The 288,358-nt window shown below is 40.9% G+C and overlaps 2 protein-coding genes and 1 long non-coding RNA gene across 4 annotated transcripts; 1 reads left to right on the top strand and 2 right to left on the bottom strand.

Moving 5' to 3' along the window:
• The first annotated feature begins 64,192 nt into the window (after window positions 1-64,192).
• Window positions 64,193-190,911, top strand: TAFA4 (TAFA chemokine like family member 4). The gene is made up of 4 exons (XM_067755146.1): window positions 64,193-64,206; window positions 69,627-69,742; window positions 174,353-174,508; window positions 190,690-190,911. Exons 1-4 carry the CDS (start codon window positions 64,193-64,195, stop codon window positions 190,839-190,841), a joined length of 438 nt encoding a protein of 145 aa, XP_067611247.1. The 3' UTR covers window positions 190,842-190,911.
• Window positions 112,095-112,901, bottom strand: LOC137233132 (small VCP/p97-interacting protein). Its single transcript, XM_067755876.1, has one exon. The coding sequence runs from the start codon at window positions 112,825-112,827 to the stop codon at window positions 112,594-112,596; it is 234 nt and encodes a 77-aa protein (XP_067611977.1). The 5' UTR covers window positions 112,828-112,901; the 3' UTR covers window positions 112,095-112,593.
• LOC137232636 (uncharacterized) lies at window positions 142,523-256,643 on the bottom strand. Of its 2 annotated transcripts, none has more exons than XR_010947119.1 (7): window positions 256,153-256,643; window positions 194,299-194,379; window positions 190,636-190,806; window positions 190,106-190,230; window positions 189,347-189,483; window positions 188,165-188,322; window positions 142,523-144,137 (listed from the first exon to the last, which is right to left on the bottom strand). It is a non-coding gene; the product is annotated as an uncharacterized lncRNA (long non-coding RNA). The 2 variants fall into 2 exon arrangements; XR_010947118.1 differs by lacking the exon at window positions 142,523-144,137 and adding an exon at window positions 164,446-165,103.
• Between the last annotated feature and the right edge of the window lie 31,715 nt (window positions 256,644-288,358).

Genomic DNA, 288,358 nt, shown 5'->3' with positions numbered 1-288,358 from the left:
ATCAGAATTACTTTGACTTTTCCATAAATTGACCTGGAAGCTTTGTAACAGTTCTCCTTGTCTATTTAGTATTTTGGTTCTTTGTAAAAGGATTGGAGTTGATTTTCAGCTCTCCTTTCATCTTGTGTTGGTCTAAAAGGGCTTTATTTACTTAAGGAAATTGAGCAGATTCATTTTGGTGTAGAACAAGGAGTAAGACTGGATCCAAATTGATACCCAGAAGGAAGAGGCTTCCTTGGATGGCTTGATACTAGGTACAGCTGACTAGCTTTTAAACATATGTCAATTACCTCTTTAGTAAATTGAATTACCAAATTAGCATCAGTTGCTCAGCAATCTGGTGATCTGGTACCAGTTTTCTTCAGGGTAATTGAATTAATTTGTATAATTTAAATGAACACCAATCTTGCAATTTTTCCATCATGATGCCTTTGAGAAAGTGGGTGGATGGAGAGTTCACATTGAATTGTGGTCCTTAATAGAAACACACGGAGGGATGCTTTCCTGGGTTTATGTTTAGTTATTTGACATATGCCTGTAATAGCCAATTCAAAGTAAAAGCAAAATAAAATGGGATGTGAGGTGGGGGTCAGCTGGGGTGATTCCTGTAGACCAGAGTTTCTTAACATTGGCACTACTGACCATCTGGGGGTCAGATAATTCTTGGTGTGTGTGTGGTGGGGGGCAGGGTGGGCTATGCTGTGCCTTGCAGGATGTTTAACAGCATCCCTGGCTGCTACCCATTAGATGCTGTAGCCATTCCCTCCCCTCATCGCAGTCACGGCAACCAAAAGAGTCTACAGATATTGCCAAAGGTCTCCTAGGGACCCAGTTGCCCCCTTTGAGAACCAGTGCCGTAGACGATAGAGTGTGTTTCTCATAGTAGGAATCAAAAATATTTTGCCCCGTACTCCTCCCTGCCTCTCATCCCCAGCTCCCCAGCCCCAACTGACAGCTTTGTGCATCACACACATTTCTGTTTAATCGGCCCATCTCCGGGGGTGCTTTTCAGGGTAGCAATCTCATGTTTATCTCCTTGATGTTTGACAATGGACTGCTCTTCGTCAGACCTGCCTGTAAACTGACATCCACGCCTGAAGGTGATTTTTTAAAGAAGCCATCCTTTAAAAGGTCATAAAACACTTGGCATTAGGTTCTTAGAATGTGTGATGAATATTTTAATAGTTAAAACGTAGGCAGGCAGCAAGGAAATGATTTAATGTTGTAAATAAATCTCTTTGTGGGATTTAATGTGCAAAAATGGACAGCAATGGCTTTAAAAAATCACTCCCCAAATGATGGGATCTATACAATGGCGCACTCTGTATACTGGATCCATATCTGGAGACAGTGTTCACTACATCTTTCTTAGATATGGGAGGAAGACACTAAGATCATTTTCTCTCTTAGGACCTCTATTTCTTTTTCTCAAAAGGAGAAGCGCATAAGGTCAACTTTCTGGGAAATAGTGCTGATATCAGACCCCTGGAGAATGTACTCTCCATTGCACTAATCACATTCTAATAGATAATAATCACACATCGTAACATGGAAGTAGTGATAATGATGTGCTAGGAACTGACGTAAGAGCTGTATATGTGTTAATAGTCTAACAGCCCTGTGAGCTAATTCAAGAGTTGGTCAACTATGGCCGCTTTGGCCACATTTGCCTGCTGCCTATTTTTGTACAGCCTGTGAACTAAGAATATCATTTACATTTTTAAGTGGTTGAAACAAGAAAATCAAAGGAAGAAGAATATTTCTTCACCCCTTAAAATGATATGAGATTCAAATTTCAGTGTCCATAAATAAAGTTTTATTGGGACAACCACATCCATTCATTTGCATATGGTCTGGAGCTGCTTTGACAGAGCGGAGCAATTGTGACAGAGACCATGGTACCCACAAAGCCTAAAGGACTTAGTATCTAGCCTTGGATGGAAAAAGTTCGCTGACCCCTGAGGTGGGTGCCATTACTGCCCTCATTTTACAGAGGTGGAGACGGAAGTACAGAGAAGTAAGTCATTTGTTCAAAGTTACATATCATATATGTGAGAGTCAGAACTTGAACTTGGATACTCTGGTACCGCAGTGCAGTGACAGTAAAACTTGCCAGGACAGAACTCCTCTCTTTTTTTTTTTTTTTAATTTTTATTTCATATTGGACTATAGTTGACTTACAATGTTTTGTTAGTTTCATATGTACAGCAAAGTGATTGTTATACATATACATGTATCTATTCTTTTTCAAATTCTTTTCCCATTTAGGTTATTACAGAATATTAAGCAGAGTTCCCTGTGCTATACAATAGGTCCTTGTTGGTTACCTATTTTAAATTTTTTAAAAATATTTATTTATTTATTTTTGGCTGTGTCAGGTCTTCGTTGCTGCATGCGGGCTTTCTCTAGTTGCGGCGAGTGGGCGCTACTCTTTGTCGTGGTATGTGGGCTTCTCATTGCGGTGGCTTCTCTTGTTGTGGAGCACAGGCTTTAGGCACGCGGGCTCAGTAGTTGTGGCTCATGGGCTCTGGAGCACAGGCTCAGTAGTTGTGGCACCCGGGCTTTGTTGCTCTGCGGCATGTGGGATCTTCCTGGACTGGGCCTCGAACCCGTGTCCTCTGCACTGGCAGGCAGATTCTCAACCACTGTACCACCAGGGAAGTCCCTCTATTTTAAATATAGTAGTGTGTATATGTCAATCCCAAACTCCCAATTTATCCTTCCCCCCAACCTTTCCCCTTTGGTAACCCAGAACTCCTCGTTTTAAACAAACTAGCAGAAACAACTTCCCAGAATTCAGCTCTTTTTTTGTTATACTTTACAGTCTGTTCATACTTTATTTTTGTATGTAAGTCCCCAAGCAGCAATTCCTGAATGAACTGAAGAGCATTTTGCGCTCCTTAGGCTGTACCTATACAATATTCCCTTCAAACTTTCTAAGGATAGCTGTTTATACTTTTATGCAACAGGATTCCTGTCATACAAGGAAGCGCCCCTGAGGGCAGGGTGCTGAGGTCTGGGGATCTAGGTGGGCAACTGATTTCCTGCTACACAGGAACTGGTGTGGAAGGAGGAAATGTCAAGGTCAGGAGGACAGTTTCTAGGTCTGCAGTAATTGAAGTTTTAATGTCTATGTAGAACAGTTAGGAACTTAAAAAAAAAAAGAAGCTCATCCAACAGTCTGGCCCGGAATTGGCCTTGCTTCATTCGATTTCTGCATTTCAGAATGTGAAAGGCTGCATCGTCTGCCAGGATTTAGCGTCCAGTCCCAGGGAATCATTGTGTTTCTAATCTGATGTTTGGGCCATGATGCCATCCCCTCTGCCTGCTAGTCAAGATCAGTTCCCGTTTTTTTTTGTTATATTGTTAAAAGGCCCTGGACATGGACCCGTTTCAAACAGCTTTTGGCTCCATAGGGAACCAGCTCACAGGTCTTTGGTTTTATTTTATCCCTTTTGGATTTCAGAGTGGAGTTCATTCCTAGTAGCAGAGGGCTGTAATCATCCTCATTTTAAAAACACAGCCCCACACACAAAAATTAAGAGTGGGGCATGTTCTAGATCTTGATTGGAGTGATGGTTCTATGAGTGTATACCTTTATCAAAGCGATCCAACTGTATACTGAAGATCTGAGCATTTTAACCTCAACCAAAAGGGCATTAGAGGGAAAAAAAAAAGTGTGGAAACCAGATTTTTTAAAAAGGGAGAATAGTTAATTATAGCACCTGTGCAAGGCTGGGTAAACCCGGAATTACTCTCTAGTAATCACTTCTAATTCTTCAGATTTCTTGAATCCCAGGTCAAGGTATGTCCTTGTGGGAGGCTTAAATTCATTCCCTCTAATTTGTGTTCTGCATTCCTTTGAAGGCAGTCCTTCTAAGGCCACATAAGGATAACTGACATTTATCCCTATAAACAGTCAGTGTCAGAAAGGGAATCTTTATCTTAGAATTTCTTTATTATGCCACATTGGATTTACAATTAAATAAAGATAGGAAATCTACCTGGGATGGGGGGCAGTGAGTGTATTTAGTGCTTATTTCCTCCAGCTTGTGAGGAAAGTGAAGTGTAAAGATAAATACGGCTTTAAAATAAAAAAATCTTGGGGTGGAATCATTCATCATGCCTCCGATAACAGATTTCCAGCCTTAGATATCAATATTTCAGGATCAAGATGCTTTCATCTTTCTCTGCCTTGCAAGAAGGGAAGATTGGAAACAATCTTCCTTAAAGTAAGCAGCTTTAATCATTGTTTCTAAATCAACTGAACTGTGTTGGAAAAAAAGAAGCTGTAAGAATCCTTTAATCCCTGGTTTAGTTGTAATGAAATTGTCCAGGCTGAGAAGGGAACAGATGGATTTTGATTAATTTCTACTAAGAACCAGCAAGTATCAACCTCAATATTCTTTATAAACTTGTCAGGGTAAATGTTATATAGGCCTAAGAGGATGAAGGGAAAGAAGATATAAAATATACATGAACTTATAACTGGGTTATGAATAGTTAAGGGGCATATGCTTAAAAACACCGTCTTCAGCAACACATCAAAATTGAGATTCATTGAATCAGGGCAGTTTTTTCAGAGACCTTTTCATATTTAATTCCTTAAAAATAAAAGAGTTTGGTTTTTTTGTTTGTCTTTTTAATGTTTTCCAAGAGAGGATTCATGGCCCTAAGTATTCAGCAAAGTGAGCAATTGCAGATCATGGGCGTAAGAGTAAGAAGAATGCAAACAAGATTCAGAGAGCTGAGAAGCTGTACCTCAGATTCGACATTTATGATTCCAGGATGATAAGTGAAAACAACAATGAACTTTACCAAGACACAATTTGGAATGAACTTGGACAATTCAGTTGCCACAGTTCATTAGTTTTATGGTTGATATTTAGGGTGCTGAGGGGCAAATTTTCAGCTTCCCCTGTCCTCTTCGGGACCTTCTCACGCCTCCAATCTGTCAAAGAACTGACTGGCAAAGGGATGCAGAGAGATCCAGAGGCTTAGAGGCTTAAGTTTGGCATTCCCTTGAAATTAGAAATGAAGGTTAAAAAGAGGTGAAGTGAATCTGAGGTGGCATTCATCCCACATTCGAGTAGGGTATGAAGAGTTTACCTCCAACAGAAAATCAATAACTTGGTCTTAGATTTAAAAATCCTTCTGCTGGGACTTCCCTAGTGGCACAGTGGTTGAGAGTCTGCCTGCAAATGCAGGAGACACGGGTTCGAGCCCTGGTCCGGAAAGATCCCACATGCTATGGAGCAACTAAGCCCCTGCACCACAACCACTGAGCCCGTGTGCCTAGAACCCGTGCTCCGCAACAAAAGAAGCCACCGTGATGAGAAGCCCGCACACCGCAATGAAGAGTAGCCCCTGCTCACCACAACTAGAGAAAAGCCTGCCCGCAGCAACAAAGACCCAATGTAGCCAAAAATAAATAAATTAATTAATTAAAAAAAAATCCTTCTGCTGTCTAGCTTTGTCTTCCCAGCATCATTTTACATGGTCCATTTCTCCCCCACTGGGCTGGCCACAGACTGAGAGCCGGCTAAGCAAATAGAATCGTAACTATAACCTTCAGTATCTTCAATACTTAACCAATGACCAATGAAAGGCGATTTGCACCATCCAGAAACTCTCAGTTCTCAATTAAAGAGAAAACAAGCTCTAACCTTGCTCTTCAGTACTGGGAGCAAAACAATGGGATCTTTCTGAGAACATATAGAAAAAGTTCTCTCCTTTACAACTATCAAGTGATAGATTTACATATGGGAATGTGAGGTTTATTGATAAAGTCTCTGATTGTTGTGTCATCAGGCACTGGAATGTGGTGAGTAATAAATGAATTAGGAATTAATTCAACACTAGATATTCCATTTCTTTCTGTTATTATCATGTCATCATAGCTGTGACTTGGAAATAGGATCTGCTTAGGGACGAGGGTGCTGGGTTTACTGTAACAGAAGCAGGCTGTTTGGGAAACTTGACCCAAGGATCATTATTTTAACTTGATAGATAGTAGCCTATCTACTTGGGAGCTTCTGTCCATTTTCTGCCTGTTAGGTCTGTAGGTAGAAGAGACTGCAGAAAACAACAAGGGCCAACTTCGCCATTCAACACAGCAAGCTCAGTGTCTGGGGCCCATGATACTTTTAGAAGCCCATGAAAATGTTTTAATTTCTTTTACAACCAGAAGAAAAAGAGTGGCTATAATCCAGCCTGGATTATATTCATCTTTATATCAATGCAGTCATAAAATAAAAAATTTTAATAGTTTTTTATGGAGGAAGGAATTCACAAAGGTGGAAATGCCAAGGTCCATAAAAGTCATTGTATGGACCTGGAAACTGATGGCAGACTCAAAGATTTTTCACTGAAGAGAATGAGGTGAAGGGGCTCTTTGCAAAGGTGTGGTTTGGGTTAAGAAAACCAACAAGGGGGAGCAAAGCACACAAGGACTAGTTACCATGGTAACCATCACCACCTGTGGGCCTGAACTGACACGGGCAGGTGACCACTGGCCAAACCCAACGGGAAGCCAGAAGAAAAAGTAACCCAGAGGTCAGTCCACATAGGTCAGCCTTGTAGGGCACAGAGTAGGACAGGCGAGAGCAGAAAATAGATTGGGGATGGGAGATGGGCTTGTCAACAAAGAATAACCAATATTAGGGCTCATATTCCAACCACTTTCTGTCTCGAGAATTTTTAAGCGGGTGTAACTCCTGCTTTTGTGTAGCAGTGACAGGATCCACAGATGAATTATAGAAAAAGGGACTTATTTTGTGCTTCAAAAATAAACAGATTTGAAAGGTATCCCGTCAAGTGGCAAGTGACCCAAACTTTCTTGCGCATTTGCTTTAACTAGAAGCACCTGTCTTTAGGGTTCCCATCCCTTTGCAATCAGGGCTCAACCTCCTTTTCCAGCCCAATGAGGGGGCAGTTTGGAGAAGTGGTCAAGAAAAGACTTTTGAATCAGACTGCCTGGCCCAGTTTAGTGATTGAGTAGCTATCTGACCTCCCTGTGCCTCAGTTTTTTATATACAAAAGTAGGATACTAGTGGTACATGTTTCAGAGGGTGGTAGGAAAATTAAATGAAATGATAGTAACAAATATTTATATTATGAGCCAAACAGTATTCTAAGTGCTTTATGTATGTTAATTCACTCAACCACACAGAGAAATGCAGAGATTAAAACATAAAGAGAGACACATTTGTGAGGGTATTATTTGGGTCTCAGAATACAGCGGTGCTTGAAATTCAGCCGTCACTGGACTTTTCATATATGTGAATCAGCAAACAGTCTCTAAATGTTTGGAAGCGTTCTAAGCCGGTGAAATTGAATTTATGTCACTTGCAACAAAGACTGTTCCAACAAAGTAGGTGCTGTATAGATATGTTCGTGTATATATATCTATGTATAGTCTATGTGTTTATGTATGCATAAATATATATTGGCTAAATAAATCAATGAAGAAAAATGGTAGAATTCATAGTCATTGTCTTTAAACTTTGGGAGCTGTTGCTATAGAGAAACTTCCATTAGGAGAACTGATGAAAATGACCTCAGATTTATTCACTACCTATGGTGCCAGGTGATTTTGTGTATCTTATTTGAAATAGTTTTCACAACCACCCTACAAGGGCATTATTAAAACTATGCCCATTTTATAGAGGAAAATACAAAGCACCAGAGAGCTGGAGTAGCTTTCTCAAAGTCAATTAGCTGATGGGTTGATCTAGCTAGAATTCAGACCCAAAGCCATGCTCTTTTCTCATCATAGCCTGCCTCCCTGCTTTGCATTCAGAATGCAGGGAGGGATGGACCATGGGTTTGAGCCAGTGTGGTTTCTGCCATCTTCTTTTGTTCCAGCAGAGAAGGCTGGGATACCGCAAGCGCAAGGCAAAGGGTGATGGGGTGAGAACTGTGGTGATGAACACAGTTCGTAATGATAAATAAACACCATGCGTCAGCTTTGAAAAGGCAGCTATCTCTCCTACAGAATAACTGAACCGATGGAGGTTTTCCTCTACCTGTTGCCCACGCTGTGTGTGCACTACTAGCAAAGCTCTCTTTACTGTTTTTTTTACTGTTTACTCTCTTTACTGTAAAGTGTTTACTTCTGCGGCAAACCATCTTACTGTGTTACGTGCTTTGGCAACAGTAGAAGAGTCTGAAGTGGTACCCACTGGCCCAAATCCAGAAGCTAATTCCTTCCTAATGATTTCTATTTGTTAACAATCTTCCTGCCCTTATTGAAACAAAAAGCCGGTCCTAACGGTGGGTGGAGCTGAGTGGGTATCTGGGGATAGCGAATGGTATTTCCCCAGGCCTGGAGCCTATAGCCCCTTGGTTCCCCCAGAGTGGGCCTGGGGTAGGGGTCAGGGGGCTGTTGAGTCTTGTGGCCCACTCTAGCAGGCTCCAGACTCTGAAGGAGTCAGTCTTTCTCATGTCCTGCAAATCAGGAATGAAAAATGGAGAAACATGCTCAGACTTCTGCAAGCCCAAGATTCCCATCTCTTGGGATTAACACCAAGGACTGCCCGTCAAACTTTCTCTGATTTTCCTTAGCCCCAACTCTTTTCTCCTTCCTCTGTACTTCCATAGCTTTAAGAGAGCACTTATATTATTCTCTATTATTTTTTCATTAAAAATTCTTTCCCTCTCTATATAATATAAAGTCATTATATGCTAGACCCCTAAAAAAAGAAAATACTCATAATTCCATCATCTGAAAAGAACCATTTTTAACATTTGTACTCTCTTCCTTTATTTAAAAAAAAATATGTTATTTTCTAGTCAAAAACTTGTGACTCCACGAGGGCAGAGCTCTCTTTATTTTTTAGGTGGCTAGCACATAGTAGGGGCTAGGCAGTGTTTGCTGAATCTAGCTGGTTGAGATGAACACAGATCCAGTATTGATTTTATCTTGTTTTTTAAAAAAATGTCCAATTAGTTATGTCAAAGTTGCCTGGAAACCTCATCAGTCAACTTACACCAATGAGGAAAGAAGCTTCTCTTAGTGACCGAGGTTCCTGCACCTCTCAGCCCTCTAGGTCTTTTCTTCTGACTCCTTTCTGTCTGCCTGTTTTTTGTTTTGTTTTGTTTTGTTTGGGTTTTTGTTGTTTTTTTAAAAAGCTTTATTGAGATAGAATTCGTATACCATAAAATTCACCTGTTTAAACTATACAGTTCAGTGGCTTTACTATATTGACAGAGTTATGCAACCATCACCACCACTTACTTGTAGAATATTTTCATCACCTAAAAGGAAACCCTCTATCCATTTAGCAGTCACTTCCTCTTTCCCCTTCCCTCAGCCCCTGGGTACTCATCTACTTTCTCTTTTTATGGATTTGTCTATTCTGAACACTTCAGATAAATAGAATCATACAGTATGTAGACTTCTGTAACTGGCTGGTTTCATTTAATAATAGAATCAAACAATGTTCTCAATGTTCATCTGTGTTGTAGCATGTATCAGGACTTCATTCCTTTTTATTTTTGCTCTCCCTGCATTTTCCTGTCTGTTGATTCTTCACTTGTTTTGACAGCTCCCTCCCTAACGGTATATGCTATTTGATATTTGCCTTTTTCACCCAGGCAGTGTCACATCTAATGTATCGCTTTGTTCCAGACTCCAAGGATCAAGTAAAAACCATCTTAGAGTTTTCCAGACTGTAAGAAACTCTGTTTATTTCAGGTTTGTGTAATGTAAATACATTACATTACGTTAGACACAATTAGATATCTAACTATTAGAAATCAAGTATGTTTGAAGGTAACAATCTTACACACACACACACACACACACACACAGAGACAGGCACATACAGAACAGTCCCTAGGACTAGATACGTGACCAGGAAAAGTAAAATAAAATTTATAGATGAATCTGTTGAATACTTTGTTAAAAAAGAAATAAAAGTACAAAGTTGCAAAAGAGTTTTAATTAGCTGGAGGGAGGATTGGCGTCAACCAGGTTTTAGAAAATAGAAAAGTTATATGACGTTCCAAATTGTGCCCATTTTCTAGGTATTATTAGAACCGAGGGAAATTGGTTCAAGGTTTATCTGGAGCTTTAAAGTCGAGCTCTCAAATCAGTGAGTGTCAATTACCTCCCCATATGCTGCCCAAATCACTTCTTATTAATGGTAGTGAAATGGATCACTGGGATGGTAGGATAATTCTTTCTTAGGAGTTCTGTCTCTGAGTACAGTTGAGTTGTTATCATATTTCAGAGGTCTCAGATATTTCTGTATCTAGAATCATCGGTTTTTTTCCTCTGCATATTATTAAGGCATTCATTAGCCTTCAGTGGCACTGTAGAAGTTGGCTTTGGTTTAAAATTGTGCCCATGGTAGAAGGAGTGTTTCTACAAACCACTTAAAACATTATTAAGCTGTAATCTTTACCCCTCAGAATCTCATTAAACCTAAAAAATGGTTAGCGGGTAGCACTTTCTTTTTTCTTTTTTGTGAATCAAAACATGGAAAAGAATGCAAGCATTAAGAGGTAATGAACACTGGATGCACTCTGTATTCTAACTGTTCATAGTAAAAGCAATATAAAATACTTAAATATCATTACCTCAAATACTTATAATGGGGTTGTTTCTCCTCTATAAGAAATTAATTGGTAATAAATCTGTGTTAGAGTATAACTGGAAGGAAAAACAGACTGTACCAACATAATTTGGCTTCAGGGATAAAAAGGAAGCAGATGTTGGAATTAGCATCTTTAAATATTATCCCTCTAAGTCAGCACTGGGAGATGAGATGGGTTGTGGAATTTTGCATGGGAAGTGGTAGATTCACTCATGCAAGATTTCATAGCCTTGACTATGTTTTGGGACCTCTGGAATCTACACAAAATTGTACTTAGAGACAGAACTCATAAACAAGAATTATTCTAACATCCTAGTGTTCACAAAATTGCACATCATCTGTGAACGGGGGACATTCTGATCTCCTCTGGATTATTTCAATTTTGGTGGTATATGTTTTACCAATGTGAGCAGTAACGAAAACCCGGGGCTCAGGTGAGATGGTGTTGCTAAATAATGGTGTTGCTGTGGGCAATTCATTTAACTTCCATGAACACCAGTTTTCATATCAGTAAAAAGGGGCAGTTGGTAGCTGCCTTGCATACTTGGTAAAGTGGAAAGCACTGTGGAAAGGTAAAAGCCCTAGAAGAATAAAAGGTATATTTTAAATCAGTCAATTATAACTTAAACCAGCAAAATAGTAAATATTATAGATACAACCCCCAAATATCAGTTTTCTCTGTTAAGAACATTCCTTAAGAATTTACCTTAAGAAAACAAAGGAAGATATGAAGATGTTCATCGAAGAATTACCAAAGATGGTGAAATACTAGGAGTAACCTGAATGTCTGGAAATAGGGGATTGGCTAATTAAATTATGTTATGAGTATGTTAAGGAATGCTATACCTCTAAGAAAGTTCATGATATCTTGTTAAGTAAAAAAAGTGCCGATTATAAGACATATGTTTATATGGACCCACTTTGGGTTATGTGGAAATACATATATATATGAAAAATTGTGTGTAGGCAAAACATGAACAATAATGGTTTCTCAGTGGGTAGAGTACAGATAATTTTGGGGGGGGTGATTTTTTTGTGTGTTCTTACAGTTTTCCGTATAAAGAATATACAACTTTTCTTTTTTTTTTTATTAGGAAGACACATGTGTGTATGTATGTCGAACCTCTCTCTCTTTCTCTATCTCATTGGTTTTCACCCAGGAGCAATTTTTCTCCACTCCCCCAGGAGAGTTTTGGCAATGTCTGGAGTTATTTTTGGCAGTCAAAACTTGGAGGTAATACCAGCATCTAGCAGGTAGAGGCCAAGGATCCTGCTAAACATCCTACAGTGCCCAGGGCAGCCCCCCCAGCAAAGAATCTTCCAGCCAAAATGCCAATAGCAACATGGTTGAGGAGTCCTGTGCGTTTCCATTCTAGGTCAGACTTCTGGTTGACCTCACACAACTCAGGGGCAGCTGTCCACAGCGGTCTCTCTCGGTAACGCTCACCCTCAACTGACTTTCTTCTTTGCGAACTATCTTCTGTTCTATCCAGAAGCTAGAGGGGAGGCTATTTTTTCTCCAGTCTATTGTTCACAGTATGTTGTGGCTTTCTGATATTCAGAAACCTGGCTTCTGAGGCTCAGAAACCCTTTCACAACTATTATCTCTGGCATGGGTTTCAGCGACCTGTTTTGAAACTCACAAGCCATGGCTTTGTCTCTTTGTTCTCCGAGTTTGGCTTTGGCGTATTTTCCCCTAGGGTGGGAAGCATATTGTCTAGCTGCTCAAATTTGTTCTGGGCGAGGATGGAGGTTCATAGAGTAAAAGGAAGCAAAGGGAATATTTTAAAAATCATCTCAGAACATTTATTTATTCCTTAAAATGTACGTCACTGTGTGCTAATAACCTTACAAAATAAAGTTCTGACATGATGAATCATACTTTATTTTGTGTTGCTTTAAAAAAATCTTATTAAAATGCTAGAATATCCTCAATTCACCAGGGGCAAAATCGACTCAATGTGGAACCTTGTTTGTTAAGATTGCGTGGAAGTGTTGCCTTGGGGGTGTCTCCATATTCAACCTGACACCCACTTCTTGAAGTTCTACCTCCTTCTCTGCCTTCCGGCCCTTTAGGCCTGTGCTCATTTGCAAGGCTTGCTTAGAAATTCATGTGTAAAAGGGAGATTCTCTTGAATTTTTCAGACCTGGCACATTGTGAGGATGAAACCACATAAGCATGGCAGAAAAATGACCAAGCCCTCAAAAACCAACTATTAGGAGTCCCTTTCATCTTATGGCACCTAGAAGCACAGTCACTGTTACCTCCCCCAATTCTGCCCCAAGCTCTCTTCTTCTGGTAGAGTGCACAACATGCGGAACCTCCAACAGTAAGCTGAGTCAGCAGCTCCCTGAGCCTGTCATTCAGAAGTGATGTGGTCTCACAGTCAATGTTTCTCTCTGCTCTGATCTCCAGTTTCTGTAGGCTGGCTTCTTCATAGCTTTAGCTGCACATTGCCTATAATTGTCTGTCATGTCATTTAGTTCAACTGCCCCATCTAAACGTTCAGTCTCTCGGGCTCCCATTTTCAGATTCCAGAGGAAAAGCCTGATTAGCCCATGCCGCTTTTCTAGCCGGGCCACACAAGTCGGAAGTATTGGATGGATGGACAGTTCTTGGTTAAGGAGCCCAAACTAATCTAATCAGCTGTTGTTGTGTGGGTTGGTCCATCAGGGCAGCAGGTAGGGCAGATTCCTGCCTGGACATGAGTTTTTATTGTCCAGCCCTCTCTCTTTTGGAGGAATTTATAATATGATTAGGGTGGGACTGCCATCTCCTCTGCCCGAACTGGGCATGTAGATGGGCTTATGAAACAAGCTGGGCCAGATTTCTTTAACCTGAAGCTAAAGAAGAATTCTTGTTGCATTTAGGGTCATTTGGATGGAAAAATATGGCACAGAGCTGTTGAAGGACTTCTTCCCTGCCTTTGGGAAGAAGCCTCCTCTTGGTTGGGAAGGATGAGGCCCATCCCTGCAAAAACAAAACCAAAAAACAGAAAAACAAAGCCAAGAGATGGAGAAGATGTGCCCTCCCTTGAGTACCAGTATCCAATAACACTTCTGGAGCGTCTCAGTTACGTAAACAGACAGTTACCCCTTTCAGCCTATGTCAGTTTGTGTTGAGTTTCTGTCACTTGCAGTCAAAGAGTTCTGGTTAGTATGCTTTCTCATAAGGGGATGTTTGGCAGGCAGGCAAACGTCTAGTCCTTCACTGTCTTTAAATCCATGGGATTTGAGGTCTGTTGATAGATTTGGCTTCCATGGTGGGTAAGTCCCTGATCAAGGGTGTTCCAAATGTCAGAAGTCCAAGTGAAGCCTTTTAAATCCTACTTTAACATTCATGACCTTTTACTAAATAGGTAGAGGCAAAAAAATTCAGGTCCAAAAATAAAAGTCAACTGGTGTGTGGGTTTTTTTTTTTTTTTTTGCATGTATTAAAGTAGGGCAGGTGAAAAGAAAGTTGGAATAAAACCCAATACTTATTTTTCTGCTTTGCCCAAAACTTTGCACTAGACGTCTAGGAGAGTAAATAAGACAGGTAAGGATGGAAATGGGATTATTGTTTCTACTGTTAGTTTGCTACAGTATCAATTTGCATGATACAAACTCAGCATGCTGAGAACCCAAGCACCAAAGATATTTGACCATCTTCCATTCTTCACCACCATCCTCCTCTGGATTGTGTCTTTTCAGAAGAAGCTGAGCTGGTAAATGGGGAAGGAAGAGAGTCATAGTACATGTCATCACTCAGTGTGATGTGGGGTGGCTGCCTCTAAGAGCTGCAGAGTTAGAAAGGGAGGAGAACGTGAACATTGGAGCCAGGCTAGGCCTGTGGTGAGGTATAAAGGTGACTATAAAACCTGTATTTACCCAGAATATCATTCTCATCAGCCTATCATTGGTCAAGCATTTCTGCTAATAGAGTCGCTCCTAATTTTACAAATGTCAGCTCTCTTCCTGATTTTGTTGGGTCTCACCTTCCTGATTTTGCCATATGCCTAAATTATTATTGTTATCATAACACTTGTCTTCAATTGGAATCACCTTTTAATTTAGCCTCATTCTAAATAACAGTTTTCAGAAAATCACAGGTTTGATATTATCATTTAACTTTTTTTCCTAATATACATTAAAATAAGTTACAACTGTTAAAATAATTCTTCTGTGTTTTAGCTAAAATCATTTTGCAAACCATCTTTGGGATGCAAGCCACATTTGGAAAAAACTGCATTAATATATTGTTTCTAATGTTACCGCAGGTATATGTTACAAATATTGAAGGGATGACAGTTAGAAGCTTTATACTTGGGTATCACTAGTAGACTTCATAAGGTCGTTCGTGAAAGAGTCTAAGTGAGAATCAGTAAATTTAGATGGAGAAGAGGAGTTAGAGAAACATTAATTTCTTGTTTATTATTTTTCTCTTCTGCTAGATTGGCAGCCCTGTAAGGACTGGGTCTCTGTCTATCTTGTTCACCAATGTATCTGAGCAGATAACAGAGAGCCTATCACATAGTAGAAACTCAATAAGTATTCATTGGCGGGAGAAAGTATGAACTGAGTAAGGGATTCCATCAGGTCATCATGGTATCCTTTTGTTAAGTTTTTTGAGGTCAGGGGTTATGAATGTCTTTTACAGCTGCATCTAGATGGCCTGGTACAATGCCTAGCACACACACACAAAGATTAAAAAAATTTTTTTTTGTTTACATGAAAGTGTTTAGTCTAAGTCTGGTAAGTTGTGATACAAATTGAATCACATCTCACATTTTAAGCTTGAAAAATTTTCCATTTTAGGTTGATTTAGAAGAATTTTCACTAGGTTTGAAAAAATTTTTTAAATTGTGATAAAATACACATAAAATAAAATTTACTCACAACCATTTTTTTTTTTTTTTTTTTTTTTGCGGTACGTGGGCCTCTCACGGTTGTTGCCTCTCCCACCGTGGAGCACAGGCTCTGGATGCGCAGGCCCAGCAGCCATGGCTCGTGGGCCGCTCCGCGGCTCGTGGGATCCCCCCGGACCGGGACACAAACCCACGTCCCCTGCACGGCAGGCGGAACCCCAACCGCTGTGCCACCAGGGAAGCCCACTCACAACCATTTTTTAAGGGTATAGTTCAGTGACAAAGTACATTCACATTGGTTGCCACCATCATCACCATCCATCTCCTGAACACTTTTCATCTTGCAAAACTGAAACTCTGTACCCATTAAACAGTAACTCTCCATTATCCCCACCACCTCTCCACTCCATTCCACTTTATGTTTCTATAAACTTGGCTGCTCTGGGTCCTCATACAAAAGGAATTATACAGTATTTGTGTTTTTGTGACTGGTTTATTTCACTTAGCATAATGCCCTCAAGGTTCGTCCTTGTAGCATGTGTAAGAATTTCCTTCATTTAAAGGTTGGATGATATTACATTTTATGTCTATATCGCATTTTGTTTATGCATTTATGGACACTTGGATTGCTTCTACCTTTTGGCTATTGTGAGTAAGGCTACTATGAGCATGGATGTACACATATGTCTTTGACAAAAATTTTATATGAATTAATAAAAGAATCAATGAAAGAATGAATTAATGAATGACAGCAACAGTCTTATGCATAGCTTGGGGGAGTATGACCACATTGGGAGATGCTGGGTCGAAGGGCTGGGAAGAAGAAAGGGTACCAAAAGGAGCATTATTTCTTTGACGATTCTACCTGAGGCTGGTCCTGCCTGGAACTAGCTCAGAATGCTCCATGCACCAGCTCTTGTTCGATGTCTAAAAAATGCCTTCCCACTGTGGTTTCGTAAATCCTTCTTATCCTAATTTACCCTGAAGTGCTGTGCTTTTCCAAGGCATAAATTATTGAAGGAGTTGTGGCCAGCAAAGGGGAGGATACTGAAACCCACCCGAGCTTTCCAAAGTGAACAGCCAGATACCTTGTCCGAGTTCCGGAAGTTTAGAGCAAGCCTGACCAAGGCATCCCAGGCAGGAAGTCATTGAACTGAGAAAATGGCTGCCTACTCTCTGAGCGAGACAGGGGAATCCGGGATCCAGCAAGAGATACCTCACATCTTTTCACCACTGCAAGTTCCCCAGGCGTTCTCACTGAGCAGGACTGTGGCGAAGCCACGAGAACAGAAAACGATTCGCAAAGGCCAGTTGAAGCCATTTTTAGATGTTCACTCTCATCCAGGAGGATCTATTAGTATCTGTGTAAAGAGGGCGAGAGCTGGCATCATGCCCTGTGCACAGCATTTGGTCTGGCAGGGGGCACGATTTTCTCTAGGAGTTGAGCGAGAGGAGGGAACCTCTTGGTGACGGGGAGCTGTCAGTGTATGAGATACGGATGTCTGTCAAAGTAGGCTGACCTCCAAGAAGCTTGACTCACGTTTCCTCAGAGGATGCTGAAAAACAGGCTGAAAACAAAAAGTGTATCTGTCGTTTCATTTATCAAAGTGCTTGCAGTTCCCGGTTTGAAGCAAGAGAAAGCAAAGCAAATATCTGGCTAGAAAAGTGAACTTGAAAGCTAGAGGGCTGGCATGTAAAAAAAAAAAAAAGAAGTTAGAAAACAGTGCTTTGAACATTCCAAAGACAAATGCAAAAGAATAGACAAATGCTTTTTGCTTTCAGCTCATCCACCCTAGCGCAAGCCTCACAATGAAAGAGACCAGCTCGAAGCCTAAGTCTGCAATTCCATAGTGGTTTTAACCCTGGGCCTATTACTTTACCTTTTTTGATCCCCAGTTTTCCCATCTGTGAAACGGATGTTATAAAAAGAATTTCCCTTGTAGGGTGATGGAGATAACAGTCCATGGGAGCACTTAGCAGAGTGAGCCACATTCAAGCCCCCGATTAATGTTATTTTTATTAGTCTCTTAAGTAAAAATTACCTTCAGAGTACATGAGCATCGCAAAAATTTAGAACTGAAGCTTCACTTGATAATAAGAGCATTTTAAAAATAGGCCTGGGAGATTCAGAATGTTCTTTCGGAGGCACGGTCACTCATCAGCATATTGATTAATCATGCCTGGTCGTAGGCTAGATGTTATACAAATGAGGAAAATAAACACAATGTTCAACTCACGTGATGTCACTACCTGTAAGCACAGAGGCACATCACGGGATGTTTTGTGAGAGTGTGTGTGCAAAACCCTGTTGGTACGACCTTCACGGGTTCTTACATAAGAAGATAAGTACTTTGACCCCATTTTTATCAAAAAGACGTTGACTGATTTTGTACCATCTCAAAGGATGCAAATTGGGTAGCAAAGAGAGAAAGGAAGAGTGGTACAGAATAAATGGCATGGACGTTTTCTTAGAAGAGGAATTGTTATTTCTGCCTGGAACAATTTTTGTCAGATCTTTGCTTGGATGGCCTTTGTCACGGAGGTCTTTGCTCAAAACTCATTCCCTTCATAGGAACCTTCCCTGGGCAGCCAATCAAAATTAAACCCATCCCCTTGTTCTTTTAATTCTCTAGCCTTATTTTCTTTTCTTTTAAGCACTTATTCTGCTCTGGAATTAGCGTGTTTATGTTTGTTGATTTGTTTACGGTCCAACTCTCACCATAATGAAATACACAACTCATGAGAGCAGGGACCACGTCCACCTTGTTTGTCACCATATCTCAGAGCCTGGCAGATAGCAGGCATTGGATAGTCGATGAAGAAATAATTGAATAATTGGGGCTCCTTTGGCTTTTAAAATAATAATAATTGCCTTTTCTTGTGGTGGTTTGGTTGGTAAATCCCAACTCAGATCATTTTGGCTTCTTGTTAATACACAAAAGCCATAAAGGTCATTGGAAATTTGAAGCTGAGTCACAAGAGTATCATCTTACCTTAGAAACATACTTGTATTAATTTGTTAGGTTGCTGTAACAAAGTGCCACAAAGTGGGTGGTCTAAGCAACAGAATTTGATTACCTCACAGTTCTGGAAGTAGTCATTTTAGATCAAGAAGCTGGTAAGCTTGGTTCCCTCCGAGGGCTGAATTTGTCTGTCTCCAAATCTCCCCTTTTGATAAGGACACTAGTCACATTGGATTAGGGCCCACCCATATCACCTCATTTTAACTTGATTACCTCTGTAAAGACCCTGTCTCCAAGTAAGGTCACATTGCAAGGTACTGGGGGTTAGTATGTTAACGTATGAATTTTGGGGACACAAACCCCTAACAATCCTAAGCGTCCAGGATGGGAAAACATGATAGTAGTTTGAGCCACACAAAATCGCTTGCATATTTTTCCCCACCAGGACAAGAAAACTTCAGTCCAGGGAAACTTAGACCTATGAAATACAGCAGGACTTAAGTAAACACAGACCCATGCTTGACACACAGTCCTCAATCAATCAATATTTGGTGACTGAATGGCTGTTCTTCCAAATGAGCTGTGCTCTCAGCTCTTCCAAGTCTTTGTTCCCATGTTATCTTCTCACTGAGAACTAGCCTGACCTCTGTATTTAAAATCACGACCTCCTTGAGCTCATTTCCCTTTCTGCACTTTATTTCTCTCTGTGACACACCTTCTACCATACTGTGTACTTCACTTATGTATGGTTTTTATTGTCTATCTTCCCTCACTAGAAGGTAAGCTCCATGGGAGGAGGAATTTTTACTGTTTCATTTACTTCTGTTACTTCCGTATATACCAGCACCTGTTACAGTGCCTGACACAGAGTATGCCTTCAGTTTCATTAGGTGAATGAATGAATGCTGTCAAAAGAGACCTCTGGCATCTCCTGGCATGTAATTTCAGGCTTTCCTTGGATCTGCCCTGTCCTTCGAAGAAACTCAGTGTTGAGGGACTCCTCAAAGATCAAGCCCTGCCTCTGATGCTTGAATTCCCTCTTAGACTGTTGACGTCTTGGTAATATGACGCTTTTTGGCTGCAGAGCCCCAACTCTGAGACTAAAAGAGCAAACGACTGAAAAAAGGTGAAACGATACATAAGATCATATGGCATGACGTGTGTGTTGTAGAACAAAGGCATGGGGAACAGAGGCAGGAAGCCTGCAGTAGTTCAAGCAGTACGCTCAGAGAAGGGCAAATATATTTTGGAGTACAACTGGGGCAAGATGATGCATAATGGTATGTCAATGCAGAGTAAGAGGACCAGAAGGTAAGGCAAACCAATGACAGTGAACCCCACAGTGACAGAGAGCAATGCTTCTCAAACTTTATGCAGATAATCACCTAGGGATCTTGTTAAAATGAAGATTCTGATTCTGGATGGGGTCTGAAAGTCTTCATTCTTAACAAGTTCTCAGGGGATGCCTCTTCTGGATTACACTTTGAATATCAAAGAACATGGATTCTGCAACCAGAGTTCCAGAGTTCAAATTACAGTTACCACTGATTAACTGTGTGATCTTCAGTAAGTAATTGAATGTGTCTGTGCCTCAGTTTTCTTGTCTATAAAATGGAGATCAGATGAGGTGTTCTCTGTAAAGTGAATACTATTTAAGTGTCGCGGATTATTGCTGGTACTTGGGGAAGGGAGAGGGAAGAGGATTTGGTATGGCGTGTGAGGCAAAGAAGTCTTAGCTGTACTTTCCTTTTTTCTTTAAATTTTATTTATTTATTTTATTTTTGGCTGCGATGGGTCTTCGTTGCTGCACGCAGGCTTTCTCTAGTTGCCGGGAGGGGGGCTACTCTTTGTTGCGGTGCGCGGGCTTCTCATTGCGGTGGCTTCTCTTGTTGTGGAGCACGGGCTCTAGGCGCGCGGGCTTCAGTAGTTGTGGCGCACAGGCTTAGTTGCTCCACGGCATGTGGGATCTTCCCGGACCAGGGCTCGAACCCGTGTCCCCTGCATTGGCAGGCGGATTCTTAACCACTGCGCCACCAAGGAAGCCCTTAGCTGTACTTTCATAATTTTTAAAGTAAGAAAGTATTTAGGTAATAACTGTGCAGGTTTCCCTCCTTTTCCTTGCAAGTAAGTTACATAAGAAGCTGGATTAGTTATGCATGTGCTACGCACAAGGCTGCTAAGGAAGCCTGTTTGCAAACTGCTTTGGGTCCTCCGGTGGGGGCACCGTGTGTGGGGATTGTTTTCGATTGGGAGCCGAACGCTAAATTCCTCTTGCTGAAGCAGGGCTCAGCGAGGCTCTCAGTTACTCAGAAAGAAGAGCTTTCCCCAGCACGCAGTGAGTGGTGGCCACAGCGAGGCGCTCGGGAGAGGCACCGGGAGTCCAGCACCCTGACAGATCAGGGGTACGGGGCGGGGAGAGGGCCAGCCCACGTGGACCACCAGGCAGGGCGGGGGGCGTGGGTAGCCAACCAGTCTGGCCAATCAGCGCAGCCCGCGGCGGCCCGGCCCCTCCCCGCGGGTGCGCTCGCCGGGCTCTGCTCGGCACTGCTGGCTGCTCGCCATCCTGGACGGGGCGCACGGGTTGGTGCGGTGCTGTCGCCAGACCGGACGAGTGGAGTCGAAGCCGCTGCTTCAGCAGACGTTGGTTTTCCAGATGCAGTTTCGGACTTGTCTTCAGAGAGACTTGGGAGCTTCCTTTCACAGCGAGCCAGCGGAGATGATGGGCCACTCCCGGGACATCTGCTAGGAGGCGGCATGGTGAGCGTCCTGCGGATCCGGTGCGGAGATTGGTGCCTCGCCCTGGGCGCGCAGTTCCGACTTGGCTGCCGGCTTTAGTCGAATAAGGAAGGTTGAAAGGGAAAGGAGGGGGTGGGAAGATGGAGTTGGGGTGGCTTTGGACCCCATGCTCAGGGTACGTCTCCTGGGCAGCAACTGCCTCTCGGGCTGATACCTGCTTGACTCTGCTCGCCCGCTCATCCTGGCGCTCTGGAGTGCGGGAGTGACCTCCTGTGCGGTAGTTGCCGTGCACTCCGAAGTTGGAAGCAGCGCTGCGAAGTGGGGATTTGCGGCACGCTTCCAACTTCGGGGTTTGTGTCTGCTCTTCAGAGATCCTGGGGGTGCTCCATGGATGCGGGGAGAGATCACCTGATGGATAGATATGAGGAGGGGGAGGGCAAGCTCTTGTTTTGGAGAAGCCAGCCTTGGGGTTTCATCCCTTAGGTCTGAGCCGGCGTCCGTATAAGGGCCTGCAGGAGGGAGCAGGTTAGCCTATACCTGAACCCCTGGTTGCTGGGCTGTTGCTGGAAGGACGCTCCGTGAGCCCGGGGCACGTCTTCCAGCTGCGAGCGCAAAGCTTCCGCGCAAGTGGTGAACTGGAGCGGGTCTGGAAGTTCCGTCTCTTCCCACCTTAGGTACCTCGGATTTGTCCACCAAGCCGGCGTGTTTAAATTTCTTTCCCTCTTTTTCAATTTTGTCCGCTGTTGTTTTATTTGCCCTGTCAGTCCGTTCCTGGAAGGGAGGGCGTCTTTAACCCTAAGCTATGAGCTCATCCTCGGGGAGGATGGAGTGGAAAGTCTGATATACCGCACCTACGGAGGCAGCCCCAGCCAGACACGGTGCCCCTGGTGCGTTTTTCTCCTGAATCAGTATCACGTAACGCTTGGGGGCTCCACGGACCCCTGTGAGAGCCTTACCCAAGCTATGAATCAACTTCTCAGCAAGATGTATATGCATACGTTCGTGGTTACTCGCTGAAACCTACCCATGTGCCCATCCCCCCCACAGGATTTAAGGACCCCCTTGGCGAAGCGTCTGTACCCCTGTACTCGGTTCCCCTTTAACTTTTCAACGGCTGTCCCTCCGAGACAGGCAAGGTTGATATGATGTGACAGGCGATCCCGGTGTGTGGGAATGACATGTTCGGAGCCTCGATCTGATTCTTTCTGTAATATCCGTGGTCTGGGGATTGTCCACAACAACCCGAAGCCCCTACCTGTAGACCCAGATGCCCAAACTTGTGCGCGTTGATGGCTTAGTTTTCTGATCATAGTGGCCCCCTCCAGGCCACTTGCTGAGGGGCAGTGAGGCGAGGGCAATTTGTCTGTGTGTCTGAGCCCAGTTCAGGCAGGGCCTGGATTTAAAAACAAACAAAAGTCTAAAATAACTGAAGAATGTCCATTTCCCAGTATAACCTGCATTTTCCCCTCAGTCATTTGAGGACAGATGTGTGACTTGAAGAATTCTTCAACAGTTCGTTGTGGGTTTTACACTGAGGAGCATTTCTGCTAAGTTTGCAGTCGTAAATCAGTGTGGAAGCCCAGCACTTCCTTTTGACTGGAAATACAGATCTTAATAAGGCGGTGTGAGAGCAGTTTTCGGAATCATTATGGCTAATGATGACTTATGTCCTCCCAAACTGACCGTGTGAGTTGGCATTGCTCATTTGTGCAAAAAGCTTTCTTTATCTGTGTAGACATTTCTTGATCAATATTCTCATCACCAAAAGCTGGATTTCAAGGTTTTCTTCCTCAGTTCTTCTAATTTTTCAGCTTTGGATGACTTTGCTCTCTTTCCTCTATACCGTCTTAACCTTTGAAATTTATTGTAAGGTTTTAAGTCATGATTTGATGTGGCCAGTTTTCCCTGTTAAAATATAAGAAAATTGCTCTTCCCAGAAAAGCAGTGGCTGCCAATTCATTTATTTTTGAATGACTAATTCTTTTACTTCTCCCCCAAACACACACACAAAAACCCTACAAATCATCTTGATTATTGAATATTTCTCATTGGTGGCAACATTTCCATATTTCTAGTACTAGAATGTTCTAGGTCACTTGAATTTCACTATTCTTTTTTGGCTCTTTTTAGAGAGGTGTTTTGTTTGATGACCTAGTTCCATGTAGTCACACACACACACACGCACACACAAAGATTCTTTGCTTTGTCTCCCTACCTACTTTTCAGTGGCACGTAGCCTTTCTCTAATAGCTGCTTTTATCTGAACAGCTCATTTGTTGGTACACTTAATAAAATACTTTGTTATGTAAATGATGTGTTGGTGCATATGATATTAAAACTGCATTCACTGGCGATTAACCCATGGGTATGACATCATCACCAGCCAATCCTCTATCTGATTTGAACATGCATTGACAAAATCACATTATCATATTCAGCAAGGGTTTCTATATTGCCTGTGATGAATCAGAAACAGAGGGAAGTCCTTGGGCTCTTCCTAACTCTCAATTAATTGCCCAGTTGGAGAGTTTTGGGGATTTCTATACTAAGAAGCTTAACTTAATAATAAAATTCTCGGATTCCAGTCTTATAGATCTCTGCAGTATTGGCATAAGTACATTTCCCCTTATGCTTTCTTCCTCTCTGGGAGTTTTTCATCCTGCATTTTGGCTCTGTTTCTTTATAGATGTGGAGAGACGTCATAATAAATGGACTAACCCTTTGTTTTGTTTTTTTTTGTCCTCGAGATAGATGGAACATCGAGGTGATGGACTTATTTGTTTGTGTACATGTGTGCATTTCATCAGGCGCTGGATATAAATCTGCTAAGGATTAACAACATAACTACAAGGCCTGAAGCCAATCATGAATGACTGGGAGATCGTAGTGTACTTTATCCTAATTTGTTGAGAAGATACAGGATTGAGGGCAGGGGGACAGGCAATAGGAAAAAGGTATCCACAAATGGGTTGGTGCAGTGATCTTGGCTGCTGTAATGACTTCATAATTATTTGTTTTGAAAACATTATTAGAGAAAGCTCATGTCCTCCCTAGGCAGCCCTTACTTACAGACGTAGGCTTGAATGGGTGTGTGGAGTTGGGCTTTGTAATAACAGCTCACTCACTTTGTGAACTCCAGCAACCCACCTCTCACAAGGTAAAATTAATTTTGGCTTTCCGTGTATTTAATATCTATTGGAAAAATAAAAACCACTCTTCTTGTTTTGCAGTGGCCATTCAAGTTAAACCCATTTTCCTCCATAAAGTCAGTTAAGAGGGCGTGTGTGTGTGTGTGTGTGTGTGTGTGTGTGTGTGTGTGTGTGTTTAACATTAAATTTAACTGTGCAATGTGGTTTAAGGAAAGATTCAAAGGCTCATAGAATTTTAAATCTGGAAAGCACCTCAGAGTTCAACTTTCCAGAAGACCAAGGGTAGGAGGTGTTGTGACTTGCATCCACTGTGGGCTTAGAATCCCAGGGTCCTTACTCCTAGCCCACTGCTCTTTCCAACGAAGACCTACAGGGAATGGCTATTGTGATGTGCTAGGACCCCGCATTTCAGCTGTTTCCATGGAGGAGGACCACACCACTTCTTACATTATCAAGGCTCAGTTAGTTAGAACATTATGCTAGTTGAACCCAGCTCAGGATTTGGTAACTGTATGCACAGGTTAGTTTCGGTCACTCCCTGGTAGCTGTCATAGTATCTGCAGTTATAGTATCTGCAGTTATAAAAGAGACATTTATCTGGGAGGTGATGGTGGATGAGGATTGGGTAGAGTGAGTAAATTTGGACCTATTTGAGCACAGGAAAAGACACAGATGATAAAATGAGACATCATTTAAGGTCTGAGAACTCAAAACATTCATTTATTGTGTGATAGATTCTTCTTTCATACTTTGTACTTTCTAGTTGTTGTAAAACCGAACCAGTGATTTGGAATAAAACTCTTTTCTAGCATGGTTGTGAATATTGATAATGGTATCTTACCTCTGCTGAACACTTAGTGTGTGCCAGGTATAGGATTAATAACCGGCTTATATAGATAAACTACTGAATTTGAAAGATTCATGCATTTAAAACCAGGTTGCATCTTTTTTTGGCATTCTTTTTAATCCAAAAGATGTCAGGATCTTACAGTAGCAAGTCATTAGCATGAGCATAAATAATTTTCATCCAGAGATATGGTAGTGTCAGGTATAGGAAGCTCTTGTTAATAAAATGTCAAATAAAAGGAAGATGCCGTATTTAGAAAGATGGTAAAGATGTGGATAATTTGTCTCCTTTTATAGGATTGTTTTTAGTATTGTTAGTGCAGAAGAGTAAAATATCCCTTTCAGAAAGATAGGAAGATGTCTTTGTATTTTTATAAAGTAAAGAGAGAACAGCAGGATTTTTAAAAAAATAAAAATACAGCATTGCAGGAAAAATAACCTGTGTTGGCTTTGTTCGTGCTGTAAGTTCATTCCAAACTAGAACACAGGTGAATGTTTCTGCAGCATTTCACTTGTCTTAACTCTAAAGGTGGAACTGTCAAAAGCTAGAGTTACTATTATTATTAGTTTTGTAACAAGCACTGTGTCAGCTTGAATTCTCTTAGTTTTACATCTGTGCCATGTGTCGTAAAGTTTTCTCTGAAAATTCATGTTTTTTATTTCTTTATTCATTTTCATATCATCCTGTGCTTAATGAATCATTAAAATATTGATGTGCCCTTGTTATAACAAAGGTACTTCCTTGTACCTCACTGAGCCTAAAACTTCAGACTTTAGACACAGCTCCTAAAATAATCAAGGAAGGTTTCCAGCAAGGAAGACACCTAAAGATCATCTAGGGCAGTGGTTCTCAACTGGGGGCCGTTTTGCTCCTCCGGGGACGTTTGTCCGTGTCTGGAGTCATTTTTGGTGTTACAAGTTGGGGTGGAGTTAGGTGGGTCTCTAGTAAGTAGAGGCCAGGGATGCTGCTGAACATCCTATAATGCACAGGACGGCCCCTGCAGCAAAGAATACTCTAGCCCAAAATGTCAATAGTGTTGAGATTGAGAAATGCCGCTGAAGTGCAACTTTTTGGGCCCAGAGTCATGAAATGGCTTATCCAGTGTCCCCAGCACCTTATGTCTGGCAGGGAACCCAGGTCTCTAAATATATAAGCCAGGATTCTTTTAATCACTCTAGGTTTCTGTTTTGTAGAGTTCTCTGTTTCTCTCTCTCTTTCTAATAAATTTATAAAGGTAATACATGTTTGGGGTAGCAAATGTAAACGCTATGGAAGGGTATAAAATGGAAAGAAAAATGAACCCAACCCTGACATTGAGACAATTCCTTTTTATATTTCAGTAAATTTATTTCCAATTCCCTCCTTCTGCTTTTATCCACATACAGACATTTAGACCAAATCATTTAGATAAATGGGGTCATACATCATATAATCTGTGTCCTGTTTTGTTTCCTTGGCAAAGGGCTACTGGAGGGCCCTTAGTGAACCCGCAGCTGGGAAAGGAGGCTGACGTCCACGTGGTCAGGTGACATCCACACTGTCAGGCAAAATCCCCTTGACTGTGGAGACCTCCTGTGCAGTGGTGACCATTTTACATGCATTCGTATGAGACTCAGATATGCTCTGGGGCCGTTCTAGGAAGGATGGTGAATCAGTGAAAAGAGCTATATGCCATTCTTTTTCTTTTTGAAAAATATTTATTTGTTTGGTTGTGCAGGGTCTTAGTTGTGGCACGTGGGCTCCTTAGTTGCAGCATGCACGTGGGATCTAGTTCCTTGGCCAGGGATCGAACCCGGGTCCCCTGCATTGGGAGCCCGGAGTCTTCATGACTGTATGTTATGCTATTTAAAAATTCATCTTAATGCATTCCCCTTTGCCAAAGACAGCAAGTTTCATGATGTTAGTGTTGGAACGAGTCCTTGAGTTCTCCCTTTTTTTTTTTTTTTTTGGTGTCCAGTTTAAGATTTAAAGTACCTTGAAGGACAAAATAATTTATACAAAGAGGTGTTTAATTGAGACCATCCAAAGAAAATATTATTGGGGTGAATTCTCTGCACGTATCAGTGGGGCAACAAATCACAGGGGCCCCTCGATCTTGCCATCTTCCTTATTATTTAAATCATTTGGCAGCTCTACCAGAAGCAGCCAGATGATAATGTAAACATCTGTTACCTTTTCTCTGCTTTCAGAACTGATTATGCAAGCGCGCGTCACATCGGAGACACACAGCTTTCTTCATCTGTATTTTTGGATTAATTCCTTCTCTCTCTCTCACACACACATCCACACACACACACACATCACAGGCACAAATCAAAAGAGCCATAAAATTGGTGACCATGAGCCCAGTGCTCCCAGGATAAAACTCCCATCTTTCTTGCGCTCCGTCCTGCTCTTTGCAGACCGTCGGGTCAGCTCAGGAGCACGGAGCTCCATTAAGCAAGCTGGGGGATGGCTGTGAGTCTGTCCCTTGGTACCGGTCTCATTCTCTACGTGTGCTGCATTTCCACCACCTCAAAGCCTAGGTAGGGCCTTGATGATCAGCTGAGGAGATTTGGGAAACTGGTTAACATTTAAACATCCCCAAGAAGGGCATGTAGGGGTAAGGGTGAGTGGGGTGGGCAAGGAGACATTTAAATGGAGTTGGACACTGATAGCCAATGTCTCTTTCACTAGAGTTTTCTGCTGGTATTTGCCATCTTTACATTAGGGAATGTTTGTTAAATATTTGCTTTGTTGACCTTTCAAAAAAGTATGGTAGTAACAATGGCTATCATTTGTTGAGTAAGGATGTTGCTGGCTACTGCACTAAACATTTACAAAAATTGTGGTAAAATACAAATAACATAAAATTTACCTACTTAAACATTTTAAAGTATACAGTTCAGTGGTATTAAGTCCATTCACATTGTTGGGCAACCATCACCACCATCTATCCACCGAAACCTTTTCATCTTGGAAAACTGAAGCTCTGTACCCATTAAAGGACAACTCCCCATGTCCCCGCCCATTTCCCCACCCTGCAGCCCCTGGCAGTTACGGTTCTGTTTCGTATGTCCATGAATTGAGCTGCTCTGGCATCATGCATTAGTTATCCTTTTGTGACTGGCTCATTTCACTTAGCATGAGGTCTTCAAGGTTCATCCATGTTGTAGTGTGTGTCAGAATGTCTTTCCTTTTTAAGATTGGATCTATTCCACTGTGCGTATACACCACATTTTGTTTACCCATTTATCCATCCATGGACACTTAGGTTAACTTCCACCTTGTGGCTATTGCAAATAATGGCGCTATGCACCTGGGTGAACAAATATCTGTTGGAGTCTCTGCTTTCATTTCTTTTGGGTAAATACTCAGAAGTGGAATGGCTAGGTTGTGCGGTAATTCTATTTTGAATTTTTTGAAACCATCCTGTTTTCCATAGAGGCTGTATTTTAGTGCACTGTCTGATTTAATCCTCCTTCAAGCCCTACAAGGTAGCTACGGTCATCATCTCTATCCTGTGCACGAGACAAGTGAGGCACGTTGGCATGTAGGCACACAGGTAGCTTGTGAAAGAGCCATGGGTTAAACCCAGGCAGTGCGGTAGAGCCAAAGCTCTCAGTAGAGTATCCATTCTTCCATTTCAGGAAAGATTGACTGGACTCCTCCTGTGTATGGCCCAGGAAGGATGGGGAATAAGAGCTAAGTAACAAACATGTTGATTCCAGAGAGAAGCTCTAAAAGTCCTCATCCTGCCACACTGAAGAGTTTGAGTGAGACATGGGTCAAATACTCGTTGAGAAATTGATCTTTGATCAAAATAATAAGCCAGTAAATAACACAGTGTGGTTCTTTTGGCTGTTAATATTAGTGAGTGCTGTCTCAAGCCCTCTGGCAACTACTAACCACGCAGCCTATGTTTTTATAAAACGCCATGCCGATTTTGTTACTCGTTGGAGGTGGTGGGTAGTGGTGGGTTGAGACAGTACAAGGAAATAATCGAGATCAGGATAAGCCTTAGGTCAGATCTGAGTGATGCTTGAGTTTTTACTTTACAGAGACAGCGAGCAGAGGACATGGGCATTTTTTTCCCCACCAAAAACACAGCTTAATGGAGTTACTGCCAAAGAAGGCACATATAGTCACTTTAGAGAATTAACAATTGATCAGTTTTGTGGTGCCCGGGTCCTTTATAAGCACTCCATGTTTATTCATTATTGTGATTACATAGCGGAAGCAGCTCGATGTGAAGACATTTAAGTGTACTTGAAATTAACGTCTGCACCAATCGGTATCTGACGGGATGTTCTAATTTGATTCTAAAAGCCTAGAAATAAGGCTCTGTTTAGGTGCGGGGGTGGCCCTCCTGGAATCCTCAGTCAGATGTGTGTAGTTCATCTGCAGGGTTTCTGTGTTGTTTGAAAGGAAACTGGTAATGTTGGAACACATCAGCTCCACGTTTTTCATGGGGGAGTCAGGGGAGCAGAGAGTAGAGTAAGCTTTGCCATTGAAACTGGTCTACCATACTGGGTTACCCTTTTATGATTTGGGCAGCAGGCTCTAGTGTTCTTGATAGCAGAGGGGGGGCAGCTAGTCCTGACACATACATGACCAAAGTTCACTAATCCTCCTACAGAAGTATTAATCAGGAAAGGAAAATACTCTTCCAGTTTGAAAGTTAAGGTCACCCTGAGCAAAAGGACTGGCAAGATTCCTGGAAGACTCATTTCTTCAAGACATTTTGATTCCGAATTGACTCTCTTCACATTTACAAAAGACTTGGGATCCCAGGTGTAAACTCAGCTTCTGGTTTGATGTGCAAATATTTCTGAACCATAACATAAATAGACATGAACTTAAAAGCAGTTGACTACGTCTGTATATGAGTTTCAGTGCCTTCATTTACTTAGAGGTAAATGATGAGGGGAGATGGATATCAGGTTCGTGTTGATTGCAGGTTTGTTTTTGTCCTCTGCAAATTTTGGGTTCTTAAGTCTATTTCATATTATCGATCTTGCTTGGTATGCTTGTCCCCCAGTTCCGGTATTATTGCAATTCTTAATATTATCACTTAGAACGGTGCCTAAGAATGACGTGGAGGGCTTTATTAAAATACAGATTCCCAGGCTTACCCCCAGAGCTGCTGGTTCAGCAAGTTTGGGATGGAGCCTGAGAATCTGCATTCTGACACGTTCCCACAGAGCTCTGATGCTACCAAGCCTCAGACCACACTTGACTTAACACCTCTTTTTTTTTTTGCGGTACGCGGGCCTCTCACTGCTGTGGCCTCTCCCGTTGCGGAGCACAGGCTCCGGACGCGCAGGCTCAGCGGCCATGGCCCACGGGCCCAGCCACTCCGCGGCACGTGGGATCCTCCCGGACCGGGGCACGAACCCGCGTCCCCTGCATCAGCAGGCGGACTCTCAACCACTGCGCCACCAGGGAATCCCCTTAACACCTCTTTTTACAGTTCATTTTCCAGAGTTAGCACTTTTAATACAAAGATTTTCAGAAAACAATATGGGGATATGGGGATATGTGTATATGTATAGCTGATTCGGTGGTGGGTTTCACGTTTTGTAATACATCGATAAGCTTGTCTAAATAGAATAATTCTGAAGATTGACTTGAGTTCCTGAGCCCAATATACACACTGGATGTTGGTTGGATCGGTGTTATGGATGAGAAACTGAGGTTGATTATGTCACTAAACGTCTTTTAGAGCATAAGATGCATTTTCTGTAATTGAGGACTTTTAAACTAAGAATTGGGTAGTTCTTTAAGTGGATGTTGAGGAAGGTTTGCTGAACGGAGCACGTAACTAGGATATTGCCTTCTTCTGTCATCTGGCTGATGTCTATATTGACTAGGGAAAAAATCTGGCTTCTAATTCCATATACTTTTCAGTCTGACTTAAACTGTAATCCTGTCGGTAGGTGACATACAGGAATTTCGTTTTTGTTCCCACATAGTTAAGATTCAGCAGATGTTTAAAGCTGATGTGGATTTAAGGTTTCATCCATTCTGGGAATAATTGAAGATTTAGTCAGGACCAGAAGTTGGAGTTGTAGATAGAGTTATAGGACTTCAGGGGGTATGGAAAGTTGTTGCACAGATGCCTTGCTTCTTGTGTTCTCCTGCCACTTGGAGGAAGAAATTGTCTTCTGTGTTTGCTTAAATGAAAAGCTTTTGGTGGATTTGACTTTGTCTTGCACTAGTTAAAAACATGTGAAGTTTGCAAACTGAAGTCTCTTCTGAATAAAAGACAAATGAAAGGGGCTTGATTAAAAAAAAACCTTTAGTCATTTTTAAAAAGGGGTTTTGTGAGACTTTTTTAGAGGTAGCCTGGCTTACAGAAATGTGTGGGTGTTGGTAGGAAGGGAACTGGCAACCACCAAGAAGAGTGGATGGGCTGGGTCAAAGGCATTTAACCTCCTCTGTCTCCAGAGCTGTGTTCTGATTACATAGCTGGTTTGTGGAGGTGTGGTGGTTTCTCTAAGGCTGTGGCATGTTGCATATGACTAGATTTGTACTAACATTTTCTTGGGACCCATCAGTCAGTGTTGTCCCTTGGACAGGTGTTTACTTTGGTCATCTCTGCCCAACTGTCAAGACGCTACGGCTCTCCTCCTCGGCTGCCTGCCACTTTGCCCTTTGTCCGCCTCAGCCCTCAACTGCAGACAGTTAGAAGATGAGGCTTCCAAGCTGAGTGGCAGATGAGGGCACAGTGGAACATAGCTTACGTGGAAGACTAAACAGCAGAAGCTTCCAAACTACAAAATTGCCCAATTTTTTTTTTTTTAAGAACAAATATCCACTTAGGAAAAACACATGGCATTTGATTTACCGTAGAGCCTGATGCGTGTAGACTGTGTCCTCTGCTGGCTGGGAATGGCTGGTCAGTGTTATTACAGCTGCTAGCATTGAATCACACGGACAAGGATGCCACCAGTCGTCATACAGAATCGTAGTGACTTTGTGGAAGCCCCGCTGGTAACACACGAGTTCTAAAACAGTAAAAGTAAACTTAGAGTAAGATGAGAGGTACAGATCACCTTTAAGAATCTCTCTAACACCTTTCTATTCTTCACCCCCCTAATTCTATTAAGAGTTTGGCTTATATTTTTCTGCACATATTTAAAATAGTTAATATGTATTATCCAAATGTGAAGAGAAAATGTACTGAGGATGTCCTAGTAGACTCTCTCTAACCATTTGAAGTGGATTTGTCAATGCTCACTGATCAACAGAAGTAGGAAGCATATCTGGCATTTAACTTTATTTAAAATTTATAATGTGGAAACATCAAAATATATTAACTTGCTCTACTTATGTTATTTAAATTACACATGTTTATGAAAGATATAATGCTGTGTGTGAAATTTTTTGCTTAAATAGTAACATACAGTTCATCTGGTTCAGTAATTTGCAATGTTCACTTGTCATTGTCTTTGAGGTCTATCCATGTTGATACATACATAGCGCTTGTCCATTTCTCTAACTGCCATTAATGTTCCATTTTGAACGTACTACATTTTAATTAGCTCTTCTCCTGCAGATGGGCATTCATATTTTTTTCCCATTTTTTCTATTACAGAGAGTATCATGAGAACATTCTTGAACAAATTCGTACTTGACATTAACTGAGACCCAGTGTTTACTGTTTAAAGCCCTCTCATAGTTACACATCTCTTTGTATTCATGTGCACGTGTTTTTCTGGAGTAGAAGTGGAACTGCCAGGTCAGGGGGTATGTTTCAGAGCATCACGTTGCTTAAGGATGAATCTGGAAAATGTGAGGATGCAGAAAGCCTGTTTCATCATTATGTTCTCTTGGAATTAAGATGTACAAACTCCTATTTGTAGTGAGGTGGATGGACCTAGAGTCTGTCATACAGAATGAAGTTAAGTCAGAAAGAGGAAAACAAATACCGTATGCTAATACATATATATGGAATCTGAAAAAAAAAAAAGGTTCTGAAGAACCTAGGGGAAGGACAGGAATAAAGACGCAGACATAGAGAATGGAGTTGAGGACACGGGCAGGGGGGAGGTAAGCTGGGATGAAGTGAGCGAGTGGCATGGATATATATACACTACCAAGTGTAAAATAGATAGCTAGTGGGAAACAACTGCATAGCACAGGGAGATCAGCTCGGTGCTTTGTGACCACCTAGAGGGGTGGGATAGGGAGGGTGGGAGTGAGACACAAGAGGGAGGGGATATGGGGATATGTGTATATGTATAGCTGATTCACTTTGTTTTACAGCAGAAACTAACACACCATTGTAAAGCAATTATACTCCAATAAAGATGTTAAAAAATAATAAAAGAGAAAGAAAAAGATGTACAAACTCCAGAACAGGTCAGGTCCTGGACTTTATAGATGAACAATTTTATAATTTCCAGTAGAACTTTCTGTGATGAGGGAAGTGTTCTAAAATCCATGCTGTCAGCTATCATAGCCACTGAGTGACTGCTGAGCACGTGAAATGTGGCTATTGTGAGCAAGAATCTGACTTTTAAATTTTATTTAATTTTAAGTAATTTAACTTTAAATTGAAATGGCCGCGTGTGTTTAGTGGCTCTCATTTTGGACAGTACAAGCGGGAGGGAGTCACCATCCTAGAAGTACAGCTACTGTTTTATTTCTGTCCCAAAATGTTTCAGAAGGTGACTCATGCAGAGATGGACGTGGAGTCTGCTTTGTTCAATAAGAGGCTTAAGACCTTTTAACTGAAAATAAAGAGATGAATAATCTAATGAAAACAAGGTGCTGCCATTAAGATTTATCAGGCATTTTCTTCCCTCGTTTAGAGACTGTTGTCTGCTCTGCCTGGTTAGGCGGCCTGGTGGGAGCTGCACAGCTCTACTGGGGCAGTTCGTAAAGTGAATTGATGGCTATGTAAATACAGCCATTAACCTTAAGCACCTCGGACAGCTCCTTGGGTGCTGCAGTTCTCTTGCCCTTGAAAATGTCAGTTGATGGATGCCAAGATATTTAAAACAATGCTTTTTCTTTTCCTCTAAACTGGTTGAAGCAGTGGGCCTTGCAAGTCACAGCCGAAGGAACCAGTGAAATTGAGGGCCTACTAGGTGTAAATACTATGGCAGGGGTTGGGAATTCTGTTCTTGCAGAAGGATATTTTGAAGGTTTACTATTGATATATAAGAAGTAGGACTGTGTATTTGTATGTACATCTTAATTTTAAAAATACACAAATTGAGGTTAAAGGAAGTTTATGGAAAACCTGCTATTAAGCAAATGGTGTCGTCTACTTCTGGAATTTTCTATGGATTTTAACAGTCTGATGTCATCTGAGACCTCCCCCCCTTGTTTACTTTCCTGTAATGACACTGGCCATCCATCTTTTCAGAATGCACTAAACTTATTCCTTCTTCAGTGGCTCTGTACTTACGTTGGCATGTGCATCTCCTATTTTTTTTTCCTTTTCTTTTCTGGTCAGCTCCTTCTCATCTTTTAAGTCTCAAATGTTACTTCGAGTACTTAGGTCTTTTACCTACTTGGAGCCACAGCAGTCTGCCCTCTATAAAGCATTGGTGGGCGTTTCCAGTTGCTATTATGTGGAAATCCTTGGAAAACTGCAGCTCAGTGTTTCAGGAGGCATTGCCAATATTCCTGAAGTTCTGCCAGAAGCCATGTTCCTTCTGCCAAGTTGTAGTGATCTGCCATAAGGCTGGGCATTGGAGTGAAAACTCAGAGGTGTTGAATTCAGAGTCTGGGTTTCTGCCTTCTCATCCCATCTTACGTAAATGCCATTGTTTCTCTGAACTCTTAGTCTTTTCCACATTGACACACAGGGGTGTGTCAGGGGCAGAAGTCTTTAATTCTGTTCTTGGGTTCAGTGAGATAGAAACATCTATGGTTTTATCAATAAATATCACCGAAGACAAAACCTAAAAATTTAAACCACAGAACACCTTAGTCTCATGGTAAGTGCAGTCGTGGTACTATTTACATCTGGAATCTTTTATTATGTTAACATGATAAGGAAATACGCAATACTGAGCAACCTGAGAAGAAATGTCCAAACTGAGAAGAAATACATGTAGCGGTGAATGCTGCCTTTCAGGGTGCTGGAATGCAGTCTTCCGGGAGGTTTCCCGAGGTGATGAAAGGCACCATGTTGGAGAATCTACATGTCTTTCATTTATTTAATGGTTGATGTTCATACGTACACAATGGACGTATACAATACAGGCTTGTGGAAGAGATGCTACTTGCCTATATCTTTCCCCCTTCCTTCATCACGGAACCCTGATTTCTAGCCAGGCACATGCTTCATGGAGTCAGGACTGTGTTTTATAGCCTCGTTCACCATGTGAGATAAACGTAGAAGTATTGGGTGCTATTTCTGGGGCGTCTTCATAAAATTGTGAGGGGAGCCCTTCCTGGATCTCTTAAATCCTGGAATGTGATGTAGTAGTTGGTATTGCAGCAGCCTTCTTGGACTATGAGGTGACCTCGAGAATGAAAGGCACATGGCTGAAGAGGAAAATGGAAGTAGCCTGAGGCCCTGATGTGTGGAGCTGAGGTACATGCCTTGGCCTGCTTACCATTTGACTTAATTTTTGTAAAAGAGCAAGCCTTTATTTTTTATGTCATTGTTACATGCAGTGAGACGAACTGATACAGGTGCAATGCAGTGACACGTAAGGTTAGAGCTACCCTTAATGAGTTCATAATGCAGTAGAGGGATTTATAGTCCGTCAATCCAGAACACCCTTTCAAGTTACGTATAGACATAGCTTTGGTTCTGGAAAATCTGATTGATGGGAAGGCTACCCTATACAACAGATTTGGAAAAGGAGGAATGAATACTACACAGATAGATCGTGAGAGCCATTTCTGGGGAGAGTCACTCAGAGACACTCTGTGGTTTAAGGGCAAGAAGTGAAGAAAACAGCCAAGGCTATTAAAAGCCATCAGAGACTTCTCCAAATTGCCAACATTGAAGTTAGTTACAACTCACTCTCAAATAAACTGAAGCCTTGTCCTTTTGATGCGTTTTGGCAGGAAATATATATTTACTGCCTCGAATGTTTCCAATTGCTGAGTTCCGCACCACGGTGTTTCATAAATGCTTAACATTAGACAGAGCCGGTAGGAACCTCACACATTTTCTTAAACAGCATTCCACAAGAAAGAATTTCTCAAGAAATTCACAATCACAAGGTATTTCCCCTGTTTCCAAAAGTACACATTCACGCTGGTAGATTTTGAACCTGTCTGTCAAAAATAGCTCTTGCTTTTGCAAATGGAGAAGTAGTCACTTAAAATCTAAGGAGATGAGCAGATACATTCAGCATGTCTTGATCAATTCAGTATTTATTGAATGAGGATCGGACTTTGTCTTATAAGTTTCTTCTTTTCTCCATGTATTTCTCAAATGCTTATTTTGCATAAGGTGGTGGGCTGGGTATGATTTTGGATTCTAATACGGATTTCATACTCAGCGAGCTTTCAGGTTAGTAGGGGAGATTTAGCTATAGTGGAGCTAGAAAGAAGGATAGTCCATGTGGAGGAAATAAACCCATTGAAGTTTCAGAGATGGGAAAATTCACCTTCCCTCACCCTTAGACAGTTAAACTTTCTTATCAACCAATTAGCACCTCAATTATTTTCTATTGGTACCTTTCCAACAACAGCCTTAAATGTTTACACTGTGAAGATACACTGATGACTTGAAAACAAAAAAAGGACTCTATAGTTGGTTGGGTTTTAAGCAAGAGCTAAACTGAGGGCAGAGTAAACATTCCAGGAAAAAAAAATGGACAGTTTTACAATGAAACTAAAGAAACGAACTCTTAATATTTGCCCATGATAGTTTGAGACTGTGTTGTCTTTTGTGGCTAAGATCTTCTCATAATGCTGTAGTTGTCATTGGGTCAGAAATCAGAGTTTAGACACATGCTGTGGCTTTATAAAGTCAGAATTTAGAGCCAAGGGCTCATTATGGTGGGTATTTGAGGACAGCGTCTAAGTGAGGAAAGCTTAGGAGAGTAGGTAACTTTATGGGCAGCATCAGTGGCGAAGATGGAAATTAGCTACTAGAGCCAGGATCAGCAAACTTTTTCTGTACATGGCCATGTAGTAAATATTTTAGCCTTTGTGGGCCACATGGTCTCTGTTACAACTATTCAGCTCTGCCGTTGTAGCAGGAACAGAGCCAGAGACGATATGTAAATGAGTAAGCAAGGCTATGTTCCAATAACATTCTATTTATGGACACTGAAATTTGAATTTCATTTAATTTTCATGTGTCAAGAAATATTATCCTTTTGATTTCCCTCAACCATTTAAAGATGTAAGAACCATTCTTAGTTTCCGTGTTTTAAAAAACAGGCAGTGGCTGACCTTGGTCCTTGGGCGTAGTTTTTTTCAGTCTGGGATAGAATAAAGGCCCCTTTGACTTCCCTCCATAGCCAAGGTGTGTGCTGTTCACAGTCTAGTGATTTCCAAATTTCAGTCTTTGCACACTGCCTTTGAGAGATTTTGGGTTTTTTTTACCATATTTTTCCATATTTTTATTGAAATGGCCTTATATTCAGTCTCATCTTGAACAATTATATATTAATGAAATAAGGCTAAAGGAACCACTGCTTAAATATTAATTACTAAAATGGAACATAAAATCACGTCACATACCATACTGACTCAGTACCTTTTGTTAATTTTTAAGAATTGAGGTGTAACTTCTAACAAAGTACCCAAATCTTAACCATTAGAGCTTATTTTAGTGAATTTGCACATAGGTACTGTTGGGTGGCACCCCGCAGGCCTGCAAGACTTGTAGTTGCCCAGCCTTGAGACTGAAGAAAGAGCCCCGAGACAGTGACAGAGACATCAACGGACATCCCATTATTGGACAAGTGTTCTTAAGCAAAATGTTCAGGAGCAATACGCCACCACTGATAGCAGACAGTAGGCAGGACACGGCAGTAATCTTCTCTACTCAAGAGAGAAAGAGGCTACCATTTATAGAGGGAATTGATGTCAGATTGGCTCATCAGTTACCAGGGAAACCAGCATCTGGGGCAGGGGGCCCACATGTAGGCGGTTACAGATTAAGCTGTATAATTCAGAGGACTGGATAGTCGTGTGAATGAAGCAGGGCCTGGTTGAGCAGCGGGGGTACAGAGAGCAGCCAACCTGAATGGCATGACCGTACACATACACCCTCATGAAACCACTACCCTGACAGACTGCAAAATTCCAGTTCCCAGATGGGTCCCTTGTACCTCCTCCTAGCCATACCCACGCCCCCTTAGGTGACCTCTAGTTCACCTCTGCCAGCAGAGCTTACGTTTCCCTCTTCTATAGCTTCATATAAATGGAAACATACAGTATGTATTCCTTCCTGTCTGAGTTTTTTGGTCTGCCTTATGTCTGCTGTTGCATGTAGTGGTAGTTCTTCTTCACTGTGTAGTAGTCATTGTATTAACAAGCCACTCCGAGGGACTTCCCTGGTGGCGCAGTGGTTAAGAATCCGCCTGCAGGGGATTCAGTGCAGGGGACACGGGTTCAAACCCTGGTCTGGGAAGCTCCCACATGACGCGGACCAACTAAACCCGTGCGCCACAACTACTGAGCCTGCGCTCTAGAGCCCGTGAGCCACACCTACTGAGCCCATGTGCCACAACTACTGAAGCGCGCATGGCCTAGAGCCCGTGCTCCGCAACAAGAGAAGCCACCTCAATGAGAAGCCTGTGCACCACAACGAAGAGTAGCCCCCGCTCACCACAACTAGAGAAAGCCCGCGTGCAGCAACAAACACCCAAAGCAGCCAAAAAAAAAAAAAAAAAAAAAAAAAACCATTCTACTCATCCATTCTAGTGTTGAACATTTGGGTTTTTTCTAGCCTATGCATTAGACTGCTGTGAACATTTGCATCATGTTTTTGTTGACATACACCTTTGTTTCTGTAGCGTATCCTCATGCTTTTCAGACTGGGTGTTTGAGCCAGAGCTATTTTTTTGCCAGAATTCTTACAAAAATAAAACACAGTTAACACTTAAGTAGCGCTTATCCTGTGCAAAACACTGTTTTGAATCCTTTGAATCTATCAGCCTTTCTTAATGGGGTGAGTAGGATTATTGTCTACATTTTACAGATGAGGAAACTGAGTGATGGAGCATTTGGCCAGGGTCACCGGCTAGTAACTTAAAGAGCTTGAATTTCTTTCCATCTCTCTCTGTCTTTCCATCTCTCTCTGTCTCTCACTGAGAATGACTTTCAAGCATTGATCAGATTAATTGCGTTGATTTCTCCAAATGATTATCATTGTGTAGGACCCCGTGCCAGAGAGAGGGTGAGTAAGGAACATCACTGTAGGTTGATCTCCAGCAGCTCCTGATTTGAGCTGGAATAGGAACCCAGGAGGTATGGCTCCAAAGGCTCTACTCTTAATTATTCTGCATAAATAGAAAAAGCTTCATCTTGGTCAGCTTTTCCTTGTCCCTTCCAGCAAATCTTTCCCCCTCTTCCTGGGCTCTTTGTCACCCTAGGTGGCAGCGCTGCCCCTCCCCCCGACGATGCCCTCTGTTGTCTTCCTGGTTGGCAAGCTTTGTTTGGCGATGCCACCCAGCCACCACGTGTAAAGAGGCAGAACTCGGTGGCCTTTAGAAAACTGGCCTCTGGCATCACTTGCCTGGACCTTGCCTGAACCTTGGCTTCAGTCCTAACTATCTGTGCAACCCTTTCAGGTGTCCTCATCCATAAAACGGAGAAAACAGCAGGTGAGCATTAGATGGGAAATGTGTATACAGCGCACAGCATGGTTTGACACACAGGAAGTGTTCGTTAGGTAGAATCAGCCGCTGTGTTTATTATTGGTTGGCCAAAAAGTTTGTTCCGGTTTCTTCCAGAAGCTGTTGCGAAAAACCCAAAGGAAATTTTTGGCCAACCCAATATTTATTTTAATTGTTATTCAAAATGAGTGTCATCAGGGCCGTTTCAATGAATGACTGGACAGCTGAAAGTCTTCCCATATGAATTCCTCCAGGACAGACAGTTCCTTAATAACCCCAAGAGCTGATCTTTAATAGTCTAACCTGCCTGGGGAAATATCGGGGGGCTGGGTTCCCTCCCCTACTGCCTTCAGTCACGCCTTTCCCAGCAGCTAGCCTGCATTAAGAACTTGGGTAAATACCTTGAACCCACAAAGTGAGATCCACACGTGGTTTAACATCCACCCGGAGGAAGATATCTGAGAACCCAGAGTCTTTTTCCTTCGACTTTGTTAGTCTCCAGTGGTTTCCTGAAGCCGAGAGAGGGTATTCGTAGGGCTTTCCAATTTTCAGGCTCTAACAGGAGAACAAGTGGGTTTGAACTCTTGGGGCTTAAAAGAACAGCCGTGAATCCGAGAGCACTTGAATGGGAGCCAGCAGCACCTTGGTCCCCTGGTTTTTAGCTCAACCCATTATTGATTCTCTCAGAATGCAGTGGCACACACAGATGAGTAAGGGTTGATTAACGGCGTCCTGCTTGCTCGCTCACCTGGTCCCAAACACTTTGAAAATACAGCGGGATGGGGGTGGGGGAAACCAGGGCTGTTCGTTGCGCAGGAAAAAGGAAAACCGAATAAATACAGTGTTGCTTGTCCCATTTCGCATTGTCGCTACTGCTTTGCATTGGATTAGCGGTCAGTAGTTAAGTCAGGCATGTTACGTTTTGGTTGTGTCCTTGAGCTGCTGCAGCCTTTTAATCATCCCCCCACCCCTTTTCTTTTGATCTACTACTCTGCAGGCAAATAAAAAGACCCAGATTTGATTCGATGGGACTGGCAAAAGTGGAAGGGGGATTTGAGTTTGCAGGTCTTTTCTGATGTTTCATGATTAAAGGGGCCTTGTCAGGTGAAGGAAAGCAAATTGGCTTGTATACCCTTCAGGAGAGGGCTTCTCTTCAATGTCTTGGGAAGTGGGAAACAGACGGTGGGGAAAATAATAGAATGGCAATAATGGAATAAAGGTGCAGGCAATATTCTGCGAGCCTGGACCAGAAGAATGAAGGAGAAGGATCAGTGATTCGCTCAAATGTAGCGGATGAAACATTGATCCAAGGGCGCTTACGGGAGAAGAGTGATGCCTTGGAGGTGAGGTGCGGAGAATTGAAATGATTTCACAGCTCTTGGGCTGATGAGCTGGGTGCTAGAGCCCTCGGCGTGGGTAACAAACATATCACTATTAATAAGGGTTTTGAGCCAAGGCAGCCGCGTCTGCTGACACATACATCCCGACATACAGACACCCTCCCCAAGAAGGTCTGTGGCATTCTATTTTTCTGTTTAACCTTGTCTGACATAGTGGTATAAATTAAGCCATCTTCCTTCCCTATCCCCCATCTGCTACCCCAAGATTACAGGTGAACTTGTGTTTCTGGGTCTCCCCTGTTGATTGGTTCTCTGGTATATTTACAAGCCGTGCAGCAGGTGGGGTTGTCCAGCGCATAGAAGACTTTCAAATATTTGTTGAACAGATGATTTGTTTTGCGGATTCTCCTGTGCTGGAGACATGCTCTATATTAGGGGATCCTCTTCTGAGGGTCTAGCTTCCAGCTGCAGTTTCGTGTGTGTGTGTGTGTGGCTTTGGACAAACCATGGGACCTCTCTCACAGCTTCTGTTTCTTCAGCTGTGAAACACAGTTGCTCATACCCTTCACCTAGGGTGGATGTGAGGTACAAATGACCTAGCACGGGGCCCTCGTCCAGCACAGTGTCTGACACATAATGCCTCTGTTATTGTCCCCTTTCTTTTTACTCTCTCAGTCCAAAATCCACAGGGAATGTTAATCTTAAAAAAAAAAAAAGCATTTGGTTCTAATTGGACAGCACCTCTTAATTGTTGATGTTTTGTCTTTGTCTTATGAGAAGATGATGGAGGCGTGGGCGAAAGCAGCAAGAAATCTCCTAGCCAACGCTTTAAGCCAGAGAAATACTTAAGAATTCTCAACCCATCACCCATCTATAGAACTTTGATAGTTACAAGCAGAATTCATTCAACATTCATTTATTCAATAAATTTGAATGCCCAGACTTCCCCATGGAGATGTTCGTTTTATTCCTTCCTATGGACTAGCTCAGTGATTCTCAAACTTTAGGGCTAAGGACTCTTCTACAGGGTTGTACACAAAAATATTTTATGGGATTTTTCAGAGAGTAAATCTGACTATATGTGAGTTTTCTTTTACACACTTAAACACCAAATCCCACGTACAATCAGATTCCATTGTCCCAACCTCATAGGTTTGTCCTAATAAAACATCATTAAAAGGGTAACTTAATGCTTGGTACCTAATCGTTTGGTGAACATCAACTCTTACCTCCCCTTAAATTACTAAGCATGTAAAAAAGATCTGATGACAGTTTTTGCCTGAAATATTTGCTCAGTTTAATTTCACATTCCCCAAGAGAGGGTTTCCTTCTGGTCTAACTAACTCAGTATAAGTGAACTGTATCCCTTCTCTGGTTGTAAGTCATATACATTTGTTAGTGAAACACAAGATCAAAGTAACAATTTTAGCAGCCATGTTGTATTCCTCATTTTAAATTGAAAGTCCATAAGACATTTATGAGCAATCTTTACCCGGGTGATACAAGAGAACAGTGTTTCTTATTTCCTGTAGTTGTCTACTTCTAGTTTTAGACCCAAGCTTCATATTAATAGTTTGCATTTACCTCTAGAGAATTTAATTTTGTTAGCATTTAACGGAGTAGGTACTGTATTGGAATTTTTTCAACTTTGCTTCCAACATTTCAGAATCATTGTTATCCTTCCAAGCTTCAGTTCATCCTCAGATTTGAGTGGAATGCTGGCAAACCTGGCATCCAAGTTATTGATAAGATGAACAGGACAGTGCTCTGGATGGAGCCCAGTGGCATACCGTTAGAGACTGCATTCTAAATCGACACAGATACAATTAAGCAGAAGCAAACTTCTAGTGAGTTATTCAGCCTACTTATTTTCATTATGTCTAGCCTATATTTCTTTATATGTTTGCACTGGAATTTTATGAAAAACCTAGTCAGAGTATCTTGCTGCATTCTCGATTTTATGACCATAACAGGCTCTTCTTCTTGTTATAAATTTTTTAAAAAATGGAAGTATAGTTGATTTACGATGCCGTGTTAGTTTCAGGAATACAGCAAAGTGATTCAGTTATACATATATGTATATATTGTTTATCAGATTCTTTTCCATTGTAGGTTATTACAAGATAAGGAATATAGTTCCCCATGCTGCATAGTAGGTCCTTGTTATCTTCATTTTTTGGCCACACGGCATGCAGGATCTTAGTTCCCCGACCAGGAATCAAACCGGTGCCCCTGCAGTGGAAGCGCGGAGCCCTAACCTCTGGACTGCCAGGAAATTCCAATGTTTGTCTGTTTTATGTGTAGTAGTGTTAGTCCCAAACTCCTGATTTATCCCTCCCTTCCCTACGTTCCCCTTCAGTCACCATAAGTTTCGTAACAGTCTTGATTGTCGATGTCAGTGAGTATGGAGAAAGGGAATGAGCATTGCCTGGTATGAATTATTCTTAGTGAATCCATGCGTATTGCGTGTAATCATTGCTGCTGTCTGTCCCCACCCCCCATGTTAATAATGGCATTTGAAGAATTTTTGGGGTGAGGTTAGCAATTGCTTACTGATTTATAATTGGCAGAACCTCTATTTTCCTTCCTTTTCATTTGTTGGTGTGTCTCCTGTTCTCCAATATGCTTCGGAGTTTGCCAGCGATGTTTTTGCTACCTCCCACCTCATGCCAGCAGTAGCATGGAGTTTAATTCAGCAGGGCCAGAGCCTCAGACACGTTCAGAGAGAGCAGGCACTCTGACAATCGCAGCACCTAGTTTGGACCTCAGTTCCCTCTCATCAGTGCCCCCTGTTCTCTTTATGGGAAGCATCTCACCCCTCCTGACAGAACACGCATGCAGACCAGAGGCTGGGTAATTCTGTCTGCTGTCACCTATGAGCGTCACACCACCCTCTCCAAGCAGGAGACCAATGTCTTGTTGTTGTTCTCCTTGCCCTGAGAGTCACAAAAATAGCCCTTTTGTAGTCCTGCGTGTTTTCTGCTGGGCTCAGCTCATTCCAGCCTTTTGCCTTCCCGACAGTCATATCAGAAGCTGGAAGATTTTTCATTTAAGGATCAAGATATTCTCCAAAGCAGATGACTTTAAAGGAGCCAGCAAGATAGAAAGCTATTATACTGAGAATGACAGCTGGTGCATATCTATGCCTCCACCTTCGGTTCAGACAATGAGCATTAATTTCGTGGACTACTTTGGGTATTAGCGGAGGATCAGTTTCTCTAAACCTTCTCTCCCTTGCCTTTTTGTTAAAAAAAAAAATCTCTCTCTTAGTTAAAATCACTTTACTGAGACCCTTTCATGATGGGTGCAATATACTGTGGGAAGTGGTTTTCAGATGAGATACAGGGTTTTCTCTATAGGCAGGCTTCCAGCCCCTTCAAAACGCCATCACCAAAAAAAAAAAAAAAAAAAAAAAAAAGCCATCACCACGGAAGGTCAGCTGTGCTGTTCCCACGGACTTAACAAAGCCCTAGAGCTTGTGGTTGGGAGAGGGACTCTGGAGTCATACCCTGGCTGGCTCAAATCCCAGCTTCCCTGCTTATCAACTTTATGACCTTGGCCCAGTGATTAACTTTGCTGGTTTGAATTTCTTCTGAGGAGGTCCCAACCTCAGAAAGCTGTTGTGGAGACTCACATGAGTTAATGTATGGAACACGTTTTCAGCATCGTATCTGGCACATAGTTAATGCTAAATAAAAGCTCTCTAATGGCAGCAGTTAGGATTTGCCTACCGAGTTTCTCAAGGCTAAAAGGCCCCGAATAATGGAAATTAAAGGGCAGTGCTGTGGCAAGATCTTCAATTCTAATGCCCAGAGAGGGACACGGGAAATCAATACCTGATTTTCTGTTAATGCCAGTCAATGTATCATCACTCAGGATGTGAGAAAGGAATGGAGATGCAGAGTTGGCTTGGCCACTTTGAGGAAGGACACTCGATCCTTTGAGATGCCTCAAGCCCACATCCTGCTTCCTTATCTGGCCAGCTGTGTACACGGAACGTTATTTTGGTCCACGGGTCCCGATCCCCATTTGCTCCTTCTCGTCTCTTCCTCAGATGTGAAAGTACTTTATGATTTCCTTTTGTTCTCTTCTTTCCCAAATGCCCTGGGACTACAGGCAGTTGGGGATTTTCCCTTTGCTTCAAGCATGGTTAACACTGTGAAACTCCAAGTTCAGTGATCCGTGGGTGAAAATGTGGTGAGAAAAAAAATAAAAAGGAAAAAAGAAAAGAAACACTTCAGTTTGGTTGGAGGTCTGCCTAAAGAGAGGACCCTGTGTATTGTCTAGAGCTCGTTACCATCTGAAAACAGGTTTCCACAGTGCTTGCTCTCTGACAGAGGAGAACTCATGATGAAATGCTCCCCTCACCCACCCTGTGGGAAATTGCACTGACTGGTGCTCTAACTGGCTTCTTTGCACCTCAGGGTCTTTGCTTGTGCTGTGTTCTTCCTTTGCATGTCCCAGGGCTGATTCCTTATCTTTCAGGCTCCAAATCAAAATGGCATTTCCTTGCTAAGTTATCCTCTCTGCCCTGTCTCCTTTCCTCATCCTTCTTTCCCTTATCATCTCTTTCTGTCAGTATCTGGAATACTCATTTTTCAGATAGCTGCTCTCGGAATACAAGGTGTATGAGGACACAGACCTCATCTGTCCCGTCCCTGCCATGTCCTAGCACTTAGAGGCAGTGCCTAGCGCATAGCTGGGGCTCACAGATATTTGGCGAGTGAATGAATTTTAAAATTCCATGCGGACATTGGTGAGGGAGATTAAGAGGTACAAACTTTCAGTTACAAAGTAAATGTAGGAAATGGTAGGAAATGTACAGCATGGGGAGTACAGTCAGTAACTGTGTCGTATCTTTGGGGACATATTGTAACTAGACTTACTGCGGTGATCATTTTGAAATGTATAGAAGTATTGCATTACTATGTGGTATACCAGGAACTAACATAGTGTTATAGGACAATTATAGGTCAGAAATAAACAAAGTCATAGAAAAAGAGGTCAGATTTGTAGCTACCAGAGGCAGGTATTAGGGAGGAGGGGGAATTGGAGGAAGGCGGTCAAAAGGTACAAACTTCCAGTTAAAAGATAAATGAGTACTAGGGATGTAATGTACATATATGTACATATATACGATAAATATAATTAACACTGCTGTACATTTTATATGAAAGTTAAGAGAGTAAGTTTTAACAGTTTCCATCGCAAGAAAATGTATCCATTTTTTCTTTCTTTAATGTTGTGTCTCTATGAGATGATACATGTTCACTAAATTTATTGTGGGCATCATTTCATGATGCATGTAAGTCACATCATTACGCTGTAAACTCTAAACGTATATGGTGTTGTCTGTCAATTATATCTCAAGAAAACGCAAAGGAAAAAAAGTTAACACAGGGGAGGCTACTCTAGGGAAAAAAAGCTTACATTCCACCTTTGCTGTGGGTAGCACGTAGCTCTGGTACCTCGTGTCCAAGCCCTCAGCTCCCCACAACTTCAAAGGACCGTCCTGAACAGGTTCAGAGGTGGCTCTGTGGGGAGCTGAGGACACGAGGTACCAGATAGGATGAGCAGCTCATGTTCTGTCCCTAGTATTCGCCAGTCGTCTTTCCACCTTTGTCACGGGGCCTTCTCTGTTGCAATGGCATATAAGCAGAGGCAGTGCAGAAGAATCGGGGAGTTAATGCCTCTGATGGAAACCTGATGTGTCAATGCCTCCACCTCGTGTCTTCAGGCGGATGATTCTCTACGCGTCTTGGGAGGGCCTAGGGGAATCCAGCTGCCATTACTCACATCAGCAACCTCATTCACATGCTCTTATCTCACATCCTTGTCTCAGGCTCTGCTTTGGGGAGAACCCACCCTAAGACCCCATTCACACGGATAATTTCACTTTGTCGTTGCCTGTCCTTGGTCACAGCCTGCATAGACATTTACAGTATAAATTGGGAAACCTTTTATGAATGTCTTTATGAGCATTTGCCTGCTTATGTGTTTTACGTCTTTCAGGGTGACAAGGGTCTCTTGGACTTCTGAGACCTGTTATTCTGAAGATCTAAAAACCTCGTCGTCTTTTTCTTATAGCTGTTCACTGAGCAATCCACCGGCCCCCAGCTCTCCTAGTTTCTTTCTTTCTTTCTTTTTTTTGCGGTACGCGGGCCTCTCACTGTTGTGGCCTCTTCCGTTGCGGAGCACAGGCTCCGGACGCACAGGCTCAGCGGCCATGGCTCACGGGCCCAGCCGCTCCGCGGCATGTGGGATCTTCCTGGACCGGGGCACGAACCCGTGTCCCCTGCATCGGCAGGGAGACTCTCAACCACTGCGCCACCAGGGAAGCCCTCTCCTAGTTTCTTGAAGACACAGTCATGGGATCCAGCTTGCTGTTGCTTTCCCATGCCTATTTATAGCACTGGCTTTGAGATGGTGGGCCAACTTTCAGAGGTGCTTGCTTTGAAATAGACTTGCTGAAGGACCTCTGTGGAGATAATGAGGCCACTTCTACACTTGCAAGTTGGAATACATTACAGATAGTGGTTGCAAGAAGTACTTGAAATGATGGTGCTTGCTATACAGGGCAAATTGGTTTTTTAAAAAACCTTCTCCAAGTCATTCTGCAACTGTTATCTGGTACTTTTTTTTTTTTTTTTTTTTTTTTAGCGGTACGCGGGCCTCTCACTGCTGTGGCCTCTCCCGTTGCGGAGCACAGGCTCCGGACGCGCAGGCTCAGCGGCCATGGCTCACGGGCCCAGCCGCTCCGCGGCATGTGGGATCTTCCCGGACCGGGGCACGAACCTGTGTCGCCTGCATCGGCAGGCGGACTCTCAAGCACTGCGCCACCAGGGAAGCCCTATCTGGTACTTTTGTGACTGATTTATGCCCTGCACAGAAGTCATTACATCATCCGTCAGTTTTCTTTCAAACTTCCGTGTCAGTACCAGCAGAATTGATGGGTGAAAGTTTCAGCTTATGTAGGGTGGGTGTTGGGGGAGAAGGGAGAAGGCAGCTGTGGTATTGCACATCGAAGATAGGGTTTTGCCATCTCCTAGGATGTAGATCCTTTAACCTCTTCTTTGCCATGGGTTCCCTGGGAGGCTCGGTGAAGCCAGTGGATCCTGTCTCAAAATAATGTTGTAAAACACATAAAACAAAGTTTGTAGGATTACAAAAGAAGCCAAGTCTACAGAAGTGTGGTCATCAAAACGTTAACATTGTTCGTGATACCGGACACACATGCTTCTGCATGGTTGCATTAAACAACACGACCTATAGGCAGATCCATTAACTCTCTAATTATGAGGTTGTGATGGGCACATGTTTTGAGGTATCTGCAACAGACTGTCACGTGACTTGAAAATACCTGTGGTTTCTGTTTGTGGTCAAGTCCTAGGAACTGCTAACTGCCCCTCTGGTTTGTTGTTGACATTTATAGTTGAAGGGAATGATGTTTCAAATAGGAGTTAGTGAAAATGAAGATGTCATTTTTTCCCCCTCCTCCCAGTTCATGAACCCCCTGAATTCTATCCAAGGACTCCAAATTCAGAAGCCCTCTTCTCAGGATTGGCAGATGCTTTCAGGCTTGTGCCGAAGCTCTTGTTTGCTAGGTGGGTGGTGGCCTTTTGCTGCAGCATCTGCCTCACGAGAGATACTTGGCAAATGTTGGTTGAAGGAAAGCATCGCTGAGCACTGCATGCTGTTGTTACAGGTCAGGTGAACATTAATAGTGAGAGTGATGATGCTGGCTTGTTATCTATCAGGATTCCTGTCTCTGCTTTTTTTTTTTTTTTTTTTTTTTGGTTCCTTTCATCTATAATGGAAATGGCCATTGATTGGGAGAACCAATGGTGTCTGAAATTACTTAGTAGATTGAAAATACTTTGGAGAGTGATTTTACTAACTTGGTTTGTCAGGTTTTCTCAGGCAGGGTCTGTTTGCTGATTACTACTCTGCAGAATGTCGTAGAGTGAACAAGCCTGCTTTTGGTTTTGACATCAAGTGTTTTTATGTCCTTAGTAAGCTTCTCATACCCATATACAAAATCTATATCTATGCATGAGGGAAAAATATTAGAAGAGACAAGATTATAACTGGAGTGCACATACACAAAGTGAACTATATAGGTATCACCTGGAAAAAATGGTGGTGGGGTAAAAGGGAGGGAGGGGTGAATGCCCATTTTTAGATATTGGAAAGGCAGTGTACCCAGTAGTTGAGAAGGCAGCCTCTGGAACCTGGGCTCAGATCCCAGCTCTGCCACTTGGTACTCGGTAGCTGACCCTGGGTAAATCCCATCACTTCCCTGCCTCCAAATTTCCTCCTCTGTGAATGGGGATAATGATAGCAAATACCTCCAAGCACGTAGAGAAGGTGAAGAGAGTTAATGCCTAGAAAACTCTTAGAGCAGAGCCAGGCATTAATACGGGCTCTGGAAGTGGTCGGAAGCTGCTGCTTTATTCATTAGAACAACTCGTATTAGTACAGGTGCAGTCCACGGAGCCCTTCCCTGTACACACCTCATTTGAATCCCACGGTAACCCTAGTAGCTATTTTAATATCCATATTCGAGATGAAGAACTTGAGGTACAGAGAGGTTCAGTGATTTGTCCACTGAAAGGCTATGAAGCAGTGCAGACAAGAGCCCACGCTTTGGGGTGAGACATATATCCAGGTTCCAGTGGATCCCACTGCATTTGGCAGAGTGGCTGAAGTGAGCCTTTGCAGTTCGTTTCAGACTTGACAAATGAAGAGGTTTGTTCCTTCAGGGATCCAGCGCCACCTCATCAAATTTTCTGCAGTGGTGGTGATGTTCTGTAGCTGTGCTGTTCACGACAGCAGTAGTGACCGCATGGAGACGCTGAGCACTTGAACTGGGACTAGGACCACCGATGAACTCAATTGTAAATTTGACTTTATTTAAGTTCATTTAAATTTCAGTGACCACGTGTAACTAGTAGCTACCAGTTGGACAGTGCAGACAAGAGTGGTTCTTGTGTTAGAAAGCTTGGGTGGAAAGCCCAGCTCTACAACTGATTAGCTTTGCCACCTGGGGAAGATAATTCCTGAGGGCTCAGTTTCCCTATCTAGGAAATGGGACAATTAAAAGTTCACTCTAGCGAGACCAAACAAAAATGACAATTAAAAATTCACTCTAGCGAGGCCAAACAAAAATGTTATTATTTTTGGAAAAGTTATAGCCATTCTGTGGAATCCAAGGGAAGGAATAAAAGCGGGCCAAGAAAAGGCTAAAAATAGAACGATCTTCAGGGTCACTATCACGCTCTTCTGGGTCATTTCTGCTCTTGGCACATCTGTGCTGATCTTGTCTCTGTGAAGACAGGCTTTCTTTGTTCCCCCCGCATGTGATGAGAGAAGGATGGCCACCCCACAACCCCCAAATGTGTATCTCCCTCCTTCAGCAGCTTATTCCAGAATGATTTGCTGTCTCTCAGGCTCCATTCTAAATTCTAGAAGAGGAAACTTCACTTGGTTCATGTGAGAATTTTATTGTTTCTGCTCCCCTGGCCCCAGTTACCAAAAATACTTTGGCATTGACTATAATTGATGGGTTTTCAGGGGACTCTGTCATTTTAATTAAAAGGTGAAGGTCCTATAGGTCACAAAGATAAATCTGCATTTTGTACATTTTTATGTTACACAGCAGATTATGATAATCTTTGTTTTCACATGCATTTCTCCCTTCTGGGGATGAAGAGTGCATTTGTTACCTGGAAGGTATAAACTGGTCCCTGGAAAGAGAGGTCATTCTTGCTGGCCTCCTGTGTTTTTCTGCTTTAAAACTCTCCTAGGGGGCTTCCCTGATGGCGCAGTGGTTGAGAGTCCACCTGCCGATGCAGGGGACACGGGTTTGTGCCCCGGTCCGGGAAGATCCCACATGCCGCGGAGCGGCTGGGCCCGTGAGCCATGGCCGCTGAGCCTGCGCGTCCGGAGCCTGTGCTCCACAACGGGAGAGGCCACAACAGTGAGAGGCCCGCGTACCGCAAAAAAAAAAAAAAAAAAAAAAAGTCTCCTAGGGCTTCCCTGGTGGAGCAGTGGTTAAGAATCCGCCTACCAACGCAGGGGACACGGGTTCGAGCCCTGGTCCGGGAAGATCCCACATGCCACGGAGCAGCTAAGCCTGTGTGCCACAACTACTGAGCCCACATGCCACAACTACTGAAGCCCGCACACCTAGAGCCGGTGCTCTGCCACAAGAGAAGCCACTGCAATGAGAAGCCCGTGCACCACAACGAAGAGTAGACCCCGCTCGCTGCAACTAGGGAAAGCCTGCGCGCAGCAGCGAAGACCCAATGCAGGCAAAAATAAAATAAATAAATAAATAAAAATTTAAAAAAAAACTTAAAAAAAAGAAATGAAAGCCTAAAGTGTGGTGCATCTCTTGTGTACTGGAATTATAGGGTCATGACCTAATATTTCATTATATGGGCGTACTTGCTGCCAGAATGTTTCCCTGATGCCTGAATGAAGTGTGATTAGCGAACTCTTGTGTGGAACTGTGAACGAGACGTAGAAATTTCCTAGAACTCAGGTTCTGACTGTATTGCATTATAAATGTGAGCTGTGTCTTCTTTAGAGCCTGAATAAGAGGAGTGGCCTCATAGGCCTTTATATGAGTCAGTGATGTCAAACCATGGGAGGAATTGAAGACAACTGCGGTGAAAGCCAAGAGATTTTCCCAAATGAAGAAACAAATAATCCAGAGTGTACTGTTGTCTATAGATAACAACTTGTGGTGATACCCGTAAGCCTGAGTTTTGTTTTAACTTTCATAATGTATTTTTTAATCCGCTATATCTATAATACTGTCATTTCAACAAGTAATGACAGTATTAATTTTAAAACTTTAAATTATTGAAACTTTATAAAAACAATATTAAAACTATAAAAACAATATTAAAACTTTAATGAGGGAGTTCTCTTTTGGTTCTAAGTCTTTATGATCCTATGTGTTTTTTTAATACTTAGGGCGCATCTTAACTCAGATGGTAAATTTTCATTGGAAATGTTTGATAGGCATTTCATTTATTTTGTAATGTTTACATCAGAAAAAGTGGATATGTGACTGAAATTATGTGACGTATTCCTTCCTCTAATATGGCCAGTTGTTTGGGGGACTCCATCTTTTTCAACAACTCCATTTTTGAACTGGGAGACGTTCTGAGTTGGATTTTCTCTACTGTGCACATTCCAGTCTTGAAACAGCCTCGGCTGACTACTTTACACCTCCAGCCCGCTCTCTGGTTCTCCCAGACTTTTTCCTTTTTTACCCTCCCTTTTCCTCCCAGCGTGGGGAATATCCCAGCCTAGTTTGCAATCCTGGGTCCACTAACTACTTACTTGTTTTGTGCTCCTGGGTACGTGGAATTACTTATATTCTCCCATGTTAGAGATTGAAAACAAAATAAAGTAAAACTGTCCTGTGGGTTGTTCTGAGGGTTCCATGAGATGAGAAGTGATGGTGTCTGATCTCATGCTTGGCTCAGAGTATCCAGCTGCTAGATTATTATCAAGATGCCTTGATTCTCTTCTCTACACTAAGGTACAGAACAGTCAGATATGGCTTTCTAGTGTTTTCTGTGTCCCGTGAACACTTTTCTGGATTCTTAGATTATATATAATGTGATCTTAATATCAGAGGGAGTGATTGGTTATGAATCGCCGCTGGCCGGGACTGAGCTTTTTAAAATGTGTGTCCTCGGGTCCTTTTCCATCCCATCCTGTTTTCCCCTTGTCTTCCTCTGCGTCCCCTGACTGTGCTCACTTCCCTGTACTGCAGGCATTAGAGCTTGTTCCTCACATTCTTACTCACCTTAAACCAAACATTACCGAGTCCTTTGTGCCATTCATTCACATCCCGCAGTCTACCGAGAAATCCATCGATGAATCCCAAAGTGATTCATCGCTCGTTAGTTTCTGGGCTGTGTAGTCTAGATAATGTTTTTCATTTTATAATTTGGAAGTAATGCTTTTCCCTGAGGTAACCATGTCAAGGTGGGAGTTTCGAGTTTTGGTCTGGCAAGTAGAATGGGTAGAAAAAAGGGAAGAGGATGAAGAGACAGGACAAGTTGGGCCTTTTAAGGTATACGGTGTCTTGTTTACATATTCATGTATGTGTACATGTTCCCATCAAAGCAGACTTGAGAAAACTTTTAAAAATATTTTATGAAATTGGAGATAAAGAGAAAATAAGGACAACTAAGCAAAAGGTTATTATATGATATCCTTGGCAAAAGGTCCCCTTCACTTATTGAAGGTGGACTCTAAGTTTGGCTCTGAGCTTCCTAGCTGCCAAAGTGAAGAGTAAAAAACAATTGAGTATAAGATTTACAGTTCCATAAGATAGAAACTAGTATTCTTGGTACCAGTACCTGACACTTGAACCTTGCAAGTTAGTTCAGTAATTTGACTCCAGGTGGAGGGTCTAGGATACCCAGTGGCGTACGTTAAAAGATCTCTTGCTAAAGAGGCCTGACTTCCTTAGTGCTGTGCTCTCCAGACATCTGGCCAGATTCATTCTCTCGTACTTCTGGGCTGAGACCTTAGTCTGACCCAAGCAAGCAGACGATAAAATGTTTTGCAGGTTTTTCTTTTCTTGAGGGCCTAGATAAGGCAGTAATTTTGTTGAACTTACATGTCAGACAGACTCCAGCCCTAGAGAGAATTAATGAGGGACAAATTGGAGATTGCAAAATGGGAGTTTGTTCCCTTGCTCATTTAAGCACTCACTCATTCATTCACAAATATTTATTAAAACCTGTTGTATGCTAGGCTCTGTTTCAGGCATAGGAACATCGATTTTTTTTTTTCGCTGCCCCACGCAGTTGCGGGATCTTAATTCCCCAACCAGGGATCAAACACAGGCCCTGGCAGTGAAAACGCTGAGTCCTAACCACTGGACAGCCAGGGAACTCCCCACATCAATTTTTCTTGGTTTCTTTTGTCGCCATCCTGCTTCAAGCCATCGCCATCCGTTGCTTGGACGACTGCAGTAGTCTCTCATTTTCTACTCTTTCTCCCCAGAGGGCCGTCTCCACCCAGCAGCTGGAGGGCTCTTGTGCAAACCTAAACCATCTCCTATTTCTCTCCTGCTTACAACTCTCACATCACATTTGGAACCAAATCCCAACACTGTGGTCTGCAAACTCCTGCGTGATCTGCTCTCAGAACCCCCCCGACATCACCCCCCTGCCTCTCTTTGCATAACTCACTTTCCTCGAGCCCCTCTGACTGCCTCTCTGCACCTGACCACATCCAGCTTGTTTTGGCATTAGGCTCCTACAGGGCCACGCTGTTTCTCTACCTGGGACCCTATTCCCCCGGAAGTCACATCGTATTATCCGTCATTATGTCAAGAGTCACCTTCTCAGAGAGGTTCCTTCCCAGAACACCCCATCCGTGCAGCCTCTCTTCCTCCAAACCCAGACCGTTTCTGTCACACTGTTTTATTTTTATTTTTTTTTATTGCGCACGGGCTTAGTTGCTCCGCAGAATGTGGGATCTTCCTGGACCAGGGATCAAACCCGTGTCCCCTGCGTTGGCAGGAAGGTTCTTTTTTTTAAAGCATCTTTATTAGAGTATAGTTGCTTTACAATGGTGTGTCAGTTTCTGCTTTATAACAAAGTGAATCAGTTATACCTATGTTCCCATATCTCTTCCCTCTTGCGTCTCCCTCCCTCCCACCTTCCCTATCCCACCCCTCTAGGTGGTCACAAAGCACCGAGCTGATCTCTCTGTCTGTCACACTATTCACTTTTTCTTCTCTGTCACACTTATCTCAACCCACAGTTATCTTATTCACACCCATTTATTTGTTTGTCTGTCTTCCCATGGTGCAATGCAAGCTCCAGGGTACCCAGGACCTTACCACCACCTTCTGTGCCCAGCACCCACACAGGGCTTGGTGCAAAAGAGCTGATCAAAAAATACGTGTTGAAGGAATCATGCAGAGGTGACCCGTTGAGCGTGGGGTAGAATATGGAAGACTGCTCACCTGTTCTGTATGACTTCCACATATGGTCAGCGTGCCTTACCAACCTCCCCTCCCTTCCCCCTTTCTCTGTGCGGTTTCCTTTAGTGGCCCTTTCACCTTATCCACCAGGTCAAATCAGAACAAAACAAAACAAACTCACACACATAGGCAGATCTTTTCCCCTCAACAAGAACCAACCAACCAACAAAACAAACAAAAATTTAAAAATTCCTGAACACCTCTTTACTCTTTCCCCCGCTCCTCTGTGTTGTTGCCTCCTCCAGGAAGTTTTCCTGGATTGCTGCAGTCCTCACCAATCTTACTCTTCTCAACATTGTTGAAGTCTTTATTTTTATTATTCCAAAAGACAATGGCAAATATTAATGACCTACTCTCTTCGCTGCCCCATGTATGTCTTTTCCAATTAGTTTGTCATTTTTAGATAGACAGGAATTAGTCTTATTCTTGATTTCTCTCAGCATGTCTTGGTATAAAGCCAGAACTCAGTATGCTTTTGTATGTATAGGCTGTGTTTAGAGCATCTTTAAGTACCTTGGGGAGCTTTCACAGATTGTATCATGGATTTGTGTTGTAGAAGTAACTGGGAGAACCAATAAATACTGAATCCCGTTATGCTTGTGCTTATTTTGTGTAGTTTTCCATATAAATAATTACCATTTCATTTAGAAGCTTTTTACTATATTTTGACTTAACTTTTTTTGTGATGCCATTTAGTGTGAAATTGTTATTTAAACTATAAGTATCTTATGCTTATTTAAGTATAGTTTTCATTCTGTTTATAAATGTGACTTTACTAACAAAATTAAAATATACTTATAATAAAAACATGTAAATCAGATTATGTTAGCACCGGCAGAAGACTTCCTTTTTTGGCCACAGGAGGGCACTGTTGTCAAACAAAAGATGACTACATTTGGAAATTTAATAATGGTTTAGGTTAAGCTTTTAAGAAGCATTTATCCCACTAATGGATTAAAATGGCCAGTATTCCCTGCGATGGGCATTGTCTTGCTGTGTAATCCTGTTGCAGTTGAATTTACTGTGTATATATGTCCACGAGCTGTAAATTATCAATAGCTGCATCTTACTGTATTTTTCCTAAAATGTTCTGTGAGGCTTGTTACAGCTGGAAGGCACTTTGGTGATCATGTAGTTGAACTATATTAGTTTACAGGTGAGGAATTAGGGAAGCATAGAAGTGAAATGACCATTCATTTGGGAGTAAAACTAGAGACTTACATTTATTCATTTATTCAACAAAATGTATTTAACACCCATGATGGGCAGGGCATCATGTTAGGGATAGGGTAGAAGAGAAATAAGACGTAAACCCTCCCCTCCAGAGCTTTACATTCTGTTTGTAAATGAACATACAACCTCCACCACAGCAAGGTAACTATTCATGTCATAGGAATTCTGTTACTGATACTTACGTACAACTTACTGTATTTTTATAAGACTATGTAGAAGCTAGTGAGATCCTATCACATAAAATTTTTTTAAATAAAAGTTCGAGTGCTTGGCTACTTGCGGGTAGCCTTCGAAATATGATGTTGGTTATTGGTTATGCTAAATAAAATCCTTGGACACTGTTTTGATTCTTTGAAAGTTGAGAAAGGAGAGGAAATTTTCCAATTAAAAGCTGGTCTAATTAAAAGAAAGAAACCCTTAGCCATAAGGATAATTGGGCCTTGAGAGATTTATGGCTAAATTGCCATTACCACTCACATTTGTTCAGCCCCAAACCTGGGCAGTTTCACTTGGACAACGAGCTATGGAATCATGCTGAGTGTCCCTGAATTTGTTGAGTGCATTTTATTTTATGTCACTCTCAGGTCTGTTTTCTCTGTTTTGTGACTGATAATGGCTGTCGCTGAACCATCATCACTTAGCGATGATTGCTTTCGTACATTTCATGGTCACTTGTAGGCTAGAATTTTTATTCATTAACAAAATGCATTTTTTGCCCACACTTCCATTGGAAAGGAACATGTCACTGCATGGAAATAAAGATACTGCGGGTTTGTAAGGAATTTTTCAGTTCTTAAAGTGACAGAATGTGAACCTTAGGAGATCACAGCATGTCTATTTAATGTATTTGAATCATCTCTGACCAGAAGGGCCCTTTTGAAGACCTCTACCACCTAATTTAAATGCGATGGTATTGGCAACACTTGAAATTAAAGCGCCATTTATAAAATTTTGTAAAATTCTTTAACGTTTAACAGACACAGTTATTGTCTTTAATGGCTCACTTAGAACATGCTTTGGCATATTGTAAAGTGAAAGAGTAAATTCTTCATTGATGTTTTTTAAGTTAGCATTAAAAAAGCAACTTATGACATGTATATACCACATTTTGGCAGCAAAACATGTCCACTTGAACGTAAGACACTGCACATGCTCTAAATTACAAAGTAATCCCACGCATCATGTGACAGTTATAAGTGATAGCTCAGCTGAGGCATCAGCCATGTATCAGTGCTTGAAATACATTCACAAAAGCATTGATAACCTAGCAAGTACATTTGCTTTTCATCAGCACCCTCTTAAATATCAGCCGCTCATTAATACTTGTCTGGTTCCAGCATAAATTTGTCAAGAGAGAGGTTACACTTGCTTTGCATACTTTTGTGGAAAAGCTGTTTGAAAATTTCCAGAAGACAATGCAATGTGGTTGTGTTATTTAAGCAACTAGAAATGGAAGCATCTTTCCTCCTCTCTGTCTGAAGAAATGATGAATTATTTCAAGGAGGCAACTTCTGTTTCAAAATTTCCATTGGTTATCAGACAAGACCTCAGTTGGGGGACCATCCTTTTAACCCTTTTCCACTCATAAAACCCTGCTTTTACTCCCCAAGCCCAGGTTGCTAATTTATGAAACACTCCTCGCTTCTATCATCTTCCGTCTTGACCGATTTGAAATTAGTGTGGAAAAATGATTTACAGCGATGTCTAAACTCTTAAGGGTATCACCTCTTACATCATTAGCTGGAAGAATTATTCCTTACTTGAGCCCTGATACCTGAGGGGCTGAGAACCACAGTTACCAGATCATCCCAGTAGATCCAACTTCGGGAGGTCAGCTGAACTGATGGTGAGTCTGGAAATAGTTATTCAAACATTCCCCACTCCGCAGGTGACGCAAGACAGTGCTTGGAAACCTCCTAGGTGAGTGGGCAGGCAGGAAAGGGCAGTGCTGATTGGTAGCTGGAGGACTGTCTGTTTTGTTATTAAGCCAGAATCTGCCTTGCTATATTGTTGCAAAAATGCTTCTGAATTGGAGTTTATCAGGAAATGAGTCTGAGTGGATGGGCTGAGAAAAATCCATTTTGTTTTGTTTCGATGCTGAATTCCTATAGAAATCGACAGAAGTCATTTAGCCGTATGTTGTGGCTCTGCTATATTTTTGCTGAAGCGTCTTCGAGGAGTTCTGATCTGAGGTGCGGTTGTTTTCCATCTGTTTGAAAAATGGCAGCTTAAGTGCTCAAGGTCTTTAGGATTCTTGTATGTTTGGTCTTAATTTGGAAAATGACATAAGCCTTTAATAAATCTGCAGCAAATCAGAATCACTGTTGTTCACCAGCCTCTCAGAGATGAGGCCGAAATTATTTAGCGGTTAATATAAAATAGCTTATGCTCCAAGCCAGGGTCTGGTAGCTAATTCAGCCCACTTGTCTACACATGTGGGTCCACAGACAGAATTTTTATTTTTAGGTTGATGATCAATGTCTTGAATTCCTGAAGAAAGATAGATTTATTTTCATTCTGTTTACTAAAGCATGAAAAAGGACAGATGCTTTTTGAAAATGTGAAACAGTAGGTACCTTGGTGCCAGATGGCTTGAATTTGCATCCTTGCTTAGACACTTGCTAGCTGAGTGACCTCGGGCAAGTCCCTTGTCGTCTCTGTGCCTCACTCCCCTCATCTGCATAGCAGGGTAGAAACAAATCCTACTTTTAAGTGAGTTATTATGTTAAGTGCCTGGCCCATAGTAGGCACTATGTAAGTGCTTTCTATTTATTTTTATTTATTTATTTATATATTTATTTTGGGTGAAGTAGAAAGGAATAACTTTATTGCTTTGCCAGGCAAAGGGGGCCACAGTGGGCTAATGCCCTCAAAACTGTGTGTCCCGACCTGGAGCGGGCAGCGAGGACTTTTATAGTAATGGTTCAAAGAGGGCGTGATCAGCTTGTGGACATTGTTCTGATTGGCTGGTGGGGAGGTGAGTGGGCGTTAGCCTCATCAACCTTCTGGTTCCAGCCGGTCTGGGGTCTCCGTGCTCCTGGGCAGCACGCAGTTAACTTCTCCCACCTGGTGGGGTTTCGGTGTTGTCATCCTAAAGCTGGTGGGGAGGTCAAGTCTAGTAGCTCGGACGTTGAAAGCAGTCCATTGCTGTGTGCTGTTTATCACTGCAAGTGTTGGAGGGTCTCCTGTAGAGGCGGGGGGCGGCAGTGTCTCGCCTTGAGAACAAGGACACTGGCAGCAGAAGTTCTGGGAAGTACTCCTTGGCGTGGGCCCTCCCAGAGTCTGCCATTAGCCCCACCCCAGAAGTGCTTTATTTATTTGTTTTTTTTTTTTGCGGTACGCGGGCCTCTTACTGTTGCGGCCTCTCCCGCTGCGGAGCACGGGCTCCGGACGCGCAGGCTCAGCGGCCATGGCTCACGGGCGCAGCCGCTCCGCGGCACGTGGGATCCTCCCGGACCGGGGCACGAACCCGTGTCCCCTGCATCGGCAGGCGGACTCTCAACTACTGCGCCACCAGAGAAGCCCCAGAAGTGCTTTTTTTGTTTTTTGTTTTTTTTTTTTGTGGTACGCGGGCCTCTCACTGCTGTGGCCTCTCCCGCTGCGGAGCACGGGCTCCGGACGCGCAGGCTCAGCGGCCATGGCTCACGGGCGCAGCCGCTCCGCGGCACGTGGGATCCTCCCGGACCAGGGCACAAACCCGTGTCCTCCGCATCGGCAGGCGGACTCTCAACCACTGCGCCACCAGGGAAGCCCCAGAAGTGCTTTTTAAAAAAAAACAAACTTCCGCCGGGGCCTTGGGTGAGTATTCAGAGAACTGAATTAGCCAGAAGATTTCAACTGTCAACTCTCCTTATTGTTTAAGATTGGTAATAAGTTCTAAATCATTTTAGTATATGTGATAAACTGAAGTCTTTTAGTGAATATTTATTGTCTTATTCTGATATAATTTCTGACTTAATGAAAAGTCAAAAGAAGAGTACAAAGAACTCCCATATAACCCTTTACCCTGAGTCACCAATTGCTTGCATTTTGTTTTGTGTTCATTCACTCTTCCCTTCCTTCCTTCCTTTCCTCTTCCCTTTTTCATGTCTATTTTTTTTCCTTCAGAATCATTTGAAAATAAGTTGGAGACATTTGCCCCATTATTCTTAAATATTTCAGGGTGTATTTTTAATAATAAGGACATTCCCTCTCCTTTTTTTCTTTGTCTTTATTTTATTATTTTATTGAAATATAGTTGATTTACAATGTTAATTTCTGTACAGCTAAATGGTTCAGTTATACATATATACACATTCTTTTTTTAATATTCTTTTCCATTACGGTTTATCATAGGATATTGAATATAGTTCTCTGTGTTATACAGTAGGACCTTGTTGTTTATCCATTCTGTGTATAATAGTTTGCATCTGCTGATCCCAACCTCCCAATCCATCCTTTCCCTAACTTCCTCCTCCGTAGCAATCATAAGTCTGTTCTCTAAAGGACATTCTCTCTCTTAACTGTAATACAATGATCAAAATCAAGAAATTTAATGTTGATACAACACTGGAATTTAATCTATAGGCTATATTTAGAAATTTTTAATTGTCCCAGTAATGTCCTTTATAGCTATATGTGTTTAAACATATGTGTGTATGTGTGTGTGTATGTGTGTGTATATGTGTGTGTACACGCAGTTCATTCTGAGAATGACTATGTGTATATATTTTTCCTGATCTAAGATCCAACATAGGGTCACAATTTCATTTAGTTGCCCTGTATCATGTCTTTAATTTTAACCATTCCTCAAAGTTTTTTTGTCTTTCGTATCCTGGAAACTTTTTAAGAATAGAGAGCAATTACATTCCAGAATGTCCCTCAAATCTGAGTTAGTCTCACGATTAGGTCCAGGTTTAAGGTCGTTGTGTCTTATGGTTTTAAAAGGAACGGTGATATTTCACCAGTGCAGATTTTTGGAATGAAAAGATGAGGAGAACGTCGTGCTGCATAGATTGACATGCGTGGAGGGAGGTGGGTGTAGTGAAACTCGCATAAGAGGTATTCTGAGGATGCTTATTTGCAACAAGTAAATAACTATATTTTCGCAAAATAATCCTTTTAGGGAATTCACTCTACTAATAGTGAAGGCAGGTAGATCAAGAGTTAGAGCCTTGCTATTTCCTTGAAAAGAAATCAAGCGCAGGCAGAATTCTTTCTTGTGTACAACAGAAATAAACATCTGAAGAATGGTCTCCTCTGTCTGGGGAACTCAAAATTTCTTGGTACCAGGAAACATAAACAGGCATCCTGCTCTTTTGCTGTAAAAGAGTGACTGTCTCCACATAAGACCAACATGTAAGGTGAAAGATGAAAAATGTAACCTAGCATCTAAATGCTGAGTTCTTTTCATTCTGACAATGACCAGACACATTAAAATTTATTTGTAGTCTAGATATAGGCAATGCCTTTCGTCGTTATAAACACCTAGTCTCTTTAAAAATGAATTACTTTATTTTTTAGTTTGAATATTTTATTTTTTATCGAAGTATAGTTGATTTACAATGTTGTATTAATTTCTGCTGTACAGCAAAGGGATTCAGTTATACATATATATATGTTTATGTATATATACATTCTTTTTTATATTCTTTTCCATTATGGCTTATCACAGGATATTGAATGTACTTCTCTATGCTATACAGTAGGACCTTGTTAGTTATCCATTCAATATATAATAGATAAATGAATGACTTTTAAAGCAAATGATAGAAAGGACTGTGCTATTGATGTGAAACAATGGAGAGGGAAGTAGAGTGACCGGAAGTAAATGCTTTTGGCGTAATGCACAAAATAACTGATGGTCTTGAACGTACTAAAGTTTGGAGGTGACAAGAAAGCATTCATCCTTTTAAGCAAGTGCCTAGGGTACACTCTGGGAAAATCTGACTGAATGAGTTACTGCTCAGCCTAAAATTAAACTCGGCTTTTTGTCTGGCATACGAACTATTGGATCACATTTCTTTTCACAGATGGATACATTTTTTTTTTAATGAATTGAAAAAAGAATCCCCAGTGGTTCCCTTTGTGTGAAGAAAAAAAGATAAATATTAGCTAGGAAAGGTCATTTTGGTTTCCAGTATGTGGGGAGTTCATTAGGATGGGTTCTGATAAATTATGCTGTGCACTTCTTTCCGATAACAGAAGGTCACATTGTGCCCTTGGGTGGACATCAGGACAAACATACTTAATAAAGTTGGAGGATCTGGGAGATGACTGTTTTCCAGTGGTTTTTTTTTTTTTCCCGAATACCTTATATTTATACAGTTATTCAAAGCCACTTCCCTCTCGTAGCGCTGATGACTCAAGGCCTCCCCTGTCTCTCCTGTAGCCCCGAATGGGTGGATCTCAAGTCTATCACCTGAAGTGGTCTCTAGACAAACATCTGTAAAGGGGCATCCAAAGAAGAGAAGAATCTCAGTTGTGCTTGGTGGTGGATTTGTAATGGGTTCCACACGATTCAATAGTAATTAGACTGTGTTGCAAAGATAATTTTTATGTCATATTTGCAACTTAAATATTTATTGTTGCCCATCATTATTTCTCTCTGATCTCCACCCCTGGGGGAGACGTATTTAATTTAGCAACATTAAAAATGGGTAGTTTCTTGGGGTTTTTTTGTTTGTTTTTTTTTTCCTTTTTCTTGTGATGTCTTTTGGTTTGGAGTCATCTGAGTCTTTCCTGAAAAATGTTTTCACTGAGTAGAAAAGTCCTTTTAGGTCTGTGCATTAAAGGACGGTGTTGAGTGTCAATTATGGTATTAACAAGTTTTTCTGTATTTTGGTATGGTGTTTTATGTTGGAAAGATTTTTGCCTTCTGCCTCCCATCAACATTTTTCAAAAAGCATCCTTGCAAATTGTTTTTTTTAATTGAAGTATAGTTGATTTACAATATCATGTGAGTTTCAGGTATATAGCAAAGCGATTCAGTTATTTGTCTATATATATATATTTGTATATATATATTCTTTTTTAGATTCTTTTCCCTTACAGGTTATTACAGAATATTGAGTATAGTTCTCTGTGCTATACAGTAGGTCCTTGTTGGTTATTTTATGCATGGTAGTGTGTCTTGCAAATTGTTTAGCATCATCAGGTTTATATCACACAAACATAGGAACTCAGATCTTCATGCGGGCTTTTCCACTGCTCTATGAACTTGGGCAGTTGTAGAACTCTTGGGATTGGATTACCTCCAATTTGATTTTCATCCCATGGTTAATGAAATGAGAGTGAAATTTTGCATGGTTTAGACTGTCTGTCAACTTGGGGATGCCTTTGCTCTGGAGGGAACTTCTACTTTAAAACTATATTATGTTAACTAATAGGTGGCTAGTTAGTAAGTGTAGAATTCTGTATTTTCCTCCCCTCCGCTCCGTTTGTTAGGACACTTTACAAATGTGGATGTGTTTGGCTGTCTACCGCTTGCCTGAAAATGCAGGCGGCATTGTAAAAAAGCCACAATTTTGCTACTGGACATCTGCATCATTTCAGCATTAAAATGCTAATGGATTCCTGTCTTTTTTGTTTTTTAAAATAGGTCTTCCAAGCTAAGATAATTTTTTGGAACTGCAGAAGTGGTCCTAGCTACCAATGGGAATTTGGAGTCACTCTGAAATACATCCTGGAATAATTGTGTTTGACTGGAACCTAATCTTATGAAGTCTCCAAGGTAAAATGGTTTTAACACATACCTAGAGATGGTATCTTTACGAAGCATAAAGAATTTAGCCACACTGAGTATCTTAGCGTTGATGATCCTTTATAAAAGCCTTCTTTTTATGTTGAAGTTTTGGGAATTTGGGGAGGTTAAAAAATTTTAGCTCTCATCTTTGAAATTATTTCAGTTTGTAAAGCAGTGTTTCAGCCCTTCAGCAGGGTAAATGGTGAGATTTTTAAGGTAGACCAATTTTGTTTTACATTTGGGCAAAATTGTTCAATGTAGAAGAAATTGAGGTATCACGGTAGATGTAGTAGGTGAGAAATCCTTTTACTGGCGGAGGGGGTCCTAGATTATTGAGTGAAATAAAGAATCATTGCTCAACGGCTGCCCACTTATCTGTAGGCACTTCTCTGGGGAATCATAGCTACTGTTAAGTAAATACTTAACTTATAAATACTTTAGGCACTGGGAACTTGTAACTATTCACCCCGCACCGGTACGTAGAATTGTCCATGAAGAAGAAGTTAGATCAGGAATTATCACCCGCGATTTGGAACAGTGGCCCCTGAGACTTTTGATTTGGGGTTTGCTGTTGGGATCCAACCAGGACAACAGAAACCATCCTGATAATGTGGAACAGAGGGAAGTGAATTCAGGGAACTGGTTACACATGTGATGGGAGAGTCGTTAAGACGTTAAGCAGAAGATACAGAGGCGGCCCAGAGATCAGCAAGAGCAGGAAGCTTCTGCCATCCTGAGGCTGGTGGGACATAGGAGGGCGTACTGCCGAGCAGTGCTTAGGGGAAGGGACCTTCAGCGGGAGCTGGATCCATGGTGGGCCCTTCTCTTGGAAATGGACACTGTGGAGGAGAAATGGCCACTCCATAGCACCTACCAAGACAGAGAAGGTGGGGAGAAATACCCTGCCCTTTCCCTTCCACCCTCCACGCTCCAGCCAGGGTCTCCTATTGGTTAAGCCCAGCCAGGAGCCAGGTGATTCAGGAGGCTGGGAAATGCAGTGTCTGGGTGTTACCCAGGGGAAGGGGAAAGAATGGTTCTGAGGGCAAAACAGGCCCAGGCTGGCATAGAGTTTGTATTTGAAACCTCTTCCCATGACATTTTAGTGAGCGTGGCACAGGCTTTTCTACCTCAGAGGATGAGTCTTCTCTTGAGGCTGATTCTCACAGCCCCACCAAGTAAATTATGCATATGCCCTGGAATCTTCTGTCTGAAGATGGACAGTAGTGGTCTGTGATGCACTGCCAGAACCCCCTTCAGGAATGAAGGATTTATTCCCTCAACTGTTGGAAGTATTACAGAAGATGGCCTACAGCTCCTTTGAATTGTCCTTAATTCAAAGAGCCTCCTTCTTGCTGGGGGACTCGCCCAGTGATCCAGTGGTTAAGACTCCACACTTCCAATGCAGGGGGCGCAGGTTCGATCCCTGGTCAGGGAACTAAGATCCCACATGCCATGTGGTGTGGCCAAAAACAAACAAACAAACAAACAAAACAAAGAGCCTCCTTGCTGAAGATTTAAGATTTTCCCTTATGTCCAAGCATAAAGGCCTGGCCCCTCACTCCAACTTGGTACCGCGGAGAAGGGGCGTCTCAGCTTTGGAACTCTCCATAGGGTTATCTGAGGCTGTTTCCTCCTTCTGTCCTGCCTTCTTCTCGCCCCTTCCCTTCCACAGGTGATTCTCCCTAGAGCATCCTTTAAATAACCCCCTGCTCATCACTTTCCATCTCACAGTTGGCCTCCCAGGGTAACCAACCTTTGAGACTCAGATCATCTCAGACGTACTCTCCAGATCTGGTAAACTCCGTTCAGACAGGTTTAGGTGATGCAGTGACTGATAAACACATGGAAACTGAATTTCTCTTATACTTTAGGTGGGAGGGATTATAGCTCACCTGAAAGACCTAGTCTGAATTTAGAGACTAAATTGGGTGGGGCACTGTGGTTAGAGGGAGGGCAGCCAACCCACCAAGCAGGAAAAAGTAGAGGATAGAAAAGTTAAGAAGCCAGTAGGAGACCCGTTGTTTTAAAGTGTTAAACTTGGCAGATTTGTTATACAGCAATAGAAAACTAGTACTCCATTCATCTGACTCTTTGAAAGTTTGCCTTTTGGGCCACTAATTGCTACAAACTAGAAACCGGGGTACCTGATCCAGCTTGCAAATGTGTTTTGTTCAGTCTGCACTGTGTTTTTTTTTTTTTTAATCTATTTATTTAGTTATTTTTATTTTTGGCTGTGTTGGGTCTTCATTGCTGCGTGTGGGCTTTCTCTAGTTGCGACGAGCGGGGGCTACTCTTCGTTGCGGTGTGCGGGCTTCTCATTGTGGTGGCTTCTCTCGTGGAGGAGCGCGGGCTCTAGGCGCACGGGCTTCAGTAGTTGTGGCTCGTGGGCTGTAGAGCACAGGCTCAGTAGTTGTGGCGCACGCACTTAGTTGCTCCACGGCATGTGGGATCTTCCTGGACCAGGGCTTGAACCCATGTCCCCTGCATTGGCAGGCAGATTCTTAACCACTGCTCCACCAGGGAAGCTCTGCACTGTGTTTTTAAAACAAAGAAAATGGGGCTTACCTGGTGGCGCAGTGGTTGAGAGTCCGCCTGCCGATGCAGGGGACACGGGTTCGTGCCCCGGTCCGGGAAGATCCCACATGCCGCGGAGCAGCTGGGCCCGTGAGCCATGGCCGCTGAGCCTGTGCGTCCGGAGCCTGTGCTCCGCAACGGGAGAGGCCACAACAGTGAGAGGCCCACGTACCCGCCCCCCCAAAAAACAAAAAACAAAGAAAATGGAATAACTTGCCGACATATGAAGTGTGTAGACTGCGTATCAGAAAACGGCTTTTCTTTAAAAGTCGTTCCTGGCATCACTTGGAGCAGCTGCTCCTAGACAGGTCTCTGCACTACCTACTGTTCACCAGTGCTCTTGACCCAGGCAGCCTACACATTTATTTGGAGGTATTTGAATTTTTGATCCTTGAGTAAGAGGGCTAAGCCTTTGTAACAATTAGATCAGTAACTGATATTGGGGTTAACAGATGAAATTTTAAAACATTATCGGTGAGATAGAGCACCTCATTCAAAAATTCAGCAACTATGGAATTCTGAACCTACATGCTTTCCCTGTTAGTAATAAATTAATAATCAATTTCCTGAAGTGAAAATATAATTAAACAATAGCACCTCAAGCTCAGGTAGGCTTACGTGTATATTCTTTGCCACCTTTCAAACTGATCATAGGGTTTCTACTTACCATATGTGTGTGCTGAGGTGGGGGAGACAGAAGACATGCTTTGTAAAATTAAGGCATGTGCAGGCCCTTCAAAGCAAAGAGACCCTATGTTTCCATGTCGGTTTAAAATTTTCAGGGTTTCCAAGGCAAGGGGCAAAAAGATGTCAAGCTTTGAGTCCCTTCTAACACGGTGCTCTTCAAAGATAATCTTAGAATCTTGTCTTACTGTGGTTGCTTCAAAGGCAGGTTGAGTCTCAAATCAGGGAGCGATACGAGATCTTTCAACAAGATCTATTTGACTAACTTGTGAGAGGCCACAGCCTACTTCCCAGAGTGTGATGTGGGCACCAGGTCCCCAAGGCTGTGCCTTCCCTTGAGCATGGAATCATGGTTCTGGTTGAGGCACTGTGCGGCTGACTGCCATGGGGTGGCTGGACCCTTCCTTCCGGGATTTCCTCAGAAGCTTTGCCTCTAGTGTTACCCAAACAGGGATCCATCCCCATGGGCCATGTCTTTATTGTCTGCCCATGAGTGTTTATACCTCTTGTGTCTATGAAAAGGGGGTTCCTTTGATCCTCTGTGGTGGATCTTTTATCCTAAATACCATGAGACATGTGCCAGGCAGAACCTAGTATCACTGGAGTTTCAAACGCCAAGAACTACGACTCTTGCTTGAAAAAGTTAATTAAAAAAAAATAGCAAACATAAAAGTTAATCAAGTGCTATCTAATTTCTCTATAATATCAAAAAGGGCAGAAAGTTAGGGAGAGGGTTGGAATGCATACTGGCTATTTTCTTTTTACTTACTCTTTTTTGGGGGGAGGAGTTGTTTTAGAATAGACCACACAACCATATCTGTGACCTGAATTGTCTTTGAGCAACTGTCTGGGTATTGTCCATTCATATAAGGTGAAGTTTATTTTCCCAGGTTTATTGAGATGTAATTGACACATAACACTGTGTATGTTTAAGGTATACACTGTGTTGATTTAATGTTTGTCAATTGCAAAATGATTCTCAGCATAGTATCAGCTACCACCTTCCTACTATCACATAGTTACCTTTTTTTCAAAATTATTTTTTGGTGATGAGAACATTTTTCTTAGCAACATTCAAGTATATGATACAGTATTATTAACTATCATCACCATGCTATACATTAGATCCCCAAACTTGTTAATTATGTAACTGAAATATTTGACCTTTGGCTAATATCTACCCATTTTCCTCACTCTCAACCCTTCGTAACCACCATGCTACTTAACCTGTTTCTCTGAGTCTGTCTTTTTTAGATTCCATATGTAAGTGAGATCATACAGTATCTATCTTTATCTGACTTATTTCACTTGGCAATAATGCCCTTAAGGTCCATCTAAAATTTTGTATATGGCAAGATTTCCTTTTTTCTCATTGCTGAATAATATTTCATCATATCTATCTCACATCTTCTTTATCCATTTATCTGTTGACATCTATATGAAGTTGTTTCTCTATTCACCTGTACTTGCTCATATTCCCATCAAACTTTGAGATTGGATTAATAAACTATTCAGCCAGTCTTCTAGGCGTTGGGCGTTAATAGACAGAGGAACCAGGGGAAATCTCTCGAGCCTGGTGTGAAAGTTTCTGTGGTTTCTTTCAAATGAGAAAACCACATATCTTCTATTTGAATCCAGCTTTAAGTATGTCGCTTTTTAAATTTCATGCTATAAAATAGTATATAACCCCCATGTTCTATCAGGGCCCCTCAGGCTACACTCTAGGGATTCATAAATAGACTTTTCACCGAGGCATGTAGCTAACTTCGAAAACTTTTACACAGGGAGATCAGCTCAGTGCTTTGTGACCACCTAGAGGGGTGGGATAGGGAGGGTGGGAGGGAGACGCAAGAGGGAGGAGATATGGGGATATATGTATTCATACAGCTGATTCACTTTGTTATACAGCAGAAACTAACACAACACTGTAAAGCAATTATACTCCAATAAAGATGTTAAAAAAAGGTATTTATTGAAAATTGAGTGAATGCACAGTGCAGATAAGGTTGGATTGGCCTTCAGTTTCCTTGTGGGGGAAGAAGTCCATAGTTGAGCATCTTCCACTGCTTTCCCCACCTTCTCAGGATGGTGTTTGCTGAAAAGCCTTGTGTCGCTCAGCCCTCACTAACTGCGTCCTGCTTTCTTTCCAGGATGAGAGTCTGTGCTAGGTCAGTCTTGCTGTCTCACTGGCTCTTTCTGGCCTATGTGCTAATGGTGTGCTGTAAGCTGATGTCTGCCTCCAGCCAGCATCTCCGGGGACACGCAGGTAAGCCCTTTAAGCTCGTCGCGCGCCACTGAGATCAAGTAATAAAACCCTTTCAAACACCAAAGCCCACATTTCATTTTATTATTTAAAAAAATTTTTAATTTAATTTAATTTATTTATTCTTGGCTGTGTTGGGTCTTCGTTGCTGTGCGGGGGCTTTCTCTAGTTGCAGTGAGCAGGGAGCTACCCTTCATTGCGGTGCATGGGCTTCTCATTGTGGTGGCTTCTCTTGTTGTGCAGCACGGGCTCTAGGCGCGTGGGCCTCAGTAGTTGTGGCACGTGGGCTCAGTAGTTGTGGCTCGCAGGCTCTAGAGCACAGGCTCATTAGTTGTGGCACACGGGCTTAGTTGCTCCGCGGCATGTGGGATCTTCCCCGACCAGGATTCGAACCCATGTCCCTTGCGGGTTCGAATCCCACAGGGATTCTTAACTACTGTGCCACCAGGGAAGCCCCCCTAAGCCCACATTTTAGACACAGGTAATTGACAAAAGCTTTTGATGGTGTGTAACTAACCAGAGGAAGCATGAAATACAACAGGGTAAAGCAGTTTAAGGGTTTGATGCTTAAATCGTGTTGTTCTGGACATCTATCTAAAATGTCCTCCAGGTTTTTCCTTTTTTACCTTCCTGAGTACACTTTCATTTTTTCAGTGATTTTTCTCAAAGAATCCTGGAAAACCAGCAGCACTTTGTGATTATATACTCCAGGTTCCTTTGAAGGCAGAACATCTTCATTAATAAACTTAAATGAACACTTCCAGGGCTACAGTGAAGGGAGCTTTCAGATAATTTTCAGACCCCTTTAAGAAAAGATGGTGAAAGATTGAAAAAGAAAGGAACAAAAGAAAAAAAAAGCGGTGGTAACTTTTACACAGGGCCTAAAATAGAATGTCTGAAGTTTTAGAGAATCATTCTGTTAATTTCTAGTGAGACCCATGGCTGTAGTTGCTTATTTCTAAAGAAAGATGAAAATAATCAGTAGAGTATCTGTGTGTGTATGTTCGTGTGTGTTTCTTGTCCCCTTTCCTTGTTACATCTACATTTAAAGTGACACAGACTTGGAAACTCCCCGGAGAATTGTGTTTTCCTAAATAATTCACATTTGTCATGGACTTGTTGTCAAGCAATTAATTTGCTGTCTCTGCTTCAGTAATTAGAGGTGTGGCAGTGCCAGGCATGCTTTGACTTTTTAGTGAAAGAGTGAAGCTTGAGTCCTAAACCATGTATGCATCAGGATTGTAAAGTCTCTCTCCAGAAAAGTATGCAGAGAAGTTTGTTAGTTATCCTTACCCTCAGATATACAGCAGGTGAAGCTCTCTACTTACTTATTCTGATAAGTTAAGGTTAAGATTTAATTTTAGGCTTAAATTTTTTGTTTTTAATAAAGTTATTTGTTTATTTTTGGCTGCTTTGGTTGTTCGTTGCTGACGCAGGCTTTCTTTAGTTGCAGCAAGCGGGGGCTACTCTTCATTGCGGTGTGCGGGCTTCTCATTGCGGTGGCTTCTCTTGTGGCAGAGCACGGCCTCTAGGCGCACGGGCTTCAGTAGTTGTGGCCCGTGGGCTCAGTAGTTGTGGCTCGCGGGCTCTAGAGCGCAGGCTCAGTAGTTGTGGCGCACGGGCTCAGTTGCTCCATGGCATGTGGGATCTTCCTGGACCAGGGCTGGAACCTGTGTCCTCTGCATTGGCAGGCGGATTCTTAACCACTGCGCCACCAGCGAAGTCCTAGGCTTAAGTTTTTAAACTCTCTCATGACTCAATTGTCCTTAAGCAATAGTTTCAAGAAGACAAGAAAATTAATGATTGAAATTTTAATGAATCAGCATAAAATCAATACCATTTGGCTGCTGTGAAAGTGCCCAGGGCTGGTTGGTTATTGTGCTGTGTATATTTTGGTGAGCTTGCTCTCAAGAATAGAGAATTTGAAGTCATCAGTCTTACCTGTTTGATACACATCTCGTTTCTTGGGTGCAGGTAGAGAGTCAGGATAGTAAAGAAGCAAAGCATTTCGGGGTGGGGAGTTATCACCAGCACATTTCCAGATGTCAGAGAGGTTATGATGAAAAATGATTAAACTTGGAGGAAACAGGGGACATGACTGAACCTTCAATATTTCTTTATTTCAATATTCATTTATTAAAAGGCATTATACTTAGGTTTTTTTTTCTTCCAGGTTAGATTACTTATTTTATCACCCCTCCACACCCAACATATACACACTGGTAGTCTTTTTTTTTCTTCTTTTTAAAAAATTTTTATTGGAATATAGTTTATTTACAATGTTGTGTTAGTTTCAGGTGTACAGCAAAGTGAATCTGTTATACATATACATATATCCATTCTTTTTAAAGATTCTTTTCCCATACATTACATTACAGAGTATTGGGTAGAGTTCCCTGTGCTATACAGCAGGTTATTGTTAGTTACCTATTTTTTTAATTAGTTATCTGTTTTATACATATTAGTGTATATATGTCAATCCCAATCTCCCAATTTATCCCACCAGCCCTCGACATTGGTAGTCTTTATGCGAACCTTCACTTTTAAATCTTTGTGGCAATCCTCATTTCATACCATAACCCTTTAAATTTGGAAAACGTGGAAAACGTGGAACTGTAGTGATAAATCTAAATTAAGATTAGAATTGTGTACACAAGAAAGGGAGGTGTTGGGAGGTGTTGCTGAACGGGGTTAGACGCTGACTGCACTCCTTGAATTGTCCTGCCATTGGCTGCAGCTGAGGCCCATGGCCACACCTTACTGCCTGGGCTGCTGGGAAACATACCCTAGCTGTGGGCCCAGTTCAAAGAGGAGACAATGATTTTTGGTGAGTATCCTGCAGTCTTTGACACAACGCATTAAGGTTTTAATAGTGCAAAGTGCCCTCCAAAACTTCTGGACTTAGTTATACTTACACCAGCAGTAATAGTACGATAACTCCCGTTTCCCCAGACCCTCATCAACTCTGGGTGCTATCAGGTCTTACTGTTTTGCAAATAAGGTAATGAAAACTGCTGTTAGATTGTCTTGCAACTCTTTTTTTTTTGGGGAACGCGGGCCTCTCACTGTTGTGGCCTCTCCCGTTGCGGAGCACAGGCTCCGGACGCGCAGGCTCAGCGGCCACAGCTCACGGGCCCAACCGCTCTGCGGCATGTGGGATCTTCCCGGACCGGGGCACGAACCCGCGTCCCCTGCATCGGCAGGCGGACTCTCAACCACTGCGCCACCAGGGAAGCCCTTGCAACTCTTTTTGACTGAGTACTCAGTGTGCTGGGCGACTATTTGTATTTGTTCTTCTTTGCACTATCTTATCCTTTATCCGTTTTTGTCTTGGCTCTATTGATTGTTTACTTGTCGATTTGTGAAAGCTCTTTGAAAATTGAGGACACCCGAGTACTTTGACCATCATTTCCTTGTTTCTTCCTGCTTTTCCTTTGCCCACTACTCCCGTTCTAGCAAGGCTGTGTATTCCAGCAGGCTGTGTGAGTGAGTGAGTGAGTGAGTGAGTGAGTGAGTGAGTGAGTGTGTGTGTGTGTGTGTGTGTGTGTGTGTGTGTGAGAGAGAGAGAGAGAGAGAGAGAGAGAGAGAGAGAGAGATGGACAAAGAGGGAACTGGCGGTGGCAGGGAGGTGTTGTACATTTCTCTGATGACCTTGCAGTGGCCACGTGGAGTTTCTTCCCAGAATTGCGCTCAGCTGGTGACAAGGTCAAGGGTCAGACCTGAGAAACTCTGCTCAGATTTTTGGGTGTATCTGAAACAGCCTGAGAGCGGGAGCAAGTTGCAGAGAGTTAACTGAAGAAGCCTCTGTGCGGTGTCCAGAAGCACCCCTGACACTGCCCCAAGAGTTTGTGGTTCATGCTGGCCGATTAAGGAACTGTGTCCCTAGGAAGCCCTAGTTGGAAGTTTTTTGGATGCTTCTAATGGCTCAGATTAGGAGAGTGGCTTGTTGATGGCTGTGTATGAACAAGGAGATACTTTACAATCCCATTTCCACCCATACCTCTAAGGCAGAGAGGGAGGGAAAGAATGTGGGACACCGCCCCTAATTTGGGCAGATCGGATGGGGTATTGTTAGGTGTGGACCGAAGTTTCATTTTAGTTCAAGTGTAAGAAACAAAAACACACCTAATTTTCACAGGATTGGTGGTAGGAATCTTTCTTTAAGGCACATGGCATTGATAATCTTTCACAAGAGTCCAGAGGTAGTATCTTTAAGGAATTAGAAAACACAAAAGGCCACTTTGTTGCTTTTAAAATTCTACCTGACATAATAATTGAGTAGGAGACATGGGCTTCTGTAGCCCCGATCTGTAGGAAAGGTGTGAGAGCCATTTGGTAGGTTAGTTTCTTTTAAAAGGAAGCAGAGTTAACTCTGTTATTTCTTCAACTAGCACTTTGTCCTTTAGTTCCCTGTCTCACCCCTCCCCAGCCCCATATGTAACATCATTTCCCCACGAGAAGGCAGCACATGTAATGCAGTGGAAAGATGCTGATAGGTTCAGAAACTTGAGAGTCATTTGAAATTAATTGGCTGGTTACATGATGAGTTTGGGACACAAAACACCCTACATCCTGGAGATTTATCCCTGGGAATATTTGGACACTTCAAAAATTTAAATTTTCCCCTTTGAAAACAGAAGCATAGCTACTTTTCCGTTATAGCTGAGAGAGTTGGGAACTGGGGTGCTGCTGGTTTACAAGTTCATTTTAATAGTTCCATTTCTCCAGAGAGCTTTAAGTATGACTGGTTTGGGGTGTTTTCATTCCAGCAGATGCCATGGTGCCTAGCTGCTATTTAATATACTCTGTTTTGGTATAAAATCTCTTATTTAATATATTCTGTCCAAAGTATTAAGGGCCCAAGAAACTGGAGCACAACTGAGAATGAGGCAGCAAAGCATAGGGGGCCTGGAGTCAAGCATAACCCTGGTTATGCCACATCCCAGCTGTGTGACCTTATCCAGGTCACTTAACCTCTCTGAATTTGCTTCATTATCTGTAAAAATAAAATTTACATGCCTACCTTATGGGGTTATTGGAATGATTAGCTAAGAAAGTAGGTGAAGGGATTAGTACATAGTAAACACTCAATAAATGGTAGCTGTTTTCACATTCAGAGGCATCCAAAATGAAAAGGAGTCTGGAAATTTTCAAGGAGTGATTGACGGCTTTGTATGTGTAGGGAGATGTGATCAGTGGCTTAAGGTTTGAAGCTTTATCGTGTACAAGAGAAAAAGGCTTGTTTTTCATTGTCCTAGAAGCTGACTGTAATGAAGAGAATTTCTTTATGGAGACTGGGGTTTCAGCCCAACCTTAAGAAAAAAGAAATTTCTAACAAACAAGGCTTCAGAAGCTGAAAACAGAGTGACCCAAGGATGCTGAGAGCCCTTTTACCTGCTGGCCTTCAGCCAGATCTTCTGTAGAAGGGGCACCTCACTACTGGGGGCTGGTGTCAAAAATTGTGACAGGTCTGAGATTTCTTGTAGGCTAACAGGATAGCATGTCAGTTTCCTGGATGCTTGCAGAAGACATGAGATCCCTGGGTCAGAGAAGAAGGGTTTATTCTCACTGCACACTGAGCAGCAGGCATCCAGGTTAGCTCACATTCTCCTTTCACACTTGGGCTGGTGACAAAACCTCTTTGGGGCTCAGCCCCTTCTTCTGTAAAGTGGGGATAATAAACAATAAAAGTCATCCTTAAAGAGTTGTAATGAGGAGTCACTTAATACCGGGAAAGTGCTCAGAATTGTGTTTGCGCAGTAAGTGTTTAATAAATGTTAGTCATCTTTATTGAGAACTGCCTTCTCCTTTTGAGTGAATCCCATTTTATAGAGATTCTGTAATGTTTAAATTTATGGAAATTTAGGTTTTCTCTGTGATAAATGATACGTGCAGAACATGAATGTTGTTGGGCTTGTGTGCTTTGGTGCCTTGTGTTGTTTTTAACTTTGGTTAAATTGTATGAAGAGTGCACCTAAGTTTGGGCTCATATTTCTGTCCCCTATAAAGGCTGAATTTTTATAGGAACCTGCTGATGATTTTGATTGGAATGACTATTTTAGCCCTAATCTTCCTAATAGAAGAAACTTCTATTTCTTTCCAAACAATACAGATGGTTTTGAAAAATATTTTGTCTGCATTGCCAGAGTTCTGACACTAGGGGGCAGGCAAGGCTTAGAAGAGCTAAATAGCGAGAGGCAGGACTCTAGCCTGATGCAGCCATTGTCTGACAGAAATGGGGGAGCCACATATGTAATTTTAAATGTTTTATACCCACATTTAAAAAGTAAAAAGAAACACGTAGGTTAATTTTAATAATATATTTTATTTAATCTAATACACCCAAATATGATCATTTCAACCTGTGGCCCAAGCCACATTCTAAGCACTCAATAGCTACATGCAGCCAGAGGCCAGTGTAATCTGTTTAGTACAGGGTAATGAATTGGGTCTTAGCATTACTTTCTGAAAGATTAGAATTATGACTTATTTGTATTTTCATGGGTCAATCCTAGGGCACAATGTATTATCTCCCTTTATTTCACTTAATTTCTTTTCATGTTTTTGGTTTTAGTTCTTTTTATTTTTTTCCTAAATGATTGCATGTACATTCGGGAAAAGCGCCAGGTAAGTGGGGTTTGTAGCCCTCATAAAGGGTGGGGAAAATGGTTCCATTTCCTAATGAACTGCCCATATGATCATTCTTTGCAAGAGCATATTTTTTAGGGAGAGAGAAGTAGCAGGATAATTTGAAAGTGTATGTGTGTGCGTTGGTGTGAGTGATGGCTTCAGCCATGAAGACATTTTAAAATAAATTTATTTATTTTTGGCTGCATTGGGTCTTTGCTGTGTGTGGGCTTTCTCTAGTTGCAGTGCGCGGGCTTCTCATTGCAGTGGCTTCTCTTGTTGAGCAGCACGGGCTATAGTCCTGTGCGCTTCAGTAGTTGTGGCATGCAGGCTCAGTAGTTGTGGCTCGCGGGCTCTAGAGTGCAGGCTCAGTACTTGTGGTGCACGGGCTTAGTTGCTCCGTGGCATATGGGATCTTCCCGGACCAGGGCTTGAACCTGTGTCCCTTGCATTGGCAGGTAGATTCTTAACCACTGCGCCACCAGGGAAGCCCAGCCATTAAGTCATAAAGTTATTCCCTGGAAGCTTACTTTGACCCATAATCAGTGTTTATCCACTGGAGTGAAATCCAGTGATACAGTTTTTTTTTTTTCCTTTTGCGGTACGCGGGACTCTCACTGTTGTGGCCTCTCCCATTGCGGAGCACAGGCTCCAGACGCGCAGGCTCAGTGGCCATGGCTCACGGGCCCAGCCGCTCCGCGGCATGTGGGATCTTCCCAGACTGGGGCACAAACCCGTGTCCCCTGCATCGGCAGGCGGACTCTCAACCAGTGTGCCACCAGGGAAGCCCAGATACAGTTTTAATATGGTTTCTTCCATAACTGTTTCCATCTTCCTGCCCTGCCCCCAATGAAAGGTTACTTCTTTAACTGTATGGGTATATTTTTATGTAGGTAATTCTACAGGAATAACCTTTATTTTATAAACAAGAAAAAGATTTTGGAACGGGAGAAAAGCCTGTGTTTTGGTAATGAAGAGGGCATCTATGTGATGATGCTTACTTGATTCTCTATCTGGGGAGTTTTCCACTAAACAACATGGAGGCCCCACCATATGTACGTTATATTTGAATCTTGCAAGGTAGAGCCCAGTCAACTATATTTTTTAATAGTTGCCTGGTGAGTATCAGAACCACTGATTCAGAACAAAAAGTCAGGTTTGACTCAAGCTCTTGTTAAGCTACAGTTTGATTCCAGTGGTGATGAGTCTCCATTTCATTCTCACTACACGTTGCCAGGCTGAGCAGAGGTGTGTTTTCTCCCTCTGACGGTGACCTCCGTATCCACCTCTTTGGAAGGACTGTGAAGATGCTTGGTCATTTTGCCCTGGCAGGGCTGTTCCTGGATGCTAAAAGCTTGTAGTGTGAGAGATTCCATTGACCTCCCTTGGACCCTACATTATTTTTCTCTAGTTCCATCTTGATAGGCTCGTCTTATTCTTGATGTTTCATAAGAATGGAAAGGAACAGATTATGTGGGGTGTTAATATTTGACTTCTCATCTCCTTGCCGGCAAGTTCAAGTCCCAGTGCCACCGTCAAGGTCAGCTTTGCAAAATATCTGACAAATGAGTGTGCTTCACATTCTTTTTCGTGGGGAGGAAGGGTTGTTTCACTGACAGGAGAGTAAAGAATTTCAGTTCCTTAAATGAGCTTGTGAGCCACCCTATTTGGCAGAGCAGGCTTTTTCTCCTGCCCCTTTTTGTGTCTTTGAGGCAGAAGAGGCACCCCACGGCCTTGGAAGAGTTCTCTGGGTAGTTAGGGAAAAGATTCTCCTTACCCTTGAGAAGAAAGTTCCTCTTTCTTCTTTCAAGCCATGCACTTGAACTTATCTAAACAAAGCCTACAATTTGGGGCTTAAAAAGCCAGGGGTCAGTATATCATCTGTCAGCATTATCTGAGGAAATAAGAATCTTTTGTCCCATATAAGGAAAATAAAATCATTTGGTAAGAAGAATCAGCAGGGGTAAAGATGGTACGGGAAGGAAAAAGAGGTTTTGTGTCTTTCTAGGTGTAGCTTGGATGCTTGAAATATTTTGGCCCATATGGTGGTCTCAGAATAGCACAAGTAATATTATTAATATTAATAATATTAGTATTAATTAATATTATTGAATGGATATTCAAAAATCCATTAAAACAGATTAATTCACTCTGAGAAGACTGTGTGTTCAACAGTTAAAAACTTTTCCACTCCTTATGCCATGTGCCATCGATGCTTATATTTTAGGGAATGTCTGAAATCAGATAAGAACTATAACCAATTTGAACAGGCTAGGAGGGCCTGAAGGTGGGAGCAGCTCAGACTGTGCTCTCTTTTCCTGTTTCTTATCTGTTGTGGAGAGTCAGAAAGGGAAACAGGAGAGAACTTTGTTTCAGGAAAAAAATAATACGGGCACAAAATGAAATCAATGAGTAAACCCACCAGCAGGTCATCTTTCTGTAGTTTGTCACTGACTTTGCACAGCTACCTGCTAAAGGGCTGGAAATTAATACCAGCAGTCCAGGGAGGGGGTGGGGGACTTGAACACCCTGAACTTGGCACAGAGTTAAGGTGTGTGTCTTCTTCCCCCAAACCAAACACAGTTGTATGCTTTGCTCTTGGGGAAGCGTTTGCAAGGCGTTGTGGAAGCCATGTTTTGTAAGAGGAGCTTTGAGAGTCTGATTGGATTTGAGCCATAGAAGTGAACTTGTTGCAGTTTTCTCTGCCTGTCCCCCTCCACAGCTGTCCTGCGGTCATTAGGAGACTTCCAAACTGTCGACCAGTGGAGGCCAGCGACTTTTAATGGGGGCTATTCTATGTATTTGAGCTTTTGCTGGTCAGTCTTATTTGATAGGAAATAATGACTGTATGTAAAGCGAGAAAGCAACAATCAACAATGTTTTTCTAGTTAGTGGACATCTAGAAACTTGAAACATTCACACTCAGCATTTTGGTTGCCAGGTGTGTGTGTGCGTGTGTGTGTGTGTGCTCCAGAAGAAAAATTACGGAGTTCGATCTCTCCAGGTGGGACCAAAAAGGTTATTAGCCTGTCTCTTCTGCTGTATGTTGTGCTGATCTTGAGTTTGTTTTCCAATGTGCTGACTTGGGGACTCTTGGGTGTGTGACACGTCGGAACCTGGATTGTTTCTCTAAGTCACTGAAACCTTAAGTTGAACCCTATTAATTTTAGAATTTGTGATGATCCTGAAATGATAGGGTTGACATTTACCCATGTGCCGTCTACGAAAGGAGATTTGCTAAGCAAATAAATAGTGTAAATATGTTTGCCTGGGAGCTGTTGAAGTTATCTTAAAAGATTGTCAAGTGCTTTGGAAGCATTTATTTAACATGACATAGAAATGCTTGTGCCTTGGCTCTGTGAGGTCCTAGCTATGTGAGTTACTGAATAACAGTTATTCAATCTCTCTGAGACTTTTGCTCAGTTTGCTTTTCCTGGAAATGGGTATAACAGCACCTTCTATCTCAAAGTGTTTTCGTGAGGTTTAAATAAAATAGTTCAGAGGAAAAGTTGGGGATTCCATTGGGAATTTAATGCATTATTTTGATTTTGTTTTTTTTAAACAGCTTTATTGAGGTGTAATTGACATACAGTAAACTTTTCATATTTATAAGAGTACAATTTGGTAAGTTTTAACATATATATGTGTGTGTGTATATTATATATATATATATATATATATATATACACACACACACACCCATGAAAACCATCTCCATGATCAAAATAATGAATATACCCATCACCCCTGAAAGTTCTCTTGTGCCCCTTTGTAATCAGTCCCTCTTGCCCCTACCTCCACCGTTGCCAGGCAACTACTGATCTTTTTGCCATTATAGATGAGTTTGCATTTCCTGGAATTGTGTTTAAGTAAAATCATACAGGATGTATTCTTTTTTTGTTTGATTTCTTTCTGCATAGTTGCTTTATGGTTTATCCGTGGTGTCCTGTGCATCAGTAGCTCATTTCTTTTAACCGCTGAATAGTAGCCCATCCTGTGTCACACACTGTGTATCCATTCACCTGTTGATGGACGTTTGGGGGTGTTCCCAGTTTTGACTATTACAAGTAGAGGTGTTATGAACATTTCTTACAAGTGCTTATATGAACATATGCTTTCATTTCTCTTAAGGAAGTACCTAGGGAACAGAATGCCTGGTTCATATGGTAGATGTATGATTGACTTTTCAAGAAACTGTCAAACGGCTTTCCAATGTGGTTGTACCAGCTCACACTCCCCCCAGCAGTGTAGGAGAGTCTTAGTTCCTTCACATTCTTGTCAGCACTTGGTATGATCTGTATTTTTAATTTTAGCCCTTTCACTAGGTGAGTAGTGATATCAGTGGTGGTTTTAATTTGCATTTCCCTACTGACTAATGATGTTGTACATCTTACCATTTGCTTATCTGTATATCTGTGAAGTGTCTATTCACATCATTTGCCCATTTTTTAAAAAGTTGGATTGTTTTCTTAATATTGAATTTTGAGAGTTCTTTATATATTCTCAGTATAATTTCTTCATCAGAGAAAGGAATTGCAAATATTTTCTCCCAGTCTTTTCATTCTCATAACAGTGTCTTTTGAAAAGCAGATTTTTTTTTGATGAAGTCCCACTTGCCAGTTTGTTCTTTTATGTACCATACTTTTGGTGTCTTTTTGCCTCTAATCTAAGATCACAAAGCTTGTTCTCTGTGAAATGTTTTAATTTTAGTCTTTACATTTAGGTCTGTGATTCATTTTGAGTTAATTTGTGTATATGTTGTACTTTATTTATTTATATATATTTATTTTTAAAATTTATTTATTTTTTATATTGTACAGCTGCATCTGGCGGCAGGCTTTTTTTTTTTTTTTAAAGAAACCAAAAGGCAAGTAGTTAATATAATAAACATATATGTCATTATGTATAAGCTTGGGTATAGTGGTAGCATAGCCAGATTACAAATAGAATCACTGTGAACTCATTAGTTATAAATAGAGAACAATAAAAATATGTTGGTTTAGGACTTAAAATGCCACTGTGATGCAACTTTCCAAAACATTTAACTCTCTATTTACATGGTGGCTGTATTCCTGGAAAATTCAATGTATATTAAAAACATGACAAAGGAAAAAAAACCCACAAAAAACTGTGGATGAATTTTTTTTTTTTTTGCGGTACGCGGGCCTCTCACTGTTGTGGCCTCTCCCGTTGTGGAGCACAGGCTTGGGATGCGCAGGCTCAGCGGCCATGGCTCACAGGCCCAGCCGCTCCATGGCATGTGGGATCTTCCCAAACCGGGGCACGAACCTGTGTCCCCTGCATCGGCAGGCGGACTCTCAACCACTGTGCCACCAGGGAAGCCCTGTGGATGAATTTATATGTAAAATGTAGCCAAGCTCTGGACCCATGATAATAAAGATTCTTCACCAACATGAATGCCCACCAAAACATTTGTAGATTGTATGGGACACAGGACAGTTGTTCATTCGGTGAGACTGCCCTATGCACTGTAACATGTCTAATGTCCAGGCCCCTTATTCCACCCTCCCAATCATTGTGGCAGCAGAATACCCTTTCTCCTACAAATTTCCAAAGCACCTGTGGGGCAGTGCTGGTCTACCATCTTTGAGCTGGCCCAGCGCTGTTGGAGAGATGGGGCCAGACTGAGTTCTCACTTCACTCTAGCTCTGCATTTATATGGATTGATCATGTCCATTTAAAAGGCTTAGTATACGGTTGGCATTTTCCTTCAACGTTTGAAATACACAAAACTTTCACTCCAAAATTCCATTCCTAGGACTTTGTCTTTTCATTCACTCAAGCACTTCTGTATACAAACAATGGATAGAAGGATATATATCACCCTTAACAGCAAATGCCTTTGAGTGTAGAGTTGGGAGATTGGGGTATGAAGTGGGGACTTTGATTTTGTACTTTCTTTTTTTTTTAATTTTTATTTATATTTTTATACAGCAGGTTCTTATTAGTCATCCATTTTATACACATCAGTGTATACATGTCAACCCCAGTCTCCCAATTCATCACCCCCCCACCCCACCCGCCGCCGTTTTCCCCCCTTGGTGTCCATACATTTGTTCTTTATATCTGGGTCTCAACTTCTGCCCTATAAACCAGCTCATCTGCACCATATTTCTAGGTTCCACATATATGCGTTAATATACGATATTTGTTTTTCTCTTTCTGACTTACTTCACTCTGTAGGACAGTCTCTAGATCTATCCACGTCTCAACAAATGACCCAATTTCGTTCCTTTTTATGGCTGAGTAATATTCCATTGTATATATGTACCACATCTTCTTTATCCATTCATCTGTCGATGGGCATTTAGGTTGCTTCCATGATCTGGCTATTGTAAATAGTGCTGCAATGAACATTGGGTGCATGTGTCTTTTTGAATTATGGTTTCCTCTGAGTATATGCCCAGTAGTGGGATTGCTGGATCATATGGTAATTCTATTTTTAGTTTTTAAGGAACCTCCATAGTGTTTTCCATAGTGGCTGTACCAATTTACATTCCCACCAACAGTGCAAGACAGTTCCCTCTTCTCCACACCCTGTCCAGCATTTGTTGTTTGTAGATTTTCTGATGATGCCCATTCTAACTGGTGTGAGGCGATACCTAATTGTAGTTTTGATTTGCATTTCTCTAATAATTAGTGATGTTGAGCAGCTTTTCATGTGCTTCTTGGCCATCTGTATGTCTTCTTTGGAGAGATGTCTATTTAGGTCTTCTGCCCATTTTTGGATTGGGTTGTTTTTTTATAATACTGAGCTGCATGAGCTGTTTATATATTTTGGAGATTTGTCCATTGAGTCGTTTGCAAATATTTTCTCCCATTCTGAGGGTTGTCTTTTCGTCTTGTTTATGGTGTCCTTTGCTGTGCAAAAGCTTTGAAGTTTTATTAGGTCCCATTTGTTTATTTTTGTTTTCATTTCCATTATTCTAGAAGGTGGATCAAAAAAGATCTTGCTGTGATTTATGTCAAAGAGTGTTCTTCCTATGTTTTCCTCTAAGAGTTTTATAGTGTCTGGTCTTACATTTAGGTCTCTATTCCATTTTGAGTTTATTTTTGTGTATGGTGTTGGGGAGCGTTCTAATTTCATTCTTTTACATGTAGCTGTCCAGTTTTCCCAGCACCACTTATTGAAGAGATTGTCTTTTCTCCATTGTATATCCTTGCCTACTTTGTCATAGATTAGTTGACCATAGGTGCGTGGGTTTATCTCTGGGCTTTCTATCTTGTTCCATTGATCTATGTTTCTGTTTTTGTGCCAGTACCATACTGTCTTGATTACTGTAGCTTTGTAGTATAGTCTGATGTCAGGGAGTCTGATTCCTCCAGCTCCGTTTTTTCCCTCAAGACTGCTTTGGCTATTCGGAGTCTTTTGTGTCTCCATACAAATTTTAAGGTTTTTTGTTCCAGTTCTGTAAAAACTGCCATTGGTAATTTGAGAGAGATTGCATTGAATCTGTAGATTGCTTTGGGTAGTATAGTCCTTTTCAAAATATTGATTCTTCCAATCCAAGAACATGGTATATCTCTCCATCTGTTTGTATCATCTTTAATTTCTTTCATCAGTGTCTTATAGTTTTCTGCATACAGTTCTTTTGTCTCCCTAAGTAGGTTTATTCCTAGGTATTTTATTCTTTTGTTGCAGTGGTAAGTAGGAGTATTTCCTTAATTCCTCTTTCACAGTTTTCATCATTAGTGTATAGGAATGCAAGAGATTTCTGTGCATTAATTTTGTATCTTGCAATTTTACGAAATTCATTGATTAGCTCTAGTAGTTTTCTAGTGACATCTTTAGGATTCTCTATGTGTAGTATCATGTTATCTGCAAACAATGACAGTTTTACTTCTTCATTTCCAATTTGTATTCCTTTTATTTCTTTTTCTTCTCTGATTGCTGTGGTTAGGACTTCCAAAACTGAGTTGAATAATAGTGGTGAGAGTGGACATCCTTGTCTTGTTCCTGATCTTAGAGGAGATGCTTTCAGTTTTTCACCATTGAGAATGATGTTTGCTGTGGATTTGTCATATATGGCCTTTATTATGTTGAGGTAGGTTCCCTCTATGCCCACTTTCTGGAGAGTTTGTTTTATCATAAATGGGTGTTGGATTTTGTCAAAAGCTTTTTCTGCATCTGTTGAGATGATTTTATGGTTTTTCTTCTTCAATTTGTTAATATGATGGATCACATTGATTGATTTGCATATATTGAAGGATCCTTGCATCCCTGGGATAAATCCCACTTGATCATGGTGTATGATCCTTTTAATGTGTTGTTGGATTCTGTTTGCCAGTATTTTTTTGAGGATTTTTACCTCTATATTCATCAGTGATATTGGTCTGTAATTTTGTTTTTTGGTAGTATCTTTGTCTCGTTTTTGTATCAGGGTGATGGTGACCTCTTAGAATGAGTTTGGGAGTGTTCCTTCCTGTGCTATTTTTTGGAAGAGTTTGAGAAGGATGGGTGTTAGCTCTTCTCTAAATGTTTGATAGAATTCACCCGTGAAGCATCTGGTCCTGGACTTTTGTTTGTTGGAAGATTTTTAACCACAGTTTCAGTTTCATTACTTGTGATTGGTCTGTTCATATTTTCTGTTTCTTCCTGGTTCAGTCTTGGAAGGTTATACCTTTCTAAGAATTTGTCCATTTCTTCTGGGTTGTGCATTTTATTGGCATAGAGTTGTTTGTTGTAGTCTCTTAGGATGCTTTGTATTTCTGTGGTGTCTGTTGTAACTTCTTCTTTTTCACTTCTAATTTTATTGATTTGAGTCCTCTCCCTCTTTTTCTTGATGAGACTGGCTAATGGTTTATCAATTTTGTTTATCTTCTCAAAGAACCAGCTTTTAGTTTTATTAATCTGTGCTATTGTTTTCTTTGTTTCTATTTCATTTATTCTGCTCTGATCGTTATGATTTCTTTCCTTCTGCTAACTTTGGGTTTTGTTTGTTCTACTTTCTCTAGTTCCTTTAGGTGTAAGGTTAGATTGTTTATTTGAGATTTGTCTTGTTTCTTGAGGTAGGCTTGTGTAGCTATAAACTTCCCTCTTAGAACTGCTTTTGCTGCATCCCATAGGTTTTGGATCATCGTGTTTTCATCGTCATTTGTCTCTAGGTATTTTTTAATTTCCTCTTTGATTTCTTCATTGATCTCTTGGTTATTTAGTAACTTATTGTTTAGCCTCCACGTGTTTGTGTTTTTTACGTTTTCTTTTTTCCCTGTAATTCATTTCTAATCTCATAGCATTGTGGTCAGAAAAGATGCTTGATATGATTTCAATTTTCTTAAATTTACTGAGGCTTGATTTGTGACCCAAGATGTGATCTATCCTGGAGAATATTCCATGTGCACTTGAGAAGAAAGTGTAATCTGCTGTTTTTGGATGGAATGTCCTATAAATATCAATTAAATCTATCTGGTCTCTTGTGTCATTTAAAGCTTCTGTTTCCTTATTTATTTTCATTTTGGATGATCTGTCCATTGGTGTAAGTGAGGTGTTAAAGTCCCCCACTATTATTGTGTTACTGTCGATTTCCTCTTTTATAGCTGCTAGCAGTTGCCTTATATATTGAGGTGCTCCTATGTCGGGTGCAAATATATTTATAATTGTTATATCTTCTTCTTGGATTGATCCCTTGATCATTATGTAGTGTCCTTCCTTGTGTCTTGTAGCATTCTTTATTTTAACGTCTATTTTATCTGATATGAGTATTGCTACTCCAGCTTTCTTTTGATTTCTTTTGCATGGAGTATCTTTTTCCATCCCCTCACTTTCAGTCTGTATGTGTCCTTAGGTCTGAAGTGGGTCTCTTGTAGACAGCATATAGATGGGTCTTCTTTTTGTATCCATTCATCAATCCTGTGTCTTTTGGTTGGAGCATGTAATCCATTCATGTTTAAGGTAATTATCGATATGTTTGTTCCTATGACCATTTTCTTAATTGTTTTGGGTTTGTTTTTGTAGGTCCTTTTCTTCTCTTGTGTTTCCCACTTAGAGAGGTTCCTTTAGCATTTGTTGTAGAGCTGGTTTGGTGGTGCTGAATTCTCTTAGCTTTTGCTTGTCTGTAAAGCTTTTGATTTTTCCATCGAATCTGAATGAGATCCTTGCCGGGTAGAGTAATCTTGCTTGTAGGTTCTTCCCTTTCATGACCTTAAGTATATCATGCCACTCCCTTCTGGCTTGTAGAGTTTCTGCTGAGAAATCAGTTGTTAACCTTATGGGAGTTCCCTTGTATGTTATTGTCGCTTTTCCCTTGCTGCTTTCAATAATTTTTCTTTGTCTTTAATTTTTGCCAATTTGATTACTGTGTTTCTCAGTGTGTTTCTCCTTGGGTTTATCCTGTATGGGACTCTTTGCGCTTCCTGGACTTGGGTGGCTATTTCCTTTCCCATGTTAGAGAAATTTTCGACTATAATCTCTGCAAATATTTTCTCAGGTCCTTTCTTTCTCTCTTCTCCTTCTGGGACCCCTATACTGCAAATGTTGTTGTGTTTAATATTGTCCCAGAGGTCTCTTAGGCTGTCTTCATTTCTTTTCATTCTTTTTTCTTTATTCTGTTCTGCGGCAGTGAATTCCACCATTCTGTATTCCAGGTCACTTATCTGTTCTTCTGCCTCAGTTATTCTGCTATTGATTCCTTCTAGTGTAGTTTTCATTGTATTGTTCGTCTCTGTTTGTTTGTTCTTTAATTCTTCTAGGTCTTTGTTAAACATTTCTTGCATCTTCTCAATCTTTGCCTCCATTCTTTTTCCGAGGTCCTGGATCATCTTCACTATCATTATTCTGAATTCTTTTTTCTGGAAGGTTGCCTATCTCCACTTCATTTAGTTGTTTTTCTGGGGTTTTATCTTGTTCCTTCATCTGGTACATAGCCTTCTGCCTTTTCATCTTGTCTATCTTTCTGTGAATGTCGTTTTTTTTCCACAGGCTGCAGGATTGTAGTTCTTCTTGCTTCTGCTGTCTGCCCTCTCTATATGATGTACTTTAATGCAGTTTGTGTAGGTAAGAAAATACTGCTCATTATAAATTCTCCCCATTACCTAGGTGAAGTTGCTGAGAGTACTCAAAAATAATAAAATCATAGATTTATTTTTCAATAACTTAGGTATTTTAATGAGCCAGACTCTTAGTCCCACACTAACTAGTGTGAATTGGTGAGTTAAAATAAAGGTGTGCAATAATTTAAGCAATACAGCACTTCAGATAAGAATATTTGAAACAGCGCGTTTCTGAAACTCTGAACAGTGAGAGGACCATCAACGTGGAAGCCAGGAGACCAGCTCTTCCTTCAGACTTGGGCAATAACCAGTTGTATAGACCATGACAAGTTGTTTAATCTCTTGGCGTCAGTTTCTACAGCTGTCATACATAGAAGTTAGATGAGTTTTTACGTTCACAGTGTGCAGCTCTGCCCACTAGGGGTGGGCAGATTCTTACCAGTCTTTATATTCGTCTTGGCACCAATAATTGACTAGGTTGGTTAGATGTCCCTCAGCTGTGGGTAGTTCATTTTTCAAGCATGTGTTGATGGAATTTGATGAAGAAAATAGAAATTGACTTAAAATTGACTTAAAAGGGCTTTGACTTCCTATTAATGCTGTGTCAGGTCTACATTTTCGTAATCAAGGAGTACAGCAGTGCAACCACTGTCTGATTGGAAACACAAACTTTATTCTTACTAGTAAAATGTAGTCTTACTCATTTTAGATGGGAAAACACGTATCTCAGTGATCTTCCACTAAGAGTCTTTCGTGCTTCGAGATGTAATGAGGCTGTGAGGTCCTAGTTGATCAGCATTTGCGGCTGGTGGGTATTAGCATCGCTGAGATGCCAGTTTGTTCTGATGGTTCCAGTCCCAGGTTAGTAAATGTCTCGACTCTCCTCACTGGCCCCTGACAGTGTTCCTAGCTCTGCTCCATTCACACTGCTGATGGCTCAGAAGGTGGCATGGGTGGTAAGTACGGTGATGTATATCACTATTAGAGTATATTCATAGCTCGGGCTGAAGGGTAGAGTTAGAACCTCTCTCTGTGAATATCCTATAACATGTGCTAGCTTGGAAACCCTCAGGAACAGGTTTAAAAAACAGGTTAATTAGGGTGAAATGACACATCCTTGTGGGGACTGTCATGTGATCTATATGTTGCTCTCTGCTTATTTTTACTAACAGTTACATGTCTTTACACACACACAGACACATCATACGTGGTATTTACAAATTGCTTATAATATTTTAACTGATTTCCTTTGCCATCCTATGAGTTTTATTTTATGCATTTACAATATTTGTTCTGAGAGGAAGTTTGTAGACTCACCGTGGCACAAAAACGATGAGGAATTGCTGTGAGCGTTTCCAGCTGCATCTTAGCCTACCTGCCCTTCCCAAGTCCCCTAAGTTGGTAAGTGTTGCTGGTAGCAGAGGCATCTCACGGCTTCATCAGAGAACTCTTTCCCTACAGGAAAGTGATTTGGTGGTCACGTGGGAAGCTGCTCTATCATGATGTCAGGTATCCACAAAGATGAGTTTCCCCTTAGGCCAGTGGGGAAAGGGAATAGGAGGCAGAAGTGGAATAAATTGCATCATATTGTGATGTTGGGACGTGGAGCTTATATGTGACTGATTCGGGGGCCATCAGTAAAGTTGTCATTGTAGGACTTCTACACCGTCAGGTGTCCAGTATTGAATCTCCATTCCCGACACTTGTTGTCTCAATCTGCATTTCCAGCAGGTGGGAATCAGATGACAGGTCACAGATGGCTTGGTTTTCTGGTGAGTCCTTGTGCCCTTTTCTCTTCGTGGAGAGAGGAGTAAGTAAGTGCTTGAACATCTCCAGGGCTGTGGGATTTTCTCAGAGGTTGTGGAGCTGGGCTCCAGGGAGGTGGGCGCGCTCTCCTCCATGGCAAGTCCCAGCAGCGTGTCCTACTCTCTGCAGGCAACCTGCCGGACAGCCAGCACCTTCAGCGCTTTCCCTGCATAGGTATACACATCTTTTGTGGCCTTTATCATTGGGTGTGAACATGATTTGTGTCAGTCTCCCTTTCGAGGCAAGAGTTCCTACAGGGTAGGCAGAGGTATCTTACTTTTGTTTCTGAAGGTACCTGGCACAATATAATTAAAAAAAATTAACAGAGTGAGTGAATATTGAATATCATAGGATATTTTCTCTCCTAAGGTAAAATTTCCCAGGGCCTATCATCTCAGCTTTTCAGGATACAAGTGGGAGAGATTTTTGCGAGTTAGTTCCTGAGAGTGAATGAAGAACAAACCAAGATTCCAGTTGCTGTGGAATATTCCATCGTGAATGTCCATCACAGATGAATTTCTTCATTCTCTTTGTAACGGACGGTTAGATTGCTCCCGCTCTCCACTATCCCCAAAAACAAAACAAACAACAAGAAAAGTGCACTCGTGATAACCCATGTAAATGGACCTGTTCAGGAATTTTGGGGATATACGGATAGGTGGGAGGGATTATTGGGTTACCAGGGAAGGGAGTGCATACCTAACATTACAAAATAGTAACAGATGGCCGGCCACAGTGGCCACTCTCCTTCACAGTCCTAGAAGATGTGTATGAGATGTCCTCTTTGAAAGGAAAGAATTTGAAGGCAAAGATTTTAGAAAATAATATCCATGCTTCGCTTGATCAGTTTCATAGGGGTCATAGCCCACTGATTAGCATTCTGGGTTAGGGACTTAAGTGCTACATAAGTGCTTGTGGACTTAAACTATTCTTTACAACCATACGATTCAAGCATTCTGCATACATAATAGACATTCATTTTTAAGTTCATAGTATTGTAAGAAAATTTGGTGCTAGGAATACTTACAAAGTGGGTATTGGCCCCTTGAGAATGAAATATTAGATTCTCCTTTTGTCAGAGTTACAAGTGTTCACGCTGGTTGGTGAGCTCTTGGAGAAGCTGTGTGATGGGCCATCTTGGTGCAGCTGTCTCTGCTCGGATGCAATGCAGTTCGAGGTTGATGCATGGTTTGGAAGTTCTCTGCCTAAATTATTTCCATGATTTCCCAAGTCTCAGTCCATTAACCAGCTTGGTCAAAAGGCCAAGAAGAGAAATGGCATTCTCGAAATATTATTGGCATTTTGCGGTGAATGCTAACTACTGTACATTTATAGCCGATTAAGTTTTGCTCTATTTTATTGTGGATGATGACAGGGATTTTGAGACTGAGTTCTGTGAAGTAATAAATAGAACCAGCAAGGTCATTTTCTACCTGACCAAAGGTAAACTTGGCAGCAGGAAGACGTGAATGAAGAAACAGGTTGAGTTAAACATCTCGGGGGGGAGGGAGGGATTCAAGATATTCAGAAATAAAGAGAATCAAACAGATACCAGTTATTTATTGCCAGTGATTTGGTATATTTTTTCCCACCAAAAATTTGATTAAGTTATGGTCTGAAGCAGAGGTCTCAACATGGCGGCCCACAGGTAAATTAGGCCCACAGATGTGTTTTATTTGGCTCAGATTATGTCTAAAAAGTGTTTTAAAAATTGGTTGCATTGTTTGAAAATCATAGGATTTCACATATAAATCCAGATTTGGGACAACGCTGGGTTTTTCTTTCTGCTTTGTAACAGTTTGCTGTAGGTGACTGCTGGCCGCTCCCAGCAGATGGGGCATTTTTCATCTTTGTCACCTGTTTCCCTCATTTATGTTGACCCCCTTGAGCCTGAAATATAAGCAGTTGAGTTTGAGAGCCTTGACTCACATGTTTCAAGATGAAGATAAAAATAACCAGAAGATTTTATTTCAGGTTTCATGCATCTTTGCACAGTGGTTAAGAGTTTGGGCTCTGGAATCAAAATTGCATGGAAACAAGTGCTGGTTTCTTCCAGTTTAGCTGTGTGACCTTAAAAAGTCTACTTAACCTCTCTGAACACTAGTTTTCTCATTTAGTTTTCTCATTTATATTGGACAGAAGTCGTATCTGCCTCCTAAGGTTGCTGTGAGGATTCCATCGGCATCTGTGTGGGCGCGTATCCATTAAATACTAACACACACATATACACACAAATACCACTTAGAATAGTGCCTTGTTCATGCTAACTCATCACATATTTAGAATCAATATTTAAAAAGACAGTTTGGCTGAAAAAGAAAATTTAATTGGTAAATAAAAGAATAATTCCTCTTCATTTCTCATCAGCTGAAAAAGGCAAAAAGTAATATTTTTTGGCTTCATGTGATGTTTCTTAAAATTTGCAGGTATGCTAGGTTGATACTGTTTTTAACTCCATTCTAACTTAACTACAAAAAGAAATCGTCACAGCTGATGGACATTATTCCTGCTCTTGATGTCCTCCCAAGCAGTGAGACTTCAGGGGCTGGTACGTGTGGCAAGGATGCGAAAGCTTTTTCACAAAGCATTTTGCTCGTAAGCGCGAGCCTTGTTCCTTACACGTGAGTCAGATGGCTTTAAGTGACGGCTTCCACGCTCCACCTGAGGAGGTGGAACTAATGCCAGGCTGATGGGTAAAGTAGCAAGATCTGACAGTCCACAGGGGAAGGAAAGCAGGATCACTCTCAGAGATAGCATCTCATGGTGGTGTTTGGTGTTTGATAAGCAATGGAGAATCAGAAATCAGATTTAAATTACTGAATGATGGAATGAGATGGAGATCAGTTAGCCTGCTTTAATCATTATGTCCTCTCTTGACTAGAATCAGAGCTTAATACATTTGTATTTCTTCAGCTAATATGGCTTTTCCCCACCCCCTCCTTATTTTAAAAGATGATGCTGGCTTCCAGAGCTATTTAGCGCTAAAACTAAGTGCATTTCTGAGTGGTTTTTTCCCTCTGGAGCTCTAAAACTCAAGGAAAATTCATAACATTTAACTATAGTATGTGTATATGTGTGTATATATATACACTACATATATGTATATGAATTTACATTTCTACATAATGTATTTTTTAGGTAATGATAAATTGGTAAAGCAATCATAGTCTGTAAAAGCCATTTTTAATTTCAATGATTTGAAATTGTTTTAATGGCAGTTAAGAGCATTATATAATGATGAATGGTATCGTGATGAAAGGTTTACATCCATGGGTTCTAATTAGCTAACATCTACCATTATTTCCTGTTTATCCTCTTTTCAAATAAGTTCCATACCTTAGGGTACAGGCATTGTGTTTCCGTCCTTCCAACACTCTGTGTATGCATAAGGTGCTTAGCGAATCAACAGGCCATGATGTTCCTTTATTAAGAGGGACTTTGTCCTTTGGCTGTGCTGTGGTAATTACCAGTCGTGCCACCAATATATCTTTGAGTTTTCAGAAATGGCTATGTGGCTACATTTTGACAGTTTGCACCAAGTGGGAGCATCATCGAACGCCATGGGGAAAGGGAATCTGATTGCCACACTTTGAGCATATAACAGGTGCATGGAAGCTGAAAATAAGGATACTCAGCAATTTAAGTTTAATTCAGGAAGAATGTTATTTACATGCTGATGAGTTTAATTAATGCTAATACCTATTATGATATTATTAACAGCCGCTGGGCCAAATCCTCTACCCTATATGCATCCCATTTGACTTACTCGAGGTCCTGGAGGTCTGCGTTGTTATCCTCTCATATTTGCACTGAGGCTCAGACTCGTTCAGTGACTGGCCCAACATCACACAGCCAGCAGTGGTGGGGCTGCGGCTGGAATGGCACCATTTCCCCTCCAGAGCCCATATCCTTCCCCTCCGCACCCCAGTGCTTCACCAGCGACACATTCTTATTTCTCTGTTGTGTTCTCATCTGCACCTCCCTGAGGATGGGTGAGTGGAGTTCTCGTTTATTCCATCCATAGGAATGCTGACAGCTCCACTTGGGTTGAGTGACTTTACCAGTACCGATGCGTGCTACAGGTAAGAGTGGAACTGGGTCTGTTTTCTAGCGTAAGCTTCCTGCCTGAGTATCACTCCTAGGAGTTAGTTTGAAAATCACGTGAAGTTTACTGCTCCATAGCTTGTGAAGTTTCTTACCCCAAAAGGCTGCCTAATGGGTTGAAAGCACAGGTCAAGAGAAGTTTCCATAAGACTCTGGAAGAATGTTCTAAGGGGGATTAGTCAGACAAGTTAGGTGTGTTTGAGACCATTTCAGTCTTTGGAGAGCGATGCTGTGTAGGGCAACCGTAGTGGCTGTCTTACTCATTTGTGCCATATTATTCATGGACTCTCAGAATGATCTTCTAGTCTATTATTATTTTTATTGAAGTATAATAGACTTTATAGTATTATATTAGTTTCAGGTGTACAACACAGTGCTTCGATATTTTTATACATTGTGAAATGATCACCATGATAAGTATAGTCACCATCAGTCATCTATTTTTTTTTTTTTTTTTGCGGTACGCGGGCCTCTCACTGCTGTGGCCTCTCCCGTTGCGGAGCACAGGCTCCGGATGCGCAGGCTCAGCGGCCATGGCTCACGGGTCCAGCCGCTCCGCGGCATGTGGGATCTTCCCGGACCGGGGCTCGAACACGTGTCCCCTGCATCGGCAGGCGGACTCTCAACCACTGCGCCATCAGGGAAGCCCAGTCATCTATTTTTAAATTAAATATGATATAAATAATACAGTATTGTTATTTTAAAACATTTAAACAAGTAAAGCGGTCTTAGAGCTTCCAATCCTCTTCTCCCACTGTGCCCCTAACCCAGTTTTCTTCATTAGTTTGGTGTATGTATCAGTTAGGATTGTTTTCCTCTCCATGTAATCAACTAAACTTAACAAATCAGTTTATTTTTGCCACCTAACAAGGGATCTAAGGGCGTGTACTCCAGGGTGGTATAACTGTTCAGACATCGACGACTCCTCTCTTTCTGCCTCACCATCCTTAGTTGTGACTTTTGTCCTCCTGGTGGCAAGGTGGCTGCTCTGGTTCTGGATAGCCTTTGTGCATTTTGAGCAGGAAAAACTGGAAAGGGCAAACAGAAATAGGTGCATGGCAACTGCTTCTGGTCCTTTTTGTTAGGAAAACAGTAGCTTTTCTGGAGACCATGCCCAGTGAAATCTGTTTACATTCATTGGGCAGAATGTTGTCACATGACCACTTGGGGAAAAAATCATGTTTCTCATAGTAAGGAATATGGGACAAAGGGATGTTGGGTTGGTTTTACCAGTGTCTCTTATCCATTCATTCTTTTTCAATGAATTTATGTACCTGTATAAGTATGCATAAACTCTCTCTCTCTCACACACACACATAAACGATGTATATTCTAGATATTGTTCTGCAACTTATTTTCCCTACTTGTCAGTTTGTTATGTGAGTAATTTATTGGGCTTCATTATAGCAATCAAATTTTCTTCCCATTACATCTAGAGTACAAGAGTAAGTCAAGCCGTTCCTGTCACATACCAAAACTTTGCTGATTTTAACCATTTTGCGTAGAAATCCATCTAGGAGATATTTTACTGTTTCCTTTTTTTTTTTCTTTTTCTTCTGTAAATGAAAAGATACAGAACATAATTGAATGCTTTGGTGTCAGCAACTTTAGAAACAGCTAGTTTTGAGTTTTTTGGGAGCACCCAGCATAGTTCTGTTATAATTTAGATTTTCTTTCTTACTTAGCTTTCGTAGAGTTATCTTTTACTTATCATTGTCAGTTTTCTGGCGCCTAAGAACTCCACTATCCCCTGTTAAGATTTTTATTCTGTTGGGGGTTTGGGACCAGAGGTGTTAGAATTGTATGTTAACTAAGAGTGAATGGGAGTGTATCCAGATGACTACAGGTGAAATACAGCGATTGTGTGTTAGGAAGTTATGACTGATTCTTGGAGAGCTTAGTGGAATGTTTCTTGTTTTGTTTTTCAAGACTGTTCTAGAAGATTGAGGTTGTTGGAAAATGGACTTCTGTGAAGGCAAAATTGTTGTTCACCTTTTTTTGAAAGTTGGTTAGGAACAGAGGCAAACATAGCAAACCATACAAAGAAACAGAACAGAGAGACAAACATATTAGAAAATACTTGATTTTTTTTTAAAAAACTGCGTCAGACGAGAGGCGAAGATTATTTTTCCAGTCAGTAAGGTTTTTATCATGTGTCTGTTCCTCGCTCCATGTGAACTGTATGAGAGTCCCAGAATCTTAAGACTTGATACCTGCCTGTAAGTAGCTCAGAGAGCTCACAAGAGCAACTAGTGAACATACAGCATTTTGACAGTTAGTGAAAATGTACGTATGTGGTTCTAGTATATTCTCCATATGGCAGATGATGTCACTCCCCTGCATGTAACCGTCTAGCAGCTTCCTATGATCCTTAGGATAAAGCTGTAGTCCTTCCTGTGACCTCCAAGGCCCTGTTTGGTCTGGGCCCTGGCTACATCCCTGGCATCATCTCCTGCCTTTCTCTTTCTTACTCACTTTTTCCGGCCACACTGGCCTCGTAGCCCTTCCTCACATAACATTCTCATCTTGGGCTTGTGTTCCCTCTGCCCTGAAACCCTTCTTGTATGTTCACTGTCCCATTTCATTGAGGACTTCGCTTAAATGTCATCTCTTCTGGTATCCCCTTTCCTGCTACATCTCTCTCTCCCCTTACTCTGCTTTATAATTCTTTATGGAACTCATCATTATCTGACATCCTATTGTATCTTCAATTATTTTTCTACCAGTTATTGTTTTTCTCTCTCACTGAGACAGAGAATTTTCACAGTCACATCCCCTGAATAGTATCTGGCACATAGTAGGTGCTCAGTAAATCTTTGCTAAATTAGTGAATGAGCTCTAAAATATGAAAAGGCACCATGCCCTGTTTATTTCTGTACTCCCTGAGTCCAGGAATATGATTAGCAGTAGTGATAACAGTAACAGCTAATGTTTACCGAAGCTTGCTACACTCCAAGCCCTGTTCCAAGTGCTTTGCAAGTATTAATTTGTTTAAAGAACCTTTGAGGTAGGTCAGACTCTTAGCTCTCTTTGTACAAAGAAGGAAGCTGAGGCACAGAGGTTGACCAGCTAGCCCAAAGTCAAGCAGGTAGTAAGTGGAGGATCCTTGTACTTGGGCATTCTGTGATCCCTTAACCACTTCACTGCAATGTCTTTGCCTACAGTAGGCATTCAGTAAATATTTATTGCATTGGAATGAATAATAAAGGGCCATATTATGGAAAATGGATGGTAAGAGACTAAAGCATGCAGAGGGGTGATAATTGTGCTGTATAAGTTAGAAGTAGGGTAGGAATTAGCCAAGGTATGATCTGGGGAAAGGAAGGGTCATGACTCAACACCTCCCTCACCGCAACCCCACCTCAAAGGGGGGGAGAACGGGCTTACCTGGATTTTAAGAGAGGGGGAAATGTGGGCCTTCCAGAGGAAATTAATAAAAACGATAAATCATGCAGTTAAAACATTACTTAAAATAGACGTAAAGGTAATAGAAGGAAGGTGGGTGTTACGGAGTCACACTCTCCTGTCTTAAAAACACAACGAGGTCATATCTATTAACACCTGAAGATTTATTTTTAGAACACTGGCAAGGGAGAAAATTTTTTTTCCCCTTAACTCTGTAGTAGATAATGATAATAATTAAGGCTAATAGATATAGAAACATTGTGACACTCCAACTTTATATCTATTTGACATTTTAAATTAAAGTATAATTTACTTATGCAGAAATCACATTGCTTCGTACGTTCTTACAATGTACTTGCAAAAGGCTCAGGGGAATCACACCTGAACCTTTGCATTTCTGTGGAATCTAAAAAGTACAAGAAACTAGTGAATATAACAAAGAAGAAGCAGACTCACAGATACAGAGCATGAACTAGTGGTTACCAGCTGGGGGGGGGGCAATATAGGGGTGGGAGAGTGAGAGGTAGAAACCGCTGGGTGTCAGGTAGGCTCAAGGATGTATTGTACAACACCGGGAAGAAAGCCAATATTTTCTAATAACTGTAAATGGATTGTAAACTTTAAAACTGTATATAAAGTTAAAAATTAGATAAAAAGAAGCAAACAAATAAACTCATAGAAAAAGGGGGAAAAAAGAATCGTCAGTTTTCCTTTGAAGGGAGAAGAGTTCATTAAGGAGGAATTATTTCAGAACACTGTTGGGAAACATGTAGAGTTTTTAGATTCAAAGGGATTATCTAGTCCGATCTTGAATATGAGCTGAGGGAGTTGTTCTTTTGTTTTTTGTTTTGTTTTCTCCACCTCCCCAACCCCGCACCCCCGGCTCTATATGTGTTAGCATACGGTATTTGTTTTTCTCTTTCCGAGTTACTTCACTCTGTATGACAGACTCTAGGTCCATCCACAGACCTACTAGAAAATGGACTTGAGCATATGGGGAGGGGAAAGGGTAAACTGGGACGAAGTGAGAGAGTGGCATGGACATATATACACTACCAAACGTAAAATAGATAGCTAGTGGGAAGCAGCTGCATAGCACAGGGAGATCAGCTCGGTGCTTTGTGACCACCTAGAGGGGTGGGATAGGGAGGGTGGGAGGGAGACGCAAGAGGGAGGAGAAATGGGTATATATGTATATATATAGATGATTCACCTTGTTATAAAGCAGAAACTACCACACCATTGTAAAGCAATTATACTCCAAAAAACAAAAAATAAAAATAAAAGAACCAAGGAGCTCAGTCTTGCTAGTTTGCTTTCGTTTTAGTCGATGACAAGGCTAAGTTGAAGGTGGACTAATAGTGTTTGGGGACTTGGTTAATGAATTTCAATAACTAAGGATACAGGCTTAGTAAATCTGAAAGGAAATTGATGACCAGTGTATATTGACTTATACGCAGAAGCTGAAGCTTGGTCAGTTCAGCTCAAAACTTTTAAAGTTTTAGGAGGCCTGGGAACTTGCACCCCCTGGGTGGTTACTGGTTGAACTGGTTGAGAGAGAGCTATGGAGTCAGGCAAGTGGAGATGAGTGCGTCGCCTTGGGCAGTGTTCAAGCTGGCTGGAGAATGTTCCTTCACGTCTGTAGCCAGAGGAGCTTGCTAATGCTTCTGCCTGGAATTAGGACTTCTCTACCCTGTTGCTGGCAGCATTGGACAGCCATAAGGCCATGGCACAGTGAGTGAGCTGTTCAGTAACGGATCCCTTTGGAGAAGGAGGCGAGTTAGGCAACATGAATGAAAGTTGGGGTTTTGTGGAAGGACTGGTGTTCCAGTTATTTAATGCAATATGAGATACGACTCCAAAACTTGTGACTTAAAGCAATGTTTTGTCATATGTCATGATGGCAGATCAGGAATTCTGGACACTTGGTTAGGGGTGGTCTCCACATGGACTGGGTTGCTTGGTGATATTCAGATGACATCTGGCTAGTTTGAAGGATTCACGTGCCTTCACTCATATTAATGCCACATTGGTGGACAGCTGGGAGGCGGCGGTCAGCTGGGTCCCTTTGCATGAGTCTCAGGGTCTCTCCACGTGGTCTTCCCGGTGCGGGGGGTGGGGAGGTTATAGTACTTCTCAATAGTGGCTCAGAGCTCAAGAACAAACTTTCCAAAAGCCAAGGAGTGGGAGCTGCCAGTCTTTTAAGGCCTGGGCCCAGAAACCGGCACAGTGTCATTTCTGCCATATTCTGTTATTCATAGTGGTCACAGAGCACATCATCTTCAAAGGAGGGGACATAGATCCCTACTTCTCCCTCAGAGGGGCGTCAAAGCATTGGCGGCATGCTTTCATCTGCCACAATGACTTACTTCCACTTTTTTTTTTTTTTTTTTGTGGTACGCGGGCCTCTCACTGCTGTGGCCTCTCCCGTTGTGGAGCACAGGCTCAGCGGCCATGGCTCACGGGCCCAGCCGCTCCGCGGCATGTGGGACCGGGGCACAAACCCGTGTTCCCTGCATCGGCAGGCAGACTCTCAACCACTGCGCCACCAGGGAAGCCCTACCTCCACTTTTTGATGCATCTGTTGGCCAAAAGGAATTTAAGAGATTTGAGAAGAAGGAAATAGGGGTTTGAAAGCAAAAATCATGCAAGAATAGCCAGGGAAAGATACTTAATAGAAAAATGATACATGCGTTATATTCATCAGCTGTAGTTTTCATTGCTCCATTTCTCTGGAAAGATAACTTGTGCTAAAGGTGGGAAATCTATTGTAGAGAGAACTTTTAGAGGAGTGTTTTTATTTTCCTTTCTACGTATTTTTCTTTGTAAGTTGGCATTCTCCCTGGAAAACCATTCCAGTGAATCAACTTGATTTTTATATGGTGAACTAATGAGGTGGAAAGGAGACAGTCTGCCATATTCCATGTACTATGAACTATGTTCCCATCCTGAAACAGTCATGCCTGAGAAAGTGGCAGAGGAGCTAGGGACCTTGGTGTTGGCGAAGAGAGTGGTGTAGTGCAGGTTTCGTTTCCTCTGGAGGTGCCAATAGAAATGATTGTCTGAGCCACGGGCACTGGGTGTGGGAGATGTTCGAAGGGCATGGGGGAAGTGATGTAATTAAATATGCATGTCCATTTTTACCTTTCATCTAAGTTCATGGTACCATTGCCAGCAAGTCACTGACCACCCGTGGTCCGTGGAAAGGCTGAACAGTAGGATGAAAAGGCTGTTAAAAGTCTCTACCTTATTGATTTAGGCTACCTGCTTTGTAGGGGAAAGGCATATAGGTGATAGGAAACGCCAGTTAGATCATGTGCTTAAAAAACCCAAAAATATGAGTGGAGACCATTATTTTTATTTGCTGATACATGGCTGGGCGTAGAGAGAGGATACTGTCCTATTCCTTGCCTCTTGTCCCATGTCTAGAAATGGAGTCATGTAGAGGGTAGAGCCTCAGAAAATGCTGGACAGTTTAATTTTGTGTGAATTCCACTTAAATGCGGAGAAGACACATTTCCACAGATGCCACAAGGTGGTGTAGTGGAGCAGTTAATGGCACACATCCTGAAGCCAGACTTCTTGTGTTCAGGTGTTGGTTCTACCATTTAATAGCTGTACACACTAAGATTAATTACTTAATCTTTCTTTGCCTTAGTTTCCTCACCTATAAAATGAGGCTAACAATAGCATTTACCTCTTGGTAGAGGTGTGAAGATTAAGTACATGGTTGCATGTAAAGTGGACAGAATGCTATAAAAGCGGTAGCTGTTAGCAGTAGTGGTGTTTATCTTTTCCAGAGTAATTCCTAGCATTAATTCTTGGCACAAAGTAGGGACTTCAGAATGTTAGATGAGTGAATTCTGCATGTGTTTCGCTTACACTTTGGAGGACAAGGCAAAGCAGGAAGTACAGGCAAAGGTAGTAAATGTTTCCAAAAGATGCTGTACACCTGGGAAATTAATGTGAATTTTATGACCAAGTGATTTTATACCTTACTGTGCTCTAATCTACTAAGTTGGAACTTGTGACCTTTGAGAAGCTCAGTTCCTCTCAAAGCCCTCTAGTCAATCAGTTGAAGGTGACATTGCGTGAATTGTGTAGGGTGATAGTCACGCCTTGTGATTTAGCTCAGGGGCTGGTGACCTTGTGCTGTCAGGGAAGAAAGGCGAGAACAGTGCCAGACAGTTGTGGAACCACAGAGACTCAATGAAAATTAAAAGGTTTCTTTTTCGTTTTGTTTTGTTTTTTGGCGCACGCACGCACCTGTGCGTGTGTGTGCGTGTGTGTGTGTTTTTAAGATCACCTTCAATTTATTTTATTTTTTTACACACCTTTATTAGAGTATAATTGCTTTACGATGGTGTGTTAGTTTCTGCTTTATAACAAAGTGAATCAGCTGTACATATATCCCCATATCCCCTCCCTCTTTTTTTTCTTGAATTTTATTTTATTTTATTTTTATACAGCAGGTTCTTATTAGTTATCTATTTTATACATATTAGTGTATACATGTCAATCCCCATCTCCCAGTTCATCCCACCACCAGCATCCCCACCACCACTTTCCCCCCTTGGAAGGTCACCTTCTATTTAGGCTTGTCAAGAAAGGATGAAAGCCTTTGAGTGTTGATAGGTTTTTGCACTGATTACAGTGTTATTATCTTGACAGCTGAGGTAGGGAATGTGAGACAGGGCAAGTCCAGCGTTAGAAAGAAACTACTTAGTTCAGTATTTCAGGAAGTAACAGTGACTGAAGCAAGAGTCATTCTAGCTATAGTAGGGGCAACGCGCCCAGCGTGGTATTTGGCAGGCGTGGTGGCACCTACGGACGAACTATGAAAGGCTCGTCACCCAGGCAGAGTGGCTGTTGCTAAAACAACTGTGGAACTATAATTTTTCCCCATGGGGAAGGGCTAGGCCTCTATTTTCCCTTCTCCATCACCATATTGGATACACATAAATGTCACCTGCCAGCTTCTCAGCTTTTGTCTTCGGGTATTTAAGGAAACAGAACTTTAGACTTTGAATTTAATTTTTAAAAGTCATGTGTGTTGTATCTCTCCAGCGTTTCTTGGGGAGACGGCTGACCTAGAGGTACAAATAGTATTTCTTTTTTTTTGGCAGTTTATTTATTTATTTTTATTTTATATTGGAGTTGATGTGTTAGTCAGTTATACCCATACAAGTATCCATTCTTTTTCAAATTCTTTTCCCATTTAGGTTATTACAGAATATTGAGCCTAGTTCCCTGTGCCGTACAGTAGATCCTTGCTGGTTATCTATTTTAAATATAGTAGTGTGTACGTGTCAATTCCGAACTCCCAATCTATCTCCCCCCTACTCTTTCCCCCTGGTAACCATAAGTTCGTTCTCTAAGTCTGTGAGTGTTTCTGTTTTTTAAATAAGTTCATTTGTACCAACAGATGGTACTTCTAAAACCACGCAGTGGCAAGACCGTGATTTCTAGCCAGGGAAGGTTTACTGATGCAGCCCACATTTTCCATGCGGTCCTCTGTCTCACAATCTCCATCTTTTCTTGAGACTTTAGCCTAAGGGAACAAAAGCTTCTTTGAGGAGGAAAGACAGTGTCATATCAGAGCTTCTACCTGGAAGCCAAGGAAGGTGAAGAGAGTCTAAGAAAGCTTTCTAACTGTGTTTTAAATCTGTGGCCAGTGCTACATTTTCATGGTGGACCCATCAAAAGTCTCTTCCATTTTCCTCCCATCCCAGCCCAGCACCTCTGTGACTAGAGCTGATGGTTTATCTGACCTATGAAACTTCCAGCTAGCTTAAGGAGTTGCTGTCTTTAGATTTTTCCCCTTAACTGTAACTTCCAAGACTCAGCAGCTCCTTTGCAACAAAATTCTGTGGTGAGGATCCACTGATCTCAGAGTTAACACTTCTCATGGATTAACAAGAGGTTGGAAAGCAGAGGAACAGGCCATTTGTCAGGGAAAGGAGGGATTAGAATGGTTTTTTTTTTTTTTTTTTTTTACATCTTTATTGGAGTATAATTGCTTCACAATGGTGTGTCAGTTTCTGCCCTACAACAAAGTGAATCAGTTATACATATACATATGTTCCCGTATCTCTTCCCTCTTGCGTCTCCCTCCCTCCCACCCTCCCTATCCCACCCCTCCAGGCGGTCACAAAGCACCGAGCCGATATCCCTGTGCCATGCGGCTGCTTCCCACTAGCTATATCTACCTTACGTTTGGTAGTGTATATATGTCCATGCCTCTCTCTCGCCCTGTCACAGCTTACCCTTCCCCCTCCCCATATCCTCAAGTCCATTCTCTAGTAGGTCTGTGTCTTTATTCCTGTCTTACCCCTAGGTTCTTCATGACATTTTTTTCCCTTAGATTCCATATATATGTGTCAGCATACGGTATTTGTCTTTCTCTTTCTGACTTACTTCACTCTGTATGACAGACTCTGGGTCCATCCACCTCATTACAAATAGCTCAATTTCGTTTCTTTTTATGGCTGAGTAATATTCCATTGTATCTATGTGCCACATCTTCTTTATCCATTCATCCGATGATGGACACTTAGGTTGCTTCCATCTCCGGGCTATTGTAAACAGAGCTGCAATGAACATTTTGGTACATGACTAGAATGTTTTTTTAAGAGGCAGGGGAACATTTCTCACATGAAAAGGTTGTGAATTGCATCTGGCTGTTAATGAATCTTGGTTGGTGCCGACTTTTCCAGACCCTGTTTGAAGTATTTCACTTCCACCTTGACTGTTCATGTTTGTGGCCTGAAGCCCATTTCATGATGAATGACTTCTGTTTGTTTTGGACATTGTTTCCACTGCTCCCAAGTGGTGTTAACATTATTCCCCATGATGCTAATTTAACGTGAGCAGGTCTTGCCATATCTGGAAGAGGAGTACACATTTCCCCGCTTCATTCAGATCTCTGCTTAAATGTCACCTTCCTTGCCTACCCTCTTCTGCTGTCACTCTTTAATTCCTTTAACATTTTTCTTCATAGAACTTAATTGCTACCGTCATTTTACTGTATTTGTTGGTTTATTATATATGTCCTTACGCTAGATTGTAATCTCCACGACGGCAGGCACTTTTATTCACTCCTGTATTCCTATCACCTGGACTAGGGATCGATAAACGACAACCCACAGACCACATCTGGCCCTTTGTCTTTGTGTACTGCCTAAGAACCAAGAATGATTTTTGCTTTTTTATAGGGTTATAAAAGGGGTAAAAAAAAAACAAACAAAAAAACAACCAGGAGGAATAGTATGCAACAGAGACTCTGTGGCTCACAAAGCCTAAAATATTGACCATCTACCCTTTAGAGAAAACATGTGCTGACCCCTGACCTAGAACAGAGCCTGGCTGTTGAGCCAACCCTCAACAAATATTTGTGCAATGAAGGAGTGTCACTTGGGTCCCTCAATTTTGGACTCTCCATCTACCTAGAATGTCACCTCACAAACATCTGGTGTTGAGTAAAGTGTCTTGAACAAGGCTGTGAAGACATAAAACTGGATTCCTGTCACTGAAAACAGTAGCTGTGTTAAAATATTTGTTGTGGCTCAGAGTACGGCACTTGACCCCTGGGTAGGCACGGAGACCCCATGAGTCATTACTTTACAATAAACTGTAGCTGACAGATCTCCTGGTGGTATTTTAAGTATCCAAAAGAAAAACATTAATAGTGGTGGACACAAATGATGCTTCTTGATTTTGGCCCCAACTCTACAGGCTATAAAAGTCTACTCTTTTCAAGCAGTGTTTCCAGAGTGATGTCCCAGGGTCACTTGTGTCTGAATCTCCTCAGGGGGTACTTGTTTAAAAATATTTTGAGTCTTTGACTCCACCTCAGACACACTGAATCAGAATCACTGGAGGGATGTCCCAGGACTTTATATTTCTAACAAGGTCCATATGTGATTCTGATATTTACTAAGGTGGAAAATCATTGTTCCGAATTCAAATATTGGGAGGAAGGGGAAGGGTGAAATTCACCGTATCATTGTAGGGCAAGGATGCTGTCATCATGGCAGACTTCATGTCAGTGTTTCCCAGGCTTCCATGTCATACAAATCACAGGTGGGGATCTTGTTATAATGTAATAGATTCTGATGCAGGTCTGGAGTGGGGCTTCAGATTCTGCATTTCAAATAAGCTGCCAGATGACGGTACCTGCATCTGTTTTTGAACCTCATTTAGCATAATAGGGGATTCGAGCAGGAGCTGTCAAATTTTTTCCCTAAAGGGTGAGAAAGTAAAAGTATTAGGCTTTGCAGGTCATAAAGCTTCTGTCTCAACTACTCAACTCTGCCATTGTAGCGCCAAGGCAGCCATAGATTATACATAAATTATAAATGGGCTATGTCCCAATAAAACTTTATTTACAAAAACAGGTGGCCAGTCAGATTTGGCCCTGAGGGCCATGATTTGCCAAATCATACCAATTATTATTACTGTTGCTCAGAATTACTGAGCACCTTTCATGTGACAGGTCATTTGGAAGGTGGTTTCATTCATTTGTATCCTGGTAGTATATGCGAAACTACTGTTTCTTTTTAATTTTTAAAATTTTATTTATGTGGGCCCACTTTTGGGTCCTCTATTTTGTTTCATTGATCTATGTTTTTATTACTAGTCTATTTTTGTGATATAATTTAGGGATGAGTGCATGCACTTTAAATGAATTCACAATGCCTTATTATTATTATTTTTGTGGTACACGGGCCTCTCCCTGTTGTGGCCTCTCCCGTTGCGGAGCACAGGCTCCGGACGCGCAGGCCCAGCGGCCATGGCTCACGGGCCCAGCCGCGCCGCGGCATGTGGGATCTTCCCGGACCGGGGCACGAACCCGTGTCCCCTGCATCGGCAGGCGGACTCTCAACCACTGCGCCACCAGGGAAGCCCCCACAATGCCTTATTTTTAAGATCAATAGTTTATGGTCATTCCAGATTTTTCATGTTTTTAAAAACTAAACTGATGAATCCAAAAGCTGAGAAAATGAAAATAGCTAAAATTCACTGGGAGTGTATTAATTGCCTGGAACTGCTCTAAGTAATTTTTTTCCCCTCAAAACGACTTCTGAAACGTTAATTAAGGAACATTCTCAAGGATGCACAGCTACCAGGTGGCAGAGCTGAGATTTGAGCCCTGACCTCTGGACTACAATCTGAATGTTTTTTCTGTTATACACTGTGGGTTCCACATTAGCAATAAATCTTGCTTTGGAAATAACTTTTCTTTTGAAGGACTGGAGGAATGTACACTTGATGAGGGCAAGAATTTATATCTTTGGTTCTCTCAGTATCCTCACTGCCTAGAAGAGGGCTTGGAACACAGTAGGTGCTCAATAAACAGTTATTGAATGAACGGCTATTTCATGATTTCCCACTTCTAATAATAGTGTTTTATGGGAAGGGATTTTTGAGGTAAAGCAATGCAACCCATAATACAGTTAGTGAACCTCATTGCAAGTCCTAGGAAGCAGATTTTTCTACGCTCAGTCTCCTTCATGCTCGGCGGTGCACTTAAGTTTGATAAATGTAATTTGCAAGGACCTAAGTCATTGCCGTGTAGCTTCAAGCAGATACTACCCCCTCTTAATTTTAAGCCTTCACTCCCTTCTCAGCATTGGGGATAAAATTGTTTTCTGGCAAACCTCCTGGTGAATGGAGGAATGAATCAAGGACTATTCCTGGGGCAAGAGATCCCAGACAAAACTCCTATCATCTTCTCATGGGGAGTTCCTCCAAAACAAAATCAATAGTCAATTGTTACGTCACCAATCAGAAGAAATAAGGGGCCAGACAAGGGTAATACACCCTTTTCTTCTTTGTTCTCTGGAGTTTCTCATTTTAGGACACTTAATAAGATTTTAAAAATGAAATCCACAGACCTTGCTGGAATGGGTTTCTTGGTAACCGTATTGTGTATTGCTAGAAAACACACTATAATTTGTACAAGGTTCTTCTGACACAAAGGGAAGGGCAGTTTGGCAGGTGTGTTTAAAGCATCACATATAATTTTTGAAGAAGGGTATGTGAAGAAGACAGAATGGCTGCTTAAAGTGGAATTTACTGAAGTAGAGATGCTGCTGGAAGGCTGGGAGTTGGGCTTTCGATCCTGAGGAGGCAAGAGGGAAGGCGCAGCTGCTAAAGCTACAAGGACACTAACTTGTATCAATTTCTTTAGCATTTCTAAGCCTTCTTGCCTCAGGTGACCTAGTGATCTCACCTGCAAGCCAACTTTGTGCCAACTTGTGCAAGACTGCCACGGACGTCTGGGCTTTGTAGTGAAATTTCTTACGAGAGTGTTCTCTCTCTGTCTCTCTCTTTTTTTTTTTGGCTGTGTTGGGTCTTTGTTGCTGCACGCGGGCTTTCTCTAGTTGCAGCGAGCAGGGGCTACTCTTTGTTGCGGTGCGTGGGCTTCTCATTGGGTGGCTTCTCTTGTTGCGGAGCACAGGTCTTAGAGCGCGTGGGCTTCCGTAGTTGTGGCTCGCGGTCTTTAGAGCACAGGCTTCAGTAGTTGTGGCACGCAGGCTCAGTAGTTGTGGCACATGGGCTCGGTAGTTGTGGCTCGCGGTCTCTAGAGCACAGGCTTCAGTAGTTGTGGCACGCAGGCTCAGTAGTTGTGGCACATGGGCTCAGTAGTTGTGGCTCACGGGCTCTAGAGCACAGGCTTCAGTAGTTGTGGCACGCAGGCTCAGTAGTTGTGGCACATGGGCTCAGTAGTTGTGGCTCACGGGCTCTAGAGCGCAGGCTTCAGTAGTTGTGGCGTGCATGGGCTTAGTTGGTCCATGGCATGTGGGATCTTCCTGGACCAGGGCTCGAACCCGTATCCCCTGCAGTGGCAGGCGGATTTTTTTTTTTTTTTTTTTTTTTTTTGCGGTACGCAGGCCTCTCACTGCTGTGGCCTCTCCCGTTGCGGAGCACAGGCTCCGGACGCGCAGGCTCAGCGGCCATGGCTCACGGGCCCAGCCGCTCCACTTCACGTGGGATCTTCCGGGACCGGGGCACGAACCCACGTCCCCTGCGTCGGCAGGCGGACTCTCAACCACTGCGCCACCAGGGAAGTCCAAGAGTGTTTTCTTTGTACTGTACTTGAGCAGCTAACTTGACTAGACTACCTTCGATAGAAAAATTGAGACATTACAATCTGGGGGTTTATTTATTCATGATATTTATTATTATCAGACCTTGCAGAAGCCAGCTAGCAAGGAAGAAATATTAACGTTTGTTTCTATCATGTACGTTGATCTCATTCATTCATTCTTTGATTCATTCGTTCCACAAATATTTGCATGCTGACTGTGTATCAGGTAGTGTTCTCATTCCGGGGAAACAGAGTCTTTGCCTTCAAGGAGTTTTTGATGCTAGTGAGTGGAGATAGGTAATCAACAAACAGAAAAAAGTGAACATCAGATGGTTACGAGTTCTAAGGAGAAAAATTACACAGGTTCAAGGGATTGGGGGGAGCAGGTTGGATGTGGGAGGTGGTAGCCATTTCACATAGGGCCATCAGGGAAGGTTTTGCTGGGGTACCATTTAGATGAAGTCCTGAGGATGAGTGGGAGTGAGTGTTCCAGGTGGGGTGCATGACATATTGAAGGCTGTGAGGGAGGAGGGAAAGGAACAAGAGAGTTCCATGGAGTGAATACTGCCCTTCCTGCCCCTGCATGGGAACATAGATAGTATTGGCCCTCACAGGCCATTGTGCAGATGTTGGCTTCTACCCTGAATGAGATGTAAGACTTTGGAGGGTTTTGAGCAGGGGGGACCGTATCTGACTTACACTTTAAAAGCATCACTCTGGTGGTGTGTTGAGAAGTATAAGGGTGGGAGCTGGAGCAGGGAGACCAGTTAGGAGGCTGTTGAAATAATTCCTAGCAAGAAACATGGGTGGCTTGGATGAGGGTAGTACCACTAGAGATGGCAAGGAGTGAGTAGACTCTGAAAATGTTGTGAAATGGAGCCAACACGATTGCTGACAGATGGAATATAGATGGTGAGAGAAAGAGAGGGATCAAGGATGAGGCAAATACTTTGGGCTTGAGCAACCAGAAGGGAGGTGGTGCTATTTCTGAGATGAGGGAGTGTACGGGAGGAACAGGGGTGGGGGGTGGCCATGGACATCAGGAGTCTGATCTGGGGCATGTTGAGCTGAAATGCTGATGAGCTACTCAAATGAAGAGGTCAGGAAGGCACGTGGTTGTGTGGTGGTGGAGGTCATAAGGAGGATTCGGAAGATGATGGTAGTGAGAGCTGTTAAGATTGAGTGCCTGTTACTTGAGTGTATGAACACAATAAAGAACATTCTGTTTCATGTGTCTGCATTCAGAACCAAGTGATACGTTGAAACAAAAGCTGTACAGTTAGAGAATTGAAATGTCAACTTTATTGCTGATAACCACAGGATTAGAGAACGTGTCTATGGCAAAGTGGACTTGCCCATACTTGACTCTTGAGTCAGGTAGGCTTTTCTACCAGGCATGGTCGAGGTGGACAGTTTCAGGGGTGGGTCTCTTAACTGCATGGAGGTACCGAGCAGATCAGAATGTTAGTGTCTGCTCAGGTAAGCAGATCTTGAATGAACTCTTATCACACACAGACCTTGAAAATCGCTTCCTTCTCCTTAAACTTGCCAAGCAGTCAATGCATAACTCATAACCCTCTAGAGAGAGGCTCCTGAGGTTTGGGGAGAGAAGCCAGGGTGAGCACTAACTCTAGCTAATGGAGCCTCAGGCATTTGGAATACTTATCTCCCTGGTACCCATCTGATTGAATGTTAGATTCTTTACACTAATTGTTTCAAGTAATCTCCACATTTTTATCACCATTTTACACATGAGGCAACTCACACTTAAAGATGCTACTTTACCTAAGATCGTATAGTTTGCAATGGGAAGATCTCTGTGTGATTTGACACTTGTCTTTAGTTCCTCTGCCATTTTTTTTTGATTTCTACTAGAAATTAAATGTCTCAGCATTAATTATATTAAAACATCTGCTGTTCTTAGACCTAGAAACACATATGAGATATTAAAACTATCAAGTGTATTCCTGAATAAGTTGAAACACTTCAAAACTAGTAGGCGAAAATATGAAAGACCGAATTTTTATGTTTGGTTCAAACTGAAATGGCTTTTCTCCCCCCACTGATTAACTTTTTTTTTTTTTTTAACATCTTTATTGGGGTATAATTGCTTTACAGTGGTGTGTTACTTTCTGCTTTATAACAAAGTGAATCAGTTATACATATACATATGTTCTCATATCTCTTCCCTCTTGCGTCTCCCTCCCTCCCACCCTCCCTATCCCACCCCTCCAGGCGGTCACAGAGCACCGAGCTGATCTCCCTGTGCTATTTGGCTGCTTCCCACTAGCTATCTACCTTACATTTGGTAGTGTATATATGTCCATGCCTAGCGAAGGGGTGATCATTTTATTATTATTATTTTTTCTTATATAGGAAAATGTATATTTGTACCCTGTAAGGCAGTACAGCATTTATAACAAAACTATTAATTATATTCCAAATACAATCAGTGGAACAAAAGTATCACATACAGATGTTTTAAAAAACATGCAGCACGTTAGCAGAGGGGCTGTGTGGTAATATACAACTTTTTGTTACCACAGTAATAGTTTAATGATTAGAATGAAGAAGTAGTGATTTAAGAATTTTATATCTCAATATGATAGTTACTTACATATAAGCATTTTACTGTTTGGTTTTATTTTAGTAATTTGGTTGAGGACTTTGGGTGACATATCAATCATTATAATGCTTTCCTATTTAAATTATGAATTATGGGAAACTGGCTCTAGGCTAAGGTTTCATCAGGAACTGATTCATAACTTTGAGGAAGATTCCTGGAATATGTTTATGTGTGTATACATTCTTTTTTAAGTAGTCACTTATTGGTTTCCTATCATGCATCCAGTCTCCCCTTTCCCTTCCCCTTCCTAATACTATTCCTAACATTGAGTATCACCCCTTAGCCCATGCAACCCATGTGGTTTTGAGGAAACATGATCGCACCCACGGAGGCAGGCCATGGTTGGCGGGAATGGCATATCCCACTGTTCCTAGAAAGCAGTTCATCAGCACAGCATTCTTGGTTCAACAGTAAATGAGCATGGTATTTGGATATAAACTACTATTAGAAATAGAGCATTATCCCCTAGATGTAAACCTTTTGTTTACACCAACCCAAGCTGTAATTCTCTAAGCTGTAATACAGATAAAATTGTTCTTTCCGTACTAAAACAGAAGCAAGAATGTGCACAGTTCTAGGATAGTATGCTCTGGTTCTATATCCATTCATCTATTAATGTTCCTTTTTTATTTCTGCCTTGGAAAAATTAATCATGTTCAAAAAGTCAAAAATTATATTTCTAAAATATAATTCAATGACTTCACTATCCTTTATGAGCAAACATACCACTAATTCTCTAAAACTTAAAATTGAACCTGTCTATAACTACATATCTTGCCTGGATAGTCACAGATATTTCATTCTGTAATAGAAGGAAGTGATTTTTCCAATGAGGAGTCAAGAGATCTATATTCTAGTTCAAACTCTTTAAAATTAACATATATAACATACTGCAACATAACACAAGATTTGTGGGAAGGATGAGCGAGATAGTGGTTCAGTTTCCTTTTTGTAAATCAAATGAGCTGGTCTATTTAATTGACAGTCCCTATTGTACTTGATATTTGGAAATTCTAATTTAGGGCTCAGACTGTGGCCTTGTCATCCAAAAGAGCAACCAAATTAAAAGACACAACAATTCTTCTATTTTAGCTCATTATATATTAAAAAACTCAAAAAAACAAATATGCTATAATACATGTTACAAATGAACAAAAATCTACAAAGTTTATGGCAATGTATCATATAGAATTACTTCGCAATATTTTTATGTTTAAAGTGGACCTTTTTAAATACAGTACTTATATATTTCTCTTTCATATATTCATACTTGCCTTGGCAGTTTGACATCTATATAAATCTTATGATCATTCTTTAATAAATACAAAAGAATAAAAACACCTATGAAATTTGGACAAACACATTACCACTATACTTGGTTATATTTAACCCATCCAGATTCTTAGTTTAACTCATTCAATTACTGCAAAGATCTTTATAGAGCTGAATCTGTTACTGTATAATAGTACATCACTGCCCTCTGATGGTACCACTAATATATAATTTTAAACTCAGCAAGCAAAAAAAAACCCAAAAAGTATTATAATGTAAAACACAGTATGTTAATTTTATAAGCGACAGAAGTAGAAAATAAGTTAGGGGAAATTCAATGTTTTTTACAAATATTAATTTCTTAGTAAGTTATAAAAATTTACAGTGTTCCTTCATGTAAGCCCTTCAACTGATATTTCAAGATTTTCCCTGATGATCAGTTTAAAGGCACTAAGTCCATAAGTTTAAGCAAAAGTCTTCACATATAATGAAATAAAGAGATATAAGGTTAATCGGCAAACTATAAATAGCTAGGTCATTTTGTAAAGGAGGGAAAATACAAGTGCAAACTTTAATATCTGAGATGTATGCAGAATTTTTCCATGCAATATATAAATATATATTCACTATTTAGGCCCATGTTTTAACTACTAAAGAATGGCAAATCACCCACTGTCCGCAGAAGAGCAAATGTAGGGAAAATAAGTATTTAATGAAAGGTCTGGCCATTTTCTAAGTCTAACAATCAAAAGCATTTTCAATATTCAATTTTGAAAAAGCACTGTATTTAAGAGCACTAAAATGACGAAGTCTGAATCTTCATTTATTCAAAGAGAAGAAATTAAATTGAGGATGTCCGATTGCTTGCAGATACTAGTTATTGGCAGTAGACTCTTCCACTCGTGTTATGCTTTATGAAACTGTCCACCTAAGGCCACCTTCTGGTGGGGGTCCAGATGCAGCCATTTCTTTTTCTATTTTTTCCTTTTTCTTTCTCTTTTCTTCCACAGACTGAACATTCAGAATGCCCCGAGATGCAGCCTCCTTCTGTCTTCTTTCTGCAGCCTCTGCAAGCTTTGCTCTTTTTTCTTCCAGGTCCGGCGAAGGAGGCGCGGCCTCCGCGGGACAGGGAAAACACAGCCCCATGGGGATCGTGGCTGGGGGGGTTCCCCTCCTGGGTCCACCCCAGACCAGGCCGTGCAGACTGCGCGATCAGACCCGAGTCCCAGTTCTATTGTTATTTTTCAAACTATAGACATGAAAGCGTTGGTTTTTGTTATTGCTGATGGAGTGTTTAGGGTAGACATCAGTTAAGGGAAACTTTTATTCAAAGTCACAAAAGAATTTAGAAAAGTTGTTTCTCCAACCACATTAAATATTTAGATGCAATTTAAATAAAAAGGACTGTGGACTATTCATTCTTATTGGACTTATTTTTAGCAAAACTTTTTACTCTCACTTTTTTTCTTATTATTCATTTTATACATATTAGTGTATATGTGTCAGTCCCAATCTCCCAGTTCATCTGACCACCACCACCACCGCCCCTGCCACGTTCCCGCCGTGGTGTCCAACGTTTGTTCTCTACATCTGTGTCTCTCTTTCTGCCCTGCAAACTGGTTCATCTGTACCATTTTTCTAGATTGCACATATATGCATTAATATACGATATTTCTTTTGCTCTTTCTGATTTACTTCACTCTGTAGGACAATCTCCAGGCCCATCCACGTCTCTATAAATGATCCAATTTCATTCCTTTTTATGGCTGAGTAATATTCCATTGTATATATATGTACCACATCTTCTTTATCCATTCGTCTGTCAGTGGGCATTTAGGTTGCTTCCATGACCCGGCTATTGTGAATAGTGCTGCAGTGAACATTGGGGGTGCATGTGTCTTTTTGCATTATGGTTTTCTCTGGGTATATGCCCAGTAGTGGGATTGCTGGGTCATATGATAATTCTATTTTTAGCTTTTTAAGGAACCTCCACAGTGTTTTCCATAGTGGCTGTATCAATTTACATCCCCACCAACAGTGCAAGAGGGTTCCCTTTTCTCCACACCCTGTCCAGCATTTGTTGTTTGTAGATTTTCTGATGATGCCCATTCTAACTGGTGTGAGGTGATACCTCATTGTAGTTTTGATTTGCATTTCCCTAATGATTAGTGATGTTGAGCATCCTTTCATGTGTTTGTTGGCCATCTGTATATCTTCTTTGCAGAAATGTCTATTTAGGTCTTCTGCCCATTTTTGGATTGGGTTGTTTGTTTTCTTGATATTGAGCTGCATAAGCTGCTTGTATATTTTAGAGATTAATCCTTTGTCAGTTGCTTCATTTGCAAATATTTTCTCCCATTCCGAGGGTTGTATTTTCGTCTTGTTTATGGTTTCCTTTGCTGTGCAAAAGCTTTTAAGTTTCATTAAGTTTCATTCCCATTTGTTTATTTCTGTTTTTATTTCCATTTCTGTAGGAGGTGGGTCAAAAAGGATCTTGCTGTGATTTATGTCATAGAGTGTTCTATGTTTTCCTCTAAGAGTTTTATAGCGTCTGGCCTTACATTTAGGTCTTTAATGCATTTTGAGTTAATTTTTTTGTGTGGCATTAGGGAGTGTTCTAATTTCATTCTTTTATATGTAGCTGTCCAGTTTTCCCAGCACCACTTATTGAAGAGACTGTCTTTTCTCCATTGTGTATCCTTGCCTCCTTTGTCATAGATTAGTTGACCATAGGTGCGTGGGTTTATCTCTGGGCTTTCTATCCTGTTCCTTTGATCCATATTTCTGTTTTTGCACCAGTACCATATTGTCTTGATTACTGTAGCTTTGTAGTATAGTCTGAAGTCAGGGGGTCTGATTCCTCCAGCTCTGTTTTTTTTCCCTCAAGACTGCTTTGGATATTAGGGGTCTTTGTGTCTCCATACAAATTTTAAGATTTTTGTTCTAGTTCTGTAAAAAAATGCCATTGGTAATTTGATAGGTGTTGCATTGAATCTGTAGATTGCTTTGGGTAGTATAGTCATTTTCACAATATTGATTCTTCCAATCCAAGAACATAGTATATCTCTCCATCTGTTTGTGTCATCTTTGATTTCTTTCATCAGTGTCTAATAGTTTTCTGAGTACAGGTCTTTGACCTTCTTAGGTAGGTTTATTCCTAGGTATTTTATTATTTTTGTTGCAGTGGTGAAGGGATTGTTTCCTTAATTTCTCTTTCTGATCTTTTGTTGTTAGTGTATAGGAATGCAGGAGATTTCTGTGCATTAATTTTGTATCCTGCAACTTTACCAAATTCATTGATTAGCTCTAGTAATTTTCTGGTGGCATTTTTAGGATTCTCTCTGTATAGTATGTCATCTGCAAGCAGAGACAGTTTTACATCTTGGTTTCCCATTTGTATTCCTTTTATTTCTTTTTCTTCTCTGATTGCTGTGGTTAGGACTTCCAAAACTGTGTTGAATAATAGTGGTGAGAGTGGACATCCTTGTCTTGTTCCTGATCTTAGAGGAAATGCTTTCAGTTTTTCACCATTGAGAATGTTTGCTGTGGGTTTGTCGTATATGGCCTTTATTATGTTGAGGTAAGTTCCCTCTATGCCCACTTTCTGGAGAGTTTTTATCATAAATGGGTGTTGAATTTTGTCAAAAGCTTTTTCTGCATCTATTGTGATGATCATATGGTTTTTCTTCTTTAATTTGTTAATATGGTGGATCACATTGATTCATTTGTGTTTATTGAAGAATCCTTGCATCCCTGGGATAAATCCCACTTGATCATGGTGTATGATCCTTTTAATGTGTTGTTGGATTCTGTTTGCTAGTATTTTTTTTGAGGATTTTTGCATCTATATTCATCAGTGATATTGGTCTGTAATTTTCTTTTTTTGTAGTATCTTTGTCTGGTTTTGGTATCAGGGTGATGATGGCCTCTTAGAATGATTTTGGGAGTGTTTCTTCCTCTGAAGTTTTTTGTAAGAGTTTGGGAAGGATGGGTGTTAGCTCTTCTCTAAATGTTTGATAGAATTCACCTGTGAAGCCATCTGTCCTAGACTTTGGTTTGTTGGAAGATGTTTAATCACAGTTTCAATTTCAATGCTTGTGATTGGTCTGTTCATATTTTCTGTTTCTTCCTGGTTCAGTCTTGGAAGGTTATACCTTTCCAAGAATTTGTCCATTTCTTTCAGGTTGTCTATTTTATTGGCATAGAGTTGTTTGTTGTAGTCTCTTAGGATGCTTTGTATTTCTGTGGTGTCCATTGTAACTTCTCCTTTTTCATTTCTAATTGTATTGATTTGAGTCCTCTCCCTCTTTTTCTTGACGTATCTAACTAAAGGTTTATCAATTTTGTTTATCTTCTCAAAGAACCAACTTTTAGTTTTATTGATCTTTGTTATTGTTTTGTTTGTTTCTGTTTCTTTATTATGCTCCTTTATGGTGTCTTTCCTTTAGCTAACTTTGGGTTTTGTTTGTTCTTCTTTCTCTGGTTCCTTTAGGTGTAAGGTTAGATTGTTTATTTGAGACGTTTCTTGAGGTAGGATTGTATTGCTATAAACTTCCCTCTTAGAACTGCTTTTGCTGCATTCCATAGGTTTTGGATCGTCGTTCTCATTTTCATTTGTCTGTAGGTAGTTTTTGATTTTCTCTTTGATTTCTTCAGTGATCTCGGTTATTTAGTAACATATTGTTTAGCCTCCATGTGTTTGTGTTTTTTACGTTTTTTTCCTTTTAATTGAATTCTAATCTCATAGTGTTGTGGTCAGAAAAGATGCTTGATATGATTTCAGTTTTCTTAAATTTACTGATGCTTGATTTGTGACCCAAGATGTGATCTATCCTGGAGAATGACCATGTGCACTTGAGAAGAAAGTGTAATCTGCTGTTTTTGGATGCAATGTCCTATAAGTATCAATTAAATCTACCTGGTCTGTTGTGTCATTTAAAGCTTGTGTTTACTTATTAATTTTCTGTCTGGATGATCTGTCCATTGGTGTAAGTGTGGTGTTAAAATCCCCCACTATTTTTGTGTTACTCTCGATTTCCTCTTTTATAGCTGTTAGCAGTTGTTTTGTGTATTGTGGTGCTCCTATGTTGGGTGCATATATATTTATAATTGTTATATCTTCTTCTTGGGTTGATCCCTTGATCATTATGTAGTGTCCTTCCTTGTGTCTTGTAACATTCTTTATTTTAAAGTCTATTTTAACTGATGTGAGTATTGCTACTCCAGCTTTCTTTTGATTTCCAGTTTTCATGGAATATCTTTTTCTATTCCCTCACTTTCAGTCTGTATGTGTCTGAAGTGGGTCTCTTGTAGACAGCATGTAGATGAGTCTTCTTTTTGTATCCATTCAGCAATCCTGTGTCTTTTGGTTGGAGCATGTAATCCAGTCACGTTTAAGGTAATTATCGATATGTACCTATTACCATTTTTTTAATTGTTATGGGTTTGTTTTTGTAGGTCCTTTTCTTCTCTTGTGTTTCCCACTTAGAGAAGTTCCTTTAGCATTTGTTGTAGAGCTGGTTTGGTGGTGCTGAATTCTCTTAGCTTTTGCTTGTCTGTAAAGGTTTTGATTTCTCCGTTGAATCTGAATGAGATCCTTACTGGGTAGAGTAATCTTGATTGTAGCTTCTACCGTTTCATTACTTTAAATATGTCCTGCCACACCCTTCTGGCTTGCAGAGTTTCTGCTGAGAAATCAGCTGTTAACCTTGTGAGAATTCCCTAGTATGTTATTTGTCGTTTTTCCCTTGCGGTTTTCAATAATTTTTCTTTGTCTTTAATTTTTGTCAGTTTGATTACTATGTGTTTCAGTGTGTTTCTCCTTGGGTTTATCCTGTATGGGACTCTCTGCATTTCCTGGACTTGGGTGGCTATTTCCTTTCCCATGTTAGGGAAGTTTTCAACTATAATCTCTTCAAATATTTTCTTGGGTCCATTCCTCTCTCTCTTCTCCTTCTGGGACTTCTATAATGCAAATGTTGTTGTGTTTAATGTTATCCCAGAGGTCTCTTAGGCTGTCTTCATTTGTTTTCATTCTTTTTCCTTTATTCTATTCCACAATGGTGAATTCCACCATTCTGTCTTCCAGGTCACTTATCCTTTCTTCTGCCTCAGTTATTATGCTATTGATTCCTTGTAGTGTAGTTTTCATTTCAGTTATTGTATTGTTCATCTCTGTTTGTTTGTTCTTTACTTCTGCTAGGTGTTTGTTCTTTAATTCTTCTAGGTCTTTGTTAAACATTTCTTGCATCTTCTCGATCTTTGCCAACTTTTCTTTTTCCAAGGTCCTGGATCATCTTCACTATCATTATTCTGAGTTCTTTTTCTGGAAGGTTGCCCACCTCCACTTCATTTAGTTGTTTTTCTGGGGTTTTATCTTGTTCCTTCATCTGGTACATAGTCCTCTTCCTTTTCATTTTGTCTGTCTTTCTGTGAATGTGCTTTTTGTTCTACAGGCTGCAGGGTTGTAGTTCTTCTGGCTTCTGCTGTCTGCCTTGTTGTGGATGAGGCTATCTAAGAGGCTTGTGCAAGCTTCCGGATGGGAGGGACTGGTGGTGGGTAGAGCTGACTGTTGCTCTGGTGGGCAGAGCTCAGTAAAACTTTAATCTGCTTGTCTGCTGATGGGTGGGGCTGGGTTCCCTCCCTGTTGGTTGTTTGGCCTGAGGCAACCCAGAACTGGAGCCTACCCGGCTCTTTGGTGGGGCTAATGGCAGACTGTAGGAGGGCTCACGCCAAGTAGTACTTCCCAGAAATTCTGCTGCCTGTGTCCTTGTCCCTGCGGTGAGCCACAACCACCCCCTGCGTCTGCAGGAGACCTTTGAACACTATCAGGTAGGTCTGGTTCAGTGTCCTTTGAGGTCACTGCTCCTTCCCCTGGGTCCCGATGCACACACTACTTTGTGTGTGCCCTCCAAGAGTGGAGTCTCTGTTTCCCCCAGTCCTAAGTTCTGCAATCCAATCCCGCTAGCCTTCAAAGTCTGATTTTCTAAGAATTCCTCCTCCCATTGCCAGACCCCCAGGTTGGGAAGCCAGATGTGGGGCTCAGAACCTTCACTCCAGTGGATGCACTTCTGTGGTATAAGTGTTCTCCAGTCTGTGAGTCACCCACGTAGCATTTATGGGATTTGACTTTATTGTGATTACACCCCTCCGACCATCTCATTGTGGCTTCTCCTTTGTCTTTGGATGTGGGGTATCTTTTTTGGTCAGTTCTAGTGTCTTCCTGTCGATGACTGTTCAGCTGTTAATTTTGATTCCAGTGCTCTTGCAAGAGGGAGTGAGCGCATGTCCTTCTAGTCCACCATGTTGAACCAATCTTTACTCTCATTTTTATTCCCAAGTACCTGAATGCTTCAGATATTCAAAATAATCATTACATTGGCACTGTTATTGGGGCTTCTTAGACAAGACATGGTACTATAAATCTGGGTGCCACATTTCATACGAAGTTGGATTTCAGTCGTGGAAAATTCTAGACTCCGTCTCTGCGTACATCTGCTGAATCTGTGATTATTCTGTGGTCTTTTGAGAAGAGCTGACTTCCTGTAAAATAGAAATCTTCTGAAATAATACAAGACCTGTTATTTATTCTCACACCTGTTTGCTCTAATATTACTGAGTAAGAAAGAGGTTGGAGTAGAAAAGTATTGAGTCTTCAGAAGGAAGGTGGGTTTTCCTTATTCTTGAGTCTCTGCAGACTATACTGTATCTCCTCTTCTCCTTCGTTTCCAGGTGATGCTCTTCTATAGGGATTCTACCCTCAAATTCAGCTGAACATTTACACAAGGCTCACTTATTTTACTTTACTTTACTTTACATTTTATTTATTTTATTTTATTTCATTTCAGTTTAATCATACCACCCTCTGAATTAGCCTTCTTATCCCTTTTTATGGGTGAGAAAACTTGAGATTGTGGTTATACAGGTAGTGGCAGAGCTGATCCCCAAACCTCGGCCTTCTTCTTCCAGGTCCAGTGGTCTGTTCCTGTCTCACCTCCTCTCTTCAGCCCAAATAAAACTCTTCCCTGAGCTATGCCATGATTTCAAGCCAACAGCCATGGCTCACCTGCAAAACCCTCTTTGTTCTGCCGAGCTCCCTGCCTGTTCCAAAGGAAGGTCCTGCTGGTTTGATTTATTCTCTTATTGAAAGCCCCTTCGTGATGCTGACCTGTAGCCTGGGACACTGACTGCGTCCCTCCCTGTCAAATAGTCACGTTTGCACGAGTTGATTTCTGCTTATCCCTCTCCCATCCCTTATGTTATAAACAATTTATGAGCGGGGATGAACACCTTTCTGTGTCCCCAGTAGAATCCAATATAAAGTCTTGCACCAGAGAGTGGAGACGGTCATTGAATTGACCTGAGACTCCCTGCAGAAGGCCTTACAGATACTGAAAGTCATTCCCTTCAACGGTTGCATTTTATGAGTTAGGAGGACCAAGTTCATCAAAGGATAAAGACGTTGCTAAGTGAACCTCTCCTTTTTGCTTCCCCCCTATGCTGAAGTATGTGCAGTAAGATAATGGATGAGTAAAAGTAAAATTCAGGGACAGATGGGGGGACATGTCAGTGAAAGTACCAGCCCCCCGAGAGCCATGAAAGAAAGCATTAAACTTCGCATCCAAGTGTAAACGAGAGTTGGTCTAGAGAGTATGGGACAGCAAGCCTGGAGGGTAAAGGATAAGGGAACCTGGATATAAACATCTGATACACAGAAGGCACCCCAAAATGTCTGGTGTCTAAGAGGACTGGTTCTTGTTTCTGCCCCTTGCTGGCCATATGAGTTTGAACTCTGAACTTAAAATCTCAGACTTCTCATCTGTTACACTGAAGATGATACTTTCAAACTCATTGGATTGTTATGCCACGTAAAGCATGGCTAGAAGGAAATAGGGCCAGGTTGGTAGGTAGAATAATAGTTCCCCAAAGAGCTCCACTTCCTGATCCCTGGAACCGGTGTGAATGTTCTTTTACATGGGAAAAGGGACTTTGCAGATGAGATTAGATTAAGGATTTGGGGGTGGGGAGATTGTCTTGGGTGATTTGGCTGGCCCAGTGTAGTCACGAGAGTCCTTGTGAGTGAAAGAGGGAAGTGGGAGAGTCAGAGTCAGGAGCTGGGAGGACAGAAGCAGAGGCTGGAGTGAAGTGACTGCTGGCTGTGAAGGTGGAGCGGGCAGTGAGCCAAGCAACGTGGGCCGCTCACAGAGTTTCTAAGCTTTAGGTTCTCATTGGTACTCACGTACTGTCACTGTACTGCACCTATTTTGGTTCTTCTTCTGAGCCATGGACCCCTTTGGCAGTGCGTTATGTAGTCTATGGACTGTTCCCATAACTCTCTTTTTAGTTCATAAACTCAGTACTATGACCCAGAAATTCCATTATATTGAATTACACTTAGCAAATACTAAAAACCTCCCAAATGTTGCGTTAAAGTAATGTTTGAACCTTAGTAACACATTAAAAAAGATCTTGTGGCAGGCCTTAAATCTGCTGTACTTTAGAAGTAATGAGCATAAATGATATTTCAACGCATCTCCAAAAACTGAAATGTGAGATGAAAATATTCCTGATATCTTTTGGTGATAAAACCGCAGGTACTGCTGATACTATTGCATTTCATTGCCTCATCATTGGAGGAACTGGTAGATTTCAATTTGAGCTTATGGAATGAAAATGTAATTTTTCCCCATCCTGGTTCAGTTGCCGTGTCTTCCAACTCCATTTCTGACTGTGGACCCCCTTGGGGCATGAATCCCTGGGCAGGGCATTTTGGAAAGACCACAAGGCAGTATAATGAAACTTCGAGATCTTAATACTTATATCAAGAGACAGTGTGTGTATTCTGTAAATCCTTGAGGATCGAAGGGACTGTAGGTCTATTAGGACAAGGATATGACTGCTCTGTTTCATTTGGAAAAGGGCAAGGGCTTTCTTGTACCAATTGAATTTTATTTGGGTGTCATGGTTTGAAACGTTATTTATAAAGCTAACTTACCAGGAGAGAAGACCTATCCAATAAACAGTAAGATAGGGTAGTGAGAGTGAAATTAATTCCATGTTAGCAAAGCATTAAACACAATGAAAGGAATGAATAGTGTTATAAGAATTTCAGTGCAGTTGCCTCTTAGAGGCAATTTTGGTTAAATAACAGTGGCCAGGAAAATTTTCTTGACCAACGATGAGTAAGAAGGTCCATTAAATTGTGCTGACCATTGTCACTGCGCAGTATCCACAGGTGAGCTTCAACCAGAGTTCCTAAGAGGAACTCATTAGCTAGCATATCAGATGGCTTATTTGGTGAGAGTTTTAGGCTTAGATAGGGCACATGGCTTTGCACATGGTAGGCATGCTCGTGGTTGTCAAATTCGTTTGGCTCAAGAACATTTTACACCATATTCACTACCTGGATGACATTTTGGAAAAGTCAATATTTGTTTTCACTGCATAATTTAGAAAGCTGTGGTAGCCCCAAGTAAACACGTAGCTTTTCAAAGCTGTCCACACCTGCCATGTAGCAGGAGCGAGCATGATACATTTTTATTTTGTTAACATGAGGCTCAATAGGTTTGCAGAATTAATACCAGTAGAGCTTTTCTGCAGGCGGTTTCCATTGCAGATTTACTGGAGGAAGGACTCGCAAATGTCTTTGTAAGTGATGGATTTGACAGCCGTGTCTCGAAATAGAAGACAGAGCTCTTAGTTACTTACCATGGTTTAAATAGTCAATATTTTCTCATTCGTCTTTCGGATAAAAAGTTACATAGGGACAAAACACCCCAATGAAGCATAGCTACTGGGAATGTGCCCTCGTGGATTCACTGTTTGTGGCAAGGTTTAAAACCGAGTGGCAGTGGGGTTTATTGTGAGGAGTGTTGCCTGAAGAGCTCACATAATTCACAATGCACAATGCATCTGAGACTGATTTTCTTCTGGGGGGAAAAAAAAAATCAAATGGCGTTGTCTTCATGGTCCGTAAATCTACAGCCATCATATCTTATTGTTGCTTTGATACTGTGTTTATTTCCTCAGTATTATCTCTAATAGCTCAGAATTTGTACTTAAATTAACAGCATGGTATATGTTGGCAGTGGTTCAAAAGCTATTGATTTTTGGCCGCGTTCTTTGGCATCAGTGAATGTATGGATGACATTCTTATAGATGAAAACAATGTAACTTGTAAGTATTAACTGTTAAAACAACAGCCATGAAAGTTGGTAAAATAATTTGCAGAATTGGTGTCCACAGTGCTAACAAAGGCTGTGTATCTGCATACCAGCTAAATTGGCACCTTCATATGGTGTAGCACAAACTGTTTATAGTTTCCATGGCTCAACAACTTTGAAATGAAATTCATCACCTTTTGTTTAATTGTGAAGGGTTAACTTTGTACATATAGTGAAACTTTAATAATATTTCATATCATATCTTACTATATCAAATTTGTATATTTCAGAACTGCCCAAAAGAAGCAACCAAATTATGTTGGCCACAAGTTATATTTCTAGATAAATAACTCTAAACTCCATACTGAACTTTAAATCCATGTCCAGATTATTTTGTTGTACTAGAATTTCATTGCATTGGTAAACTGAGTTCACAAACTGGCAATCCAAAAGAGACACTGTTGGCTGTGATTCATACTGATCCACTGTGCTTTCAGTGTTTTGATTGTACTTTAAAATGTTCAAATCCACTGCGATCATCATATTAGAACAGAATACGGGCACACCTCAGGGATAATGTAGGTTTGGTTCCAGACCACCGCAATAAAGAAAATATTGCAATAAAGCGAGTCACACTAATTTTTTGCTTTCCCAGCACATATAAAAGTTATGTTTACACTGTACTGTAGTCTGTTAAGTGGCAGAACAGACAGTTATCCAGCAACCCACGTGCAGCATCGTGGTGGACCATGGTCTTGGTCAGCAGAGCAATTGTGAATAAATCAACTTGCCCAGGACCGAATGATGGACCAGGGATTTTGGGTTCTCATTATTTCCCCAATCAAATCAGTTCCTCCTTTTCCCATTTGGAGGACTGAGTGTGAGAAGGCAGTAGTTTCAAACCAATTCTGCAGCAACACAGGGAGAGGAGTATTGCCCTTTGTAAACTATTCGTCTCTGTATTTCTCATTACCTAGCATAGCACATAATAGGCATTACCAAATAGATGGATGGATCTCATGTGTATTTATTTATTGAAGCCTGATAACTACAAAATATTATGGCTGTAGCTGCCATAGATATAAAGTGAGCTACCTTCATAATTCATCAGTGAAGGGAATTTTCAATAAAGATCTCTTTGGGCGGCATTTCAGGTACTCAGTTAGGCAGACAGGAACAAGGGGAAAAAAAATCACAGTGCCTAGAGAAGGGTGGAAAGTTACACTTAAGCTGGAGCAAACCATCCGATTAGAGTCCTCCTTTGCAATGTACAGCTCTTCATCGTACTAGTAAGCTTCGATTTTGACAGCAAGTTTCCAAAGAAGAAAGCAGTTGAAGTTCTGTTTCAAGTTCTATGTTGCGAAAATGTGGTAATTTAATTGAAAGAAAGGCTAACTTGGTCCCCACGGAGCCTTTCAAAAATGGGGCTGCTCTATGCACTACTGCTGTGTGGGAAAGCTAGGTGGTGTCTCAGATGTTCTCCTACTTAGAAATCATACTGTATGGGGGAAGGCTTCGCATTCTTCTGTAGGTGTCAGACGGTTTTCTCTGTGCTCTGTGTAGTTCAGCACTGTTGTGTTCTGGTTGCTCTTCAATGCAGAACTCTTCTAGGGCTTACATATTTATGACAACTTCAAGCCATGTGTTCCTCAGCTACTATCAGAATGAAGAAGAACTTTCAACTTCAACAGAGCCATACTCATCGTGCCAAAACACATTGCACAGTATCCATCTTCCCGTGTACTAGATTTTGTTGTTCTGAACTCACACTGAGTTATGACTTGCTGCTTTGTTTGGGGGAATTATCCTTCCTGCCACCAAAAAAAAAAAAAAAATCAACATGCTGCCTTTTATTTCTGGGCCAACGTACTGGGCTCTGAATAGGACACAGATTCATTTTGACCTTCTGATTTAGCATGTAAATTAGGATACTTGGAGCAGAAGGCTCCGTCTTTTCTTCCAGTTCCTGTGTGATGCCAGCAGATTGGTGTGAATCAAAATGGAATGCGTAGAAGCAGATACCATTTATAAAGTGTCACTTAGAGGAGGCTAACCTGCATATAAAAGTTAGCTAACTGGTGATATCAATTAGAATAGCTTTCCGTGTTGCTTAATACCACTATTATCATTTTGCAATAGAGTAAAAATATAATGTAATCCCTACCCTGTTAGTTCGAAAAATCTTGTGAACCTACGTGTGTGTCAGTATTCCTTAACTGTATTTACCTGCAGAAAACCCGGAAGCTCCCGGTGGCTGGTTTGCATCTTATACACACCATTGATTTCTGGGCTCCAGGAAAAAAAATACTACATGGATTTTATGTAAAGAATCTGAATGATTAAGGGAACACTTCAAATTCCAGGGTTTTTCCCCCTGGAAAAACCTATGAACAGGCTTTCTTAATTATCTAGATTAGAGGTTGGCAAAGTATGGCCCTTGCGCTAACTCTGGCCCACTACCTCTTTCTGTATGGTCTGTGAGCTAAGAATATTCTTTACATTTTTAAATGGTCATATTTCAAATGATTATTTAGGCATTGATATAATAGCCTTGATTCTCCTTCTTGGCTCTCAAAGCCTAACATAGTTACTGTTTGGTCTCTTAAGAAAGAGTTTGCCAACCTCTGATCTAGACTGTGGTGGTAAAACTCTGCCTAATTGCATTGCCATGATGGATATGTAGCAGGTAAAAAATGCCTTTCTGGGCCACGTTCATGCTGCCGTCAACAGGTAACTGTAGTAAGCAAAGGACCACTGCAGTTGGTGTTGTGAGTGGAGAAACTTTATAAACTAAGAAGGTTCTTAATTCCAGCTTTTCACATAAGCCACTGAACAGCCATCAGTGGAAAAGAGATGAGAGTGGTCCTCAACCTAAACCTGCATATTCCCCCCAAAGGCTGCCACAAAACCCACAGGGATTAGGGCTCATTCACAGCCACAAGGGATGGTCAGTTAGGCAAAGACAGAATGAAACAGGGATACATCAGCAAAATGGTAATTTCTGCTAATATTTTGGCCAGTGAGGATATGGGTGTGAATTTCACTTAGAAATCTACATGCCAGCGACAATAACTGAAAACAGTATTTATTAAATCTCCTAACTCCGTAAAAGTAAAACTCATGACCTTGGAAGGTAGGGGAGTAACCTTTCCTGGATTGTAAATCCAGAGCAGATCGGGCTGTGAGACTCTGGGGTCTTGAGGTCATGCAAGTTAATGGGGGGCTCTTTCGTACCAGGCAGCAGTGGCCATTTGACTCTTGCAAGCCCTATTAGCTCTGCACCTGTCGAAGGAGTGGCAGCTGCTCTCTTCCCCTCAATACTTGCCACACGCCCATGGCTTTGGTGACAAAGCTGACGTCCCATCATTTTGATCTCATGAGCTTGTCCTGTCCTTAGCCTTATTTTCAATTCCACATCTCGTTAATAATGATCGCAACTCATTTCTTCACGTGCTTCAGTTCTCATTAAATTTGTGCAAGATGCGCCTGGCAGAACTTGCTTTTCTTTCTCCCTTTAAGCTGTGACGAATCTTTCAAACGTGCCTTAATGAAATTCTTCAGAATCAGCCTTTGTGTCCTGGTGCCAGGCCCTGGAGAACTCAAAGCACCTGTGGAGCAAACCTGTTACAGAGATGAATGTGAACTGGGAGGCCGAGAACTCACACTTCCTGAGCGTGGCGGGTTGCTTAGACGCTCCCCGACTCACTTTTTTTCATATAAGCCAAACTGGATTTTCACAAAATCCATGCCATGCTTCCATTTGTTTAAAAGTTTGATTCTGTAAGTGACACTAAGATAGAGTGTGTCTAAGAAAATGGGCTTTATACCACAAACTTAAGTGCCTAAAACAACACAAGTGTATCATTTTATAGTTCTAGAGGTGAGAAGTCCTAAAATCAAGGTGTCCGCAGGGCTGGTTCCTTCTGGATGCTCTGGGGGGAGAATTTATTTCTTTGCCCTTTCCAGCTACTAGAGGCTATCCTCATTCCTTGGTGTGTGTCCTCCCATCATTTTGCCTTTTCTCTCTCTGCTTCCCTTGTCACATTGCCCTGTCTCTGACTCTGAGGCTCCTGCCTCCCTCTTACAAGGACCCTTGTGATTACCAGAAGAATCCAGAACAATCTCCCCATTTCAAGATCATTAACTTAGTCACACTTGCAAAGTCCCTTTGCCAGGTTCTGAGAATTAGGACGTGGACGTCTTGGGCGGTTGGGCGGGGCAGGGAGAGGGATGGCTTTGTTCTGTCCACCACATACTCCTAACATGTCTCTGTTCAAAAACCCTTCGATCGTTCCCTGTAGCCCAGAGAGTAAACTATTTTCAAGATGCATCTTTCTTTTAAAAATAAAACAAAGACTGCAAGAAAACTGGTTATCAGGAAACTCAGTGACATGTTTAAACTTAATTGTAATAACCATGTGGAAATTTAAATTTGCATATTTTATTATTTTCCTTGGTCCTGTTTTATTTTGTGTAACTTAATTTTACTAGTTCTGCTTTTCTGGAAAGAGGTTGATGATTTTATTCTTGTAAATGAATACGTTTACAGTTTTCTATCTTCCTATCTAAGGAAAAACCCAGTTCTTCCCTATTACGTCTTTCTTTCCTGTGTGTCTCCTTTACCTTCAAGAGAATGTTTCACTTCTGACACTTCTGGTCACCAAATGTGTGGAGGTTTTTTCCCCACATCGAGCAATTCTCTCTGATACCAGCTGGGTGTCCTACAATTTAATGCAATTCTTTTCTTTAAATTTTATTTTGTATTGGAGTATAGTTGACTTACAATGTTGTGTTAGTTTCAGGTGTACACCTGGGTCCACGTGAATGATTTTTTCTGGGTATACGCGAGGAGTGTGATATACAGATCATGTGGTCGTTCTATTTTCAGTTTTTTAAGGAGACTCCATACTGTTCTCCATCGTGGCTGTAATCAATTTACATTCCCCAAAACAGCGTCGGAGGGTTCCCTCTCTCCATGCCTTCTCCCACATTTATTGTTTGTAGTCTTTTTGATGATGGCCATTCTGACTGGTGAGAGGTGATACCTCGTTGTAGTTTTGATTTGGAGTTCTCTAATAATTAGCGATAGGGAGCAGCTTTTCATGTGCTTTAAAACAAAAACAAAAACAGTGTGCATTAAATTTGCCTCTTGAAATTGGCTTCTTTTTTTTTTTAACATCTTTATTGGGGTATAATTGCTTTACAATGGTGGGTTAGTTTCTGCTTTATAACAAAGTGAATCAGTTATACATATACATATGTTCCCATATCTCTTCCCTCTTGCGTCTCCCTCCCTCCCACCCTCCCTATCCCACCCCTCCAGGCGGTCACAAAGCACCAAGCCGATATCCCTGTGCCATGCGGCTGCTTCCCACTAGCTATCTACCTTACGTTTGGTAGTGTATATATGTCCATGCCTCTCTCTCGCCCTGTCACAGCTCACCCTTCCCCCTCCCCATATCCTCAAGTCCGTTTCTTGAAGGCCTGCCCTGTTTTGAATTCTTTTTCGATTACCTACCCCAGGACTTTTCTTGAAGGCAGGTGTTCTTCACAGCCCCGCAGGCCTTGCATTGAATATGAAGTGTCCATAAGCACCTGTTGTAAAGTTGTTGTTATGGGAAATGTCCACAAGGGGACAGCATTTCCTCATGCCCCACTAGGGTTACGCCTGCAACCAGAGCCTTAGAGAAAGTCTTGTCCTTGGGTCATAGATTTGAGTGTAATGTGTCAGAAGAAACACCCCAGGCCTTGTGTCTCCTTACTTCTTCCCCCTTACCCTTCACCCTGGCAGACAATTCCCAAACCCTGCCAAAACCGCTATGCTGAGCTTGCCGTCGTACTTAGGTGGGGAGACTCCGAGGAAGGAGGCTGCCCGTGGGAACCCCACCACCAGGAGACTTGGAGACCAGGGGACCTTTCAGAGCCCTTCCAGCCCAGAGGGTCCACCATCCTTTCTGTGCCCTAGGCTTGCTTTAGCTGTAGGAGGGCCCGCCTGCATCTGGAGATTGTGGTCCCATCCGCAGGGGACCAGGCACTCCAGGTCCAAAGGGGGCTCATTTGCAGGCACATCCTCCCCAGCTCCCTCTGCCCCATGACAGTCCAGCCTTGGAACCCAAGGCTGCTCCGGCTCCTGGGATGTGACACCAGCCCAGGTCACTGAGGCCTGAGGGGAATACTGTAGGCCTTCCTTCCCCGCTCCCTCCCTTTCTTTTAAAATTTTTCTTCTTATTTTTATTGGAATATAATTGATTTACAATGTTGTGTTTGTTTGGGGTGTACAGCAACCTGATTCAGTTATACATATACATATCTCTATTCTTTTTCAGATTCTTTTCCCATATAGGTTATTATCGAGTGTTGAGTAGAGTTCCCTGTGCTATGCAGTAGGTGCTTGTTGATTATCTATTTTATATATAGTAGTGTGTATATGAAATTGATGCCATTCTGACACAGTTTTCCCAGAGGTATGGTCAGACCTCACCAGTTAAGGGCTCAGCCCCACAAGACTGCCCCCTGGCTGCCCCCATGCACACCTCAGACATCAGTTGCAAGCCCAGGTTATTTTGACTAACTGGCAAGAGATTGGAGGTTCTAACAGCCCTCTCCTCGGGTTCAATTCATTTGCTAGAGCAGCTCTCAGGACTCAGAGAAACACTTACCTACATTTATTAGTTTGTTAAAGGGTATAATAAAGGATGCAGATGAACATTCAGGTGGAAGAGATGTGTAAGGTTAGGGTTGGGTACGGGGAAGGGTCAGTGCTTCCTTGCCGTCTCCCAGCTGCTCCCAGCCCCTCCACATGTTCAGCCAAGAAGCTCTCTGAACCCCATCCTTTGGGGTTCTTATGGAGGCTTCATTATGTAGCCATGATTGATTAAATCACTGGCCACTGGTGATTGAACTCGATCTCCAGCCCTTCTCCCCTCCTCAGAGGTTAGGGGATGTGACTGGAAATTCTGACCCTCTGATCATAGGGTTGGCTCCACTAGCAACCAGTTCCATCCTATGTACAGTCCACAGGTCACCTTATTAGCATAATAAAGGACACCTTTATCACTCTCAGCACTTAGGAAATTCCAAAGGTTTGGAGAGCTCTGTGCCAGAAATGGGAACAAAGACCAAATATGTATATTTCTTATGATAAATCACAATATCACCTTTCTGTATATAGAGTCTAAAAATACTGAGTAGCACCCCTATTTTCTTTTTGGAAGTAGTAAGGTATTGGAACCCTACAATCAGGCCTTTGCTCCCCTATAGTTTGGCCAAAAAAAAAAATTTTTTTTTTCAGCTCCATCCCCTAGTCACCAGCCTATATAAATCTGCAACCAGCATGTGGTTTCTTTAGGGTATGGAGGTTTTGTAAATTTTTTCGTATAATTCCTTGTTTTATTTAGGTCTCTTTCCAAGTGGCAGAAACTCATCCAGTTTGTCTTGAGCAAAAGGGGCACATGGTGGCTCTTGCGAAGGCAGAGTCTGCTGTGTTTAGAGCTCGATTGAGCTTCAAACAATCGCTCCAAGATGCAGTTTTTCTCTGCTTTTTGCCTCTGCTTTCTTCTGGATTTTATTTTTATTTTTAGGGTCCATGTGGTGGCAAGAAAGTAGCTCAATCCTTACATCCATTCCAGTTTCATTGTCATGGGATGGAGCAATATACTTGTTAGTTGGGTATATGACTGGGTTAGCTCTAACTGGGCCTGCTTGGGTAGACTTGAACTCATCACTAAACCAATTATTGTTTTTGTTTTTTGGTTTTTTTAATGTTACTGAAGTATAGTTGATTTACAATGTTGTGTTAATTTCTGCTGTACAGTAAAGTGATTCAATTATACATATATATATTCTTTTTCATATTCTTTTCCATTATGGTTTATCACAGGATACTGCATATAGTTCCCTGTGCTATACAGTAAGACCTTATTGTTTACTAAACCAATTATTGTGACACGGGGGGCAAGTGCAAGGCACTGACATCTTAGGTTTGGGTCATAGGATCTGTAACTGGAGCTGGAAGGCAGGGCCCCGCCTGAATCATGAGATTGAAAATAGGGAAGGCCTTTTACTGAAGGAGAAACAGGCTCTTACTAGCATGGAAGGCACTGGATGCTGAGTGGCCCCAAATTAACAGCTGTTGGAATTGGCCCATCTAGAATGCTTTCTGCCTTCTCCGTTATTAGTATCTGCACCTGTTCTTTAATGTCTAGCTAAAACTTTACCTCTTCTCAGAGTCCTTCCTGCAGGACTCCCAGCACAAAATGATCTGAAATTTATCTGATTATTTATGAGTCTGTCCATTCATTTAACAAACATCTAAAGTATGTTCATCTCTCAGACCCTGTGTGCTGAGCACAGAAATGCTGATTATTTCCTCTGAGGGACTTACTATGTAGTGGAGGTGACTGGCATTTCACAGGTAATTATAGGTGTGATGAGTGTTACAGCGGGAGAAGGGGTGGGAGAATTTAACAGGAACGTTTAGTCTGCGGGATCTGAGAGGGCTTCGGTGAGGAGGTGTTATTTAACGTGGATCCCAGAATTACCTAGATACAGATGAGGATTTTTTAGGATAAGGGGAATGGACTGTTGTAGATGGGAGGAAGTAGAAAGGCCCAGAAACTGTCATACACCAAGGGTCTCAAAGTCCTCTGTCTGGGAGGATGAATCATTGAAAGAAGCCGGCCAGGATGAGGACAATGCATGTTGGCAGCGTTGTGAGTCAAAAGGCTATTTCAAGTCGCTTTGTCCTCTCAGCTCTAGTCCAGGTTGCCAGATCTTCTGTTTCTGAAGAGTTTTTATTTCACATTTGCCAATTCAAAAATTTTGGCAATGGATTAAAATTTTAAAAACACTGTATGGGCAAAATAAAATTCTGCGGGCTAAAGTGGTCCTTTGTCTAGGTTTGCTACCTCTGCTGCACGTGAATCTGTTCAGGTAGTTAAAACCTGTAATCTCTGGACTCCACTCCCAAGAAGTTCTAACTTGAGATCGCTGGGATGAAGCTTTGTTTTCCCAATTTTTAACCAGTGTTCCTTCCATGAGATTCTTTTGCTAATGTTTTTAAGCCCATGCTTTGAGAAACACCATTAAAGGAAATGAAAGAAATTTAACAGGACTAGACTGTAGAACTTGGGAAGGAAAGAGAAGCAAAGTCTGGTCCTACAGACCTTATAGGATATGGCGTGTGAGGTTTGGATTTTATCCGGAATTTAATGGGAAACCATTGAAAGTTTTAAGGAGAAAAGAGTGTTTTGCTAGAGTGGGCTTGATACTGGCTCATGAAAGCTGATTGTTCCTTTTTCAAAATTTGTGCAAGCAACTGGTTAAACCATTGGTAGCTTGAAATCTGCCATGGTGGGACTGTTTGCACTGTGGAAATCGGCAAATGCCACAAGTCACTCTTCCTACCCTTGAGAGGGTTGTTAAATACTTACCATACGTCATTGAGTGTGTTCATCAGATTTCTATGTTTGTATTTATATGTACATATGTATATTATATATATATTTATTTTTAAAGATGGCACTTAAAAAATTATTTATTTGGTTGCACTGGGTCTTAGTTGCAGCTCGCCAGCTTCTTAGTTGTGGCTTTCCGGCTCCTTAGCTGTGGTATGTGGGCTCCTAGTTGTGGCATGCAAACTCCCAGTTAAGGCATGCATGTGGGATCTAGTTCCCTGACCAGGGATTGAACCCAGGCCCCCTGCATTGGGAGCACAGAGTCTTAACCACTGCTCCCCCAGAGAAGTCCCTATATATATTTAATATATAAAAATATATTTATATAGTACATACATTATATATATATATATACATACACATGTAGACTCACATGTATATAATTTCAAAGATCCATCTGGCTGCATTGTGGCGAGTGGATTGGCGAGGGCAAGATGGAAGATGTAATAGTCTAGGTGAGAAATTACGATGGCAGAGGAAAGAGATGAGTAACTCGATGTATAAGCTTTTGCCTCAAAACTTACGGCTTAAAACATGAGCATTTATTCAGCTCACTCTTCCTCTGGACAGTTCTCTCGGTTTGTGACAAGCCATTGGTTTGACTGGGTTTACCTGTCTGAGATCACTTGGAAGGTCAGCTAGGGGCTGACTGGTCAGGATGGCTCTACTTACTTGTCTGAGGTTGGGTGGCTGCTGGCTGGGTGAGGGGGTGAGGGGACCACGTGTCTCTCGTCATCCAGAATTATCCAGGGCTTGTTCACAGGGCAGCGAGTTAAAAGAACAGCAAGAAGGCAAGTCTTAACACGCAAGTGCTTTTTCACTGTTTGCTGATGTCATATTGGCCAAAGCAAGTCACAAGTCTAACCCTGATTCAGGTGTGGAAAAAGACTCCAGCTCTTGATGGGAGAAGTTACGAACTCACATTGCAAGGGCACAGATGAAGGGAGGGGAGGAATTTGTGGCCAAGTTGGCAATCCACCATGATGGATTTATGAGGTAGGAGACAGTGTTGTCAGGGCACTGGTGATTGAATGTGGGAGGTGAGGGAGAAGTAAGAGTGAGGCACAATTAGTTAACTTGTGTGTTCATGTCATCTGCTCCCAACCAGAATATACATACAGGACAGAGAGCATTAAAAAGTGTAAGAAACTATCGCCCAACACCTTGAACGGTGGTGATTTCTACCTCTTAGGCACATATTTGCTGTCTAATTAAGTAAAATCATCCTCTTCTCAATTTTGTCACCTGCCTGAGTTTGATCAAGTCATAGCACCAGTTTTGCTACACATGGAATCTTACTTCATGTTCTTCATTTCCTTACAAATAAACCTTGCTCAGAACTTCGCTGTTCCAGAAAGTCCTACCTGAAAAATAACATGTACACACCCTGGTTCTTCCTGCCGTGATGCATTTGATAATCATGTACGTTGAGATCTCGCTCTTTGGCCTCGGTCCTTTGTGTGTGTATGTGTATAGGTCAAGATGATTTGTAATTCTACTAACAATATACAGTGTTGTGATGTCCACTGTTATATTTATCCAGTGAATGGAGTAGAGAAGCTTGTGTGCTCCATGGGGATGGGATCTCTTCCACTCAGAGCTACATCCCTGGTGCTTGCAACGTGTTGGATACACGGTGGCCTGCAAATACCTATTCGTTGAAAGAGGGAGCCCTTGGGATTTATTCTGTAGTTCATGGACTCATATATCTGACTTTCTTCTCTAAACAAGAATGCGGAAGCACATCAGAAAACCAGCTTCCTTTCAAAGGCTACTTCCTTTGCTCCTCTAATTCCTCAGGAATTTCCATATCTGGAGAAACACTTCTGCCAGAAAAGTGTGTTTTATGCTTGTTCTTTCTGTAACCTTCAGTTCTTGTCCAAGTCACAATAAAAATCGAAGTATGTTTTTGAGTGCTAGTAAAGCACTTATAGCACTCTGAATTTAATTTTTCAAAATTAATTGTGATTTCCCTATTGAAGCATAAACCTGATTCAAAAGCACAGGCTTAGTTTAGGCTGTATAACTCTTGGTAGCCTATGTTTTTTCATCTGCATCAACACTTGGTTCTACAGTAGCTGTATTTTTTTTTTCTCTCTTTGTCTTTGATGCGGTCAATTCCTGCTGCTCTTTGCCTTAGTGGAGTTAAGTGGATGATCATTAAAAAAAATAAAAAAAGAATCAGAGTCGTTCGGCCACATTCAATAAAGGGGTTACAGCATGCTTTCTGAGGGGTGGAGTGTATGTGTGTGTGTGTGTATATATATATATATATATCTCCCCACCCCTTGATTCCAAATGATTAACAAAGACATCTTCTTGGCTCTCAGTTACCCTTATAACTTCAGGTAGGCCTAAGCCGTTCACTAAGATCAATACATAATGTGGAATATTGAAAGAAATGTGAAGAAAGGAGGGAGCCATGGAAAGCAGGGAGAAGTGATAATGGAAATGGAAGGAGATGGAAGAGCAGACCAGTGGTCAATCGGGGGAAGGAGATAAAGTCATCTGAAGGCCAGAGCTGTCCCTGTTATTTTTATTTAATTGCGAGTGAGGATCTTTAAAGTTACCTGTGTTACTTTATAATAATGCAGCATGTATTTAACATGGGTCAAATACAGTGATCTTTATACACCCTGTAGCTTTTCAAAGTACAAGGTAAGAAAGGAAGACAGCCGGGGTGAAGACAGACCTCCCCGTGTTAGTGATTAGTTCTCCAGGCAGGGGTAAATCGAAGGGAAATAAATGACACAAAGCGGGGCTTCCCTGGTGGCGCAGTGGTTGAGAGTCTGTCTGCCGATGCAGCAGACACGGGTTCGTGCCCTGGTCTGGGAAGATCCCACATGCCGCGGAGCGGCTGGGCCCGTGAGCCATGGCCGCTGAGCCTGCGCGTCCGGAGCCTGTGCTCCGCCACGGGAGAGGCCACAACAGTGAGAGGCCCGCGTACCGCAAAAAAAAAAAAAAAGACACAAAGCAACTGGTGCCGTCTTTCCTTAGCTTGTATTCATGGAGAGTGACTCCTTATAACGTGAAGTCTGTATTCTCATCAATGGCAAAATCCATTGTCATATGCCTACCAATGTTCAGTAAAAGATCCTAGAACTTTCAAGAGCACCTTTTATTCCAAAGAGAGGAGTTTGAAAAAATAACGGGTTGCACAGGTCAGGATCCTAGCAGCATCTCAGGGAATAAGAGGTGTTTATGTCCCATTGATTGGGACAACCTGCCCACTTTTATATATTTTTTAAAGTTTTTTTTTTTGGTCGCGCCATGCGGCTTGCGGGATCTTAGTTCCCCAACCAGGGATCGAACCCAGGCCCCCTGCAGTGGAAGCACTGACTCCCAACCACCGGACCACCAGGGAACTCCCTGCCCACTTTTAAATGACTCATCGGGGACAGGGTGTAAGTGGAGCAGCTTCACCATTCCAGTGTCTTGACTTTTTTTTTTGATTACGCCGTTAAATACAGTGAGGCTACCTCTTGAGTTATTATGTAGATTGGCAGGTAAAGATGGCATTTTCTGAATTTCACTTTATCTGATTTGGAATCCCACTTTATGTGCTTACATTTGATTCATTGTTGTAGAGTGAATTAAACTTGCATATGAGGTGGAGTTTTTAAAATCCATAACTCAGGCACAGCAATAAAAATGGCAGCTCCCTTTTTTAAAAAACTGGCTCAAAGTCTCACTCATTCCTTTTGCAAAAGATCGTAATTGTTACTCTCTGTGAAGTTCAGCTAACTGTTGCAGGAGAGCATTGGTTCATGCTAAATGTTTCTAATGTTCTCTTGCTCAAAATTAAAATGCCATTTTTGCCATTTAGCTTTCTGACTAATCATTGCCTAAATGGCTGTTGGATTTCCAAATTGGGCTGCCTGTCTCTGAACTATCAAATAGGATTGCTTATCTGAAAGGGTTTGCTGCAAACCCAAACCCTGAAACGAATTACAAGCAGGCAATTAAAACAGGGCGTTTTTCAGTAGAGCAGTGATCATCTGAGTGCACTTATTGGGCCTGTATTCTCTTAATTATGCAGTCTGTTTAGTGGAATTTAAAAACAATAGTCCAGTCTCCTTTTCTGTTTAGCAAATGTTGGGGTCATGCCCACGGACTATCTTCTTTTTTCTGAACTTTTCAAACGATCTCATTCGAAGATCTGTCTCCCAGTGGAGGTTTTGGATAAGTCAGCTTCTACTTCCCTGACATCAGAGAGCGATTAACTGCCTGTATTTGCTTGCCAAACTTGAGATGCTTTGCGAGGTCCAGAAAAATAAAAGCAGAAATATAGGAAAAAAGTAATCCCACTATTAAGAGACAGTATAACCCATTGATCTCACAGAAGTAGTAGCACAGCTGTACAGGGATAATGAAGAGACTGAGGAGGCTTTTTACCTGTGTGTAGATGGCCATCAATTGAATAGAAATATGAAAGTGTCAAACTCATTTCATTTTAGTGTTTGAGATTCTGCTCGAATTTAAGATGAAAGGTCTGAGTTTCATTAGGAATGGAAGCAAAGTTGTATCTTCAGAACACATTTTGTTCATTATAAATGGCATTTCTTTTAATCCAGTTAATTTGAAAACATTTTAGATGAAAATTATTGCTTCGTGAAGAACAACGATTATAAAATGACATGAGCAACTTTAGAGCATTTTAGGAACCTAGAAGATTTTCATGAACCAAAATCAGGGCAAGAGACAGCATAAATCAATCTGATTTTTTTCCCTGAAATTTTGAAAGCTTTGCAGGGATTTATCTTGGGGGTATGAGTGCATCGTATTTTGAATTTCAAAGAAAGAATGTTATCTCACTGTTAGAAAAAGCCCTTCATTCCATTGTCTTTTGTAGACGTTTGCAAAGTTTGCTGCATGCTAGGATCATCAGGGAAGTTTTTAAAAATCCTGATGCTCCGGTCATATCCCAGACCATGAAATGAGGATACATGCCACCAAAATTGAAATTTCGTTTCTGTCTCTTCTAAAAAAATTTCTTTGACTTATTGAGGAAGAAAATGACTGTGAATGGGTGAGTCTACATATGTAGTTGTAGCTAATGTTCTCAACCGAAAATAGAAATAAGGTTATATTTGATATTTTCTTTCTACTAATGATGATGAGTTATCGGTTTTTTGTCTATGAACCTCTATCCTTGTTAAGTACTATTTAATAATGTGGTATCAGGCCAGCATTTCATTTTATGAATAAGTGAAATGAGCTTGCAAGGATGGATGTTGAAGGTATTTTTCTAAGAACAATTAAGATTGCTCAATACTTCAGAAACTCTAGACAACTAATGAAATCCGTTGGTAGATTGTTGAGTTTTGAAAGTACCCTGATTTTTCTGCTGGTCTAAGGGTTTTGTTAGAATGTGAATCTCTGCGTTGGGGTGCAGGGGTGTGATTGACAGGAGGGATTGTAAGCTGGTGGCTTGTGAGACATATTTGGCCCAAATATGTGCTGTGTTCAGTCTGCACAGTGTTTCAGTGTGGGAATATCATGTCAAAATCCTGATTTCTAGTTTCTATCAAAATATTAGCATATCTTCTTAGACTAGGTGGTTTTAACAGATATACATAGGACATGTCATCCAAAAACAACAGAATACATATTCTTCTCCAGTGCACATGGAATGTTCTCCAGGATAGCTCATATGTTAGGCCACCAAACAATCATAATAAATTTAAGATTGAAATCATATCAAGCATCTTTTCCAACCACAGTCATATAAAACTAGAAATCAATTTCAGGAAGAAAACTGGAAAATTCAAAAGTATGTGGAGATTATATCACGTACTACTGAACAACCAATGGATCAAAGAAGAAATCAAAAGAGAAATTAAAAAATACCTTAAGACAAATGAAAATACAACATACCAAACTTAAAAGATGTAGCAAAAGCAGTTCTAATGGGAAAGTTCATAGCGATAAATGCCTACATCAAGAAACAAGAAAAATCTCAAATAAACAACCCAACTGTACACATCAAGTAACTAGACAAAGAACAAATGAAGCCCAAAGTTAGTAAAAGAAAGGAAATAATAAAGATTAGAGTGGAAATAAATGAAATAAAGATTACAAAGACAATGGGAAAGATCAGTGAAAATAAGTGCTGGTTCTTGAAAAGATAAACAAAACTGACAAACCTTTAGCTAGACTCACCAAGAGAAAAAGAGAGGGGACTCAAAATCAGAAATGGAAGAGGAGACATTACGACTGATACAACAGAAATACAAAAGATCATAAGAGACTTCTATGAACAACTGTGCCTAGACAAGAGTTGCTCCCATTTGTTTCTGTGCCTTATTAGGTTATATGGCTGTTCCTCTCATTTACTTTATAGTCTTTAAGATTGCTGCTTCATGTGAGGCAGGATATAGTTTTTTTTTTTTTCCTTGAGTGTCCGGTTCTTCTGATGGAAACAAATCTATATTTTTTCTTCTCCTTTACCCTCTTCAAATGATGGTGTGTTCCAACAAAGAGGAATATCATCCTTTGCTGTAGTAGTTGTCTAAGTCTGCCATAACAAAGTACCACAAACAGGGTAGCTTTAAACAACAGAAATTTATTCTATCATTTCTGGAGGCTAAAAGTCTGAAATTGATGTGTTGACAGTGCCATGCTCCCCTTGAAGGCTCCAGGGGAGTGTCCTTCCTTGCCTCTTCCGAGGGTTGTCCTTGGGTGGATGCTGCAGCACTTCAGCCTCTGCCTCCATCATCACACTCTGTGCATCTCTTTATTCACATGGCATTTTCCTCTTCTTATTTATAAGGACACCAGTCATATTAGATTAGACCTCATATTAACTTGACTACATCTGCTAAAACGTTATTTCCAAGCAAGGTCACATTTACAGGTGCTGAGGGTTAGGATTTCAGCATGTCTTTTTGGGGGACACAGTTCAACACACATCACTTGCATTGAACCGAGAGCAGAACCAGCATGACCAATGGCTCCTGGGCCATAGGTAGTGAGGTGGTTAGGGTGAAGCTCTTTTATGGACCACGTCACCTGATACCAACCCACAGTAATAGATGACTCCAGCCCAGTGACCTTGTTTTAGTTCTTTACCACATTCTTTCCTGTTTCGATCACATGTCTCTATAAGAGTCTCTGTCTATATGCAGCTGCCTTATTCTCCCATTAAGCCACTGCACATATTGAGGGTTTGCCATAAATATTTCAAAAGGAAATAAGTATGCTGTTAGGGGGTGAGCATGGATGCCAGAGAGCCGAAAGTTACCAAAGTAGGATTCCTGATGCTTTCTTCCTTCCTACATTAGTGCTGAGGTGATACAAAAGGTGGGAGAGATTCTTTTAAATGTTTTACTGATTCTGGTTCATCCTCTCCCATTTGACCCCAAGTTTCTGAATCCAATGGTTTCAGCCATTTTGCTTTATTACTGTGCCATTGTAATAGTTCCTGGTTGGTTGTTCCACTTATGTCTAATTTGAAGTCATTTGTACAATTAATTCAGGGAATCCCCATATCCATGTAAATGTGGCTCTGACTTTCCACCTAAGAATTTGCTGTGTAATGCAAGTCACCTGAGTATAATCAGCCTTGTTCTTCAACACAGAAAGGGTTCTTCTTTGGTTAAATTGTAAGTATTCTCATTTTAGCTAATCTGATAGTCTCTGTCTTCTAATTAGTGTGTTTAGATCATTTACATTTAATGTAATTATTGATATATTTGGACTTAGGCCTACCATTTTATTCTTTGTTTTCTGTTTGTAACTTTTGATTTTCTTTGTTCCCCTCTCTTGCCTTCTTTGGGGTCATTTGAATAATTTTTAATACATTCTATTTTAATCTGTCTATTAGCTTTTTGGCTATATCTCTTTGCATTTTTTAAGGGATTGCTCTACAGCTTAAAAAGTACCTACTAATCTTTCACAGTCACTTTACAGTTAATATTTTGACACAATGAGCAAAATGTAGAAGGCTTACAAGCATATAGGTCCATTTAGCCTCCTTTCTTTATATTACTTTATTTATATTATATTACTTTATATATTATATATGTAATATATTATATCTATGTACATTGAAAACTCTACCAGATAATGTTATATTTTTTGCTTTCAACAGTCATCCACATTTTTAAAAATTGAAGAGGAGAGAAATAGACTATTTACTCAGATAATTACCATTTATCTGTTGTTCTTCCTTCAGTGATGAAGTTCCAAATTTCTCTCTGATATGATTTCCCTTTACCCTGAAGAATATCCTTTAGCTTTTCTTTTAGCGAAAATCTGTCCCGACAAATTGTACTCTCCTTTTAGAGGTATGTGGTCACCATGGTTTCATTGATATGTGTGAGTATGTGTTGAATGTGTGCTTTTCTCTTGTTTCCTGATGAGAACCAAAGTTAATTTGTCCAATGGGAATTTCTTTTTTCCATGCCTCTTGTGTGCCCAGCACTGATATTCATCAGAGAGTGAACAAAACAGAAGAATAACTTTGCCCTCTTGAGGCTTACATCATGTGTGGAGGGAGATAGGCAGCAAATAAGCAAATAAAGCATGGTGAGTCAAATGTCATGAGTTCTATGTGAAAAAATAGAGCAGGGGTCAGAGATGGACTTTTAAAAAGGTTGGTAAAAAAGATGACCTCTCTGAGAAGGGAATGTGAGAGTAAAGACTCAAATCAGGTGAAGGAACCAGCCCTGATAATATCTGGGGGAAGAATGTTCCAGGTGAGGGAACAGCAAGTACAGATGTCCTGAGACAGAGGGTGACTGGTATGTGTGAGGAGCAGCAAGGAGGCCAGTGTGGCCCTGCTAGTGAGGAAGAAGGGTGGTGAGGCATGCAGGAATAGTGCCAGATAGGTGAAGATGTGGCCATAGAGATGGTACTGTGAAAAAGGTTTAAGAAAGACCAACCATTTGTTACGCCACAGCATGAGACTGATGTAGGGAAAGCTGTATTTTATATTTAATACTTCATTCTTCTTGGGCTATAATAAAGGTCAGAAAACTCAAATACCTAAGACTAGTCTTGTGTTCTACTGAAATATGTTAAGTGTAGGCCTAGCATTGCAATCTTCCAATTTTGCCGAACAAGCTGGAGATAGACCATTCAGTTACTTGTCTCGACTTGTAAATACTGACAACTGAAAAATTACAAATGTTTTGGAGCTCTGAGCCAAACATAACACCCATGGGCCAGAATTGGGCTACCTTTGTTTAAGTGCTGGCTTGGAAGCTTTGTCGTACAATAAGCAGCTCCATTCCACCGCTCTTTAAAGAAAACAGTAGTTTGTGCATCGATTATTGTAAATCTGATTTGCGCTCCTATGCCCTCTTCTGTTTAATGTTGTAGTCAAGCACTATATACCACAGTAACTTGGAAGAAAAATGTTTTCTTTTCCGGTGTGTCTGTCTGTAGCGTAGATTAGGTGTTGACCCCCTGGTCGGGTGGGTCGTGGGCCTCCGGTTTGTAAGTGGTTCAAGGATGAGTCCGGTGACGCCTCTGGGTGTCCACTCCGCCCTTCTTTCCTCCTTACGTGGCAGATTTTGGACATTCATCTGACTTTATTGCCGAGAGGTTTATTACACTTAGCACAGCTTTCTCTACAGCCTGGTGATATAAGTGTGATTGTTATCTTCTCATCCTTCTTCGCTCTCCCTTTTATTAGATGAAAACCTCTGGTATAAATATGTGACAGGGAGGGCATGCATTTTTCCTTCTTCTTAGCCTAATGGATGAACAGCTGGGAGTTAATGAGCTTTTAATAGTGGGTGTAGGGGGTTAGTTTGTTGCAATTTCACTCTCCACTGAATACTCTGAGGTCTCCTTGTTTTTCTGTTTCTCTTTAACATTAGCTTTATTTATTAAACACCTGTTTAAAATTCACTCTGCATGGAGGGAACATACTGTTCTTTGGATCACCTTGGTCTCAACTGACTCTCCTTTAATTGTAAGGCTCCTGTGGAACTTCATATAAGGTTTTTATCTTCATTTTTAAGGGCCTTAAAATTGTTTTACAGGATTAAGTTTTTATTTAGCAGAGAATTTTTTAAGTTCACATGAGCATTTGTATGTATATTTTTTGACCCTTTTTATTTTTTCTACTCTGACCTTAAAGGCAAACAAGACAAAAGCCTTTTTCCACTCATATATTTTGTAGCAATGTTCTTAGCCTTTATTTCTCATTTATCCTTTTCCCTTAAATTAACTTTTCTTCATACCTATCCATTGTAAATCCTGGGTCATAAAATGATTTCCTGTAGCTTAAAAAAAAATCATTAGTGATAATACCCAACTTTTATGCGGTTTATGCATTACTATATAAACCTTACAAATCACTTTCAATGCATCTGCATTTTCTCATTTAGTATTCACAAATATCTTCTGAGGTGAGCCCGACAAGTATTATTACCACTTTACAAAGTAGAAAACCAAGACTGATGGTCAAGGTTAAGTGGTTATAAAAGCTAATACATGTAAATAGTAAAATTTGAAACCGTACTAAGGATACACAAGTTTCCCTACCTAGAGGTAAACATAACCATTTTCATGCATTTCTTCCAGTAGTTTTCCATGCATGTTCAAACTTGTCTATAGTTTTTTTTTATTTTTCCCTTAACAAAGAAGATAATGTTCTCCATAGTTCTGCAACTTGCTTTATTTACTTAATTGTGTGGGTGGAAATTGAACATATATGATCACAGATCCTGCAGCTTTCCCTCCCACATTGTGGGGACTTAGCATAGTTTATTTAACCATCCCCTACTGGTGGACATTTAGGTTGTTTACAGTTTTTTAGAACTAGGGAAGAGGACTGGTCTGAAGAGACTTGTACATGATCTTCGCGTATATATTGGAAATACGCCTGTTTCTAGACAGATAGGCAAATTCCTAGGAGTAGAATTGCTGAGCTATCAGGTAGATGCATTTAAAATTTTGATGCATATTTCTAAAGGTGTCCTATTATTTCACTACAATATTTACACAGTATAACAGTGTACACGAAAGATTACACCTTCCCTTACAACTAGTCTAATACATTAAATCATAAAGCTTTTTTAAATTGACAGTCTGAGTTGTTTTAATTTGCATTTCTTTAATTAGTGAGGTTGATCATCTTTTCATATGGTTATAAGCAATTTGTATCAGTATTTCATTTACAGTTCTCTGTTCCGTTATTTATGTTTTTTTAATTCTCTTAATAACTTTAAGAGCCCTGTGGACTGAAGAACACATCTGTCCTGTTGCAACTATTTTCCCCAATTTATCATTTGTGTTTTGACCTTTTTTTATTAAAAAAAAAAAAACCAATTTTTATTACAAGAGTAAACGTGGTCATTATGATACCGACCAGGGTTCTTGGTCTTCCCCATCAACAGAAGTTGACTAGAGGCCAGACAAGAAATAGGGGCAAGGCTTTATTGGGGCCCCTGCTGCAGCAGCGGGGAGACAAGAGCAAACAACAGGTGCCCTTACTTGTTCTTTGAGGGGAGGCGAGCTTGTTCCTTACATGGAGTGAGGGTAGGGGTGTGTCCAGGGGTCGGGCCAGAGGGGTAGCTTAGGTGTTTTGCCCACCCCTTAGGTGCTGTTGTGTGCAGGGGGCATGCACAGTACCCTGCTTTTGCTCCGGACACCCTGATTCTGCTCCAGGCTCTTCAAAAGTGGCAGTTGGGTTTTTAGGTCTCTTTGTATCTTTTGGGTGCAGAATTTGCCCCAACTGCATGCACACAGTTATTTTTAGTCCCATGTAGTTTCTCTGTATTTTGTTGCTGGAGGAGAGGTGTGTCCAGGTGCAAGCATTGCAGCACTGCGGCAAAGGGTCCCAGGTCCCAGCCTGTCTCAATTATAAGATTAAAGTTGGGAAAATCTGAAAAGCAAAAAGAAGAAAATGAAAGTCACCATAATTCTGTCATTTAGTGACCACTTTTGTTTTTTCATAGAAAGTTCTAGTCTTTTTCTGGTATGCGTGTGTGTGATAATTGTGTTTCAAAGTTTGTTTTATCTTGCAGTTTCTGGAGCCACCTGGCGTGTCAAAAAACTAGGTGGGAAGCTCTGAAGCAGATCCATTAACTTGTTTGTATCACCTCCCTTTTTCCATTTCTTTAAGAAGGAAAATCCTCAGTGCTTATGAGGATCCTTTTCTCGTTTCTCTAGGGAGGGTGTAAATGGGCCTCTCCCTGTTAGATCTTTGCTCACATGGTTGAAGCTCCCAAACTGGATGGAGCTCCTTTGTCTATATTTGTCTGATTTTGAGACTGTCTGACTTTGTTTTCGTTTGTTGTTGGGGACGTAATTATTGGACTTAAGGATCACTCTCTGCCTCTCAGCTTGCATTGTCTTTTTTTTTAAAGTCAGGTTTATTAACACATAATTTACATATACACAATTACCCTTTTCAATGTACAGTTTGATGAGTTTTGATAAATATATATAGTTTGTTTAATCATTGTAATCGAGATACAGAAAATTTCCATCACCCCCAAAATTATCCTTGGGCACTTAGGACATCTACCCTGTCCCCCAACACCCAGCTCTGATTTCTGTCCTTATAATTTTGCTATTTCTAGATTGACATATAGATAGAATCATACAGTATGTAGACTTCAGAGTCTGGCTTCTTTCACTCCCATAATGCACTTAACATTCATCCATGTTGTTGTGTATCAGTAGTTAATTCATTTTTATTGTTCAGTAATAGTATTCCATTGTATGGATATACCACAGTTTGCTTATCTATTCACCAGATGATGGACATTGGGGATGTTTACACTTTTTGACTATTATGAAAACAACTGCTATAATCATTCATATACGTCTTTGTATAGAAATATGCTTTCATTTCTCTTGGGTGAATACTGAGGAATTAGATTGCTGGGTTGTATGGTAATCATATGGCTAACTTTGTAATAAACTGCAAACTTGCCTCCCATAGTGCCTATTACCATTTTGCATTCCCACCAATGATGTATGAGAATTCTAGCTGGTCCTCATTCTCAACAGCAGTTGCTTTTGTCACTTTTATGATTTTAGCCATTCTAGTAGATACCTAGTGGTATCTTACCATGGCTGTAATTTGCATTCCTCTGATAAATGTTGGTGTTGTGAATACTGTTAAATTGTCTATTGGTAGATTTTCTTTGTTGAAATGTCTCTTTAATGTTGTGTCTGTTTTTCAGTGAGAGGATGTGTTTATTTTTTTGCCTTATTATTGAGTTGGAAGAGTTCTTTATATATTCTAGATAAAAGCCATTTATTAGATATGTTTTCCAAATTATTTTTCCCAATATGTGTCTTATAATTTAATTTTTAAATGTTTTTTGATGAGTTTTTAATTCTCAAGGGGTCCGTTTTATCTATTTTTGGTTCCTGGCATATAATTTTGGTGTCATAAGAATCCATTTCTAAATCCACCCTAGTGGAGATTTACTCCTATGTTTTCTTTTTTTTTTTTCCCTCTTTATTTTTTTTTAACATCTTTATTGGAGTATAATTGCTTTACTATGGTGTGTTAGTTTCTGCTTTATGTCAAAGTGAATCAGCTATATGTATACATATATGCCCTCCCTCTTGTGTCTCTCTCCCACCTCCCTATCCCACTCCTCTAGGTGGTCACAAAGCACTGAGCTGATCTCCCTGTGCTATGCAGCTGCTTCCCACTAGCTATCGATTTTACAGTTGGTAGTGTATATATGTCCATGCCACTCTCTCACTTCGTCCCAGCTTACCCTTCCCCCTCCCCGTGTCCTCAAGTCCGTTCTCTACATCTGCGTCTTTATTCCTGTCCTCTGCCCCTAGGTTCTTCAGAACCATTTTTTTTTTAGATTCCATGTATATGTGTTAGCATACGGTATTTGTTTTTCTCTTTCTGGCTTACTTCACTCTGTATGACAGACTCTGGGTCCATCCACCTTACTACTCCTGTGTTTTCTTATAAAAGTTTTAAAGTTTTAGCTCTTATTGGTTTGCTAGATTTTAAATGCACATTTACATCTATGTTTATGAGAGATATTGGTCTGTGATTTTCTTTGATTATAATGTTTTTGTTTGGTTTTGACATCAGGGTAATGCTGGCCACATAAAATGAGGTAGTTAGTAAATGTTCCCATATCTTCTGTTTCCTTTCAGGGTTTATGTAGAATGAGTGTTAATGCTTCCTTAAATGTTTCTAGAAATTCAGCAGTAAAATCATCTAACATCTGGTTTTCTTGGCAGGAAGGTTTTAAAATAAAAATTCATTCTCTTAATTAGGTATAAGGATACTCAGGTTATCTATATCTTTTTGAATGAGCTTTGGTAAGTTGGTGTTTTTCAGGGCATTCTTCTGATAAGTTATCAAATTTACTGGCATAAAGATGTTTGTAATATTCACTTATCCTTTTAATGTCAGTAAGACCTGTAGTGATGTTTCCTCTTCTGTTATTGATATTGGCATTACGTATTTTTTTCTCTTTTGTTCTTGATCATTCTGGGGAAATTTAAGAAGTTAATTGGCCTTTTCAAAGAGCAAACTTTTGTTTTACTTATTATCCCCTATTATTTTTCTGTGATCTCTTTCATTACTGTATGCTCTTGTTATTTTCTTCCTATTGCTTGCTTTGGGTTTAATCTGCTTTCCTTTTTATAGTTTCTTCATATGAAATCATAAACTTTCAACTTGAGGCTTTTCTTTTTTCTTAATACAAGCACCTAGTTATATAAGTTTACTTGAGCTAGCTGTGTCCCACAAATTTTTGACATGTTGTGTTTTCATTTTCATTCAACATGTTTTTGATTTAATTCTTGTGATTTATTTGACCAATTAAACAATGTGTAGTTTAATTTCAATAGTTGGAATATTTTCTAAATATTTTTCTGTTACTTATTTCTAGTTTAATTCCTTTGTGGACAGAGAACATACTTGGCATGATTTCTGTCTTTTTAAGTTTTTAGAGATTTTTTTTAAATGGCCTAGAATATAATTTATCTTGGTGAATGTTCCATGTGCACCTAAAAATGTGTATTTTGATGTTCCCTGGAGTTGTTCCATAAACGTCAGTTATGCTAGTTATTTTTTATTGATTTGTTCATTACTAGTAGTAGAGGTTTGAAGCTTCTTTTTATAATTGTGAATTTTTCTCTTTGTTGCATGAGTTTTTGCTTTGTGTATTTTGAAACTTTGGTATTGGATGCATACACATTTAGGATTATTATGTCCTCTTGATACATATTAACCTTTCTATGAGCACAAAGTTCCGATTTTTACTTCTAGTAATATTACTTTTTCTGAAATTCATGTGGTCTAATAATAAATAGCTACTCCATTCTTTCATTAGTGGTGTATTTTTGCATGGTATATTTTTTCCATCCTTTTCCTTTTAAGCAGTCTGTATCTTTATATTTAAAGTAGACAGCATATAGTTGGGTTTTGTTGTATATACATTCTAACAATCTCTTCCTTTAATTGGTGTATTTAATGACTTATATTTAACATTTATATACATGTTTGGTTTTAAATCTAGTACATTATTTTTTTCTCCTTCTTTCATATGTTTTTAATTTCTTTTTTTCTCTTGCCTGTTTTGAATTGAGTATTTTTCATGATTGTATTTTTCCCTCTATTATTAGTAATTATCTATGCCTTTTTCTCACACAGTTTTTTAGTGGTTATTTTCACCTGGCCTACACTATCCAAATTGATAGGCACTATCCATGTACGGCCAGTTAAATTTAATTTTTTAATTAATTAAAGTTAAATATAATTCCCATTTCATATCCTTAGGTGGACTAACCACGTTTCCCGTGTGCAGTATTCACATGTGGCCAGTGGCTACTGTATTGGGTAGGACAGATTTGAGACATTTCCATCATCAAAGAATGTTTTCTTATATAGTACTGCTGTGGCGTTGAACATAGACAAGTTTAATTTCTCATAGTCTAGCTTTACATAATATACCAACCCATGTACAGTGTAAGAGCCTTACCGTAGTGTGCTTTCATTTCATCCATCTTTCGTGTGATGGTTTAAACCCTTTAATATATTGCTATTTTTGCCTTTGATGGTCAGTTATAATTTAAAGAGATTAAAAGTGAGAAAAATATCTCTCATATTTAACTACATTTCTACCATTTCCAACACACCTTATTTATCTGTATGAATCCATATTTCCATCCAGTGTTAAATGCCTTCTCCCCAGAGAAACTCCTTGATTTTTCTGTTTTGCTGATCTGCTGGCATTAATTTCTCTTGCTTTTTGTTTGTCTGAGAAAGTTTTTATTTTGCCTTCTCTTTTTCTTACTGTTCAGGTCACAACATATTCTAATTCTTTTCATGATTTCTTCTTGACTCAATGATTATTTAGTAGTATGTTGTTTAATATCCAAATGTTTTTCCTGCTTATCTTAGTATTATTTGTTTCCAGTTTAATTAAACTGTGTTCAGTTATCATGCTTTTTATGATTTCAATAATTCTAAATTAATTGAGACTTAATTATGGCACACAATATGGTCTATTCTGGTATACATTATTTTGGACACATATGTACGTTTTTTCTGTTGTTGAGTAGAGTGTTCTTTAAATAATAAGTCAAGTTGGTTGATAGCGCTGTTCTGGTTTTCTGTGTCTTTGTTGATTTCATCTTGTTGTTCTAATAGTTGTTGAGAGAAGGGGTGAAAATTTTCACTTTGAATGGTAGATTTATCTATTTTTCCTTTTATTCCATGACTTTGCTTCGTGTATTTTTAAGCTCTATTGTATACCCTTTAATGTATTCTATTTCCCTCTGTTAAATTTACCTTTTTTTTAATAATGAAATGTCCCTCTTTATTCATGGCAATGCATATTGTTTAGAAATATAATCTATCTACTATTAATAAAATGATTTGAATCTTTTTATGCTTACTCTTTTGATGATATATCTTTTTTCAGTTCAGTTACTTCCTACCTTTCTGTTCCTTAAGGGGTGTCTCTTGTAGATAGCATATATTTGGGCCTTGTTTTTATTCTGTCCTTTCTGAGAGTCTCTGCCTTTTAACTGAATTCCATAATCCACTACCATTTACTCTAAGTATTGCTCTGTTTGGGTTTGAGTCTACCAGTTTATTGTTTGTTTTTTCTTGCTCCTTCTCTTTTTCTGTCCCTCCATTTCCTCCTTCCTGTCATTTCTGAATAATTTTTTGGAATTCTACTTTAATTTTCCTGTTGTGTTTTGCCTTTGATTTTGAACACAGAATTCTGGGTTGACAGTTTTTTTCTCTGTACTTTAATGATGTTGCTCCCTTGTCTTCTGGGTCATTTTTTCTTGATTTCTTATGTGAATCTCATAATTTTTTTTGTTTTTTTGTTTTGTTTTGTTTTTGCTGAATATGAGACAGTGTGTATAGAACAGGAGACTAAGACGCTATTTATGACTAGAAATAGGCCCTTCCCTTCTTCTATCAGGCCATAAGTCGAGTCAGTCTAGTCTGTCAGTTGAGCTGGATTTGTTTTTTTCTTGTTGCTCTTATTACCCTCAGTGCCTCCGAGCCTTCCCATCCCTTCAGCAGTGGAGTGATGCCACCTTATGCTTAGTGGGGGACCTGTTTTATCAGAGCATTTTTCCCCATTGCTTCTGCTTCACCCCCAGCAGGTCCCATATACCCATGACACGTGGCAGCCTCCCTCCCTGCTCTTGTCCCCTCCCCAGTGGTAGACTGATGGTGTTCATTATTCATGGTACGTCCTGTGGGGAACAGGGCTTCTCGTCTCTTTGACTCCAGCTTCAGTCTTAGGCAGGTCCTGCATGCCTGAGCTTCAGGGGTGGGGCTTTCTCAAAGCCCTTTTGCTTCTGCTCCTCGCTCCATGGTGGCTGAACTTACTCTGGTATCTGTGGGGGAAGGTTATGTGGGCGGGAGTAGGTTGCCTGCCTTTCTCCTCTGCCCGCTCCGACCAGTGCTTCTGATCTTTATAGGATCCTGGCAATGAGTGGGTTTTCCTATTTTCCCCCCAGTGGCAAGTGGCTTTTGTCTGATGGCAGGGTGGGCAAGCACACTCAGGTTTTCAACCTCCTTGATGGTGATCACAACCTTTGTCTGGGACTGCACATAACTTCTGCAGAGTATGAGAGAAGGTTCTAGAACAATGAGTCTTGTGTGTTCCCCAGTGGCTGCTGATCACCAGTCTGACATCTGTACCGCCTTGGGAGTTTCTCTCTGTCCTAGGCGGTCCCTAGTCTTGCTTGTGAGCACCCAGTGGAGGACCTTGGAAAAGAGTGAGTGCAAATTTCCCTTGTGCCTGGGGCTCCCCGCTTACACTGGGCCTTTAACAAATGGTTAACATTTCAGTTGTTTTCTTCTCGTCTGCTTTTGTGGCCGCCACCACAAGAAAACTTCCCCTCTTCTGTCAAAAGGCACACAAGGCACACAATTCGCGTCCTCAGAGGTACTTGCCATCCTTTGGAATTCAGTTCACCCAAGTTCTTTGTGACTCTCTGATAGGCTCAGGAAACTAGTGACTTTGTAGGTGGTCTGGCTTTTTGTTTTTTATGGTGGGAGTGGCTTTCTTTTGTCGTTTTCACAAGCAGAGCCCCCTTCTGTGTTCAACTGTTTATTTTTGGTTTTGCCACATAATTTCCTTTTCAGGCAAACGTATAAGTTTTCTCCCATAGGCCTCTGAGGTTTATGTTTTGACTAGAAAGGGTGTCCTTACTACAAAAGGAGAAGAAAAACCTCTCATGTTTTCTAATAGTGCGTCTCCATTTTATTATTTTATGTTCAATTCTTTCATCCACCTGGAGTGTGCATTGGCGTGTAGCATAATATATTAATTCAGATTGATTTTTTCCGAGTGGCTGTCTAGTTGACCTAATACCATTTGTTGATTTCATCTTTGACCTACTGCTTCTCACACATGTGCCATTAAGGCGTGGAAGACAGGATTCAGGTCATGCTTAAACTTTACTGGTATTCCATTTAAGCACATTGTCTTTATTTACTTTCTGCTGTTGTTGCTTGAGAGTACACAGCATGAAGAGAGTTTTCCTCTCCACAAGCAGTGCCTCTGTGTTCATGGTTTTATCTTCCTTTCCTCCAGTTCAAGAACAATTTCAAATGGGATAATACGTATTAAATACTCAGTAAAGCAGCCTCCTACTGAAGTAAGTGGTAATTCCCACCTACCTAATCCTTGGGACAGAATGAAAGAATTCTGTAATGCTAACAATATACTGTGTTAGGCATCATCTGTGAATTCCAGTGTTTTGTTGCTGATTGAACATAACAGGTAATTCTAGGAGTGAACGCCTCCTTCCAGAGGCTTCCTTTCCAAGTATTGCCACCTCTTCTAGGATGGGAGCTTGGCAGGGGGATTCCTACTAGGGGGATTCCGCTAGCCTTCCCAACATCTACCCTAGGTCTAGAGTGATCAGACTAGTTCATCTCTTAGATGAAGAAGCAAGGTCTATTTGTGTTTGGTTTCTCCTTCCAGATGCTTTGTTTCTGTATAAACACTATTTTTTTGGCAAAAATGTTGACAGCACTATTCTGATATTAGGCCATCGCTGACTCCTTGGTCCAGTTCTCTCACTGGCTCTGTGTTCCGTCATCACTGTTCTCAGTCTTCCTTGCTTCCTCTCCTCCTTAACCTCTTCTTAAGCTCCCCTACTCTTAGTCTCCCTCTACCCCCAATTTCATTAAAATTCTAATGAAATTGTCTCTATTACACAATATTAATTTACCTGTTGTAGTATAAGGACAGATACATCTGGTCTTTGTCCCTGATTCCTGGCACAGGGCTTCAGAGACCCTTGGGATTTCCTGAGTGATAGGACTGCGTTTGTTATCCTAATAAGGTGACTCATTATGGGTCCCAAGATAACTTCAGGATGGAGACTGGTCACCAGAAAGGTCAGGCATGTGATCAGAAGGTTGGAGGATTTAGCCTCCTGACCTCTGGGTAGAGGAGGAGAACTGGAGATTGAGTTCACTTATATGGTCAGATTTAATCAATCATGATTGTGCAATGAAATCTCAATAAAAACTTCAGACACTGAAGTTTAGAGGAGCTTTCTGGTTGGTGAACATACTGATGTGCCACGAGGGAGACGTGCCCTGAATCCAAGGGGAGAGGGTGTGGAAGCTCCTTGTCGAGGACCCTTCCAGACTTGGCCCAATGTGCAGTTTTTATAATAAAACTGTAATTATAAGCATAGTGCTTTGTGAGTTCTGCAAGTAGTTATGGAGAATTATTAAAGCTAAGAGGTACGTGGGAGCCCCCAAATTTGTAGCCAAGTTGTCCAGAGTGCCAGGTGACCTGGCGTCGGAAGTGGGGGCAGTCTTGTAGAGGATTTTGCCCTTGACCTGTGGGACTGGGTCAGAATTGTATTACAGTATGACCCAGTTGGGGTGGAAATTGAGTTCTTGGTCTTAAAGGGACTCCTCCTTGTTATAGGGGGCACCATGTACTCTTTTGGGAATGACTCTTCAACTTCCAGCTGAAGTTAAATCTTACTTTTTATTTTAGTAGATGCTTTCTTATCTAGGTGATTGAGACCAATAGTTGTTTGGCTAAGTGAGAAAGTCACTTAGAGAAGGAATTGTTAAAAAAATGTAAAATATGCTTAAATATTTTATTTGAACTTAATACCTATAAGTATACATTGATTTACCAATCATTTGATGTTCGATTAAGATCTTTTCTTTGAGCAGGGATCTAATGTCTGAATTCCATATGGTCTTGTTGCCATAAAGCTCACCTACTGTGTGTCATCCCCAAATTCTGGGTTCTTTGTAAAAATGAAGTGTGGACCTAAGATATGTGTGAAGCCTTACAAAATTAAAGAAAAAAATCTCGGGCTTCCCTGGTGGCGCAGTGGTTGAGAGTCGGCTTGCCGATGCAGGGGACACGGGTTTGTGCCCCGGTCTGGGAGGATCCCACATGCCGTGGAACGGCTGGGCCCGTGAGCCATGGCCGCTGAGCCTGCGCGTCCAGAGCCTGTGCTCCGCAACGGGAGAGGCCACAGCGGTGAGAGGCCCGCGCACCGCAAAAAAAAAAAAAAAAATCTCTGTTACCTGCTCTTACATTTGCCTTGCCTACAATTTTTTTTTTTTTTTTGGCTGAGCTGTGTGGCATGTGGGATCTTAGTTCTCTGACCAAGGATCGAACCTGTGTCTCCTGCATTGGGAGCACGGAGTCTTAACCACTGGACCACCAGGGAAACCCCAGTTGCCTACATCGTATTTGATTGCATTTTCACAATTTGCCTTTGAGTCTTTCCAAGCATTTGTCTTCCTTTGGAGAGGAAATAACTCTTTCAGCTTACAGAACATTCAATTAAGTCACATAATTCCAGTTACACTACAAATGGTGTCACTGTGTTTGGTAATACACTCTTAATTTTGATGAGCAGGCAGCTCAGTTGTTGCTCCCCCTGTGTGAGAGCGTTAAGTGTGCCGTGGCGATTCATCAGAAAAGTCTAGAAAGTCATTGGGTGGTTTAGTAATCACACTTAGAACAACTTGGGGCCTTTTTTGCATACTTTAGGTTGACATCTAAAAATTCTTCCTCATTTGTAAAATTTTATTGGAATATCTCTTCATGAGATGAATATTGGAGAGGGAACTGTCAATAACACCACATTTCAAACTCTCCTTTTATTGGGTGTTAATTCAGAAATGTTTATTCCTAATCCCATAGTGAGATATGGGCTGCCCAAAAGTTATTCTTTCTTTGTAAAGTTAGAGAAGGTGAGGTGGGCCTGGAGAGCAGGCATGTACCTTCATCATAGGCACATCCTACATTTTTCGGTTAAAAAGATGTTTGGAGTATAGTCTAGACATTGACTCGCTTAAAGCTGAATATGGGGGTACCCCTTGGAAAATCTGTGTTTTTCTAAGGGTTCACATACCCTCATTTGAAAACTGCTATTTTAGAACATTGATCAAGAGAGCTTTGGCTTTATTGATTTCCATTTTTATAATTGATTTTATTTTCTTTAATTATAAGAATGAATCCTGGCCTATTCTGAAACTTCTCTTCCTCAGTCTCATTCCTCAGAGATAATCATTGTTATCAGCAGTGGTTTACTGTAGTGGATTTTTTTCTGACCATTTCAAAACATGTTGTCATCAACTTGCCCTGAGTGGTCACAAACTTCTGTACCCTTACAGCATTTAAAATGTATAATCCCCACAAATTACCCCTACTTTCACCTCTCTTTGACTTTCATTCGTAAAGCCATCATGTATTCAGGTGGAAGCCATTTTTGACAAAGTCTTTTTACCTAGAATTTCATTAAAAGCAAATGAAACAAAACAAAGATCCCAAATGAACCAACAAATTAAAATCCAGGATATCAAAGGCTTGGCATTTGAATATAATTATATTTGGATTTTTAAAAATGAGTCTGAATCCATGATGAGCCTAGAGAACGGGCACACAGTCTCTTCCCTGGGTTTTCACGATATAAATATCCTACTGGCTCAGGTTTGTTGGCCGCTGATGAAGCTTTGTGTAGCGGTTATCTTCCAGTATTAGTAGTAAGCCATATATGCCAAAGAAAATCGAAAGGATGGAGCTCCTTAATTCAAGAAGAACTTACTGCTTACCATAGGGATCCAGTCATGAATAAGGGAGTTGTGTTCCCTGCCCTGATGAAACTGATAGTCTAAGAGATGGTGCCCAGAAAAAAAATGAATGTCAATTAAGTATTATTTTATACTCACTGGGATTGTCTCTTTTGTCTTGGAAGTTTTAACAAGAATTTTTAGTCAGTATTCACGTAAGGAATTGTGTATGCACACGGGTGTGTGACTGCTTAAGTAGATCTGAGAAATGCTCGTAAAGATAAATTTTCTTTTAACCTGAAAATAACTTTAGTATTCTAGAAAAACTTTACTGAAAATAGAAAGCTTACTTAGACATAGTTATCTAGTGCTAACGAGTCAGTTAATGTATGTGTACGTATGTATGCACGCATGTACGTGTATGTATGTATGCATGGATGTATGTAAGGACTTAGCTATGAATGTAAGATACTGTGGCTTTGGAAATCATCTGGCTGGTTAAAATTTCAAAATACATGATTAAATTTATCAGAGTAATACTGGTGTCTATTTGAAAAAGCATCAGCCTCACCTCTCTGTCCCTGGTCCCATTCTCCAGCTGCAAATGCTGTTTTCCTTTTTTTTTAAGATTTTATTTTATTTTAAAATTTTTATTTTATATTGGAGTATACTTGATTTACAATGTTGTGTTACTTTCAGGTGTACAGCAAAGTGATTCAGTTATACATATACATATATCCATTCTTTTTCAGATTCCTCTCCCATATAGGTTATTACAGAATATTGAGTGGAGTTCCCTGTTCTATACAGTAGGTCCTTGTTAATTATGTATTTTATATATAGTAGTGTGTACACGTTAATTCCAAATTCCTAATTTATCCTTCCCGCCCCCACCTCTCCCCTTTGGTAACCATAAGTTTGTTTTCTATGTCTGTGAGTCTGTTTTGTAAATAAGTTCATTTGTATCACTTTTTAGATTCCACATAGAAGTGATATCATATGATATTTGTCTTTCTCTGACTTACTTCACTTAGTATAATAATCTCTAGGTCCATCCACGTTGCTGCAAATGGCATTATTTCATCCTTTTTTATGGCCGAGTAATATTCCATTGTATATATATACCACATCTTCTTTATCCATTTCTCTGTCGAGGGACATTTAGTTTGCTTCTGTGGCCTGGCTATTGTACATAGTGCTGCAGTGGACATTGGGGTGCATGTATATTTTTGAATTATGGTTTTCTCCAGAAATATGGCTACAAAACAGCTGCAAATACTGTTTTCTTTTTTTACATCTTAGATTTTGTTAATATCACATTTCTAAGCAATATGCATATACTGTGATTTATTGACTCAACAAGTTTAAATCTTATGTATTAAACTTCTAGATAAAGAATACATGTCCCTTCTTGGATAGTTTTATCGTTTATTTGCATGCATAAATGTTTTTAGCTTATGCATCATATCAAATTCCTTTTTGTTTCAGAGATTGTCTCCATTCTGACTGCTTCTTCCACTGTGTCTAGCTGAAAGACTGACCCTCTGGCTTTGTTTCTGTTTCATCTGTCTTTTGGATTGATTTCCTTCTTTTCCCTTGTCTCTCTCTTTTTGAGCTTTACTCTTTTGTTTTTTTTTTTTGCTACAGCATATCCTTCAGTAAATTCCTAAACAATTGGGTTCATGAAACTAAAACGTTTGAGACAATGTTTGAAAATTTATTGATAGTTTTGTTGGGTTTAGCAGTCTTTTCCTTTAGAATTTTGAAAGCATAACTCAATTGCTTTTTAGCATATAGTGTTGTTTTTGGGAAGTCTAATAAAATTGTTTTATTCTTTTTCCACATGTTAGTATTTTTCCCCTGGCTTTTCAAAGCTATTACCCTTTTGTTTTGTTTTTGTTGTTGTTATTCTGAGCAGTCTAAAATTTCATGCAGATGTATCTTGGCATAGGTCTGCTCTTCATTCTGTTTCTGGGCACTAACTGGATTCAAGTCCTTCTGATTTGGATATGTATTGCTTTGATGATATCCTCATTACACTTTTTGTTGTTGTTTTCTATCTCTGGAGTAGGATATTGGGACATTTGGATTGTTTTTATAAGCATTTATTGTTTGTGTTAATGATTTCCATCTCTTTATCTTCATTTTTTGAATTTTATGAGAGATTTTCATTGGTTTCATCTATTAAAAAATTCCCAAGAGTGCTTTTTCATTATCAGATTAATTTTGTTATCATAGCATTTTGCAGTACCAGATTACCTGGATTTGAGATGTGGTGTGTTGTTGTTTTTTGAATACTTGATAGATGGCTTTGTAAAGTTTTGTTTGATTCCCTTCCCTTACCTATTGTCAAAGATTTAATGAGACTATATCTCTATCTCTATATATCTATCTATACACATATGTATATGTTCTATAACTATGAGATTTTATATATATTATACTACATATAAAACTAGTAGAGGTATATATTATATATTAAATATTAATAAACAGACTATTTGGCACATCCTAAATGTTAATCATTTCCTCCTCCTCCTTTTCTTTTGGAGTCATACTGCTACTGTTTGTACTCTTAGGTCTTTGTTCCTTGAGTTAACTCTGTGTCCTCTAGTTTTATTTTTTCTATTTTGTTTATTTTAGTGTTTTTCATATTGGAGACTTTCTCTCAGTGTCGTTCCTCCTTATAGAAGAGTGGAATCTCTGAATATGTATAGGACTTGGTGACCAGTGGAATTTGTTTTTGAGTATATTGGTGGTCAGCCAAGCCTTCTGCTTTGAGCCCCATGCCTTGAAGGACCTATTGAGGTCCTTGGAAGTGAATCAGTCTCATTCCCCCACTCCTGCTGTCTCAGTCAGTCACTCCTAATTCACCTTCTTTCCATCTCCCAAAACACTATTAAATGTTTCTCACTTGTTGATATCTCCACTTTTATTCTTTGCTCTTGTGAGTTCAAATCTTTTGTCTTCCTTAACTGTCATATTTGTTGGGTCTTAGAAAGGAGAGAACATCGACATAGGTGGGTGATTTACCATTTTTTGGGAAATAAAAAATTAAAACATCTATTGAAAATTGGTTCTGCTAAGTTGCTGTTAAGGAAAGGTTCATGGTGACATGTCAGGGTAGCATATCAGAATGCTATTTTATTGATTATTCTGGGCTTAGATACTTAGTGACATGTATAACATGAGAACAAAAATAATGTTTATAAGAGTTTAAATAACAACTGAAATATTGTTTAGGTTATGATAAAAAAAACATGCAGCATTTTGCTGGAGTCTGTTTTAGTTAGAAGTAAAATAGAACAAAATTTTCTGAGGGAAAATGTTAAAAAATACATATATACTTTTTAGGTTTAAAATGTACAAGTGGAAGCTTATCACCAATTTCTACATGCACATAGATTTATTTATTTTTGTCCACGGAGACGGTTCTGCATATAAATTTAGTAGAAGAACGGTTAAGAAATCTATCCAACTGTGCATGAAGGGGCTTGCAGGGACTAAAACAAGTCCTTTTGTTTATTTTTAACTCTCCATTTGGCTTTATTCTAACTTTAGCATATATATACACTAGTTGTGTAACAGGCTCTTTGAAACTGAACACAGCCATTTCACTCCTCCTTCTGTCTTCTTTTTCTTTCTTTCTCTTTCTTTGTTTTCTCTTTTTTCTTTTTCCTTTCTTCCCTCCTTCCTTTCTTTCTCTCTCTCTCTCTCTCCCTCTCTCTCTCCCTCTCCCTCTCCCTCTCTCTCTTTCTCTTTCTGTCTTTCTTTCACTTAGCTATCCCCCTGATTTGTGGGAGTGCTAGGAAAGGGGTGGGTGGAGCATGCCTGGGGCTGGGAAGGAAGGTGCCAGTAAATCGTAATGTCAGTTCTTTACTTCATCAGCTACCGCTATGGGAGAGGCTTTTTGCAATCTCTCCTATCTTTCTGCAATTATGTTCTCCTTTCAAAAGAAAAAGGGGCTCAGTCTGATCAGCTGAACATGGGGAGCCACTTTATTTGATTTCCTGTGCCCCAGTGATCCTGCTGAGTTGAAAACCTTTAAAAGTACTAGGCAATGATGAAACCGGGAGCCAGAGAGATAGAAACCGGAGGGCCCGGTGTAGTCCAGTGCAATGGAGATGGGAGTCATGATTCACATCGTTGGAGATGCCCTAAATTTGGCAGCAACAGGCTTTTAATGGGAGAGCTAAGGGTTTAAGGAGGCATTAAATGAAAACTTTTCGGGAAATAAGGAATTCATGCACCAGGTGGGGAAAAATTAAAACAAAGGTTGCTGACTGTTTCAAATCTTTAATTCAATAAATAACCGTTGGTAAGGGGACCATTATAAGGTGGATGCTTGGCTCTTAGAGGCACTTACTTTTTCCTTATTCTGAGAAGCATAACTTTTTAAAAATGATTTGAATTCAGTTCTTTGCATTTCTTCCTAGATCTTCCCAGTTTAATAGTTATTTAAGTAGTCTATAATAATAATAGCAGTGATTTTACTGTCATACTTATTATTAGCACCACAAATATTTTTAAAATTTTTATTGAAGTATAGTTGATTTATAAGGTTGTGTTAGTTTCTACTTATAGCAAAGTGATTCAGTTTTAAGAATATATATATATACATATATATTCTTTTTCATATTTTCCATTCTGGCTTATCACAGGATATTGAATATAGTTCCCTGTGCTATACAGTAGGAGCTTGTTGTTTATCCATCCTATATAAACTAGTTTGCATCTAGCGCTACCAATATTTATTGAGCACTTACTATACACCAGGCAGCATTCTTGACACTTTATCTATATTACTATTTATCCTCACATCAGACCTCTGAAGCCTTATTATTTTGTAGATATGGAAACCGAGGCAAAGAGAAGTGAAGTCACTTGTTGAAAACCTGCCAGAAGTAGAGAGATGGCAGGATAGCTATTGAAACAGAGGCACCTGGTGTCTTTAGTGACTGTAATGACTTCAAGTTATTTCTCGCAATGTTAGCTAACCCCAGCTTCTTATTTGGAAACTTCTCAAATCTAAAGAAAGGTTGAGTGAAAAGTACATCTTTAGATCCCTTATGAGATCCTATCGTATTAGAGCTGCCAATTACATACGCCTATGCCTATGCAGCTATTCTTTTCTTTTTTCTGAATTGTTTGAAAGTAAGTGGCAAACTGCATATATTTCCCAAGAACAAGACGATTCTCCAGTACAGTTTGCTACTGTAATAAACTATGTGGACATAAACTAAGGCAGATAATGAATTGAGTTTAAAAATCCCATTTACCATACACACACGCAGACAGAAACTTTTTCAGAAACATGAATGATCCCAAAAGCTTTCTTCTGCCCAGTCATGTTTTCACTGTGATAGCCCTTGATGTGAAGCATGTCACCTTTTTCAGTCCATGAAGTTAGAATTAGTGAGTGACAACGTATGAGTCATCTCAGGCTGCCGTAACAAATTACCACAGACTGGGTGGTTTAAACAACAGAAATTTATTTTCTCACCGTTCTTGAAGTTAGAAGTCCAAGATCAAGGTGTCAGCACATTCATTTTCTGGTGTGGTGTCTCTTCCTGGCTTGCAGACAGCCCCCTTCTCACTGTGTCCTCATGTGGCCTGTTCTGTGTGCGTGTGTGGAAAGGGCAGGCTCTCTGGTATCTCCTCCTCTTCTTATAAGAACACTAGTCCTGTTGTGAGGGACATGCCCTTTAGACCTCATTTAACCTGAATTACCTTCCTAAAGGCCCTATCTCCATGTACTGTCACATCGGGGGTTAGGGATTCAACATACACATTTTGTGGAGAGGGGGTATAATTCAGTCTATGACAGACGTTTTGAAGGAATACTTCTGAAATATGGGAAGATTAAGTCTACTGTAAAGTAGCATCTCAGTGTAACATGTGAAAGTATATGTTATATATACTTTATATATATATTATATATATATATAATATGATATGTATTCATCTAATGATGAGATCCTCTCAGAGCATTTATTCCATACTTATCATCTTATCATCTTCTTATATGTATCTTCTAGTTGATGGTATTCTTGACAAAGAATGGCAAAGAGATAGTAGATTTGCTTAAGAAAAGTGTGGAGGGCAAGTCTTTAGAATATGTGTTTTTTTAAAAAAATTTATTTCTTTTACAATAGATTCTTGTTGGTTATCTATTTTAAATATAGCAGTGTGTACATGTCAGTCCCAAACTCTCAATCTGTCCCTCTCCCCAGCCTTCCGCCTGGTAACCATAAGTTCATTCTCTAAGTCTGTGAGTCTGTTTCTGTTTTGTAAATAAGGTCATTTGCATCATTTTTTTTTAGATTCCACTTATAAGTGATATATGATATTTGTCTTTTTCTGCCTGACTTACTTCACTTAGTATGATAATCTCTGGGTCCATCCATGTTGTTGCAAATGGCATTCTTTCATTCATTTTAATGGCTGAGTAATATTCCATTGTCTATATGTACCACATCTTCTTTATCCATTCATCTGTCGAGGGACATTTAGTTTGCTTCCATGTCTTGGCTATTGTGAACAGTGATGCAATGCACATTGGGGTGCATGTGTCCTTTTGAACCATGTTTTTCTCTGGATATATGCCCAGGAGTGGGATTGTTGGCTCATATGGTAGCTCTATTTTTTGTTTTCTAAGGAACCTTCATACTGTTCTCCATAGTGACTGTACCAATTTTCATTCCCACCAACAGTGTAGGAGTGTTCCCCTTTCTCCACACCGTCTCCAGCATTTATTGTTTGTAGACTTTATGATGATACCCATTCTGACTGGTGTGAGGTGATATTTCACTGTAGTTTTGATTTGCATTTCTCTAATAATTAGTGATGTTGAGCATCTTTTCATGTGCTTTGGGCCATTTGTCTGTCTTCTTTGGAGGAATGTCTATTTAGGTCTTCTGCCCATTTTTTTTTTTGTGGTATGCGGGCATCTCACTGTTGTGGCCTCTCCTGTTGCGGAGCACAGGCTCCGGACACGCAGGCTCAGCGGTCATGGCTCACGGGCCCAGCCGCTCCGCGGCATGTGGGATCTTCCCAGACTGGGGCACGAACCCGTGTCCCCTGCATCGGCAGGCGGACTCTCAACCACTGTGCCACCAGGGAAGCCCTGCCCATTTTTTGATTGGGTTGTTTGTTGTTTTGATATTGAGTTGCATGAGCTGTTTGTAAATTTTGGAGATTAATCCCTTGTCAGTCACATTGTTTGTGAATGTTTTATCCCTAGAATAGGTGTATTATTTTGAATAATGTCAGATGAAAAATTTTCTTAAGATGAATTAGGAATGCTGAGTATGGGAGATTTTTATTCTAAAAACTAAGGTAAGTGGCTGGGTTGTGTTGACGTTAGAACATATTATTGTTTTGACTTTTAATCAGTTATTGAAAAACTGTATTTGTAATTATCTATAAGAATAGGATAACAACAGTTTTCCCCACAAAGACAGTGTTCCAGGTAGATGGGAAATTTTTCTGGAGGAAAGTTGTATTTTTTGAGTGCGGGTGGAAGGTCTTGGGCAGGAAAGGAAAAGGCAGTTGGGATAAAATTCTTAGACTGCATTAGATACGGCTTTTCAGGGAAAAATTGTAACATAGTGTAACGGATCATCTTTTATTTTATCATGGCCTTTTGCCACAGGATCATAACTGTCTACAAAAGCATTCAGAAGCTTCCCCAATTTCCCCATGAGCTGCTCTTTAGCCCTTCGCCACTTCAGCCATTCTCTTTTGTGAAGTCTTTCCAGGTGATTTTCTCCTCTTTAATTATTGGGCTAAATCTGCCATATTCTCAGTGAATGGCTTTGAGTGGTACTCGAGCAGCTCTACTATGTCACTCTCAAGGACCTTATGAAATTCTTCATCCTTTGTAACATTTGCATCATAGGATGTTTTGGACCGTCGCCGAGAGGCTCTCTGACAGCCTTGACAGGACAGTCCCTGGTGTTGAGTGGGGACTAGTTTTACGTGTGACTAGGCATATTTTTTTATTCTGATGATGTTAATGAATACTCACATAGCAATGAACACAGCTTCCATATAGACCATCCAGCACAAGGGTGGCACACAGAAAATTGGAAAGAGGAGGGTTATAAATGAACTGTCTGTGCTCCTAACAAACGCCTGCCTCTTCACTTAGGTTCCACCCATTACCTCCTGCCTACTCAGACATCTCTCTAGCAGCTTTCCCTCTCTATCAGATTTTTCCCAACAGCATACATGTTTGCTGTAAATTCTCATCTTAAAAAAGAAATTGCTAACACCTGTATACCCTATACAGTATCATTTCTCTTCTTCCTTTCACAACACAATTTCTAGCTATAATTACTGTCTCCAATTTCTCACTGTATGCTTTCTCTGAAACCCATTCCAATCATGATTTGCCTCCACTGTTTTTCTGACACTTTTCTTGTGAAGGCCACCCCTGACCTTAATACTGCAATGTCCAGTGGTCCTCATCTTACTTGAACTCGGAACAGCAGTTAACATGATCACTCCCTTATCCTTGAAACCTTTGTCCCTTGGGCTTGCAGAGCACCCCACATTCCTCCTTGGTTTTTTTCTTAGGCCACTGGCCACTGCCTCTCTTCTCCCAAACTCTTAGCATTGAAATGAACCTTTTAAAAAATTCTCCAGCTACAGTTATTTCCTTGGGGATTTTTACCCAGTCTGTTGGTTTTAAATACCATCCACATATTCTAATGATGAACAGATGTCTAGCTTGAAACCAGCCTTCTCTCTTAAACTCCAGACTCAGACGTCTAATCTAACTGCCTATTTGACGTTCTTCAGTTAGGAACCTAACACCTAACAAGCAAGCTCCTGGTTTGCCCCGTTTTATTTAAGAGTCAGCCTCACCCTTGTTGTTGAAGGCAACAACCTCAGAGTCTGCATCGACTCCTCTCTTCTTCTCACATCGTACATTTAACCCATCAACACATCCTGTCACCTCTACCTTCTAAATATATCCAGAATGCCACCTTTTCTTACATCTCCACTGCTACCACCTGGACCAAGCCATCATCACCTCTCCCTGGGTTATGGTGACAGGAGCTGTGTCCCTGCTTCCATCCTTGTTCCTCGTTAGTCTGTGGTCATTACAGTAGATCCTTTACAAATATTTGTCATATCCGGTCATCCTAAGTTCAGACTTCCCAGGGGCTTCCCATCCGGTTGTGAGCCTCACGGTGACCCATGAGGCTCTGGGTAACCTGCCCATTCACCCTGCATTATCTTTCAGACATCATCTCCTACTCATCTTCCCTTCTCTCACATAGCTCAGGGTAAAGGGCCTCTTTCCCTCAGATATCTGCAAGTAATAGTCTCTCACCTGCTTTAATTTCACACTGACGTGTTAGTTTCTTAGGCCCTCCCTGTTTTAAATTCCATTTTTCATGCTTTGTGTTTCTTTCATCACAAAAATACAAAAGACTCTTGAGGAAGAGGCTTTTCTTGTCCTGTTTTGTTCAGTGTTACATTTCCATGTGTCTGGCACAAAGCAAGTGCTCAACGAGTATTTATTGAATAAATATGTAAACAAAAAACCCAAAGTCATTTATTCAACATCTATGGTGTAAGTAGCTCACGATTAAACACTTTTCATTCATTAACACTTTAATTGAAACTTCATAACCATCATGTGCGATAGATAATGTACTAGTTGTGTATCAGAAAAATGAGATTGAATTACTCAGTGGAATTCTCCAAGTGGGGAAGCTGGCATTCCATTTCAGCAATTCTGACTCCAAGTCCAGGGCTCTCCCCTTGGTTACCAACAGGGAAGAATTCCATTTCCACCTTAGGAGAATCGTTAGATATTTCCATTTGGTATCTCTACTTGTTGAGGCCAGAAGCATCTCTCTTTTTTACTACTGTGTCCTCAACCCCCGCAGAGGGCCTGGCGCATAGTAGGGGCTCAGAGGATATTTGTCTGCACAGCTAAGTTACCATGTTTGTCCAGCTGATGGTCCCATGGCTACCATAGTCTTAACTTACGTGACGTCTCTCTTTTTGACAAAAAGCCAAGTTGGAGCTGGGATAGGGGAAGAAAGTTGAGAATTATAAGGGAAGCACAACTAGGAATACTGGGCATGTTTCCCAAAGGCAGGTGACTAGCCACGGCCTCATTCTCTGCTTTCATTTCATGAAATCTTGTTTTCAGCCCTTTGTTTCCTCTGTTCTGCTTCCATGGAGGGGGGAGGCTGAGAATGCCAAAGAGAATACCCCGCTCAAATCAAATAAATGCCTTCTAAGATCACTGGAGTGTGACGCTTCTCTCTGAGGGTGTATTTTCTTGTGCTGGGCTGGAGGAGGAAGGGAAAAAAGGATTTAAACAAAAGGAAAATGATTCAAGGGAAATAATAGGATAAAGAAAAAGTCACCCTAATCTGATGCTTCTGTCTCTCCATCAGCTTTCAAGCAGTTTCAGCCGAAGAACTTTTATTGCAAATGTGGTTTTTATATTTTACCTCCTTTACAGTGGGAAAGCCCTGACTGCACTGGGACAAATAGTTATTTACCCTGCTGTTTGCAACTTTTCTTAAAAGCATATTTATTTATTTATTAAAAACAAAAATTTTTTTAACATCTTTATTGGAGTATAATTGCTTTACACTGTTGTGTTAGTTTCTGCTGTATAACAAAGTGAATCAGCTATACGTATTCATATATCCCCATATCTCCTCCCTCTTTCATCTCCCTCCCATCCTCCCAATCCCACCCCTCTAGGTGGTCACGAAGCACCGAGCTAGTCTCCCTGTGCTATGTGGCTGCTTCCCACTAGCTATCTGTTTTACATTTGGTAGTGTATATATGTCCATGCCACGCTCTCACTTCGTCCCAGCTTACCCTTCCCCCTCCCTGTGTCCTGAAGTCCATTCTCTGCGTCTGCGTCTTTATTCCTGTCCTGCCCCTAGGTTCTTCAGAACCTTTTTTGTTTGTTTTTTAGACTCCATATATATGAGTTAGCATACGGTATTTGTTTTTCTCTTTCTGACTTACTTCACTCTGTATGACAGACTCTAGGTCCATCCACCTCACTACAAATAACTCAATTTCATTTCTTTTTATGGCTGAGTAATATTCCATTGTATATATGTGCCACATCTTCTTTATCCATTCATCTGTTGATGGACACTTAGGTTGCTTCCATATCCTGGCTATTGTAAATAGAGCTGCAGTGAACAATGTGGTACATGACTCTTTTTGAATTATGGCTTTCTCAGGGTATATGCCCAGTAGTGGGATTGCTGGGTCATATGGTAGTTCTATCTTTAGTTTTTTAAGGAAGCTCCATACTGTTTTCCATAGTGGCTGTATCAGTTTACATTCCCACCAACAGTACAAGAGGGTTCCCTTTTCTACACACCCTCTCCAGCATTTATTGTTCGTAGATTTTTGATGATGGCCATTCTGACCGGTGTGAGGTGACACCTCATTGTAATTTTGACTTGCATTTCTCTAATGGTTAGTGATGTAGAGCATCCTTTCATGTGTTTGTTGGCAATCTGTATATCTTGTTGGGAGAAATGTTGATTTTGGTCTTCTGCCCATTTTTGGATTGGGTTGTTTGTTTTTTTTGATATTGAGCTGCATGAGCTGCTTGTAAATTTTGGAGATTAATCCTTTGTCAGTTGCTTCATTTGCAAATACTTTCTCCCATTCTGAGGGTTGTCTTTTGGTCTTGGTTATGGTTTCCTTTGCTGTGAAAAGCTTTTAAGTTTCATTAGGTCCTGTTTGTTTATTTTTGTTTTTATTTCCATTTCTCTAGAAGGTGGGTCAAAAAGGATCTTGCTGTGATTTACATCATAGAGTATTCTGCCTATGTTTTCCTCTAAGAGTTTTATAGTGTCTGGCCTTACATTTAGGTCTTTAATCCGTTTTGATTTTATTTTTGTATATGGTGTTAGGGAGTATTCTAATTTCATTCTTTTACATGTAGCTATCCAGTTTTCTCAGCACCACTTATTGAAGAGGCTGTCTTTTCTCCATTGTATATTCTTGCCTCCTTTATCAAAGATAAGGTGACCGTATGTGAGTGGGTTTATCTCTGGGCTTTGTATCCTGTTCCACTGATTTATATTTCTGTTTTTGTGCCAGTACCATACTGTCTTGATGACTGTAGCTTTGTCATATAGTCTGAAGTCAGGGAGCCTGATTCCTCCAGCTCTGTTTTTCTTTCTCAAGATTGCTTTGGCTCTTTGGGGTCTTTTGTGTTTCCATACAAATTGTGAAATTTTTTGTTCTAGTTCTGTGAAAAACGCCAGCGGTAGTTTGATAGGGATTGCACTGCATCTGTAGATTGCTTTGGGTAGTATAGTCATTTTCACAATGTTGATTCTTCCAATCCAAGAACATGGTATATCTCTCCATCTGTTTGTATCATCTTTAATTTCTTTCATCAGTGTCTTATAGTTTTCTGCATACAGGTCTTTTGTCTCCTTAGGTAGGTTTAATCCCTAGGTATTTTATTCTTTTTGTTGCAGTAGTAAATGGGAGTGTTTCCGTAATTTGTCTTTCAGATTTTTCATCACTGGTGTATAGGAATGCAAGAGATTTCTGTGCATTAAGTTTTTTTGTTTTTGTTTTCTTTGCATTATGTGGGCCTCTCACTGCTGTGGCCTCTCCCATTGCGGAGCACAGGCTCCGGACGCGCAGGCTCAGCGGCTATGGCTCAAGGGCCTAGCCACTCTGTGGCATGTGGGATCTTCCCGGACCAGGGCACGAACCCATGTCCCCTGCATCAGCAGGGACTCTCAACCACTGCGCCGCCAGGGAAGCCCTGTGCATTAACTTTGTATCCTGCTACTTTACCAAATCTGTTGATTAGCTCTAGTAGCTTTCTGGTAGCATCTTTAGGATTTTCTATGTACAGTATCATGTGATTTGCAAACAGTGACAGTTTTACTTCTTCTATTCTGATTTGGATCCCTTTTATTTCTTTTTCTTTTCTGATTGCTGTGGCTAAAACTTCCAAAACTATTCTGATTAATAGTGGTGAGAGTGGGCAACCTTGTCTTGTTCCTGATCTTAGTGGAAATGGTTTCAGTTTAAAAGCATATTTAATAAGAAAAAAAGATATGTATTTAAGCAGATAAAGTTAATCCATCCTCTATAGCAATCCCAAAGAAATCAACTTTTTTTGGTAAGGATTGTCCTAACTCTTTTAATGTTATATACATCAGTTAGTCAGGTGAGTGAGGAACCAGGCATCTTAAATTTTACACTTCTGTCAATATTAATTTTAAGTCACCTTTTTTGAAAACAACATATACAACCTGATTGCAAGTTCAGAAGTGTGGAAAGGAATCAAGGAAGTTTTACGTTTCCCCACTTATAAAATATGTCTCCAAGAACACTGAGAATAGTGACTGCCACACAGTATACTGTATGAAAGTGTTGGTTAAATAAATAGAAATAAATACGCTTCCATCTACCTGCCCAGAGAAAACTGGAAGGAAAATGGCCCAGAAACTGACAAGGGTTAACAGCAAAAAAAGGAGTTTTCTTTTCCCCCCTGTTTGGCCAGCTTCTGTCCAGTGAAGCTGGCTCCACTTCTGGATAATTCATTCGTATATACTCCAATTCACACCTTGAAGCTCTAAAGTAAGAGAAATGAGAGATTTCAGCTACAACTTCTCACTTACTGCACAGGTCTTATGTATATGTATTTAGCTGTAGTTTTCAAGACAGAACTCCAACTGAAATGTTCCCTGCTGTTTAAGAGAGAAAATGCATCTTTGTTTTAAGTGAATTTACCTGAAGTGGCCACTTTCTGGTACTAAGCTTATTGAACAAGGCATCCCTTTTGTATGTTTTTAGAGAACTGAGCCACTAGTTTCTTGTCTGTTTTCTACTTTCTTTTTTTTTTTCATCCAGCAACACTATACTACGTAGCTGTATGATGTTTATGATGGTTACATTTATATGTCAACTTGACTGGCGGTGTGCCCAGTCACACATTATTCTGGGTGTTTCTGTGAGGGTGTTTTGGATAAGATTAACACTTGAATCTATAGATTGAGTGAAGCAGATTGCCCTCCCTAACGTGGGTGGGCCTCATCCAATCAGGTGAAGGCCTGAATAGAGCAAAAAGCCTAACCTTCTTCTTGAATAAGAGAGAATTCTTCCAGGTTTTGAACTGGGACATATCTTCTCCTGTTTTTGCACTCAAACTGAAACATCAGCTCTTACTGCATCATGAATCTGTCCACCCTTGGACACATCTTCTTGGTTCCCTTTCTCTGGAGAACTCTGACTAATACAATGTTAACACATGAGCTGCTCAAGCACGTATAATCAGTGATTTCTGTGCATCGCCCACACTGGATCCCTATCTTCTGCCATCATTCCTTCAGCAGTTTTAAGTACCTGTTTCTAAGAACCCATCTCCTGTGCCAGGAACAAAGATTACAAAGAAACGAGGCACATCCTTATTCAAAGATTATTGTCACATGTCAACAGTATACACATTTCTAGAAAGACTGTCTAAATGGAGCCACATAAACATTGTTATCAAGTAGAAAAGATGTTTATGTGGGAAACTGAGCCATATCTTGTGACTTGCTGAGGTAGAGATACTATTTTGGCTGTACTTGGTGAAATATTAGCTACCATAGCGACTACACTTTCTGCTGTGAGAGCATAGACACTGCCTGGGTTTGAATCTCTTCTCTTGCTATTTTCTAGTTGTGTTAACTTGGGCAAATCAATTTCTGGACATTTTATTAAATGTAAAATAGGAATAAAAATAGTGCCTGTACTGTAGCATTTTAAAAGATTACATAGAATATTTGTAGAAAGCTTAGAAGAGTGCCTGCAACCTACCATATTTTATCAAATCTAAGATGCTGTCAATTGTGAAATATACTGCTGTTTTGTGTATTTCAAAGAAAGAAAAGCAATGCCAATTATAATGGTAAGATGCTATCAGTTGTGACACATCCTGACATGTTAAAATATGTATCTTAAAAATCAATGAAGTACCATAGTTGGTGCTATATAAATGAATAAAATTCTAGACCAGGCAAGCTGATTATTCAGAGACAAGATTGAATAGAAAAAAAAAAAAACTATTTGCATTTGTGGATGGTTATCTAAATAGCAACAAAATTCTCAGCAAACTATAATATTAATGAATGTTCACATCACTTCTTGACTATTCTAGGAAGTTACTAAAGCACATTTCTTTTATTTTCTTAATGAGGTTTAGAGCTGCTTTCATTATAGATTCTCTAGGACCATTAAAAATCTAATTAAGGCATGATGGCTGTTACAAACTGAGTGTTTGTGCCCCCACCACCCACCAAATTCATATGTTGAAGCTCTAACCCCCAAATGTGACTGTATTTGGAAAGAGCGTCTGTGAGGAGGTGATAGAGGTTAAATGAGGTCATAAGGTGGGCCCTAATTTAATAGGGCTGGTGTCCTTAGGAAAAAAAGGAAGAGACACCAGAGCGCATGCTCTCTCTCTCTCTCTCTCTGCCATGTGAGGACATGGTAAGAAGGAGGCTGTTTAAAGCCAGGAAAAGAGCTCTCACCAGGAGTTGAATTGGCCAGCACCTTGATCTTGGATTTCTGGCTTCCAGAACTCTGAGAAATAAATGTCTGTTGTTGAAGCCACCCAGTCTGTGGTAGTTTGTTGTGGCAGCTGAGCAAACTGAGACGATGGCCAACAGGGAGGGTGGTCACTGAGAGAAGACTGAGGATGAATTCATCCCAGCCACCCCTCTTCCCCCTCGTGGCTACTCATTACCTGTCCAGGACCGTTTGACCTGAAGTGCTTATTTGCAATTGGAGACTACAGAAAGGATCTCCCCATGAACTCTCCCCAGTCCTCACTTTTCTGCTTACTTGGTGCTAAAGTCCCATGCTACTTTACCGACATTGTAATTACTCTTTATTTTTTACTTATTTACTTTTTTACAATTGTACACAGCTACCTATGGGAAATCAACACTCTTCTTGCAAACATTTAATTAGGTTTATAGTTTTAATTACTCCTTTCATATTTATGTTTTCCTCTGTAGTGGATTGAAAACTTTCTCTCATGCTGGCGATTTGACTCTCTGGGTACTGGTTCCACTTTTATGTATTTTACAAATGAAACTTTGCCTTAGTGTTTGTTATCACCATTAATTGGATTTTGATTCCACCATTTAAGATAGTATGACAGGGAAGGGCCAGAAAAAATTCACCATGATATAGAGGTTATTTTGTAGAAGGTCTATCTGTATGGATTAAAAATCTGAAATACAGAATTGTAAAAAGGAGCTTTGTTATTCGAAGCACATACACCAAACAACAGAAACCAAGCAAAGCATTAACCTGTGGGAATCCTCGGGGAAACCTGTTTTAACGAGTAGATGAGATTTCTTGTAATTCACAGAACAATATATATGTAAACGGTATATCTGAAAATCATGAGGGTGCTCAAGGGTGCCTGAAAACCTTGCCTTTCATTAATAATTTCTAAACATTGCCTCTACAATCTTGTTTCTGTTGTTTGTTTTTTTTATCAGAGCAAAGGTAAGTCTTTCCATCTTGGTATAACCAGAGTTGGTGCATTAGTTATCCATTGCTGTGTAACAAATGAGCCCCGACCTTAGATGCTTGAAACAATCAACAAACAGTTGGCCCTTGAACAACGTAGGTTTGAACTGTGCAGGTCCACTATACTATGATTTTCTTTAGTAAGTATGTACTATAGTACCACACGACCTGTGGTTGGCTGAATCCATAACTACAGATAAGGAGGGCCAACCATAAGTTATACTCAGGTTTTCGACTGGGTGTGTGGGGTCAGCGCTTCTAAGTCCTGCATCGTTCACGGGTCAACTATGTATTATTTTACAGTCTTTGAGCAGCAGGTATCTGGGAATGGCTTAGCTGGGTGGTCCAGACTCAGGGTTGTTAGATTGCAGTTGAGCTGTTGGCTGGGATTGTAGTCTTTGAAGCTTCGACTAGGGCTGTAGGATCCACTTCCAAACTCACTCGTGGCAGCACACAGCATGATTTCCTCCAGAGTGACTGATGAGCAAGCGAGGGACTGCACCACTGTCTTTTATAACCCGACTGTGGAAGTGATAAACCATCACTTGTGATGTGTGCTATTGGCACTGGCACACAGACCAGTGCTGGTGCGGTGTAGGAGGGAATATACCTTGAAGCTCACTTACAGGGTTGTTGGCAAGAGACTTCAGTTCCTTGCCACAAAGGCCCCTTTATAGGGCCACTTATCCCATGGTTTCCTTTGAGTGAGTGATCCAAAAGGCACAGAAAGGGTGACCACCTAATTTTGGAAGTGACATATCATCATTTCCTCTGCACGCTATTGGTCATAAAGATGGTACCATGTGGGAGGGGACTGCACAAACGTGTGGACAGTAGGAGGCAGGGAGCATTAGGGACCATCTTAGACGGTGGCTGCTACAGCTGACATGACCTTGAACAGAACGACAGACTCATGGAGTGGAATCATTCCCTCAGGTCCAGCCATGAGAATGGGTCCACTTAGTGTTCAGCTAAGTTCTCTCTTGGTTTTACAATCTCCTGATAATTTTCCAATAAATTCTCTTTGGCTTAAGTGAGCTTAGATCACTTTCCATTGTTAAAAGACTTCTAACTGATAAAATGGACTCCAATATAAATTAAACGTAAACCATTTTCTGTTTGTTACAGGAGTATGGAAGTCAGTTTTATCATTGTTGGCGATGGGAGGTAGAAATATAGAATTGTGGACAGAGCAGTGAGAACCTGTGGTGCTAAGATGGAATTGGAGATGCCAGTGTGGACTTACGCTGTGGACTCACACTGTATACACACACACACACACACACACTTCATAGGTCTATCTGCCCTTTCAGCCCCAAGTCACTCCCTGGTAGCAATGAATAAACCTTTGTGCCAAGGTCCTAGTTTCTAAATCTGAAGCCCCACTAAAAACAATCAGGGCTCCTTGGAGAAATTTAGCTAAGATCTCAAAGCATAATGGGGATATGTCAAAATGACACAGCTGCCAGTATGAAGGGGCTCCTCCTGTCTAGATCTGAGATAATTTGAACATTAATATCAGTTTTGCAACCATCATATTAATAATTGGTTCTGGTGGAAGTCATCAATGGATGCTAAAAATAGTGGGTCAAAGTTTGAAGAGTGGGGTGTTTACATAGTTTGAATATATTTCCCCTTAAAATGCTTATTAATTACAAAGGGCAAAATAGTACCTTTAGAAATGGAGAAACCTGGCAGCCACCACCTTAAGCATGTGATTAAAAGTAAGAGCACCAAAAGCCGGATAAATGACATTATGTGCCTCCTGATATGATGCACTGAGAAGAACATAGTGTCACTTCTGGGGTAATCTGCTAAAAGTGCATTGCCTGACTCTAATCAGGAGGAAACATCAGACAAATCCCAACTGAGGAACATTGTACAAAATAACTGACATGTATTCTTTAAAAATGTCAAGGTCAAGGAAGATAAAGGCTGAGGAGAAGTTTCTGATTAAAGAAGGCTAAAGAAATGTGAACTAAATATAATGTAGGCTTCTGCATTGGATCCTGAGCAGCGGGGGAAATGGCTCTAAAGGACATTTTTGGGACAAGAGGAAAAATTTGACTGTAGATTGTCAGTTATATAATAGCATTGTATTAATGTTAAATGTCCTGAATTCGTTAATTATGTCAGAGAAAGTCTTTATTCTTGGGAAATACACAGTATTTAGGGGTGAAGGAGTGTCATGTCTGCAACTTACTCTCAGATGGCTTAGAAAAATATATGAAAGAGAGTGAATGAGAAAGCAAATGGGGTCACATGTTAACAATTAGGGAATCTAGGTAAAAGGTCTTATATCAGTTTGCTATTGTTGCTGTGACAGATTACCATAAATTTAGCGGCTTCTTTCTGTAGGTGAGAAGTCTGGCACAGTTTGGCTGGTTTCTCTGGGTTAAAATCAAGGTATCCGCAGGAGAGCCTTCCTTTATGGGGACCCTGGCGAAGAATCTGCTTCCAAGCACATCCAGGTTTTTGGCAGAATTCAGTGCCTTGTGGTTGTAGGACTGAAGTCTCCATTTCCTTGACTCTTGGCCCCTCCATTTTCAAGCCAGCAATGGTGTTTTGAGTCCTCCTCGTGGTTTAAATCTGAATTCGCCTTCTGCTTCATCTCTCTGCTTTGAAGGGCTCATCACCTTAGCTCTACATGGATAATCCAGGATAATCTCCCTCTCTTAAACTTAACCAATTAGTAATCTTAATTACATCCGCAAAATCTCTTTTGCCATGTAAGTAACATAACACAGCCATTGGTGTGATACCAGGGGCTAAAGGTCCTGGAAGCCAAATTTCTGTATACCTCAGTTTTATAGGAGTTTTTTGCACTATTCTTGCCACCTTTATATAAGTTTAAATTTACATCAAAACAAACAAACAAAAAGGATTCATAAACGTAGTATACATGGAATTGGGAAATGTAGTCATGGCATCACTCACATCCTTGGTACTTTCATTTCTTCCTAACAGCACTGGGTCTGTTTTGCTCCCCTGTTATCCACCAGGTCACCACCAAATCAAGCAAGGGACCTGTGAGGTGGTCGCAGTGCACAGGTGCTGTAACAAGAACCGCATAGAGGAGCGATCACAAACGGTCAAGTGTTCTTGCTTCCCAGGACAGGTTGCTGGCACAACTCGGGCTCAGCCTTCTTGTGTTGAAGGTAAGACCTTTCTGGTCAGTTTCCCTAATGTTGCAAAAGGACCTAACACGAAAGAACCCCCCTACTTCGCTGTCTTTGCAACTCAAAGGAAACTAGGGCTGCACCTATGTCAACTATGTCAGTGTCATTTAAAAAATGAACATAAATATAACCCCACAAATTTCTTAATGAGTAGGGTATTAATGATGTCTCCCAAGAGGTACCAATGAGGAGTTCAGTTACTGGACAATCAGGAAGATATGCTTTGATTTCTGCTTGCCCAACTGTCTCTCCAAATATCACCCACTGGAGCAGTTTCTTCCCTAGACATGCTTTTCCGCCTCCTCTAAAACTCTATTCAGAAAGTCAGCAACCTGGTTTTCTCACCTCGTGTTTGATGTTATAGACTAATATTCTCTTTATTTCTAGTTTACTATTTATATAACATCTTTGGAGCAAGTTCTGTGAGAATAGTTTGGGATATCATTCATTTGTTGTTTCCCTATCCCCTAGCAGAATATGGTGGCAGTGGTTAAAAAAAAAAAAAGCATCAATGTTGATGGTTGTAGGTGGAGGCCTGGGACTGATTCCTTTTGATGCCCCCTGGCTCCTTCCAGCAGACACCTTGTTAGAAACAAGTATCAGTCCCCAAGGGGACAGATGCATGAGGTTAAGTCTTGCAGCAGTTTCTCTACAGTGGTGTGAAACCTCCCTGAAAACAACACTTCCTGTCTTATCTGATGCATTTCTAAAGGTCAGCAGTTAAAACACACACACATTCTTATCTCTAGAACCATACAGTCGACAATAATTAACCACATCCCACCTACCCTACCAAACAGACACACGTTTGTAGACTGCTTGGTGTACACGTATTGTATACATACCATTGCTGTGTATCAGCGTGATCTCCGCCACCTTTCAAAATGGAAAGTGAACGTGGCAAATTTCCCATCTAGAATTCCTCACCAGAAACTCTGGGGGCCAAATGTGTTGCTGAATTCAGATTCTGTCAGATTTAGTTAAGGCAACATAGTGCAGATGCCATCTATTACCTAACAGACCTAACGTCTTCTGCAGTTGCACCCCATAATTACAGATATTAATATTTATACAGTAAAATACATGAATATTCATGCAGGATGGGATAAGGCAAGATGAAGAACCTCATGTTAATTCAGGTCAGGTATTGCTGCCATTCTAAAGAAATTCTTGCCATTTTCAGAGCTTTTTGGATTTGGGGCTTAAAGATAAAGGATTGTAGGTCTATAAAAAAAAAGGTAAGGATCTTTAACATTAAAAAAAAAATTGCTAAGTTTGTCTCCCCAGCTGGGACAGTTTAGTGTATATATTTGCTCCATTACTGAATCCAGATCATACTCATTTTGTCTCCTTGCTCTCTCTCAAATCAGTCCACTCTTCTCTACCCCACTGTCACCTCCACCGTCTAAGGGCCTAAATACATTTTGCTGAGCTTACTACTCTTCGTCTTCCAATTTTCACGCTGTAGCCAGAATGATCCTTCTACAGAAACAGAACTCATTACGTCACTCCCATATTTAAAACCACACTTCAGTGACTTTCCACTGTCTTTAAAATGAAATCCAAATTCCTTACCATGGCTTGGCTGACGAAGCCCTGCATAATCTCGTTCTGTCTTACTTTTTTCTTTGAACTACTGTACCCCAGGCAAACTGGAGGCTTTTCTGTTCCCTTTCATCTCTGCACTTCACCTGTCATTGCCTGAATCGTTCCCTTCATCCCCCCAACACACATTTGTCCACTTAATGCCTAGTCGCCTTTCAGATCTTCTATATGTTCTTGTATCTCCCCATACTTCCAGTTCATGATGTGCATCTTGTTTTGTTGTAAAAACTTGTCGAATGTATGCTTCCCATTAGTCTGCAAGTTGCTTGAGGATGGGAACTGGGTCTCTTATTTACATCTCCCCGCAGTAGCTGGTGCATGATGAGTTTTAGCATAGGAGAGAATTACTTCATCTTCACTAATCACAGATTCATTTCGAAAGGTAACAACAATGGTTGCTTGCCTCTGCAGATTTTACTTAATTTTTAATTAACAGTTGTAAAGATGTTTAATGTTTTTATTGAAGTATAGTTGACATACAATATTATGGGAGTTTTAGGTGTACAACATAGCGGTTTGACATTGATAAACATCACATATTGATCACCAGGATAAGTCAACCATCTGTTGCCACACAAAATTATTACACAATTATTGACTATATTCCGTGTGCTGTGTATTACATCCCCATGGCTTATTTTATAACTGGAAGTTTGTACCTCTTAATTCTCTTCACCTATTTTGTCCAACCTCCCACACTTCTCCCCTCTGGAGACCACCAGTTTTTTGTTCTGCATCTGTGAGTCTGTTTCTGTTTGGTTCTGTTTGTTGTTCTTTTTTTTTCTTTTTTTAAATTTTTTAGATTCCACATATAAGTGAAATAATGTTATTTGTCTTTCTTTGTCTGACTTATTTCACTTAGCATAATACCCTCTAGATACATTCACATTGTTGCAAATGACAGAATTTTCTTCGTTTTATGGCTGAGTAATATTCCATTGTGTATATATATATACACCACATCTTCTTTATCCATTCATCTGTTGATGGGCAGTTAGATTGTTTCCATACATTGGCTATTGTAAATAATGCTGCAGTGAACATAGAGGTGCATATTTCTTTTCCAGTTAGTGTTTTTGTATTCTTTGGGTAGAGAGCCAGAAGTGGGGTAGCTACTGGATCATATGGTAATTCTATTCCTAGTATTTTGAGGAATCTTCATACTGTCTTCCATAGTGGCTGCACCAATTTAAATTCCCAACAACAGTGTATAAGGGTTCGCTTATCCCACACGTGATTGTTTTCTTAATTTTTCTTAGTTTGTTATTAGTTTATGGAAATACAATAGATTTATGTATACTGATTTTTGTATCCTGCAACTTTACTGAATCCACTTATCGCTTTTAATAGTTTTTTGGTGGCATCTTTAAGGTTTTTTTCATATATACTATCATGTCATCTGCAAACAGTGACAGTTTTACTTTTTTTTCTAATCTGGATAACTTGTATTTCTTTTTCTTATCTGATTGTTGTGACTAGGACTTCTCACACTGTGTTGAGTAAAAGTCGTGATAGTAGGGATCCTTGTCTTGTTCCTCATCTTAGAGGAAAAGCTTTCAGCATTTCACCATTGAGTGTGATGTTAACTGTGGGTTTATTGTATATGGCCTTTATTATGTTGAGGTACATTCCCTCTATACTCACTTTGTTGAGAGCTTTTAATCATAACTGGATGTTGAATTTTGCCAAGTGCTGTTTCTTTATCTATTGAGATGACTGTATGATTTTCTCCTTTATTTTGTAAATGCGGTGCATCACATCGATTGATTTGCAGATATTGAACCATCCTTGAATTCCTGGAATAAATCCCACTTGATCATGGCATACGGTCTTTTTAATGTACTGTTGAATTAGGTTTGCTAATGTTTTGTTGAGGTTTTTTGCTTCTATCTTCATCAGGGATACTGGCCAGTAATTGTCTTTTTTTTTTTCTTTTTTTGGTGTACAGTCTTTGTCTATAGTTTTAGTATAAGGATAATGAGTTTGGAAGCATTCCTTGCTCTTTAACTTTTGGGAATAATTTGAAAAGGATAAGTATTAACTCTTCTTTAAATGTTTTATAGAATTCATCTCTGAAGACATCTGGTCCTGGACTTTGTTGTGAAGGGATTTTTTGTTTTGTTTTCTGGAGTATACTTGCTTTACACTGCTGTGTCAGTTTCTGCTGTACAGCAAAGTGAATCAGCCATATGTATACACGTATCCCCTCATTTGTGGATTTCCTTCCCATTGAGGGCACCGCAGAGCATGAAGTAGAGTTCCCTGTGCCATATAGTAGGTTCTCATTAGTTATCTATTTTATATTTGGTATTGATAGTATATATATGTCAATCCAAATCTCCCAATTCATCCCAGCTCCCCCTTCCCCCTTGGTATCCTGTTGTGAGCTTTTGGATTATTGAGTCAATTTCAATACTAGTAATCAGTTTGTTCAGATTTTCTATTTCTTCCTGATTGCCTTAGAAGAATGTATGTTTCTAGGAGTTTATCTATTTCTTTGAGGTTGTTCAGTTTGTTGGTATATAATTATTTCTCCTGACCTCTTACGATTCTTTGTATTTCTGTGGTGTTGGTTGTAACCTCTCTTTCATTTCTGATTTTATTTATTTGGGCCCTTTCTTTTTTTTGCTTGATGAGTATGGCTAAATATTAATCAATTTTGTTTATATTTTCAAAGAACAAGCTCTTAGTTTCATTGATCTTGTCTGTTTTCTTTTTAGTCTCTATTTCATTTATTTCTGCTCTAATACTTATTATTTCCTTCCTTCTGCTGACTTTGGGCTTTCTTTGTTCCTCTTCTTCTAATTCATTTAGATGGTAAGTTAGGTTGTTTGAGATTTTTCTTGTTTCTTGAGGTAGGCCTGTATCACTAAATTTCCCTCTTAGAACTACATTCACTGCGTCCTATAGATTCTGGAAAATTGTATTTTATTTTTATTTGTTTCGAGATAGTTTCTGATTTCCTTTTTGATTTCTTCACTGACGAATTGGTTTTTTGGTAACACGTTGTTTAGTCTCCACGTATTTGTGTTTTATCCAGGTTTCTTTTTGTAATTTGATTTCTTGTTTCATACCTCTGTGGGTGGTTGAAAGTGCTTGATTTCACTCGTCTTAAATTTATTGAGACTTGTGTTATGGTATAATGTGATCTGTCCTGGAGAATGTTCCATGTGCTCTTGAAATGTATGTGTTTTTTCTGCTTTTATAGGAAACTGTTTATTTTATACTGGAGTGCAGTTGATTAACAGTGTTGTGTTAGTTTCAGGTATATAGCAAAGTGATTCAGTTATACATATACATGTTTCTACTCCTTTTCAAATTCTTTTCCCATTTAGCTTATTACAGAGTATGGAGCAGAGTTCCCTGCTGCTATACAGTAGGTCCTTGTTGGTTATCTATTTTAAATATAGAGGTGTGTACATGTCAAGCCTAAACTCCCAATCTATCCCTTCCCCCACCCCTCCCCCCAGTATCTATAAGTTTGTTCTCTAAGTCTGTGATTCTGTTTGTGTTTTGTAAATAAGTTCATTTGTATCTGTTTTCTTAGATTCCATATATAAGTGATATTATATGATATTTGTCTTTCTCTTTCTGACTTACTTCACTTAATATGATAATCTTCAGGTCCATCCATGTTGCTGCAAATGGCATTATTTCATTCTTCTTAATGGCTGAGTAATATTCCATTGTCTATATGTGCCACATCTTCTTTATCCATTCATCTGTTGATGGACATTTAGGTTTGCTTCCATGTCTTGGCTACTGTAAACAGTGCTGCAATGAACACTGGGTGCCGTATCCTTTTGAACCATGCTTTTCTTTGGATATATGCCCAGGAGTGGGAGAGCCGGAACATATGGCAGCTCTCTTTTTCCGTTTGTAAGGAACCTCAATATGGTTTTCCATAGTGGCTCTACCAATTTACATTCCCACCAACAGTGTAGGAGGGTTCCCTTTTCTCCACCGCCTCTACAGCATTTATTGTTTGCAGATATTTTGATGGCCATTCTGACTGGTGTGAGGTGATATCTCATAATTTTGATTTGCATTTCTCTAGTAATTAGTGATGTTGAGTATCTTTTCATGTGCCTCTTGGCCTTCTGTATGTCTTCTTTGGAGAAATGTCTATTTAGGTCTTCTGCCCATCCTTTGATTGGGTTGTTTTTTTGATACTGAGTCATATGAGCTGTTTGTAAATTTTGGAGACTAATCCCTTGTTGGTTGAATCATTTGCAAACATTTTCTCCCATTCTGTGTGTTCTCTTTTCATTTTGTTTATGGTTTCCTTTGCTGTGCAAACACTTTTGAGTTTAATTAGGTCCCATTTGTTTATTTTTGTTTTTATTTCCATTACTCTGGGAGACGGATCAAAAAAGATATTGCTGTGATCTGTGTCAAAGAGTGTTCTGCCTATGTTTTCCTCTTAAGAGTTTTATAGTATCTGGTCTTACGTTTAGGTCTTTAATCCATCTTGAGTTTACTTTTTTGTGTGTGCTTTTTTTTTTGGTGGACTGTATCTATCAAGGTCATCTGATCTAATGTGTCACTTAAGGCCAATGTTTCATTATTGATTTTTTGTCTGGATGGTCTGTCCATTGATGAAGGTGGGGTGTTCACGTCCTCCTATTATACCTGTCAAGTTCTACCTTTATATCTGTTAATATTTACTTTATGTGTTTAGGTGCTCCTCTGTTGGGTGCATAGATATTTACGAGCATTATACCTTGTTGGATTGATCCCTTTATTATTAGATAATGTCCTTCTTTGTCTCTGTTTACAGTTTTTGTTTTAGAGTCTATTCTAAGTATTGCTACGTCTGCTGTTGATTCCCTAGTGTATTTTTCATTTAAGTTACTGGATATATGTATTTTTAATCAGAGTATAGTTGAGTTACAATGTTGTGTCAGTTTCAGGTGTACAGCAAAGTGAATCAGTTACACATACACATACATCCACTCTTTTTTAGATTCTTTTCCCATACAGGCCATTACAGAGTATTGAGTAGAAGTTATTGTATTCTTTAGTTCTGATGTTTTTTTGAAGTTCTCACTGAGTTCATTCATTCTTCTCCTTTGTTCAGTGAGTGTCTTTATGACTATTACTTTAAACTCTTTAGCTGGTAAATCGGTTACCTCCATTTCATTTAGTTCTTTTTCTGTGTTTTTTCCTGTTTATTTCCATTTGGAAGGTGTTTGTCTCCTCATTTTGGCTAACTACATATATGAGGTATGTCAGCTATGTCTCCCGGTCTCGAAAGAGTGGCCTTATGTACAAGGTGCCCTGTGGGGCCCAGTGGCACAGTCACCCTTGGTCACCAGAGCCAGCTGCTCCAGAGGTATCACTGGTGTGGGCTGTATGCACCCTCCTTTTATGGTTGAGTCTTGATTGCTACAGACACACTGGTTGGTGGGCAGGGCTGACCCCCAGGCTGGCTGGTTGCATGGGTTGGCCAGGACTGTTATGGGGCACGTTGATGTGTAGAACTCGTCTCTGGCACAGCTGGCTGTGGGGCCTGATCATGACTCTTGTGGGACTGCCGGTGTGCGGAGCTCTCCGAATGCTTTGGAGGGACCCCAGTGCCGGCCAAGCTGCTGGGTGGGGTAGGGGGCAAGAACCATTTTGCAGGGGCACTGGTAACGGCTGAGGTGGCCCAGCAGGTGGGGCAGGAGCTCCTTAGGAGGGACTGATCACAGCTGGGTAGGGTCTTAAGGGAACACCGGGGTGAGGCACACAGTGTTAGCTAGGTAGACGGAGAGTTACGGAAATGGTGCACATCAGTGATGGGCAAGCTAGGTAAAAGGAGAGTTAAAAAAAAAAAAAAAAGGGGTCCTGCCAGCACTTCTGTCCCTGGAGGAAGTTCCACCGGATCCCTGCCCCTCTGGCATGTGTCCTAAATTTAGTCGATGAATTTCCTTCTTGTGTCACACAGGCACTTTGCAAGCTGGTGCCTCCGTACTGGGACTGGGAGCAAGTGAGTTTGTGTGTGAATCCTTCAAGGGTGGAGTCTCCGTTTTCTCCATTCCTCCAGCTCTCCTAGACGTAAGCTCCACTAGTTTTCAAGGCCAGATGTTCTAAGCGCTCATCTTCCTGGTGCAGGACCCCCGGGCTGGGGCAGCTGATGTGGGGCTCGGACCCTTTGCTCCTCGGCAGGGAGCTTCATGGTTGTGTTATCCCTCCTGCGTGTGGGTCCCCGCACCAGGGGTGTGGGTTCTGACTAGACCACATCTCTGACCTTCGTACCTGTTTGGATGTGGCCTTTTCTTTATAGCCTTAGTTGTAGAAATATGTTCTCCTAGTCTCTAGGTCACGCTCAGAAATCGTTGTTCTATAGGTATTTGTAGTTTTGGTGTGTCCATGGGAGGAGGTGAGCTCAGGGTCTTCCTATTCTGCCATTTTATCCAGAACCAACATCGCCTTTATGTATTTTAAACTTCTACAGGAGCTCATGAATCATAACAAACTGTATTTATACTGTCTAGTTTAGAATATTTGGATATAAAAATCTTAGATATCTAAATAATGTTTTATAAAACTCGAAGCACTTTTATCGATGCCTGGAAAGTACAGATAGGGTAATAGTTCCTATTAGCATCTGTCTCTTAGTAAAGGAAATACTAATACCTTATCATACACTGGCTTGTTTTAAATTTTGTATATGAGAAAAATCCCTTTTGGCCTCTACCCTATGGGTACCCTATGGGTTTGGTCAATATATTTTCCATATACTTGTGTATTTAAAGACAGGTCTGTGGAAAATGTGGTAGATTTCAGTATGAATGTGTTTTACACAAATGGCTATCACTGGATATTTCTTAATCCAATGTGCATTATTCCTGTTAGTATTAGGTTGTGGAGCTCTTTGTGTACTAGTACCTATCGACCTGTTTTTTTAATCGCTCCACGGCATCCATTATATTGGACAGGTTATAATTTATTTAGCTGTTCTTCTACTGAAAGACATTTTGGTTGTGTCTGTGGCAAAGGAAACACGCTCACAGGGTCCATGATTTCCCTAGTGTAGAGGATCAGTAAGTGATGGAGACCAATTATCTGGTGTCGGAGCAGAGTCTGTACAGTAGAATTTCTGTGATGACGCAAATGTTCTTTCTATATATCTCCCTCTCTATATGGCATGATGTATATGTGTCCAGTATGATTGGTTGCCGCTAAGCACAGGCGGCCCTTGAGCATTTGAGATGTGACTAGTGTAAATTTACATGGGAACTTGTGACTAGAAGCGTCTATATTGGGTAGTGCAGGAGAAGCTTTATGTAAATCTGTAACTTCAGTGCAACATTTGGTGGCCAGAGCACACCAAAACCCTGAAAGATGGGATTGTAATTGTGTCTTCATATTTGTGTTCCCTGCACTAGCACTGCTTGGCCAATAGTCGGTGCTCAGTCAATGTTTATTGGCTCAGAGTCACAGAGGAGGTGTAGGAAGTTGTAGTTTAGGCTCTAGTTAGGGGGTATGTCTGTTTTCCTATCTCCCTGATCATCTGTTCCTTAGCTGAACATGTTTTGATTAGGGCTTTTTAGCTTTACCTGCTTAATCTTTATCCCATAATAATTATGCAGTATCATGCTGCTAATTGGCTGCGGGAAGACCTAGTCTCTGCTGCTATGTTCCTTTTATCTTATTTGTCACTAAGAATAGAGAGGATCTAAAATATAAAATTTACTTGAATTTACATTTAAATTAAAACCAAGGCGAGAAGACATGGGGGGGGCACTTATTAATGTTGGTATAGACACTGGACTATCTTTATGCATTTTTGTTAATCCACACCACAGATACTCATCTGGTGTTTTTTTGTTGCTTTTCCATAAAATCATAGCTTTTACTAGTTAAAAATAGCTTTTTCTTTCTCCTATCAGGCTTTTTTCTTATAATTAACTTATGAAGTCCCCCTGAATTATTGAAATGTGTCTGTAATACACATTTGGGATTTGGGAGAAGGGATGGGGAATTATTTGATTAAAGCTATGAGTACTTGGATCCTAAAACAGAAACTATTTAGCTGTTAAGCATTCTTGCTTTTGACTCGTCTGCTGGCATAGACAAGGCTGTTTTGTGGTAGGAACCGTATTCTATACATTTATCAAGAGATAATGCTGAATCGTTTTAGGATAAGATGAAATAAATATGTAGTACAGTGAGACAATGTATTTTGTCCAAGTGAATGCTTTCTAAACATCGGTTTTAAAAAAACTTAATAAGGTGAAAGCCTAGGACTGGAAGACAGTTAGTTACTTTTTAAAGCTATAGTTTTTTTCCTTTTGATGATGCCCAAATATCTTTTCTGAGATGTCGGATTTCGCTTATTTAAGGACAAGAGTTACTGTGTGTATTGCAGACATCTTTCATGGCTTTATGGATTGTGTGGTGAGATGCAGGGTCTGTCTTTAAGTTGTGAGTTCACACGGTTTTCTTACCAGTTATGTTCTCTGTGCCACCTGGCAGACGAAGCAGTTTTCTGAGTTCTTCTCAGTGTTGGTCAGGTAAAGGACAATGAAGAATCCTTTACAAAAAGTACTTTGGAAGTTGGAAGGACATGCCTCTTGCGTATGTTTGTTCATTTATCAAGTTTTAATTTAGCACATTTGTGCCTGGCATGTCCTAGATGCTGGAGGGTAGCGTAATAATCAGACTCAGGTCCTGCTTTCAAGGAGCCCAGAGTTTACTCGGAAAGATTGGTAATTAAACTCTAGTAAAGCAGACGAGGGGTCAGCGGTGGTGCCCATGAGAAGCCATCGGTCTGATTTGACCAGGTAGGAAGGAGCTAGGGAGGGCAGGCGTGTAGAGCACCTGAGAATGAAGGGGACAACCTTGGGAAGCGGAATCAGCTCGCCTGGCTCAGAAATGGTAGAAGACAAAGCTGGAGATGTAAACAGAGCCTGTGATATTAAAGGCCTTAGAGCAAATCAAATTTTAGGGCTTACTGCCTGCCTTCTGGGAATTTGTATTCAAGGAGAATGGATGAAGTGCTAGGAACAAAGTGCATATAAAATACCCTGAGGTTTCTGAGCAGGAAAAATGTGATCTCTGAATCTGACAGGTCACACAGACTGTCAGCACAGTGAGCCCAAGATTAGCCAGGATTTGTGTGTGTGAAAGAGAGATACAAAGGTTAGACTTGTGGAAGCGCCCCCGGTGGAGGGAGGACGGAAGCCATGGAATAGAGGTGGCGTGATGATATTTACTGTGAATTAGTATCACTTTCACCAGCCAGAGCTTTGATGAGGTCTGATGATCTAGCATAGCCTCTCATGTCGGGCCGAGTACATCTAAATCATCACCATAGATAAATAGATAACCACAGATCAATGTTTCTCAGCCGGGGCGTGATTTTCTCCCTGCAGCCCGGGGGACATTTGAGCATGTCTGGTGACACTTCTGGTGGTTATGCTGGGGGAGAGGGTGCTACCCCCAATAAAGAATGATCTGGTCCCAAACGTAGGTCAAGAGACCCTGCCTTAGCAGTTTCTGCCGAATGTGCGTGTGCTTGTGCGAGGGGGCCTTTAGCTGGGAAGACAAACCTAGATCACAGAAGAGGAGTCTGTACACCCTCAGCCCCAGCCTCCCGCCGTATCTGTGCAGATAACACTACTGTGTCATTTGTGAAGTGTGGGAACAAGGAAAAGGTTCCTTAAAAAAATTGTAGTCCTCTCACTACTGCTTTTATGCATGTGACCTGGGTCAGGTTGGAATGGCTTCTTTTCTTTGAATACCCAGAAATATAAATGGGCAGGGCTTTCTACCTATCTTAATAGTTAATAAATGGCTTAATTTTTAAAGAACACAGTGAGTGTCTTGAAATAACAGAGGTGAGAGAAAAATAGCTAAAGATACGATACGTTAAAACCTCAGAACCTATGCTTGTGACTGTTTCCATTTTCTAGATGATACATATTCCCCGAAGATGTGCTCTTAATCTCTCTGTCCGTAGTTTCAGGGTAAAAATACACTCTTCTTTAGAAAAGCCTTAACTCTGTGTAAATACAACCACACTAAGTCCACAAAGGAGATGCCAGCTGTTGAGAAGTGAGCCTGTTGGTCTTATTCGAAGGTGGGCTTATCTAAATAGCTATATAAATACATATTGTGTTTTATTTAATAGAGTGGTATTTATTTGGGACGAGGGCTAGAAACAAAAACCCTCCATCTATTTCATACAACAGAGAGTAAAGAAAATGCACCAGGAGCACAGTAGCTACTTAGTCACCTTACATTTTCACCTAAAAAACATTATAGAAAGTACTAGTTGCCTGTCTTTTTTTAAGTTCGTTTCTGCATAAAGCTAGAAATTCGTTAGAGCTTGGCAGCTTGGAGATAGACAGATAGGGATATTTTGTATTTTCCTAAGGCAGGGGGCTTTTTAAAGAATTTCATTTTAAAAATAGAAGTGACAAGACACTTTTCTCTTGTAAAGTATAAGTATATTATGGTATTTGGCACCAGGAAAAAAAAAACCATGTATGCCTCCTACAAATTTATTTTCCTGTGGAGGCAAAACTCAGTTAAGTGGGCAGATGTTCTCAAGAGTTATTTTAATAGAACCCTACTTCTGAGTTTTTTGTCTCAGCTCATAGCCCTACTCCGTATGCACTCAGAGCTGAAACATCCGGGCTGTTTAATCACCTTAGTCATTGTCGGGTCAAACCCTCTGTTGGTTTTCGGTTTAGCTGCGAGTTCCTTAATCCTTAACTCATAAAGGAATTTGAAACTTGTATTTTGGCTACTGGGATGGCTCTTATCATGTCTCCTTTTCTGAAAGAACATTTGCGATTAAGTCTTTCGCAAGGAAACTTTATCTGGATAAAGTGTCTACTTCTAGGGCTCCTCACTCAATGTATTCTATCAAATATGAACATGATGTCTTTTTTACAACTAGAAATGTTTGAAATTCCAGGGCAGCCTGCTGTTTTAAGGAGTCTATTGTGAATCTGTCTCCATCGCTCTGTATTTCCCAACGAAGTGAAAGGACAGTGGTAAAGAGTTTCCAAAGGGCTTGACTGCGTAAGCTTCCTTCTTGTATTTATTTAAATACATGATTACACTTAAATCCTTAAACAAAATACTAGGCAATGCTGTAGTTGAGACTGTGATGAAAGCCTGAATCCATCATTTTCCCCACCTCAAGCTCCTTTTCTAGATTCGGCATCAGGATTATTTCAGATTCCCCTGAGTCCAGTGAGAAGGTACTAGCGTTTCTCCGCTGTGAAGCTGAGATAATATCGGATTCAATCTATTTCCTCTGCAGGGAGTTTTATTCCCAGATTTCTCCCCTCACTCACACCTCAGTTGGTCTTCCCTGTCAGGCACCTTTTTGTTCTAAATTCTTGCATCGTCCCTGCCAGACTCACCCTTCTAGGGACATAGGTTTTCCTGGCTTGTTGCACTACCGTGCTGAGAAACTTTCCATGGCTTCCCACTGCTTAGAGAATCAAGTCCTGAATTGTCCTTGACAGTCCCTAAAGTTTGCTTCCCAGACCACCTTTCTCAGCTGCACGCCCACTGTTTCCCTGCTGACCCCTCACTTGAGCCACATGGGTCTCCTGGCTTCCAGGTGGCCGTTCACTGACCCCCCTGCCTTCACCTGGACAGATCACTAGCCATCTGTCGAAGCTTCTTTTTGACTCATCCAGGTAGCTCTGATACCTGTCAAGAGTACATAGGTTTCCACTGCTGAGTGGAAGAAAGTTTGTCTAAGGAACAGTTTTAAAGCCTTTTTAAAAAGTACCTCAGATTCACTTTTAACTCTGTGCAAATATAACTAAGCTCTGGCAACGTTTAGATAACTTTTCCAGTCCTGCAGATGGCATTTTCAGTTGAGGGCTGGGAACCACCTCTTGTTTATCTTTATATCTACTTGGGACCAAACTAAGGTACTCAGAAAATAATCCATGACTGGTCGGCCCTTTGAAGATGGTCAGTTTTGTGCAGCACTTATTAATCTAAACGATTACTGCAAATTGTGGTAACAGTAGAAAGACTGATGGATGGAGTCTCGATTCAGGTATTACTCACTTTGTGGAAAGCTCTCGTTTTTGGATCTGGAACCGTCTGCCTCCCCTTCTTGCTTCTGAAGGTTCTTGGGACCATCACAAGGGAACAGTACGTAAAAGTACTTTGAAAATGACACAGCTCCATACGATTTTAAGGTGAAACCGTTGTGATGTCGGGGGCTGAAAAGAATGTAACTTGGTCAGACATGGCGCCAGTGTGTCCGTCCACTCAAGCGCAGTGTCAGTCTCTGACAGACATAAATAAATAACCCATTTAGCTGCGTGCCTTTCTCAGTGTTGGCACCTCCTGATTTAAACAGCACTTGGTTATTCTAGATCACAAATCTGCCTGACTCATGTACTGTTGGTTTGGATGGGACGCGTTGGATACATAGCTCAGTATTTGGCCAAATCTGGAACGGTGGCTGCATGTGGAGAAAATACAGTATCTGGTTACTTCAGCCAATAATGGAACAATCCTATGCCCTCATCCTGCCACATCGCATTTGCCTGACAGGAGAAGAGTTTTGAATGCACTGGCTTCCTCTGTTACCTACTTTTGTCATTGCCTCTAGCAGAGATCTCTGCTGGGAGGGAGTGGGTACGTAGTAAGTGTTGGCAGCAGTGTTAGACTGCCTCTGTTCAAATGCTGCTTGGCTACTTGGAAAAAGGGTGACTCTGGGCAACTCATTTAATACCACCAGATCTCAGTTTCCTCCTCTCTGTAAAATGCAGAAAAAAGAAATAGCCACTTTGAACCTCAGAGCTGTAGTGAATTTGAAATTAGCAAATGCAGGCAGGACATCTGGCGATGTGTCCTGCACTCGAGAAAAAGTAGCTCTCAGGATTTACAGTCATACCTCATTTCATTGTACTTCAGATACTGCGTTTTTACAGATGGATGGTTTGAGGCAGTGGCCTATCAGTGCCACGTTTCCAACCGCCTTTGCTTAACTGTGTGTATTTGTGTCCCATTTTGATAGTTCTTGCAGTATTTCATGCCCTCCACTGGCAAAAAGAATATGACTCGCTAAATGCTCAGGTGATGGTTAGAAATTTTGAGCAATAAAATATTAATTACAGTAGGTACACCAAATTTTTTTTTTTATTTAGATATAAGGATATTGCACCTTTAATAGACTACAGTGTAGTGTAAACCTAACTTTTCTAGGCGCTGGGAAGTCATAAAATTGGTGTCACTTACTTTAGGGTGGTGGTCTGGAGTTCTCCAAGGTGGGGCTGTGGATGCCTGCTTTTTCTTGAACTTTAGTTTGAGACTTCTGAGGCAGTGGTAAAATCCATTGGGGTAGAATTGTTTTGTTTTTTTTAGTCAAGGTGTTACTGTTTCGACCCAAAAAAAAGAAAAAAGAGAAAAAACAAGGCTAACCTACCTCCACCCCCAATCCACACATACTATCCCAGCTTCGGAGCTTTGTCCTATACCAGCCTGCGGGGGGGGGTTCACCTTTAAAAATCAGTCACAATCTTTTTCGTCCTTTGGGAATAACCATCAAGGTGATGGTTTTTTTTTTTTTTTGCGGTAAACGGGCCTCTCACTGTTGTGGCCTCTCCCGTTGCGGAGCATAGGCTCCGGAAGCGCAGGCTCAGCGGCCATGGCTCACGGGCCCAGCCGCTCCGCGGCATGTGGGATCTTCCCGGACCGTGGCACGAACCCGTGTCCCCTGCATCGGCAGGCGGACTCCCAACCGCTGCGCCACCAGGGAAGCCCAAGGTGATGGTTTTTTCTTAACTTCTCTTCATCTGCCTGCAAACCCAGAGATCTGGGGTACTAGTTTCTGATTCAGGGGCTTAATTGGCAGACTGCTGTGGGGATAGTGAGATGAAGAGGAAAGGGAATTCACAGGTAAGCTCACTGACTAGTCAAGAATGTAGGCATGTGAGGGGGTGGCCCGCCCCTCCCATCTTAACTTGCGTCTAGTAGTTGACTCAAGTGGTTACTCACCTTGCTGGAATGGCGTGGAGAGATGAGGCAGCCTGTGTGCTGAAAATGTTGACTGTTCTTAGTCTTTGCTGTTGAAAACAAAGAGTATGAAACACAACCGCGGTATCCGCGTCCACCACTATAACCTGTAACCAGAGACGGAGACCACGATAATGGTGAACATTTTCTGACCACACGGTGACTGGTCCACAGTCAGCCAAGACTTTCACACGGATTGGCTTTATGCTCTTGCCACCTTCTGGCAAGGCTCTGTTTTTATTCCCATCGTACAGGTGAAGAAACTGAAGCTGAGGGTAAAAAAGCTAGTCCAAGATCCTTCCATAAAGGTAGCACAGCCGAATTCAAACCCGGGCGGGCGTACTGCACAGTGCGAGATCTCACTAACTACATCATCCTCGGTTAGCCAACTGCATAAAAAGAAACTATTTGTTTCTGTACAGTATACGGCTGATTGGATTCTTTACTCACAAGATTTCACCATAAGCAATCTTGGAAGCCAGTGTACTCACCAATGTTGAGCTTTATGTTACCTGTATTTGGAGGAAGAAACCATGTCCCAAATATTATTTGGCTTTGTCTTCCAGCTTCCGTTGTGATTCAGAAATGGTGGTGTCACATGAATCCTTGTTTGGAAGGAGAGGATTGCAAAGTGCTGCCAGATCACTCAGGTTGGTCCTGTAGCAGCGGCAATAAAGTCAAAACTACAAAGGCAAGTATAGACAAAACCCAACTGTAATTTACAACCTCAGTATCTCATTACCTGTGGGGTCTCCCCCGCTTCGTTTCGTCCTGCCGTCAAGAGGACAGCGTTCTTTCTTGTTGATAAACCTGCTTGGGCAGGGCCCCTCTGTGACTCTGGCCCTTTGAAAAGTCCATTTCTCAGCATCACCCTTAGTTTCAGATTTTACAGAGCAGTGATTTGGTGGGGAAACGCATTCTTTTAGGCAGGGTACTGAATTCAGTTCAGCTCCTTCACGGGCCGATTTCAAGTAGAGGTTTCAGAGTTGACAGTCCCGTGTATCACAACAGTATGGCAGGAATCCACCTGCAGATGATTTATTGAAACAGAAAGACCTGCTGCCTAAGAGGAGACGTAATGGTTGAAGACTCTAATTCAAGCCTTGCGAGTCAATAGTTTCCTCCCCAAATCATCCTCTTTCTGGCTCTGAAAGACTCCATTTTCCACCTGGTTCTTGAGCCAGAAATTTAACTTCTTCCTCATGTCTCCCTGTCCATTCTATTATTTTGTCTTTGGGATTGTGACTCCCAAATCCCTCCACGCTTCTGCGTCCCACAGTTATAATCCCCGTGAGGTCCGCCATTGTGTCTCATCTGGATGACTGAGGTTGCGGCCTCACATCCGCTCTTGATTGATTCCCTCCCAGTCTGTTCTCCACAGGATGACCCTAGCCGTTTTTGCGAATTGCAGATCTGCTAAGCTAGTCCACCTCCCCATTTTTCAGTGGCTTCTCTGGGTTCCTTAGCTAGCCTGTGCTTGTCTGGCCCTAGGTAAATAACCTGGCAAACTACCTCCCTCCCTCCCTTCATTCTTTCTGCTCCAACCGTCTCGGCCTTCTGTCTAGTCCTTCTTCCTGTGGTGCCTTTACAGTTGCAAAGGAATGTGCCTTCCGCCTTTCTTTTCTAGTTCACCATTACTTCTTCAGGGAATCCTTCACTGGTAGGATTCACGCTCCCTGTATCTCTGAGCACGGTACTAGAGTTACATTTTACAGGGAGCGCTATACTTATTGGCTTCATACTGACAGCTTTCTGTCTAGGAGGAGAGCTGTGAAGTCAGGGCCCCTCGCTGTTTTGCTTACCCATAATCGTCCCAGAGCCAGCTGCATGTCTCCACGACTATTGCTTGAATGGAAATATTCATAAAACCGGTCATTCTAGGATTATAATGAGCTAGGCACACTGGAATGGGACGACTGTTTAGTTCTGGTTGCTGTGTCAGCTGTGGCCCCTGAGGAGGTATAACATCTCTTGAAGCGTTTCTCATCTTGCTTACAGTTTCCCCTTTATGAGTATTTGGAATTACTCGAGCTCTCAATCATTTTCAACCCCTGAGGTCATGAGAAGGTGAGTTCTCCTTCTATGTGTGTGTACGTGGGGTATTATAATACACGAGATTTTATAAAATAAATATTTAAGTATGTCATGAATAAAAGGTTACATCTACAACAGACTATTATAGAACAAGGTTTTATAATACATTTTAAATGTAGATTTTAGCTGATATTTGTCCTACCCCAAATTACCAATAGTATATAGTCAGTGATTTGATTAGTTCCTCATTATCTAGGTAGAATAATTTCAAAATCAAGACCGTTGTAACATTAATTGCAATGATCAACTAACGTGTCCTTGTTAGTGATAGCATAACTATCAGGTTAAATGACCTGATCTATGCTTTTATGTCCAGGGCAGCAGAAGCTCGGGGAGGTTGCTGGAGGGGGAAGGAAGTTAGCACTGCCACCCTTTTTATCAGCTCTCCTTCTAACCAACTCCCCATACACTTCCAACCTGTGTAAACCCAAGTGTGCTTGTTAAGCAAATCCTGCCTTAAGATGATTCCACCATCCTTTCCCAATGTGCCCCTTTCAGCCCTTCTTCCCTCACCCCCTCCTAAATCAAAATCTTGGAGTGGCCAAGGAGCCAGGGTCTTAAATCCATCCACGATAAAAAAAAAAAAAAAAAAAAATGTCCTTCAACGTGTTTCTTGTCAACTAGGAAATTACATTTTGCGAGATTATTCTTGTATTGACTCTTACATATAAATATAAAAGAAGAACACAAGTGCCAGCCAGCTGTGTTCCAGAAATGAATGTGTCTAAGGGGTCCCCTGCTGCAGCGGCTCCCTCTCTATTGATGTGCCGAGAGCGAGGGCAGCTGCAGGAAGCAAACCTTGAGGGCCATTTTGGCTCTATGTGCTGGGGGTTAGAAGTTTGCTCAAGCTGCCTCCTCAACGGTAGTGACGTTTCATTTAGCACTTGGGAAAGCTGTAGAAGCATAATACAGTTCCCCCAGCCCTCATGATACGTAGCTACTTTTTTTTTTAAGCGATACAGCACTGGAGAATAATCTCTAAGTCATAAAACTTTGTTTCCTTTATTCATCCAAGTCAGTGTGACTTGAACTATATAAAACATTTTATGTCTTTTATGGAGCTTCTGCACATAGAGTAACTTCATTTGTGGAGCTGTGACGGGCTTCAGTGAAGCGCTTGGTACTCACAGAAGCTGCACCTTAAAATCGACACTGGACCTTACACCCCAGGTGAGACAGCAGTCCTATAAAGGTAGAACAATTACCTCCCTCGAGGGGGGTATTAACTATAGAACAAAATAGTTGCCATTGTCCTTAACAGTTGATGCACAGCAGCATCAGAACACAGAAAGGCTAAAAAATAAGATTATCTGCGGTAAGCCGTCTAGGTCCGAATTTTCTTTTCCACTTCCACTTAGGTGGAAATGTGACAGAGGTAGCAGTCAACTTGAGATATTAATAGCCTTAGATGAAGATAGGAATGCGAGAGGAGACAATTCCCTAACCAGGAAGGTTGGCATTGAGTTTATTCCGCTGGTGTAGTTTTCAGGATCCCCAGAGAGGAGGCAGCTACTGCTTTGTGGGAAAATATAACTGACTCTCTGTCATCCTGCCTCAATTTTCCCTAATTCAGTTCTGAGTTTTATTACCTCCACCCTGCTAAATGTGCTACATCATTTCTCCCTATTTAAGGATTAAGGCTCCTGACACTGTGTGCAATGTCCTCTTAGCACCAAAGGCAATGACTTGCCCGGGGGGCTTTTTGTTGTTTGCAAATGTAAGCAATTCACATTGAATCTTGACAAGTTTTAGATGTTTAAACGTTCCTGATTTTAAAACGTCTACTAAGAGTGAAGAGGCATGTGTTTAGAGCAGTAATTCTCAATGAGGGGCAAGTCTGCCCTCAAGGGGACATCTGGCAACATCTCAGGACACTTGTAGTTGTCACACGTCGGGGAGGGGGCTTGCCATGGGCACCTTGTGGGGGTGGGGGCCAGGCACGCCGCGCCACATCCTAAAATGCACAGCGCGGTGCCCACAACAAAGGCTTATACAGCCCCACGTGGCCGTGGTGCTGAGGTTGAGAAACTGCTTTCTAGGACAGGGTCGTTTTCTTTAGTAGCTGTGTGTAAGCATCCTACCTGATTCTTACTTCCTTTTGTTCTTCAAAGTTTCTATTACGTGTCCAGTTGTTTTGTTTCCAATATTTCGTACTGGAAAACCTAGAGGTAGGAGGTAAGAAATTAAACAACAGGCTTTCTCTTCAAAACCTCCCTCACCCTCAACATCTAAGATGACCAATGTCCTTCGAGTATCTTCCTCACGGGACTCAAATCGATACCTTTTTCCTCTGTCTCTTGGACTACTGTGACGGGTCATCCTCTCTACCACAATGTTAAATTACCTAATGGTATCAGTGGCTACAGGAAAATCATCATGGCAACTTGTTCAAAACAAACTATTTTGAGCCTCATTATAGGATGTTTATGGACGGGGCTTAAAAAACCCCATACTTTGAAGACATTGTTCTCAGGGTGATTCTGACGAGCATGCAGGATGCCGGGATCCCTGGTTTTCCGAGCGCCCCACCTGCTCTCTGTTCTTGCCTTTAACTGGCCTATACTCTGCTTTCTGTGCCACCAGGGTAAAGTCCCTGCCCAGGTTCCTCCTAGTGAGAGACCACCGATGGATCCCCCTTGGTAACTGGCAGAAACTATAAAGTATAAGCATCTTGGGATGGGTTTTCACGGCCGCTCACCAAATAGGCCATGTACTTCCATACCCCATGGCCTTCCTCTTCATCTCCTCCCACTTCTAAAATTTTACTTGTCTTTCAAGGTCTAGCCGAGAGGACTCCTTTATCCTGAACTCTTATCTTCTCTGATCCCTAGAGCCAGAGCCTGAACCCCTCAGGGCACCCAGTCACATGAGACTGGAGCTAACAGCCACACGATGGCAACTGTTTATCCACCAAAATAACAACAACCTTCCACATACAATCAGCACAACAAGTATTTTAAAAGAAACTGAATCGGAGAGCAGCAGCCGCTTATCATCCGACCTTCAGGGCGGAGAGGCTCCAAAACAAACTGGGCGTGGAGAATGAGCTTCCTCTCGAATAAGATGCCTTTGAGAATTACATCCTAGATGAAGATTGATAGTTGGCTGGCTGTAAACGTGGCTGGGTTTTCAATAGATGCATGAAAGAAAGATCCAGAAAGAGCTAACATGACAAGAGCCACCATTTCCTGAGCCCTAACCTCATGGGCTTTTCATTCCCTTTGCACTACAACTGAAGGGGGCCGGTGTTACTGTTCTCCACTTAGCAGATGAAGAACCTTAGGCGGAGAGAGAGCCCCTCCCAGCTCAGAAAATGACCAGCTCCGTCATCTGGTTGCTCAGGCCAAAGACCTTGGAGTTGTCCTTGCTGCTTCTTTCTCTACACCCTTTATTTGTCACAAACCCTGCCGCCTTCCTCTTTTATCACTTCAGCCAAAGGGATCTCTTTAAGTGGATAGCCTGGCCCTGCCTCCCTTGTCTCACCTCTCTGCCTCAGTCGGAAAAAGGCCAAAGTCCTTGCACTGGCCCTTGCATTTACCTCTCGCCGGAAACTTCTTCCCCCAGAGAGTCAGGGCTCGCTCCTTTCCATCAAGTACCTCCTTCCCTGACAACCCTCTATGAAACACTAGCCTTCTGCCCTCCCTGCCCCAGTAATGGTCTCCAGAGTATTGCTTTACTTTTCCTCCATAGCTCGTATCCCCTGTTGACATACTATTTACCTATTTGTCCAGCCCTTTTCCTCTACAGTAGGAATCAGCAAGCGATGTCTTGCAAACCAGATGCAGCCTTTAGCTCACAGGCCACTAACAACAACAACAACAAACAGGGAAGAAGGAGCTTTACGTTTTAAATGGTTGGGAAAAAAAGCAAAAGCAATATATTTTATAACACATGAGAATTACATGAAATCCACATTTCGACATCCGTAAGTAAAGTATTATCGGGATAAAGCAATGCCCATTAATTTATGTATTATCTCTGGCTGCTTTTGTGGTATAAAGGCAGAGCTGAGACGTTGTGATAGTGACTATGTGGCCCGCAACATGGAAAATATTTTATGTTTGGTCTTTTAGAGAAAAAGTATACCAATCCCTATTCTAAGTTCTATGAGGACAGGGCTTCTAACTAAGTTCTACGAGGACAGGGTTTTTCATGTCGTTTGCTCTATAGTATTCCCCAGCACAAACAAAAGAGCAATTATAGTGTAGAATACATAAATCAAGGCCGTCTTTCAGTTAAAACATATCTGAGGTTTGAAAAAATACCTGATTGGGTCTAAAGCCCAGGCATGACGACTGTGTGATCAAATAATATAATTTACTTTAAAAGTATTTGGATGGTGTAGACATGTTAAAGTGAAGTATTATGTTTTTATTTATGTATTCCCAGCTGATGTATTGATGATCTAACCTGTACAGTTTCTTACATGATGAAATCAAACTATAGAAACCGCAGGCCTGTTTCCTTAGATCCTAAGCCATAATGAGCCTGGGTGCTTAAAAATGGAAGAAACGACACACTTTTTAATAGATGTATGTTTCCAGTAAATACAGTAGTTTAATAAAAATAACCTATTTTTGAAAACGAAAGTTAACGTAAGTCTTAAAAGAGAACGAACAAAGGCAACGTTCTGATCTTGACGTACACTGATTTAACTCAGCATTCGTTTGGACATATTTTAGCCCCATTAACAAAGGATGCTTAGCATGCATGAGTTAACTTGATGGGCAATGAACGTACCTAATCTGATGGGATTTTTTTATAACGTAACAAGATACAGAGCTAGGGTGCTAATACCATGTTGTGGAAGGCTTTGGGTGTGTTTTTCTTTGCAACCTCAAAGCAAGACATGTAAAGAAGAATTTGATTTGAACAGGTGATTTGGCAAAGTTGGTTACTGATAAAGATGCCCACTATTAAATTCGATGCATGTGACACAGACAGGGATGTACGGGTCCGGTAACAGGAAGGGTCTCTTTGGTGGGTATGGGGTGTCAAATGCTAACTTGTAAAATTCCTTTTAGGTAACACGGTAGCAAAGAGAGAGGTGTGCTTCAACCCTGGAGGAGCGACAGGATGCAGCGCTCTCTTGTTTGGACCGTCCAGAGTCCTGGACTCTTTGCAGGAAGTCATCTTGGATTTCACCCACATCACATTTGCGTATCTGTGCTCTGAAGGGTGGCATTTGCTTAACTGTCCCAGCCTTCTCTGCTTCCTGATTTTATTACAGTGAATTATACCCATGGGCTGCCGCACACACAACTGACATCCTATCTGGATTACTAAGGACCATACCTCCAAGAAACTCTGGAGGAACAAACTAGAGGTTTCAGAATGGACCACCTGTGAAGGAATACCGGGTCTTCAGTTTCTTTCTACATTTACAAAGGAGCACGGACCTGTTTCTGAGGATCCTCATTCTCTTCCTCTCTTGAACTCTACTGTAACGCAAGGGCTGAAGGAAGTCTGAAAGGGGTCCAAATGACAAAACGTTTTGGCAGAACATTTTGGCATATATAGATTAAGGAACTCTGATTAACTGGTGATGAAAATTTATTTTATAAACCTGGAAGAATAGAAGGACTTATACCGGGGTTCTTGTGTGTGCAGTTGTATTATTGCTTTTGACGATCTAAAATCTTTGCATTAGAGGTTCTGTTGGCAGGTTAGCAGAAATCAAATGCTCCCATTTTAACTTCTGTGCGCCGTTTTACCGAGTACTAAGGAAGGGTATCGATTTCAATATTTTATAACCAAAGCTCTATCATGACATATCCACAACAGAAAGAAAACCTGTTGGGATTTTTATGGCTGCAGTGTAGTCAGGTAAATCATTGAAAATATAAAACAGTTCCTGTTTAGATCAAGGGTGGTTTCTTCGATCCAGTTTATGGCAATTATATTACCATATTTTGTTAACTCCAAAAGCCTTTGAATGCAGAATTTTTAGACTGTGATTTATTCCTAGCTCCTTCCCTACTTATGTGTTACTCATCTTCTTTCTTTAAATGTAAGTAAAACCTGAGTCATTCTTTTCTTGGTTTAATGATCCTGCAGCAGACGTGTCTCCACATACTCGCAGATGCTCTCATGCAGAAACATATTACAGATGAAAAGTGACCCAGATTTTAAATGCATAATGTTATTAAAACACATACCACTATAATAACATGGCATACATTTTATATACTAAGAAACGCCAAAAACATACTTTTTGCACAGGTGATTATCCCTGTCCTTTCACAGTTACGGGGGAAAATAATGCTATCATATTGTTTGTAGCAGTAACAATTACATCCATTTGATTTTATTCTTGCAGAAGGAATGGGATGAGGTGATAGCTATTTGTTTGCTACATTTTTTTGAATTTGACTGACTAGACGCTTACCAGAATGGTTACTCTCATGTTTGTTAGTAAGTAAAAAATTCGTTTTACTCATGGTGTATGGCGTATATACGTTTTGGGGATTATTTTATGCCTTAAGACATGGTGTTAACATTCTTAGGCTTGCAAATTTTTATTATAAATGTGAAAAACAACTATACACAAAGTTTCATGTTGGGGATGTTTACTATATGGCAAACTTGGCATTTATATATAGATTACTACTTAGTTTCTTCTCCCAAACCTATCTAGCAGTAAGGAGAATTTAAAATGTAGGAAGATTTTATTAAGTTGAGGCACATTCATGATGTTCTACGTGTATTCCACTGCCTTTAGTGTATAAGACCTTCCACTGTAAGAGAGCGAGTTTAAAAATAAGAGATTTCATGGCACATGAAATAATGTCTTAGTTTTTCAGCCACCCATCTGATCTTGTGCTCCAAATAAGATCAAGTGAAAATGACACTGATTCACCTTGAGGTTCGTTTCTAAGATATAAACTACTACCAGGGAATAAATAGTCCACTTGGGAAAATGGAAGGTATCAAAGCTGCCATTTCATCCATTATTGCTTCCAAGTGTTCTTTTTACCTAGTTTGCAAGTTAGCCCTGAAATGGGGCTTTCTTTGAGAAGCATTTTAGTGTTATCATTCCTTTTCTTTTCCTGTAGGGGAGTAGATAGGAGACTTTCCTGTATTTTTACGAAATTTAAAGCAAAGATACCAGAGGAGGATATCAGTCATGTCAGGCTCAGGCCCTCTGATTATGGCACATGTGGTCTCAATACCCGAGAGACATTCAATTCTTATATCTTAGAACTTTCAGCTGCCCAGCTAGGCTGCGAACTCAACCAGGGTCTCTCCAAAGGAACCTGCAACCTCCTTGATTTTAGAGCACTCTCTCAGGTTCCGATCTGCTGCTCTAAAACATATATACCCTTTTAGCACATGCCCTTGGAAAATTGGAACTCTGTTCACACTTTAAATTCGACAGCACTTAATAAACCTTCCCAAGACCCCTCGGAGTTGTTGGGGAAATTGTCCACCCTTATACACACAAATGTATATATCTGACCCTTTGTGTACTATGCTATTGAATTTCCACTTGAGTTTAAAAGAATAACTATTCTTTTTTATTTATTAAAAGAAGACTGTTGGAAACCCACGGCTAACATCATTCCCAGCAGTGAAAAACTGAAAGCATTCCCTCTAAGATCAGGAAAAAGGCAAGGATGTCCACTGTCATCACTTTTATTCAACATAGTTTTGGAAGTCCTTCTTTGTCAGAGAAGAAAAAAATACAAGGAATCCAAATCGGAAAAGAAGAAGTAAAACTGTCACTGTTTGCAGATGACATGATACTAAACATAGAGAATCCTGAAGATGCTACCAGAAAACTACTCAGGCTCATCAATGAATTCAGTAAAGTTGCAGAATACAAAATTAATACACAGAAATCTGTTGCATTTCTGTACACTGACAATGAAAGATCAGAAAGAGAAATTCAAGAAACAATCTGATTTACCATCGCATCAAAAAGAATAAAATACCTAGGAATAAACCTACCTAAGGAGACAGGAGACCTCTACTCTGAAAGTTATAAGACACTGATGAAAGAAATTGGAGATGACACAAACAGATGGAAGGATATTCCATGTTCTTGGAGTGGAAAAATCAATACTGTGAAAATGACTATAGTACTCAGAGCAATTGACAGATTGAGTGTAATCCCTATCAAATTACCAATGGCATTTTTCAGAGAATTAGAACAAAAATTTTTCACAGGGCTCCCCTGGTGGCACAGTGGTTGAGAGTCTGCCTGCCAATGCAGGGGACATGGGTTCATGCCCCAATCTGGGAGGATCCCACATGCCGCGGAGCGGCTGGGCCCGTAAGCCATGGCTGCTGGGCCTGCGCGTCCGGAGCCTGTGCTCCGCAACGGGAGAGGCCACAACAGTGAGAGGCCCGCATACCGCAAAAAAAAAAAAAAAAAAAATTTTTTTTGGCACAATTTGTATGGAAACACAAAAGATCCTCAAAAGCCAAAGCAATCCTGAGAAAGAACAATGGAGCTGGAGGAATTGCACTCCTTGACTTCAGATTATACTACAAAGCTATAGTCATCAAAACAGTAATGGTAACAGCACAAAAACAGAAATATAGATCAGTGGAACAGGATGAGAAATCCCAGAAATAAACTCATGCACCTATGGTCAAGTAATCCACAACAAAGGAGGCAAGAATATGCAATGGAGAAAAGACAGTCTCTTCAATAAGTGGTGCCGGGAAAATGGGACAGCTACATGTAAAAGAAATTAGAATATTCTCTACCACCATCCATAAAAGTAAATGGACCAAAGCCCTAAATGTAAGGCTAGACACTGTAAAACTCTTAGAGGAAAACATAGGTGGAACAGCCTTTGACATAAATTGCAGCAGTATCTTTTTTGATCCACCTCCTAGAGTAATGAAAATAAAAACAAACAAATGGGACCTAATTAAACTTAAAAGCTTTTGCACAGCAAAGGAAACCATAAACAAAACAAAAAGACAACCCACAGATGGGAGAAAATATTTGCAAACATAGCGACCGATGAGGGATTAATCTCTAAAATATACAAACAGCTCATGCAGCTCTATGTCAAAAAAAAAAAAAGAAAAATCAAAAAAGGGGCTGAAGATCTAAACAGACATTTCTCCAGAGAAGACATACAGATGGCCAAAAAGCACATGAAAAGATGCTCAACATCACTAATTATCAGAGACATGCAAATCAAAACTACAATGAAGTATCACCTCACACCAGTAAGGCTAGCCATCATCAAAAAGTCTACAAACAATAAATGCTGGCGAGGGTGTGGAGAAGAGGGAACCCTCTTGCACTGTTGGTGGGAATGTAAATTGATACAGCCACTATGGAGAACAGTATGGAGGTTCCTTAAGAAACTGAAAATAGAACTACCATAGGACCCAGCAATCCCACTACTGGGCATATACCCTGAGAAAACCATAATTCAACAAGAGACATGTACCACAATGTTCACTGCAGCACTATTTACAATAGCCAGGACATGGAAGCAACCTAAGTGTCCATCAACAGAGGAATGGATAGAGAAGATATGGTACATATATACAATGGGATATTAGTCATAAAAAAGAATGAAATACTGCCATTTGCAGAAACATGGAAGGACCTAGAGATGATGGTACTAAGTGAAGTAAGTCACACCGAGAAAGACAAATATCATATGATATCACTTATAGGTGGAAATTAAAAATTGATACCAAAGAACTAATTTGCAAAAGAGGATCAGACTCACAGGCTTAGAAAACAAACTTATGGTTACCAAAGGGGAAAGGTGGGAGGAGGGATAAATTAGGAGGTTGGGATTAACATATATGCACTAATATATACAAAATAGATAATCAAGAAGGACCTACTGTAGAGCACAGGGAACTCTACTCAACACTCTGTAATAACCTATATGGGAAAAGATTCCAAAAAAGAACAGGTATCTGTACATACAGAATGGGATCATGTTGCTGCACACCATAAACACACACAACGTCATAAATCATCTGTAGTACCCACCCCCAAATTAATTAAAAAAAATTAAGACATGCCTACCCTCTTCCCCTCAGGCCTCGAAAAACTGGGCGGCTGTCACATCCCTGGAGCCTGAGCAGGCTTGGGGTCTAAGGGCTGTCCTGGTTCTAAGGGAACTGGGGAGGATGCGCCAGCAAATGAGCCCCGCCCCCTTGGACCTGGAGTGCCTGCTTCCCTCTGGATGGGACCACAATCTCCAGATCCAGATGGGCCCTCCTACAGCTAAAGCAAGCCCAGTGCACGCAAAGGATGGTGGAGCCTCTGGGTTGGATTAGCTTTGAAATGTCCCCAGGTCTCCATGTCTCCTGGTGGTGGGGTTCCCACCCTCAAGCCTCCTTCCTTAGAGTCGCCTCACCTGCACAAGACAGCACCTTTGCCGCAGCGGTTATGCAGGGTTGGGATTTTGCCCGGGGCAGGGTGGGTGGTGAAAGGCGAGGGGAAAGAAGTAATGAGACACAAGCCCTTGGGTGTGTGTGCTGGCACCTTCAGCTCTAAGTTATAACCCAGGAACGCGAAGGCTCTGGTTGCCTGAGTAACCAGAGTTGGGCATGAAGAAATGCTGCCGCCTTGTGGCCATTTTCCATAACAACAATTTCACACTTCAGAGTCACAAGGCCTGCAGGGCTGTAAAGGACAGCCTGCGCTCAAGAAATGCCCTGGGGTAGGTAATCCAAGAAGAATTCAAAACAGGGCTGACTTGCAAGGAGCCGATTTCAAGTGGTAAATTTTACTCAAACTATTTTTTTTAAAAAAGCACATGAAAAGATGCTCAACGTCACTAATTATTAGAGAAATGCAAACCAAAACTGCAAATCAGAATGGCCATCAGCAAAAAGTCTACAAATAATAAATGCTGGAGAGGGTGTGGAGAGAAGGGAACCCTCCTACACTGTAGGGGAAAATGTAAATTGGTACAGCCACTATGGAGTTTCCTTAAAAAACTAAAAATAGAGCTACCATTTGATCCAGCAATCCCACTCCTGGGTATATATCCGGAAAAAACCCATAATTCGAAAAGATACATGCACCCCAATGTTCACTGCGGCACTATTTACAATAGCTGAGACATGGAAGCAACCTAAACATCCATCAACGGAGGATAAAGAAGACGTGGTGCATATATACGATGGAATACTAACAGCCACAAAAAAGAAGGAAATAATGTCATTTGCAGCGGCATGGATGGACCTAGAGATTATCATACGAAGGGAATTAAGTCAGACAAAGACAAATATTATATGCTATCACTCATATGTGGAATCTAATTTTTTTTACAAGTGATACAAATGAACTTACTTACAAAAGGGAAACAGACTTACAGATATCGGAAACAAACTTACAGTTACCAAAGCGGAAACATGGGGCGGGGGGAGGGATAAAGCAGGAGCTTGGGATGAACACATACACCCTACTATACATACGATAGATAACCAACAGGGACCTACTGTATAGCACAGGGAACTCTACTCAGTATTCTGTAATAACCTGTATTGAGACAAGAATCTAAAAAAAACAATGAATATATATATATGTATAACTGCATCACTTTGCTGTACACCTGAAACTAACAACATTGTAAGTCAACTATACTCCAATGAAATTTTAAATAAAAACCAAAGAACAATAAAAAAATACTGTTGGCCTGGGATAAAATGATTAAAAAATTGAACTGCTCATTACTATGACTTAGACTGTAAGCAGCTATAAGGTTCCATGTACCACTGTGTACACTGGCAGAACACCAGCCCTTCTCCACGTAAGATTTAGTTAGAGGCTGCGTCAGGGCAGATGCATCCCAGGTATATGTTCCACGGATTTTGAAGGTTTCCTGGAGATGCAGTGACGCTAAGCCCATATTCTTCCACGTCAATGCTATTGGGTGGAGGGGAGACGGCAGCCCCTTCGATGGGCATGCACAACCCACCCCCCGGTCCGATGCCATGACTACTTGGCCAGTCCCCCTCACTTGAATTTTTGCTCATACTATGGAATTTTGTAAAGAATTTGTGGGTGCACAAGGTTGGGAATTGCCTCCTGTGGAAACAACCTCATCAAAATGCCTGTGTCATAGATAATTTCTCCAAGATTGGAAAATGTTTCTGCACAGAATTCCTAGTGATGGGCAATTAGGGACTCACTGACCAAGGATTAATCCACAGCTAGTCTGGTAACTGCCTTCACCATTTTGGGTCTCTCTGAAATAGGCAAAGCATTATTAAGAGGTGTACCTAAAGCCTGTGGGTTCTTCTATACTAGGCGTTGGCAAACGGCAGTCAAATCCAGCCTGCCCGGGTTTGTTAATAAAGGTGTGTTAGAACACAACCATGCCGTTCATTTGTGTAGAAGCTGGGGTTTTGCACTACAACAGCAGAGAAGACTAGTTGTGATAGAGCCCACGCAACCCACAAATTCTAAAATATTTAGTCTTTGCTCCTTTGCAGAGAAGTTGGCCAATCTATGTTCTATACAATGGAAGAACGTGATGTTATTGTATGAGTTCACGGGAACCTGGTAACAGAATGGCAAAGATTTGAGGCTCTGGAGACAGACAAATCGAAGGATAGATATGGGCTCTGCTACTCATCTTTCAGAGTTTTCTACTCCATCAACTGCAGTTCCTTCATAAAACAGGGATGTCAGGATAATGATATATACACCCCGCAAGAGTTTTTTGATAAGAATTTTCTATCAACAAACTCTTAGCGTGGTGGCGAGCAAATAATAGGTTCTTGATAAAGTTGTGCCTCTGGGATGAGTAATTCATAATCCAAGTAGTCACCTCACACAGAAAAGGAGAAGCAAGTCGCAGGCCCTGGGCTCAAAACGGGGGTGTAAGGTTTAAGTGGACACCACTGACAGAAAATCGGGGCCAGATAAGACTAGATCTTAAAGCGTTCTCTCCCTGTTTTCAAGTCAGTAAAAACTGAGAAAGCAGAGCGAGGACAAACTCGGCAAACAACTCAAGGAACACTGCCTCCCCTTGACCTTGGCTGTCTATCTGGCAGAGAACTGAAGACGCTTATGCTTTCTGCATGGACATGTCAATGTCTTGAGTCTGCAGTACCTACCTGGTAGAAGTCAGAGCACCACTGCAAAGAAAGATGTACTACACGGGGATGCTGATTTGAATCTGCAACCCGAGGTGACAGATGTAGGACATACACGTGAACACCGTTCTTTCAGGTTCATCGTGTAAAAAACTCAAGCCCCATCCAGCAGCTACATGAAAGGAAACAGCCATTTCAAGTTACAAAGTAATCTTGTAAACAGAAACTTGGAACAAAAGAGCCCCTTAAATAATTGATGAATAGTTACTGAAGCATATTGGACAGTCTTTGTAGTATTGATTCGGGGCTGTGAACAAAACAAGCTCATGCTTGAAATTTCTTCCTCTCCTCTTTGCTGCTATCAATATTCATAGCCTGCTTCCCTGTGAGGAATGTGCAGTGGTATTTCTTTTGTATTGTTCACCCGGACCTGGACCTCTGCTCTCTGTGGATAGGGTCTGTGACCTGTCCTTTAATGATCAGCTTTGATTTTCTTAATGAGGGATTATCACAATAGTTCAGGACACTGAATTATTAATTGAATAACTGTATTTAACAGCCAAGGAATGGAAGCAAGCCAATGAACTTGGGTCCTCTACTTGCAAATCTGAAATCCTACTCTCAGGAGTTCAGTCTGCATCTCTGAACCTGCCTGCCGTCTTTCTGAACTGCGTCTTCATCCTTGCTTTGTTACATCTATTAAGTTCAACACTGAGTGTTTTACAGCCCATTCACAGACGTCACAGAAAATTTAATCATGCCCTTACTATTTCAGCGTTGCAATAACTGAAAAGAAAACATAAAAAATAATTCATCCTGTCTCTCTTCACACACAGATCAATAGAGTGAACTGCTTAGGTCAGCTCAGTGGGGGCATGGGTTGAAATAGGAATCAGGACAATACTTTGGAACATTTAAATATTTGTGAGCTCCATATACCTGACAGAGGGCTGAAACGGATCCTTAGTGCCACAGTAAAGAAAGGGGAGTAAAACCACTAAGTCTCAGCTGGAGAAGAAGTTCGTGACAACTCTTGAAACTGTCAGAGTCATAAAAATTGGTATCTGATGCTACCATATGCTATTTCAATCACTGTCTTTTCTGATTCGCTACTAGAGCACAGATGAAGAGTGGGAATAGAGCAGGGGCTCTTTGAAAGATGCTATGTCTGATATTCTCGAGGGAAGGGGACTTTGCCTGTGGCAGGTGGCTCTGATTTGCTGATGCAGGCCCTTGGGCTGTGGTCAGAGAGAGTGAAGTAGAAAGGGGTTTGCATGTGCTTTGGAGGGCTCTTATTTGACTAACCATTAGATAGAAGACTGGTGTAGAAGGTCTTCCCATTTGTTACTCCATTCATCTTCCTGTGCTTTAAAGAGAGCTGTGTCAGTTTGTCTTCTCCCTCCTGCCATTTCAGATGCAGAAAGGGGTCCAAAGGGGGAAGGGAAATCTCTTCAGGCTCAGAGTAGGACCTGGAAGGCAGATCTACTCAACAGGAAAAGATCTGTAGCAACTGATAGATTTGACTCCATACAAAGCAAAACTTTGTGCATGACCAAACCACATAAACCCAACTAAAAGTCAAAGTGGGAAAAGTATTTAGAGCTTGTATTGGCAGACAAATGTTAATATCCTTGCAAAACTTTTACAAACTGCTAAGCCAAAGATGAGCACCTCAATCGAAAAGCAAACAAAAGGTGCAATAATTCACAAAAGAAGAAATACAGAAAGGCCAAAGGGTTTGCAATTTTTGATGAATACTTGAGATTGTACAGTCTTTCAAGTCAGTTTGGCCGATATTAAAAAGAAAGAATATCTAACAGGAGTTGCAGGGGTGTGATGTTACCCTGTACATATTGCATCAAGAGGCTTAGCAGTCAACCTTCCTGACTCAGGGTTTCTACTTGCAGGAACATAAGAAATTACGAGACCAAGTGGCATGAACAAGAATATGAATCCCAGAAGTGTTCATAAGGGCAAAAAGCAATCAGAAATCCTACATCATCATCAAAAAGGGCTGTACTTCTGGTTCTGGGCACTCGTGCTTATCTCAACAGAAATCCCTGGACAAAACACATTAAAATCCTGGCAGGGTCAAAGACGGACGACAGGCAGACTAGCTAGGGACCTTGGGACTCAAGTGCCAACTAAAAATTGTCACTTGCCATCTGGTTATGGAAGAATGAAGTCACTGGCCACTGCAGCCACTAACCTTCAATACACCCTAAAGGAGTTCAGGGTAGAGATCAGGAAGGAGGCACTCTGGGCTCTGGGAAAAACTGGCAGAACAGGACTTCAGATAGTAAGACATTTTTCAGGAGAAGATTTTATGAGCCCAAATTCTTGCATCTTCTCATATCTAGAAAAGCACTAAAATCATTAATGGAGACCTCTGCTCCTTTGGAATAGCAGCAGACTTCTTGTGACCAGCAGTAACCTGTCAAAGTGTGTGCCTGACTGCACGCACCCCCTTCACCAAAATCACCGTATACTGACCTCTCCGCTACCTCTCTAGAGCAGTTCCTCAGAGCTATCTGAGAGGCTGTCTCCCAGGCTATAGTCCTCATTTTGCCCCAAGGAATAACTGAGGAGTGAGGTTCTGGAGTTGCTGTTTTTTTCTTGTGTTCTGTGTAACCCAGCTGGGTGCTGGAGAAGCCTGCAACCCAGAAATGCCAAAGGGTGCAGACAAAACACAGCCCCCCTCCAAAACCTGCTTTCTTTCACGCCAAGGACTCAGAAAAGGGCAATTCAAAAGAGCAGAAACCATTAGCCGTATCTGCCTGTTCTTGAGTGAACATCATGAAAACCCTCTGTAGCCACTCCCTCCCCAAATGGGTACTGCAGCTGGGGGATCTGCGGGTGGAACTCTGTCCTTCATCCCCATCTCCCAGTGTTGAGCGTGTCCCTCCCCTGCAGGGCTGGGGGATGAACTCACACTTCCTCCGCTTCCTTGTGGTGGGAACGCGGTGTACCCCGCTCCTTTGTAGCCCATGGGCAGAGCCCTGTCTCCTGCATTCCCTATTATGGTAATCAGACAGCACTCCTTCCGCATAGAGCCTGCTGGCAAAAAATCAGAGCCTGTTTTCACCATGGAGTGGAAAATAATAAGGCAACTTTCCTCTTCTGTGGGCAGAACTCTGACTTGCACCCTCACGCCACCATGGTGATAATGAGGGGAGACTTTGGTCCCGTGGAGCCTGTAGGCAAAATTTTGATTCAATCTTCTCTTCAAGAACAAGGTGACCCCTCCTGTCCTAGGTCTGTCACTGCATAAGACTCTGTCCTCTTTCCCCATCCTGCAGGAATGATATGTGTCTCTCCCCTTCCCACCTCCAGCCACCAGTGGGGACACTATAGGGTGGACTCCTATCATCTAAGTAACACGCAAGTGAGGGGAGCAGGTGTATAAAACCACTGCACAGGTTTTATAAACTAAACTGATATTTGAACCATGAACCACAAGAGTGAACCGGGATATGTCTTTAGAACCTAATAGGTTGATTAGAAGATTTAAATAGGAACCAGATTCTAATAATGTAATATTCCAAAGCCTAGGATGCAGTCCACAATTACTGATCATACCAAGAAGAAGGAAAATCTCAACTCAAAGGAGAAAATGTGATCAATGGACGCTAACACGGAGAAGACATAGATTTTGCAATTTTCTAATGTTTTTCAAGCAGCTGTCATAAAAATGCTGCAACAGGCAATTATGAACACTCAAGAAGCAAACTGAAAAATAGCCTATCTCAACAATAAAATAGATGACACAAAGAAGAACCAAATTAAAATTTCAGAATTGAAAAACACAATAGATAAAACATTTTAAAAACTCACTGGATGGGTTTCATGGCAGAACTGAAATAAGGAAAGCCTCAGTGAACTTGAAGATAGGCTCAAAGAAAGCATCTGATCCGAACAACAGAGAGGACATTGATTGAAATAGAATAAACTGAGCCCCAGGGACTCGTGATGCAGTAACAAGAGATCTAACATTCATGTCCTCGGAGGCCCACAGGGAGAGTAGAGGGAATATGGAGCTCAAAAAATATTTAAAAAATGGCTGAAAACTTCCCAAATTTGACAACAGACATAAACTTACAGATGCAACAGTACGTGTGTGAATGTAAGTTTTTGTTTCTCTGGGATAAATACCCAGGGGTACACTTACTGGGTTGCATGGTAGATGTATGTTTAGCTTTATAAGTTGCCAGACTTTTACAGACTTGTGGTACCATCCTACATTTCCACCAGCACTGTGTGAGAAGTCTAGTTACTCTACACCCTCACCAGCTTCGTACAGGTGATTCTGATTTTTTACAGTAGTTATGATGTGCAGCATCACAAGGGCCGCTCAGTGAATGGACGCTGAATCACTGCTTCTATGGGAAACACGGGGCTATCTTCCTACGCGCCTCCAGTCACAACATTTTCATCAACGGATCAGTACATTACCTTTTTCAATGTATCTTTCTGTTTAAGGACACCCTATGTAATACGTGAATGTGGACCGATGAACATTGAACGCATGGCCAACGACACTATAACTTGTGCTGGAACGAAGCTTATTTAACACACATATTTTCTCCATAAGGCACATCACAGCCTTCTTGTGTGTAGAAGCGCTAGCCAGGAGGCCACTTTAACAGTGAGTTCACCAACAAAAAAGCACAAGAAGACAAGAAAACGTGGTGCTAAGTAGACTGCGTAAAGGACACTCATTTACAGCATGAGAGCTGAAACCAGAAGGCAGAGTGTCCCCATGCTCAACCTCCACTGTGAACGTTCGCTTTGGGTGACTAAAATTTTTCACCGCTCTGTGCAGACACACGTCCAAATGCCTATGAAAGCACTGAGAGTATTGATTTTGGGGTTACAAGTAAATAGTGGCCAGTAGACAAATTCACAGATTTGAGAACCTCACTAATTCAGAATTCATGAATAATAAGGACTGATTAAACTACCATCACTTTTCTGGTTTTGACATGATACTATAGTTATGGAAGATATTATTATTAGAAAAATCCGGTTGAAAGGTACACATAAACTCTACTGTCTTTGTAACTTTCTGTGACCCTTAAACTATTTCAAAATAAAAGGTTATTATAAAGAAGAAGTGGCTAAATATGGTATCTCCAAGCAATAAGTATTATAGAGCCATTAAAACGTTACTGATTTACATTGAACTCTCTAGTATAATCCCATTTTATTAAAATACAGGCATGGATCTCATATATAAAATGTTAAGTGAAAGGAGGATGGGTGGCTTTAAGTTTCTTCTTTACACAATCTTTCTTTGAGACAAGTTCACTAATATAGTTAATTTCCAACTGATCTCCCTTCAGATATTCCCTTCGTTTACCTAGTCATTCTAACTTAAACTGAGTTATTATTCCATTGCAGGGAGGACAGTCCAGGTAGCTAGAGATGACATTCTGTTTGACTGTTAAAACTCTCCAAGATCATCACTTTCAACTTGATCTCTCCAATATAAGTCTCACCAACCTAGAGATGTCATGTGTCAGAATGTTTGGAAAGAGATGTGTGTAGCCATCAGAGTTCATCTATTATCTTTCCATCTGATCCCTCACATTCTAGATTTTGACGCAAGCCCGAAACATCTTTGGTTCCAGGGTACAGAAATCACTAGAGAGAAAAAGGGAACTGATATGTACTGAACATCCGGTATGAGTAAGGCGCAACATTGTAGCTCACCAGTATTTGCCAGATGAAAAGACTGAGTCTTAGAAAGAATGAAAAGCCACCCTGAAGACACAGAAAGTGTCAGAGCTAAGACTCACACCTTCTGTCATGTTCCTACCTAGTCTTTCTTAGAGGTTTGCACTTTGCGAGAAAATGTTAGTCAATAGTAATGTCAGGACCCTCAAGTCATTCTCAGTGCCTTAAAGCTTGAGCAACCCGCCTCCCCCCAGAGAAGGCACTGTAAAAATAAAGTCACATCAGGGTGGTGATAATAGAAGTCAAAAGGAGAGAGACTTGGAGCCTAGTGCTATAATTAATTTTGTAATTACATAAAACTGTCCAGAACGGGGAAGGTGAGTTCTTAGAAAGTAAATAAATTTAAATGAGAATTACTTAACTAAAAATTTGATAAGATGCTAATTGGTTTTAGTAAAAAGACATTATGTGAGGTATAGTCAGCAAGACTGCTGAAATGAGAAAGTACGTGTCTTTGAGTTTAATAGAACGTCATCCCAACTGCTGAGACCCTGGCTCAGCAGAAAATCGGAGCCAACAGGATGCAATTAGCTAAAAGGAGGTGGTTTTTCACAGGCTAAGAGGAGGATCAAGTAGGGCCTGGGGGAAAATCTCTTCTGGTTTTGCAGCTATGCACGTGATGACCACCTGCTTTGTGATCTGAACATCAAACATAAGATTTCCTTGGTCAGTCGAACATTTCTTCCGGTTAGAGAAAGGTATCCCCTCAAGCTGGGCCACTGCTCCAAGCACTGGTCCAGAGAAGCAATAACAAAATAAAGGCATGAGAGAAAAAGAGGCATATTTTCATTTTATCTCCTATGAAGCCTTGAAGCCATATTTATTTTTCAATAAGTATCTTCATTCTACTTTCGCAAAATCTTTCCCTAACAAAGGAGAATTCCCTTTATCTTTTTATCTGAAAAGTTCCCCTCAAAAAGATAATAAGTACTGTGCTATCATGGCTGGAGAAGTTTTCATCTGCACTTGAGAAAAATGAGGAACCGTTCTCGGAGGAACTGTTCTATAAATGATGCCTCTTAGCTTACTCGGTTCATACTATTCCTCCAGTCTTCTGTTTCCTTGTTCATCTTTTGTGTAGTTGTTCTATCCATCATTGAAAGTAGAATATTGAAGTCTCCAACTATCGTTATTGAATAATATGGTATATTTCTTCCTTCAGTTTTTGCTTCATATATTTGGGACTGTGCTGTTAGGTACACCTGTCTCCTCTTGACACATTTTCTATCATGATGGACACTGTTGTGAGTTAAATGTAGATACAGCAATATTCTAAACGAATTTTGTATGTAATTGTCTTTACAAAAGTAAGTTAATAATTGATGTTCTAGATCAGGGGCCTGAAAACTTTTTCAGTAAAGGACGCAATAATATTTTAGGTTCTGCAAGCCATATGGCCTCTGTCACAACTACTCAACTCTACAGCTGTAGTGACGAAACAGCTATTGATGATGTGAAAGCAAGTAAGTGTGATTGTGTTCCAGCAAAACTTTATTTACAAAAATAGGCAGTGGGCTGGACCATATTTAGTACCCCCTGGTCTAGATAAATGGTTTTTGGCAGTGTGATTTATTACTTGGGTTCTTTTATCAATATCATTCTTTGTGTTCTTTTGGGCTATTCCTCCGCATAATTCCAGCAAGTATTTTGATTCTGTGAACTTTGCTGAATTACAAAGATTCTAATCTACTAATGTGTGATGAGTTTATTTATGAGAACAATTCTTCCTTCGACAATGCCTCCAGTTCTAAAACATGGATGTGAAAATACATTTCCATTTTTGTTACCAGCCATGTCTACCTTACTGGAAACTTGCATATTGACATCTGACATATAATGAATCTGAGAAAACATAATATTCTCATTTCAAACCAAAACATCTTTATGTGTGGCTCTGAATGAGTCGCATCTGTTTTCTGAACACATCCCTGCAAATCAATTACAAAAGAGCATCTAAGACGCATCATATTTAGCTGAGAATGCATAAAACTATGTGTTAGAAAATATCTGGCAAGTATTGGGCCTTCAAGATTCCAAGAATCCTCCTGAGGTTTCAGAGGTGCAAGGTGGGGAAACTGTGCCCGTTCCAACATACATGTGTGACAACAGGAAAACTGAGTGCTAATTGATTACTTGCTGTTCAGTGGTATGAAGCAGTCTGTAGCAGAGTCCAAATGAATAAATAATCAAATTCCAGTTATAAAGTAATGGAATGATAGATTGCTCAGGAAGGTTCTGTTACCAAGCCATGTTAGTCAGAGCCGCAAGAATACCTTTATGCTTTGAGAGGAAACAAGAGACATGGAAGCAAGGTATTTATCACTGTGTGATTATCCCATGACATGTTTCTTCTACAAATGTTGATCTGCTGCCAGAAACTTCCTCAACCAAAGGAGGTGGAGGGAAAGGTTATCTTGGTTTGACAGATTCGGAAATGATGGCCCAGAGTGGCTTAGTGACACACTGGTAAGCTTGTTCATTTCAACTCTGGATCCCCTCCTGGGACAAAACCTGGCAGCTTCCCAAGCTGCTTGCCTTCCACTGTGTTACAGCAACATGTATTTATCTGGCTTTGGCTGTGCCTGGTGAGGACGACAAAGAGAATCACAGCAGCTACCAGTTTTTTACAATCTGGTGCCAGGCCCTGTGTTAAGGGTCTGACATACGTTATCTCATATTTTCCCCATAAATAATGCTGCCTAGTGATTAAAACGATCCCCACTTTACAGATGAAGAAACTGAGGCTATGAACAGTTAAAAGACTTGACCATGTTGAACCTTCTTCTCTGATTCCAAAACTCTTTGAAAACTTTCTGCAGTTTCCTTAGCTAACACGATCGTTTTGGTCTTCCTGGCAGTATTATTTTGTGCCAGAAGATAATGATGTCGTTCCCTGAAATTAGAAGAGTCTCCAACACCATACGCAAAAATAAACTCAAAATGGATTAAAGACCTAAATGTAAGGCTGGATACTATAAAACTCTTAGAGGAAAACACGGGCAGAACGCTCTCCGACATAAATAGCAGCAGGATCTTTTTTTTTTTTTTTTTTTTTTTTTGCGGTAGGCAGGCCTCTCACTGTTGCGGCCTCTCCTGTTGCAGAGCACAGGCTCCGGACGCGCAGGCTCAGTGGCCATGGCTCACGGGCCCAGCCACTCCACAGCATGTGGGATCTTCCCGGACCGGGGCACGAACCTGTGTCCCCTGCATCGGCAGGCGGACTCTCAACCACTGTGCCGCCAGGGAAGCCCACAAGATCTTTTTTGATCCACCTCCAAGAGTAATGAAAATAAAAACAAAAATAAACAAATGGGACTTAATTAAACTTAAAAGTTGTTGCACAGGAAAGAAAACCATCAACAAAATGAAAAGAAAACCCACAGAATTGGAGAAGATATTTGCAAATGAAGCAACTGACAAGGGATGAACTGCCAAAATATACAAACGGCTCATGCAGCTCAATGTCAGTAAAACAAAAAACCCAATCAAAAATGGGCAGAAAATCTAAATAGACATTTCTCTAAAGAAGATATACAGATGGCTAAAAAGCACATGAAAAGAGGCTCAACATCACTAATTATTAGAGAAATGCAAATCAAAACTACAATGAGGTATCATCTCACACTCGTCAGAATGGCCATTATCAAAAAATCTATAAGCAAGAAGTGCTGGAGAGAGTGGAGAAAAGGGAACTCTCCTACACTGTTGGTGGGAATGTAACTTGGTACAGTCACTATGGAGAACAGTATGGAGATTCCTTAAAAAACTAAAAAATAGAGCTACCATATAATCCAGCAATCCACTCCTGGGCATATACCTGGAGAAAACCATAATTCAAAAGGATACATGCACCCCAATGTTCATTGCAGCACTACTTACAATAGCTGGGTCATGGAAGTAAGCTAAAGGTCCATCAACAGAGAAATGGATAAAGAAGACGTGATACATATAGACAATGGAATATTACTCAGCCATAAAAAAGAACAAAATAATGTCATTTGCAGCGACATGAATGGAGCTAGAGATTGTCATACTGAGTGAAGTCAGACAGAGAAAGACAAATATCATATGATATCACTTATATATGGAATCTAAAGAAATGGTACAAATGAACCTATTTACAAAACAGAAGTTGAGTCACATTTGTAGAAAACAAACTTGTGGTTACCAGGGGGGAAGGGGGGGAGGGATAAGTTGGGAGATTGGGATTGACATATACACACTACTATATATAGAACAGATAACTAATAAGAACCTACTGAATAGCACAGGGAACTCTATTCAATATTCAATAGCTGCCTATTGTTTTGTTCTCTTTTCCCAGAGTGTTGAATAGAGCTCAGAGTATTGAATATTGTATATGGGAAGAGAATCTAAGAAGAGTGGATATATGTGTATGTATAACTGACTCACTTTGCTGTACAGCAGAAACTAACACAACATTGTAAATCAACTATACTCCAAAAAAAAAAAATTAAGGGACTTCCCCAGTGGCACAGTGGTTAAGAATCCACCTGCCAATGCAGGGGACATGGGTTTGAGCCCTGGTCCGGGAAGATCCCACATGCCATGGAGCAACTAAGCCCATGCACCACAACTACTGAGCCTGCACTCTAGAGCCTGTGAGCCGCAACTACTGAGCTCATGTGCTGCAACTACTGAAGCCTGTGTGCCTAGAGCCCGTGCTCCACAACAAGAGAAGCCACCGCAATGAGAAGCCCGTGCACTGCAATGAAGAGTAGCCTCCGCTCACCACAACTAGAGAAAGCCTGCATGTAGCAACAAAGACCCAAGGCAGCCAAAAATTAAAAAAAAAATTAATTAAAAAAAAAGATAGTGATGTCATTCTTGCTTACTGGTCAGTCTCCTGTGAGCCTGGGTAGCCTACATTAGGCTCTCAGAGCTAAATATATGAGTAAATTAAGTTGATAAAAAATGGTAGACTGTGGCTTCTTATGACCCACATGAGTGAAATAGTTCTTAGGGGTCAAGAGCTGCCTAATTTTTGTTCTCTCTTCCCTTGAATGCAGACAATAACTGCTGTGGGAGGTTCTCAGAGGCCAAATGCTGTGTAAGCTCAAAAGACCAAGTCACGGTAGGCAGAATTCTGAGATGGCACTCCAGGCCCCAGCTGAGAATCTTGCCCCTGGTACACACACCCTATATAATTTCTTTCCTTTGCATATGAAAAAGACCTGTGAATATAATGGGATATCATTCCTGTGATTAGATTATGTGTCAAAACTGAAGACTTTTTTACAGATGTAATTAAGGCCCCAAGTCAGTTGGTTTTGAGTTAATCAAAGGGAGATTATCCTGTGTGGGCCTGACTTAATCAGGTAAGAGACCTTGAAAGAGACACTGGCCTGTTCTGAAAAGACAGATTCTCCTGCTGGCCTTGAAGAAGCAAGCTGCCACGTTGTGAGAAGTCCACACAACAAGGAACTTCAGGCACTGAGAAGGAACCCCAGCGGACATCTATTAAGAGAATAGGGACCTCAGTCCTACAACCACAAGGAACTGAATTCTGCCAACAACCAACTGAAGAATATCCTGAGCTCCAGAAAAGAATGTACCTCTGCCAACACCTGGATTGCAGCTTGGAGAGACCCTGAGCAGAGGACTCAGATAAGCCACGCTGGGACTCCTGACCCACTCAAACTGGGAAATCATAAATGAGGGCTGTTTACAATCACTATGCTTGCATCTTTTTTGTTAACGAATACAAAAGCCTTTCTGGAGGAGGGGTGTATTAACCAAGGCTCCCCAGAGAAAGTCCTACAATCTGTGGTATGCAAGCTGGAGAACCAGGAAAGATGGTGGTACAATGTGGTCTGAATCTGAAAGCCCAAGAACCAGGAAGGCTGATATCCCGGGGCAGGAAGAGATAAATGTCTCAGCTCAAACAGAGAGCAAGCTTGCCCTTCCTCCACCTTTTTGTTCTGTTCAGGTCTGTAATGGACTGGATGATGCCCACCCACATTAGTGACAATCATCTTTATCCAGTCTATTGATTCAGGTGCTAATCTGTCCTGGAAACACCTTCACAGAGGACACCGGGAAATAATATTTTACCAGCTATTTGGCATCCCTTAGCACAGTCATGTTGACACATAAAATTAACCACCACAAACAGCTTTCTCCCTTCTCTCTTGTGCCTCTTCAAACCCATGGTTCAAGCAGCAGCCAGAATGACCTTTCAAAACTGTACAGGAGATCATGTCTCTCTTAAAACTCTTTAATGGCCTCCTGTTAATGAGAGCCAACTTTCAGCTCCCACCACAGCTTACACCAGAGTGTATGACACAGACCTCACAGTGCCATTTCCTCCCTGGGCCTACACTGCAACCTCCCAGGGCTGCCTTTACTTCCTAAAAGGTACCACCAGGTACTTTCCAAATCCAGAGCCTTCATACTGGCTCTTCCCTTCGTCTGAAACACTCTTTACCACACTCTGAACCATTTCATACTCATCAGTCACGTCATTTTTCCATACTTTCCTACTTCCCTGGCTAAATTACAAGCCTTTATTTATAAGTCAGTTATTTTTTCCCAAAGATATGTAACCATGTTATTTGTTGGTGCATTTTAATTTTTATTTTTAATTGTTTTGCACTCAGGGGAAAAAACCCAGTTTATTACATAAAGATGAATTTTATTTATGGACAGACTCATACAGTCTGAATTAACAATAATAATAACTTATTGTTGTAACTGTAATGAAATAGCTTATAAATGTCATGTAATTTCATTGAATGTCATTTTACTTACTTAAGACAGAAGCAGGGTTGAACTCAAGTGTGTCTGCCTCTAGAGCACAATCTCTTAATCACATTTAAAGCTTGGTTAAAGGGGGCTGTATTTCAAATGATCATCTCATCCTTCTTCCCCTATTAGACCCTATGTTCCATGAGGGCCAGGCACATGTCTCTTTCATTTTGCACTTAACATCCAGAATACTGAATAGCAGTGGTGTGTAATTCATCAGTGCTCCTCACTGATACTATTGTTTCTCCTCCTCCAAGGACAAGACGGGACAGCTGTATCTCATCCCTGGAATCTATAGGTGGACATGGGGCTTTGGTGCAGTAAATGTCAGACAGTGTAGCAATGATTACTTCTGAGTAGAAGCTTTTAAGGACCAGTGTGTAAGTGTCCACATTTCGCTCTCCCCTAGCAATGCATGATGATTTGGACCTACACTCTATAAGACAGTAGCCATTGGTTAATTGTGGCCACTGAAATTAAAATAATTAAAAGTAAATAAAAGTAAAAATTCAGATCCTCAGTCACATTAGCCACTTTTCAAGTCACATTAGCCACTTTTCAAGTACTCAATTGTCGCCTGTGACTAGTGGATACCACTTTGGGCAGTGCAGATATAGACCATTCCCTTCATCACAGAGAGATGTATTGGGACAGAGCTTCTATACATGCTTGAGACTGTTTCTGACTGAGGAAGCCACGGAGCAGAGCCACCAACTGACTCTAATACACATGTCATATGAGTATGAAATAATCTGTGTTGTTTTCAACCATTTATATTTTGGGCTTGTTTGTTACTGCAGCAAAACCCAGCTTATCCTAACTGACAAATGTAGTCATTAAGTAAGTCCACGCTTAATAATTTGATGATTACTTTTCTTCTGGGAGTTTTGGGTGAAGAAGAGGGAAGGGAAAACTTTTAAGGTAAGTCATCAACATAAGCAAAGGCTTGGATCTGGGAAATGAACAGGATCTCTAGGAGCAGCAGGGTTTATGTCAGGAAGCTTCAGATAAGAGATAGGCCTGGAGAGAAGTAGAGAAGCTAAGGGTAAGAATCAGTGCACAGAAAATGAGGAGGGGGTAGACCCCAAACCCGCATCTAACTCCTAGATCTACTAAGCAGTTATAATTTACTGAGCCTACAACTTGAAGTCCTGTCTGACACTGCTTTGTCCATTTAACTGTTAGAGTAGAGACACTATAGTATGTTATCTCTCCAAGCCATGACATCTTTCTAATTAAGGTACAAAACTACTTTAGAAAGTCAGTATTCATTTGCTGAGGAGAGCGTACATAAAGTCTCCCTTGTACCCAGGAGACTGCCCTTGTCATCCCAGAATTGTGGCTAAAGCCCACAGCTGAAGAAGAATCTGGAAGTATACTATATACTGAAGTCAGTGTGAAGAGAGCAGCTATTCCCCTGAAGCACTTGCTTAAGGGCATCACTGTAAAACTGGCCCCTTTCCTCTACCTCACCTCCACCCCCTTAATAAGACAAGTACAGCAAAAAGAGCTATTGGTGTGGGGAGCGAGGGATAAATTAGGGCTGTGGGATTAACATATACACACTACTCTATAGAAAATAGAGAACCAACATAGACCTCCTGTATAGCACAGAGAACTATACTCAATGTTTTGTAATAACCTACAAGAGAAAAGAATCTGGAAAAAAAAAAGATATCTATGTACGTACAACTGAATCATTTTGCTGCACACCTGAAACTAACACATCATAAACCAACTATACTTCAATAAGAAAAGCAAAAAAAAAAGCAAACCTTAAAACCAAACAACAACAAAAACAAAACAAAACAAAACAGAGCTATTGCCTCTACTTCTCACCAGGGGTCTGCGTTGGGAGATATTCTCCCTCTTTGGAGTCAAGAGACAGTCCTCCAGGAAAGTCACTTTTAAAGCTTGTGACTGACAGAACTACTTTCTTTGTAGGTCGGGGACAGTTTCGAGACAAAATTCTCTCCTAAGGCTGGTGAGATTCAGGTCTGGGGCACACAGAGAAAAGCTGAGAATGAGATTTAAAAACAACCAGGACTGTGCCTCCACACAAGTTGCAGAGACCATTGGAATAAGTAGAAAATAGCTCAAACTTGTGGAACTGGGCTTAGATACTGAAGGAGATCTCACTCAGCTGGGAAATACTAGAGGCAGTTATACATATGTTCCTTGAAGGCTACTATCAGGAAAAAAGTTTTCCCTGAAAGTTACCCCAATAACTTGTGAGTCCTCAATAAGCCCACTTACACTAGGATGATGCTTGAGACACGGCAAACCCTGATATCTTCCCAGGCATCGCAGCTGAAAAGATGTTCTAAAAATTGTCTCTTGATGGCTGTTCACTCCCATCCTTTAAGCTCTGAGTGTATGAAACAAAGTTATCATTAAAAGAAAGTATGGGGGATACAATTTGATATTCTTAGAGTATTTCTAGTTTTATAATTAATTCATGGATGAGAGAGCCGTTATCCGATAGCATCCAGAAATGTGGAAACTATTCATTTTAGACAAGCACCCCAGGTCCTGTTATAGGTCTTGATTAAAATGAAAACTTACCAAGTTTTATCCCTCAGAATATGATAGCTTCACAGGCAATTGAAATCACCTAGTTCCATTGTTGGGTTTCTAATTCCAGGGCTTATAATAATATTTTTTTGGAGTCAAGCATGACATAATGCTAGGACTCCTGGAGCTAGCAAAGATGATAAAGTGTTTTAGCCCCAGCAGGTGCTCTGCAAAATCCTTTATTAAAAAGAGCTGCCACACACAGGCTCAGATTGTGATGGATTGTGTGGAAATACGGAGTGACACGCTATGAATTTACAACATTAAATTTTTCCCCCTAATTAAAGCAGTGGGAATGGCCTCCAAACAGAATCTGGCTACAGCTGGACAAGAATGATTGTATTCCCTAGGTCTCCAGAGGAAAGATTTTTTTTTAGTGATTTTTTAATAAAATTTTTAAAAATCAGACATAATAACAGGGTCTCTTTCTCTATATGATACCTAAAGTAATTTCTAAAGTGAAAAATACACATGTAAAATTATTTTTATTTATGTTTTCATTATAATTCAGAAATTCTGTTTGATCAGAAAACTTATTGCATGTTGTTAAAACCGTAACAAAATTGTACTTTTCACTCAGAGAAAGGATTCTTGACCCAGTGTTTTCACAATGCGAGTGCTTGAATTAAACTATGAGCTGACAGCAAAAGATAACTGACATATTGAATTAAAAGCATCTCTCTCTTTTTTTTTTTTTTTTTTTTTGCGGTACGCGGGCCTCTCACTGTTGTGGCCTCTCCCGTTGCGGAGCACAGGCTCCGGACGCGCAGGCTCAGCGGCCATGGCTCACGGGCCCAGCCGCTCCGCGGCATGTGGGATCTTCCCGGACCGGGGCACGAACCCGTGTCCTCTGCATCGGCAGGCGGACTCTCAACCACTGCGCCACCAGGGAAGCCCCAAAAGCCTCTCTTTTATGTTAAACTTTGACTTCTATATCCAGCTTGATATGTGGACATTTTCCTTCTTTTTTATGTGTATAATTAGACTTGGTAATGTCGCTGTCCCACTGACAGAGTAAACTCTTGTAACAGTAAGGGTGGCTGACTTCCAGACATCCAAAGGACTCACAGAGTAATTCAGACTGTGCTGGTGTGTGCATTAGCAGTGACTAAGAAAAGCTCAACAAGCAATATCTACCAACAGCTCCATGATTGCTGGGGACGCTGTTGAAAGACTTGAGTTCATCTGCACGTCCTTGCATGGAGGCAAATGAAGGTGTGTGTATGTCTCTGGGAGAAGGCATTTAATGAGCCACTACTGTGATGCAAGAATAGATGAATGTATTTTTCAAAGGTTTTGGAAGAAACATAATGGGTGGCCAGGTACCCGTGCCAAGTGGATCGTGTCTGGGACAAAGAATTACTCAGAAACAATAACTTTACCCAAATGAAGAATAGACTCTGCGGTTAAACAAGATCACCTCCCCCCAAATTGTTAGTTAATCTCCTGATTGTCACTCAGGTTTTTCCCAAACGGATCCATTTGGGGACACCTGAGTGTTTCCTTCATCCAGCAGATTTATAGCTTTTTCCCTTTCCTTCAGAACTCTGAGAACATGAAGAGGAAAACACGCACTCTTACACATTTCCACCCACCCCAAACACACACAGTAAATTTTAATTTCTCACTGCTCCTTAAATACATCTGTATTTCTCATCATGATAAATCTTTTATTTTAATGACCTTTCTCTACTAAGATGAACACCATCATTATTAATAGCATGGATTTCGGAGCCAGGCGTCTCCATGGTTTCCTAGGTAGATGATCTTGGGCGAGTTATGTAACTAAGTCTCTTTTGCAAAAGTGGGATGTTAGTAGTAACTATCCTCAAAGAGCTGTTCTGAAGATGAAGTGTATTTATGCAGGTATATCTAGCACAGGGGATGTGCTTGCTAAATGTTAGCTCTGAGTATTTACCATCATTAGAGTTGTTATCAATAAACTGAGACCTGAAATCACTCCAGCTAATAAAACATTACATAAGCAGAATGCTGACATTGGTAATTATAAAACTAGTTCAGGAAAACAAGGAGAGACCTCTGACGTTATTTTTATGCTCCTCTTTTCAACACTCTTATCATTAGGGATGGGTGATGTCAGAAAGAGAGGGCAAGAAAGACGGCAAGAGAGGAAAGGTGGAAAAGGTGAAAAAGTGAGAAGACATGGAGAAGAAATCCCAGAATGTAGGGAGGGAATAAGAAAAAAGAAGCGGAGGTCCGTAATTCTTAGACTCCATTTTGATGTTTTCCCCAAACTCGCAGCTTCTCTGACTGTTCCACTTATTTTAATAAAGCCCCAGATTCCTGCTCAGACGCTTTTGAAATCTTCTCCAAATACTTTCCATACACTAGGATTTTAAGGTGTTACTCTCAGACCTGAAATATCCTTCTTGCTACCAAAACTCCATCTACCCACCAGTCTATTCTCTCCACACCACTGTGACTTGAGTCCACACTCCATGGATGGCAAATAGAGTGCATCTCAGACAGCTTCTCCCACTGAGTGGTTATAGCCACTTGCATTGCTACGTTGGACTCAGATTTCTGAGTCCATGTCTGGGTACAGCAGGCAAGAGTGCTCTGACATGTTATGTCTGCCTCAGGCATGGGAGTGGGGAGTGGAGGTGAGACTGTCATGTATTACTGTCCCTCTTGTGACTTTTACCATCCATTATCATCACCTTAATTGGTTATAATAAATCCCATCCTGCCTTGAGATCACTCCTGGGTACGATCATTTCACATATCCCCCAAACTTTCAGAGGAATTCACAGAAGAAGTTTTTTTCTCCCCTGTATGAACAGTTCCATAGGAATGTTTTGCATGCTGTAAATACTTGGTAATTATATGCTGAGTGATTGACACCCAGGAGCAGAAATTAAGGAAGACATATATACCCTGTACATGGAAAGAAACATGCGTCTGCCACATTCTGCAGAATTAGTTCCTGGAACACAGAATTACTGATTCTGAATAGCTCAGTATTATTTTCTCTGTCCTGCAAGCCATTGGGAATGGCAGGCTGCACACGGTAGACCTCTTGAAAGGGAAGTCACAGCCACTCGTCTCCAGAGGAACCACACTGAAAGGGTGTTCAAGAGCCAGGCTGACAAGAGCTGAGGCTTGGCAGGAATCAGAGCTACCTTGGAAAGCAAGCGGCTACTCACAGCGGTGCTACCTAACGCTCCTTATTCCCACTGCTTCTCTCATTGGGCTCATTGAAAAACCACAGGGAACCAACATGGTAGGGGAATGCTGTCAGCAAGTCAGAATAACTGTGGCAACTTTCAGGCTGCCTGGATATAGATGAGAGAGATAGGCTCTATGTTTGGGTTCAAAGAGTGATGAGAGAGAGAGAGAGCGAGTGCGTGTGTGTGCGTGTGTACCAGTGAAGGTACAGATGGGACCAGCTCAGCCACCTCAATTTCTCAGGACTCTTGCCAATTTAGATCAAGCCAGAGAGGTATGCACCATCAAATATGTATCTGAGATGTTGCTTGGGTAGCTCTGACAAGGGCTAATAGCTAGAGAAATATAGATGGCCACACTTAAAGGATATGAAGGGGATTTAAATTCTTTAGACGAGATAAGGGTTTCTCATCCTTGGCACTACTGGCAGTTCTGCACAATTCTTTGTTAGCGTGAGGGCTGGCAGGTGCATTGTGGAACGCTGAACAGTATCTCTGGCCTCTCTACCCGCTGGATGCCAGTAGTATCCATCCCTTAGCTGTGATAACCACAAGTATCTCCAGATGTTGCCAAATGTTCCCTGGGGGAGAAAGATCACCCCTGTTGGGAAAAAGTGGATCAATTGTTTTCTTTTAGTTACCCAACAGTTAGAGAGACATCAAATCAACACAGGATCCCTTGGTGATAGTTTCATAAATTATATACACGTACCTTGCATTTTATCACTCAGGACTGCCTTAAGAGAAATTTCTATCTGTCCCAGGCAGCTACTGTGTTAAAAATGTCTTTAATGTATTAAATACTTGCACAGAACATAGCATCTTAATTCTGAAGCATCATCAGCCTACATTAGTCAGAGCATTTTCATGCAGATAGAACTATATAACCAAAACAAAGAAGTTATAACCATAAATCATGGCAAACCTGGCATTATAACTAAATTGGAAACGAGTTTACAAAACCAATGAAAACACAGAAACATATTATAGAATAAGTGTGTCCCTTACTGCATTCTTTTTGAGATTGTTATAAATTGGAAAGAAAAGAGAAATGCGTACAGGGGGAGTTAGATTACAACACATTCCACCTGTCAAAATACACTAACACAAATAGATCTATGAGCAGGTGTAGCTAAGTGCTGTTATCATTAATCTGGATTTATAAACATCTTGACTTTCTAATGAAAAGGTGAAGAAAAATAAATGAAATCCTCATCAGTTGTAATTGAATGACAAAGCAAAGTTAAGGTCACACTGTATCACTAGCTTCCAATCAAAATCTTTATACCTTTCATTATTAGACATTCCTTCTATTCGTTTAAGAGTTGGCTGCTATTAATTAACTTAGTAGATAAACATGATGTGAAAAGAGCACAAAGAGAGACATATGACTTTAAGGAAGCTTTCTAGTTCTGATATATTTTCTTCAGTACAAAAACAAGTATTTAGTCAAATTGTTTTTGCCCAGTAAACTGACTGTTAATTTAGCAGATTCAAGGCTTGAATGAAGGTTGATTCAAGTATAGTTCTTATCACTTCAAAAAAAGAAAAAGAAAAACACACAAAGTCACCTGGACATTATACTGAGATTGGATAATTTAACTGGGTAAGTAGCAATTCTATCAATTTCAATCATTACATTGTTCTTGGCCATTCTAAAATCAAGGACATTTTTTATCTAAGTTAAATTTTTTTCTTAAACTCCTAACACTCCTCTTGTGCTCACACTTGAAGTCTTTAGTTCTTCTTCATTGTAAGGGAAAAGCTTCCCACTTTACCTGATGAGGTATTTGGTATTTTGCTTGATAACCAGGCATCAGCAATAGAAGAAAATAATCCCTGCAACACACTGGTAATCTGTTTATGCTTTTATTATGAAAGAGCATCCCTTGTTTGCTGAAGTATCTCCCCCTCCTCCATTCCAAGGACCAGTGTGTGAAACTGGTACTGCTGACCTTTGCTCTATTTACAAAAATGCAACTGGCTAGTCCAATCAACTGCTAACGTGCTTGTGAAAATGCATTTTATTTTGCTGACTGATGTTAATGTCTTCCATGAGTCTTTGCACATGATCAAATGACTGGAGTTAAAAACTCCATCCAGAGTTTAAAGGCATCCCTCCAGACTCAGCTCAAAAATACTGTTTCTACAAACCACCAAAGGAAGTGAGCTCATCCTTCCTCCCTCCTGTAGCATTTTGAATACAACTCCTGTTAGCATTTAGCCCACGGTACTAGGACTATTTATCTTCATGTCTTTCTCCCCTAACAGGCTGTCAACTACTTGAGAGCAATGAATATATCTTATTCATTGGGGGATCTCTCAGAGATTTCCTAAGAGTGAGCATGATTGTAGTAACTTGTCTAGTGCCCATCTTCCCTGCTAGACTGTTACAAGGTAGCAGACATTGATATTAATAACTTATAACCTACATGGTACTTAAAATTTGCTAGGTGGTGTGCAAAATGTGTTGTTACAATTAATTATATTCTATTTAATACAACAACAACATATGAGGTAAATACAACTATAAGCTTCATGTTATTATTGAGAAACCTGGACCAGAGAAATTAAGTCACTTGCCTAAAGTAATCCAGCTACTAAGTGACAGGGCTAAGATCTGAACCCATGCAGTCTGGCTCCAGAGGCAATTATGCTTCATTATTACATTATCCTGCCTATGAGGGCCCTCAACAATATCTGGTAAATGAATACAAAAAGGGAAAACAAAAGAAATACAATGAAGGAATGAAGAAAGAAGTATGTGAACAGGAATCACAGAGTCATTAATGTTTGTTGAGTAACAGGAGTAGAATTTCCACTACAAGAAAAAACATGTCATAAGTAATACTTAATGGAACTATAAAAGACCCAGAATTGCCAAAGCAATCCTGAGGAAAAAGAAAAAGCAGGAGGCATAGCCCTCCCACAGACTTCAGACAACACTACAAAGCTACAGTAATCAAAACAGCATGTAAAAAACAAACAAACAAAAAACCCAACGTGGTACTGGCACAAAAACAACAAAACAAAAACAAAAACAGACATAAGGATCAATGGAATAGAACAGAGAGCCTAGAAATAAACCCACACACATACAGCCAATTAATCTTTGACAAAGGAGGCAAGAATACACAATGGAAAAAAGGTAGTTTCTTCAGCAAATGGTGTTGGGTAAGTTGGACAGCCACATGTAAATCAGTGAAGTTAGAATACATACTCACACCATACACAAAAATAAACTCAAAATGGCTTCAATACTTAAATATAAGACATGACACCATAAAACTCCTAGAAGTGAACATAGGCAAAACATTATCTGATATAAATCGTACCGATGTTTTCTTAGGTCATTCTCCCAAGGCAATAGAAATAAAAGCAAAAGTAAACAAATGGGGTCTAATCAAACTTACAAGCTTTTGTACAGCAAAGGAAACTATAAACAAAATGGAAAGACAACTTATGGACTGGGAAAAAGTATTTGCAAATGATGTGACTGACAAGGACTTAATTTCCCAAATATACAAACAGCTCATACAAGTCAACAAAACCCCCCAACAACCCAATCAAAAAATGGGCAGAAGACCTAAATAGACATTTTTCCAAAGAAGACAGATGGCCAAATAGGCACGTGAAAAGATGCTCAACATCTCTAATTATTAGAGAAATGCAAATCAAAACTACAGCAAGGTGTCACCTCACACCAATCAGAACGGCCATCATCAGAAAGTCCACAAATAATAAATGCTGGAGAGGCTGTGGAGGAAAAGGAGCTCTCCTACACTACTGGTGGGAATATAAATAGGTGCAGCTACTAGGGAAAACAGTATGGAGGCTCCTTAAAAAACTAAAAATAAGAGTTGCCATATCGTCCCACAATCCCATTCCTGGGCATATATCTCAACAAAACTATAATTCAAAAAGATACATGCACCCCTATGTTCACAGCAGCACTATTCACAATTGCCAAGGCATGGAAACAACCTAAATGTCCATTAACAGATGAATAGATAAACAAGATGTGGTACATGTACATGATGGAATACTACTCAGCCATAAAAAAGAATGAAGTAATGCCATTTGCACTGACATGGATGAAAATAGAGATTATACTAAGTGAAGTAAGTCAGAAAGAGAAAGACAAATCCCATATGATATCACTTATATGTGGCATCTGAAATATGACACAAATGATCTTATTTATGAAACAGACTCACAGACATAGAAAGCAGCCTTGTAGTTGCCGAGGGGGAGGGGGAGTGGGGGAGGGATGGATTGGGAGTTTGGGATTAGCAGATGCAAACTATTATACAAAGAATGAATAAACAACAAGATCCTACTGTGTAGCACAGGGAAGTATATTAAATATCCTGTGATAAACCAAAATGGAAAAGAATATGAAAAAATATATATTTATATATATATATACAACTGAATCACTTTGCTGTACAGCAGACATTAACACAACACTGTAAATTAACCATACTTCAATAAAATAAACTAAAAATATTTTTTAGTTTCTTTATGCTATACTATAAATATAGTATCTCTAAATGATAAAATATTGAATTATCATTAAAAATGATAATTTTGAAGAATTTTGTGTGGTATGCAAAACTTCCTGTTCTATAAAGCTGAGTGAAAAAGAATATAAAACAGTATATAGCAAGTCCATCCAAAAGAATTATAAGAGACACAGATATGAGTCACATAAATAATTGTCAATGCCTGGAAGCCATGCTTAATAAAAGAGTAAAGAAACAAAAAGAGAGAACTTAATTTTCATAATCTATTTTATTTAACCCATATAGCCAAAATACTATTTCAACACATGATCAACATAAAAATTATACATGAGATATTTCACACTCTTATTTTTCTTTATAATAAAACCTGCAAATCTGGAGTATATCTCCCACTTACAGCACATCTCAAAAAAGACTATCCACGTTTCAGATGCTCAACAGCAACATGTAGCCTGTGGCTAACCTTCTCGGTAGTGCAGGTACAATAGTATGATTCCTATTAAACACAGTCAGTCTCACACCAGTCAGAATGGCCCTCATCAAAAAATCTACAAACAATAAATGCTGGAGAGGGTGTGGAGAAAAGGGAACCCTCTTGCACTGTTGGTCGGAATGTAAATTAATACAACCACTATGGAGAACAGTATGGAGGTTACTTAAAAAACTCAAAATAGACCTACCATATGACCCAGCAATCCCACTACTGGGTATATATCCTGAGAAAACCATAATTCAACAAGAGTCATGTACCACAATGTTCACTGCAGCACTATTTACAATAGCCAGGACATGGAAGCAACCTAAGTGTCCATCGACAGATGAATGGATAAAGAAGATGTGGCACATATATACAATGGAATATTACTCAGCCATAAAAAGAAATGAAATTGAGTTATTTGTAGTAAGGTGGATGGACCTACAGTCTGTCATACAGAGTGAAGTAAGTCAGAAAGAGAAAAACAAATACCATATGCTAACGCATATATATGGAATCTAAAACAAAAAAAAAATTCTGATGAACCTGGGGCAGGACAAGAATAAAGATGGAGACATAGAGAATGGACCCGAGGACACGCGGAGCAGCTGCATAGCACAGGGAGATCAGCTCCGTGCTTTGTGACCACCTAGAGGGGTGGGATAGAGAGGGTGGGAGGGAGGCACAAGAGGGAGGGGATATATGTATACATATAGCTGATTCACTTTGTTATACAGCAGAAACTAACAACATTGTAAAACAACTATACTGCAATAAAGATGTTAAAAAAAAAAACCCTACACATACACACACAGTCAGTGGCCAGAGCAGCTGTCTATCTAAATACATTAAAAAACTTGTTGGCAGGAAATGCACTATTATATTCATTGCAATTTTCTTTAGGATGAAGACATATAGACATTTTCTCTTCATTCTTTTTCTTTTTTTTCTTTTTTTTTTTTTTTTATGGTACATGGGCCTCTCACCATTGTGGCCTCTCCCCTTGCGGAGCACAGGCTCCAGACGCGCAGGCTCAGCGGCCATGGCTCACGGGCCCAGCCGCTCCGCGGCATGTGGGATCTTCCCGGACCGGGGCATGAACCCGTGTCCCCTGCATCGGCAGGCGGACTCTCAACCACTGCGCCACCAGGGAAGCCCTCTCTTCATTCTTTTAAAAAATGTTCAAGAGTTACTATGTTTAGAATCAAGAAAACACAGTTTCATGTATGGTCTCTCAGGAAATACAAATATTACTTTTTCCCAAAAATGTAAAATAAAAATGTGAGACACAGAAGACTAAATTCAACCTAATTGTCCTGAAACTAGCACAATCATCAAGGTTCTGATGGAATATGAGAAGACGGGAATGAAAGGGCCACAAATGCCTTTGAGACAATGGCCCTCCAAAGTGGAAAAACTACTAGGGATCTAACTGCTGGTAACAGAAGGCTAGCTTTTCTAGACAAATCCTACTATGAAAAACAACCAAAAATGCAGGATAAATTATCAAATAAATTTCCTAAAACAACAAAGAGAAACAGAAGAGTAAGAAATTAGCTGGCAAAAACTGAAAGGAAAACTGAGAAGGCAGAGAATTACGCAGATAACAGAAACAATGCCCTTCAACTGTGAAAAGCTCTCAGGAGAATGCAGAGCCCAAGGAACTGGTGATTCTAGCAGGAGACTCTCTCCAGAATAATCTGCAGCTCTGAAGGGCTGCACAGTCAGGGAAAAGGTAGAGTGGATATTAACTAATACCCAAATATGTAGAAGGAAGAGGGTATTAAGAAGAAAAAGACGCCAATGATACAGGAAACTGGGAATTCCCTTGTGGTCCAGTGGTTAGGACTCCACGCTTTCACTGCCAAGGGCCTGGGGTTCGATCCCTGGTCAGGGAACTAAGATCTCACAAGCCGCACGGATCGGCCAAAAAATAAACAAATAAAGACTATGTTTAAGAAAAAACCCCCAAATCCCCCCAAAACACAACAAAACAAAAACCAACCCCCCCCATTAAACAAACAAAAAACCCAACCAAACAAAAACAAATGATCAGGAAACCAAAAAATAATACAGAAAACTAATATAATCAAAAGCCTATCTTTGGAGTGGAGCCACCATTAAAATCCAAAAGGAAGGGTTTCAGAGAGCTTCCAGGTTAGTGAAGCAGGATGCCTCCACGTGCCGCCATGCTGGGCTCCAAACTCCAAGAGGACTGAAGTTCCTTTGTTCTCAACCTCACCCAATGAATCTCTTCATCTGGCTGTTGGTTCCTGTCCTTTAATATACTTGGTAATAAACCACTCAACTGCCATGTGGCTGACAGGGTCTTGGAGCTCCAACCTGGTGTCAGGCCTGAGCCTCAGAAGTGGGAGAGTCGAGTTCAGGACTTTGGACCACCAAAGTCCTCCCAGTCCCACGTAATATCAATCAGTGAGAGCTCTCCCAGAGATCTCCATCTCAACACTAAGACCCAGTTCCACCCAAAGGCCAGCAAGCTCCTGTGCTTGATGCCCCATGCCAAAGAACTAGCAAGACAGGGACACAGCCCCACCCATTAGCAGAGAGGCTGCCTAAAAAGCTAACAGACACCCCAAAACGCACCACTGGACGCAGCTCTGCCCACCAGAAAGACAAGATCCAGCCTCATCCACCAGAACACAGGCACCAGTCCCTTCCACAAGCCACTGAACCAATGATACCCACTAGGGGCAGACACTGAAAACAACAGGAACTATGAACCCGTAGCCTGCTAAAAGGAGACCTCAAACACAGTAAGTTAAGCAAAACGGAAAGACAGAGAAATATGCAGCACATGAAGGAGCAAGGTAAAAACGCACCAGACCAAACAAATGAAGAGGAAATAGGCAGCCTACCTGAAAAAGAATTCAGAGTAATGATAGTAAAGATGATCCAAAATCTTGGAAATAGAATGGAGAAAATAAAAGAAACGTTTAACAAGGACCTAAAAGAACTAAAGAGCAAACAAACAATGATGAACAACACAATAAATGAAATTAAAAACTCTCTAGAAGGAATCAACAGCAGAATAACTGAGGCAGAAGAACGGACAAGTGACCTGGAAGATAAAATATTGAAAATAACTACCACAGAGCAGAAGAAAAAAGAATGAAAAGAATTGGGGACAGTCTCAGAGACCTCTGAGACAACATTAAACTCACCAACATACGAAATGTAGAGGTCCCAGAAGGAGAAGAGAAAAAGGGTCTCAGAAAGTATTTGAAGAGATTATAGTTGACAACTTCCCTAATATGGGAAAGGAAATAGTCAATGAAGTCCAAGAAGCACAGAGTCCATACAGGATAAATCCAAAGAGAAAAACACCCAGACACATATTACTCATACTATCAAAAATTAAATACAAAGAAAAAATATTAAAAGCAGCAAGGGAAAAGCAAAAAATAATATACAAGGGAATCCTCATAAGGTTAACAGCTGAACTTTTAGCCGAAACTCTGCAAGCCAGAAGGGAGTGGCATGACATATTTAAAGTATTGAAGGAGAAAAACCTACAACCAAGATTACTCTACCCAGCAAGGATCTCATTCAGATTCAGCAGAGAAATTAAAACCTTTACAGACAAGCAAAAGTTAAGAGAATTCAGCACCACCAAAAAAACTTTACAACAAATGCTAAAGGAACGTTTCCAGGCAGGAAACACAAGAGAAGGAAAAGATCTACAAAAACAAACACAAACAAAAAAATGGTAAAAGAAACATAAATATGAATAATTACCTTAAATGTAATTGGATTAAAAGCTCTAACCAAAACACACAGACTGGCTGACTGGATACAAAAACAAGACCTGTAAATATGCTGTCTACAAGAGATCCACTTCACACCTAGGAACAGATACTGACTGAAAGGGAAGGGATAGAAAAAGATATTCCATGCAAATGGAAATCAAAAGAAAGCTGGAGTAGCAATTCTCATATCAGACAACATAGACTTTAAAATAAAGACTATTACAAGAGACAAAGAAGGACACTACATTACGATAAAGGGATGAATCCAAGAAGAAGATATAACAACTGTAAATATTTATGCACCCAACATAGGAGCACCGCAATACGTAAGGAAAATGCTAACCGTCATAAAAGGGGAAATTGACAGTAACACAATCATAGTAGGGGTTTTTAACACCCCACTTTCACCAATGGACAGATCATACAAAATGAAAATAAATAAGGAAACACAACCTTTAAATGGCACATAAAACAAGATGGACTTCATTGATATTTATAGGACATTCCATCCAAAAACAACAGAATACACTTTCTTCTCAAGTGCTCATAGAACATTCGCCAGGATAGATCATATCCTGGGTCACAAATCAAGCCTTGGTAAATTTAAGAAAATTGAAATTGTATCAAGTACCTTTTCTGACCACAACGCTATGAAACTAGATAACAATTACAGGAAAAAAACTGTAAAAAATACAAACACATGGAGGTTAACCATACACTACTAAATAACCAACAGATAACTGAAGAAGTCAAAGAGGAAATAAAAAAAATCTAGAAACAAATGACAATGAAAACAGGATGACCCAAAACCTATGCGATGCTGCAAAAGCATTTCTAAGAGGGAAGTTTATAGCAATACAATCCTACCTCAAGATAAAGGAAACATCTCAAACAACCTAAACTTACACCTAAAGCAATAAGAGAAATAAGAACAAAAAACCCCAAAAGTTAGCAGAAGGAAAGAAATCATAAAGATCACATCAGAAATAAATGAAAAAGAAATGAAGGAAACAATAGCAAAGATCAAAAAAACTAAAAGCTGGTTCTTTGAGAAGATAAACAAAATTGATAACCTACTAGCCAGACTCATCAAGAAAAAAAGGGAGAAGACTCAGATCAACAAAATTAGAAATGAAAAAGGAGAAGTTATAACAGGCACTGCATCAATACAAAGGATCATGAGAGATTACTACAAGCAACTATATGCCAATAAAGTGGCCAACCTGGAAGAAATGGACAAATTCTTAGAAAAGCACAACATTCTGAGACTGAACCAGGAAGAAATAGAAAATATGAACTGACTAATCACAAGCACTGAATTTGAAACTGATTAAAAATCTTCCAACAAACAAAAGCCCAGGAACAGATGGCTTCACAGGCGAATTCTATCAAACATTTAGAGAAGAGCTAACACCTATCCTTCTCAAACTCTTCCAAAATATAGCAGAGGGAGGAACAGTCCCACACTCATTCTACGAGGTCACCATCACCCTGAATACCCAAACCAGAGAAAGATGTCACAAAGAAAGAAAAGTACAGGCCAATATCACTTAGATGCAACTTAGATGAACTTAGATGCAAAAATCCTCCACAATATACCAGCAAACAGAATCCAACAGCACATTAAAAGGATCATACACCATGATCAAGTGGAGTTTATCCCAGGAATGCAAGGATTCTTCAATATACACAATTCAATCAATGTGATACACCATATTAACAAACTGAAGGATAAAAACCATATGATCATCTCAATAGATGCAGAAAAAGCTTTCAACAAATTTCAACACCCATTTATGATAAAAACTCTCCAGAAACTAGGCATAGAGGAAACTTACCTCAACATAATAAAGGCCATATATGACAAACTCACAGCTAACATCATTCTCAATGGTGAAAAACTGAAACCACTTCCTCTAAGATCAGGAACAAGACAAGGTTGCCCACTCTCACCGCTATTATTCAACATAGTTTTGGTCACAGCAATCAGAGAGGAAAAAGAAATAAAAGGAATCCAAATCAGAAAAGAAGAAATAAAGCTGTCACTGCTTGCAGATGACATGATACTATACATAGAGAATCCTAACGATGCTACCAGAAAACTACTAGAGCTAATCAATGAATTTGGTAAAGTAGCAGGATAGAAAATTAATGCACAGAAATCTCTTGCATTCCTGTACACTAATGATGAAATATCTGAAAGAGAAATTAAGGAAACACTCCCATTTACCATTGCAACAAAAAGAATAAAATACCTAGGAATAAACCTACCTAAGGAGACCAAAGACCTGTATGCAGAAAATTAAGACACTGATGAAAGAAATTAAACATGATACAAACAGATGGAGAGATATACCATGTCCTTGAATTGGAAGAATCAACACTGTGAAAATGAATATACTACCCAAAGCAATCTACAGATTCAATGCAATCCCTATCAAACTACCACTGGCATTTTTCACAGAACTAGAATAAAAAATTTCACAATTTGTATGGAAACATAGAAGACCCTGAATAGTCAAAGCAATCTTGAGAAAGAAAACCGGAGCTGGAGGAATTGGGCTCCCGGACTTCAGACTATACTACAAAGCTACAGTAATCAAGACAGTATGGTACTGGCACAAAAACAGAAATACAGATCAACGAACAGGATAGAAAGCCCGTAGATAAGCCCATGCACATATGGTCACCTTATTTTTGATAAAGGAGACAAGAATATACAATGGAGAAAAGACAGCATCTTCAATAAGTGGTGCTGGGAAAGCTGGAAAGTTACATGTAAAAGAATGAAATTAGAATACTCCCTAACACCATACACAATAATAAACTCAAAATGGATTAAAAACCTAAATGTAAGGCCAGACACTATGAATCTCTTAGAGGAAAACATAGGAAGAACACTCTGACATAAATCACAGCAAGATATTTTTTGACCCACCTCCTAGAGAAATGGAAATAAAAACAAAAATAAACAGATGTGACCTAATGAAACGTAAAGCTTTTGCACAGCAAAGGAAACCATAAACAAGATGAGAAGACAACCCTCAGAATGGGAGAAGATATTTGCAAACGTAGCAACTGACAAAGGATTAATCTCCAAAATTTACAAGCAGCTCATACTGCTCCATATCAAAAAAACAAACAGCCCAATCCAGAAATGGGCAGAAGACCTAAACAGACATTTCTCCAAAGAAGATATACAGATTGCCAAGGATGCTCAACATCACTAATCATTAGAGAAATGCAAATCAAAACTACAATGAGGTATCACCTCACACTGGTCAGAATGGCCATCATCAAAAAATCTACAAACAATAAATGCTGGAGAGGGTGTGGAGAAAAGGGAACCCTCTTGCCCTGTTGGTGGGAATGTAAATTGATACAGCCACTATGGAGAACAGTATGGAGGGTCCTCAAAAAACTAAAAATGGAACTACCATATGACCCAGCAATCCCACTACTGGTCATATACCCTGAGAAAACCATAATTCAAAAAGAGTCATGTACCACAATGTTCACTGTGCACTATTTACAATAGCCAGGACATGGAAGCAACCTACATGCCCATTGACAGATGAATGGATAAAGAAGATGTGGCACATATATACAATGGAATATTACTCAGCCATAAAAAGAAATGAAATTGAGTTATCTGTAGTGAGGTGGATGGACCTAGTGTCTGTCATACAGAGTGAAGTAAGTCAGAAAGCGAAAAACAAATACCATATGCTAACACATATATAATGGAGTCTAAAAAATAAATAAATGGTTCTGAAGAACCTAGGGGCAGGACAGGAATAAAGATGCACAAGTACAGAATGGACTTAAGGACACAGGGAGGGGGAAGGGTAAGCTGGGATGAAGTGAGAGATAGCACTGACATACATACACTACCAAATGTAAATTAGGTAGCTAGCTTCCCAGCAGCTACATTGCATGGGGAGATCAGCTCAGTGCTTTGTGACCACCTAGAGGAGTGGGATAGCGAGGGTGGGAGGGAGATGCAAGAAGGAGGGATATGGGGATATATGTATACCTATAGCTGCTTCACTTTGTTATACAGCAGAAACTAACAAAACATTGTAAAGCAATTATACTCCAATAAAGATGTTAAAATATATATATAATATATGTGACATAAAAAAACGTAATAACCATTTTCAGTTCATAGGCAGTAGAGAAAGAGACCAAATGCTGGATCTGGTCCAAGAGTTGTAGCTTGCTAACCCCTATGTTACTCTATACCTGTTACAATTCTAAGGCTCTATAAATATTAAATCATTCTAGCGATTCTATGAAGTTGGTGCTATTATTACCATCATTTCCATTTTAAAGTTGGGGAAACTGAGGTACACAAGTTGCCCAAGGTCACAGAACCAAGTAAGTGATGGAGCTGGTATTCATATCTGGGCAGTTTGGCTCCATAAACTGTGTTCTCAACCACTGCTCTATGCTCTCTATTTTGAAGGACCTAAGAGTATAAAATGTAAAGGAATTGATGCCAGTTCAGAAACTTGCTGGTCAACAAAGAAAGGAATTGTCATACTGACCATCCCCTCTACTTGCAGAGAAAAAAATGTCACCTACCAAGAATCAGACTGGAATTCAACTTCCAGCAGTACTGGATGAGAGAAGACAACAGGACCTTCCTATTTCTGAAGAAAAGCAATGTTAAACAACTTAGAAACTATACATATATTATGTAATCAAGTCTGGGGGTGAAGTAAGTCATGTTCAAGCATGCAAGAATTCAGAAAGCTAAAAAAAAAAAAAGAAAGCCTATCTTTCAATAGAACAATAAAATTGACAAACCTCTTGTCAGAATGACCCTCAAGAGAGAAAGCACAAATTATCCATAGCAGGAATGAAAGCAAAGACAGCACTACAAACCCTACATTATTAAAGGGATAATAAAGCAATATTGTAAATAACTTCATTTCAATAAATTTGATAACGTAGAAAAACTGGAGAAGTTATTTGAAAGATGGAAACTACCAAAGCTCACTTAAGAAATAGATAACCCGGACTTCCGGGAAGATGGCGGAAGAGTAAGACGCGGAGATCACGTTCCTCCCCACAGATACACCAGAAATACATCTACGCATGGAACAACTCCTACAGAGCATCTACTGAACGCTGGCAGAAGACCTCAGACCTCCCAAAAGGCAAGAAACCCCCCACGTACCTGGGTAGGACAAAAGAAAAAACTAAACAGAGACAAAAGGATAGGGACGGGTCCTGCACCAGCGGGAGAGAGCTGTGAAGGAGGAAAAGTGTCCACACACTAGGAAGCCCCTTCGCGGGTGGAGGCTTCGGGAGGCGGAGTGGGGGAGCTTGGGAGCCGCGGAGGAGAGCACAGCAACAGGGGTGCGGAGGGCAAAGCGGACAGACTCCAGCGCAGAGGATCGGGCCGACCGGAACTCGCCAGCCGAGAGGCTTGTCTGCTCGCCCGCCGGGGCGGGCGGGACTGGGAGCTGAGGCTCCGGCTTTTGTCGGAGCGCCGGGAGAGGACTGAGGTTGGCGGCGTGAACACAGCCTGCAGGGCGTTAGTGCACCACGGCTGGCCGGGAGAGAGTCCGGGGAGAAGTCTGGAACTGCCGAAGAGGCAAGAGACTTTTACGTCCCTCTTTGTTTCCTGGTGCACGAGGAGAGGGGATTAAGAACGCTGCTTGAGAGAGCTCCAGGGACGGGCGCGAGCCGCGGCTAAAAGTGCGGAGCCCAGAGACAGACATGAGACGCTAGGGCCGCTGCTGCCGCCACCGGGAGGCCTGTGTGCGAACACAGGTCACTAGCCACACGCCCTTCCGGGGAGCCTGTGCAGCCCGCCACTGCCAGGGTCCCGGGATCCAGGGACAACTCCCCCGGGAGAACGCACAGGCGCGCCTCAGGCTGCAACGTCTCGCCGGCCTCTGCCGCCGCAGGCCCGCCCCACACTCCGTGCCCCTCCCTACCCCCGGGCCTGAGTGAGCCAGAGCCTCCGAATCAGTGGCTCCTTTAACCCCGTCCTGTCTGAGCAAAGAACAGACGCCCTCCGGCGACCTACACGCACAGGCGGGGCTAAATCCAAAGCTGAGCCCCTGGGAGCTGTGAGAACAAAGAAGAGAAAGGGAAATCTCTCCCAGCAGCATCAGAAGCAGCGGATTAAAGCTCCACAATCAACTTGATATACCCTGCATCTGTGGAATACCTGAATAGACAACCAATCATCCCAAATTAAGGAGCCGTGTGGATGAAAGGCTCTTGGTGCTGCAGCCAGGAGTCAGTGCTGTGCCTCTGAGGTGGGAGAGCCAACTTCAGGACACTGATCCACAAGAGACCTCCCAGCTGCACATAATATCAAACAGCAAAAATTTCCGAGAGATCTCCATCTCAACGCCAGCACCCAGCTTCACTCAACGACCAGCAAGCTACAGTGCTGGACATCCTATGCCAAACAACTAGCAAGACAGGAACACAACCCCACCCATTAGCAGAGAGGCTGCCCAAAATCATAATAAGTCTACAGACACCCCAAAACACACCACGAGACGTGGACCTGCCCACCAGAAAGACAAGATCTAGTCTCATCCACCAGAACACAGGCACTAGTACCCTCCACCAGGAAGCCTACACAACCCACTGAACCAACCTTAGCCACTGGGGACAGACACAAAAAACAACAGGAACTACGAACCTTCAGCCTGCAAAAAAGGAGACCCCAAACACAGTAAGATAAGCAAAATGAAAAGACAGAAAAACACACTGCAGATGAAGGAGCAAGATAAAAACCCATCAGACCTAACAAATGAAGAGGAAATAGGCAGTCTACCTGAAAAAGAATTCAGAATAATGATAGTAAGGTTGATCCGAAATCTTGGAGATAGAATGGACAATAGAATGGACAAAATGCAAGAATCAGTTAACAAGGACCTAGAAGAACTAAAGATGAAACAAGCAACGATGAACAACACAATAAATGAAATTAAAAGTACTCTAGATGGGATCAATAGCAGAATAACTGAGGCAGAAGAACGGATAAGTGACCTGGAAGATAAAATAGTGGAAATAACTACTGCAGAGCAGAATAAAGAAAAAAGAATGAAAAGAACTGAGGACAGTCTCAGAGACCTCTGGGACAACATTAAACGTACCAACATTCGAATTATAGGGGTTCCAGAAGAAGAAGAGAAAAAGAAAGGGACTGAGAAAATATTTGAAGAGATTATAGTTGAAAACTTCCCTAATATGGGAAAGGAAATAGTTAATCAAGTCCAGGAAGCACAGAGAGTCCCATACAGGATAAATCCAAGGAGAAATACGCCAAGACACATATTAATCAAACTGTCAAAAATTAAATACAAAGAAAACATATTAAAAGCAGCAAGGGAAAAACAACAAATAACACACAAGGGAATCCCCATAAGGTTAACAGCTGATCTTTCAGCAGAAACTCTGCAAGCCAGAAGGGAGTGGCAGGACATATTGAAAGTATTGAAGGAGAAAAACCTGCAACCAAGATTACTCTACCCAGCAAGGATCTCATTCAGATTTGATGGAGAAATTAAAACCTTTAGAGACAAGCAAAAGCTGAGAGAGTTCAGCACCACCAAACCAGCTCTACAACAACTGCTAAAGGAACTTCTCTAGGCAAGAAACACAAAAGAAGGAAAAGACCTACAATAACAAACCCAAAACAATTAAGAAAATGGGAATGGGAACACACATATCGATAATTACCTTAAATGTAAATGGACTAAATGCTCCCACCAAAAGACACAGATTGGCTGAATGGATACAAAAACAAGACCCATATATTTGCTGTCTACAAGAGACCCGTATGCTAACACATATATATGGAATTTAAGAAAAAAAAAAATGTCATGAAAAACCTAGGGGTGAAACAGGAATAAAGACACAGACTTACTAGAGAATGGACTTGAGGCTATGGGGAGGGGGAAGGGTAAACGGTGACAAAGCAATAAAGAGGCATGGACATGTATACACTACCAAACGTAAGGTAGATAGCTAGTGGGAAGCAGCCGCATAGCACAGGGAGATCAGCTCGGTGCTTTGTGACCGCCTGGAGGGGTGGGATAGGGAGGGTGGGAGGGAGGGTGACGCAAGCGGGAAGAGATATCGGAACATATGTATATATATAACTGATTCATTTTGTTGTGAAGCTGAAACTAACATACCATTGTAAAGCAATTATGCTCCAATAAAGATGTTTAAAAAAAAATAAATAAATAAATATCACCTGGGAAAAAAAAAAAAAAGAAATAGATAACCCGAATAGGTCTCGTAAAGGAATTAAAGGAATTCTACACGTTATATTCCAGGTCCAGATAGTATCAGTCGTTAGTGTTATCAAACAATTAACGAAGAAATAAAACCAACCCTACACAGACTTCCTCAGAAAATAAAGGAGTAGTGAACACCTCCCAACTTCTTCAGGTCAGGAATATTCTAATACCCAAACCAGACAAAGATATTAAAAAAGAAAACTACAGTCATACCACTTAAGAGAAAAAACACAAAAATCTTCAACATTATAAATTAAATACAGCCATACATAAAAAAGAATCACATATTATGGGCAAGTGGGGTTTATCAGAGGAACTCAAGTTTGGTTTAACATTTGAAAATCATAAAGGCAATCCACTGTATTAGTAGAATAAAGGAGAAAAGACACATGAACATCTCTATATGCATAAATTTTGGACAAAATTTAATGCTTATTCATAATAAAAAAGTCAACATCCATTCATTATAAAAACTCTAAGAAAACCAGCAACTGAAGCTAATCCTTTCAGTTTGATAAAGGGCAACAAGAAAAAGCCTAGCTCTTATAAAACCAATGGATCAAAGAAGAAATCACAAGAGAAATCAGAAAATACTTACACACAAATAAAAATGAACACACAACATATTAAAACTAATGGAATGCAGCAAAGCAGTGCTAAGAGGGAAATTTATAGCTATAAACTCAGACTTTAAAAAAGATCTCAAATCAAAAACCTAACTGTACATCTTAAGGAACCAAAAAAAGAAGAGCAAACTAAATCTGACACAAGCAGATAGAAAGATATACTGTGTGCTTGGACTGGCAGAATAATACTGTTAAAATGACTGTACTACCCAAGGCAATCTACAGATTCAATGCAATCTCTATCAAAATACCAATGGCATTTTTCACAGAACTAGAACAAATAATTTTAAAATTTGTATGTAAACACAAAGACCCCAAACAGCCAAAACAATTTTGAGCAAGAACACAGCTGGAGGAATCACACGCTCTGCCTTCTGAGTATACTACAAAGCTACAGTTATCAAAACAGTATGACACTGGCACCAAAAACATACATAGATCAAGAGAACAAGATAGAGAGTCCAAAAGTAAATCCACACACTTACGGTCAATATGACAAAGGAAGCAAGAACACACAATGGAGAGAAGAAAGTCTCTTCGATAACTGCTGCTAGGAAAACTGAACAGCTACGTGTAAAAGAATGAAATTAGAATATACTCTAACACCATATACAAAAATAAACTCAAACTGGATTAAAGACTTTAATGTAAGACTGGATACACTAAAACTTTTAGAGGAAAACATAGGCAGAACACTCTTTGACATCGATTGTGGCAATATTCTTTTTGGATCCATTTCCTAGAGTAATGGAAACAAAAGCAAAAATAAACAAATGGGACCTAGTTAAACTTAAAAGCTTTTGTATAGCAAAGGAAACAATTGACAAAACAAAAAGACAACCTACTGCATGGGGCAAAATATTTGTAAATGATATGACTGATAAGAGGTTAGTATCTAACATATATAAATAGACTCGTACAGCTCAACATCAAAGAAACCAACAACTCAATTAAAAAATGGTAAGGCATGGACATATATACACTACCAAGCATAAGATAGATAGCTAGTGGGAGGCAGCCGCATAGCACAGGGAGATCAGTTTGGTGCTTTGTGACCACCTGGAGGGGTGGGATAGGGAGGGTGGGAGGGAGGGAGATGCAGGAGGGAGGAGATATGGGAACATATGTATAACTGATTCACTTTGTTATAAAGCAGAAACTAACACACCATTGTAAAGCAAGTATACTCCAATAAAGACGTAAAAAAAAATAAAAAATGGGCAGAAGAACTAAATAGACATTTTTCCAAAGAGGAAATGCAGATGGCCAAATCGCACATGAAAAGATACTCAACATCACTAATCATCAGGGATCAACAGAAGAATGGATAAAGAACGTGGTATACAATGAAACACCACTCAGCCATGAAAAAGAAGGAAATGTTGCCATTTGCTGCAACATGGATGGACTTGGAGGACATTATGTTAAGTGAAATAAGCCAGACAGATAAAGACAAATACTCTATGATGTCACTTATATGTGGAATCTAAAAAATACCACAAATTAGTGAATATAACAAAAAAAGAAGCAGACTCACAGATATAGAGAACAAACTAGTGGTTACCACTGGGGAAAGGGAATTGGGGAGAGGCTATTTAGGGGTAGGGGATTAAGAGGTACAAACTATTAGGTATAAAATAAGCTACAAGGATATACTGTGTGACATGGGGAGCATAGCCAACATTTTATAGTAACTCTAAATAACCTTTAAAAATTGTGACACTATATTGTACACCTGTAACTTATATAATATTGTACAGCAACCTTACTTCAATAAAAAAGAAAAAAATCTGTAAAATTCCTAGAGGTCTATCAATTAGGTAATGGATCATTAAGTTATAGAACATTCATCTAATTAGATTTATGTGAAGTTATTATCAATGTTGAACTAAATCTATATACATCATCAGGGAAATTGTTCCTAAGTTAAAAAAAAACAGGTTAACTAGTAGTATGAACACATTTATGAAACATGTATAAAATCTAAAAGGGGATATTTCTCAAATATAAGAAATATTTGAAGTTGGGAAAAATAAATATTAACAGCAGCAATTATTTTTATGGCACTGTATTGAGTGTTTCATTTTTCTTTTCTTGTATTTTCTGATTATTTAATAAAATATGCAGCATTCATAAATATTTTATATAAAATGTATAAAACAGTAAAAAAGGCAGTGAAAGATGATAAAATATCCTAGCAAATCAATTATTGCAGAAAATAGCAACCCTGTAAAATACACTCAGAATTCAAGCAAAGTAGATAAAATTAATGGGAGAAAAGGTTAGAAACATGAAGAAATACATACGAGGAATCCCTGAAAGACAACAGAATTGATGGAGCAGAATGAATAACAAAGAAAATAACAGCAAGCAGTTTTTCTGTCTTTAAAAAAAAGCCCAAAGAAAAACTAATGAAAAGAACAAAATCGTAGGCTTATCCTATGACATCTTTTGAATTTTACGGATTTAAAAAAGCACCTTACAAATAACGATGAAAAATGTCACTTACAAAGGAGCAAAACTCCAGCTGTATGTAGACTCTATAATACTAAAGCTAGAAAATAAGTGAATCACCAACATTTGAGAAAAACACAATTCAAGAAATCTACTTCTGCCTAAATAATTTTTCATCTCTGAAGACAACAGCAAGATGGTCTTAGACGGTTAATGGCTCAGAAAGTGTATCACACATATATCTTTCCTTAAAACAATTATGGTATGTATATAGAGATTATATATAGATACACATTTAAATTTAGATATATATGTAATATTTACATATATATATGAAACCTTGAAATGAATTACTTGTGGCATAATAGGAACAATTAGCACTGAAACAAAACAGAAATTCTATATAACTCATGTTAATGTGGTCACAAAACGAAACAAAATTAAACAAATCTTGAAAGAGAAAATTTAAAATATTTAAAAAATCAATCTAGTAGGCAGTAGGTAAAGAGAAGTTACAGAAATATGGTTAAGGACTCATCTACATAGAGCCAGATTTTTTTTTCATTTTCAATATTGAAAAATTCATAACAACTGGTTAATTCTTTTTTTTTTTTTAATGTTAAAAGTAACCATTAGTCAGGAGGCAAGGCAGAAGAATGAAGAATTCACATTAGGCCTTTTTTTTTTTTTTTTTAAGATTTATTATTTATTTATTTTTGGCTGCATCAGGTCTTAGTTGTGCCATGCGGGATCATCATTGAGGCACATGGGATCTTTCATTGTGGTGGGCGGGCTTCTCTCTGGTTGTGGTGCACGGGTTTTCTCTTCTCTAGTTGTGGTGTGTGGGTTCCAGAGCACACGGGCTCTGTAGTTTGTGGCACACAGCCTCTCTAGTTGAGGCACGCGAGCTCAGTAGTTGTGGCGCGTGGGCTTAGTTGCCCTGTGGCACGTGGGATCTTAGTTCCCTGACCAGGGATTGAACCTGTGTCCCCTGCATTGGAAGGCAGATTCTTTACCACCGGACCACCAGGGAAGCCCCCCACATTAGGCCTTAAGATAAAATGTTCACTGCAGCATTATTTACAATAGCCAAGATATGGAAGCAACCTAAGTGTTCAACGATGGATGAATGGATAACGTGTATATATATAATGGAATATTACTCAGCCATAAAAAAGAATGAACTCTTGCTGTTTGCAACAACATGGATGGATGTAAAGGGTATTATGCTAAGAGAAATAAGTCAGAGAAAGACAAATATCGTATGATCTCACTTATACATGAAATCTAAAAAACAAAACAAACAAACCGACAAAACAAAATGGAAACAGACTCATGGATATAGAGAACAAATGGGTGGTTGCCAGAGGGGAGTGGGGTGAGGCTGGGTGAAATAGGTGAAGGGAATTAAGAGGTACAAGCTTCAAGTTATAAAATAAATAAGTCATAGGGATATAATATACAGTAAAAAGAATATGGTCAGTAGAACTGTAATAACTTTGTACGGGGACAGATGGTTACTAGACTTATTGTGGTGATCACTTCATAATGTATTTAGACGTTGTACATGTGAAACTAATATAATACTGTATATCAATTATATTTTAGTCAATAACTCAGCCATTTTTCAGAAGCTTTCTAAACACCTGTGACTATACTATAGATTTAATCTAACCAAATGGAATAATATTTATATTTCTCCTCCCATTAGTAATTACAGTATATTGGACTATAGTTTTTCCAGCAGATTTATTAAGTGAGTTGAGAATACAGGGATTTTCACCAATCACAAATGATGGAAATGATCTTAAATACTCAATCATGGTTCCTTAACAGTGGAAGGTCCAACAGGAAAAAAGAAGTAGAAGACAAAGTGTTCTTTGGTTAGCTGATACTGGTTTCTCTTCTGAGGTCAACTCACATAAAGGGTGTGTCTAGTGTCTCATAACTACAGAGGAATGACATAGAGAATTGTACATTTAAAATAGCAATAAATGAAGAGAATGTCTAGATGGGGCTTGCTATATCAGACTCTTGAGACCAAAGAGCAGGTGTTTTTGAAATGGTTAGGTAAAAATCCGAGGATGAATTTTCAGACAGCCCTCCTCAAATTCTAGTGCTTTTCAATGCAGCAGCTGTTTGAGAGGAAGTAGCTTCTATCTCTACACATGTGAACTTCTCAGAGAGATTTTTTAAAAATACAGAGAGCTGTTATGTTGAGTTCACATAGATGGGATCATCACTTAGGAAAGCACGGCTTATACTTTAAAGAATAAAGATCATTCCTAACTATAGGAATGACAATTAAGTGCATAAGTAGGCTTATATAAATGAGAAAGGGCATTGATTTTAAGGACCCAAAAAGTTTTGTATTATGGGGACTGCAAGCTCCGAGACCTAGCCAGGGAGATTGGAAAGCCCCACGGGCAGGAATCAGAAAGTTGGTCTCAGCTTTGGTATTGTCACTGGGTGGCCCTGAGAAAGTGAAGTAGCCTTTCTTTCAGGGCCCTGGTTTCCTGAATCCTTGTCACTGCTTGCTTTCCAAAAACCCCCAAAAGGACCACTGAGCACCCATCAGTGCATGGTACTGGATAAGAGCCCAGGGCTTTGGTGTCCAACAACTTTAGTTCAAACTCCGATTTGACCAAAGGGTAGCTGTGAGACCAAGGGCAGCCGCATAATTGATCTCTTTGCTTTTCGTTATTCTCATTTACAAAGAGGGCCATAACCCCTATTTTATTCTTACATAGAGTTAGGTGTTCAATAATTTAGTCTCCCTCTCCTTTGTCGGAAGGTAAACACTCTTGAAACGAGAACATTACTCATACACACTTGCTTATTTGTATGCCAGGCACTTATTACCTGCAACAACCCTATTAGAAAGTTTGTATCATTCCCATTTTACTGATCACAAAACAGGCTGGAGGGGATAAGAAACTTGCTCAAACAGTAAACAGAAGCCCAGAACTTCTACTGTATTCCATGTCAAACTTATTCCAGACTTCAACTTTCAGTCATGACCATTTAATGCCTTAATAACTATGAATGTAAAATTTTTGCATACATTACACATTTTACCTAAAAATGACACCATTAAAATAAAGTCTCCATTTTCCTTTCCTGATTTTAAATTGAAGCCGCTAGTTCAGTGGCACACAAAGCTGGTTCCCTAGAGAGTTAGAACAATTATAAGCCTCTAAGGAATCAATAAATGAAATTTGCCAAAGAGTAAAATATTACAAAGGTAGTTGCTATTAATTTTTAAATAATTGCTGGATCCTAGTTCCACCAGCAAGAAGCTCCCTATATATTCTGCCTAATTGGATGGGGCTGAACTTCAAAAACAGATTAAGTCTTTCTAGTTTTTCACCTCAAAGATAATTAGCTTGAAATACAGGAGATAATAAATTACAAACACTGTTACTTCAAGACATTTCCTCTCACTTGATCCTGTTTGCCTGATGTCTCCATGCATAAAAAGTAACATTCCATCTGTATGCAAGTCTCTCACAGTTTGTTCAGAAATGCCATTCTTATATTTTAGCCCTTAGATAGTAATTTCGAAGGTTTTATCTCCTCTCATTGGACAGCTATTCAGTGACTGCTTGGAATTTCATGAGTATAAACAGCAAATAAGGAAATGTGGTAAAACTGAGAAATATCACGAGGTCAAAGATGAAGTGAGGGGATTTTTCTTGATAAGCTTGAGAGAAATAGTGCAATTCTCCTCTCATCATGGAAGGACTAAAGTCCTTCTCCTGTGGCTTGGTGATGTCAGCCTGAACTCTCATTGGCCTAGAAGGAACCTCAAGAAGACATATTTGTCCGCCTGTGAGTTTCAAGCCAGATATTACCCAATATACCAGCACAGACATCTGGGCAGTTCTTGGAAAACTGAAATAAACATTTGTCAGCAAAACCCAAAGTGTGCCCAAAAGGACTACCTTTTGTTGTTGTTGTTGTTACTACCTCATTTCTAGCAAAATCTCTACTTTGAGGTCATGTCTAGGGACCCTGGATGAGGGTCAAGTCAACTTCTCTCTTGTGGCTTTGCCTGATGGGTCATGCATCATGCTCTCTCCTAACTGTTCACCCTGAGTTAACATTTATTTCAGCCGTCTAAAGAATTACTCCTAACATCACTCATGTATTTGATCCTAAGGATCACTGCCAATAACAAGATACTGAACAGAGTAATCTTCTCAATTTGACATTCCTGTTGGATTTACCAGCCACATACTGATAAAAGTGTGGGTATTTGGGTGCTACAGTGAACAAGAAGGGGAAAAAGTAGAATACATTTGCCTTGGAAAAATTATCCACCCTTTTCCCTATCATAGACTCTGGCTGCCTATCTTTTAATAAAACATTTCTAAACCTGACCAAACTGCTGGAAAGAAATTTGTAATAAAATCTTTCCTTTTGTATTTTTTCCCATTTTTTACCTCCTTATTATGAAAAAAAGTGTATTAGGGTCTGAACATCTCATCAGTTCTGGGAACTGTAGCTGTAGGCAGTTCACAAAATGCAAATTGGTAACTTGTTGGATTCCTTATTCTCAAGTATCACACACCCACAATTTTCAAATTTGCATACAACTTGCATACTTTTGCTCAAATGTTATACATGTGTACTGGGCTGGGGGGGTGGGATTGGTTGGTAGTGATGGAAGGATTGTTTTAATATGGTTTGAAGATTAATTTGGGGTTGCTTATGCAATAGGCAAAAAATTAAAACATAGCAAAATGCTGTATTATTCTGAAATAGTACCTTACATGTCCTTCTTTTAATCACTGGTATTTATATTCTACCTTCCAAACTTCATTTTGGGGCTGTATTGAGTGGACTATCTCCCTGAATGGATCAGATAAGGGAATAATTGCTTAACTGCCTATTTGAAGTGTTAGTGTAGAAAAAAACTTGATCATGGTCAAATTGCTCTGTGCAGATCATGGTGGTAACTCTAAATAAGTCAATTTTTCCCTCCTGTGTCAGAGATCTAACAAGACAGGTAGGAGCCACGAGGACGTGCACAACTCTCTCTTAACACAAGGTATGTTTTTTTCTTGGCGAGGATTTTTCTATAGGATGGCAGACAATCATCTTGATATCTGCACTACCTCCTATGTGAGATAGGCCTTGAAGACTGCTAAAATAATAAACACACACATTTCCAAACAAGCTTTGGCATTAGCTGTCCTAAAGACCCTAGAGTGTTTACCCTGACTTATGTCCTAGTAAGTGGGCCTGTAGTTACTACAATATCTCTGATAAATTCCAAGTGATTATGGAGGATCTCAGGACATGGATGTGTTCTCCCACGGTCTCTGTTCCTTGTCCTTGAACTCATGACACCTCAGCAGTTTCTATTTTGATCATCATGTCAGCAAAATTTGCTAGAAATTGGTGATTGGTTCTGCTAATTTTTCTTTGGCAAACCCTCAAAAGGAGAAGAATCTACCCTAGTAAAAGAACTTCAAAAATATTAGGACTACGGGCTTCCCTGGTGGCGCAGTGGTTGAGAGTCCGCCTGCCGATGTAGGGGACACGGGTTCGTGCCCCGGTCCGGGAAGATCCCACGTGCCGCGGAGCGGCTGGGCCGGTGAGCCATGGCTGCTGAGCCTGTGCGTCCGGAGCCTGTGCTCCGCAACGGGAGAGGCCACAGCAGTGAGAGGCCCGCGTGCCGCAAAAAAAAAAAAAAAAAAAAAAAAAAAAATTAGGACTGGGCTAATCACCTTGAGGGGATTGGGCCCGGTCAACTCAGATTTTGGATGGAAACAAATCTCAGTGTTTAGGAAGTATTTTTTATTTTTCTTTCAGTTAGGTTCTATCTTGATTTCCCCTCCCTGGACCTTGACAGAGGAATACAACTTATTCCATTCAATAGCCGCTCAGCCCACGATTACTGGCTGACTGAGCTTTCAGTAGAGTAGCCTATTTACTCTGGGGAATACAAGATAATGATCTTCAAAGGGATTCCATCGAGATGGAAAAAGAAAAACGTTATACTCAGAAACAGAGACAATTATGTTTATATAAGTATTTTTGGAGATCAATGTATTCTGGGCAGCCAAAAAACCCTTCATAGAGCACAAAGAATTCAGCTTTGAAAGCTAAATAGAATTTAGATAGGCATTTTCTCTATTTTAACATTTGGCTGGTTACACAGTAATTTATCTGGTTACACCATAATTTACCGGGATACATGTTCCTCTCTCCTCCTGGAAAAGTGAGCCTCAAACTTCGTGAGTATTAGAATCATCTGGGAAAGCTATTAGAAGTATAGTTTTGGGCACTCTCTCTGATACTTGTGTACTTTCTGACATTCAGAACTAGCTCAGAGACTTTCCTTGAGTTATGCCCTCTAAGAAGATAGTCAGGAATCGTAAATAGTAGCAATATCTCCTCCTACAAAAAGTTAGAAATGGTAATTTATCTCCAACTGCAACAAATGGATTGGAAGTCTGTTATTCAGATAAAGATTCTGACTCTGGGTTGTTCATCTTGGGTAGCTGGTTCAAGGCTGGGCAGGGACCTCTGGATGGGTTGTTGCTCAGAGGGAGAGGAGATGTGAACATCTGGATCAGGGAGAGAAAGGCAGAGGCCGAGGGAATCTGGTGGGATGCATTTATATTGGGATGTGTGAATACTCCATTCTCTGTGTGAGTCCTGACTCTGCCACTTCCTAGCCATGAGACCCTGTGCAAGCTCCTCAGCTTTTCTGGATGGCAGTTCCCTAGATAACTGGATTTCAGTGCTGCTTATCTGAGATTAGTATTCATATGAGCAACATTTCCTCAAAAGGGTTGTTGTGTATGGTAAATAATTTAACATCTGGGGCGGAAGATCTAAAGAGACATTTTTCCACAGAAGACATACAGATGGCCAAAAGGCACATGAAAAGATGCTCAACATCACTAATTATTACAGAAATGCAAACTAAAACTACAATGAGGTATCACCTCACACTTTTAGAATGGCCATCATCAAAAAATCTACAAACAATAAATGCTGAAGAGGGTGTGGAGAAAAAGGAACCCTCCTACACTGCTGGTGGGAATGTAAATTGGTACAGTCACTATGGAGAACAGTATGGAGGTTCCTTAAAAAACTAAAAATAGAACTACCATGTGACCCAGCAATCCCACTACTGGGCATATGCCTGGAGAAAACTATAATTCTAAAGGATACATGCACTCCAATGTTCACTGCAGCACTATTTACAATAACCAGGACGTGGAAGCAACCTAAATGTCGACTGACAGAGGAATGGATAAAGAAGATGTGGTACATATATACAATGGAATATTACTCAGCCATAAAAAAGAATGAAATAATGCCATTTGCAGTGACATGGATGGACCTAGAGATTGTCATATAAGTGAAGTCAGACAAAGACGTATATCATATGATATTGCTTATATATGGAATCTAAAAAAAATGGTACAAATGAACTTATTTACAAAACAGAAATTGAGTCAGATGTAGAAAACAAACTTATGGTTACCAAGGGGTAATCAGGAGACGGATAAATTGGGAGATTGCGATTGACACACACATACTACTACATATAAAATAGATAACTAATAAGAACCTACTGTATAGCACAGGGAACTCTATTCAGTATTCTCTAATGACCTATGTGGGTATAGAATCTAAAAAAGAGTGGATATATGTGCATGTATAACTGACTCACTGACTCACTTTGCTGTACAGCAGAAACTAACACAACACTGTAAATCAACCATACTCTAATAAAAAATTAATTAAAAAACAACATCTAGGAAGCTTAGTGGAATGCAAGTCAAATAATTTGTTTATTTAGTTTCTTTTTAAATTTTCAAATATTCCACATATTTTTATATTTCATTGTATCATTAAAAATGTTTATATGACATGCCAGAGATGTACTGCATTTTAATAGCTTAAAAAATATTTATTTTAATGGGAAAAAGTGAGTGCAATTTCTTGTTGATAGAATGTTCAGGAGCATCCCCGAGCTCTACCCACTAGCTGCTGGAGCACTCACTCCAGTTGTGACAACCAAAAATATCACCATGTACCTCCTGGGGGTCAAATCATGCCCAGCTTAAAACCACTGTTCCAGACTGACACAGAGCATAAGGGAAAACCCCTAGCACAATGTGCAGCATGTAATGAACATTAAACAAACACTGGCGCCATTGCTTACAACCATCTTGGATGCTGAATCACTGCAGATGAATTCGAGGAAGCTCCGCACGAACATTCCAAATGAAAATAGTTGTATGGTAGCTCTGCAAGCCTTCTTATAAGGTTAGTTAATTATTTTCTCCTTCAGAATGGTTATCTGAATATGGTCATAAGAAAAAATATAATTTGATTTTGAGCATCCCCAGTGGATATCTAGCCCTTAATTAAAAAAAATGTTACGTGTTGTAACTTATCGGTGTGATACTTATTTAAGTCAGTGGGGAGTCAATGAATAAATCCATACACAAGACTTGAAAATGTAACCTCAGATGTGATCCACTTGTTCTATTCGTGAGAATTATAATTGATTGCCTGCTTGTGGACACTTTTTTCTCCTCCCTTCCTTTTAAAAATGTAAAGCCACACACACTTTGCCAAAGGAATTCACGGTGTCAAGAAAAGCAAACAGAAAAATGAAATAGAAAACATTAGTGTCCTCAACATAATTTTCACTTCCTTCTTTAAACATATGGCCACTCCAGTAGCTTCAACCAAAGGTGAGTTTCCCTGGGGTTGGGGGAAACTGACAACCAGGATGTGCTTTGAAGTACAAGTAGGTGTGATTTTGCTCTCCTCCATCAGAAAAAAATGAGGATTATTATCCCCACAGAAGCACACACACAGATCTCAGAGAGAATTCTACCTTGCATGTAGGGTTCAAAATAATGAATTGGGAACTCTAGTAAGACAGGTAAAATGAAAGAAATACGCAATAGGGAATCTAGCCTGAATTCTGCCCAAATTCTACCCCAACAGCAGCTACTTCTATATCAACAACAATATCAACAGCAACTGTGACGTCAACAACTACTACTGTCCCACTACTGCTGGAAAAAAAACTATTGAGAAGCCACTATAGTCCATGGTCTTGAAATAATCCTATGAGTTAAACACTGGAACTCCATTTTCCAAAACTGAGTCTTAGACTTCGACTAATGCGCTCACAGAATGCTATTAACCAGGGTTCCAGGGAATCCAATCAAGGTGTGAACCTGGATCTCCAGTTCAATGAGGTACTGCTACACACCGTGGAGGTATGACGTCACCTTCCTGAGACTTGGTCATCTTGTTTACAGAACACAGAGGATGGATTAGACGATGTGTAAGCAAATTCCTCTATTTTTTCTCAGACTAAGTGTATCACCCTACCATGTGAGCCCAGAGAGCACGGCATTACACAGTGACACATGTTCAAATGTGTCCCCTGGAGCTCCCATGGGGACAGCTGGCTAGAACTGTGACTTAGGTGATAACAAAATTTGTCCTCTCCTGGCCAGGAGGATGACATTGAGATGAGAATACCCAGCGTCTACACCAAGGCTGGCCACAGAACAGGCCATTTTTATTTGAACTTTGGTATTAAATATGATGACTATGGCTTCCCTGGTGGCGCAGTGGTTAAGAATCCGCCTGCCAAGGCAGGGGACACGGGTTCAAGCCCTGGTCGAGGAAGATCCCACATGCCACGGAGCAACTAAGCCCGTATGCCACAACTACTGAGCCTGCGCTTTAGAGCCTGCGAACCACAACTTCTGAGCCCATGTGCCACTACTACTGAGCCTGTGTGCCTAGAGCCCGTGCTCCGCAACAAGAGAAGTCACCACAATGAGAAGCCCGTACACCACAATGAAGAGTAGCCCCTGCTCGCCGCAACTAGAAAAAGCCCACATGCAGCAACAAAGATGCAGCACAGCCAAAAATAAATAAATAAATAATAAATCTATTAAAAAAAAATGATGACTACGGAAACCCTGTAAGTTAGACATCCTTCAAAAACATATTACCTCAAGAAGAAAGCCTGAGGGAGGATTAGTGAGTAGCAAGAACAGGTTAAGGCCTTTTTGTAAATAACAGAATTGGGAAGGACAGCAATGTTCCTAGCAATGTTTATAGAAGCAACATTTTGGATACCACTTAAGCGCCCATCAGGAGTGGGCTGGTTAAATTACGAATCCTCCCTACAGCACAATACTGTGCTGCCATTAAAAATGATGTCTAGTTCTACATTTGACACAGAATGGCACTCATTTTACATAAATGACAAGATAAATTATCATAATAATCCCATTTACGAAAGAAAATTCCTCATTTTGAACTCTATAGGAACAAGGAAAAATTAAGAAAGATATATACAAAACTATAAATCCCAGGTACCTCTTGGCAGTGAGATTACACTTGATCTGTATGTTTTCTGTATAAAGTTTAAATAATAAGCAGAAGAAATGATATAAAGCTATTTCTAATTAGGGGGAAATCTAGATGTAGGAGGCTACAATTATATTCTAGAGCCAATTTCCCACCTCGAGTCAACTTTGCAAATTGTAGATTTAATTTACATTCTGTATTAGAAAATCAGGCCTCTTCCTTTTTTTTTAAATTTATTTATTTTATTTACTTATTTTTGGCTGCGTTGGGTCTTTGTTGCTGCGTGCAGGCTTTCTCTAGTTGCAGCGAGCAGAGGCTACTCTTCGATGCGGTGCGCAGGCTTCTCATTGCAGTGGCTTCCCTTATTGTGGAGCATGGGCTCTAGGTGTGGGGACTTCAGTAGTTGTGGCTTGCGGGCTCTAGAGTGCAGGCTCAGTAGTTGTGGCACATGGGCTTACTTGCTCCGCAGCATGTGGGATCTTCCCAGACCAGGGCTCGAACCCCTATCCCCAGCATTGGCAGGCGGATTCTTTTTTTTTTTTTTTTTTTTTTTCCGCGGGCCTCTCATTGTTGTGGCCTCTCCCGTTGCGGAGCACAGGCTCTGGACGCGCAGACTCAGCGGCCACGGCTCACGGGCCCAGCCGCTCTATGGCATGTAGGATTTTCCAGGACTGGGGCACGAACCCGTGTCCCCTGCATCGGCAGGCGGACTCTCAACCACTGTGCCACCAGGGAAGCCCCAGGTGGATTCTTAACCACTGCACCACCAGGGAAGCCCAGGCCTCTTCTTAAAATTTCAGATCCCCTATCTGATCAGCCATGTGATTTGTTAGCTTTGACTCAGAACAGCTGGTAGCTTCTCCTTGAAATTAAATCCCCCTAGAAGGAGATGTACTGGGAAGCTGGCAGGTGCAAAAGGATGCCATGTACTTGACAGCATCTCATGTGAACATCATTACGATAGATAAATGCTAAGCTTCAAAGGCAACTGCTGTGAAGGAAACAAAGCTTGTTCGGATACGTACATTATAAGGTGTGAGGTAAGAAAAGCACTTTTTTTTTTTTTAAAGGACATAAGGGAACACATAGAGAGATGCAGTCAGTTCCTTTTTAGCAACAGTTTTATATAATTTTCAAATAAGTCCTTCCAATCTCTAGCCTTGCCTCTCAGACCCAATTTGGTTGGCTGGTCTATTTACATCCATCAATTTTCTCTTTGACGGCGGTGCATTTTGGGCTCAGCTTTTCCTAGAGGCCTAGAGGCATTTTAATAGGATGAGTCAACAAGTGAACTTAATTGACCCTGTTGAGCCTTCCTTTAGGCAAGGACGGTGAGGTGCTGATGGCTCAGTCCTCTTCTGAAAATGCATAACTTTGGAAAAAAGCATTTTCATCTCATTTTCTTTGCGGAAGGGATAGGCACCTATCTATTATTCAACACAGGGTGACCACGAGATTACAAGCACCCTCACTTTAGAAGACATGTTTCCCCAACCCTACTGGTATTAATTCTGGAACACTACTTGGTGATTTATAGCAGCTGTTCTCTGAAGAGGTTGAACGGCTTTCAAATACCTTCTCACAGTTTCTCCCCACCTCCAACCCTGAGAAAATCCTGGTGATGTGAGGGCAAGAAGGCAAACACGTATATACCAGAGGATTAAGCACTAGTCCAAGGCCAACATCAAACTCAGACCGAACAGTACAGCCAGACATTTTTTTCACGTGCCGCCCAATTCCAATTCTGCCTGCCAGGGTTTGCCCTCTCCACCATAGTTCGCCAAGACTCAATGAATAACTTGGTGTGTCCCGAACACGTTCCTCAAACCCATGCCCGGTGCTGAGGACGTTATCCTGTCCCCACCTTCCTTCCAACAACACAGAAGAAAGTGACTCCATCACTTTCGTATTCCTTGACCCATCTCTGGGTGCAAACCCACGCTCCTGGCATTAGTACCACAACGCATCCCTCTCCTACTCTCCTTCTGACATCTCCTCCCTTCTCAAAATGCTAACATCTCCTGCTCATCATTCTTAGCTGACAACCCTGCTGTTTCTTTCTTTGAGAAGATTAAAGCAATAACAAGAGAACTTCCACAAAGTCCCACTGCAACACTGACTCACCTTCCTCGTCTTCCTTCTCGTCGCTGTAGGTAAACTGACCGCGCTCCGCTGCAAAGGCAACATCTTCCCTCTTGCACAACAGCCGATCCTCGCTCTCCGGCTTGAAAACACCACCCGCGCAACTCACCTCTCTCTCCCTCTTACGTCATCAGTGCGTGCCAATCTAGACATTGCTCCCAGCTGTGTAAAACTACGGGCGTCTCTCCCACCTTAAAACAGTCTCCCTTGATCCCATTGCTTCTTCCCCCGGAGCTTCACTTTTCTGCTCTCCTTGAAGCAAACCTCCTCTAAGCATTGTTTATGCTAATACTCTTCACTTTCCCTCTGAACCAGTTCAATCAGTTTTTTCAGGCTTTCACACAGATCACTGCACGGAAAGCGCTCTCAGTGATGTCACCCACGAATTCCTTGTCACCGCTTCTCATAACCTCCTCTCTAGTCTTGCTTTTCCCATCTTTGCCTCCCATACAGTATATATATGGTTTTTTTGGCTTTTTTTTTTTTTTTTTTTTGTGGTACGCGGGCCTCTCACTGTTGTGGCCTCTCCCGTTGCGGAGCACAGGCTCTGGACGCGCAGGCTCAGCGGCCATGGCTCACGGGCCCAGCCGCTCTGCGGGATGTGGGATCTTCCCAGACCAGGGCACAAACCCGTGTTCCCCTGCATCGGCAGGCGGACTCTCAACCACTGCGCCACCAGGGAAGCCCTCCCATACAGTATTTTAAACTCAGCAACAAGACATAAGTCAAATCATGTCACACCTCTGCTCAAAACTTGTTCATGTCTTCTGTCGACGAAAATAATCAATACACGATCAATAATAAGAATAGGAAAGAGTTTTATTCGAGCCAAACTGAGGACGAGGCTGGAAGCCTGCTTTCCAGATTACTCTGAGAAACTGTTCTGGAGAAGCATGGTTTCCAGCACAGTTTTATATCTTGTCATAACAAAGAACATTAAAAAGTCAGGGTTACATTTTTTCAAGGTTAAAAACAAAAACAACAAAAAACCCCAGAAGAACAGACCAGCACGTACACAGAGAGTCAGTATGGCCTCGGCGCCTGGCAAGGGAGTCTTATCATCAAAGGAGGACCAGCATTGGCATCCCAGGAAGAGGGGCATTTAATCTTTTTTTTTAATGGGGACATGCTTTACTTTTGGTCAATGTGTCCTTTTCTCTAATAATTAAAGCAGATGTACAATGTATTATTATTTTTTTTTTGGTGGTACGCGGGCTTCTCACTGCCGTGGCCTCTCCCGCTGTGAGCATAGGCTCCGGACGCGCAGGCCCAGCGGCCATGGCCCACGGGCCCAGCCGCTCCACGGCACACGGGATCCTCTCGGACCGGGGCACAAACCCGCGTCCCCTGCATCGGCAGGCAGACTCCCAACCACTGCGCCACCAGGGAAGCCCCAGGTGGATTCTTAACCACTGCACCACCAGGGAAGCCCAGGCCTCTCCCTCTTAAAATTTCAGATCCCCTATCTGATCAGCCATGTGATTTGTTAGCTTTGACTCAGAACAGCTGGTAGCTTCTCCTTGAAATTAAATCCCCCTAGAAGGAGATGTACTGGGAAGCTGGCAGGTGCAAAAGGATGCCATGTACGTTATGACAGCATCTCATGTGAACATCATTACGATAGATAAATGCTAAGCTTCAAAGGCAACTGCTGTGAAGGAAACAAAGCTTGTTCGGATACGTACATTATAAGGTGTGAGGTAAGAAAAGCACTTTTTTTTTTTTTTAAAGGACATAAGGGAACACATAGAGAGATGCAGTCAGTTCCTTTTTAGCAACAGTTTTATATAATTTTCAAATAAGTCCTTCCAATCTCTAGCCTTGCCTCTCAGACCCAATTTGGTTGGCTGGTCTATTTACATCCATCAATTTTCTCTTTGACGGCGGTGCATTTTGGGCTCAGCTTTTCCTAGAGGCCTAGAGGCATTTTAATAGGATGAGTCAACAAGTGAACTTAATTGACCCTGTTGAGCCTTCCTTTAGGCAAGGATGGTGAGGTGCTGATGGCTCAGTCCTCTTCTGAAAATGCATAACTTTGGAAAAAAGCATTTTCACCTCATTTTCTTTGCGGAAGGGATAGGCACCTATCTATTATTCAACACAGGGTGACCACGAGATTACAAGCACCCTCACTTTAGAAGACATGTTTCCCCAACCCCACTGGTATTAATTCTGGAACACTACTTGGTGATTCATAGCAGCTGTTCTCTGAAGAGGTTGAACGGCTTTCGAATACCTTCTCACAGTTTCTCCCCACCTCCAACCCTGAGAAAATCCTGGTGATGTGAGGGCAAGAAGGCAAACACGTATATACCGGAGGATTAAGCACTAGTCCAAGGCCAACATCAAACTCAGACCGAACAGTACAGCCAGACATTTTTTTCACGTGCCGCCCAATTCCAATTCTGCCTGCCAGGGTTTGCCCTCTCCACCACAGTTCGCCAAGACTCAATGAATAACTTGGTGTGTCCCGAACACGTTCCTCAAACCCATGCCCGGTGCTGAGGACGTTATCCTGTCCCCACCTTCCTTCCAACAACACAGAAGAAAGTGACTCCATCACTTTCGTATTCCTTGACCCATCTCTGGGTGCAAACCCACGCTCCTGGCATTAGTACCACAACGCATCCCTCTCCTACTCTCCTTCTGACATCTCCTCCCTTCTCAAAATGCTAACATCTCCTGCTCATCATTCTTAGCTGACAACCCCGCTGTTTCTTTCTTTGAGAAGTTTAAAGCAATAACAAGAGAACTTCCACAAAGTCCCACCGCAACACGGACTCACCTTCCTCGTCTTCCTTCTCGTCGCTGTAGGTAAACTGACCGCGCTCCGCTGCAAAGGCAACACCTTCCCTCTTGCACAACAGCCGATCCTCGCTCACCGGCTTGAAAACACCACCCGCGCAATTCACCTCTCTCTCCCTTTTACGTCATCAGTGCGCGCCAATCTAGAGATTGCTCCCAGCTGTGTAAAACTACGGGCGTCTCTCCCACCTTAAAACAGTCTCCCTTGATCCCATTGCTTCTTCCCCCGGAGCTTCACTTTTCTGCTCTCCTTGAAGCAAACCTCCTCTAAGCATTGTTTATGCTAATACTCTTCCCTTTCCCTCTGAACCAGTTCAATCAGTTTTTTCAGGCTTTCACACAGATCACTGCACGGAAAGCGCTCTCAGTGATGTCACCCACGAATTCCTTGTCACCGCTTCTCATAACCTCCTCTCTAGTCTTGCGTTTCCCATCTTTGCCTCCCATACAGTATATATGGTTTTTTTGGCTTTTTTTTTTTTTTTGGTGGTACGCGGGCCTCTCACTGTTGTGGCCTCTCCCGTTGCGGAGCACAGGCTCCGGACGCGCAGGCTCAGCGGCCATGGCTCACGGGCCCAGCCGCTCCGCGGCACGTGGGATCCTCCCGGACCGGGGCACAAACCCGTGTTCCCCTGAATCGGCAGGCGGACTCGCAACCACTGCGTCACCAGGGAAGCCCCGTACAATGTATGTTTGATAGGCCACAAACAGGCTCTTTGAGTTAGCATAAAATTCATGTTAACTCATGTGTAAGCCAGAATGACTTCCCCATATCACAATATGTGAAAATTTCTTTTATCACTTCTCACTGTATGAAGTACATATAATTTTATACAAGATTCTATGTGATATTCTCCCTGTCCCCCATTAACTCTTTTTTTAAAAAAATATTTATTTATTTATTATTTATTTAATTTATTTTTGGTTGCTTCGGGTCTTAGCTGTGGCATGAGGGATCTTTGTTGAGGCATGTGGGACCTGTCGTTGCGGCACGCAGGCTCTTTGCTGTGGTGTCAGGGCTTCTCTTCCTAGTTGTGGCGCACAGGCTCCAGGGCACGCGAGCTCAGTAGTTGTGGCACGTGGGCTTAGTTGCCCCGTGGCATTTGGGATCTTAGTTCCCTGACCAGGGATTGAACCAGCGTCCCCTGCATTGTAAGGTGGATTCTTTACCACTGGACCACCAGGGAAGTCCCCACCCCCCCCCATTAACTCTTAGCCCTCATCCCCTCCCCCTCTTCCTCTTGCTCACTCTGCCTCAGCCAGCTCATCTCCTTGGTACTCCTTCAGTAAGTCAGGCACACACCCACCTCAGGGCCTTTGCACTGGCTCTCCTGGCTCTGATCTGTTCTTCCCTTAGGTGCATGCTGGAATACTTCCTCAAATCCTCCATGTGCCTGCTCACATGTTACTCCCTCACTGAGGTCACCATGTCTATTATCTCCACTCCTGGGATTCCCCCTCTACCGTCGCCACCCCCATTTAAGGTTTGATGTTTTCCCATATGACTTATCACATTTCATTATACTATATAATTTACTGTTTACTGCCTGTCTCCTCCACTAGAATGAAAGCTCACTGAAGGAAGTGATATTTGTATTTCCAGCTTCTAGGACAGTTCTTAGCACAGTACATGCTCAGTAAATAGATCTTGAATGAAGGAACTAGTGGCCAAATGACCAACAGTACTCTATGGAACTGGGTCTCAAAGTACTTATAAAAACCGCACATTCTATGACTCTACACGTGATTACTAAGCTATGGTCTCTGGAGGTGGGCCCTGAGAATCTGGTTGATTCTTATGCACAGTGATTCCTTCTAAGTGATGCTTCCAAGAAGGTTAAGAAGCCAGAGTTACAGGATTCTGAATGGCTATTTCGTAGTAAACCAAGAAGAGGTTGGCCACTCAAATGGCTTGACTGGGCCAATGATTTCAAACCAGGTGCACGTTTTGCCCCCTAGGAGACATTTGGCAATGTCTGGTGACATTTTTAGTTGTCCAAACTGAGGCAGTTGGGGGGGGGGGTGGTGGTGGTGGGAGAAGTGTGCTACTGGCCTCTAGTGAGTAGAAGGTCTAAGAGCGGACCAGTGAACTAGGGTTGACCAATGAACATCTTGTTCTCCTGAGCACAGTGACTGAAACTAAGCCAACAGAAATTCTGGAATTTCTCTATTGGAAAATTGACTCTTGCCTTCTGCTGGCTTGAGGCTGGGAGCATGTGACACTGCAGCTGCCAGCTGTCTTCACAAAGCTGCCTGATAGGAAAGCAGAACTGAGAAACAGAGAGAAACTTACTCCTGATGACTTGTAACCGATTAAGTCCTGCCTCAAATTTCCTTGAAGCTAAAATAACGAGGTAGATTTACATTGCAGTGATCAATGGAGAGGATGCGCTAAATTGGATCGAAGAGCCAATGTAACCAATAATGATCACAGGCAAGTTGAGCCTTTGCCACCAAAGAAACGGCGACTGTGAATCAAGTTTGAGGCATAAGTTGGGGATTAGGAGGCATCCCAGGACTCTTCTCTTTGGTGAAGGTTAAATTGGAAACAGGAGGGGCCCTTGTAGCATTTGCAGAAATTAAAGTTCAGGTGGGGGAAGCCGACTCTGGCCTATTGGAAGAAGAGAGAGAGAGGAGAAGAAATGCAACAGTAAATTAGTATTTAAATGTGTGGCAGCCCAACTGGCTTTGCTGGTAAGGTATCAGGTACTGAAAACATGCTATGATGCAGCCAGTATGGAAAGAGGGTTTGCTGTCCCTAGGAGAAGACAGTCATAACTCAGAGCTAGTAAGAAAAATAATAGGACTGGGGCCCCGAGGAGATTTTCTTAGAACGCCTGCACACATTCTACCTAACTTAATTTAAGGGATGTCATGAGTCAGAACAGATGCCCATCAAGTCTGTCATGCTTGTCATAACATGGCATTTGAATAGAAGACATCCCATCCCAGGAGATATTCCTGCTAAGGAACTGTGTTATTTAATGGGGTTTAAAGACACCTTTTAAACTTCAGGGCCTGTTTGTATGAAATCTGCATTTGAAAAAGCAACATTTGCCTAAGCTCCACTTAAGGGGAAACAAGCTTTCTCCCTGCTAGGATTTGGAGGACAGGCTCCACAGCTGTAATTAGCTCAAGATGGCAAGGGAGCAAAGCACAGAAAGGAATGGGGACTTTGATTTTGGAACGACAGAGATGGCTTTTGAAAAGCTACCATCTGCGATTCGGAGTTACTTCCAAAATAACCCTGTGGTTATTAATGACAATGTTTGTATTACCCGGTATCACCCCTCAGGATGAGGTGATTGGATCAGAGGTGAACACCTGGCCCGATTTTGGCCATCAGATTCTCCTGGGATTTGGCAATGAGATACAGAGGCATTCTAATCTATTTATGGTTGTTGTTTCTTGAACTTGGGACATGCGCATTTCAAGAGATATAGGTTGACGGCAGCTTCAGTCCCACATTTCCATTTAGCTGGGAGGAAGGAAGAGAATTGGCTTTGAAACCTTTGGAGGAAGCCCTAGAAAAAGCAGAAAGGGATCTAGAGAGAGAGAGGGATCCAGGGCCCTTAGAAACTGTAGTCTCTGATTTCCAGACACATGGTAGATTCCTTCCCAGGTTAGTGATTTCAAGACTAGTCAGTGTTAAGGAAAAAGAGCATGTCTAATTATCAAAGCCACTTTATATTTTCATTTCTCATTTCCAAAACCAAACTCTTCTCTTTGCATTCCTACTGGCATAAAATTGATAGAATAATAACATTGCTGGAGCTACCCATGCAGAGAATTACGGAGGCATCTTAATCTTACCCATCTTTAAATACTTTCCTTCTTCTAGTCTAGACCTTTTCAAAGGATAGTCACTCACTCAGGATGTATTTTTTTGACTTGAGATGTAGAGAAATCAACAAAAGTTGTGCCTACGTAAGAAATATTGTCAAAGCAGCACAGTTGGATTCATCTTACGTAATTCATAGAGAAGGATATCCACGCACCGAAAGGTAGACAGTGATTGCAGACACAAAAAGGCTAGCTTGGTATGTCAATCATGGACCCAAGTATTGCTGATTCCTAGATATCTGCACTCATCTTGATGTTACTCCCTCAGATACTTGGCAGTATCTGAGGGAGTCATTATTCCTATGGACATGTTTCTCCAAGTTTATTTGGCAGTTAAGTAGCAAGAAAAAGTTACATGTTTTACATCAGGAAAAATTTATGAATAAAATGAAACCTCTCGTTAGTGAATCTCCTTTCTAAATGCTATGTTGCCACAAATCATGACAGCACATCATCTGGACCCTACACTCATATTTCTGCTTCCCTTGCTTTCTTTTCTGACCTATTATTATCTCTTTTTCCTCCCTGATTAGACAAACCTCTCAAATACTTATTAAAACAGGAAAAGTGCTGGCTGGGTCTTCTGGAAAAGACAATGGTTGGAGTAGAAGGGAGAAAAGTAGCCCCTACTATTTCATGTTGGGGGGACTTCAGGCAGCAAGTAACAGTTGGAATCTTTATAGCTAAATGAGGCCAGCTCTGTATCCCTTATCCAGTGTCACATGGAAGGAAGGAGAATTCTCCTTGGTTATTAGAAAGGGGTGGCTTCGGCTTAATAGTTTTAAACTGGGGTCTTGTTTGGCTGACAGTGAAACTTCTTTACAACTAGCACTGAGACCGTAGCTGTGGTCAGTCTCCCAGGCATATGGAGGTAGTGCTGGGAGCTTGGCCATCAGTATGCATTCTCAACCAATTAGCCCTGAGATGGTTCTAACAGCATTTGAAGAGCAGCTGCAGAGTCTCCTTTTGGCTGAGAAAATTAATTTCTGAACACAGGAAATTTCACCCCAAGGTGAAATCCTGAAATAATTGTGGGAGGATATATTTTTCAGGAGTCTTTATGTAGAGAGTGAGAGATACTGAATTCATTCTGGCTTAAACATAAATTGGCTCAAATCCCTGGAAGGTCAAGGGACCAACTAGCTTCAGGAACAGCTGGATCCAGGGGACTTGTTGCCATCACTCTCTCTCCATTTCTCAGCTCTGCTTTCTTCTGTGATGACTTTTAAGTTCTACACTGGCCTTCTCATTATGGTGGCTCCTGACAACCCCAGGCTCAGACTACACTTATTACCAGCAATCCCAGCCGAAAGAACTCTTTCCCCTTTTAATGAATTCTAACAGTATTCTCGAGATTAATTTATTCTGATCTGGTTTGGGTAATGATTAATAAACTCACTGGCCAGACGCAAGGAAGTGTTTTTGTTTTTTCTAAAATTTTTATTGGAGTATAGCTGCTTTACAATGTTGTGGTAGTTTCTACTGTACAGCAAAGTGAACCAGCAACACATATACATATATCCCCTCTTTTTTGGATTTCCTTTCCATTTGGGTCAACACAGAGCACTGAGTAGTGTTCCCTGTGCTATACAGTAGGTTCTCATTAGTTATCTATTTTATACATGGTATTGATAGTGTATATATGTCAATCCCAATCTCCCAATTCATCCCACCCCTCCCCTTTCCTCCTTGGTATCCATATGTTTGTTCTCTATGTCTGTATCTCTATTTCTGCTTGCACTGCTGGTGAGAATATAAATTGAGACACCCAGTATGGAGAACAGTACGGAGGTTCCTTAAAAAACTAAAAATAGAACTACCATGTGACCCAGCAACCCCACTACTGGGCATATACCCAGAGAAAACCATAATTCAAAAAGACACATGCACCCCAATATTCATTGCAGCACTATTTACAATAGCCAGGACATGGAAACAACCTAAATGTCCATCAAAAGAGGAATGGATAAAGAAGATGTGGTACATATATACAATGGAATATTACTCAGCCATAAAAAGGAACGAAAATGGGTCATTTGTAGAGACGGGGATGGACCTAGAGACTGTCATACAGAGTGAAGTAAGTCAGAAAGAGAAAAACAAATTAATGCATATATGTGGAATCTGAAATAATTGGTGTAGATGATCATATTTACAAACCAAGGAAGTGTTCTTTCCTGAGTTAGGTGTGTGTGTGTATGTGTGTGTGTGTGTGTGTATGAGACAGAGTGTTCTCAGCTCCCACCGAAACTCATAGACTGAGAATGAGAAAAAGGAGACTTCTCAAAGGAGAATCAAGGTGAAATTACCAGAAGAATGGGGACTAGAAGATGGGTTTACAAAAGCAGTGTTTTCAAATATTTACCACAAAGAGACCCTTAGAAGAACTACCCTTCATACTTGAATATACTAGTGTTGGTAATTATCCAAATCAGGCATAAATGTTCACATACCCTCATTCACACTCACACACTAACTGAACCTACCTCATTTAGGTTTGACCTGTTTTCAATTGATCAAGATGAGGCTAGATGGAAGGGGAGAAGACTTACCTTTACTGAGTGCCTATCACATACCTATGAATTTCACACCTATGATTTCATTCTCTTTTTATGATGCTCTTTCAAGGCAGGTATTATTATGCCCATTTTAATATAGAAACCAAAAAAGGGAAGCAAGAAAGAGACCTGTACACACTCATAGAGCTAGTGAGAATCTAGTCTTCAACCTAGCACATGATTTTCATGTTTACAAAATTCAGAGAACTAATTAAAAAGCCAGAGGTCTCATGTTTGATGGTGATGGTAGGGGTCATTCCAAGAAACTCAAATACGTTGGTATCTTTCTAGCTCTTCATAAAATTTCTGTGGTTCAGTTGCTCATCTTAGCCTCCTCAAGCTGCTACAACAGAATACCAGAGATTGGGTGGCTTAAACAATAGACGTTTGTTTCCCACAGTTCTGGAGGCCAGGAAGTCCGAGATCGGACTTCCAGCATGGTTGGGTTCTTGGTGGGGGTTGTTGTCCTGCCTTGAGGATGATTACCTTTTTTCTGTGTCCTTGCATGTTGGAGAGAGAAAGAGCTCTGGGCTCTTCTTATAAGCACAGTAACCCCATCCTGGGGGCCCCACTCTCTTGACCTCATCTAAACCTAATACCTCCCAAAGGCCCCATCTCCATATGCCATTACATTGGAGGTTAGGACTTCACCATGAGCATTTTTAGGGGATGCAGACATTTAGTCTATAACCTCCTCCTACCCGTCCATCCTAGCTGATCGTAACTCAGGGTCATTTATTCTCTTGTCCTTTTCCCACTTCTGACGGCCTTATCTCTGCCAAACCTATCCATGGCACAATGTGAATTTCTTTCGGTAAATGAACTGGAATCGGTTCTCCCTTGCGCTCCTCCCACCCACCCCGCCTCCTGAATTCAGGCGTCCTTCGGCAGGCATGTTGATTCAGAGAAAGGAGAACTGGCTTTCCAGAGGCTGCTTCTGCTTCCATGTCCAATAACAGCCACATTTGGGAAGCAGACGAGGCACAGAGTGTACCCTCTCCTTCACTCAGACTTCACCACATTTCATCCCAGTACATTTTGGGAATTTTGAACCAGTAAGTTATGAATTGGATTCCCAATGAACTTCCACCAATAAAGAGGAGGGCCGCAAAGCCATTTCACTCAATTTGATAAAACACTTTATCTGGCATTTACTGAGAGTAACAGGCTTAAGGTGTTGGCTGGCTGGGCTGAGTAGATGAATAACTTGCCTTAGGTTATCAGCGGAGTTTCATCCACAAAGAAATCCTGTCTGATATTTTGGTACAAGCCATGAGATTATTCTATCAAGTATAGAGGTGAGGATTTTTTTGCCTTACAATTGAGCAACAAAATGACTCTGACTAAAGCATATTTTGTGTGTCTTAGGGTTTGGCTAATTTATGAATTAGGGCCGTGGGAGAAAGATGGCTTGCTCACTGTCACCAGAAATTTTAAAACTGAGGAGGATATGATCTAGCTAGATCAATGGTTCTCAGCCTGGAGGCACTTTTGCTGCTCTTCCTCTCCCCAGGGGACCTTTGGCAATGTCTGGAGACATTTCTGATGGTCACAACTGAGGGGAAGAGGTACTACTGTCGTCTACTGGGTAGAAGCGAGGGACGCTGCTAAGCATCGTACCATGCACAGGACGGCCCCACAACAAGGAACCATCCAGCCAGAATATTAATAGCGCTGACGCTGACGAGACTGAGAAACCCTAAGGTACATCACAAGTACCCAAAGATAATACTTAGGCTTCCAATCAGGTAGACTATTTTCTGAAGCTCCCGTCAGGAAACACCCATCTCTGGCCAAGGCTGCTGATGGGGAACTTTGTCCTAGTTTCCTATGGCTGCTGTAACAAATTACCACAAACCGGGTGGCTTAAGCAATACAGATGTATTATGTTACACTTCTGGAGGTCAGAAGTCTCGCTACGTTTCTTCTGGAGGCTCCGGGGGAGAAACTGTCCCTTGCCTTTCACAGCTTCTAGAGGCTGCCTGCACTCCTTGGCTCGTGGCTCTCTTCTCTCTTCCAGGTGAGCAGTCTTATTACTCTGACCTCTGCTCCATCAATCACGTTTCCTTCTCTGGCTCTAACACCCTGTCTCCATTTAGAGGGATCCCTATGATTGAGCCCATGTGGATAATCCAAGAAAACGTTCCCATCTCAAGACCCTTAACTTAATCCTCGTAACCCCTTAAACATCTGCAAAATGTCGTTTGCCATATAAACGTAACACGTTCACTGGTTTTGGGTGATTAGGACATCGGTATATTTGGGGAACTATTAATCTGCTCCCTTCCTCTACTACAAGAATCTATAAACTACCCTTGATTTCTGAGACACCTGTGCCCCAAATTCCCCTACATTACTAGAATCCTGTGACCACAGAAAAATAAAAAGCAGTTCTAGGAAAACAAATCAAAATAACAACACCCCTAGCCACACACAAAAGGACAATTCCTGGCCACTTGTTCAAGCAACTAAGTTAATTCTATATAAGGGTGAATACAACAATGATTATAATTTCAAGATTCCAGGAAGATGGAAGAGTTAAACCATTCTTTTGGGCTTCCGTCATTTCTTCTTTCTGTATACGGATTTGCAGTAAACAGAGTCTTATTTTTAAAATTTCAATCTCTAGTCGTTATTCTCTCAATCCTGCTTAATCAGAATTTCTGAGGATACAGCTACTATTTTGGTCTAGCTTGGTATCAATGTCTAGCTCAGTCCTTCATAGCCTCCCAAAGTACACTGAACTTGAAGCAAACCCTAACAGAATTTCCTATGGGGTCTGTATTAATTGCATTGATTTGAGCACCTACACGCTTACCATGGTGCCTTGGAGGGCAGATGTGGGTATCAAAGAAATGCTAGACATTCTCCCAGGGTTCAAGGAACTTAAAGTATATTTGGCTCCGCCTAAGGGGTTTGGGAACTAAAAGAACAAAATTCGAGCCAACGGAGTGAACGTTTACGGAGCATGGACTTTACACCAGCTTGGCATAAAACACTAGGACATAAAGATAAATACACAAATCCTTCTGTTGAACTTAGTCCCAGAAGGGATCTTCCCTAATCTTTATCATTAGGCTCTCTTTTCTTAGGTATTTCCACAAGAGCAAGGCTTCAATTTGTCTCCACCTCTAAAAAAATTACCTCTCTACCTAAATGTGACATTGTGCAAAGAAAATCAAAAGTCATTTCCCCTAAAACTGAGCCTTCAAATCCTGGAATTTCTCTTGTGGTCTCTTTTTAGAAAGGAAACAGGATGTGGTGGGAAGCGAGTTGGCTCTCCAGTACACAGACACCAGTACGAACCCCAGTTTGGCCCCTGACCAGGCGGAAGGACCGTGGGCAAGTCACTTACTACCTCAAAGTTCCAGTTTCCTCTTTTGTAAAATGAGGCTCATAAGGGTTCCCGATGAAACACTCTAGGAAGGACCAGAACAGGGTGTTGGGAAGGACCTCACACAGAAGTAGGCACAGAGTGGGTAGTGGATGAGTGATGACTCTAATCTTCACCCTTCCCTTCTGTCTCTGGTCACCAGACACACCTGCTTACTTACATGCAGAATTGTCAAGTTCAAGTCAGGTTACATGCTTATCCTTTATGACTTCACCTCCCCCATGGGCTTGGAAAGAGCTTAATATGAGGACAGGTTACATTTGCTCACACCCCTCATTTCACATTTGAAATCACTTTTTTTCAATACCTTTAAATGTAACTCACTTGTCATGTAATTGGATGCTATAAAAGCCTCTACTTTTTTTTTTATTACCCAACTGAGTATCTTCTGAAAGGTGCTGACTCTATAGTTTTTAAAACTTATGACTAATGGAGTCATTTTTCACTTGGAAAACAATCCCTCGTTTTCATGGAGCACACAGGGCTTGCCCCACAGCCAGCTGGGAACCTTTACAGTTCTCCATTCCATTTATGTGTCTCCTATCTGGAATGATTTGCCTAGAGAAAAAAATGGTATTGACATTTTTGATCTATCCCATGCATCTAGAAAATGTGAACACTGACACCTTCATTTTATAATGCAATATTTATGTGGTTTTGAGTTGGTGGGCAATTGAAAACTTGGGATCTGTAGTCAGGGAGGATGAAATTTGAATTCTAACTCTGCCACTTGGTAGTTGTGTGACTTTGGGAAAGATACTTAGGCTTTCTGTGGCTCAGTTTACCCATGTGCAGAATGGAGATCATAACAGAACCTCACTAATAAGGTTTTGTGAGGTTAGACATAGTACTCTAGTTCTGTGTGCACACATTATTATTTCTGCCATTATTATTAATACTGTTATCAATATTGTTTATTATTACTATCACACTACTACAGTGATTTATGTTTGGGATAAACATATCTGTTAAATGTAAAGTGCTTAGCGTAAAGTCTGGCACAAAATAAGTTCTTAGTAAAAGGTAAATATTATTATTTATGATTATTATTCATTTTTACTCATCGAAGGTTTAACAAATGTTAACTTGTTTAATCATTATCCTATGGGTAGGTTCCATTATCCCCGTTTCAAAGATGGATAAACCAGGGCACCAAATGGCTAAATATTTTCCTCACAGTCATACGGGTATTAAGTGGCAAAGCTGGGACTTGAACCCAGGCAGTTATTAAACAGATATCCATTTTATTCATGCAGCTACAAGATTCAGCTCCAAATGAGATCTATCAGGAAAATGTCCCTGGTGTGTCACTTAAGTTGTAGCCATGCTGAAAGGCCAGATGAATGATCTAGAGCCAGGCAAGAGAAATGCAGCTCTAAAAATATTACTGGGCTTAATGTGGTCCCTCCCCTCCCAGAGCAGCACAACCTCTGGATGGCCCAGAGAAGGCAGGATGTCATAATCCTTAATAAACCACCTCCCTCTGTGTGGATGAGGCATGAATCAAGCATCCATGGAAATGAGCGAGATACCCACTGATTCAAGCACACCGGTTCTTTTTTTTTTTTTAAACATCTTTACTGGAGTATAATTGCTTTACAATGGTGTGTTAGTTTCTGCTGTATAACAAAGTGAATCAGCTGTATGTATTCATATATCCCCATATCCCCTCCCTCTTGCGTCTCCCTCCCACCCTCCCTATCCCACCCCTCTAGGTGGTCACAAAGCACCGAGCTGATCTCCCTGTGCTATGCGGCTGCTTCCCACTAGCTATCTATTTTACGTTTGGTAGTGTACATATGTCAATGCTACTCTCTCACCTCGTCCCAGCTTACCCTTCCCCCTCCCCGTGTCCTCAAGTCCATTCTCTACGTCTTCATTCCTAGCCTGAACCTAGGGGCAGGACAGGAATAAAGACCAGTTCTTTAGTAAGAATGATTCACCTTTTAATTGTTTTGATGGCGATTTAAACAACTCTTAATCACCAGCAGCCTCGCTCCCTTCAGAAGAAAGATGGCCTTAAAGGGGATGAGGTTTAGAAACACAGCTTCTGATGGGAAGCTGAAGTGAGAGATTTCATTATGAGGCTGATTGGAGCCGCTTGAGTTAGGTGACTGGCTGAGGGAATTCAGAGGGCTCCCTGAAATCAGCAGGCTGGATAACTCCGTGCAGGACCGAGATGCTGCTTCTCCCAGATAACACTCCCTGGCTCGGTTCAGTCTGCTGTGGGGGCAGCCCTGCATTTTATAGTTCAGTAGCAATGATGGATTTGACAATATTATTCTGAATGGACACAATTTATTGACCATTTGCCCAGAGCTTGTCCCTTTCCATACTAATTCTCAGAGATCCCTCACACTAGGCATCTGAAGGAAGCAGAACCGTTTCCATCATTTCACAGATAAAGAAACTGAGACACAAAAGCTAGAAGCTCCTGTGTAGCAGAATCAGGATATAAACGTGGGTTGGCTAGACTCCATCAGCTGTGGGTCTAATTACTCAGCTGCACAGGTAGCCAAGTATGGTGGAAAGAACCAGACCAGACTTTTAGCCAGCCAGGAGGTTTAAGGGATCGCACTTCGGTTTTCTCATCCCTACAATGAGGAGTTTGTACGCTGAACATCCTTGCTGTCCTTCAGAGAGCTGTCCCAAGGAGCAGGAATCATCACGTAATTCAATATGTTTTGGAAATATAAGGAAGAATTCTGATTAAGACATTTCATCTGATTTTCCTACTATTAGAACAAAAAGATTAAAGCTAGGATGAGGAATATAAAAACCAAACTCAGACCAGCTTTAATAAGAAAGGCATAGATCGGCTTGTGGTACTGAGAACCCTGGAATAATTGTACTTGAGTTAGACTAGCTCACTTTCTATTAGCTTACTTTCTCTTCTATCGGTCAACAGCAGTGCTTCTCAAACTTCAGTGTGCAACCCAATCACCCCGAAGGCTTACTAAAATGTAGATTATGGGACTGCACGCACAGAGTTCTGATTCAGGAAGTCTGGAGTGGGGACTCAACAGTTTGCATTGTTAGGCAAGTTCTCAGCTAAGGCTGACTCTGCTGGTCCAGGGACCACACAATGGAAAGCACTGGTCTAGAGACTACGGTATATTTCAGGTGAGGCTTCATTCAAAGGCGCAGACATGGATGGACTTAGAGGTTATCATACTAAGAGAAGTAGAGTCAGAAAGAGAAAGACAAATACCATATGATATCACTTATATGTGGAATCTAAAATATGACACAAATGAACCTATCTACAAAGCAGAAACAAACTCACATAGAGAACAGACTTGTGGTTGCCAAGGGGGAGGGGGTGTGGGGGGAGGGAGGGAGTGGGAATTTGGGATTAGCAGATGCAAACTATTATATATAGAATGGATAAACAACAAGGTCCAACTGTATAGCACTGGGAACTATATTCCACATCCTGTGATAAACCATAATGGACAAGAATATATATAAAAAAGAATATATATACATATATATGTATAACTGAGTCACTTTGTTGTACAGAAGAAATTAACACAACATTGTAAATCAACTATAATTCAACTGAAAAAAAAAAAGGCACAGACAGTGTTGCCAGCACCCACGTGGCTCTCCTCTGTCCTGCCTCCTGCAGAATGAATCTCCTTCATCTTTGGGCTCTGCATTTGCCTTCAGTAATTCCTCATGCTCTCTAATGGCAGCAGTATTTCTGTAGCAGTGCTAGATTCCATCTCCTCTCAGCTCACTTGACAGGGGCTGAGAAAGCCAGGGTTGCTCACTCCGGGAAATACCCTCTCTCCCTCCAAAATGTTTCCTGTATCTTATTGGTTCTGATCTGGTCAGATGCTCATGCTTGAGCCAATTCCTTAGGGAGGGGTCTTGACTTAGGCCCATCAGAGCCTCTGATTGGAAATAAAGGTGTGAGGTAAACCCCACCTGAAACACGTGGAGAAGGGCTGAGGGATGATGTCCCCAAAGAAAAACCAGGGACCTGATTTTTGGTGGGGTGGAGCAGGGACAGAGAGTGAAGAGACAAACAACATATTCCCACAATTTTGTAACATGATGAGACACCATGTAAAAGCCACTGCTAGCTCTTGCCATCCAGGTTATTTGCGAACAGGAATTCCCTTAGGGGACACACCTGACTCCTCTTAGAACACTAGCTGTGCACAGGTGGGGTGCAGTTCTATTCTTCTCACTTATTAAGTGAATATCACTTGCTCAAGATACATTTTATCTCTTCCTACCTACATGGCTCCTATCACACTAAAAAAGGAAAGGAGTGTACGGTCAAAAGGTACAAAGTTCCAGGTCTAAGATAAATAAATCCTGGGGATGTAATGTACCACGTGGTGACTATAAGTAATAACACAGTATAGTATATCTGAAAGTTGCTAAGAGATTAGATCTTAAAAGCTCTCGTCACAAGAAAAAAGAAATTGTAACTATGTGTGGTGGCGGATGTTAAGTATGCTTATTTTGGTGATCATTTTGTAATATATACATCTATCAAATCATTATATTGTACACCTAAAACTAATGCAATATTCCATCTCAATTAGAAAGAGAGAAAGACTGTAAAAAAACCGATAGTGTGATCAATCGTTAAGCCTGCAAAAATAATCTCAAAGTCTTAAAGCAGTAGCCATAGCGCTGACAATGACTGTGCGTAAAGAGAACCCATTTCTCAATTCCAAGTAATTATTTAGGCCCCAGGCAACCTATCACGCAGCTCAGAAGGGTCCACAGACCTCTAGTGCACTGTGAAAACAAAGAGGAAAAATGCTTCACTTTAGAAAATGTTTTGGTCAGGGAAAAGATTGCAGCCTACTTTCTCTGTTCTGAATCTGAGGTCAGGCTCTGGGCACGCAACCCTGCTGGGAACAGCTCAGGCTGGCAAAGGCTTTTCTATATATGGTTTCTAAGACATGGTCAGAGCACTCTGTCCCCTAACTCACCCACTTTCTAGTTCTCTTAGGCTGACCCATGCTGGTACTGGGCACTCCTTTTTTTTTTTTTTTTACACTTTAAATACGTAAACAATTTATTTTTCATTTTGTGTAGGCAAAACTTAATTAATTTTCATGGCCTAAAAATTTCTTTTTTTTTTTTTTCACATCTGCTAACTCCAAACTCCCAATCCATCCCTCCCCTCCCCACCCTCCCCCTTGGTGACCACAAGTCTGTTTTGTAGATAGGTTCATTTGGTCATATTTTAGATTCTACATATAAACAACAAGGTCCTACTGTATAGCACAGGGAACTATATTCACTATCCTGTGATAAACCATAATGGAAAAGAATATAAAAAGAATGTATATGTATATGTATAACTGAATCACTTTGCTGCACAGCAGAAATCAACACAACACTATAAGTCAACTACACTTCAACAAAAAATTAATTAAGAAAAGTTTTTTCTGATATGGGGAAAAATTAAAACATTTCTATAACCCTATCTCTTTTTCCTTCTGATTGTAAAGAAAAAAATTTTTTTTTATCTCCAGGAGTTTTTATTTCTATTGGAGTAAAATTGCTTCACGATGTTCTGTTAGTTTCTGCTGCACAATGAAGTGAATCAGCTATATGTATACCTATACCCCCTCCCTCTTGCATCTCCCTCCTCACCTTCCCCCCCAGTCTAGGTCATCACAGGGCACCAACCTGAGCTCAGCAGCTTCCCACCAGCTATCTATTTTACACATGTGAGTGTATTTACGTCAAACCTAACCTCCCAATTCATCCCACCCTCCCCTTCCCACCCGGTGTCCACATATCCGTTCTCTACATCTACATCTCTATTCCTGCCCTACCAATAGGTTCATCTGCACCGCTGGTACTGGGCATTCTTGACGTTGTCCCCAGTTCCCCACAACCTCACATATTGCTTGAAAAAAGTCAGAGCTCAAAACGCAAAACTTTGGGGAATGAGCAGCCATTGGCTTGACTTGGGCTTCTGGTTGATACCCTTGTAGGCTTATTATTCACTCATTTCTATACATGAAGTGTTCAGTCAGTCTGTTTAGCTGCTGGGGTCATTGACCACCAGACTTTAAAAAGCATTCGTGTGGCCTTGGAGCGACTGTGAGGGGGGAACTGGCCCAGGTAGGGAAGAAAGACATCATTCTCTCTGCAGGAAGCACTGTGCTCAGAGTCATTTCACTTGTATATTGAATGCCATGACCTCATTTTGGACCACAAGCTGGTGAAGCTAGAAGTCAGTAAAATAAAGATAACAATAGCAACCAGAGTATTTAGTATTGAGGGCTCACTATATGTGAGGCACTTTTTAAATCGCTTGATACTTTTTAGCTCTTTCAATGCTCATCGTAACAATGATAAATACTATTACTATCAATATTTCTCAGATGGAGAAATTAAGTAAAAGAGGTAAGGTTACCTGCCTTTATATTTTTAAAACTCTTTATTGGAGTATAATTGCTTTACAATGGTGTGTTAGTTTCTGCTGTATAACAAAATGAATCAGCTATACGTGTACATATATCCCCATATCTCCTCCCTCTTGCGTCTCTCTCCCACCCTCCCTATCCCACCCCTCTAGGTGGTCACAAAGCACCGAGCTGATCTCCCTGTGCTATGCGGCTGCCTCCCACAGTTATCTATTTTACATCTGGTAGTGTATATATGTCAATGCCACTCTCTCAGTTTGTCCCAGCTTACCTTTCCCCCTCCCCATGTCCTCAAGTCCATTCTCTACATCCATGTCTTTATTCCTGTCCAGCCCCTAGGTTCTTCAGTACCATTTTTTTTTAGATTCCATATATATGTGTTAGCATATGGTATTTGTTTTTGTCTTTCTGACTTACTTCACTCTGTCTGACAGACTCTAGGTCCATTTACCTCACTATAAATAACTCATTTTCATTTCTTTTTATGGCTGAGTAATATTCCATTGCATATATGTGACACATCTTCTTTATCCATTCATCTGTTGATGGACACTTGGGTTGCTTCCATGTCCTGGCTATTGTAAACACTGATGCAATGAACACTGTGGCACATGACTCATTTTGCATTATGGTTTTCTCAGGGTATATGCCCAGTAGTGGGATTGCTGGGTCACATGGTAGTTCTATCTTTAGTTTTTTAAGGAACCTCCATACTGTTCTCCATAGTGACTGTATCAATTTACATTCCCACTAATACTACAAGAGGGTTCCCTTTTCTCCACACCCTCCCCAGCATTTATTGTTTGTAGATTTTTTGATGATGGTCATTCTGACCAGTGTGAGGTGATACCTCATTGTAGTTTTGGTTTGCGTTTCTCTAATGATTAGTGATGTTGAGCATCCTTTCATGTGTTTGTTGGCAATCCGTATATCTTTTTTGGAGAAATGTCTATTAAGGTCTTCTGCCCATTTTTGGATTGGGTTGTTTGTTTTTTTGTTATTGAGCTGCATGAGCTGCTTGTATATTTTGGAGATTAATCCTTTGTCAGTTGCTTCATTTGCAAATATTTTCTCCCATTCGGAGGGTTGCCTTTTGGTCTTCTTTATGGTTTCCTTTGCTGTGCAAAAGCTTTGAAGTTTCATTAGGTCCCATTTGTTTATTTTTGTTTTTATTTCCATTTATCTAGGAGATGGATCAAAAAGGACCTTGCTGTGATATATGTCATAGAGTGTTCTGCCTATGTTTTCCTCTAAGAGAGCCTGCAAGTCTGAGTCCAGAGCCTGGGCTATGCAGGCATATACGGGGCATTGGGGATCTCTGAGGTCTCCCATGGTGCTGGCAGGATTTTTGTTGTGTGTGTGCAGAAGATTCATAGGATGAATGTTCAATGGGAAATGACTGCAAACCTGTCATTGGATAAAAGTTCTACTGCTGAGAGTATTTTAGGAATCAAACAGTGTAGGATCTCTGGGCAACTAAGCAACGTGATTATCAATGGCCTCCAGGGGTGCAGGCACATGTGAAGAGCTGAACAATTTATTTCTGTACCTAAATATTCCTATTTGGAATCAACTCTTTTTTGTGTGTGCAGGATCTGGGAATTGAACAGGGAGGCACACATTGTTTAGTGACGAATGCATCCTGACCAAAGCATAAGAAAAAAACCCGCTCCAACAAATGGAAGAAGGAGCTGGATCAATGGGTCACGAGAACTGAAAGGAAACTGACTCAGGTGTGAAGAAATGGCATGGCTGTGAGTCACACCACATTGCCAAGAGGGTGAACTCATTAGAAAAAAATGAACAACACAAAAGGAAAGAGAGGATACCCTGACACGGGACCAGGGGGATACAGCTATTGGAAAAAGGGAGGAGAGTGAGAAGTGGCCAGTCACAAGCTTTTGAAAATCCACACATTCACAGAGAAGTGAAGTGGGGGGATGAGTACAAAGGAGTAAAAGATGATGCTCTTGGCACTGGAAAGTCAAGACCTTTTTCCCACTCTCAGGTGATGCCCTTGAGAATGTAGGAGTACCCAGAAAACAAATCCCTCATATTTCCACCACCAAATCTACCATCCACCTGAACCTGTACCCGTTTCTCTTATTTCCCGCCTGATACATGGGATAAAAACTGTCCCTTCTCATATCTGGTCCCTCTACCTGTGCATCCGATGCCATTCCTTCTCACCCACTCTAGGACTTTCCTCTCATAATCTTTCCCTTTTCCTTTTTTTTTTTTTTTTTTTGCGGTACGCGGGCCTCTCACTGTTGTGGCCTCTCCCGTTGCGGAGCACAGGCTCCGCACGCGCAGGCTCAGCGGCCATGGCTCACGGGCCCAGCCGCTCCGCGGCATGTGGGATCTTCCTGGACCGGGGCACGAACCCGTGTCCTCTGCATCGGCAGGCGGACTCTCAACCACTGCGCCACCAGGGAAGCCCTCCCCTTTTCCTTTTGTATCATTATTTTCTCACTGTCCACAGGCTTATACCCATCAGTTTATAACCAAGTTGAAATTATTTCCCTCCTTAAAATGCTTTCCCTCAACCTTATTTCTCCCTCCAGCCACAACCCCATTTCTCCCTTCCCCTTGATAGCAAAAGAAAAGAATTCTTCATACTCCCCCTTTCCACTTCTTTACATCTAATCTATCCTGAAAATACTCAGACCAGGCTTTCTATCCAGACCATTCCACGGAATCATTCTTGTCAAGTTGGCAATGACTCTGTCTTGCCAAATCTAAGGATTACCTATATCCTTATATGACTCAAACTCCCAGCACACTGAAATAGATGATCACTTCTTTGAAACTCTTTCCTAGGTTTCCAGAATATCAAACACAACTGGTTTTTCTTCTATTTCCTTGGTTGCTTCTTTTTCAATCTCCTTTGTTGGATTCCCTTCCTCTGACCTCTAAATGGTAGGGCTCAATCCTTAGAACTCTTTTCTTCACTACCTGTACTTACTTCCTAAGAGCTCTCATCTAGTCCCCTGGCTTTAAATACCATCTATAAAGTTGCTGTCTCCCAAAGTTGTTTCTCCAGCCTTGACCTTTCCCGTGAGCCCTAGGCTCATACATAAATTGTTTCCATGGCGCCCCCTCCCCCCAGCTGCCTAACAGATACCTTGCATATATTCCACCTAGAACAGAACTTGTAATTTTCCTCCCTCTCTGCCCTCTAACCAGCTCGTACAGGTTGCATTCTCTGGAAGTAAATGTTGAGATGGAGTTTGGTGAGCAGTGTATTGATTAGGGATCAACATCTGTGGATGGGAAGGTAGAGAGGGAGTGAGATGCAGGATTGAGAAAAGAGAGAAGTTTTGCTGTGAGGCAGGCCCAATAAAATCTTGGCTCACCCGGTGGAGAGCTCTGGAGTGTCCAGGACCCATTAGAGTTGTCCCAAGCTGGGCCAGGTCTCTATGTTGCCACTACATCAGTCACTGAATGTGGGCTGCTCTCAGAGGGGTGTGCCCTTGGATGAGGCAGCTCTCTGCAGCTGAGCAAACTGGGAAGGCCCTGACAGCCGGAGGTGTGTATCTCTGACTCAATGTTTCTGTCATCTCTGGAAACACGTTGCATCACCTAACAGTTTTCTAGAGCATATCAGCTTTGTGGCTTATTTTAACAGGCAGCCACATAGAGAATCCACGTATTTTGCTAAATTTGGATATTTTATCCCAAGCTGTGAACATTCTTTGCTTAACATCAGGACACTGTTTTCCCCACTTGTTCTATACCGGCTACACTTGTGATCTCCTCAATGCCACCACCTACTCTATTTTAAAGAGATTTTTAAAAGGCCTATTCACGACACTGAAACTTTGCAACTGTGAGGGTCATCCCTGCAGAAATGAATTCAATAGGTGTTTAAGGACAAGCAGAAATTAAATGTAAAAAACTAACCCTGTACAGGGACCTCTACAAGTATCTTAAACTAAAATGGACTGAATATCTTTCAGGCCAGGTTTTTCCCAATTTATACTAGGTTGTTCAAAATAAAGTAATTTAGAAACTTGGTACGAACTTGTGTTGTAAGGTGACTCCCTATTTTCTGAATGGTGAATTTTGAGGAAAATACCTCGCCTTATATTCAGGCGTATATGGTATTTAAGACTACACAAAAACCAGACAGATGTGTCACAGTGGTCAAAGTAAACCTTATTCTAGATACTGAAGGCAATTCCTTGCAAGTCCAAGCAACAAAACCACTTTTCTTTAGAGCAACACATCTTGAGAAAAACCTGCATTTCTGTTTCACCTCTATTTCATTTGCCACATAAAGCCCCTCTTGAAGACACAAGCGTTTCATGGAGCAAGTGACAGACCCTTAATTCAAGGCACAGATTTAATATTCCCACAACACACGGGCCCAAGAAACCAATTTCATATTTTATAAACCTGTTTTTAGAAAACTCAGCCTGTCCCCTTCTCTTCCAGGGTTGGTTGCCTCATCTAGGACATTCAGGTTGTCTTCTGAAGTCAAGAAATAATAATGAGAATGCCTGGGGGGGACCTCCTGCCCTTAGCACAGGTCTCTGAAGCCCACACACAGACTGCATTTGTGTTCCGATGGAAGTTAGGGATATTTTTGCCACTTCCTTCTGCCATCCCACTATTTGTCAAGACCTCAGGAATGGATGAATATAGAATTGAGAAATGAACATGTCGAGCAGAATAAGTTCCCGATTAGTAAGTTTTATTTTTAAAAAGTTCAACGAAGAAAAAACTTTTAAGTCATTCTCTACTTTTTAAAGCTTTCTACCAAAAGGAATAAGTTCTTAAAGTTTCATTCCCGTGCTTTTCCCAACTTCACTCTGCCTGCTGTTACTAAAAACTTAAAAAGTAATATCATAAATAGGAATCGGTATCATGGTTTAACTTTATCACATGGTCTCTCAAGATGGCCTGAGGTCACGTGGACTGCCAGGTGGCCCGACTGGGGGTCACCCCTCACGGCCTCCTTTTCACATGACTCGTCTCCCACTTTATTTCTCTCCCATAACATCTTCTGGTTTTAAAAATTAAAACCAGTCATTAGTACAGAACAACCCAAGGAATATCAGCTGTTATTTATTGACTAGATATTATGTTTTAGGAGGCTTTATGTAAACCGTCTCCTTGTGAAGTGAACACTATTATTAAGCCCATTTTCAGATAAGAAAGCTGAGACTTAAAGAAGTTAAGAAACATCATAGACAAAGCTATTTAAGTGGAAGGCTTGGCCTATCTGCCAAAACCCATGCTCTCAACCCAGCATAATGCCCCATGCTCATAGCTAAAATGCATGCAGCAGATTCTCTATTCCAGCCACCTCATTTTCAGGACAACGACATGGAAACCCAGAGAGGTAGCGTGACTCATTTGAGGTTACACAATAACTGACTCACATCGTAGCCTGGATCTTTCTTGTCTAAGTCCAGTGGTCCAGGTACGACATGATGCTGCCTCCAACATGATTAGGATTCTGAAATAAGGGACTCATTGCTCACACTGGCTTTTGACTCAAAGAAAAATGACTTGAAATCGTAGTAGAGTTACGTACAGGCAGACACTTAGGAGAGAAAGTAGTGACTGTTCATTTCCAGTTACTTTTCAGCTTCTTTCCATTCATTCTCATCATGCTAAATTGGCAACCTTCGGTGATGTCTACATCAAGTGCTCCCATTGATTTTTTTGTCTTAACTGTTTGGATGTTTGGGTATGACTAGGAAGAAACTGCTTTTGCTCATCTCATCTTCTAGTTTGCTCTAACTTTACCCATCATGCTTGTTTAGAAAATGAGACCAGTAGAGTGGTCTTTCTTTGATATATTTTGCATGCTGCATATTAATGCTGATTTTCCGAGGATATACAGAACATTTTCATCCTCTAAGCTTCATCACTTCCCCATCCAATATTTATCTATCTATCTATCTATCTATCTATCTATCTATCTATCTATCTATCTATCTATCTGCTTACCTGTCTATGTGTAATTATATTTTTATTTGATTTCTGTAATGACCAGATGAGAAAACAGATTCACACACCAAGCCAAGTATGATAAAAGAACTGGTTGTCTCACAGACACGATAGTTGACTTTCTATACACTCTGATTCAACTATGTTTTTGCTAGAACATTTCACTGAGCATGTTGCAGAATTCAGAACCACTTCTGAGGTCAACTACCAAACCTACAAATTAATAAAATTAACAAGGACCGTGACTGCATGCAGTGGTGGCGCAAGAGAGGCTATCTCACAAAGTATGCCTCAGATTTTCATCTACACAACTCTTCTGAAAGATTGCCTGGCTGGAATTTCAATTCTTATTTGCCACGGTATTAATGCATACTATTTTTCATGGATGAAAACAAATGATTGTGTTGAAGAATAATTTGCCACTTCTGTAAGTGGAGTTTGATAGAACTATTCAAAGCCATGTGATCAATGAATTATTTATAAACTACAGTACTAACGTTTGATAGCAATGCTATTGTTAAGGATCTGTCAGACGTTCCAATAGAGCTTGGCTGTATTTTTTTTTCCTGTCTGAGTGTGGATCACTTGCCCATTTTAAACTGTAACAAGGGGAACCCTGGTGGAGAGAATGACATTTTATAACAAAAATCACCACTGGCTCAGTAGATAGCAAAGAAAATTGCCCTCTCCCCAGGTACATTTAAATTCCCAGGTACACAATATTTGGAGGTAAAGGAGTTGGAATAAGCATATATTTTTCTCAAAATAAAACCAAGTTGGTTTATTATCAAGGAGAATGATACAGTATGTTTTTATATAAAGTTAACATACAAATAAAATTCTAGGCAAATAAATATTCTAGGCATTCAATATTCTACTCATTCTCATACTACCCTTTCCACACTTATAGGGATCACTGTCCCCTGACAGAGTCAGACCTACCCCCTCAATTCTCTCAAGGCAGCGTTTCCTAACATCTGCTTTTCTGAACACCATCCTCATTAGGATGAGGAAAATGTGATGCTCACAGCCATGACAGACAACACTAACCTACTGCAGCACTATTACTGCCCTCTTTGCTGCTCAACCTGGCTTGGCCAAAGTGTGATTAACCTGTTAGCTGTCTACGCACTGGTATTCACTGAGGATGCACTCCACTACTCACATTTTATAGGAAGGGCAAACAAAATTTTTAAAGTTACATAGCCAGGACTGGAAGCAATGTCTAAATCCTACTTTAAATCAGTTTAACAACTGTTCTAGACACTGTGGAGAGAGGCACCATGGAGATAATGGCAGAAGAACAAGATACTACCCCAGGGCTCATTAGCTCACTGGATCACCCACTACATTATCTCTATCTCTATCACTCTATAGATCTATTATCTATCTATGTATCTATGAATCTATCTTTCTATCTCTTTTATCTTTTTAGAGTAAAGTATCTAGTTCCTGACCTTAAAACCACAGATGCTCAATGAATAATAGGAATACATAGGATTTGGACATACAGGCCAGGTCCCAGGAGTTGGTTAACAAAAAAAGTAGCCATGTACATTAGAATGAACTGGGTTTCCCTCATTGCTCCCCAACCCACGCTCTGAATTAAAGTACACGAGATCTGCTGAAACTTAAACAAGAGATAATTGTTAATTCTCGTGTGCCACTGAGACTTTGTGGTAACTTGTTATGCAGCAGAAGCTGACTAATACACTAGATGTGAAAAACCCACTTATTTCCCTCCTGCCAACAGGGAATTTGTAAACATGTCATAGACACAGAAACAGTAAAAAGTGACTTTGTGTCATGGCAGTTATTAGAGAGGCTGTTTTTGGGCTCTGATAATATTTTCTGTCAGATAATTTACCCCCAAATTGGCCTGAGAACATTTATTTTGCCTGAGGTCTCACATACAATGATACAACTGCCAATTTCATGGAGGAGGGGGAGAGGAAGTGATCTTAGCACTCCTTACTTGCTTGCTTCTTCATAAAGCTACCCACAGTTGCAAATAGTGGTAAAACTCCTTTGGATAATCTGCATTTTTTTCTTTATAGAGAGAAACTGGCTTTTTGAAATCTGATTAAATGTGTCTTATTTTTAGCTGAATATACACCAGCCCTGATTCAGCCATAAGAAAGGAGTTATTAGTCAGTTTAGGGAAGGTAATGGATGGGACTGTGAAACATGTGTTTTCCAGAATGCAAATAGAAGGCAATATATAGGAATGGTGGAGGCACTCAGCAGTGGACTAAAATTACAGCCTCACTTAGTCACAACCCATGGTCTTTGCCCATGGGCTGAATTAAGTAAGACATTTACTCATTTTCACAGCAACTTGTATAAATAGCTGCTGTAAGGTCCATGAGTTGAAAAAAGAAAGCAGATGTTGTTCAACTTTATGTCCCTACTACATGACCTCAAGCCTGATATTAAGTATATGCTCACTAAGCATTTTTTAAATAGACACACAGGAGCCAGAGTGAACCTCTAAAAATGCAAGACCTGTCCTGTCACTCCTCTGTTCAAAACCTTTTTTGTGCCTTCCATATCACCCAGAGATGACCTCAAAGTCCCTTTGATGACTTTCAAAGCTCTACATGGTCTGACCTTGAACTCCTACTCTAACCTCATCAACTTATTCATTCTTCCCTAGCCACACAGTCCTCCCTGTTTTTCAAACTCACCAAACTTATTTCTGTCTCAGGACCTTGGCACTTCTCACGTGACTCCATGCAGTGGTGGCGCAAGTGGTGGCCCAAACTGCTCTTCCCTTGAATATGTGCCTGGCTCAGTTCCTCACTCCCCTGAGGTCTTTATTCAAATATTTCCCTCTCCATTTGACCTTCTATGGCCACCATATGTAAAATTACAATTCCCTGCCTCACTCTCCAACTTCCTGCTTCCATGGACGGCTTTGTTTGTTTAATTTTTTCTTTATTCTTACCCAATATAACAGTAGATATTGATATATTTGTCTCTCTCTCTAGCTAGGGTGTAAGCTTACTCAAATGAAGACATGCTTCTATTTTTTGGTTTACTGTGAGATCCTAAAACAGTACTTGACACAGAAGAGCCATATGATACGTATTTGTTAAATGGGTGATAGGTTGGCGGTTTGTGCCATACGTTGGGTGATTCCATGACGAAGAAACACACCTCGGCAATGAATTCTGTTGCCTCAGTTTAGAACCAGGACTGTCTCCGCAGAACTCCCTTAAAAGGAATGCTAGTTTTAAGACAGGTGGAAGGTGTATAGGAGAGAATGCTTCAAGTTGTTTGTGATTATCTGATCCTGACAACTGGAATAATAACCCAACCTGGTGCTAATGTGCAGTGTAGAAGAAGTAGCAAGTGTGATTTAGTTGCATATTGCAAATCAGTCTACAGCTCTGTACTGGTCAGCAGGAAACAGCCAGATGAGTGTTGTGTCTCCCTAATTAAGATAAAATATCTGATGCATTAGTATTTCCCCTGTCTGCTGCTTGAGTTTTAGGAATAAAAAATCCAGGGCCAGGTAGGCCCCCCACTCCACTCTATGCTACTGAATTATTTTAGGGGAAGGACTTTTAAAAAGCTGATTCAGGACTTCCCTGGTGGTCCAGTGGTTAAGAATCTGCCTTCCAATGGAGGGGACGTGGGTTTGATCCCTGGTCGGGGAACTAAGATCCCACGTGCCTCTGGGCAACTAAGCCCGCGCTCCGCAACTACTGAGCGTGTGGGCCCCAACTAGAGAGCCCACGTGCTCTGGAGCCTGGTGCCACAACTACAGAGAAGCATGTGTGCTGCAACAAGGAGCCCGTGTGTCACAGTGGAGGATCCCGCATGTGGCAATGAAGATCCCGTGTGCCTCAACTAAGACCTGACACAGTGAAAAATTAAATAAATAAATATATAAATATTTTTTAAAAAGCTGATTATTTTCTGATAGAAAGAAGTAGGAAAAGACACCCTAGAAATTTTGAGCTCTGGAAGAGATTGTGTCTGTATCTTTGCCACTATCTCAAAGCCTTAGAGTAAGGCTCTAAGAACAAAAGCTACTTCGCTGGCTCTCCCTGAATGGAAAACATGGGGGCTCAAGTAAATGGTTCAAAAGTGCCATTAATGTAGCATTCTCCAGGTCAAACCAAAACCAAAGGGAAGGGACTACAAAGCCTTGTCCACCTTGAGTATCTTCTATTAGTTTCATCTTTACCTTTTTCTGTTACATTCACATCCACATATCCCTTGCATAGGCTTTCTTGAATACTGGGATAAAAAAATGCTTAAATCTGATAAACTGAATTGGTGGGCTAAAGAAAACTCAAATACAATGTAAACTAAAGCAGTTTTGAAATAATCCAAATGATAGGGTATAAAATGATTAGGGATGTAGTATGCAAAAGGAAAATTCCAATCTATCAAATCCTGGCAGATAGATAGGAGATTGCACTAGAATCCGGGGAAGAGCAAATGCTTACATTTATTGAATATTGGCAATGTATGAGCAAAGCACATTAGGCACATTATCTAGCATAATTCTCTTTATAACCTCATTAAGCAAGTAGCGTCATCTCAATTTAATGATAGGCATTAGAAGGTTAATATAACTTGACTAAATTATTATAATATTATTTTTTACCAATTAGTAAACACTTGTAGTGAAGTTAGGTAGCTTGTCCAAAATCAAACAGCTGGAAGTGGCAGAGCCATGATTTAAACCTGGGTCTTTCTCTTCCCAAGTCCTTGTCACTATACCCCACCACTTCACTGGTAGCATGATAGGACTGACTTGATAGCACCTCAAAGAAATACAGTATTATACAGAAAACAGCCCATCTGTAGAACTCATTTACCAAAAATGGCATTACAGGAAAGCTCAAAGGTTCAAAAATGGTTCTGGATAAATTCAACACTTACCCACATCTTTGTCTATGTATCATATTTTAATTAACTCACAAGCTGAATAGTATTGCTTACAAGATTTCCCATCTCCATGCCTTTGTATGGACATCGTTCTTTCACACAGGATGCCTCAAACTTGAATTCAAATGCTACATATTTTCTGAAACCTAGATAAAATGCCTGTTTTCTTTGAAGCCATCCCATATTTACTCAGGAACATAGATACTTGCTTCTTTTTACACCTCATTGGGACCCAGGTTTTTTTTTTTCTGATTTATTGCTATGATGCAGAGTAGACATGCAGAACATTGTTATAAAATGAATGTATGAAAATAGATACAACTCCTACTCCACAAGAAGTAAGAGCCAGAACAAAAAGAATAAAAATTCTAGGAATAAACCTACCTAAGGAGACAGAAGACCTGTATGCAGAAAATTATGACACTGATGAAAGAAATTAAAGATGATACAAATAGATGGAGAGATACACCATGTTCTTGGATTGGAAGAATCAACATTGTGAAAATGACTCTACTACCCAAAGCAATCTACAGATTCAATGCAATCCCTATTAAACTACCACTGGCATTTTCCACAGAAAATGGAAACAAAAAATTTCACAATTTGTATGGAAACACAAAAGACCCAGAATAGCCAAAGCAATCTTGAGAAAGAAAAACGGAGCTGGAGGAATCAGGCTCCCTGACTTCAGATTATACTACAAAGCTACAGTAATCAAGACAGTATGGTACTGTCACAAAAACAGAAATATAGATCAATGGAACAGGATAGAAAGCCCAGAGATACACCCATGCACATATGGTCACCTTATCTTTGATAAAGGAGGCAAGAATATACAATGAAGAAAAGACAGCCTCTTCAATAAGTGGTGCTGGGAAAACTGGACAGCTACATATAAAAGAATGAAATTAGAACACTCCCTAACACAATACACAAAAATAAACTCAAAATGGATTAAAGACCTAAATGTAAGGCCAGACACCATCAAACGCTTAGAGGAAAACATAGGCAGAACACTCTATGACATAAATCACAGCAAGATCCTTTTTGACTCACCTCCTAGAGAAATGGAAATAAAAACAAAAATAAACAAATGGGACCTAATGAAACTTCAAAGCTTTTGGACAGCAAAGGAAACCATAAACAAGACCAAAAGACAGCCCTCAGAATGGAAAACATATTTGCTAATGAAGCAGCTGACAAAGGATTAACCTCCAAACATACAAGCAGCTCAGGCAACTCAACATCCAAAAAACAAACAACCCAATCCCCAAATGGGCAGAAGACCTAAATAGACATTTCTCCAAAGAAGATATACAGATTGCCAACAAACACATGAAAGAAAGCTCAACATCATTAATCAGTAGAGAAATGCAAATCAAAACTACAATGAGATATCATCTCACACCGGTCAGAAAGGCCATCATCAAAAAATCTACAAAGAATAAATGCTGGAGAGTGTGTGGAGAAAAGGGAACCCTCTTGCACTGTTGGTGGGAATGTAAATTGATACAGCCACTATGGAGAACAGTATGGAGGTTCCTTAAAAAACTAAAAATAGAACTACCATACAACCCAGCAATCCCACTACTGGGCATATACCCTGAGAAAACCATAATTCAAAAAGAGTCATGTAGGGCTTCCCTGGTGGCACAGTGGTTGAGAGTCCGCCTGCCGATGCAGGGGACATGGGTTCGTGCCCCGGTCCAGGAGGATCCCACATGCCACGGAGCAGCTGGGCCCGTGAGCCATGGCCGCTGAGCCTGCGTGTCTGGAGCCTGTGCTCCGCAATGGGAGAGGCCACAACAGTGAGAGGCCCGCGTACCAAAAAAAAAAAAAGAGTCATGTACCAAAATGTTCATTGCAGCTCTATTTACAATAGCCAGGACATGGAAGCAACCTAAGTGCCCATCAACAGATGAATGGATAAAGAAGATGTGGCACATATATACAATGGAATATTACTCAGCCATAAAAAGGAACAAAACTGAGTAATTTGTAGTGAGGTGGGTGGATCTAGAGACTGTCACACAGAGTGAAGTAAGTCAGAAAGAGAAAAACAAATACCGTATGCTAACACATATATATGGAATCTAAAAAAAAAAAAAAGAAGAAAATGGTCAGAAGAACCTAGGGGCAAGACAGGAATAAAGATGCAGACCTACTAGAGAATGGACTTGAGGATAGGGGGAGGGGGAAGGGTAAGCTGGGACAAAGTGAGAGAGTGGCATGGACATATATACACTAGCAAACGTAAAATAGATAACTAGTGGGAAGCAGCTGCATAGCACAGGGAGATCAGCTCGGTGCTT

The sequence above is a fragment of the Pseudorca crassidens genome, chromosome 10 (assembly GCF_039906515.1).
Source record: "Pseudorca crassidens isolate mPseCra1 chromosome 10, mPseCra1.hap1, whole genome shotgun sequence".
NCBI classification, from domain to species: Eukaryota; Metazoa; Chordata; class Mammalia; order Artiodactyla; family Delphinidae; genus Pseudorca; species Pseudorca crassidens.
This window is presented reverse-complemented; position numbering and strand designations above follow the sequence as displayed.

Bases quoted from the DNA above. Each gene is read 5' to 3' on its own strand.
- TAFA4 (XM_067755146.1), top strand. The intron at 69,743-174,352 runs GTAAGCCCTTTA...GTTATCCACCAG, and splicing joins GCATCTCCGGGGACACGCAG to GTCACCACCAAATCAAGCAA. The intron at 174,509-190,689 runs GTAAGACCTTTC...TTTGTCTTCCAG, and splicing joins TCAGCCTTCTTGTGTTGAAG to CTTCCGTTGTGATTCAGAAA.
- LOC137233132 (XM_067755876.1), bottom strand. From the start codon at position 112,827: ATGGGGCTGTGTTTTCCCTGTCCCGCGGAGGCCGCGCCTCCTTCGCCG.